General features: G+C 43.4%; 1 protein-coding gene and 1 pseudogene across 2 annotated transcripts; one reads left to right on the plus strand and one right to left on the minus strand.

The window, feature by feature from the left end:
* Positions 1 to 49,981: 49,981 nt before the first annotated feature.
* On the plus strand, positions 49,982 to 154,669 carry FAM78B (family with sequence similarity 78 member B). Of its 2 annotated transcripts, XR_005236178.2 has the most exons (3): positions 49,982 to 50,992; positions 139,434 to 140,361; positions 149,601 to 154,669. XR_005236178.2 is itself a non-coding variant. In XM_007989691.3 (2 exons), the coding sequence occupies exons 1-2, from the start codon at positions 50,730 to 50,732 to the stop codon at positions 139,954 to 139,956; spliced, it is 786 nt and encodes a 261-aa protein (XP_007987882.1). In that variant the 5' UTR covers positions 49,982 to 50,729; the 3' UTR covers positions 139,957 to 140,364. The 2 variants fall into 2 exon arrangements, 1 of the variants encoding a protein (XP_007987882.1); XM_007989691.3 differs by lacking the exon at positions 149,601 to 154,669 and having other exon boundaries at positions 139,434 to 140,364.
* A 32,875-nt stretch (positions 154,670 to 187,544) lies between these two features.
* Positions 187,545 to 189,726, minus strand: LOC103230674 (small ribosomal subunit protein eS1-like; annotated as a pseudogene).
* Between the last annotated feature and the right edge of the window lie 98,632 nt (positions 189,727 to 288,358).

A 288,358-nucleotide genomic window follows, 5' to 3' on the forward strand; every position in this document is an offset into this window, starting at 1 on the left:
ACACACCCAACACAGGAGCACCCAAATTCATAAAGCAAGTTCTTAAAACCTGCGAAGAGACTTAAATAACCACATAGTAATAGTGGGAGACTTCAACACCCCACTGACAATATTAGAAAGATCATCGAAGTAGAAAACTAATGAAGATATTCAGGACCTGAATTCAACACCTGACCAAATGGACCTAATAGACACCTGTAGAACTTTCCACCCCAAAACAACAGAATATATGTTCTTCTCATCTGCATGTGGCACATACTCTAAAATCAACCACACAATCAGCCATAAAACAAATCTCAGCAAATTCAGAAAAACTAATCCACATTCTCAGACCACAGTGCAATAAAAATAGAAATTAATACTAAGAAAATGACTCAGAACTATACAATTGCATGGAAATTAAACGATGTGATTCTGAATGATTTTGGGGCAAATAATGAAATTAAGGCAGAAATCAAGAAATTATTTGAAGCTAATGAGAACAAAGATACAACATAGCAGAATCTCTGGGACATAACTAAAGCGTGTTAAGAGGGAAGTTTATAGCACTGAACACCTACTTCAAAAAGTTAGAAAGATCTCAATTTAACAACCTAACATCACAGCTAGAGGAACTAGAGAAACAAAAGCAAGTCTATCCCGAAACTAGCAGAAAACAAAAGAATAATCAAAATCAGAGCTGAACTGAATGAAATTGAGATGTTAAGAAACTATAAAAAGATCAACAAATCCATGAGTTTTTTCTCTGAAAGAACGAATAAGACAGACAGACCACTAGCTAGAATACTAAAGAAAAAAAGAAGATGCAAATAAAGACAATCAGAAATGACAAAAAGGACATTACCACTGACACCACATATATACCAAAAAACCCTCAGAGACTTCTATGAACGCTTCCATGCACACAAACTAGAAAATCTAGAAGAAATGGATAAATTCCTGGATGCACACAACATCCCAAGATTGAACCAAGAAGAATTTGAATCCCTGAACAGACCAATAATGAGTTCCAAAATTTAATCAGCAACAAAAATCCTACCAACCAGAAAAAGCCCAGAACAAGGTAGATTTATAGCTGAATTCTATCAGATGTATAAAGAACTGATATTATCCCTACTGAAACTATTCCGAAAGACTGAGGAGGAGGGACTTCTCCCTGACCCACTCTATGAGGTCAGCATTATCCTGATACCAAAACCTGGCACAGACACAACAAGAAAAGAAAACTTCAGGCCAACATCTTTGATGAACATAGATGCAAAAATGCACAGTAAAATACTAGCAAACAAAATCCAGCAGCACATAAAAAAGCTAATCCACCATGATCAAGTAGGCTTTATCTCTGGGATGCAAAGTTGGTTCAACATACACAAATTGATAAATGTGATTGACCACATAAACAGCACCAAACCAAAAACCACATCTCAATAGATGTAGAAAGGTTTGAAATAAAATTCAACACCCTTTCATGGAAAAAAAAACAAAAACAAAAAAACAAAATAAAATCTCAACTAACTAGGCATTGAAGGAATGGACTTCAAAATAATAACCACCATCTGAAACACACACACACACACACACACACACACACACACACCCAACATTATACTGAATGGACAAATGCTGGAGGCATTCTCCTTGAAAATTAGACCAAAACAAGCAGCCCTCTCTCAGCACTCCTAGTCAACATAGTACTGGAAGTCCTAAGCAGAGCAACCAGGAAAGAGCAAGAAATAAAAGGCATCCAAATAGGAAATAAAAGTATCTGTTTGCAGACGATGAGATTCTATACTTGAAAACCCCATAGTGCCTGCCCAAAAGACCTTTGTTCTGATAAACCACTTCAGCAAAGTCTCAGGATACAAAGTCAATGTACAAAAATCACTGGCATTCCTATACACCAACAACATCCAAGCTGAGAACCAAATCAAGAATGCAATCCCATTCACAATAGACAGAAAGAGAATAAAATATCTAAAAATACAGCTAACCACAGAAGTGAAAGATCTCTACAAGGAGAATTACAAAACACTGTTCAAAGAAATCAGAGATGACACAAATAGAAAAACTTTCCCTGCTCATGAATAGAAAGAGTCAATATCATTAAAATGGCCATGCTGCTCAAAATGATTCACAGATTTAATGCTATTCCTATCTTTTTAATTTTTTTAATTTTTGTGCATACATAGCAGGTGTATATATTTATTACATAGATGAGATATTTTGATACAGGCATGCAATGTAAAATAATCACACCATGAAGAATGGGATACCCATCTCCTCATCCAACAATTCTATTCATATCAAACTACCAGTGACATTCTTCACAGAATTAGAAAACACTATTTTAAAATTCATATGGAACCAAAAAAGAGCCTGAATAGCCAAGGCAATCCTAAGCAAAAAGAACAAATCCGAAGGCATCACATTATCCAAGTTCAAACTATATGACAGGGCTAGAGTAACCAAAACAACATGGTACTGGTACAAAAACAGACATATAGACCAATGGAACAGAACAGAGAGCCCAGAAATAAGTCTCCACACCTACAACCACCTGATCTTCAACAAATTTGACAAAAACAAGCAATGTGAAAAGGACTTTCTATTCAATAAATTGTCCTGGGATAATAGGTTAGTGATATATAGAAGATTGAAACTGGACTTGTTCCTTACACCATATACAAAAAGCAACTCAATATGTATTAAAACTTAAATGTAAAGCCTAAAATGATAAAAATCCTGGAAACAACCTAGGAAATACCAACCTGGACATAGGCCCTGGCAAAGGTTTTATGAGAAAGACTCCAAAAACAATTGAAACAAAAACAAAAATTGGCAAATGGGACCTAATTAAACTAAATATCTTCTGCACAGAAAAATAAATGATTAATAGAGTAAACAGACATCCTACAGAATGGGAGAAAACATTTGCAAACTATGCCCTAACAAAGGTCTAATATCCAGAATCTGTAAGAAACTTAAACAAATTTACAAGAAAACAAACAACCCTATTAAAAAATGGACAAAGTCTGTGAACAGACACTTTTCTAAAGAAGACATGCATATGGCCACCAAGTATATGAAAAAATGTTCAACATCACTAATCATCAGAGAAACGCAAATGAAAACCACTATGAGATGCCATCTCAGAATGGCTATTATTAAAAAGTCAAAAAATAGCAAATACTAGACAGGCTGTGAAGCAAAGGGAACACTTATACACTGCTGATGGGTGTGTAAATTAGTTCAGCCACTGTGAAAAGCAGTTTCATAATTTTTCAAAGAACTCAAAGCTGAATTACCATTCAACCTAGCAATTACATCAAGGGGTATATACCCAAAGGAATACGAATCATTCTACTATAAAGACACATGCATGTGTATGATCATCACAGCACTATTCACAATAGCAAAAACATGGATTCAACCTAGATGCCCATCAACAGTACACTGGATAAAGAAAATGCAGTACATACACACCATGGAATATCATGCAGCCACAAAAAAAGAAAGAGATCATGATCCTTTGCAGCATCAGAGATGGAGCAGGAGGCCATTATCCTAATCAAACAGACAGGAACAAAAAACGAGATACCACATGTTCTTATGTATAAGTGGGAGCTAAACATTGAGTACATATGGACACAAAGAAGAAAACAACAGACACCAGGGCCTACTTGAGGGCAGAAGGTGGGAGGAGATGAGGACTGAAAAATTACCTATCAGGTACTACGCTTATTACTTGGGTGATAGAACAATCTGTATGCCAAATTCCCATGATACACTATTTACCTATATAACAAACCTGCACATGTACCCCTGAACATAAAATAACATTAAAACAAAAAGACCCCCCAAAACCCCCCAAAATTGGAACAAGTTACTGCTACACCAGATGCACAGATATCAATGGAAGGATACAGGAAACATGGAGAAGCAGGGAAATGTGACATCACCAAAGGACCAAAACAATTGTCCAGCAACAGATGCCAATCAAAAAAGTATTCCTTGAAATGCCAGAAAGAGAATTCAAAATATTTATTTTAAAGAAGAACAGTGAGATGAAAGAGAAATCTGAAAAACAATACAAAAGACATTTGAAAACCAATTCAGAATATGAATGAGATATTTATCAAGGAGATATCTTCAAAAATAAAAGAAACAAATTATAAAACTAAAAAATTAATTGAAGGAAATACAAAATACATTTGAAGGCTTCCATAATAGACTAAACCAAGCAGAATAAAGAATCTCAGAACTTAAAGACTGGTCTTTCAGGATAATCTTGTACAAAAAAAGAATAAAAAGAATGAACAAAACTTTTGAGACATCTGGGACTACACAAAGCAACTAAACTTAACAAATGATCAATATTTCCAAGGGGGAAAAGAAAGCAAAAGGCCGGGCGCGGTGGCTCAAGCCTGTAATCCCAGCACTTTGGGAGGCCGAGACGGGCGGATCACGAGGTCAGGAGATCGAGACCATCCTGGCTAACACGGTGAAACCCCGTCTCTACTAAAAACACAAAAAACTAGCCAGGCGAAGTGGCGGGCGCCTGTAGTCCCAGCTACTCGGGAGGCTGAGGCAGGAGAATGGCGTAAACCCGGGAGGCGGAGCTTGCAGTGAGCTGAGATCCGGCCACTGCACTCCAGCCCGGACGACAGAGCAAGACTCCGTCTCAAAAAAAAAAAAAAAAAAAAAAAAAAAAAAGAAAGCAAAAAGTTTAGAAAAAAAAAATTTAATAAAATAATTGATAAAAATTTTCCAAGTCTATCAAAATAAACATCTAGATATAGGCAGCCCAATGACTCCCAGGAAAATATATTGCAAAAAGGACTTCACCACAGCATATTGTGTTCAGAATGTCTAAAGTCAAGAAAGAATTTTAAAATTAGCAAGAGAATAGCATCTACAGAATTGTCATCTATAAAGGAAACTTCATCAGACTAACAGTATACTTTTCAGCAGAAACCTTACAGGCCAGAAGAGAATGGAATGGTATTTTTAAAGTGCTGGGGGGGGGAAAAAAAACTGTCAGCCAAGAATTTTGTATCCTGCCAGAATAAGTTTTATAAATGAAGGAGAAATAAGTCATTCACAGACAAACAAATGCTGAAGGAATTTGTCACCACTAGATTAGACCTACAGGAAATGCTGAAAGGGATCTTAAACATGAAGAAGAAATAGAAAATCTGAATAGACTTTATAACAAATGAGAAGATTGATTTGCTAATTTTTAAAGCTGTATTAATCAGGATTCTCTTAGAGAGACAGAACTAATAGAATACACACACACACACAAATATATGTATATAAAGGAGAGTTTATTAAGTATTAACTTACATGATCAATAGGTCCCACAATAGGCTGTCTGCAAGCTGAGGAGCAAGCAGAGCCAGTCCAAGCCCAAAACTGAAGAACTTGGAGTCCAGTATTCAAGGGTAGGAAGCATCCAGCATGGGAGAAAGATTTAGGCTGGGAGGCTAGGCCCGTCTCTCCTTTTCTTGTTTTTCTGCCTGCTTTATATTTGCTGGAAGCCGATTAGATTGTGCCCACCAGATTAAGGGTGAATCTGCCTTCCCCAGCCCACTGACTCAAATGTTAATCTCTTTTAGCAACACCCAAACAGACACACCTAGGATTAATACTTTGTATCCTCCAATCCAATCAAGTTGACACTCAGTATTAACAATCACACTTCCCACAAAGAAAAGCCCAGGTGGTTTCACTAGTGAATTCTATCAATCATTTAAAAAAATTAACACCAATTCTTTATAAATTCTTCCAAATAAAAGGGAACATTTCCAACTTTTTATATGAGCCAGTGTTACCCTCATACCAAAAGCAAACAAAGACATCACAAGAAAACGATAAACTAACATAATTTAGGAATATAGGTGCAGAGCTCCTCAATGAAATACTACACAATTTAATTCAGGAACATATAGAAAGGATTATACACCATAACTAAGTGGGATTTATCCCAAGACTGTTAGGTAGCTAACAATAAAAAATTAATTAATGTAATACACCATATCAACAGAATAAAGAACAAAACCCATATGATCATCTAAATAGAGTTTTAAAAAAAAACCATTTAAAAATACCTAACATATTTTATGATTCAACAAAGTTTGGTCATCAGGAAAATGCAAATCAAAACCACAATGAGATACCACCTCATACCCACTAGGACGGCTATAAATAAAAAGACAGGGCTGGGCATGGTGGCTCACACCTGTAATCCCAGCACTTTGGGAGGCCAAGGCGGGCAGATCACCTGAGATCAGGAGTTCAAGACCAGCCTGGCCAACATGGTGACACCCCATCTCTACTAAAAATACAAAAATTAACCAGTTGTGGTGGCACACGCCTATAATCCCAGCTACTCGGGATGCTGAAGCAAGAGAATTGCTTGAACCCAGAAGGCAAAAGTCGGAGGTTGCAGTGAGCCAAGATCATGCCACTGCACTCCAGCCTGGTGACAAAGCAAGACTCTGTCTCAAAAAAATTAAATTAAAATTAAAAGACAGATAATAACATATGCTGGAGATTATGTGGAGAAGTCAGAACCCTCATACACTGCTAGTGGGAATGCAAAATGGTGCAGCCACTTTGGAAAACAGTCTAGTATTTTCTAAAACAATTAAACATAGAGTTACTGTATGACCCAGCAATTCTACTCTTAGATATATACTCAAGGGAATTGAAAACAGGTACTTAAACAAATACATGTATGTTATGTTAATAGAAGCTTATAAGAAAAATAGGCAAAAGGTGGATATAGCCAAATATCCACTAATGAATGAATGGATAAACAAAATATGGCATATTCATACAACTGAGTATTATTCAGCCATAAAAAGGAATGAAGACTGATACATGCTGTAACATGGATGAATCTTGAAAACATTACGCTAAGTAAAAGAAGTCAGCTACAAAAGACCACATATTGTATGATTCCATCTATATGAAATGTCCAGAATAGGCAAATCCATAGAAATAGAAAGGAGATTAGTGGGTGGTCTTCTGGAGCTGGACAACTGGGGAGAAATGAGAAGTGACTTAGTACATATGGAGTTTCTTTGTAGGGTTATACAAATATTCTAAAATTAATTGTGATGTTGGTTGTACAAATATGTAAATATCTTTAAAACCACTGAACTGATTTCCTTAGAAATACAATTCTCAGTATGAATATGAATTCGAGGACATTTATTGCATCATTGTTTACACTAACACGATAATAATTAGAATTAGAATTAAAGTCATAGAAGCATAGTGACTGTCCACCTGTGGGAGATATCTGGATTAATAGAATACATTCATACCATGAAACATGATACAGCCACTAAAAAGCATGAATTCATACCCAAACAAGTGCCTCGATGGGATTTCCATGTGTTGCTATGAGTAGAAAGATAAACTACATAATCATGTATATAGTGTGATTCAATTTTTGTAAAATAAACAATGACAAAAACCTTTTTCCTATGCATATATTTGCATATATACACAAATAGTATACATAATCAACTAAGCATAAAGAGTGGCGTGGAATGATGCCCCAGGAATAAATAGGTCATTGGAGTTGTGAAATAAAATAATATTGGAAAGAAAATAATTGCCAACCATATACTGAAGTCAGCTACGTGTTTGACACTTGAGTTTAAAGCAGAAATGTTTAAAGTTACTATAAAATCTATATAATTACTATGTAAGCTCCATGGGATCCGGTCTCTGCCATTTGCTAGTTGTGTTAGCTTGGGCACACTACTTAACCTCTCTGTGCTTCCAGTTTCCTTATCTGAAAATAAGGAAGTAGAGATGATAATAGTACCTACCTCACAGAGTGGTTGCAAGAATTGGAAAAGTTAACATGCATAAACACTCAGAATTGTGCTATTCGCTATTTATTAATACTCTTTTTATGGCTAGTTCTTTGCTGCAAATATTGTGCTAAACCACAGTCTATGTCTGTTTACTAAGTAGAGAGATGGCTATATTTTTTATCTTGTTAACTTTTTCTTCCTCTTCACCTCATCATGTTCCCATAATGGAAGAAAATGTGCTCTGTGGCCGGTTCTGTGGCCACTCAGAAGTCATGGCAACACTGAACTGAGAAGCAGACCTAGTCTAGTGTCAGGCAACGCCAAATGATAATACAAATGGACTTAGCAGATTAGAAATATGACCAGCACATAATGAAATGAGATTTATCTTGGGAGGAAATGCAAACTCGTTTATCTAAGAAGAAATAGTTCAATATATAGTCAACCTGGAAGCAAAGGAGAGTGCATCTGAGGGAGGCAGAGATAAGGAACAAGGAGAGAGAAGGACACCGGCAGGAATATGGCCAGATTGTCCCTGCTGTATACAGCATGGCCCCAGGGAAAGAAGATAACTCCTCATGAGGTGCCCACTGATTAATATCTTCTCATCTTGTGAGCTGTCCATTTTTGCTTGATTTATATTTCCCAACTCTCATAGAGACCAGCGGTCAAGTGATTGATGTAATTGTGCACCAAAAATATTTTTCTCAGCTGTGTTAGTCATTATTTTGGCAGTTTTAACCACCAAGCTGGACCAAGAAGAGACAGTCTGAACCACTTCTGGGCACTGTGCCCTCATGACAAGCACATATATACTCAATCTACTAAAGAGGTAGAGCCTGGGCAACATTGTGAGACCTTGTCTCTACAAAAAATAAAAAATCAACCAGGTGTGGCAGCACGCACCTATAGTCTCAGCTACTCAGTAAGCTGAGGCAGGAGGATTGCTTGAGCCCAGGAGTTCAAGTAAGCTGTGATCATGCTGCTGCACTCCAGTCTAGGTGATAGAGCAAGACCCTGTCTTAAAAGAAAAAAAAAAAAGATACTAAAGAGGCAGATCAAAGACACACTGTATAGATATAGCCTTGGCCTCTAAAGCTACTTTCCAAAATCATGCTCCATCCCGGGCTGGTGCTGGGAGCTGAGGAACACACTGTTGTGGCTGCGTCTCTGAACTGATTGCAGGTGGAGCCTGCCTCTCCTCTCCTGATGGGTCAGGTCACCTCAGCAAGCTTTGTGTCTGTAGAGGAGCAACAGACTCCTTGTAATTAAGAACTAAGGCTTTAGTACAGAATAATCAATAAAGAGACAATCCTACTTGAAAATGCCTCCCATCTTAATTGGCTTAAACTAGTATCAACAGCAAAAGAAAGAGAAAGAGAAAGAGAAAAGAAAGGCCAAAGCATAATTAGCTCATAAAATATGGGGCTCTGGGGACCAGGAAAGCAGTGGATCCAGTAGAGGCTAAGACCTGAGTGGGGGCTACCCTAGTTGTACCTTTACCAAATTCTCCCAGTGAGGCAGAACCCCATGGGAGGAGGATCACCACCCTTGGAGCCCAGAGACCTCAAGAGTCAGAGGGCATCTTGGATACCCGGAGAGAGACTAACATAAACCAGAAGGATAACTTCCCACTTCCTGACTAGGACAGAAGAGGGTCCTCAAGAATTGGATTTACCTTCAAAACAGGTCATTATGTTCTCTCATTCTTCCTTAAAAACATTTCTTGGATCTGTTCCCAACTCATCGACAGCAGTGAATGTCCCCACTGTATAGGCCTCCAAACTTCCCTCCCTGCCTCTTGCCTCCAAGACCCCTACCCTTCAACACCTCCCCCAACTTCACTCATATTCATCTTTTTGTGTTTTGTTTTTGTTTTGTTTTTGAGACAGGGTCTTACTCTGTAACCCAGGCTGGAGAGCAGTGGCACGATTTCAGCTCACTGCAGCGTCAACCTTCTGACCTCAAGCGATCTTCCTACCTCAGCCCTGCAAGTTGCTGGGACTACAGACCTGTGCCTCCACACCTGGCTAATTTTTGTATTTTTTTGTAGAGACAGGGTTCCACCATGTTGCCCAGGTTGGTCTCAGACTCCTGAGCCCAAGCAATCTGGCCCACTTCCACCTTCCAAAGTGCTGAGATTACAGCTGTGAGCTACCATGCCTGGTTCATATTAGTCTTGACTTTTGCCCTTTGAACTATGAAATTTATGTAGCCTAGGTGATGTATCTAAAGCGCAAATCTATTATGTCAGCCCCTCAACACCCAACTTAAAAACACCCAGTTCATGGATCCAGAAAAGATTTAATGTGTATAGATGTGTCCTAGGCACTGTGCTGGGCACTGAGAATTTGATAATGACAAAAGCAAAGAAGCTATGCCCTCATGAAGCTTGGAATCCAGTGGGGAGAACAAAACAATTACACACAAAAAAAAGCTATGATTAAAGTGCTATGAAGAAGAGTGGCTATGAGAACCTCTATCAAGGGCTCAGTCTAGCCTGGGAGGTCAAGAGAAGACTTTCCTATAAATGCAACATATGAGTAGAGAGCTAAAAGATAAGTAGAAACCAACTAGGCCAGTGGTTCTTGCAACCTCTTAATAGGTCAAGGAAATTATTTAGAGTGTCACAACTACATATTTTAAAATGAAGTAACAGACTGGACTAGAATACAGTAGAAGAGAACAGAACAGAACAGGAAAAAATTAGGAATAGATCAAAATGTACTGAAAATTAGCAAAAGTTAGCATTACTTCATGAAATGTTTGTCAAGCATTACAATATATTTCTTACTATGGGTTGTGAACCAGACAGTGAAGGAAGCAGGGAGGATGGACACACATCCCAAAAAAAGAACAGCCTCTGCAAAGGCTCGGGGGGTGAGAGGAATCATGAGGTGTTTAGCCTCAGTTTTAAGTTGGGAGAGAAGCCAGTCATCATCCAAGCAGCAGATACCATGGACATCACAAAGAAGAGCCAGGCATGGTTCCCTGCCTTGTTGAGATTACATGCCATCAGGAGAGACAGACCAGTATGTAAATAAATATCAGACTAAATTTTTTAAAAAATGCAGGAACAAATAAAATATAACAAGGATATAAAGTGTGAAGAAATTACTTCCAGCAAGGGAAAATCTCAGAAACTTCACAAAAGAGGAGGGTTCTTCCTGACGCCTGCAATGATGGGTAAGAATTCAATAAGTGAAAACGTTGGCAGTGGGAGTTGGGGGGAGAGAGGTGCAACCATTCCAGATGAGGAATAGTGGGAGTAAAGGGACAGGAAAATAGAGGATGTATTTTGGGAATGGTAAGTTGCGCTGGAACAATGGGTCTAAGAGTGGAAAGACAGAGTCATGGAAAATAATGCACAGGATTTTAGATGGAGACCAAGTCATGTGGGGCCTTGCCTGCCTGGCTAAGGAGTTTGAACAACTTTGCTTTCAGGAAAAAAAGTAAACGGTGAAGGTTTCTGGGCAGGGGAGTGATGTACTTGTTGCTGTGTATTAGCAAGATTCCTCTGGAAGCAACTTGGAGTAGAATAGATTAGTGGGAGTGGCACAGGGGAGAACAACTAAGAGGAAATTGTAAAATTCACAAGTTACACTAAGACCTCAGCCAGGTTTGGGGCAGTGGGGATGCAAGGGAGGGAGGGCATGGTTAGGCGCATCAGCCAGGTGTGGGTGTTGAGCCTCTGGGACACAACAGCTTCTCATAAGAATCAGGATGGATCAGGATCTGTCTCAGCCTCTAACTGTGACATCCCAGACAGGTCCTCTAGCCTTCTCTGCCTTAGGTTTGTTCCTCTGTGAACTGAGGGAATATTACTCTGGCTTCTGATACAACCAGCAGAGACTGGGAAAAATAAAGTGCATTCAACCACATAAAGAGTTTACAACTTGCTGGAGTAAAAGTGCCCTAAATCTACAACGATCTTAGCAACCCCAAAAGAAAACCAATTATTAAAGAGAAACCGGATTAATGGGTAGTATTTTTCAGTCCTTAAATCCTTTTTACTGTTGAGCTGCCTCAATTTCCTTTCCAAGAAAACTTTTCCTTTTCAAGGTTGGAAAATAAAACAGCTTAGGGCCACCATCAACTAAAGTGAGCATAGAATCAGGCATGCTTCTATAACTAATCATATCATCAACACACCTTGAAAATGATAGTCTATCCCGAAGTGGTACTACACATTGATAAAGGGGTTTACTGTCAAAATTTGCTGATTTCTTTTATCTCTATGGGTCCTGGATTTTTGACTCACTAAAATCTATTAGATTATAATTTCCACTAGGAAAGCAAACTGAGCTATCTTGTGCACCTGCCATTTCCTCAGCACTCGGCATAAGCAGGACCCAATCATGAAATGAACGAATGAACCACAGGGTCTCCCCTATGAGTACAGAGTGCCTTCCACCAGTGAGCTGTCACCAAATTATTTCAGTCTGACCTCTCCAACATCATAAGGGAAAATGTCCACTTGACCCAAGCAAACTTCTTCTAGAGGAAAAAGCTATACATTTAAATATGCATATATTTCTAAAATCCCAAACCTTATTTTTCTAATTCTAATTTTCTGAAGTCTCTGTACATATATGACATAGTAAGGCAGAAAGGTATCATGACCAACGTCATCATTTGAATCAGTACTCTTGGTTATCAGTGACAGAATCCTATTCAAGCTGGCTCACATAACAGAAAAGGACAGGCCCAGACTTGTCTTTAGGCACAACGGAATCCACGTATTCAAACAATGTCAGCAGGATTTTGTCTCTCTCCATCTCTTCACTCTCTTTTTCTCTGTGTTGGCTTCATTCTCAGCTGGGTTCTTCTTTAGCAGTGACAAAGAGACCGGAAGACCTAGATTTAATATTTTAGCAATCTAAAAACCCAAGAGGAAAAAGAGAGCTTTTTTTTTTTTTTCTCTAATAGTTCCTGCTAAAGTTCTAGGGTTGCCTCTCTAGTTGACCGAGAGTTGACCAAGCTTGGGTCACATGCCTATCCCCGAACCAATCACTGGAATTCTAATTGTCCAAGCCTAGCTCTGGAGCCAGGGAAATGAGACCAGCCCTACTTGAAACACAGAAAATAAAAGCAGAAATGGGGCAGGGGGGTACTTCCCCAAAAGAAAATCAGGTGATATTAACAGAAATGGTAAATGAATGCGAAAAAGATTAGAAAGACAGATGTCATCATCTCTAGGTGTCTAAAATAAGGTTGAATAGAGCCACATCTGATGGGCTATCAGAAAGAAAGTGATTAAGCCTTTTGCCATTATCAATGCTACACATGTGCTTAATGCTAACAGATGAGATGCAGTGCCGGTGCGCAGCTGCAGGAAGGGAGCCAGCAGGGCTGGGAGTAGAAACCAAGCAGCAATTCATCTTACAGCATAAGAGTTCCCCCAAGTCGGTTTTACCAAACAAGATGCCCAAACTGACTCAGGCACTTTTCAAGTTGCAGAACTTGCTCTCAGACTCAGCAGATACATTTGAAACAATTTTATGACCAGCAATTAAACAGGAGGAAATTAAAGGAGAAAAATCAAGGATACAGCTTCATACATAAAACTCAGCCATACAATTAACAGAGCCCACATTAATCACACATCAGTTAGGCCTCAGTGGTTTGATAGTTATTCGTTGGCAGAAACAAACCCCTTTCCAATAGGCAAAGAGGACTGATGCACGTATAACTGAAAGACTTAAATATAGGGTTCCTATCATTAATTAATCAAGTAATCACTCTCTTTGTGGTACTTGTGTGATATTTGGTAATTAGTTTTTTAGTGTTTCTCCCCTTTTAGCTTAGTTCTTTATTACACCCCACATTCCTTTATCTAAACGTTCCAGTGGAAGATGAGATGTGTTTTTTATAATAATAAGACCCTTGTATTTGTAGATCACTTTGTACTTTATAAAATGGCTCACTAGAGTCTTACAGCAGCCTTTGGAGATAAGCAGGACAAATATTACTCTCCCAAGTAACTACTGAAGTGTCTTGCATAGAGTCAGACTCAAATAATTGCCATCAGAACCTGATTCTCTGCAGGGGAGTGAAGTGTCTTCTCAATGTAATAGTGCAGCAAATGGAGCTTTGGTTCTGGGATAAGGTGCAGAGAGGTGGAGCCACCTCGTCAGAACAGAACCACCATCAGAACTTACTCCTGAGGTCATAAGTCAGTCATGTGTCACTGCAAAGGCGTTAAATGTAATTGGGCTTCAAGGGAAATCTCCCTGGCCTATAAATAATAATCCTATACAGAAAGAAGTAAAACAATAACATGGAAAACCTAAATAGTTATATTTCATAACATAATTTTAAAATACTTTAATGATGCTTCACACTTGTATTGTGGTTTGGAATTCTTCATATCTCTTTGAAATGCATTATCCCATTTAGTTCTGAATCTATATAGACTAGTAATACCTGTTTCTCTGTGACTTCAGAAAATATTATAGGACAGAGGCAAGGTCTTGCATTGCTAGGAGACCTCCCCTATCGTTCCTGTATTTTCAGCTCCATCTCAGAGCTGACAATACAGTAAAGGTATTCAGGAAGTGGTTCTTTGTTTTAACTAGAAAAATATTGCTTCATTGAATTAATGCTGGTTAGCTTTTTGCATGACTCTGAGGTCTACTGTTAGAACTACCATCCTTAAAATAATAGTTATAAAAGCAAAGGTAGCTGAATTCACTCTAAATTATTCACTCATTCAATCAGTCTACACAATTTTCAAGGACACAAAGCCAGATTCTACAGTGAGACAGAGAAGATAAAGATGAAAAGTTACAGTCACTAAACTCAATGGCTGGACATGCAAGCTAATCATTAAAGCAGCAGCTACAACAACAAATAATAATAGCATACATTTCTGAGCACTTACTGTAGGCCAGTCACCCTGCCAAGTGCTTTTCCTGTATTGATTATCTTAATTCTTACCATAACCACTGAGACAAGTATTATTATTAATGTCATTTTACAGATGAGTAAACTGAGGATCAAAGTAGGTAAGTGGCTTGCCCAAGTTCACATGGTCTGTTAGAGGTGGAGCCAGGAGCCAAGTTCAGATAGTCTGACTCTACACTCATACTCTTCACTGCACGCCGTGAATACACTAGTCATGGCATGGGTCACGTTCAGTGGTCGCACAAGGAAAAGAAGCAGCAAAATATCCATGAAGGAGTTAGCTAAGCATCACAGGAGACTTAATGGATTGATAACATTTTGTCTAGGGCAACTAGCTTGGAAAAAGGATTTCAAGCAAAGGCAACAGCATGGCTGAAGTACAAACCAGGAGGAAGCCTGGTGTGTTTGGAGATACACAGCTAGATCAGAGTGGCTTGGGCTTTGAGCGAGGGTGGGAGGAGTGGGAGCCAACACCAGTGAGGAAGGCAGGATATGAATCCATGTCTTCATTGTATAAGATGCCTATGTTATCAATTTCAGATATGAAACAAATCTGTAATTTAGTTTCGGCCAGTAGTTAATAGCTCTCACTGAATAACAGCACGAACTTGACTTCAGCTTTCTGGGATCTAGTTTCCTTGATGAACTGGCTAATTTTACTGCCACTATTTAATGTCAAATATCTCTCATGTAAAGACTTTAATATCATGTTTGTTTTGTTCTTGTTTTCAATCCTGATGGAGATGTAAAATGATACAAATTATGTATGGAATCTAAGCTAATCAATTTAGATTCATGAATTTGAATGCCCCAAATGTATCCTAACTCAACATAATCACGTATAAATATAATGAATTTTAAAAGACTGAAGGAAAATATACCAATAGTTTACAATGTTCCATATTTTCAAACTTTTCCATAATAAGCATGTGTCAATTTTAAGAATATAGAAAAAAATTCTAGAATGGAGACCAGACTTTTTTTAAGACAAAGTAATGAATGCAGAGTTCAAAAGTCAAATTTTGCCAAAGAACTAGCAACAAAAATAATAGTTTGCCTTTTGCTCTCACCTTCAGTCTTACCTTCCCAAGGTCAGCCCACTCACTCAACACATTTATTCTATAGTCACATAGAAATACTGTAGTTCTTTTGTGGCTCTATGGTATATATGAGTTTCTATAAGATTTAACTCATTTATATTACCTCCCACCTTTCCTCACCAACTTCCCAATACAATTATAACATCATATTTAGTTCCTGTACTGTTTGCTTACTTTTGAAAGTTTAAGTAATAAACATACACTATCTCTTCTTATTCCACCAAACACAGACAGTCTCTCTTAACACCCCAGTGGGTACAAAGAGAAGACTGGTGCTCTCAGCCTTGTCCTAAGCTCTTCTACCTCCCATATTCAGAATTGCAACCTTAGAGCACTCAAGTTGATAACATTTACACTTGGTTTGGTAATCATAATTCCATCATCCATACTTTTTCCAACAGTTCATTCTAAAATATGAAAACTAATAACAGCATTTATAGTATTGTGACTATGTAAACGTTAATTCATGGAGGAGTCAAGTAGTATTCTGTAAGTGTAATTTCTTTCCTACACGTGTTTTTATTTCTCCTGATTCTAACACTATTTTTTAAATTTCCATTATATCAAGTATTCTAAGAAGTCCCCCTTTTGCCCAGGAGACCTCCCTCCCTAGGCTCTATGTCCCTCTGCTTTGACCTGGATGTTTTGTCCTGTACGTATCATAGGAAGAGTGTGGTTGGTTCCCCCATTAATTCTTAGTGAGGATTTTCCTGAACACCTTCCCTAAAATTTAACCACCCTCCCAAATACTACCTAGTCTCTCCTCTGCTTTGTCTCACCAGCACCTACCACCATACAGCATACAGATATTTTACATACTTTGTCTATTGTCTGTTTTCCTAAATCTGAGCTCCGTAAAAGTTGGAAGTTTTGTCTGTTTTACTTTCTGCCTTACCCTCAGTGCTTAGAACAGCGCCTGATACACAGTTGACACTGAATGAAAGAATCAAAGCCACTCCATCTCCTTTGCTAGACACTTCTGGGAATGGGCAGCCGTAGGCCACTTTAGGCCAATGGGATGTGAGGAGAGACTTTCTGAGAAGGAGAAGTCAGTTCTCTCCCACTAGGTACAAACAAAAAGCATTGCTTAGGTTGCTTCTGGCAGTCATCTTGACCAAGAGGAAAAGCAGCCTTTGGAGAAGCCAATACCGAGGATGGCAGAACAGAGAGACAGTAAAAGCCTGAATCTTCGTTGATCGTTGAACCATTAAATCAACCAAAGAGCCCTCCCTGCCTTGTTATTGTTGTTTTCGTGCCAATTTGAGTTGGATTTTCTGTTACTTTCAGTCAAAGAAGCTTACCTGTTACCTGAGTTCTGCTGATCACCTGTCATCTTAGGTAGCCCTTCATTGATTTTCTGAACCTGGGTCATACTGCCATGGACCCCATGTCTTTCTCTTTTGATTTACTCCCTGCTTTTACTAGAACACATACTGGATAATTTTCCCAGATGTCTATTATAGAAATAATGTTTCTGAGCCATTGAATGTCTTTCAATGTTTTAATTTCCCCTTTATATGTCATTGATGAGTTAGGTAGGTATGGGATTCTAGGTTGAAAAATGATTGTGTCTTGGAACTTTGAAAGCAGCACTCACATTGCCTTTTACTATCCACTGTTACTGATGCTATATTTGGGCGATCTAGCTTTATTCTAGGAACTAGGATAGACGCATTTAGCAAATAAAAATGCAGAACATCTGATTAAAATTACTTTTCAGATAAACAATGAAATATTGGGGACATGCTTATTCTAAAAAAAAATTATTCATTGTTTATATGAACTTCAAATTTAACTGGCGTCCTATATTTTATCTGTCAACCCTACAGGGAAAGTTTTTAGTATATTCTCTTTTCCTTGATGTTCTGAAATTTCACAGTATTTCTAATTGTGAGGGTTTTAATTTGTTTTTTTATTTTTTAAAAGCTCATTATATTAATGCCAAATGAGCCCATGAAAGAGGGTATAGTTCTTGTTGACATGTTTAGTGGGTGGATCACTACAGCCTACAGGTTCCAGCCCTCTGTCAGCTTGGGTTTGAGGAACCAGAGCAAGAAAAAATATATATAAACAGTTTCATCAACCCCAGAGTTTGAAAACCTTTAGATAAAATTCCTTTCAGAGCAGAGGCACGGGGAGATTGTAGTCTACTCCCTATAGGACCCTGTAGTCTAGTGGAATTATCTGGTTTCAAACCTGGCCACCCAACTGGCATTTCACACAAGCATCAATGAACAACTTCAGAAAAGGGCCAAGAGTTCAGGCTAAAGAGCCTTGCTTTGTAAGCATGAATATTCTGGACACATCCCAGATTTGCCATGTAATTGCCCTGCTGTGAACCTAGCAGAGAGATATACTATCTCCAAAGAAAAAGACAATTTGTTTGTGAGATACATATTTCCTGGGCTTATCCTTGAGTGAACTAGCTAGAAAGTAAGTGATAAGGCAGAGAGATAAGAAATAATCAATTTGGAAAGTAGTGGTAAAATCAGGCAAGGTAAAAATAGGTCAAAGAAATTAGGAGGAGAGCTGCAGAGTCAGTAGAAAAAGGAAATTTTAAAAATGACTTCAGAAGCATTGACTAGACATGACTTTAGAAATAATCTAATCCAGCCCCTCATTTTACTAGTGACAATACCAAGGCTAAGAGAGTGGAAGAGACTTGCCAGAGTCATGGAACCGGTTCCCTGATTCCCAGTCCAGTGTTTATCCCGCTCTATTGCTGCTGTTGCTTGGGACCTATTGCACAACAGCCCTATTTAATCATCTTGACAGCTTCAGAGAATGATAAACCTTCTCTATAAAGATCTGACTCAGCTCAGGGTAGCAGCTTCACCAAATGTCCCATTAAAAGGCAAATGATTCCAGGTGGGGATTTCAGGGAGCTTGGAAAAGATACCCATGACCAAAAATATTGCCCATACTCACCTACCCATGTGCCTAAAATTATACATTGAAAATGTTGTTGAAAGGCAAATGACTACTTTTTACATTTTGCTTTGATCTTTGTAGAGGCTTCTTAACAAAGAAGGGTTTGATGGTATGTGACACAGGACAAATGCATTTTGATTGGACAGAGGTAGAATGATTAGATGTATTAGGATCCATCAGGTACAAATGGCAGCAGGTGCCTACTTCACCATCACTATTTCATATAAGAACAAAGCAATAGATTGCTTTGTGCTCTAATCATTTTCTTGTCATCAGACTTCACTCTCGGTGCCTGATGCCACAGTAATATATTTTAGTAGACCTAGTTTTCTTGATTACTTGAATAATTCACATTTTGTATCTGAATATGGGATGTTTTCAGCAGAATAGAGTTCCTTTAAATGGCAATTTTGATTTCAGCATCAAGAATTGCTGTCTGGAATCAAACTTGAAAATGTTATTTATCATCCATGAAGGTCATTTGCCTTCTTTTCTGTGTCTAAAAGTTAAGGAAGATGAAGTTTGAAAGTTGTCCATTGGTTTTGTCAATGAAAAGATTTTAACCAGAGTAGGGGTAACAAAGTGATAAAGGCAAAATTAGACTGCTACACTTGTTGTTAGGAAGTGAACCCAGGTGAAAAAAGTGATGAGATTAATGTAGACAACTTTTAAGAAGTTTGACTATGACCAAAAAGAGAAAATATTTTATTGAAAAGTTTGATTGAGTATTGGTTGGCTGGTTGGTTGGTTGGTTGGTTGGTTGGTTGGTTGGTTGGCTGGTTTTTAAAGGTAGGAGACACTTGAGCATTTATTTTAGCTTGGGGGGATGAATCAGGACCTCAGCTCCCTCGTTTGTATATTGCAGACACCCTAACCACCATAAACAAAGAGTCTGTCTAAGATAACCTGGCCAATTGGCCAAAGTACCGGAATTAAAATTAGGATCTTTCAACTCTTTGTTCCCTTGGGCCCATGTTGTCTCTCCATTTTGCAAATATTCTTGGTTTTCAATGGGTCATAAGAGGAACAGGAGGTCATTTCTGTGCAAAAACATTTGGAAAGAGCTGTAGTCCTCTTGGGCGTGGCAGGAATAAGGAAAGCAAACACTTGATGAAGCAAACACTTTCCGTATGCTAGACATAGGGTAATCACTTCACTGGTAATAAGTTATTCAAACCTCACAGCAACTGCATGAAGTAGGTAAAGTTATCTTTCTTTCACAGATAAAGAAACTGAGGCTCAAATAAATTAAGTGACTTGCCCAAAATCACATGGTCAGTAAGAGCCAAAACAGAGTCTTAACCACTAGATTATACTACCTCAGGGGAATGCAGAGTAATGCTGATTTAGTGTCACTAATTAATAGTATCTTAAATTGTCGTAACTCATTTTTTCTAAGCACAGTCATATTTATTTTCCTCTTTTGTATAATTTTACTTTCAGAGCAACACTGTGAAACAAGCAAGGCAGAGAACACTATCCCCATCTGAGAATAAGGAAATTAAAGCACATTTCTCTCTCTCTCTCTCTCTTTCTCTCTCTCGCTCTCCACACCCCCCCCACCCCTGCCAACACACACACACACCTATTAGGGAGGGCAGTGACAGAGCCTGGGCCAGCTCAGTGGCCAGATTTTCTACAGAGCTACCAGGAGCCTAAAGCGGAGAGATTCAATCCTCTGCTGTCTTTCACAAGTAGCAACTGGTGTCCAGGGTTGAAAAAATAAACCCGTTCCATCAAAATGCCAGAACACAGGCCCTCGAGCTACTGTATCAGAGTTCCCAGTGAGAAGATTCATAAGTAACAACCAAGCAAACTATTTCCAACTGGAATTAACTCTTAAAGAAAAAATAATCAGAAGCAGGTTTTGACCACTACTAGATTCCTTCCCTTTTCAAAATGACCTACAGTCTCTCAAAATTGTAGAGCTGTTTGGCAAAAAAGTAAACACAAGTGGGTCCCACATACTCTTTTCGGTTTGTTTTGCTTGAGACAGGGTCTCACTCTCTTGCCCAGGGTGGAGTGCAGTGGCATGATCTTGGCTCAATGCAGCCTCCACTTCCCAGGCTCAAGTAATGCTCCCACCTTAGCCTCCCAAGTAGCTGGGACTACAAGCAAGTGCCACCATGCCCAGCTAATTTTTGTATTATTTGTAGAGATGGGGTTCTGTCATATTGCCCAGGCTTGTCTCAAACTCCTGGACTCAAGCGGTTCACCCACCTCTGCCTCCCAGAGTAAAGTACTATACCTGGCTCACACACAGTCTTTTTTTTTTCTTTCTTTCTTTCTTTTTTTTTTTTTTTTTTTTTCTTTTGAGACGGAGTCTCGCTCTGTCACTCAGGCTGGAGTGCAGTGGCCGGATCTCAGCTCACTGCAAGCTCCGCTTCCTGGATTTACGCCATTCTCCTGCTTCAGCCTCCCGAGTAGCTGGGACTACAGGCGCCGCCACCTTGCCCGGCTAGTTTTTTGTATTATTTTTAGTAGACACGGGGTTTCACCGTGTTGGCCAGGATGGTCTCGATCTCCTGACCTCGTGATCCGCCCGTCTTGGCCTCCCAAAGTGCTGGGATTACAGGCTTGAGCCACCGCGCCCGGCCCTCTTTTTTTTTTTTTACTTTAAGTTCTGGGACACATATGCAGAACGTGTAGGTTTGTTACGTAGGTATACATGTGCCATGGTGGTTTGCTGCACCTACCAATCAGTCATCAAGGTTTTAAGCCCCACATGCATTAGGTATTTGTCCTAATGCTCTCCCTCCCCTTGCCCCCTACCCCCCGACAGGCCCTGGTGTATGATGTTCCCCTCCTTGTGTCCATGTGTTCTCGTGATTCAACTCCCACTTACGAGTGAGAATATGCAGTATTTGGTTTTCTGTTCCTGCCACACACACTCTTAATACATTAACAGACTATTTTAGCAAGCAATATCTGTCAGTTAAGGAAAGGAACCACTAGTTTGAAAGTTCAGCACAGGTATGATATGTTGATAATTTCGTGGCAAGGGCTGTGCCTTACTCATTTTTGTATCCCTAACACCTAGCATGACGTCTGGCACGTAGTAAGTGCCTAATAAATTTTGTGTAATGATTGATGAACACTATCCAGGATATAATGATGGTCATGTCTACCACCTGTGCTCTAATTCTCAAAACCAATGATTATGCTAATAAAATCTACTTAGTTAGGTAGAAGGAAAATTGAAATGACACCAAACAACTCTGGCCTGAATTTCTCAGGAAATTGCCTCAACTTTTAACTTTTTAAATGTTTAATATTTGCAGCATTCTGGTTTTAAGAAGCAGTTCTCTTATTGTTGAGTAATTTCTAGACCAATCTATAAATTTTTTTATTCTAACACAGAAGAATAATGGGGTCCAGTAGCATTATAGAATTATATTCTCATTATGTCAACCCTAATTTGGAATTCCAATATGAGATGGCAGTAAGCGCCCATTTCCTAGAGTCAAATCTTCAGATTCAGGAACTTCTTTTTAACACTCTTTCCATTCTGTCTGATCTTCCACTATGTGTCCCCACCCACCCTGCTCTGCAACTAAATGAAACCTGCTTGTTCTCTTGCTTTCTGAATCTCAATGAGTGGCATCACTATCTACCCAGTTATTCAAGTTTGATGCTCTGGAATCACCCACCCTGAATATGTCCCCACACTCCCACAACACACATCTAGGCCTACACACATATGCCTAATAGGCTATCAGGTACCAATGATTCTACCCCCACTATCACTGTAGTTCAGGACATCATCTTTCTGGACTATTACAAAATGTGTCTGGGTTCCAGAGAGAAGAAAGCCTTAAGTTTTAAGAAGAAGGTAGTAAGCCTTGCCCCTTCTCTGCGCCTAAAATTTACCTGAAATAATAAGTTTCATAAGGAAGCACAGCTATATTCAGGACCTTGGAGAGAACCAGACAAAGAAACGGATTTTGAGGAGTAGAAAGCAGGCAAGTGCTGTGCCAAGACTAGGGTTGTAAACAGTGCCAAATGCTGGAAAGAAGTCAGGCTAGGAAGTCCAGCCACATGAGTTTTCTTTTTGATCTTTGAACACTTCAAACCCGTCTCTACCTCGAGGCTTTGGCCGCAGGTCTGTTCCCTGACTGGAACCTTTTGCCCTCATACCTTTGCATTGCTGCCCACTTCACACTATTCAGGTTCCCACTCCAACAACTCTACAGAATAGCCTTCCCTTAATCATGTTATCACATTTCCCTATTTTACCTTCTTCATAACAGCGATCACTATTTGAAACCATCTTATTTATTCATTTCTTTACTTTATTATTTTCTTCCCAGCTACCTCAGTAGGTGTAAGCTTTATGAGAGAATAGGCTATGTCTCTGTGATTCACTGTGATACTGTTAGTGTTTAAAACTGTATCTGATACCCAGAAGCTGCTCATTAAGTATTCGACAAATAAACAAATGAAATAAACAAGCAATGAGAACAGAAAATTTAATTTGAAGGTGAAGAGACTTTTGAGGACCTTGAACTGAATAGTTTGAGCTGATACCAGACACTTATTTGGGGGTTGAATAAACATTTTGGGGTTTGAAGAAACACATGTATAGATGTGTTAGCATCACCCCTATAAGAATGGGCATCTAACACACTCATCAGATGGCACTGCCAATACTATATATATGTATGTGTGTATATATATGTGCGTGTGTATATGTGTGTGTATATATATACACGCACATATATATGTACAGTATGTGTGTATATGTGTATGTGTATATATATGTGTATGTGTATATATATGTGTGTGTGTATATATATGTGTGTATGTATATATATATATTTGAGACAGAGTCTTGCTCTGTCACCCTGGCTGGAGTGCAGTGGCAAGATCAACACTCATTGCAACCTCTGCCTCCCAGGTTCAAGTTATCCTCCCACCTCAGCCTCCCAAGTAGCTGGGACTACAGGTGTGCACCAACACATCCAGCTAATTTTTGTATATATTTTTGTAGAAATGGAGTTTTGCCATGTTACCCAGGCTGGTTTTGAACTCCTGAACTCAAGTGATCCGCCTACCTCAGCCTCCCAAAGTGCTGGTATTACAGGTGTATAATGCAGGCCACTGCATGCAGGCCTATATTTTAATTTCTAGAATAATTAATACATTTCTAACTAGTAAAAAGTAGGCAAAGGCAATCCCTTTTTGGATCATCTTAAAAGCAACTACTGTTTCCCCATTTAGTCTAGTAAGGGATTTTTATTTTCTCATGATATCAACTGGAGGCTGGCCAAGCAAATAATTGGGTGATTGTTTGACCACATCATAGAGGTCAGTGAGTAAGAGCCACTGCACTCAAGGCTCTTACTTACAGAATTCTTTGAAAATGAGAAAATATCATGGTTGAGGAGTTTGGATACCATTATCCCTGACCATCAGGAAGGCACACACCAGGGTGGTGGGGCAAACTGCCTAGGAGTTGAGTCTAGTAAACATGTTTAGTTTGGCCCACACAGTGGTTTTACATTTTTTAGTTGATCACCAACATTTTAAAATTCAGGAGATTTTGCACAAAAATAAAGATTTCCAGCATCCCTTGAAAATTCAGAAGTTTTACAAATACTGGCCCTTGAATTTCCACATGACCACAACCATCTGACATAGCAACTGCCGCCTTTAAACAGGATTTGCGGTCTCAAGGCTCCATAGTTCCCTCCTCTACCTGTGTAACACCCAGCCTGCTTCACTTATTCACACTGATTGCATGACCTGGGAACACATTTGAATTTGAGATCCCTTATTATGAAATACAATGATCAGATGATTCTAACAACTGGGGACATGGGAATTATTAGAAAGAGAAAATACCCATGAATCACAGTGTCCATTTTCCCAAAGAAGCAACAAATCTGTGATACAGTGCAACAGGCATGAAACTTGTAATTGTATGTAGTATAAATATATTTATAAGGATATTGTACACTATTTCACACATTTCTAGGGAAAATATGTGTTGGGTTTATGTGTGCATGCATGCTTATGTGTATGCATATAGTGGGTGCTCAATAAATATTTATTGAATAAATTAATATGAGGTGCAAGAATGTTCACCAAAATTCTAAACCCTAAAAACACTATGACCTACTGCTACATAATTTACAATTTCTGAATCCACCATACTTCTCTTTTTTTCTCTTACTTTCTCCCAGTTTTAGCCTAAGACTGAAAATAGAGCAGAGGCTTAATCAAAGTCCATTAATAATTATAAATAAAAACTGATTAATCAATCATCAGTGAGTGTGTTTACATCAGTGTGATGAGGATTCACAGTGCATTCATTGCATTAGCGAAGCCAGGACTTCTGGGTTCTGGTCCTGGCCCTGCCCTTAGCAACAGTGATTCTGTGAGCAAGTCCCTTGGCTCCCTGGTCCAAAGTGTGCTCATCTGTAAAATTATATGATATACAGGGCTCCTCTCTGCTCCTCTCTGATGTCTCTGTCCTCAAAAACAAAGACATACGAGCCGTAAGTTGACTGGAAGCTCAAAGCCGTTAGAGTCTAACAAGGAAAAACCAATAAGAGATTTTTTTTCCTCCAATAATTAAGGCAAGAAGGTCTGCAAATGCCTGGACAGTAATTCATGGAGGGCCAAGGGTGGAACGTGAACTCATTAGCAGGATGTTGAGTAAAACTCAGAGAGGAAGAGAGGGTGATGGGGAGGGAGTCCAGCTGAAGACAGAATTATAAAGAGAATGTAAAATAGTGCTGCTAATTAGGTCATTTAAAAACTGAACAACTGAATGTAAGTCTTGCTGAAGTATTATAAGAAAACAGTCAGGGGATGCATAATAGTTACAAGAATATACGCTAATAGACAAAAACAAGATCCCCAAGTAACTTAGTACAACAAACCCCATGTGAGCTAATAGAAGTCAGATGGAAAACAGTACCTGAATTTCAACCTAATCTCACTTGAGTCATAGATTTTAAAATTATATAAAAGAAGTACATAATAAGTACTCAGAAAATATTTGTTGAATTAAATTACATTTTTAAAACTTCAGGTATATTTCACTATTTAAAAAGTCTAACCTGAAGAAAATGAAAAATATGACACATCTCAGAGTAGTTATTTCTTTTATGAAAGGATTCACTACAAGTATATTTTAAACATAAATATTTTGCCTTTAAAATATAAAATTAAAATAGTTCTATTTACAAAGGTTTTTCACCAACAAACATATATAAACAAGATAGAGTTCAGAATCCATGCTTTATTTAGCTTTGCATCTATCTGGCCTAACACAATATCAGGCACAGATGGATATCAGGCATCAATGGATAGTTAAATAACTTTCAGTGAGTGAGTACATATGTTTTGGTTATCTAAGAAAACCACCCCAATCTAATGGCTTAAAAAGACATTCATGTTCTTATCTCTCACAGTTCCATAGGTTGGCTAGGCTCCATGGGAAGTTATTCTGTAGTCCTACTTGGGTTCTCACATGTACTTTCCATGAAATGGAAATTCAGATAGCATGGAGCTTCTGGAAACTCACCTGAGATGCTGGCATGACTTCACCTCTCTCCCTCTTTCTGTATTCTCAGGCCTCTCCCTCTCTATGTGGACTCTCTGTGTGGTCTTTCCCGCAGGGTAGACAGACTTTTTATAGTCTTAGGAATCCCAAAAGTACAGAATCAAGGACTGTCAGGGCTTCTTAAGCCTTTTACCCAGAGCTGGCTGTGTTCCTTCTGCCTTCTTCCATTGATTAAAGCAGGCCACAGGGCCAGCCCAAACTCAGTGGGTGAGGGAGGGACAGGAGGGCATGAGTACCAGGAGGTAGGGTTCACTGAGGCATGTTTGAGGTGAACCACCACAATTTTCTCTTGCTTTGGGCCCCAATTTCCCACAGGGCAGAAAGCGGGATTACAGATATGCAGTTACAAATGTGCGCCATTTCTATGACAAAGGAAGTATGACTCAGAGGCAGAGCTGGAATCCCAGAGGGTGAGACCAAGAGCTGAGCAGAACCACTTCTAAAGAACAAAAGTGAGCCTTTATCAGGAATATCCCTTGCCTCAAGTCAGAAGAATTGGGACATGTGTCAGTCTGGATTTCAGAATTGCTATGAATCATTGACTGATCATTTCTCTTTTTTCCCCCTCTTTTTGAACATGAAAGTCAATTGTCATTTTCTTGTCTCATTTTCAACTAACTAAATGTTAGTGAGTGGGATACAGATACTTGTCCTTTTCTTTCCTTGGTCCTTGCAACTGAGAAAATGCACATAAGGAACTTCATCCCAGAAGCCCCATTCTGGGACATGATTTAGTGCACCATATCCTGGACTTCAAGCTGATACCATATTGGAATGAGATTTGCAAGGGTGAGTGTATTTTTTATGTGGGAAGGTCATGAATCATGAACAGCCACAGGCAGTAGCTCATCTCCAAAGATGGCTCCCAATGAGCCACACTTCTCCATGTTCACACTTTTATTGTGAATTAATTAAAGCTGGGCTTCCCTGAGACTTGATGTAATTAACAAAATATAGCCCAACTGACATGGTGCCAATTAGAGGCCTATGCGTTATAAGCCTGGAAGCTTCCACATTTACATTTTTGGAGACCCTGCGCCTCCATATAAGAAGTCTGGCTGCCCTTCTGAAAAGACCACATTGAAAGATGACATGGAGAGGCCACATGGGGAGACACAGGTTCTAAGCCTACAGGAAGAGAGGAAGAGGCCCCACTGTCCCAGTGTCCCAGCCAAGCTTCTTTCTGACTATCCCTGCCTAAAGAACCCAAGAGAGACCAGCAAAAGAACTGCCCAGCTGAGCCCAATCAACTCACAGAAATATAAAATAAGATAGTTGTGTTTAGCCACTAAATTTTAGGATAGTTTACTAATGTAGCTACAGATAACTAAAGTGGCATCAATGAATGAATATGGGCAAATTATATCATTTAAGGAAGTTATATTTTCATACACTATCCAAAAATTATTTTCTTTATTCAAGCAATGTCTGTTGGCCCCTAAATTGGTCAGCTCAGCCCTCTAGGGTTTGGAGGAAAAACGGTGTTTCTTTTGCACCCCTTACATGTTTTCTCCTGAACAATGAGGCTTAGACGTAGATCTGAGAGAAAAATCCTTAGTTGGAAGCTGGCAGCTTCCAAATCACTGGCTCTAGCCTCCTCCAGCCTTAAGGGAGGCAGTCGTGATGCAACAGCAGCAGGAAGCCATTGCAGACTCTCAGGGGGGCCATAACTCTATGAAAGTGGTGTTCAGGAAGGTTCATTTGGCAGCAGAGCACAGATGGGTTATAGGGAGTGTGATGCAAGCTGACCTGAGTCCAAACCAGGGCAGATGGAAAAGAAAAGAACTTGAATAACTACAGAAAATAAAAGAGAAAGGGCTGAAGATTACTGAGACTGGGAGAAGAACAGTGCCACTAACGTAAAAATGTAAGAATGTGAGACATTTGGAAAAGGAGTTGTGTGTGGGAATAATTGATCCACCCAGAGTTGGACTTACGCATTTGGACAAGACAACTGAACAGAACTATCTTTTTTAAAAAAACATTATTTTTTATTTTTCCATAAGTTATTGGGGTACAGGTGGTGTTTAGTTATATGAGTAAGTTCTTTAGTGGTGATTTGTGAGATTTTGGTGCACCCATCACCCAAGCAGTATACACTACACCCCATTTGTAGTATTTTATCCCTTGCCCCCTCCCACCCTTCCCCCTAAGTCCCCAAAGTCCATTGTATCATTCTTATGCCTTTGCGTCCTTGTAGCTTAGCTCCCACATGTCAGTGAGAACACATGATGTTTGATTTTCCATTCCTGAGTTACTTCACTTAGAATAATAGTCTCCAATCTCATCCAGGTCACTGAGAATGCCGTTAATTCATTCCTTTTTATGGCTGAGTATTCCATCATATATATACACCACAGTTTCTTTATCCACTTGGTGATTGATGGGTATTTGGGTTGGTTCCATGATTTTGCAATTGTGAATTGTGCTGCTGTAAACATGTGCGTGCAAATATCTTTTTCATATAATGACTTCTTTTCCTCTGGGTAGATTTGAAGGCCTAAGAGCCACAGAGTTGAGGGCAAAAGAATATTGATGTCCCAGCTCAAGCCTTAAGGAAGAAAGCCATCAAATCCTCCCTTCCTCTACCTTATTGTTCTTTTATTCTAGCCCTGAAAGGATTATATGAGGCCCACCCACACTGGGAAGGTCTATCCTCTGGAGTTTTTCATTTGTTTGTTTTTGAGACAGGGTCTCACTCTGTCACCCAGGTTGGAGTGCAGAGGCACAATCATGGCTCACTGCAACCTCCACTTCCCAGGCTCAAATGATCCTCCCACCTAACCTCCCAAGTAGCTGGGACTACAGGTGCACGCCACCATGCCAGCTAATTTTTGTATTTTTTGTAGAGTCAGGATTTTGCCATGTTGTTTAGACTGGTCCGGAACTCCTGAGCTCAATTAAGTGGATGTCCTTGGCCTTCCAAGGTGTTGGGATTAAGGCATGAGCCACTACGCCTGGCCAGGGTGATCTTCTTACATAGTAAAAAGATTCAAATGCTAATCTTTTTAGGAAACAGCCTGAAAGAAACAACCAGAAATAATGTTTAATCAGAGATCTGTGCATCCTGTGATCTAGTCAAGTTGACACATAAAATTAACTGTCACAGTCCCTGAATCTCTTCATAGAGATATACATATATAAGTATGATCAAGCTCAAGCTAGTATTCTGGAGCATAAGATACCACATAGAGCAGAGACAAGACAGCCCAGCTGAGCTTTCTTATATTAACCAGCCCCCAGCCAACTCCACAGCTAATTGTACATGTATAAGACACTAAACATATATAACTGGACCTTGACATGGAAAAGGAATACATCTTTATTGTGTTAAGCACAGAGATTTTTATGTTGTTTATTATACCTGTTACCCCACCTTGACACGGTGCCATGATTTGAAGTCAGTTGACTTGAAAGCCTGTGCTCCCAAAGGACAGAGAGCATGATTGGTGTCCCACCTCCTAGCCTAGGATCTAGTATCTATTAATTTCACCCAGCTTTATAGAAAACTGCTCCCAAAATCCCAAAACACATGATCTCACCGGTGGTACTAGACTCTAGAAAAACCTTTGGGGAAATATCTGTGTTTAGTAAGGTTTTACTATATAACAAACCACCCCAAAACCAAGTCACCTACAACCCAAAACAAACAAACAAAAAAAGTATTATTTTAGCTCACAAATATGAGAATCTGCAATTTGGGCTTGGCTCAGCAGGGCGATTCTGCCAGCCTGGGCCAGGTTCAGCTAATATAAGCTGGATTCCTGCATACATCTGTGATCAGCTGCAGAGCTGGCTGGCTAATCTAATAAGGTTCAGCTGGGACAGCTTGTCTCGGTTCCATGTGCTATCTCTTCCTCCAGCAGGCTAGCTTGAGCTTGATCAAGCAGTGGCAGAGGCAGAGGCTGCTAGAGCAGCAAAAGGATAAACCCTAAAGCACAAGCTCTTTTCAAGCTACTCCCTTTGGCAAAAGCAAGACACCTGGCTGTACCAGAAGGCAGTGTGGGAGATCATTATCAAATGCACGAACGCAGGAAGATGGGAACAAATGGGGCCATTAACACAATCTACCCAAATAGCCCAGGATCCCTGTGCGGGCCAGAACACAAAACAAGTACGTCACAGATTTGAAAGCCTCCAAAGTTATTTCTTCCAGCTTCTGACCTCTAAATCTCCAGCAACTCAATGGTAATAGAATCTATAGGACAGTAGCATCAATTCACTTTTTTTGGGAGAATAATAAAACCTGTGCTTAGAAAGAAATGACCGATTCGTTGTTTCTGTAACTGGTTTGGCAGAACTCTGGAGGCAGAGGGATGTCTCTACCTGACAGAAGGATTATTCCAGTGTGTGAGAAATCTTCCTGCAAAAAAATGAGTCATGACAAGAAGAATGCCAGGCCTCCCTCGTACTCCTCAATGTGGTAAGGAGGATGTGACCAAAACGCTGATGAATACACTGAATACACTTCCTTTCCCGAAACGGATGGCAGGAATAAATGAAACTGCTACTGGATTTGCTGCCCAAGTTGTAACCCAATCTGCTCTCTGCTAAAAACGTCCCTTTTGCCTTGAGTTTCTGTGTCCAAGCACTTCTCTTTGTGGTTTCCTATTGTTTCTATAAAAATACCTTTCACTTGGCAACATCTAGCCAAGAAAAGCAAAATATCTAACAGAAAAACACAGTTCGTCTGTTATTTCAGTGACTTGAGAACAATAATGAGTTGTTATGGCATGAACTGGGTCCCCCACCAAAATTAGTATGTTAAAGTGTCAAGCCCCAGTACTTCAGAATGTGAACTTACTTGGAAATTGGGTCATTACAGACGTAATTTGTTGAGATGGGGTCGTACTGGATGTGGACACAGGGAGAACTCTATATGATGATATAGGCAAAGATTGGAGTGACACAACAGAAGCCAAGAAAGCCAAAGATTGCCAGCAAGCCACCAGAAGCTAGGGGGGAGACGTGGAACAGCCCTCAGAAGGAACCATTCCAACACCTTGATCCCATATCTCTAACCTCCAGTAATGCGAGGCAATAAATTTCTGTTGTTTAAGTAATTCCATTTGTGGTATATTGTTATGCTAGCCCTAGCAAGCCAATGAATGAACAACCACCTATGTCGTGGGCCCTTCACATTCAGTCTCTTTTTCACCTCTTGCTCCAAGATTGTTGGTCCCAGTTTCAGATGAAAACACTGAGGCTAGCTTGCCCATGCTCAGTCAGCATGGCCAAAGGCCAGACTCAAACCCAGGTTCCAGACCCTGTCCATGTACTTTCCTTTGCGTAGTGTTACTGTGTGAAGGTTGCTGACAAGGCAAAAATTGGAGCTGCAATTCTAAAGGGAGCTACACCCCCATTATGCAATAGATTGGTTTCTAAAGGAATTCGTTCTTAATCGATTCCTTATAAACTCAATGATATGTTAAGTGCTCTCACGGAGTTTCCTATTCAAAACAGCCCTGTGGGAGATCCTTTAGTATAGCAGAGGGTCTTTTTGGATTGTGGATTATCACCTGTCTCCCTTCAAATTTATTTAATTTGCAGGCATAATTTGTTTTTGTATGAGAGACTTTTATGAAAGTGGCCCTGCCTTCAATTCTGCACCTCTGCCTCGGCTGGCAGTAAATGTTCAGTAAATGCTTGCTGTTACCATTGTGGTTAATGATAGCAATGAAGGATGCCCACAAGTGGCACTGCCTTTTAAATACACATGGTGTCTGGAAGGATTTCCTCCCATTTCAAGCCATTTTGAGCATCTTCAACTTAAACTCATTGCTTGGGTAGAAAAAGGGGAAAACATCATTTTGTTAAATGCCAACGTTTAACTATTAATTACTCCCTATTAGTGAGCTCTGTGTTAATTACTATTCCAGATATCTAGGTGTTTGTAAATTAGCAGATACATGTAATTTCTTTTTCTGGGTCTGCCTTTAAGCTGCCTGGGCAGAAAAATTCCCCTGGGGGGTGAGGGTGCCTTTGGCCCAGTGAAGAGGAGACATGTATGGCTGGAGTGAGTAGAATCTTACTACTTTAATAACAGCCTCTATTTGGAAGTGCAGGTTCCCAAATTAGTTTAGTTTCCAAATTTAGATAAGTTTCAAGGTTCTTTCCTGAAATTGCTTTTATCATTGATTGATTAATTAATTAATTAGTTTCATAAGCATCAGCTGAGTACCTAGTAAGTGTCAGGCACCATCCTCAGCCCTGGAGATTCATAGATGAAGAGGACTCCAGGTCTACCCCTCACATCCTCATCATCTAATAGAAAAATACACTCTTCGTCAATAACTACACTGAAGTACTTAAGTGATATACTAGAAGAATGGGGAATGGTGCCTTGGGAGCACAGGCGGGGAAAAAAGCACTTCACTTTGCTGGAAATGGCAGAATCTGTCTCCCAGAGTTGGTGGCATTCTCACAAAATCTCAAAGGATGAGTAGGAGTATGCCAGATGCATGATTTGATAAAGGACATTTCGAGAAGAAAGAGCAGTGCACTCTTAAGATGCTGCAATGAGAACCTGGTGTTTGGAGACTGGTGGGTGGCTGGACATAGGAGATGATGAGAAAGTAGCAGGAAGTGAGTTTAAAACAGTTGTTTAGGGCAAGATCACAAAGAAGCTTGAAAACTCGTCTCCTCCTAGAAGGGAGAGTGACCTAACTAAATAGAGTGGCATGGAAGATGACCTGAAATGTGAAGAGGCTAGAGGCAGGGAGCTGAACGGGGAGACACATACCATGAATGGAGGTCTAAGCCAGGGCAGGAGCTGTTGGGATGTGCAGAAGAGCAATTACTTAAACAATAGTAATGAAATGAAATTCTAGAAGCTTGTGGCTGGGAGGTGAGAGAGAGGAAGAGTCTGGGATGACTGCATATCTCTGGCTTGGGTATCCAGGTGTACTTACCAAAAATGGATGGTACAGGCACAGAAGCAAACTAATGTGACTCATTCTGAGTATATTTAGAATGCAGAAACTGTAAGGAAGCTTTCAGAAGTGAGATTTCTACTCACTCCTTCAAGGGTAATTTGGGACCTGCTTGCTCATTCTGACCTAGCAACTCTTAGAACGTTGTACCTTGAATCACAGAACAAATGAGTTTAATTTGCATTCACATAAACAAGAAGCACTGGCCCTTAACAACCAACAACCAAGAGGCGTATCTATCAGGTTCTCAGTTACACATAGCAGAACCCCCTCCACTTACCTTAAGCAGAAAAAGAATTTATTAAAAGATATTGGGTAGCTCAGAAAATCTCCAGGAGGGCCAGAAAGCCAAGCTTGAAGGTAACATGATCAGGGACAACACTTGGACCACACTGTGGTTGGCTCCAACAGAGACTCCAGCCCTGATACGGGGCCCTGGAAGCCCAAAACTCCACCTCTGTTACCCCTAACAACAAAGTGCCCCATAGTTATCCTCATCAGAAAATGGGTTACAGCCCTTGCTTCCTCACTCTGTTCTTTCCCTAATTGAAGTCTTCCATCAGAGGGTCTGATTGGCAAAACTTGGATCTGGTAAATATGCTCTAGCTGCAAGGAAGTGGGAAAGCAAGTATCTGGCTTTCCTTTTAAGGAGGTGAGATTTACAATGCAGAAAATGTCCTAAAACATAGGAAGCATTTCAGAACAGGCTGATTAGAAAACAGAGTGCCGCAGAGGGCTACCGTTTAAGCAAACACATAGAACGAAGTGATCTCTTTCTTCTGGGACTTGTGAGACACTGCTTTTGTAGACATGACAACTTTGTACTACAGTTTTTACTCCCAGATTGGAAAACTCCCTGTGGCAGGTGAGGTCTTTTGAGTTTTGTATGACACATTGTTGGTGCCACACACCTGGGAAGAGCTCAATAAACGTGGCCCTGTCCAAGTCCATGACAACTATGGAACTCTGTGGCTTGTTCATTCAGTGAGCATTTGCTATATACCTATTGTGTGTCCTGACCTATGTTGGGCACTGCTGCTGATTCAGAAGCATTGAACACACCTGTGCTCATACCCTGTGATCAACACGGCCTGCTATGTATTGTGCACAGAAATGACACCTGGTATCTGTCATCACTACAGTAATCTATCATCATTATTGGAACCATCACAGTTTGCCCTAACAAAAAACACTTCATGGTCACTCAAGGAGGTGGGAGCTTCCCTTGTCAGGGCCACCCTGACTGCACCTCCTCGGTATTGGTTTCTATTCAGTTCTATTCTCTGATTCAATAAAAATAAACTGGAAGGGAAATGATATTGACTTCCAAGGAGTACTAGAAAAGAATCTTCTAGGCCATTTGGCCAGACTCTCTGAAACAAGGATTCTAGGCTCGAGGAGAGGCTTATCCCCCTGAGAATTCTATTTCAAGATCTTTTCCCAGAGGGCAGTCCTCAGGGATGCTCAACCATCCAGGCCATCAGTTCCCCTACAGCACAGGAAGCTGCCCAGCTCTTACTCCTTATTTCAGCAGGTCCCTCCAACCCAGGAAATCTGAATTTCTGTAAGGAAAGAAAGTGATTTATCATAAATCTGCTGCAACAGAGGTAATTGTGTTTTAAAGTCACTCCGTGCTACTTCCTCATCATCTCCTATGGCCAGCCATAGGAGATGGGAGGATGGCTTCATGTCTCTGTCTTGAGTTTTAATGTTGAGGGGTTAGGAGGCCCCATAGGGCTCAGGCCTGTTTCCCTGGAAACATGGATAGAAATAGTCTTCAAGGAAACCAGGCAAATCTACTGTGACCAGGGCCCTGGGTGGGGCAGGTAGGTTCACTGAAACAAAGGGTAAGCTCAGAGCCTCAGACTCCAGTGATGACTGGCGGCTCCTCTGTCTTACTCTAGTAAAGCTTTCAGCAGGGCCCAGCATGTGCTTCTATCTGAGGCAGAATGGAACAAATTGTGCAGATTTTAGGCATGTTGAGATTGTCCTCTTGCTCCCTAGATACTCTAGGGTTTTCATGTTCTAGGATTTCATGAACATGGCATTATTTTTTGAAACTGAGGCTCCATAAAAGTCAGATCTTTAAGCAATTTCACCTTAAGCTATTTTATGTCTACTTTCACTTTCAACCAAGATGGAGTAAAAATAGCCTAAGTTTCTTTCCCTCGTTAAATAATTTAAAAACTGAACAAACTTTATAAAACAAGATTTCAGCCATTGGACAACAGGAAGTAAAGAATAGGCTTTCCTGAAAGAGATGAAACAAATGAGGAGAGCCCTACAATTTCCCCAGATTGATGCCTAGAAAGTTTACCATTTTACATCTTGGAAATCATCTAATCTTCCAGACAAAGCCTGCCAGTTCCATGGTGACAGTGGCTTCCACCTGGGGGGTGTTGGGGGTCATTGCCCTAGTCTAATGTGCCTGTGGGTGGTTTTCTTGTTGTTTGACACGTATCTCATCACACTAACTTCCCAGTCTGTTTTTTGGTCTTTAGCATTTCTGCTCAAATGTCTTCACATTGACACATTCTGCTCAATTGTTTCTACATCCCTGTAAACCTTAGATGAAACACAGAAGCCCGGGTGCTGTGGCTCAAGCCTGTAACCCTAGTGCTTTGGAAGGCGGAAGCAGGAGGATCACTTGAACTCAAGAGTTCAAGACCAGTCTGGGCAATATCACAACACCTTGTCTCTACAAAAAAAAAAATTTTTTAATTAGCTGGGCCTGGTAACACATGCCCATAGTCCCAGCTACTCAGGAGGTTCAGGTGGGAGGATTCTTTGAGCCCAGGATGTTGAGGCTGCAACGAGCTATGATGGCACCACTGCACTTCAGCCTGGGTGGTAGAGTAAGACCCTGTCTCTAAAATAAATAAATAAATAAATAAATAAATAAATAAATAAATAAATAAGAAACAGAGAAGATCACTTTTGCTTTCGCTTCTACTCCTTACCTGGAGAACTTCTTTAGATTCCCCTTTTCAGGACCCATCACTCTCTCTCATCTGGAAAAGAAGCTGAACTGCCTCTCACTGGTCACTTATTTTTTTCATAAGTTTAATGTAGTATTTTAATTTCGTCTTTTCAAGCAGGAAATTGCTCAATCTCTCTAGACCACTGCCAAATTGCTCAGCTTTGCATTTATTTTAGCTATTACCATAGCATGCTCAGGAAGATGCTGTCCCATGGGGTGGCCCTTAATCTCCAACAAACAAGAACAAATAAACAAAAAAATAACCTTTGTGTAACTCTTTCCAGATTGGAAATTGGGTGATAAAGTCTGGGACACAAGCAGAGAAGGCTTTAAGTCCCCTAAAATAGTAATTATTTGACATCGATAATCTTTTCACATGCATTATCCTTCTCAACTCATGACAACGATATAAGATAATCAGGGCAAGGAAGTTTCTAGCAGTAATAAAAATAATTACTCATTCCAAAGGTAGCATCCACAAAGATTTCTGCTCTTGTGTCATCCTTATTTTTCTCATTTTATATGTCACCCAGTTGTGCTTAGGTTTTCCTTCTTGAGAAAGATTTAGATTGGCTTAAATTCTCATCCCATGTCGCTAGGAAATCCAATTTCCTTTTCAAGATTTCTGTGAATTCCAGGGGGCTTATGTCCTCATAGTCTCCCTTGACTCTGACTTCATGTAACTTCTCAACTCTTGGTCTCTACTTTGACTCATAGTTTTTTCTATATATTTGCCCTATAATTAACCCAGCTTTAGAACTCATTCTTTAATCTACATACAGACACACACATATACATACAGGGACTGTGTATGTAAAGAACACTGTGTTGAAGACTTGGAGATATGGAGAAGTGGGTCTCTCACATGAAAATATAATAGAAACCACTTAAAACTGAACATTGGATCTCCCTATTCTAACGGGTAGATCACACTACACATCTTAGTAGGCCATTCATTCTCTCTTCTCTCCCTTGTCTTCTCTTTGTCCTAGTCTCTTCCCATCCCCCAAACTGATATTCATTTCTATGGAAGAACTGACTAGCATCATTCTACCAGATCTCAAGTTCTTTATCAGATACTCATCTCCTGTCCTAGGCAGTTATCAAGGGGTTTCCCAAGACAAAAACAGGAGGAAATCTGGAAACAGCCATGAAGATCTTTTTGAATTACAAATGCAAACAAAGAAGCTGAGGCTCAAAGAATTTATGTGACTTGCCCAAGACCAAAGGAGTTACTACTGCTACCAGTCCTTTGTTAACGGACAGGCACAAAGTCTCAGACACACAACTTTCCTATAAAGCTCCCAGTGCCGGGCTGTGGGCTTATGTAAGACGTCATCAATTGTGCTTCAAACATTTTAGGGAAACAGCATAGCCTTCCCCATCTAGCACCACTGGGGGCTTGGGAAATGAAACTGTGCTGTGTGACCTGCTCGATGCTTATCTCATGTCAGTGCAGGATTGTGGCTATTGTCCCCAGCTGCCTCAGGAAGTGTAAACACTGATGTTATTTTGCTTCCACTGTGTGTGATACTTACTGAGCGATACAGATAAAATTAGTTTCTCTTCCAGTAAACACAATACCCAACGTAAAGGGATTCTCAGGTTTTCTCCTTCCCTTTTGTATTGTTTTCTTCCTATATTGCTCATTCCCTTTATTTGAATATGATTTGGACTTCCTTTCTATTCATAACTCAATAGTTTCTAGCAGTAATAAAAATAATTACTTATCTTAGCGGTAAATGCCACGAAAGTTTCTGCCCTTATGTTGTGTTTATTTAGCCTGGACTGAGGCCCATGTTGGATTTTCTAAGTAAACACAGCATACAGTAGCACTCCCTGAACAATCGATCCCTGAAGATCCCATCATTGGTTTCTCAAATCCTCTTGCTGTGTCTCCAGACACTTGACCCTGACAATCTGGATGGGGCAGACCAGGAGGGGTGGGACCTGGAACTAATGTGGAGATCCCAAAGCAAGTGCAGAGAGAAATGTGTCTAGTCCCACAGGTACAACACGTCATCAAGGAGCCCTGGCCTTGGCACTAGAGCTTCCCAGATGGAACGATGAACATGTCCTGGCAGGGGACATAACAGAAACAGATCCAGGAGCAGCCAGAAGCAGGCAGTGTGAGGGAAATCTAAGAGGAAGTAGCATGACCCCTGCACTACGCTGGAGTTAGGGGATCTTTCTCCCACTCAAGGGGGTGAGGGAGTGTTGAGAGTTAAGTAGGACAATGTCTCTGTAAGGACTGGGATACTAGGCAGGTTACCAAGACAGGTCTCAACCTCATTCATTTATTCAACAAATATTTTCTCAACAGTCACTAGGTATCAGGCATTGTTCTGAAGGCTGGGGAAATAGCAATGAAAAAAGCAAACATAGTTTCTACCCTCATGAAGCTTACAATCTATCAAGGAAGACAGATTAAATAATTATAGGCTGGGCGTGGTGGCTCATGACTATAATACCAGCACTTTGGGAGGCCAAGGTGGGTGGATCACCTGAGGTCAGGAGTTCAAGACCAGCCTGGCCAATATGGTGAAACCCCATCTCTACTAAAAATATTTTAAAAATTAGCCAGGGATGGCAGCACACACCTATAGTCCCAGCTACTCGGGAGACTGAGGCAGAAGAATCACTTGAACCTCGATGGCGGAGATTGCAGTGAGCTGAGATCACGCCTTTTTGCACTCCAGCCTGGGCAACAAGAGTGAAACTCCAGCAAACTATCGCGAGAACAGAAAACCAAACACCGCATGTTCTCACTCATAGGTGGGAACTGAACAACGAGATCACTTGGACTCGGGAAGGGGAGCATCACACACCGGGGCCTATCACGGGGAGGGGGGAGGGGGGAGGGATTGCATTGGGAGTTATACCTGATGTAAATGACGAGTTGATGGGTGCTGACGAGTTGATGGGTGCAGCACACCAACATGGCACAAGTATACATATGTAACAAACCTGCACGTTGTGCACATGTACCCTAGAACTTAAATAATAAAAAAAAAAAGAGTGAAACTCCATCTCAAAAAAAAACAATTAATTAATTAAATAATCACAGAAACGATTATTTAATTACTCATATGATAAGTCCTGTGGGAAAGAGGTCCAGAGGGCTTCAAGAATGCACAAAAATGAGCCCTGTCTGGGTGTATGGGGTTGAAAGCATCTCTGAGAATGCAGCATTTAGGTTTGCTGCACCTAAAGGATGAGTTGGCTATGTGAAAGTGCAGAGGCTGGAGGGTGGAGGTTGGAGGTTGCAGGTTGGAGGTCAGGACAGGGATACAGGAGGAAGACTGATCTCACCAGAAGAAAGAGTTTGCACAAAGGCCTTGAGGCAGAAAGTGAGGCTTGACTCATTCAGTGACATGAAAGAAGGAAACTGTGCAGATGGAACAGATGAGATAGAACATGGTACAGGATAAAGCAGGAGAGGCAGCCAGGAACCAGCTCATGAAGCACCTTATCATAGTCACACCACGTGGTGAGACTGAAAATGGGGTCCCAAGAGACGTAGGAAGCCATTGAAATGTTTTTTGAGAATAAGGGACACAATCTTATTCCAGTTTTTAAAAGATCATGTTGATTATTGTGTGAAAAAAGTAGGTGAGGGGCAAAGGAGAAGGGCAAATGTGGAGAATCCAGTTGGAACACTCAAGAAAACAGAGGGATGCCAGTTCTTAGAAGTGGGGCATGGGGTAAACAGCGGATCCTAGGAAAGAGGTGGAAACTCTGTGGCAAGGACCAGAGTCCAAAGTGAGCCATGGGAACAAGGCTGTAGATCAGATTCAGCCCACAACCAGGATACGCTGGCACTGCTAAGGCTCAGAGGGTGTCGCTGGGCCTCTGGCAGACCTTAGTCAGGTGTAACTTAATTGTCCAGGCAGGGGTGATGCAGAGCACGCAGGGAGGAGCCTCATCTGAAGTCAGGGAGGTGTTCCAGTTTCCTAGGCTGCTGTAACAACAAAGCACCGCAAACTGCAGGGCTTTAAACAACAGAGATTTTATTCTCTCCCAGTTCTAGCAGCTAGAAGTCCAAAATCAAGGTGCTAGCAGGGCATGCTCCCTCCAAGACTCTGGGTAGAATCTTTTCTTGCCTCTTCCTAGCTTTTGATGGTGACCAGACATCTTTGACATTCCTTGGTCGCATGACTCCAGTCTCTGCCTCTGTCATCACAGGGCATTATCTCAGTGCATCGGTGTCTTCTTATAAGGACTGACCACTCATATTAGATTAAAGGCACACCTTCTCCAGCATGACCTCCTCTTACCTAATTACAGCTGCAACAACACTGTGCCAAATAAGGTCACATTCTGAGTTACTGGGGATTTGAACTTCAAGATCTCTTCTAGGGCGCACAATTCAATACTTTACAGGAGGGTGATTGAAGGGAAGACCACCAGGGCCTGACCTAGCCCTTTATACATTACAGTCTCTCTGCCCAGCAAGATCTACAAGGACATCAGCCTCCACTTCTTCCATCCCCCTTTCCTTTCTGAAACTATTATTAAATATTTAGTCTGAGATAGGCACCAGGATATAAAAATGGAGAACATACAGTGACAACCCCAAAAGGAGCATATACACTAGCGGAAGACACTGACACATAAGCAGTTGCAGGACACCCTGGCAATTGCTAATGTGGAGGAATATTCACCAGAGCTGCCAGGAAAAAGAAAAAGAGCTCACTGAGCATGGGAGGGTATGTATGTGGGGGCCAGGGAGCAGGGAGGCTTCAAGGCTTCACAGAGGAAGTGACTTTTAAAGGGTGGACAGACATTCATCAGATAGACCTCAAAGAAGAGGAATCAACATGTGCAAGGCATTCGTGCATTCAATAAATATTTGTTTAAGTGCCCACTCTATGTTGGGTGCTATACTAAGCTTTTGGGGTTGATTAGTGAACAAAAAGGCAAGGACCCCACCCTCACAGAGTATACATGCTTGTGGGATGTAAAAATTAAAAGCACATGGCAAACTGTTTGGGCAACGCTAAGAATCTCTATGTGGCTAAATGTGAGTGGAGAGGTGAGAGTTTAGGCTGCAGGAAGGGGCCAGATTACAAAGTCTTTTTCACCACACAGGGGAGCAGGAGGTCACAAGGAGCCCTGAATTCTGTAAGGACGAGGGCAGTATCTTGTCCATCTTCATCTGTCCAGCACCTCATTCAATGGTTGACAGATGGCAGCTGCTCAGCAAGTGAGTGAATGAATGAATGAATGAATGCATGAATAAGTGAATGAATGGCTTTAGATAAGCCAGTGAACAAAAAGAAGTGTGTTTTTGAAAGATAATTCAGAGTGTAATATAAAAGAAAGGATTGAGATAAGGAGATCAGCTAGAAGGAATTGCAATTGTTTAGATCAGTAGTTGCCATTTAGGTTTGTTTGTTTATTTATTTATTTATAAATGATATATGTCAGTAGCACAACACTGATAAATTAACTAATAAAACACAAAATGTAAATTTTAACAGAAAATGTTTAAAATAATGGAAAACAGAAATTCTCTTATATTCTTTTCCTTCAGTGTAGACCCTTTGGAGACCAGTGCCCTAGTAGATGAAGATTGAATAGTGGCAATGGCAAGCGAGTTGGAGAGGACAAGGGGTGGCTCTGCCTTCCACACAGCAGCAAGCTGGACAGCCGCCAACCCTGCTGATGAGGAACGCTTGCAGACATGCACCAGCACTGAGCTGCTGCTCTAATATGACGCTGGATAAATCCTCAGACTAAATCCCAGTCACTGACCCATGCAGAGGGATCACGGTAAAACACACCTTATCCAAGATCAGCCAGTGTTTGGTAGGGAAACCCATGGGCGAAGTAAGAAGAGAAAAAAAGAGGAAAGGTGACTAGAAGAAATATGAATGAGTCCAAAGCAAATCCAGAGAAGGTAATGACCTTCTGCTGATGGTTTTACGGACCTGGGTTTCTTTGCAAGTGGCAAGCCCACCCAGGGCCTCAAGCTGTGCAACCAACTGACAATTTACCTGCTTCAGTCATGAAACTGAAACAGGAAAAATGGAGGGGCCATAGCCAGGAGGCTCATTTTGGAAAATGACCATTTTGGAAATTCCTATAGGCAGGGATTATGTCTTCTCTATCACATTGTCCATCACATGCAATGGTGACAATGCTCACTACCATTTATTGAGTACCTACCACAGGCCAGGCATTGCACTAGGAGATTTACATTCAGTTCATGCTCGTGACAACCTCATAAAAAAGACATTGTGTTCTCCTTATTCTCATTTTATAAACAAGGAACATGCGGCCTAGGGATATGGAAAGTATACAATTATTATTTGTCCAAGGTGAGATTAGAACTCATGTATGTCTGACTCCAGTTGCATTAGCTTTTCACTATACCTCCCTCTGCCTCATGTAGACATTGGGATCTGCAGGCTCTGGTCCTACTCTCCTTTTTTGACCTTACCTCTCCCCACCCCTGCACCCCATGTGCTATGCTTGCCATAATAAACTTCCTGCTTCTCCCTAGAACATTATCACTTCTATCGAGCTTCCTGAATTTGAAAGCCAATGCTGCTGGTCCTCAGACTACATTTTGAGTAACAAAGATCTAGAAGCTTATTTGAAATGCAGAATCTCAGGCCCCACCAAGACCTACTGAATCAGAATCTGCATTTTAACAAGATTCCCAGGTGATGTGTATGTGCATAATAATTTGAGAAGCATTGGTCTTAACCTGCAATACCCTTTCCCCTACTCCTCACCAGGCCACCTCTTACTCATTATCGTTTGAGCACATACAAAGTGCCAGGCACTGTGCTTAGAACTGATGACACAAAATCGAATTAAACACAATGCACAAACCCAAGACAATGATAATGTATTCACGAGAGAGACATATAAATAAATTGTATTTTTAAAAGTATGAGTGCTCGGGAGGCGGAGCTTGCAGTGAGCTGAGATCCGGCCACTGCACTCCAGCCTGGGCGGCAGAGCGAGACTCCGTCTCAAAAAAAAAAAAAAAAAAAAAAAGTATGAGTGCTATTAATAAGGTAAGAACTACATGTAGTATTTTACATGCCACAGAATCTCTAAGCACCATCATAACAACAGGCACTAAGAAAAGGCTCAATGATATTTCTGGAAGAAAGTAAAGAAGGGAAAGAAAGGGATAGAAAGGAAAGGAGGGAGAAACAGGAGAAGGAAGGAGTTGCACTAAGCTATAATTTTAAAATGACCACTCAAACAAGATGTGTTCATTAGTGACTTCCCCCACAGGGTATCTTCACTTCACTTGAACACCTGGATACTTTAACATCAAGATCACTGTAGTTCTCAACCTACTAAACTCTCCTTGTCTCACGTGATTCACTTTGACAATGGTATTACTGTCCTTTAAGCTATTAGCCTCTTGGATTTATCCTTGATTCTTCCTTCTCCTTTGATCTTTCTATAAATCTATTACAAAACCTTGTTATTTTATTCATTCAGACATCAGTTACTCAGTGTCTACAGGCATCAGTTACTCATGTTCTGAGCAGAACTCTAGGGTGGGAAAGATCATGTATACCTGAAGTGCTCCCAGAAGTTCTCAGGGGAGCCAGAGGGTCATTAGCGTGTGGTTGGATGGAGGTGTGAGTCCTAGCCTGGCCACTTGCCAGTTGTGATGTTGGGGAAGTTTCTTACTCTCTTTTCCACTGTACCTTTATCTGTAAAAGAGGATAATGATATTACCTCACAGACTTATGCCAGGAATAAATGAGATACACATGGTTATTATAATTGTCATGGAACAGGGTGGGGCTTGAACATACAGTCAGAGGACATGGCCTAATCAAAACAGAGGAGAGGAAACTGCTGAAGGACTGGTGAGTCATCTGCTTGACCTGAGGCCCAGAGTGGGTAGGAAGCAGAGGGAAAGAAGGCTAGAAACGCAGGTTGGTTGGGGTCCATCATGGTGCAGCACTTCAATACCAACCTGAGGGATTTATGATGAATTTAATAGTAATAAGAAAACACAGAAGGTTTCCACAGTAGGGAAACACATGATCAAAATATGCTCTGACTTGATGCGTTAGATGAGAGTGGCAAAGATGGAGAGGGAGGAGACCAAGATGGTTCTGGACTTTAAGAGTAGGAAGACACTGGTGCCTTCAGCCAGGAACAGGTAGTCAGGAAGAGACACTGGCTCACAGAAAGAGAGGTATCAAAACTCATTGCAATGGAGGAGGATACAGCAGTACATCCAAACGAAAACATACAGCAGGCAGATGGGCCCGCTGACCTTGAGTTCAGGAGAAATGCCCAGCTGGCAAGACAAACTTGGAAGACATCCATGAAAAATACCAGTTAAAACATGGATAAATACCCTGAGGGAGTTCAGGTAGAACTGGGGAGACCCTTAGGAAATACGACCCTGGAAAATGAGGAAAGCAAGAGGAGTCAGAGAAGCTAAAAGGAGAATCAGGATTTGCAGAATCATGGGATTCAAAGTAGTTTTCTTTTAAGAGTGTCAAACCTGACAGATCAGGACAGAGACAATGACTTTGAATTTGGCAGAGATAGGCACGGCAGATCTACAACAGAATAGCTGAGGAACCAAGGTATCCTTCTTCATAGTTTCTGTGACCTAATCTAATGCAAGGCTGGTTGAAAAAGCTTGATAAATATTGACTACTTGAACCACACAATAGTTGCCACATCTTGGACTGAATGACTTCTGCACAGTGCCTTAGTCTCTTGCCATATTCCACTCCCTGTTGAGTTTCTTAGCCTGTCCTGGAAGAGAAATTAGTAACCCTGGCTCTGAAGTGGTGGTAGGGAGAGGTCACAACCAAGAAGGAGCTGTTTCCTTAATCCTGCAGTCTTGGGCCTGAGGCTAACCTCTTGCCTGTCTTTGGGGCATCTAAGTGAGACAGAAATTCATCTCTGTTTTTAACAGCTCCAGAGGCAATTCCTCAACATCTCTTGGTAGTCTGTTCTACAGTTTCTGAAAACCCTTGCCAAGGTCAACTAGAAAATAGGCCCTTGTGACCCAGAGTTTCTAAAAAGCTCACTTGACAAATTGAGTAATGAGTCAATCAAGAGGAAAAATAAAGTCAGAGATCACCCTGCTTCTGGAAGGAACGAGTCATCAACAGCTGAAGGAGTGGATTGTAAAGGGGCACAGAGGCCAGCATCCTGGAGAGTGTACAGCACGGCTCTAACTCGGGGAACTGAGGAGCTCTGTCATGCCCAAGAACATCAGAAGCTTGAAGTACAAAGGATCATTTGTACTGTGCCCTGAGAATAAACTCAAATGAAATTATTCACAAGGAATGATTGTTGTCAAGGTCTTGTCATTGGAGTTTTCCCATTTCATGGTGTCTAGAACTGATAACCCTTGAGATCATGTATAGTGCTTGAAGACAAAGGGCATCACTTAACATCAAGGAGGCACATTAAGAAAAGAGTAGGGGGACAAAGAGGTACAGTGCAGAAAGAATTAGAATAAAAACATGTGCTTGCTGCAGGTATTGAGACAGAGCTTAGAGGGAAGCTTATACGGAATGTCAAGGGTCCATGTCTGTGAATCATGTTACATTTTACTGGCACTCTACTAAATATGATATATGGGAAATAATGCTTTATTGGATTTTTAAGAATACTTTTAGTCATTCAAATGTTTATTGAGGAGCACCTAGGTGCCATGCACTAGGCTGGGCAACAGGGCATGATGGTGCATTCTCTTGAGGAGTGAACAGCTTATTGGGAGAGACAAAGTGTGAGCAAGGAACTGTGAAATAGCATTAAACGTGTTAATAGAGGCAAAGGACTTACCATGAGGAGAGAGAAAGAGAAACTTAGAAGAGCAGCACAGAGAAACTGTTGCAATTCTGGGGATTTCATTTGAGCTACAGATAGCCCTGCATTGGCATTTGCAGACTGAATACGCATGAATGATAAAAACTCTCAGTGAGTAATCCAAAAGGTCGCTGTCATGAGGTAATTTGCTGAGACAGAAATTTGAATGGGGCTGCCAGGAGGCCAGACTGTACTTGCCAGCCACTCAGCTAGTGAATGACCACTCCTAACACTGGGATTTGTGTCCCAGTACCACTTAGCTCTCCTTCCTTTCTCATCGACATCCACACAATAATTCTCATACTGTGATCAATTTTTTTCTTCGCAGAGTAAGGGTAATAGGGCGTTAATAAGGTAAAGATATAAGGTAATGAAGTAAGAAAATGAAGTAAGAAGCGTTTTTTTTGTTTTTTCGTTTTTTTGAGACGGAGTCTCGCCCTGTCGCCCAGGCTGGAGTGCAGTGGCTCAATCTCGGCTCACTGCAAGCTCCGCCTCCTGGTTTCACGCCATTCTCCTGCCTCAGCCTCCAGAGTAGTTGGGACTACAGGCGCCCGCCACCACGCCCAGCTAATTTTTTGTATTTTTAGTACAGGCGGGGTTTCACTGTGTTAGTTATGATGGTCTCGATCTCCTGACTTCGTGATCCGCCTGCCTCGGCCTCCCAAAGTGCTGGAATTACAGGGGTGAGCCACCGTGCTGGCCAAGAAGTTTATTTGAATGGCAACATTTATTTAAGTAGCTTTAGAAATTACTTTGGCCCCATATTCATAGAACCATTAAGAGTCTGAAAAGATTCTTTACATTTTTCAGTTACACTTTACTGTACTTTATGGTGGAAATTATATGCCATGATGACGTTCATGATTTTGGAGACTCACCAAGGTCATGGATGAACCCTCTGAGAATGTCAAAGGTCCAAGTCCATGAATAATGTTACATTTTATTGGGTTTATTAAATATAACAAAATCTTATTTTAAGTTTAAAAAGTAAGATATTCTCTCTCATGTGATTTCCCTATATTTTGGGAAAGGCTGCCATTCCCCTTCCTGTTTATGAAGGTTTAACATGTGTCACCAGAAGACAAAGGAGTTATTTATCCACAAAACTGCAGCCTGACAAGCAACTCAAATTAAGAAAGATAACTACATTCCCCAGTGAAATGCTTTCCTTTTGGTCTATTGCCTGGAACCTAACAATCACTGAAACTCAAACTGACCCCACCCCGTCTCCCAAATACCTCCAAGAACCTCAAACTTAACATGACATCACCCACAATCCCAAGCTGCTTCCACTTCTATCTCCTTGTTCAGTTATCAAGTAAATAAATTTACCTCCTAAGTGATTCTCAAATGCAAATGCAGCCAGGCCTCTCCAGCCCCACAGCACTGCCCCAAGCTAGCCGAGGGTCAAAGCATCTGTCATCACAATGTTCTGAAACTCTGCCTCCTCTATTCTCTACATTGATGCAGAGTAATTTTTCTCAAAATGCATGGCTTGCCTTCATTGGCTTCCACTGAGGTTTAAGATAAGGTCCTACCAAGAGAAAAGACACTGGGCCCCACTAGAGGGTGAAGGGTAGGAGGAGGCATAGGGTTAAAAAAAAATACCTACTGGGTACTATGCTTATTACCAGGGTGATAAAATAATCTGTCCAGCAAACCCCTATGACATGCAATTTACTTATATAACAAACCTGCACATGTACCTCTGAACCTAAAATAAAAGTAAAGAAAAAAATTATTCACCAAACCCAGTGATCAAGGTTAATAACACCAGTAATAAGTCATATTGCTATCACGTACCCCTGGCATAATGCAATGAGAAGGCACTTCATCTTCGTGGTATTCATCCCTAAAATCCAAAACCCTGGTGTAATCATGAGGAAACATCAGATAAATGCAAATGAGGAACATTCTACAGAATATCTGACCAGTCCTCTTTAAAAATGTCAAGGTCATGAAAAACAGAAAAACTGAGAAGCTGTCACAGATTGAGAAGAATAAGAAGATGTAATGACTAAATGCAGCATCATATCTTGGATTAGATTCTAGGAAAATAAAAAAGACATAGTGGAAAAACTAGTAAAATCAAAATAAAGTCTGTAGTCTTAATTTTAAAAAGAAAAAAGATATGGTCTATCAACAACCAACTGATTCTTGGACAGTGATTCTGATGTCCACGGGCGATACATAACACTTTGAGAAATGCCTTGACTATGAGTTGTTTCTCCCCCTGAAAGGAATGAGGCACATCCCCCATATATCTCCCAACTTCCTGAGCCCAGCACAAACACATTCCTCCATATTTCTTCCAAACTTCAGAAAAACATCACCTGGAAGATCTCCGATAAGGAATGCTAAATGTATAATGTTAACCAATTGTAATGCTGTAACCGAGAGAATTACCTTGTTCCCTGTAACTTTACATATCCTGTTTACATCGGGCTATAAAAAGCAAGCACTCGCATTGTTCGAGGCCCTCTTGTATGCTGTGGAATGGAGGGACCAAGTTCGAACTTGTAGTAAAGATCCTTGCCGCTTGGCTTTGACTCTGGACTCTGGTGGTCTTCTTTGGGGAACAAACGGTCTGGGTATAACACCCCCAGTACAGGATGAGTTCTTTCATATCTCTATACATTCTGCATTTGCCAAATGCTGGTACTGTACTACTCATTCACCTTTCTCTTTTCAGTGAGATTCTGTAGTCTGTCAGTATTCAATTTAAATGTCACTACTTGAGCAAAGTCACATGTAATCTCTGGCCACTGAGAGATTTACGTGTGGCCAGAGATTTACACGTCTGGCTTTCCACGGCACTGGATACATATCCCCACTAAAGCAGGTGCCACAGTTTACTATAATAATTTGTTAACAGGTTTATTTTCTCCAGTGTTCCATGTGCTCTTGTGTTGAACTTTGAATCCCTAGTACCTAGCACTATGTTTGGCTCCTGCCAGGCAGTCAGCCTTTGCTGAATGGAAGGACCAGTGATTGAGGTCTGTGGCTACATGGTAAAATGAGAGAGATGAGTCATCAAAGGGAAAAACTGCTTTTTTGTTAACTATAAAGTGAACCAAGGCGTCAGAACAGTTAAAACAAGGATGAAGAGTGCTTTTAGATCTCAATCAATTTAAAAATTACTCGTCACATCTGTCCTAGCTAAAGACTAACTCTAGCACCTCCTGCGGCCTGTTAGTATTTCACACTTGGGCAGCTGATCCAGCAAATGTTCAATGATCGGATATGAAATACTTAGAAGCTATTGGCTTTGAAAATATAAATGTAAGAAGATGCCTAGTAAAAGCATCTGCTAAATATTTTTTCCTGTTTGGCACATTAGACTGCAGTATCAGACACATGACCGTGGTCATACTGTACACAATGCCCAATGTCTGCCAAAACTCTGGCATATGAGAGACTTAGTGTTGGAGTACGGAGGGATTCTTCCGGTATCCCCACTACACACTGGTGGAAAGAAGAGCTTCCAGAACAAATCCAGTCAGGGAAAGAGGCAAATACACTGCATTTAGTAACACTGCTGGAGCCTGAAGGTAGGATACTAAGAGGGCTCAAGCCTAAATCTAATCCAACAAGCTAGATTTCTGAGTAACGACCAATCTCTGATAAAGCTGTTCCCCTAACCCTTCTGCTGCCCGAAACACTCCACAGCCCCTACCGGGTTCCCCAGTGGACTCTGGACAGCGCCGCGCCCTGCTCGGCCCCACCCACCCGGTGGCGCTTGGGCCCGCCCTACTCCCCCACCCAGGGCACCACCTACCAGGGCCCCGCCCCGCCCCAACCCCACGTGCGGGGCCCCACCCCAGCGCTAGCGGCCCTTTAAACACCCCCACCCTTACACATTACCCCCCCACCCGGACGGCAACCGGAGAGGGACAAAACTCATGGCGTACAGCCAGTTTCCTCCGCGGAGCACGTCCTGTGCTGCCCCAGCCGTTGGGGCCCTCCACTCCGGGCCACAGCCTCTTGGCGCCCCCCGGGCCGGGGCGGCCGGGCCGAGGAGTGTCGACGCGGTCCGGCTACGGGGCGGGGCCGGCGGGAGCTCCGGTCGCCGCTGCCGCTGCTGCCTCCGCCTGCCGCTCGGGCCGCCCGCTCGCCCGCCGCTGGGTGCGCTGCACGCGGGGGGCAGCCGCGGTGCAGAGGTTCATGCAGCGGCGGCGGCGGCGGCGGCTGCTGCTGCTGCCGCCGCGGAGGCAGACAGACCGGGCGCTGCCGCCGCCGCCCTCCCCCGGCTCCATGCCGCCGCCGCTGCCGCCTCCTCCTCTCCGGCGAGGGGCGGGGGGCTCCGGCCCGGGGTGGGCACCACTCCTCGCAGCGCCGCTCCCCTCCCTGCCCTCCGCCCGGGCGCTGGAGCCGGCGAGGGCACCCTTCGCCTCCTAGGAGTGCACCCTCCGCGCGCCCTGCCGGAGCGAGGGGGCGGGCGTGGGCGGGCGTCGGGGCAGCGGAGACCCCGCGCGGCTGCAAGAGGAGGGGGCTTCCCCAAGGATGCCGGGCAGCTCCCGGTTCCTAGGTGCGAGCTGAGTCTGACCGGGAGCGAGCGGCGCGTCGCCATGCCGGCGTGACGCGCCCCCGGCTGCCCGCGCGGGCCCCCGCGCTGCCCCACGCCGCGCCGTGCCGGCGCCGGGCTGCAGGATGGGCTGTATCCAAAGCATCACCTGCAAAGCGCGGATCCGGCGCGAGAACATCGTGGTGTACGATGTGTGCGCCACCATCGACCAGTGCCCCACGCGCATCGAGGAGACCTCGCCCATCGTCCTGCGCTACAAGACCCCGTACTTCAAAGCCTCGGCCCGCGTGGTCATGCCCCCCATCCCCCGCCACGAGACCTGGGTGGTGGGCTGGATTCAGGCGTGCAACCAGATGGAGTTCTTCAACACCTACAGCGACCTGGGCATGTAAGCGACCCGCCGCGCGGCACGGGAGCGGACTCTGGGCCCCCAGCTCTGCTCGCCACCTTAACCCCCCTCCCCAGCTCCTTCCTACTGCTGTCCCCATCGTCTTTCTAAACCTTCCTCCCGCCTCCTCTCCCACCTCCCTCCTCCCTACGCTTTTGTTTCAGTGACAGGGCGGGTGTAGGGAGGCTCCTCGCGAAGGCATTTTCTCGTGGTTTGCTTCTGACTCCCCAGAAACGCGAGGAGAACGGTGCGGGGCGGGAAGAACGCGACAAGGAGGGTTCGAGAGGCGGAGGTGGGGATGGCTGGCGAGTGCCCGGCGAGTTTCAGGGCGCCGTCTGTGCTTTGTGGGGCTCCCCGGGAAGAGTTTGGGGGAAACCATAGACGAGTGGAGTGGAGTGCCGGGGGCGCATGGGCTGTGCCGCGTGTCGTTTGGAGAAACCGGAGCGGGCTTGGAAGAGCAGGTCCCGGGCATCCGAGCGGGAGTTGGTAGTTCTGTCCTTGCCCTCGCGACTGTTGAATTTCGAACCCTTTTCCCCCAGGCCAGGGAGCCGGGAGGCGTTTCCGTCTGGAACCACAAGCCGGACATAGTTGCCTCTCTGTCTCCGCGCCCCCTGGACCAGTTCTGGTGGGGAGCTGGAAGGCACCGGGTGCGTCCCGGCCAAGCAGGGCGGATGGCCTTGTGCGAGCAGCCTTCGGCTGGCGCGGCGCGGAATGTTTCTTATGCTAAAGGGAAGGATGGGTCTCTTGTCTGTCAAGGGACCTTACTTTTCAAAACTTTCCTAATTGCGGCACTGGAAGGGATTCCCCTGGCGCCCACCGCCGAATTCTATCGGCGAGCTGGGAGCTCTCCAACTTTCAGCAGCGCCGGTTGGTGCGCGCCGGGCTTGGCTGCTGCGGTGGAGACCGAGGATCACCGCGGCTCCTCAACCGCCAGGGGCCGCAGGCTGCGGGCGATCGCGTCCAGGACTTTTATATTTACCAAATTTTCATAACTCCGCACCCGCCTCCTGTCAGAACTAGACTCTGAGCAGGTGGCAACGACAATAGCTAAAAGGTTTAGGGCCTGCCTTCTACCTGCTGTTACAGTGTAGGTCTAGAACACCCTAATTAGCCTGCAGCCTACAGGGAAACCCTTTTTCTGGAAATTCAACTTTATTTCACTTACTGATCTAAAACTCTAGAGCTCCCAAGGTTCGCCCATTTAATATGGATATGGGGTGGGGGAGTTCCCATTTTAAAAGGTCAAACCATCTTTTTAGCAGCAGTTTGCAGGCTTTTTATTGCACACTGAGAGCATGTAAGTTAACAGTAGTCATAGGCGCTAACAGAAATTTTGACAGGTCGTTGTTTCCTTTTTTCCTCCCAAAGATTTTGCACTTTACTCTTTGAGCACAAAAGCTTAATGCTAGAGAAAACTCAATTTCTAGTGAAGAAATGTGAGGCCCAGTTTCCAATATGCCTCTGCACACTGTATTCTTCTTTCTGGAAGACAGCTAGATGTGAGAAATGAGGGATATTTTATTTTGGGTGAATCATGTCATTTAAAAACAGACACACCCTCAAAAGAATGATTATATGTGAACACATGTGTCTCTTAAAACTGCTTTTTAAAATAAATCCATTATTTCCAGCCAAGTCAGAGAAAGCCACAGGCAGGGCCAGAGCCCTCCCTCTCATTCCCCTGGCGTCACCCTGATGACGGTAGGTTTTTGGAGGACAGCAACTACTCCCCTCAACAGCCTGGGGCCTCTGGTAGAGGAGGCCAGGAGTGACTGCAGAAGCAGCCTCACTTTTCCCAAGACTGCCCAGCGGAGCTCTCTGTTGCCTCGAATCTCTTATGAATAAGTAAATCAAAAGCAAATATGTAAATACAGAATTATTTCCGTAAAACTTATTTTACCTTAGGAGAAGTCAAGTTGAGATACAAACAGATGTGGTAGTTGAACTTTGTGGAATCTGTAGGGAAGATGTCCTCATTGGAACCAACTTTAATGGATATGAATCCGTGATAGGATTCCTGACCCTTCTCTACTGAATCCTTGCATTTGGGATTTGGAAAGAAGTTTTGTTTTTAAACTGCCACTTTTGGTGTTTTAAGAGTCTTGGTTTTCATGTAGACGTAGGAGAGGAAAAATAGACCCCCAGTGAGTAATAAAGCATATTATTATAGATTTGTGTCCACAGTCTACCTCTTTCTTCATGGTTGCAATCATTGCTATGTGTTTAAGGCCACTTTGGAGCCCAGATTTGAATGAACCAATTTCCACAAGATATTTATGCCCAGAAAACTTTGCTAGTGTAAACTTTTTAATGGGAACTCATATTGCATGAAAGTTGCGGCAGTCTATTAGTTATTATGTGTACTTTAGCCAATACCTGGACTGTAAAAAATAGTATGGAGTGAATTTTCACTCCTGTGCAGTGTTCTGTCACATGAACCACAATATGGTAAAAGGGTCTGGGTTAGAAAACTGCCTTTTCAATATTTTGAAAAGGATTGTGCCAGAGGAAATCCACAGCATAAAATGGCAAGAAACTTCTGTTTTACAGGATTGAAAGAAAGCCTGAGGTTTTGTGGTTTAAATTTTAAACTTTTCCAAGAAGGGGTAGGCTCCTAAAAGAACGTTTGAAATAGTTGATGGCCATGATGACCAGAGCTTAATTTGAACTTTAACTCATTGCCATGGCACTTCCTCGAATGATTCTATAGAAACCAGACTGGTGAATAGTTGTGGCATCTATTTATTTCTCATTTGGCCCTGGTGAATCTTGCTAGTGCAGCCTTGAACAGACTGCTGCAAGTCTTCATCCCTTGGGGAGGAAGCGCTCCTGACTTTCTCAACCTGTCAGTAAACAAACATTTACCAAATGCTTCTGATGTACAGGCAGCAGCACCAAAGGAAACAGGAATATGCAGGCAGTTTTCACTGCTTCTCATTATAAGATGACACATGCAGAGAAAAGCAGTGCTCTTGGGCAGTGTGAAAGAAATGCCTGAGAGAGAGATCTGGGGGGCCAGGCAGGGTGTTCTGGAGGTGAATGGACTCAAGGCGAACTCCGAGGTATGGGTAATATTCAGATAGGCAAGGAGGAGGGACTAATTCCAAAGGCGAAGACCAGCAAAGATACGGAGGTAGGAAAATAGAAGGTGTTTTAAGGGGACATAAGTTGGCTGGAGTGGAGTGTTCAAGGAGAACAGTAGGAGATGAGGTTTGAAAGGTAGCTTGGGTCTGTTGGGTGGGCCCAGAATAACACAGTCTGGTAAAGGGAAAGATTAAAGTCCGATCTTGACCAGACAGAGGGTGTCAGAAAGCTCTTCATACCTTCTTTATACCTCTTGAGTATGCAGAAGCTTTCCAACAGAGGTGGAAGATGTTTATAATGGAACAGTTTTGAATGCTGGAGTACAACGCTGAAGAAGTTTCCTGAGTAAGATTTAAATAAGGAATGGGGTTCTTGTGCCAGGGATGAATGAGGTGAAGACAAGGTCAGGGAAAACGAGCAATAGCTGAAGGCCGCTCTCATTCTCTTTGAGTCTTCTGGGGCTATAAGGGAACTCTCCATGGTCAGGCTAGGGCTAATAGTGTGGAAACCATCTCCACTGCCAATTTGGAAAACTTTGGCCTGTGTGAAACTTCAGGAAGTCATAGCTCAGTCATAGCTTCAAGAGACAGCTCCTGCCTGTCCCTCTACTCCTTCTTCAGAGCCAGGGTTATTGAGGATTTGGCTGTACCTACCCACCTCTGTTGCCTGTTCAGTCTAGTCCAAGCTGATTTCTATCCATTCTGAAACTGCTCTTGCTAAGTTCGTCTGTGATTTCCATGTTGCCGAATCCCTCAGACACTTTTGAGAGACACACAGTTTCAGCAGCATTCCTTGTAGACAGGCTTCTTTGTCTGGAACCACTCCTATCTTTTAGCTTCTATGCTATTTTTTTTCCGCTGTTTCTCTGTCTCCATATTACCTCAATATACAGTGAATGGGACTTTTTTCTTCTGCTTCTATGCTTTCCCTGGGTAATTTCATCCATCCTAATGGTGGGAGATAACCTCTGTGATACACAGTCGCCTCCAGTCTAGATATGTGTGTGTCTTCGCACAATAATGACATGACACAATGAAAGACATCTCAAGCTTAGGGTATCCAAACCCGAACTCTTGATCCCCATTATAGCTCCCACCCAAAATCTGCACCTTTGTCGTTCTTCATCTTAATAAATGACACCTCCACTCTTTGAGTTGCTCGAGTAAAACCATCTCTATGTCACCCTAGATATTTCCCCACACATCCAGCCCATCATTAAATCCTAGTGATCCCATCTCCAGAATATATCTGTAATCCAGCCACCACTCTCTGTCTACTGCTACCATCTCAGGACATGTCACCATCAACTGTCACCTGTTCCTGCGGAGACTTTCTAACTGAACCTGTCACCACCATTCTTGTCCCCCTCCAGTCTACCTCCCACATAGCAGCCAGAGTGATATATTAAAAATGTAGATGTTACTACTTTCTTGCTTAAACCTTTTAATAACTTACCATTGCAATTGGAATAAAATGGGAAAAATCTCTTACATGGGAAGCCAGGGGGGGGCAGATCACTTGAGCCCAGGAATTCAAGACCAGCTTTGACCAAGATGGTGAAACCCCATTTCTACTAAAAATTCCAAAAATTAGCTGGGCATGGTGGTGCACGCCCCATTTACTCAGGTGGCTGAGGCATGAGAATCACTTGAACCTGAGAGGCGGAGGTTGCAGTGAACCAAGATCGCACACTCCAGCCTGGGTGACAGAGTGAAACTCTGTTTCAGAAAGAGAGAAAGAGAGGAAGAGAGAGAGAGAGAGAAAGAGAGAAAGAGAGAAAGAGAGAAAGAGAAAGAAAGAAAGAAAGAAAGAAAGAAAGAAAGAAAGAAAGAAAGAAAGAAAGAGAAAGAGAAAGAAAATCTCTTTGTGTTCTGTGAATTTCTGTTCTTAAGCGATGTCTTCCAGTCTTTGAAAAGAACCAACTTTATCCCAACTCAGAACATTTCCATATGCTGCTCTCCATCTGAAATGTGCTTTCTCCCTGCACTGCTCTAGCTAATTCCTGCTACTCATTCAGGTCTCTGCCGTTATCTCTTCTGAGAGGCTACCCCTGATCTCACATCTGAAATTAGGATCCTCCTGTTTTTTTCCTTCAAAACGCCCTGTTCTTGTACTGGTTACCATTAGTAAGAATGGGAGTGAGAATATAGTTATTTACTTAATTTCTGACTTGTCCACTACAGTATATATTTCATGAAAACAGATGTCATATCTATCTTGTTTATGACAGTGCATGGCCCGTAGCAGATGTTCAATAAACATTTGATACAAAATAAATGAATGAACTATTTTTCTGACCTCAAATAGTCTATGTCCTCTTCAACAAATCATGTCTCTTCAAAATTAGCTTTTCATGTTAAACCTAAGCCTGACCCCACAAAGATCTTGAACCCAAGACACTCCAGCAGTTACTTAGCACTAGCTTATAGTTTAACTCTGCTGTGCTTTTGCGTTATTTGTCCTGTGTTACCCCACCAGATGGTCTGCTTCTCAGCACAGAGCTTACTTCTGTCACTTCCTCTGTCTCCCTGAGGTGTTCTGTACACCGGGAGTGGTGTTCAGCAAACACTGAAGCCTCGCTCTCATATCACCTACCTGCTGTAAAGTGGCATTCAGTGTGTACCCAAGGAGACTTTGTTGTAGCACTGTGCCACCTGCATCACTAACTCGCTAATCCCAGAACTTGTGGAGGAGAAGGCTGGAGACCTTGGCTGGTACAGTTATGTCCCCCAAGCTAGAGTTCCCCTCCTTGTTACCAGTTACATGCTGCTACATGCCCAGTGTGGCTTTAAGTGTGGCCCTCACTGGTGACCATAAAGATGGTCACACAGTTGGGCATTTTGCTCTTGAGGACCAGATCAGCCCATCTTGAGTCTCCAGGCCACTTGACCAATACCCATTCCCCCCCACCCCCATTTCCATTTTGTTCCAATCAGGAGGCTCACGGTCTGGAAGTAACCAGAACTGCTTCTCAGCAGAAACACTGGGGATGCCAGTCTAGAGTATCAGATGGGAAAGTGGGATCCAGTTCCTTTATTAAAGTCCTGAGTGCCCTTGAAGGGGAGATGGCCTAACCCCTTTGCCTGTAATCTCCTCCATCTCTGCAAAAGAGGAGCAGCAGAGGATTAACCGGTCTTATCAGGGAAGCGTTAAGCTCACTAGAGATAAAGCACAACTCTGGAGTTGGAGGAGGGGTTGAGAGATAGGGGAGGAAACAAATGATTAGGAAAAGATGTAGAGGGGGAGGAACAAATAGAAAGTTAACAAAATGTGGCTTGTGTTCCCTGGGATATTAATCTGCACTCCAGGGCAGTGGATGGGTTGGGGAAAGCAAGGACAGGAGATGGACTGTGAGGGCCTCAGACTGCAAGGTATCGGTGACCTTCCACAGGCAGCAGGGGCAAATGCTATTTTAGGGGCCGGGTCTGCAGAGGCATCATGTTCCAGGTTAAGGATGCAGACTGGCAGGTGAAAGGGAAATGCAAAGTCTGTTGTGGGGTGTGCGGTCCCAAATACCCCCTTTCCTTCTAATTCGTGCTGCATTCTGATCTCATCTGACCCTCTCATCTGACCCACCTGGTTCTTGAGAACTAGGTACTATTATCATGCCTATCTTACTGATGAGGAAACTGAGTCTCAGGGGGTCAGGTAACTTGCCTGAGGCCATACGTCAAGTAAGTGGCCGGGCTGAGACTGCAAGCCATGTCCTCTGGCCCTGTGTCCTGGCTTTCTGTATACTGCCACAGTTTGGCCTGTGAGGGGACAGGTCAGCCCTCCATTCATATCAGCACTAGAAAAGTTAGTAGTCACGGCCGCTGTGATTGTCATCATGCACCTAGCGCTTTTCCTCAGAGCTTCTTGTAAGGAAGCCTAGGGTTGCCCAAAGGCTCCAAGTAGTTGATAGCATGGCTTTCTTCTTTTTATTTTTATTTTTTTTTTATTTGAGGCGGAGTCTCGCTCTGTTGCCCAGGCTGGAGTGCAGTGGCCGGATCTCAGCTCACTGCAAGCTCCGCCTCCCGGGTTCACGCCATTCTCCTGCCTCAGCCTCCCGAGTAGCTGGGACTACAGGCGCTCGCCACTGCGCCCGGCTAGTTTTTTGTATTTTTTAGTAGAGACGGGGTTTCACCGGGTTAGCCAGGATGGTCTCGATCTCCTGACCTTGTGATCCACCCGTCTCGGCCTCCCAAAGTGCTGGGATTACAGGCTTGAGCCACCGCGCCCGGCCTAGCATGGCTTTCTTCTTACCCAGCTTCCTTCCCTGGACCACTTTGGTCTACCGATAAGAAAAAGTTGTCACAGGTAACAGAGGGGCCACAACTTCTGTTGTGTTAACACCAAACAGGCCACAAGAAGTGGCTGTCATTTATACTACTTTCTTGCTTAAACCTTTTAATAACTGACCATTGCAATTGGAATAAAATGGGAAAAATCTCTTGCATGGGAGGCCAAGGGGGGGCGGATCACTTGAGCCCAGGAATTCATAAGTTGGTTATTAAGTCCATAAGTTGGTTATTATGGACTCCTTTGAGAAGAGAAATAACAGGAAATTAGCAGTAGCAGGGCATCCTGGTGAATACTCATGAAGCAGAGTCCTCGTGGTGCTGAGGGTCCCTGGAAGGGTCCCTGGTGTGCCCGCCTGCACACCAACAGCAGAGCTGCCCACAAAGTGGGGTATTCCCCCACAGAGGCAGAGTCGTGAGGCAAGTTGCCTCTTATTCTCACCAATCCAAATCAGTGTGATATTTAAGGATGCTTCTAGAGTTCTTGTTGTTGTTGTTGTTGTTTCAGGTTTTAGTAAAGAAAGTGTGAGTGTGCCTGTGCCGGGAGAGTTGTCCAGATCGAGGAACGTCTGGAGATGCTGTTTGGGAAGGAAAAGAAAGACAAGGGAAATAACACACGTGAAAGGTCTATGTGCCTGGCACTGTGCGGGATGCTTTCCATACATGGCCTCATGGAAATCTTACCCAGTGAGAGAAGTTATCCTATTGTGAGGTCCAGGGATGCTCAGTAACTAGCTCAAGGCCTCATGGCCAGCAAGGTGTCATGCCAGGAGTCAAGCCCATGTCCTCTGACTACTCTGTTTCTTTTTAAAAATTATCTGTGTATCTGAGAAAAGGTCTTGCTCTGTTACCCAGGCTGGAGTGCAGTGGCACAATCACAGCTCACTGCAGGCTGGATCCCCTGGGCCCAAGCGATTCTCCCACCTCAGCCTCCCGAGTAGTTGGGAGCACAGGCATGGACTGCCACCACACCTGACTAATATTCTATTTCTATTAGACGATGGCCTTATCTCCCAGGAAGGAGGTTCTCTGAACTTGCTTTACAGAATAGTAATAATGGACCTAGCTTTATCGGTTTTCTCTGATTTCTCTATTTCCTCCCTCCTTTGGAAACAGAGTAAGTTGCTCTGAGATCATGTATGTGAATCTCCTTGCATTCCCCCTGAGAATGGCATTGGTGGGTAGCTGTAAGAGCCGTATCTCTGTGAGGGGCCAGGAGTAAAGATAGCAGGGAATAAGCTCCTTTCATGCCGAGGAGCACATTTCCTGGGAGCAGGGAGACGACATTCTCAGCTCTTGGACTGTAAGCTGGTTGATCTGGGCTGTAGCTTTTAACTTTGTGCCTATACCTTCAGGCCCTCATGGGCAGCCCTGGGCCCCAGCAGACAGTCACCCAGACCACCCAGGTACTGGATATGGAGTTCTGTTCATCCCTCAAACTCTCCAGGCAGTTGCTGTTCGGGTGGATGATTAGGAAGAGAAGGAGAACGAGGATTCCCTTCTGGTAGTGGAAGGGACCCCTGGCTCTGTCATCAGCTCAGTGGAGATATCTCTGGCTCCCCAGAATTCCTGCACTATTCCTTTTCTCGAGGCCCCTTCAGGCTACCGTGTTAGCCATGTGGACCCTGCTCCCTCATTAGGTTCTGGGGTACATGCCAGTTGGAACTGTTCACTGAGCCAGTGGAAGATTTAGCTGCTGGTTCCCCAGCACAGGGTTCCAGTCAGAAGACGTGGGTCCCAGTGCCAGCTGCATGACCTTTGGCAGGTCCCTTAACAAGTCAGCGTCCAGTTTGCCTGTACATAAATGGACAGTAATAAGATCTCCCCTATCCTAATGCCATAGGGATTAGGAATCAACACTTGTGCTTTTTGTTATTACAGAGCATGCTCGTTATTATTGCTAGAGGATGACACTGGACCAGCCTTAAGGAACAGGGAGGTTGTGGCTGTGGCCCTGCAACTTCCCTGGACAGAGAAGCATTCAGACTCTGGAGAGGGGTCTCTGGTCTGTCAGCTGTATAAACCTCCCCTACAAACCCACTCAGAGATAGAGGGGAGGAGAAAGGCTTGCTCTGTACCTCTGGAGCCTGGGCTGTTTTCTATTCCAACTCAGAGGAGGGCATTGGAGTCCCCCCTCCCCCCGACGTCATGTCATTCAGAAGTCACCCTCCTTCTTCTCCTCTAAGCTGTAGACTTTGGGAAGCCTCCGGGACCCTGGCTGCTCCTAATTCCTAGGCATGATACCTGTAGCCTAGCCACATCCTTGTGGGGACTTCCTGCCCCATCCCTGAGCCCTCCTTTGGTAACAGTGTCACTCAGGCTGGGGGAAGGAGCTACAGTTTGTCCAAACCAAGGACTTGAGGGCTGGGTGATGCTGGAGCATGTGAGCCATGCTGTTCATGCTCAGGAAGGTTGTGCAGTGTCTGGCTTGGGTGGACAGTGAGACCAACACCTGAAGTCATTTGTGTCCAAAGCTGTGTTTAAGGTACTTTATTCTTTGCAAGCCCTTTTCATGATTTTTGTCTTCTTTATAAGGGGACCTGTCACAATTAACCTCACAATAATCATGAAACATTTAAGGCAATAGTTATTGCTATTTCAGATAAGCAAACTGAGGCCTAAGGAGATTAAATTATGTGTCCAGGGTCATCCTGGCAAGCACTGGTAGACTCAGGCCTGATGCTCAGGCATCCCACCTCCTCTCCCAGTGCCCCCCATACTGAGTCCATACTCAGCCAACCAAGAATGAGAGTCGGGGATGGGAGAGGTCATCCTCAGAGCCGTGTGCATTGGGCACCTCTGGCTCAGCCAGCATGTGGACACTTTTAGGGGCATCATTTATGGTGTCTGAAGACAAGAGAGGGTAAACAGGACCACCTAAATGTCTTCAACAAGCGCAAAGAGAAATTTTCAGGCTGTCAGATTAAAACAAAATAAATAAGGCCATTTTGTTATTAAAACAAAATAAAGGATGGCACATCAACAGGGTCACTGTCGCAAAGCCCCTGGCTGGCTCCTGCTCCTGGGGCCTGACCTTTCAGAGCTGGCTGGTGGGCCTGTGTCCGGCACAGGCTCTCAGAGGCTGTTAGAGGCCTGGCTAATGGGAAGCAGTAAATCGGCATCTGCAGTCAGCACTTTCGGCAGCATCCTGAGGGAGCAGGCAGAGGCTTCTGGGGCATGCGTGGCGGCAGGTACAGGCTTTGGCAAGTCCAAGAGCTGCCAGAAACAGGCAAATTAGATGTTGCTTTGCCCTCGGCATGGGGGCGCGGGCTGGGATATATAGGGGAAGAGAGGCATGAAGGGAATCAGACATGCCCGTTCTGTGAGAGCAGGATTTTACTTATCTTCCAGGCCCTCTCCCGAGACCACACACGCTGAACCTCCATTCCAAAATGGCAGTCCCCACACCTGAGCTGGGCAAATCAATTCAAGAACAGATTTTTTGTTATGACTTAGTGATTTGAGAGTCTGTTTCAAGCTTCCAGGAACCATCTTCACATTCTTTAGGAAGGATGAGTGATTTGTGCCACAAACTGACCCCCAAATTCCTGTTGAAGTTGTTTTCTTGGCTTTCAGAACCCAGGAACCTGTCTTTTGCTAAGAAACCTGCACACACTGAGTGATGGGCAGCTATGTACTCATCGTCTGTCTCCGCATGAAACCATAAGAAACTTACTCAACTTGATGACAACAACTAGTTGTTGAACACTTAGCTAGTGCCAGATGCTTCAGATGTACTGTCTGTGAAGTAGATAGCACCATTATTTTCCTCATATTAGAGAGGAAGCGGAGGCCTACAGCGGTTGGATAACATGTCCAGCATTACTCAGCTAAGTAGTGCCAGAGCCAGATTTAGAAAGCAGGTCAAACTAATTCCTGTGACTCCTTATGATATTGTACTGCCTCATAAGGGTTGAACGAATGAATGTCCAAATGAATGAATGATCAGGAGGTGTTCAGGATATTGCTTGAGTGTTTGCTTTTGTCCTTGCTGAGGAGACCTGGGAAACAAAAGGTTTAAATCAAATTGGAAATGGCTAGCTGCCTCGCCTCCCAGCTGCGTGGTTCACTCAGCTGCTCAGGATGGGATAATAATGAAACCAGGGTCTTGGGACCAGACCCAGGGGACCATCCCAGCACCAGACGCAGTACTCTGTCCTTTCAGCTACCTCACAGGTGACTGTTACTAGCTACCAGTCACAGCAGGGTCTTGATTAAAGAGGAGAGAAATGGCCAGAAGAATGCAAGTGGTAGATCAACAGAACCATCCTTAACCCACAGGGTGTTGTAATGGTGCGGGAAATCATGTAGCTCATTTGCTTCTTTTACAGGTGGGGACGCTGAAGCCCAGAAAAGGGCAGTGCCATAACTAGTGAGGGACAGAACCAGGACTCAGATCCAGCCTGGATCACTGGCTCACTCTGTGGGTCAAGGCTGGAGGCACCCAGCACACCTAGTCTTCAAAGCAGCAGTCAGCAGTCACCACCCCCTGTTTTTTCATCACTGCCAGCCCCCCACCCCCAACAGGTTTGCTGAGGGTCCAGGTCTTCAGGCAGAGATGGCCACCTGCCCAGGAAAGAAAGGTGCACAGGGTGCAAGAAGAACCCATCCCTTGGCAGCAGAGAGGAGCTCAAATCAGCCCAAGGGATGTCTACACAGTGGCCAGGAGCAGAGAGTCCAGCCTATTTTCAGTCTCTATATGCAGTGATTAGCAAGCAAGAAAGAAGAGGGTCTCCCCAGAGACACCTATCACAGATGGCAGGAGATGGGAGGGCTTGGCAGCCCAAGGGAAGGGGAAAGTATGGAGAAATTGAGATTTAGCCGGGATTCCCAACAAGCCAGAATCCCTTTCTTCTGCCCCTCAATACCCGCCTCACCCCAGCCCCGGTGCTGATGGCATGCATGGGCCCTCCTGGCCCCCTACCCACACACAGGAAAGGTATTGTCATAGCCCGTGGCAGCTCTAGAAGAAACAAGATCCAAGTAGTGTCAAATATGACAGATTGTGAGGGGGCCACGGGCCCTCCCTTGACAACAAGGCTCAGCTGGGAGGCCTCTGTGGAGCAGAACAGATGGGAGAAGTCTGAGAGGGATATCCTAGCAGTGTGGAGACCCTGTCTGTGTTGTGACTTTTAGTTGGTTTCAGTCAATTCTTTTGTCGTTGTTTTGTTTTATTGAGGCATTTCAGCATAGGGGCATGATCAAATGGTGCTGTGTCTGCTTCCCTAAAGGAGGTGTGGTTGGGGAAGAATGGGAGGGAACAGGTCCAGGCAATACCCCATTTTGCTTTGTCCTTGTTGGGATCTAAGGGGGATACAGAGGGAGGACTGGAGAGGGAGATGAGTGTGTACCTCTGAGCAGCCTGCCACCACTGCCTGTCTGGCTTACTCTAAAGCTGTAGTCTATGTACCACTCCACGCTGCCTGTCATGAGCACTCCGGGAATCCAGGGCGATGTCATGTGGTCCACCTCCCCTTTACATAGTCCTGTTGCTGCCTGGCCCTCCTTCTCCAGGCTTGCACTGGGACCTGGCTTCTGCCCTCCCTGGAGGCCTCTATAGAGGAGGAGGCATCCTCATGTTTCCTGGGCTATGTGGACCCTTCTCTGTTGTCCTGCCTGCCTGGCATGGCCTGTTCGAGACCTGTAGCTCGCAGGGCTCCTGCCTGTCTGATCAATCGGCCTTGCTGCCTGATACTCAGTATTTGTTGCCAGATTCCTGCCCGCCTTTGAACTGCTTGTTCATCTTTGTGTCCATCCCAAGTTCTACTGGCTTGATTTCTGACCTCTGCTTGTCTTGGGATGGTCACTCTTTCAAGCTGCAGGACTTTAGCCAGATGCCCTTCCCCAAACCCCTGGACCCTCCCCCCCACTTCTCATTGACTTTCTGACTTGTGTTCCCCATCTCCCTCTGGAGAGAGAAATATGGAAGGAACCACAGCTGGAGGAGCAAAGCTGTCCTCCACCCTTGGAACAGAACCATTCACCCGTCTCCTGGGAACCCGTGAGTCACTGTGTCCTGCACATTGCCTCCATGCCTGGCTGGGCTTCTTTCATCTCATGAGCGGGTTTCCAAAAACCACGGATGATCTTTATAAAGAAAATTACTTGTGATCTAAAGGGGCAACTCAACTAGAGTTTTGGGTGGCTGGTGAGGAAGCTGGGAACAGTTAAAACCAGAGTACCGGCTGGGCGTGGTGGCTCACGCCTGTAATCCCAGCACTTTGGGAGGCCAACCCAGGCAGATCATGAGGTCAAGAAATCGAGACCATCCTGGCCAACATGGTGAAACCTCATCTGTACTAAAAATACAAAAATTAGCTAAGTGTGGTGGCGCGCACCTGTAGTTCTTGGGAGGCTGAGGCAGGAGAATTTCTTGAACCCCGGAGGTGGAGGTTGCGGTGAGCAGAGATCGCGACACTGCACTCCAGCCTGGTGACAGAGTGAGATTCCATCTTACAAAAGAAAAAGAAAAAAAAAATAGAGTAATGAGAACTTCCTCTGAGTATGTGGGGTTTGGAATCCAGAGGGCACAGGTTAAAGGGGGATTGATTCAACAAGTGTCCGAGGCCAGTTCAAGTACAGCAAGTCTGCAGCAGAGAGGGCGTATGAAAGAAGCTTAAGAACATGGTTGTCCTCTTGGCAAGCATCTTAAAGGCCTGAATATCAAGAGTAGATTCTGAAATGTGGAAAAGAGAACAATTAATGGGGTGCAGGCAGGGCCAAGAGAAGCTATGGTGGACCTAGTTCCTCGTGACAAGACCAGACAAATTCTTGACCTTAGGTACTACCGTGTCCTGACAGCACAGAACTGAAAGGCCTAGGCAAGGTTAGCAGCTGCTCCCATCCTTATCCTTGACACCTGAGAACCACCACCACCACAGGCTTCTGTGCTGCAAAGTTCCCTGAGGTAACATCTCCAGTTGGATGGCTGAGCAGATGGCTTTAGCTAGAAGATTCCAGAGAGGGGAGGCGCTAGAACACTGAAGGGCTGTTCTACAGCCAGGGTGGACATCCTCCTCCCTGACCAGTGCCTGGGCTGCTGGAATTCTCAGATGTCTTTGAGAAAATTTGTCTTTTCGGAACCTGTATCTGACAGAGACTCTAGATAATCTGGGTAACTATGGGGTTGCTTAATCACAATTGAAAAGTCTTTCAGAGATGGGACTGTTGTATAATTAGGCTGAGAGTTGGGGCCGGGGGAAGGTTGAGTACTGGTGTGGATTTAGTGCTAATGGGCTCCTTCCTGCTACCAAGCCCTCAAAGTTGAACGGAAGGGGAGAGGTAGCATTTGTCTACATGATAAAGTTTTTGCAGAAACCCTGTCTGTTGACCTTTAACCTTGGGATCTGTACATAGTTACTTTTTCATGAAGCAGCTAATTCTCTTTAGCCAAATGGTTGAACAGTTGAGTAGGTCTGGCACTTGAAGCAGGGATACTTGGGTACAGCCCCTACTGAGGAGTGTTTGTGAACACCTGGAGGCTAAGGTCGTTACTTGTCCACTTACATCCGGCCATGGTTTCTGTGGTTGTATCAATGACTTCAGATTGGGGGATCCTAGGCCAACAATTGGACAAACTCACTGCTGAGCCAAGAGCAGGATGCTTCTGGATCAGAACCCAGGAATGTTTAGGGCTTTATTCTAAGAGGCAAGAATCTTCCTTGGATGCTGGGAGGGTTTTTTTAAGATTTACCTTCAACATCTGGTGCTTCCTGAAATGTCTGGTCATCAGAATTAGAATCTGGAATTATACCTTACTACTTATGACTTTCCACAAAAAGGAAAATCTTGGGATGTTTTCATGCCATTCTCAAAAAGAAAAAAAAAAAAAAATTGAAAAAATATTCTGTCAGAAATGCCCCTGGTTAAACTGAAGCAGAGTAACCAGAGAGAAAGAAGTGGGTGAGACAGTCAGATTGTCTTCATTGAGACATTTCAAAAGCACAGGCCAATTTACAGGGTAGCATTGAACTCCTGAGCTATTACAAGTCTACAGGCATTTGTTTCCAGTCTCAAGTGTTCAACTTCTCTGATGCCATCCTCTATAACCCAGCACAGAACCGAGATGAATCTCCCTGCAAGCTCCTTGGCAAAAATCAGCTTCTATGCCAGATTAAAACCCCAGTTCTGGGTGATGCCATCCAACTTCTAAACATTTCTGATTTACCTCTATTATACTTTTTAATTTTTTTATTTTTTAAATATAGGTAGAGACAAGGTCTCACTATGTTGCTCAGGCTAGTCTCAAACTCCTGGGCTCAAGTAATCCTGCCTCAGCCTCCCAGAATGCTGGCATTACAGGCATGAGCCCCTGCACCCAGCCTGCTTCTATGTATACTTTAAAAGAATGTGTATTTCTTGTTGTCCATAAGATCCCACTTGCTAATTGTATTGTACAAATGTTCTATATTCTTGGTAATTTTTATGTTTGATCTATCAGTTGAGAAAGTCTGTTGAAATTTGTGTATGCTAGTGTGGTCATAACTCTTTTTGCAGTTTTTTCATATTTTGCTTTATACATTTTGAGGATGAGGCTGCTTACCTCTTGAGTTGTGGATTTCCTCTTCATTTTTGACCCCTAGGAATTTATTTTTGCAAATTCAACTGTGTATTCAAGAAGCAACTTGGAATGTGGGAGTTTTTCAGGAGATTTAGTCTATTATGATTTACTTACTATATTCTTCTGTTCCTCAGTTATAGACAAAAGTAAGTTTTTCATGTCTCCTGTTTCTGATTTGAATGAATGTCTTTCAAAGCAAGCTGCCTATCTAGGCAAGGCTCTTTGATAAAAAGAACTGAGGTTTTTTTTTTTACTTAACACCCCACTGTTAGGGGTGAAGTGGGAGCCAAGGCACTGGGAGGGTTTGGGTCTAAGGCCAAGGGCAAGAGAGTCCAGCACGTTGTCCCACTGTGCCCTAGGCACAACCACCTGGGGTATATTGCTGCCTCAGCAGACCCGGTTTCTCTGAGATGCATTCCTCAGACATCTCAAACCCCCTGATGCACAGCCATCCTCATTGTCCCTGTGCAGTATCAGAGTGTGAAGTAGCTAGCTCCAGGTGTCTCTGCACCTGTTCCCTGACTTTACCTCCAAGGCTCACTTTGCACTGGCATTTGGCTTCTGGCAGGCAGGAAGCTTGTTGCTTTCTTCTCTTCCTGGTGGCTCTAGGAAGGACCAGCAGAGGGAAGGGAGGTGGGAGAGGAGACCAAGAGGCAAAGCAGTTTCATTTGGAAGGTGCAGCCAGCAACCCCCAAGAAGGCACACATGCCTAGTATCACCCTGCACTCAGCAGGCTGACACTGAGGTGGGGATGGAGCATGGGGATTCCCTGTGTGGAGCTATTCTGCGATATGGAGCTCAAGGTGGTTGGGGCCACATAAACCTTGAATGTAATGAAAAAGGCTAGGCTTGAAGTTTAACGTTTACAAAAATGCTCCCATGTATGTTACTCCCGTTGAGCCTCACACTCACTTTTAGAAATGGTATTATTGTTCTGCATGTGATGAGAGAAAACCAAGGCTCCGCATGCTGAACTGATTCAGCAGGTTTACATGGTTAGGAGGTGGCCACACTCGCTATCCAATTCCAAGTTGGTTACTCCCTTTAGGTAGCTGATGCTGGAAAAGGGGAGAGTGATAGAACTTCTGAAGCTGAAAAGACCTTGGAGATCTCAGTCTTCTTCCTTGACTTGACAGGTGAAAAGACATGTAAAAAGAGGTAAAAAGGAATTGCCCAAGCTCATACAGAAAGCTAAGAGATCCTCAAAGGATGGAGTTTACTTTAAAATGTCTGTTTTTTGTAACAGTTCCATTCAGTGAATGTAATTTTTATGGATGCTTATCGCTTCTCTGAGAAACCCACTCTGTGGTGGGATGACAGTCTACAGGAATAACCTAGCCGAATGGACAACTGCATTGGGAGGAAAGGATATGAGCTCCCTTTGTCACCTGACCTTCCTAGCTCAAAGTGACAGCGCAGGTTGTCTCCTCTCTCATTTCCGTTGAGTTCCCATTAGAAGTCTGAGCTGCATCCCAGCTGCCTGCCCGCCGTTGGGCAGATCCTTTTCTAATGCAGGTTTTCATCATTGATTCATCACCTAATGGGAACAGATGAACATGAGGTGCTAGGCGTTTATACAAATGATATCTCATTTAACACTCATTCACATTACCTCTATTTCACATATAATGAAACTCTGGCTCATGAAAGACCATGTAAGTTGCCCAAACTTTCAGTGCTGGCATCAGAATATAACACCAGGTTCGAAGAATTCCAAAGCTATGCCTCTGACTACCATCATGCGTATATAGTTGCTTCACCTAAAAGAGAAAAAGGAACCTCAGATTCTGAGCAGGGCTTGGGAAAGCTGGGCACAGCAAATAATTTGAACATCTCATGGCAAAACTATTGCAATCACTCTTCCCAAATTACTGTACCAGAGGTATTTCAAGATTTATGTGTTAGCCATAAGACACTCCTTAAAACATCTGATTAGAGTTGAATTATTTGAGTTACCAGCTCTCTAGATCCCTCATATCTTACTTTGCATTCATCTGAGGTTACTAGATGGGTTTGTACAAAAAGAGATTCATTGTTGTTAAAGTTGAAGTGTTAAATTAACAGAAAGAGTGTACCACAATGGAGAGGAGCATGAGATTCAGAAGTCACCAGTCACCAAGAATTCATTTCCCTTAACCCCTTTTTGATTGCAGGCAACATTAAAAAGCACAGACTTTGGGCCAAGGAAGTGGCTCATGCCTATAATCCCAGCACTTTGGGAGGCCGAAGTGGGAGGATCACTTGAGCCCAAGAGTTCGAGACCAGCCCAGGCAACAAAGCGCAAGACCCCATCTCTACAAAAAATACAAAAATTAGCCTGGGGTATGGTGGTGTGCACCTGAAGTCCCAGCCACTTGGGAGGCTGAGGTGGGAGGATTGCTTGAGCCCAGGAGGTCAAGGCTGCAGTGAGCTATGATTGCACTGCTCCACTCCAGCATGGGTGACAGAGTGAGATCCTATCTCAAAAAAAAAAAAAAAAAAAAAAAAAAAGGCATGGTCTCTGGAACCTTAGTATGTGAGTTCAAATCCTGCTTGCACCATTTACCAGCTGTGATTTCAGGCACATTAACTGTCTGAGCAGGGGGAACGCAGTAGACCCATAAAAACAGCTTGACAATACCATAATTTCCCATCCAGCCTTCCTCAGGCAGAATTGTGCCAATTCTCTAAAGCATCCTTATGGGTTCTAATTTATTCATCCTTTGGGCTCGGTTCCCCAACTTCTTGGGGGAACTTCTTGGGGTCTGGCCTAAGCTAGTTGCAGCCATGAGAGGACATCCCTGGGCCTCCTGCCCACTGATGCTCATTTAGGCGTTATCATCCTGGCATTGCCTGCTTTTTGTCTCTGAAACCAAAGCAGGCCAGTAAGAGAGGCTGGCTGTTACCTTCAGCAACCCCTAGGACTTTTCTCACTGTGCTCACCACACACACAATCAGCCTTTCCTGTCATGGTGTTGAGCAAGTTTCCCCTCCTTGTGTCCACTGCTGCACTTTTTAAGCTGAACTTTGTTCTTTCCTCACCACCTCTCCTAGGGTAAGGCTCTTTCTGATTATCTCCTCCTAGATCTGGTCTCTTATGAACTCCAGACCCAAAGCAAGTACCAGACCCGGAACTCAAAGCTCTGGAATGAGGTTATGAGCTCAGAATTCTAGGAACCTTACAGCTTTGTGTGTGTGCTTGGTGATGTGAGGATCAGACCTGCAAGGAGACATCGTAGGTTAGTCTCACAGAGTGGTGAACTGAGCCTGCACATTCAATACAGAGGGAGGTGAATGACCTGAAGCTTGCAAAGAGGAAGCTCAGGATAACCCCTGCCAGCACAAATGAAATGAATGCGGATGCTCAGAAGGCCATTTCTACTGTTGTTGAGAGGTTGACTGAGATGTTTCCTAAGACTCATTATCTATAATTTGTCTACTTTTAACATCCCACTTCCCCTCAGCGTTCTGAATTTGAGCATCAGCTTAATGTGCCGCCCTTGACCCATTGTATATTCACAACTTCTCGACCTCCTTTTTCTGAATGTGTGGAGACTGTCATAGGCAGCCTCAGACCCCCCTTGCCCTTGGCTTAGTAGATCTCTGACCTTGGAGTACTTTTAGCCCAGTTAGGTTTTAGAAATCTCCTCCTAAAACTGGTAAAGAAGAGCAACTTTCTGTCCATCTTCATTCCTGTGGGACTGCATCATCCTACCTGTCCAGTCAGCAGCTCTTACTATTTTATCTATTTCATCAAGCACCAGCTTTATAGCAAGCGCCGTACTAGATACTAGAGGACTATGAAAATCAGTAAGTTTGATTCAACGTAGAAGAAATGTCTCAGACAGTATCCTAAATAAACATAATGCCTTGTGGTCCCAGATGCCGTAAAACCCTGAGTGAAGAACATAGAAATTAGTCCTTGGGTCAGAAGTCTTTTCAACAGAATGGCAGTGGCACCGTGAGACATGAGTCCATTGAACTGATGTTTTAAAGCATCCCCCTGAATTGCCCTCAGGGAAGATTTTGGACCCTTTGAGCAATGTTAATAATAACCATCCTTCATCCTTCAAACAGGTAGTAGAAGCTTACAGAGTGCTCTCATTCACATTTCTTTTGCTCCTCACAGTAGCTGTGAGAGGAAGCAGAGAAGCTATCATCTCTCCTTCGGAAACAAAAAGAGCTAAGACTTTGAGAACTTATGTTTCTTGTCCAAGGCCAGAAGGAGGAGACAAAAGACTAAAACAGTATCTTCTGACTCATTATCCAGTATTTGTCTACTTTACCACCCTACTAGCCTTCAGGTTGTGAATTTAGCATCAGGTTAATGTGCAGCCAACCAAAAAAAGTGTTAGTCACATTTCATTTGAAAAGCTTGCATGGATGGGCTTCATTTGGTGCCAAAAATGTGTCTGACTTGAGATTGTCTTTGATAAGTTACAGATCCAAGACTAGATGTTTTGCTGGATTTCTGCTAAGATAATGCATTGTGGCCTTGGAGTCCTAAAGCAGCTGGAAGAGAATTTTGGAAAACATCTGACTCATCCCTTTCCCTCCTCCATGCAACTGAGAGGCAGGCAAATATCCTGTATGCAGGCACTTCCATCTTCCTGTTTGCCCATCAAAAAGCCCTCTTTCCCTTTGAAAGCATGGGCAAAGTGCTGCTGCCATGATGGCACCTGGTACCAACCTACAGGATGCCTTAGTGCACCCTGAGAAGGTAGGCTTCAGGCAGTGGAGTGAGACAGGTGGAAGCACACCCAACATGTAAAATCTTGCTTTGCTACCATGTTTAGGAGGCACCTTTGACTTGCAGAGGTAAACTTGATGGAAGCAGCTTTGATGGAAGAGGTGGAAGTCTGAGGCAGGGATGGTGATTCCTGCAGTGCTTGGCCTCCTTAGTTTGTGGATATCAGAAACTGCGAGGGGTTCCGCTTTTTTGTCCGGGGCCAGCCAGTTGGTACAATCTTCACCATGACTGGAATAGACCTGACCCAAGTTGAGGGCATTTCCCCCATCCTCCCACGTGTCGTCTGTGGTGTGGTTTGAGATTCAAGGAACTGGGGACTGAAGTATCCTTTAAAATGATAGTCAAGTCTGGTAGGTGGTGTGAGTCCTCCCGACCCCCACCTCACCTCTATCTTTTCCAAAGAAACCCCAAACTTCTCCCTTCCATGAACAGGAAATCAAAGGAGTGGGTTGCCTTTTTATGGAAAGATTGGTGGGTTCACAGCAGAAGCCCTGGGTGAGGTGCCATGATGAAGAACAGAAGGGGGTTTCTCCCATGAGGAAGTGGCAGGTCTCTCCTTCTTTTGTGGGCTCCATACCTTTGATGTGCTTTTCCCCTTTTGTAGCTGAAGATTTTTGCCTTGAGGAAAGTTAGTTTACACCTTGTTGCTGGAGAAAATAGCTGAGGATTGAGAGATAAACAGCCACCCACTCCCTGTCTGTCAAGAGCCAGTACAGTTTAAGATGAATGGGGACCTCCTTCTGCCCCTCTTTCCACCCACCCTATTGCTCTCTGATCTTTCCTTCTCCATTATGAGGACAACAGCCAATCTCCTCCTCCCCATCCCTGCCTCCCACCTTTGGACGGAGACAGATCAGAGTTGAGCTAATCCTTTCAAAAATATTTAATGTTCATGTGCCTTCCTTGCATAGAGGCAGTTTAAGGGTTCCTGCGATTCTGGATTTAAATCTGTCTCTCTCATTTCCTACAAATGTATTGCCATCTGTTGATTTCATTCCTGTGACACCCACATCAAGATCATTCATAAAGAAAATCAGGCCCATTTCTAGACCCCCACCCCCACCCCCCGGCCTTACTCACAGCTCTCCCCAATCCAAATGCCTGAGCAGGGATCTGTGAAAACGCTAACACACACATGACAGACTGTCAGGAAATGAAAGAGTTTGGTGTTCATCTCCTAAATAATTGGAAGTGGGCACCCACCAAGCCTTTCATTCCTGGGAACCCTGGTTACTGGACCCCCATTAATTTGGGCCCAGGAGTTCTCTGGTGCCTTTTGTCAGCTATTTTGAATGCGTCAAAATGGCATCCAAATAGGAGGGACATTCCCTCCCCATTCTGCCCTCAACCCTCACATACACTGTGGTTCATAGGGTTTGGGTAAGAACTAAAAGAGATGCTCCATGCAAAGTGTTTGGCACAGGGCCTGACATGTGGTTAAGGGCCCAATGCTTTGTCAGTGATGGTGTCTTAGTATATGCTGTTCTGTTGTTTAACCTCGTGATCTTTCTCAGATCTGTGCTTTCCTCTCCACCTCACTTCCTTAGAGCAACCCTCACTGCCTCTCACCTTCATTACTGCCATGGCCTCCTGCTGGGCCCCTGTTCTTCCCGGCTCCACATTCTTCCCCTCCACCACCTGTCCTCTGCACCACAGCCCAAGTAGGCAACTCAGAATAGAAATCTGATCATATCACCCTCTCCTATTTAAAAGCCTCCTAAGGTTCCCCATTCCCTTCAAGATAAAATTTACATGCCTTAGCAAATAATGCCAAGCCTCTGTTGGCCTGACCTTTCCTGGATAGGGAACCAGAAACATCTCGGGCCTGTCTTCATCTACCAATCTCTCTTTGGCACTGGGGCAGAGCTCCACCACATGGCATGTAGCTCCCAGCCGTGATACCTCTAGACCTTTGCATATGCTGTTCCCCAGCCAGGCTTACCCTCTCCTCTCCTAGAAGACACCTGTGCACCTCCTCAGAGCCCTCCTTGGCACCCTTCTCGCAGTCTGAATTATTCATCTTCCCTGCCACTGTCCCAGCCTCTACTATATATGAATAGTTAGCATATGTTCAGAAATATTTTATGTTTTAACTCATTTAATCCTCACAACAACCCTATATTAGGTACTGTTGTTATTATGGTTACTTACAGATGAGGAAATTGAGACATAGAGAAATTATCTGATTTTCCCAACATCTCACAGCTCTTAAGAGCTGAGATTTGAACCCAAATGATCTGGCTCCAGAGTCTACACTCATAACCACTGGGCTCTGTGGCCTCTTACACTACTGTACCATTGACCAAACCATGACCATCTCTGGACTGAGCTCCCTGAACTAAGAAACCATGTGCTGCTCATGTTTGCACCCTGTGCCCTGACACAGGGCAAGAGCACAATTCCTTCTTAACTAACCCTGCAACCTATTCATCCTTCTAGGCCTTTGATATTCAGTAGATTTAAGACTAGCCCACCTTTTACAACCTGTTACCCATACATCATTTCATTTAAAAAGTGCCTAGAGGGCCTTTTATATGCTACAGTGGTAAGGGCAAGAGACTTAGAAGACAAGGCTCCACCCTTGAGGAACTTAGAATTTGGTTGAAGAGATAAAGATTATACCCAAACCTGAGGTAATGAAAATGAGTCCTCAAATCACAAACAAAACCGGTTTCTTTGTTTTGTGGTCAGTCCTCAAGGAAAAATAGTCTCCCTCTTTTCCCACCTAGACCTCAAGATCCTTGAGGGGAGGAACCCCACAGTGTACCATACATATGTCAATGCCCAGTGCTCAGCAAGTGCTAGTGCTAATGCACCATTGACCCTGTCTGTGGACTTCAGGCTTCTGCTGCTGCCGCATGTCCCAGCCTCAGCTATGCAGTCTTCCCAGGCCTGGGTGGTAGCAGGCACCCAGAAGACTTTGGGCACAGAGAGAGTCTGGGAGAGTCTAGGTTGGAAGTAGATTTTTGGGTACAGAGTCTCAAGCTGCAATAGAGCCTAGTAGTTTGGGACACTAGAACCTCCTTTAAGTGCAGTCTAACCCTCCACTCCCCAGTAATGGTTTTCCGCTGCATAGTGTCCTCTAGTGACCTGCCTGGGTATAACTCTCCGCAAGGCAGGTGTCCCCTTCCATGCAAACTACCCCAAGTCAGAGCAGGGCTGGTCACCATGCCACTCACCTTCACAGCCAGTCTGATCATTGAGGATCTGTGCTCAGGGCAAGGACACCTGGGACCTCTCACAGGTGGCATGCCCTTCCAAGACCAGGAGAGGACACCACAACTTTGCAGGACCAGCATCTGTCAGCCTGCCTCCTCACTTTCTCCATATCAATATGATATGGATGAATGCTCATCCAGCATTGGATGATTTGGATGAACGATCATCCATCCCAGAGCATTGTCCCTCCTCCAGTTCCAGGGCACTCTTCATCTCTGCTTGGCATGTACAGCTTTGCATCTGTCAGTGTCCATGCAAAAGCCAATCAAGCTGTGATGGACTGTGCATTGGGTAGCTACCAGAGGTAGCTGCCACTTATCTGTCAGTCACTCTTTGACAGACCTCACATGGATATGTACCTCCCATCACCTCCAAGCCGGAATGCACTTTACTGTTCTGTAAAATGGGTATGAACCTGCCTACTTTGCAGAGCTTCTTTGAAGATTCTATGTTTACTAGTTTAACAACTGTTCAGTACCTATTATTGGCCTAGCTACCAGCACATAGTAAACACTCAATTACAATAGCTTGAAGAAAATCTGTCTTAGACAAAGGAGTTTCAAAACTATGTGCAGAGTATACAAGAAGTAGTAGTCCATGCTGTTTTTTCAGTTGTTTAACGATCTCTATGACAAGGATGTTCAGGGAGAGGAATATCTTGCTCGATAACTGGAGTAAAACCCACTTAGATTTCTGTGTCCCCAAACCTCTGGTGTGGTCAGTGTTGGAACCTGCCCCCTCAACCATTTGTCTCACTGTGACATACCTACATGCATCTTGTCTGTGTCTTCCACTAGAGACCATGAGGGCAGAGATCAGACCTATGTACATAGCACATTACTGTCCCCAGTACCTAGCACAGCACCTTGCCCCAGTAGGCACTTCATACATACTTCTTGGACTACGGCAGGTGAGCCCTTTGTGAGGGTTCCACCTGCTCACTGGTCTGGCCTTTAATGTCAGGGGAGCATTTCTGATATATTAACGCCCCTCTAATTGTGCTGCATTTGTTTACATAGGCAGTGCGGCAGCCTGGCTTTGGTGTTTAAAGACCAGATTGCACTCAAAGCTCAGCTGTTGGCTATGAGCTCCAAGTAAGTTGCCTGGTTCCTCTGAGCGCTAATGATAATATTACCTGCCTCACAGGGTTGGTTTGAGAGTGAACAGAATTATGGAAAACCATTTCGTAAACTTCAAGTGACTTTCCTCTCCATAGTACAGATCAGTGGTGGACCAATGATCAGGGAGGATACAAATCATATGCCAAAGAAAGGCTTCTTTGCTGTATTTTACCTCAAGTGTTTTCTTAGAGAACCTCAACAAACCACACTATTTTCTAGTAATCAGCCACTTATCCCACCATTTGCAATAAGGAAAACTGAGGCACACCTTGATGGCTTAGTCGGCATCAGCAGCCTCACAAAAGACAGAAGTCTCCTTTGGATTAGCTTTATCATCCTTCTCTTAAGCAGAGATGATGGTGCCTTTCTCGCTGCTCTGGCTCAGTTAAGAAGTCAAGTTTCAGATTTATTGGTCATCCTAACTATTGTTTCCTGAAGGCCCAAAGTCCTGTAATGCTGTTGTCTGGCTTCCCAGATTTATGACCATGGTTTCTAGCCCCTAACAATAGCTGGAGTTCGGTTTACATATTCACTTTCACCGTCCAATCCAAATCCTCCCAGGCAGCAATCAAGCTGGGGCTGGTTCCTCATCCGATTGTGGGCTCACTTTTTCCTGGCAAGTCAGCTTTCATTCTCCAGGACACTTAGAAGCCACATGTTGATGGTGGATTGTGCTATGGGAAAGAGTGAATGTGTAGCCTGCACATTTGAAGCCTTGCTGGGGTAGAGAGCAATGCTACTGCTGCTGGAATGTCCAGGCCACTATTAGAAAGGCCATCTTATTCCTTAGAAGAGTCTAGCCCTGCTGCAGGCTTCAGAAGCATGTGTGCTCTAAGCTCTTTCCTGCTCATTTAAAGCAGTGTCCTGAAAAGGTCTGCAGAAACCTGCCTTTACCCTGTCCTCCATCCTGCGTGGCCTTTGTCGCATCCTTGCTCCAAGGTTCCTCTGGTGGTGGTACTAGGGAGGCTGCCGCCTGGCTTTACATGTGGGAAAGCCCAGCCTCTTCCCTCCACCCTCAAAGCAGCACAGCCAAACTTGGATTTTCATGAGGAAGCAACAGCAACAGGGAGACCCTCATGAGGTTGTTCAGCTCTCTGGTTGAAAGACCATACTGTGCTATTTCTGGGGCAGCACAGACCTGGTTGATGGTGTCCACAGGAAGAACAGCCTTTGGGATTCGTTAGTCTGATTAAGACCAACCCTGCAGGCTCCTCTGTCAGCTATAGAACCAGTATATGCTAGAGTTGATGCTGAACCCATCCCAGATGAGTGTGGTCTTGTTGATGTTCAAATGCCACCTCCTCCTCCAGAAAGACTTCCTCGCCTCCCCAAGGGTGCCTTATGGGCTCCTTCTCTGCTCCCTCTCAACTCTGCCCCTCTATCACTGTGGCCCTTTTATAGAATTTTAATTACTGTCTTAGTGTCTCCACTAGACTATAAGTATCAAGTGTTTAGAGACTTTTGTTTCAACTCTGTGTCCCCAAAACTCAGCATAGTTCATAGCACATACAGTACTCTCAATGCCTATTGAATGAATAAAGAGTCTGCTTGCATGTAAAGCTACAGTGGTTTGATTTTGGAGACACTTGTTTTGGAATTCTTCTACTGATGTGGACACCATCAAGATGATAGGAAATGTATTGGTCTGGGATTTGTTTTGCCTACAAAGTTTCTTATGTTGGCTCATCTCCAACTAGATAAAACTCTGAGTCTAGGCTTCCCCTTCTAACAAACCTGCTATACTTTTATGGACTTCCATTTTCCTGTCTGTAAAATGAGAGTGTGGGCTAGCTAGAAAAATTTCTGGTGTCCCCTTTGCTGCTTTGTAATTCTGGAGTACATTCAGAGAACACCCCAACGTGACAAAGGGTCTGGAAATTCTTCATAAAATATTCAGGATGGGAGACAACTCAGGGAACATGACAGCTGTCTGGAATTATTTGAGGGGTTATCTTGTAGAAGATGAAAAGGATTAGATTATCTTGAAAAGCCCCACAGGTTATAAACAAGACCAATTATTAATTCATTCAACAAATGTTTGAGTACCTGCGATGTGCAAGGCACTGTTCTAAGCAATAGTGATGCAGTAATGAATGCAACAGACAAAAATCTTGTTGCCCTTATGGAGTTGACATTCTAGTGAACAGAGACAATTCAAAAATAAACACAATGGAGAGGAGCTTCTTGGACCCTCAAAACGAACTGCCTGTGAACTATTGAGCTCTTTGTGTTTGGGAATACATTTAGTACTTAGAAATCTGCTTCCAGTGGCTGCTTAGACTACATGACCTTGTTAGGTTTTTTTAGCCCGGCAATCCCATGAACCTGAGGCTAGTGAAGATGTGTGATCTCTCTATTCTAACACCAGCTAAGCCAAATCATGACCTCCACTCAATGGCAACTGTCACTCTAGGAAGAGAGATAAAGTAGATTCAGCGGGCTGTTCTTATGAAAAGGCACCAAAAAAACAGTACTTTAGAAATGTGCACTGTGGTGGGTGTCTGGGTGGAGGGGTTGCTTTTTCTTGAGATCCCTGTGATATTGAGGATGAGGAAAGAGAAACACAGGAGGTGGGCAACTTCACTGAAGGACCAGAGAATGTGAGTCATGAGGAAGAGAAGGAGGAGACAGAGAGCAGGAGAGGCGGGGTGAAGCCTTTGATGAGGGGAGTGAGGAGGAGCAGAAGTAGGAGACAGACACGGGGAAACCACCAACTCAAGTCCCAGAAACCCAGCCTCCCTCCCCTCTAGGTCCTACTGCTGTCATCCTCTTTCTGTAAAGGTGAGAGTCTAGGTGCAGTGTCCCAGGTTGCAAACACAAGTTCATACTCATGGACTAGTGGGACGTCCACTGTGAGAGCAGGAAGGAGGGATAGAGAGCTCTAAGAGGGCAGAAGCCCTGCCCTGCCAGGAGTTTTTGCCTCCAGACACCCACTCTATTCTGAGACATACCTGAGACCAGCTGCCTGCAGGGGGACCAGGGTCTGTTTCTGCTGTTAGCCTTGGTTCCCTCCTGCACTCCTGCGTGTGGGGATGTAGACAGGAAGCCTGCAGGTATGCAGCAATTGAAGCAGAGTCTAGAGCCCAGACTCCTTACTTCCGATAATACTACTCTGCATTTTGTAGTGCTGCTTGTGCTTTTCAGTATTTCCACATCTATTTACTAATAACATCGTGGTACGACAGCAAGAACATGGCCTCAGAACTCAAAGTTCTGGAATTCTAGTATTTTATTTGATTGTCAGTATTTCTGTGAGGTAGATAAAACAGGAATTATTTCCTCTGAACTGCAGGTGAGGAAACTGAGTCACAGGGAGCACATTTATCCATACTTGTGGAGCTATAATATAGCTAGTATTAGGACCAGGATAGCTAACATAGTTTAAAAAAAAAAAAAAAAAGTACTGGACTTGTAGTCAAGAATCCTGGGTTCACATGTTAGCTACTGTCCAGCTGTGTGACTTAGAATACATCTGTTTTCTGATGCTTAATTTTATTATCTATAAAATAAATAGGTTGGACTAGAAAAAGAAAATATGGCGGATGGTGGACATCTTTAGTCCTTTTAGTCCTTTGCACGCCTGTGGCAGACATGGCTAATTGATCATAGCTCACTGTCCTGCTGAGCCAGATGCAGCCCAGAGTCCTCAGTACAGGGCTCCTGGGAGCCAGCAACTACTGCTGAAAATCAGGGTTAGCACATAAAAGGAAATTGCTTGCCATTCCTCAACTAGCTCTCCAAGTTTTTTTCCAGTCTAGCATTCTGGGCATAGAAAACTGGTCTCCTCCCTTCCAGCCTCATGTTCTCTACATCACGTCATCCTGGAACACTCCTTTTCTATAGATCCGTAGGAAAAGTAAGGGACTAAAATAAGATCTAGGTTCAGGACCCGTCTCTTTCCATTAAGAGCTTAGTATCCTCACAGAGTATAATAACACCTACCTCACATGTTAGTTATGAGCCATACAAGTACTTTCAGTTAGCAGACGTCAGTGCTTGACAACTGTGTGCCAGGCACTGTGCTAACACACAGCAACTTGAGCTCCCCACCAGGCATCTAGACCCTCTTCCCTCTCAGGAACTGAATAGGAGCTTAGACTATTGACCATCCAGGCAAGTTGTGTTGCTGCAACTGTTCTAAATCAGAGTCACCGGCCCAGTTAGGGGCAAGGTAGCCTAAGGCCTCAGGTAGAGGTGGATTTTTTTAATCTCATAACGTTACCTTCCAGGAGTTCATTGCTTTTTCTTTTTGGTAGATCTTCCTGTTGCCCTTTACTTGTTTATCTGCTCTTTGGTGCCTTTATTTTTTGCCATTACTTATCAATAAAGTTATGCTGTTGTCTTTAAAGAGGGGAAGAAGAAGGGATCCTGGTTCATAATAACCCTGGAGTGAGAGTTGGCAGAGACAGCAGCAGCTGCGAGGGCAGAGAGAGAAGGCATCTGGAGATGGCTGCTCTGTTACCTACGTCACTGATCCGCTCACTGGGGCCAGCACACAGCTAGAAGTCAGCTTCCAACCCTCACACCCTGTCCCTGCAGGCTCAGGCGTTCCATTACCCAGGCTCTGTGAAGATTAGCGTGTCATCTTTAAAGCACTTGGCACTTCTTGGAAAAAGCCATGCTGTGAATTCAGGCATGGCTAAAAGATTGAACTCTTATTAAATCTCTGACACCCTCCATGCATCAGAATTTATACAGTCTTGTTCTGTTACATCCTCAGTGTCCTTTGCTAGTTCCCAGCTGGTCCCACAGACAAGCAAATTACTGGCAGGGTTTGTTTAAGACACTGAACTTAGTCCACCTAGAATACTCATGAGAGACAAGTCCCCTTTAAAAGAGCTGTTTGAAAAATGTTAGCATTGAGCCTTACAACGTTCCTTCTGCTCCATCTTGAGAATGCTGGAACCCCTGGGGATTTTCTATGTCTTAGGAGACTAGATCTCTTGTTAATATGTCAAAAACCAACTTCTGGAAAATGGGTCTGGTCTGTACTGATTCTAAAATACCTTGGATTGTTAACCTTTGCACCATCTTTGCAGAACACACACCGAATGTGACTATTCAGAGGAAAGAAATGTCTTTGGGCCTAAACCTCCCCTCCACAGTTGACAAAGTCATGGTGTTGAGTTAAAAGTGCTGTGGCTGCTCCTGTGTTGTTTGGGGCAGGTAGTCCAGAACCCTGAGACCATGGTGGAAACAGCTCCATTTGGAATTCTCTCTAGTTTGGTTCCTTCTCCTTTTCCCCACCTGGCTGCAAAAGAATACTCAGAGGGTGCTGTCTGTCTCTGTCCTTTCTTTGAATCTTCAAGCAGAATGTCTTCACCCAGCATGTCTCATGCTACTGGACTGAGTAGAAGAGCAATGGAATCTTATTACTTATTGCTAGCGAAACAGACAAGGAGCAATACATGATACATGCTTTCGTTATAAATCCTGATGTGGAAGGGTTCAGGTAATGCCATGTGAATCATCATCAGGATGATGCTTCCTGCTATGCCATCTTCCAGCGTTAGCTTTAGATACTGGAGTTGGTTAACCATTACCAATGTACCCTTTGTCCAAAAACTTTGTTTTCAGAGTTTTGGACTCTGAAAACAAAAGAATGTGTTTTCAAGATGTCATTGCTGTTAGACTTTGTAACTTATACATGCCTGCCCACTGGTCTTGCTTTTTTTTCACTTTTTCATCTGGGGCAGTTATAAGCCATGTCGATACAGCTGTTTAGAGACAATTCCTATGGAAGTAGTTCTAACTGGAAGTCGTCTGGGGAAAATTAACCTCTGTAGGTGGACTGAACTTTTTCAGGGAACGTGTAGGAACCTCACAAAATTGACCTAATTAATGTGTTTGCATAGTAACATACCTGTTTTCATTGTACATTTAATTAGCTGCTTTAAAAATAATTCTTCAGGTGAAAGATGTTAATGGCTTCACATCCTGCCCTGCTGAGCAGAGCCAAAGAGCTTGATAGTTTTAGGACAAATAAAAGGAAGTAGTACTTTACACCGTAGGTAGTAAATGTGTGAAAATCATTACTCCCAGAAACAGCATGTGTTGAAATTATAAATAGATGCCAGACACGAACTTCTAGAGAGCGTCATGGCTGACAGATATAAATTGAGTTATTAAAGGGACGCTAGGGGGCATTTTCTAATCGTTTTAAGTTATCATTATGAATGGATCCCCCATATTCTCCAGTGACCCTCATGACACCACAATCAGGAACAGAATGTTAGGTGGATGAATGCTGGTCTGACCTACTGAGGTATTATTAAATTCATATGCTCCAGTCTTTTTAAGCCAGTTTAACCTCTATACCTATTTATACTCCAGTCTTTTTAGGTCAGTTTAATCTCTATACATATTATTATTATTTTAATGTTCTGGTGTCTTTCAAATGGCCACTTCTTCAGAACTCTCTGAAATGAATTGGAAAAGCTAGGGGGTACTCAACCCAACCAGAAGATGGGAAACCTAAGCTCCAGTCCTGCCTCTGCCACTAGCTAGTTGCTTGACTAGGGGCAACACTGCACTTCTGCTTCATTTTTCTGCAAAGAAAGGGAGTTGGATTAAATGCCCTCCAAGGCCCCATTGGCAGCAAAATACTATGGATCAGTAAGTAAATATTATATGCTCACTCACTCAGGGAGTCCCTAGAATAAAAGAATAATGGGGTTGCAGGTGGGGTGGGGGACTGCCCACCAGGGGTGGAGGATAAAGTAGAGCACTTCTCCCTTCTGACAGGAGAAAATGAATGTTGTAGGGACAGTGCAGGGAAGCCCCTGTCAGCATGGGGAGACCCCCCAAACTTTCTTTTCTCTGAACCTGAGAAAGTAGATAGTTGGGAGAGCATAGGGTGAGATTTAGGCAGGTCTGGGCTCAGTCACCCACTGACTCTCAGTCTCCTGTTGGTAAAATGGAGGTAAGTACATGTAACTTTTGGGGTGGTGAGGATGAAATGAGACTAGTGGCATGAAGTTATCTCATTTAGTTCCTGGTATAAAGTAAGTGCTCAATAAATAATAATGTTTAAAGAAAGGAGATGGGAGTTCCAAAACGGCAATTATAACGGTAAACACCTTGTGAGTAGCCATCAGAGAAGGAGAAGCCAGTGCAATTGAAGCAGACAGCCTTATCCTGAGAAAGGCCATATCCTGAAGCCCACAAAGGCCCACTCTAATTAGGCATAAGATTAGCACTGGAATACATTTCTAACCACCAAAAATCAGATTCACTCTTTCACATTATATTTATGGTTTTTTTTTTTAAGATTGCTCAACTTTACAGATTAATATTATTTAAAAGTTACATATATTTTAATAAATCATTGAAGTTAACAGTTACACATTTGTGAGATTTGCAGAAAGATCCCCACATGAAGCAAAGACATCTTGTGTTTTGGTTCATATCGCTGTCACCTGCTGGCAGAATATGCAAATTGCAGGTTTGGTTTTGCGTGAGAAATTCTACCTCTAACATACATCTTATCTTTAGGAAGATGTAACTCTAAACCTAAAGTTGCACAATAACAAGTATCCTCTCTTCTCCTGAGAATTCCCGTAACCTACTCTTGAGGAAGACCAGAGTGGACCTTATGAGGAGTTTCCCGTACTACTATGAAGCTGCTAGGTCAGGATATGCAGCTGTGCAGAGCTCAGCCCTTATTCCTCCTCCAGGAAGCCAATAGAAGAACACTGGGGTCTAACCTCTAGCAGAAATACTGTTCTCAAAGAGAAAAGGAGGGCCACTCTGCTATTCTCAGAGTCAGCAATCTCCTTGCCCTGCCAAGATCTACCAGTTTAATGAACAACTCATACCTTTCCTTGTTTTTGGAAGCTTCAGTTCCTCAACAAATTCTCAGTGCTGCTGATAACCTTAGACCAGCCCCAGAGATTGTTCTCGTATCCCAGAGGGCATAAATATGTCAGTGACACTCCTACAAACTGCCCTTACCATTTTAGTCATGGTTTATCTTGAGAAACCAGCAGATACTATGAAGCAGTTTCATCACACTGATAAGCTGGTACTGTAACTCAAGTCACGTTTATCTAACAATATCGGGCAGAAAAGAACAAAGCTGGCCTTTCTGGTACACTTAGCTCATGTAGTATTATCTTTATAGTGGTTTCTTCACAGAAAACAACTAGAGGCAAGTGGCTTTTGAACTTGGTGACTTCATCCTAACATGAAAATTTTTGTCTAATTAGGTAGAATGATTTGGCAAGAGAGAGCAATAGTCAGGTGGAGACTCATTCATTGGGGGGATGGAGGGAATCTCCCACTGCTGTACAAGAAGGGAGATAGCATATGGTAAAGCCCTTTGTAATAATGGTTGACATTCACAAGCCACTTACTTTGCACACACGTGGGGTTTTTTGCGCTTCACAAACATCTCACTTAATCCTCAACAGTTACCTAATAAAGGTAAGCAGTAGTATTGTCTCCATTTTGCAATAAGGAAACTGCAAAATAAAAATGACTTGACTTGCCCAGGGTCACACTGTTAAATTGCAAGCTAGATTTTGCTAGTAAAGTCCAGTGGGTCATGTTCTTCACATTGCCAGGGTTAGGGGAGAGGGGAGGTTTGGAACCACTCTTCTAGGTAGCAAAGAGAGGACAGAAAAACCAAAACATATCCTTTCGGCTATTATGTGAACTGCTTAATTCTAGTGTTACACAATGGTAATGATAGGACATCACTAAACATGTCATATTTACTTTATTCTTATTTTATGATGACAGCTGGTGTGTTTCCAGTATGTTTCCAATAGCCTGTTGCTCTTACTTTAGAGATGTCTGCTGACAAGTTTTTAAAATTGGAGAAAATTGTGTTTAGGCCTTGCCTTTTATATGGCCTTCCTGACATTCAGCCTCAGATTGAAGCAGAAATCTCTCTCAACTGAAGTCAACAGCTTTCATCAGAGGGAGAGCAATGCACGTACACCACTGTCACTGCAATTTAAGACCTGGGTCTTCTGCCCCCAGCTGACTATTTTCTGCCATGTGAGGGCAGGATTTTTTCAAGTTCTATCTTCCACCCCTAGACAGCCCTGCCGCTGGGGTCTTTCAGTTCAGGCCCTCCAACTAGTGCATAGCCGTGTAACCTTACTTTTTTCATAAAACATAGTAAAAATATGTTTACTGTTTTCTTCTAATGGACACTGAGTGTCCCTTACTATAGAGATATCTGCTGACACTGAGTGTCCCTTAAGAGACCCAACTTACCTGAACCCCACTGACATGGAACTTTGTGCCATTTTAGATAGTTCTCCCCAGTCTTCTTCATATTGAGCCCAAATTGGTCAAATTTTATTCTTCATGCAGCCCAGTTCTGCCCACCAGAGCCCCCCCAAGATAGCTCTTCTCACAGACACACATAGCCACTTTGCAGACTTCAGGATGTGCTTGTGCCCCCTCCCCTCAGTTCTGTCCACATCAGTCCTCCCCAGCCCTCCACCCCACCACTCATGCAGGTGGTAGGTTTTAGGACACGGGCCCAAATGCTCAGGAAAAATGGCATCTATGATCTATGTTTGTTAAGCTCTTCCTCCTCCGTGCCAGCATGCTACCTCTCTGCTCTCTTGAGTCAAGGAATTCAGTAACCAAGGAAAGGTTGGTGTTAGATTTCCCAGCGTGTTACTCCCATCACAAAGATATCTACTCTCCTTGGGCTGCTTCCCAGACTTCACCGCAGCTCTCTGAGCCAGGAAAACTAACCTTGCTGTTGCTTGGTCTCAGTAAAGTCACTGTCTGTTGGAGCGTTCAGCTGCTCACTACTGCGAGGTAGTTTGCTATCCTTTAACCCCCTCTATAACGTGGACCAGTGGAGTTGCTTCAACTCTAGAGCAGTTTTTCCTGGACTACTGGGATGGGCCTTAGCTGTCTGCTGGGCTTCTGACATTGCCTCTCACTGTCCTACACAGTTTGGAGATACTATTAAAAAGCACCTAGGGGGCTGGGCACTGTGGCTCACTCCTGTAATTCTAGTGATTTAGGGGGCTGAGGCAGGCAGATCACTTAGGGTCAGGAGTTCCAGACCAGCCTGGCCAACATGGTGAAACCCCATCTCTACTAAAAATACAAAAATTAGCCAGGTGTGGTGGCATGCACCTGTAGTCCCAGCCACTCAGGAGGCTGAGGCAGGAGAATTACTTGAACCTGGGAAGTGGAGGTTGCAGTGAACCAAGATTGCACCACTGCACTGTAGCCTGGGCAACATGTTGAACAAGACTCCTGTATCCAAAAAAAAAAAAAAAAAGCACATAGGGGAGATGCGGATAGACTGAGTTATTCTACCTCCTGGGCCCACAGCCTTGTGACATCTGCCAGGCTTAGTAATGACAGCATTCTATGTTGGTTCTGCTGCTTCTCAGTTCTGCCACAGTATCTGGCTGTGCAGATGTACACACAATGCAGGAGAGAGAGCACAGGTCTGGGAGTCGGAACTGGGGCTTGGGCCTGTATCTCCCACTTAAATAGTTCTATCTTGGACAAGCCACCTCACTTGTTTGTGCGTCAGTTTTTTCAACTTGATTAATAATACTTATTTGAATTAATGAGTATTCAGGGTTTCTCAATAGCAGTACTATTGACATCTTGGCCTGGTTAGTTCTTTGTTGGAGTGGCAGCGGAGGGCTGTCCTGTGTATTGTAGGATGTTAGCGGCATACCTAGCCTCTACCCACTAAATGCCAGTAGTATGTTCCAGCTGTGACAACCAAAAGTGTTCCCAGACATAGCCAGGTGTCCTCTGAAGGGCAAAATTGCCCCCAGTTGAGAACCACTGCATTAACTCATAGGATTAGCACGATACTTTAAATAACTGTGTGAAAATACAAGACATCATGGTTATCTTCCTCCTCCTCTGGCATTCCAGTCTTCTCTGATTGTCTATACTTATGTAGAAGCAGAAAGAAGAAACAACATATTCTATCCACATCCCTACATGGTCCAGCAAGTGACTTGTTATGTCCATGCTTCACATGGTGCAATTCAGCTAAGTTTCTCCTTTTCTAATGGACTTGATACTTATTGTGTGTGAAGAGCCACAAAGGTGAGTAGCAGTGCCTCTTTTCATGGATGACACATTCTCATGGGAGGAATATTTAAGCACGGAAACGACTAAGACCAGAAAGTCATGCTCAGGTGTCAGAGAGGAAGCATTTCACAGAGGAGGTGATGTTTGGATTTCAGTAGACAGAGATAGGCTGGTATAGCCTGAAGGGGCTTGAATCAGAGGGAGCAGTGTAACCCAGGGTAGAAAGCACATAGGATTAGATGAGAAGGTAGCAAGAGGTAAGAGCTTGTGGTCAGTCTGCGAAGGCTTGGAATGCCAAATGTGTTCATTGTCCCTAGTTTAGCAGTGATATGGCATGGCCATAGCTGTGTTGAAGGGGTCATGTGACAATGGATTAGAGTAGGGAGAGGCCAGCACAAGGTGGCTGGGGGACCTGAGTAGAGTGATTGTGGTAGAAGAAGGGAGGATGAGGTTAATGGAAGAGAAAGTGCAGGAGGAGAAGCAGCAGGGTCTGTGAAGGTGAAGAAAGGGAGGAGGAGGAGAGGACTACAATTTTGACTCTGGAGCTCAGAGAAAAGGATTTCCTAGAATAGAACAGGAGAAAGAGGAGGAACCAGGAATCAGGAAGTTCGAGCACTGGAGAAGGGCCAAGGTAAAACATTAAAATTGAGGGTTTCCTAAATTCGTCCATATCCATGCCTGAAAAGGTCTCACACACTTCCTGGGAGAAAAGGCACATGAGTGTTTGCTCGATGCTTTGTTTATTGCAGAGATGGGCTTCTTGAATCCGTTTATTGTTTAAGGACTATTTATGTGGCCCTCAAAAAATAACATTAAGAAGAAAAGAAAAGAAAAGCAACTCAGCCTGGGACTTTTGTTCCTGTGCAAAGCACCTTTTTATGAGCAGAAAGAATCAGACTTTGGATTTAACTAAGTTAACAGCAGGAGCAGAATTGCATGCAGAGCATATGCCATATGCTGCTTTTTTCTAATATTCTAACAATACACTGGGATGCTCTGAATCTATATACACAGGAGTGCGCCCACAGCAGGGGCTCTGGACACTGAATTGGCACAGCTGGGCCTTCTGCCACCGCTCACACACCCAGACAGAGAAGCATAGCCTGGACTCTTGAGGGTGTGAGCAGGATCCCCACATTTGTGTTCTCAGGGACAACTCAGTCACATTCGCATCTTGGCACCCCAGCAGGTGACCCGACTTTGGTCTATTTTTCCCCCCATGAAGCTTGCTTCACCTCCTCCCACGCTTTCTATTATTTCATTCCAGCACTCTATGCAATTACGATATTGAGATCCTTAAATGCATCTAAGAAGGGACAATCAAAGTGATGGCTCCCAGGACACCCATCTGTCTTCTACCCTGCATACATATTTAGTCATTAATGTTTATCTACTAACCAGCCAAAGAGAAGCTCCATGTGTTGGTGGGTCCATCATGGGGAGCCAAGTCATCCTGCCTCACCCACTGGCCCTCACAGACTCAGTGCCATGTTCTCTTCCAGTGGGAAAGTGGAAAGAGATGCCCGAAGACCAGACCTCCTTTGGCTCTAGCTTGTGAATGTTAGCGGTGGTATCCAGCTGTGAAACCTTCTCTCCTCTATTCTCTGACTTACAACCAAAGAACAGTGATTTACATGGGGATAGCCTTTCACAATTAGGCATTTTCACCAACATTAGTGCATTCAGTTGTCACAGTGCAAACTAGTGCAGGTGTTAACTACCTGCTTTATAAGGGACAGAGTGCAGAGAGGGAGGGACGTGATTCAGTGCCAGTGCAAGGACCAGACCCCAGGTGTCTGACTGCCAGCCCAAACTCTGTCCACCTGCTGACTTCTGCCACGGCCCTTTGCATCCCTTCTTTCTCTTGCTGCAGGCTTCCTCCAGTCTATTCAGTGCTCATTATGACCTTCGTGGAGTGAGGAATAAATAAAGGAGGAATGAAATAAATGTATAAAATTAATGAGGATAGTATAAAGTGAATGAATTAAATAAAAGAGGAATAAAAGGAGATGAACTGCAGAGAAGAAAAGTTTAGCTCCTACAGATAATAGGGTGTCAGAATTACTTTTGTTGGCTTAGCTTTCCTATTTCTCAGTTTCCACATTTCCTTAACTTCCTGTGTTTTAGGCTTTTATTTACTATAAGTTTTCCAGTGCTCCTATAATAAAGTTTATACTACTGAGGCCAATTTCATAGGTGGTTTTTATCAAATAGCAAAATATCTTGTCTGATGTGGTGACTCTATATTTTATACCAGCTACTTCTAAAATAATCATAAGTGTGTGCCAAGTAATTATGTGTGGAGCCATTTGCCACCTGATGGACCAGGGCTATCACAGGTGAGATATGATCTTGGTACCATCCTTAGCCTTTGAGTTAACCTCAACAGTGGTCTGTGTGCTCTCTGACCTTAGTGTGTTTGTGTCACTGCACCCACCCCCTCTCCCTGCTACAGACACACAGTAGCAGTCAGACACATTTTTGAACTAAATTTGTCTTTCTCTTTTCATCACCAGGCTTTCCTTTACCAACATCTGTTCAAACTGGCAGTACATTTTGGTAGCAACAAATTCCATTTCTACTAGTACTATTATCAGTAACAGCTGTTTATTGAGCACCTACTATGTGTCTAACACTTTAAACAGAGCTGTGAGCACATACAGTAGGCCCCAATTGGTAGAAAAGGGACTACAGCTTCTCAAGGTTAGAGACTCCTCGAGCACCAGATCCTGAGTCGCCTGGAAGGAAGTTGGACTCTCCATGTAGTAGAGACAAAAAGGGAGGTGGTCCTCCACAATCGTAGGTAAACCCTTCTGCCCAAAGTCTTGGGAAAGACTTAATTCCAAGCTCCCTCCTGGACTGGTGGTGATTGGGGTAGAGGCAGCCAATATAGATGAAATAGTCTTTGTCTACGGCAGAATTGAACTTGGAGATGAATTGTCAATGATTGCAGCTGCCAAAAGCTGGGGACATGGTAGGAAATGAAAGAGGAGCTGCTAGCACTTTTCAAAGCCCTTGGACATGCATCCATTTCAATCTTCACAACCCTGTAAAGCAGGAGTGATTTTCTCCATTGTTCAGGTGAAGATACTGACATTCAGAAAGGTTACATTATATGTCACCCAGTAAGAGAGAGAAAAACCCAGGCTTCAGCCTCAAAATCTTTTATTCCTTCTACCACAACAGAATCAGATGAAATCTCTTGGATTCCTTTCAGATCACAAATGTCACTGTGCCTAAGTTGGTTGACAGGGGAAGGTATCATGAAACATCTTGGTTTCCATGTGTTAGCATTAAGATGCACACATAAGCTCTGAGCTGAGACCACCTGGGTACATTCCCAGCTCCAATACTTGGTTATGTCACCTTGAACAAGATATGTAATAGTCCTTTGCCTCAGTTTCCTCATCTATAAAATGGGGCTAATATTGGTACTCAATATCGTAACCTACATAATATAATAATTATCACATATTATTATGTATATTACACCGCATATGATGTGGCCCCTCATTCTCTCTCCTCATCTCTTCCATGATCACTCCTTCCCAGCCTCACATGCCCTTTTACCACTCCCTGAGCACCCCAGCATGCTCCCACTTTTAGACCTTTGCCCAGAATGTCTCTCCCCCAGATGGCTGACTCCCTCACCTCCGTCAAATTTTTGCTCAGTTATCATCTTCTCAATGAGGCCTCCCTGGACCATTCCCCTGGCATTCCCAGTCTCTCTTACCTGCTCTGCTATTTCATCCATACTGTTTCTCCCTAACCTACTACATGGTTTACCTTGTAGTTTACTACTTGTTTATTCTGTTTATTGCTTGTCTGTATACAAGTCAGAAATCTTTGTTTTATTCACTGCTGTTTCCCAAATGTCCAATATAGATCCTGGCATCTACAGGTACTTAATCATAACTGTCAAAAGGATTAACACAGACTTGTGAAGATTAAATTAGAAAGGACAGTCAGCCCTCTGTATCCATGGGTTCTGCATCCAAGAAGTCAGCCAACCATGGATTGAATATATTCAGAAAATAAAAAATTGAAAGTAATAGGCCGGGCACGGTGGCTCGCGCCTGTAATCCCAGCACTTTGGGAGGCTGAGGCGGGCAGATCACCAGGCCAAGAGATCGAGACCATCCTGGCCAACATGGTGAAACCCTGTCTCTACTAAAAATACAAAAATTAGCTGGGCATGGTGGCACGTGCCTGTAGTCCCAGCTACTTGGGAGGCTGAGGCAGGAGAATCAGGTGAACCCGGGAGGTGGAGGTTGCAGTGAGCCAAAATCCCACCACTGCACTCCAGCCTGGTGACAGAGCAAGATGCCATCTCAAAAAAAAATGAAAAGTAGTGATACAATAATAACAGAAATTCAGAAAGCAATATGGTGTTGGAATTATTTACATAGCATTTACATTGTATTCAGTATTATAGGTAACCTAGAGATGATTGAAAGTATACAGGAGGATGTGCATAGGTTATATGCAGATACTGTGCCATTTTATATATGGAACTTGTGCATCTGCAGATTTGGATATTTGGTATTTGAATTGGTCATAAAACCAATCCACCACAGATAGAGAGGGACAGTTGTATTTGTTAATAGTTTAGCTCAATGCCTGACCCATAGGAAGGACTCAATAGAAGGCTTCTCTCATCATATCTGATTTTGACCTTGATAAATTTGCTGTCGGGTTATAGTTAAGTTTCAGGTCCCACTGGCAGGGAAGATGGACCATGTTTAATGACTGGCCATAATGGTTGCAGTCCCTCCCTCCTGCTACTAGCCTTCCCAGTGGAGACAAATAGGCCCTCATACTGAGCTCCGAGGCCCATTGAGGCAGATTATTAGACTCAGCCTCAATATGCAACTGGAGAAACTGTCAGGGGGCATTCAATGGCTTATTTAAGGAAAGACAGAGAGTCAGAGACCTGCCTGGCCCTTGGTCCCACAACCGTAGGAAAAAGAAGCTAAACTAAGGGATTAGCTCAATTTAGTTAATGGGTGAAAATCAGCTCTGAGTGAAAATCACTCCAGAACATGCATACCCCAACATAGGCCTTATCAAGTTACACATGGAAAAGTACTGCAATTGTGAGAGCTCAATGCTGGCAAGTCTCAGTTGACCATAGAAGAAGCCAGATTTGCTTAAATAGGAAACAAGTTGGAGAGAGAAAGTGTAGCTGAGTTGGGAAGAGACATTTCTCAGGTGACCTGGTGGGTGTAGGGTACTGTCCAGCTTGCTGGGCATCTGTGTCCCTTCTCCCACACCAGGTCTGCAAGGACGCAGCCAACCTGGGACCGGACTCCAGTGACTCCATTCCTTCCACAGCCCTCTATGATCCCGCTCCCAAGGGCCCAAGTGGCCTTTTCTACTTCTCTCTTCCCCCTCCTGCTGCCCAGCAGAGGAGGTTCTGTTCAGTTCTGTCAGACAGTAATTCATGAGGGACTCAGCCAATACCAGCAGTGCAAGGATGGCTGTCACAGTATCTGCCCTGGAGGGCTCACAGCCTAGCCAGGTAGACTGAAGCCTGTTAAATTATTTCTAAAGCAGAACTCAGAGCTATACTTCCTGGGTTTGAACTTGGCTCTGCTACTTATAACTCTGTGATCTCAGGCAAGTGACATAAATTATCTGTGCCTCTGTTTCCTTGCTTCAATAAAGCAAACTCTACTTGCTAGTAGTAGTACCCACCTCATAGGGTTGTTATAGGAGCAAGTGAATTAAAATATACCAAATGCCTAGAACAGTGCCTGGCATATAGTAAGTGCTGCGTGTGTTTGTTTTTGTTATTATCATCATTGTTTAGTGTTATTCTGTAGTAACTACAATGAAGACACACAGGTGTGCTGAGAGCCCAGAAAGAAGCAATCTAGTCTAAGAGCTCTAGGAAGGATTCTGGGGAGAAGCAACTGTGAATTGAATCTGGAAGGATGACTGTGCATTACCCAACCAAAGAAGGTGCAAAGGATGTTCCAGGAAAAGGGTGTTGAAACCCATGAGCCAGACATAGAGGCATAAAGCATACTGGTGTGTGCTGGAAACTGATTGGTGTTGCTATGGTGGCAGCCTCAAAGTGGGGCATAGTGAGTGATGAGGCCAAAGCAGAGTCAGTTCATGGAGGGCTTTTGTCCTCATCAGTTCAGCACCTTCTCCTGGCTTCTGCAGCCCAGATCCCACTCCTCCTCTTCCCACCTTGGACTAGGCCCAGGCCTAGGACCCAGGTATCAATCACATTCCCCATTCTGTCCACAATAATTATCAAGCGATGGGCATGCAGCCCAAGCTGGCCAATCGCAGTGTTTGCCCAGGATTTCTGCTGGAGCTGGGTGGAAGAATCTAGCTTGCCCCTCATGGCGTGTTGCTGGAGGAGTGTGATTGTGGGCCCCGAAACACCTCTTCCTCACCCCATGGTGAAGGCCCCTTCCCTGACCCCTGGGATCCCAGGAACTGCCCAGTTCTTACGGTTCTTTTCTGCTAGGAACTTTTCCCAGTATCCTACCAATAAATCGTTTTGTTCGTTCTTAATCTGAGCTTCTTCGAGTTGGTTTCTGATATTTGCAAATGAAAAAGTCCTGACTAATAGACTAAAGAGCTTGGGTTTCGTCCTCAGAAGCCGTTGAAGAATATTAAATTGGGGTCGTCGTGTTTTAGAGATGTCACTCTGAAAGCACTGTGGAGGATAAATTAGAGAGGTTGGAGACGAGGACACCAGTGAAGGGCTGTCATCGTTGTCCAGGAGAGAAGTGGCAAGGGCCTTACCTGAGGTCATTGAAGTAGGAATAGAGAAGACGGATTGACCTGAGAATCAGTTATGGGAGCGGCCAGATGGCCAAGAGCCGACAGCCAGAGACTGAGTCAGCTGTGTTTTCACCTAGGAAGCCCAGCCTGGGGCCCCTGAACCAGCTACAGGTGGTACAGGTAGGGGATGCCTGGCCTGGCTTTGAAAGGTCAAGGCCCAGAAGGAGGCAGCTGCCAGAGGCAGCCAGAGACGTCTGTTCTCCGCTTGCTACCAAAGCCTTTCTGCCATATCACAGTTACCTTTCCGTGTCAGGATCTACCCCATGCTGCTCTGCTGTCCCTGCCACTGCGAAATTTCTTTTAAATGTATTTATCTAGTTTCCTGCCTTTCTTAGAGCGGCCCCTGATCAAAAGCAGGCTCTGCCCTCTGCCGTGTTTATACCTTCGTCCTGGAGCTCTCAGCCCGACCACATTTCCCCCATGTAAAAGAGGGGCCTCAGATAGCTGTGAATAACCCATTCCATGGGATCCTAAAGAGAACCTGAGAACAGAGGCTTCCAGGAGGGAGGAGGAGAAGCTGGAAATGACCAAAGAAGGGGGAAAAGTAACATATTTAAAGCAGATTTTGTATACCAGAGCATTTACATGTTATTTCATTGAATTCTCGCAGTAATGCTGTTAGATATTTTCCATACCCATTTTGCAGCTAAGAAGCCAAGGTTCAGAGAAATCAAATAACATATACAACGCCACACAGCTGCTAAGAGAGAATGAGGATTTGAACCCAGTTTTCGGGTGATTCACACAATGCCCTTTCCACATTTGGAAAGATTTCTTTAAGCATTTGTGAGTGGGTTGTAGTAAATCTCTATTCTGAGACCTATTAATATCTGAGATACGAGTTGGCTTATATAATGTTAGATAATAAGCTTTATAAACATGTATAAATATCAAGCTGATGGTGTTTTCCTTGGCATTTGTTACCTGATTTAGATAAAGGTGGCTTAAGCTTTCAAGAGAACTGAGATCTCTTTTCTTTGGCTTGTACTTTCTCCCAACTCAAGGGCAGCTATCATCACTGGCTGCTAGAAACCCCACTCATCTGGGGTGTTTTCCATCTCTCCTGCTTTCAGGCAGATCTGTGCCCTGGGCAGAGCAGCCTTCTCCTGATTATCAGCTGTGGCATCAAACCACCAATGCCCTCAGACTATGCTTACCCCCTCCCATAGGTGATGATTTCATTCCTTATCCTGGCTGAGGCAAGGAAAAAAAACCATCTCCTGACTCACTTTCAACTTTCCAAAAGGGTGCTTCAGCAAACCTACTGGACAGATTGGGAATTAATCTGTGATTCTGCAAAGCAGTTAGAAGTGTGGAGATGTGACGAAGAGTTGTCCCACATGTTCATGAATATAGGCCATAAGTACACAATAGGTGCTCCGTAGTGGCTGGTTAGGAGTTGCCTTCAGGGCTAAGTTCTGGGAGGCTGCCCTGTAAGCCAGTATGTGCCTCAAAGGTGGGCCCTGCTGTGTTTAGAAGGGGCATGGTGTAGTCAGTAGGAGTAAGGACCTGCAGCCAAATGACCTGGCTCTATCACTTATGACCTTGGGCAAGTTGCTTACCTGCTCTGTGTCTCAGGTTCCTCATCTGTAGAATGATGGTAATAATAGTACCTACTTCACAGAGTTGTTAGAAGGATTAAACAAATTACCACATATAAAATGCTTGGGACAACTAAACCTTGGCACATGGTGCTAATTATTAGAAGCATTATTAGTACATAGTGCTATCAAAGGTCATTACCACTTGGAGCCCCTTGCCCTGGGACCCATGCTTTAGAGGGCCCTGCTCTGGCCCTCTCTTATGTCCCTTTCCACAGGGTATGGAGCTCTGAAGGGCCAAGAACACAGGCCCATACCCCTCCTTCTAGACCATTCTTCAGTGGTAGCCAGGACCCTGGAATTCCCTGCTTAGACAGTCTAGAGCTCCCAGAACCTGTGTGGACACTTTCCCTGGGCCTGCTTCCTAAGGGTGGGCCCCACTACCCTGTGAACCCTCAGGGGTCCAGGAGTGACTGAGGTGAGGGTGTGGACAGAGCCAGGTCCTGAGGACTTCAGTATCCCACCACAGCTACACAACCATGGTGGGATGCTGAAGTCCCCAGGACCATATGCATGTGGCCCCTTGTGGACCTTGATGGTGTCCACACCGATGTGTGTGCCATCCTTTGCCCCATAGTGCAACATGTCTTTTATTTAGCATTTGTAGGTTTGATTTGTAACTTTTAAATATTTAGTCATATGATAGGTGGGCTTTTTAAAAAATTTGCCCGAGGCTCTGCAAATTTTAAGAGTATACCTGGTGATGATAATCTTGCTGGTAAAGAATGAGATCAAGAAAGGTCACTCTGAGTTGAAGCTCTAGTGACAGCATCTAGAAGTGATAGTATTACCGTATTGACTTATGTTCACACTTCTCCATCTACTCACTTTGGCCAAGTGGATGAAGGGGAAAGTGTTGGAAACTTAGCTGTAAAGAACAAGACAAATGGTGTTTGCAGATATGGCAAGGGTTCTGGAGTCTCCTGCCTAGTGCATTCATCCATTGCCCCGGTTAACTGTGAGTTCACCATGGATGTCCTCTGCTCACCACCTGCTGTTGCTCTTAGGGACAGCTCGTAGCTCCTTCTGTTTTCATCCACCCACCTCCCTTCAGATTCTGCTGGAAGCTTGTGTTTTTGCTATATTAAACCTGCCTTGAAGTGGTCCACAGGAACCCATCTTCAGGACCCCTATTATCCAAACGAGCACTGTTGTCTGTACGTCTGGAGTTCTCACCAGCCACAACCAATCCAGATAATTCACATTAACACAGTTATATTTCCACACAAATTGGGTTTGTTCTCTCATTTCACTCTTCTGCCTCCACTCTCCAAATGATCTTCAGCTCAACATGCTCTCGTTTCAACATGATATACAGCACACTGAACGCACCTGAGCCTCGACCCGTGTTCCCACAATTGCTGGGCACCTTGCTAAGTGGGCGTGGCACGGTCAGCCCGCAACCGTGATGAAGGGAAGCCTCCAGGCATCGGATATGGTGCAGTGTGATGGAAAGCACACAGGCACACTTGTGAGTTTGAATGCCTGGCTCCACCACCAACTTGCTGTGTGTCTTTGGACCAGTTACTTAACTTCTCTTGAGTTGTGGGTGCTATATGTATACAATGAGGAAAATAATGCTGACCTTTTGGCTGTGTGAGGATTTAAAGAAATGGCATATGTAAAGCCCCCGGCACAGCGCCTGGCACAGAGAGATTCTCAATAAATGTAAAGACAAGGACTTTATATTTGATTCTCAGCAGCCCACCCGGTGCCTCTCACAATCCTTATTGGTTTTCACCTTTAAGCTGTGAGGAGCTGACTTTATGGGAGGGAGTGGGCTGGATTCAGAGGCACAAGGAACAGTAGATCCACAGACGGAGCCCCAGACAGAGCTGTCTCTCTTGACGCATCTCTCTCATGCTTAGCTTCCCTCTTTTGGCTGGAAATGTCACCCTTGAAATTCAGGCTTACATCTGAGCTGGGCAGAAGCTCTGTGGGCCTGGGGAACCATGCATATGTTCAGTGTATTGCCTTGGCAAGGCTTCAGGGAGTCTCGTGTGGCCACTTACGACACGCGTCCTTTATTCTTTTGACCACTTATGTTAGAACTGCTGATGCGCTTTAATCTCTTGGATGAATATTCATTCCTGTCTGTCCAAGAGAGATGCGTAATAGAAGTGGAAATGCAGAAACTGTAAAGGCTTGTAAATGGCAAAGAGGAGGAAATCGGCTCTCTTAGGGAGGCAGCTGGAAGAAGGGTTAAAGCGGGGTCAGCTTTCAGTCGATGCTCTCCTGGACAAATGTAGAGCATGCTAATGGGCTGATTGATTCTTGTCGCTCTGGGAAATCTCCCACACAGAGAACGGAGGCCCGATCTGGGCCTCAGATTGGCTGTTTGTTCTTTAAATGTGATTGTGGGTAGATAGGGCTTGTTTTTTACCCTGTGCGTCGTCTCCTTTGGAATCTCTCAAGTCAAAGGAAGGTAAATATCAGGCACTCATATGTTTTGCTGTTTGTAGCAGATGCTACTGAAGGAATTGAAGACGACTGGGTGTGTTGAAATCATTTTAGCCCAACAGGGCTGCTTGGAGTAATTTCCCTGGAAACCTATGAAAAGGGTTTTCAAGTTGAACTCGAGACAGTTGTAAATGTGTCCTTTTGTTGGAAAGCAGAAGGTGAATGCTAATGCTGAGAGGGACTTGGGGAGCCAAATGAGTTCTTGTCTTCAGAGCTCTTAGAAGCTCTCTCTGCCTTCCACTCCTCTCTCTCTCTCTTCTACTCCTACTTAGAGTACCATTTGAAGCCGGTTCTGTAGGATCAGAACTCGAAAGTGTGAGGCCTGTCCTGTGGCCGGCAGACAGGCAGAGTGACCCTGGGCCAGTCAGTTCACCTCTGCCTCTCGGGCCTGGTGTCTGCAAAATGACAAAATGGAATGGTGTGAAGAGGTGCACATCAGCAGAGGAGCCGGGGATGGGACACAGGGAGTGGAAGTGGAGAAACAAAGGCCTAGCTGTCAAGTGTCATGGTTCTTGCCGCAACTCAGTCACCACCTAGCTGCCTCGAAGTAAGCCCTTAACTTTGAAGGCCTCAGTTTCCTTATCTGCATAATGGGGGGTTAGATTACATCAAAGCGTCACAAACATTTTCTCTGAAGGGCCAGAGAATAAGTATCTTAGGCCTAGTGAGCTGTAAGGTCTCTTTTGCAGCCACTCAACTCTGCCATGATAGCCCCAGAACAGTCAAAGAGAATATGTAAATGAATGAGCATGGCTGTGTTTAAATAAAACTTCATTTATTAATATAAAAACAAGCAGTAGGCCATAGTTTGTCAAGTGCTGGATTAAATTACACCTAAGGTTATTTCTAGCAACAAAGCTATATGTTTTATCTTGTGAAGACAAAACCTATTAGTGTGTGAAATTATTGGTTCTTTTATTTGCTATGTGACTAACTGAAACTATATATTAGATAGGTATCTTGGTACAGACTTTTTAAAAATCTCATGGAATTTCAGACCCTTAGAGCTCAAAGAGATTTTAGCAATCATAGAATGCCACTGCGCCCTCCATGCTGAAAGCTCGACAAGTTCCTAACTCCTGGTTATCTGTATCCTGCAAAGAGCCTGTCATCGAAGGCGGCAACCCACACCATCCAAGCTCGTGTCTGTGAGCAGGTTCTTAGTGAAGGCGGAATCTGCTTCCGTGTGACTTTCTCCCAGTGGTCCTAGTTATGCCTGCTCCTTCATTCCACCTTTTCTTTCTACCTTTGTCTCCAGGAATGGAGCTGCGGTTCTCTTACAGAGTCCATGAGGTTTGCTTCAGAGGACCACCTCAGTTCTGCCTCCTTCCCTCTCCAGTCTGAACCTGACTCTGGGCCCAGCACTCCTGCCCCTCCCAGTTGCCTCATGTCGGGTTTGCTCACCCTTGCCCAGATTTTTAAGGTGAGCAGTTCTGTGGGACTGTCTGCTTGGCTTTCCGTTCCAGCTGTGCTCCTGACTCTGTCTTTTAGACCCCACTTGACTCAACCTCTGTGCTCTTCCCAGATATCCAGAAGCCCTGCTGTGTCCAGCCCCTAGGTCCCAATTCATCTAGGAAAAAGGTTTAAAATATACCATAACCCTTTATATATTTAAAGTGCATTCTTTCGACCAGTGAGACCTCCAGTGCCTTCCACGTACCTATAATACCCATAGGTCTGCCACTCCTGCCTCGAATAAAACAACTAACTGCCTTCTTGACGGAAACCTTTGCTAACAAAGCGCATATCCGTAGAAAAATAAGCGCCATTAAAACCGTAGTGAAATGGGGACCCTAGAAGCTGCACTTTTCACATGGAAATTAATGGACAGGAGAAATAGCAGCTTCTGCTGACAAGGAAATGTGATATGGGGTGCTAAGACTAACAGCTGATTGTCTAAATGAAGAAAGAAAAATGTGCCTCACAACTGATATTCATCCCCTTACAAAAAAAAAAAGAAAAGAAAAGATGGAGAGAGAAAAAATGTGCTATTTGGAGGTCTGTTAGTCTGCTGTTGTATCTACAGCAACAGCAAACTACATGTCCCACAAGATACAAAATGCAAAATAGACAAGTATCCTACTCAGGGATTGCTCAGTAGGATTCTTGAATTCTGCTGGAATTCAACAAGAATTCTACTCAGGGAGATCGTGTGTCCCCTTAAACTAAGGGGGAAAACAGCAGAAAGAGACCATAGTGCGACACAGAGTTCTGGGGGGGTCTGAAAATTCTAAATTTGAATTTGGTCTTCCAGGTATGAGGATATAGTTGTCAAAGTAGGAGAATACCCCATATTTTATTTAGCATTTATAGGCTTCATTTATTACTTTAAAAGGCAGAAGTCAAGGTCAACATCAAGGGATGTGGTGACTCCTTAGCCAAGACAGATGGCAGGGCGCTCCCCTTAGAGACAAAGGGTCATGGAATCCTAGAAGGCTGGAGCTGGAAGGTACCTTAAGATTCACCTGTTCTTAATCCTCCCATTTTACAGATCATTGTTAAGGCCAAAGGGGTGCTCAAGGTCACAGAGCAGAACCAACACTTGAACCCAGCCAGTGTTTTCCCATAAGTTGAAAGGGGATTTTTCAGCTGAAGAGGGTAAGATTACTGTAGGACAGCTCTGATTGGAGAAAATACACTGGAAGATGAAATACATTAAAGCCTTGGGGTTGGTGAAAATAGACTCTTCTTTCTGAAGGGTCCTAGATAAAAAGAACTTTTTAACCCCAGAGAGGGCAGGTGGATCATGCTGCAATCTGGCTTTCATTGTTGGTTTTAAACCATGACCTTGCCAATCTGCTGATGGAAATTTACTCCCCCAGGGTACTTTCTTTTTTTTTTTTTTTTTTTTTTTTTTTTTTTTTTTTTTTGAGATGGAGTCTCGCTCTGTTGCCCAGGCTGGAGTGCAGTGGCGTGGTCTTGGCTTGCTCCCAGGTTCATGCCATTCTCCTGCCTCAGCCTCCCCAGTAGCTGGGACTACAGGTGCCTGCCACCATGCCCAGCTAATTTTTTGTATTTTTAGTAGAGACGGGGTTTCACCATGTTAGGCAGAATGGTCTCGATCTCCTGACCTCATGAGCCACCGAGCCCAGCCCAGAGTACCTTCTTAATAGAGAGGGCAGACGCTTCTCTTTCCCTGGCTGAGCGCCTGTCACTAAGGAGAAATGTTGCCCTGGACAGAGCCAAACCTGGCCTGTGTGGGAACAGCATCCCCCACCTGAATGCATTCAAACAGCAATGCAGGGTGACCAAGCACCTGCAGCCTAGTGGCTGCCTCTTCTCTGAGGCCTGGAAAGCAGGGGCAGGATCCCATCTCTGGTTCTGATCAGAGAAGATAAGGAGCCCAGAAGCCAACAGGAGTCTGCACACATGTCTGAGGAATTCCAGTTAACCAGCGGAGAAAATGCCACAGGGATGGTGTCTCCAGCAGCCCCACCAAGAGCCGCAAGACACGTGAAAGCTGCAGAATGCAACTAGGCCTTGGGCCAAGAAGCCTGGCTTTACAAACTGACCAACTTTGGTGGGTGCAAGGAGAGGTGCTAGGAGCCTGTGCACTTAGCTGTGTGCACTCACACACAGTCACAGGTCTGTAGGAAGAGAAAGCACTGTGGTGAGACAGTAGGAGATGTAAAATAACATCTCTCTAGAACATTACAGTCTTGAAAAGACCTTCACACCTTTGACCTTGTTTTCTGTTTAGAGAACAGGTATTGTTATTTCCATTTCTTACACAAGGAAGTTGAAGTTCAGAAAGATCCAAGGATTTGACTGAGATGGGAAATGGGAAAAAGTGGCTCCAGAACACAGCTGACTTCTGTCTTATTTCACAACTGTTCCTTCCAGCTTTGGTGTCATCTCCTCTGGAAGCCCTTTGTTGAGCCCTCAGCCCCTCCAAATGCCTTTCAGCACTTACCACAGTGTCCTGGACTCACCTCCTTCTTTGTCAACCTTTGATAGATCATAAGCTGCCCCGGTGAAGGCAGGGATCATGACATGGTTTTCTCTCCTCTCAGGCCCTAGAACATCCCCGGCACATAGATGTTGCACAATAAGTACTCAGGGTCCTCTCAGCATGGCTTCCAGGGTCCATAGGATCTGTCCTGCCGCTGGGCTGCTACCTCTTTGACCTCACCCCTACCTACCTTCCCAAGCGGAGCTCAGATGCACAAAGCACTTTCCCACCCCAGAGCCTTTGCCCTTGCTTGTCCCCTCTGCCTGGAACACTGCCTCCAGATAACCATGCAGTTCTCTCCCTCACTTCGTTTGGGGGTTTGCTTAAAATGACAATGTGACAACATTCTCAAAGAGGCCATCTCTGCCTTCTGTCTTAAAAAGCAGCCCCATCTCTCATTACCTTTATCTTGTTTGTGTATCGTCTCTTTCCCCGGCCAGTATGTAAGCTCCCCGAGAGCGGGAGCTTTGTTTCATTCACTGTTGTGAGCCCAGAGCTTGGAGTGGTCTCTGGCACTCAGTAGGCTTTTGTCAGATGAATGAACAAACCATGCTGGTTCATGTTCAGGCACCCAAAGGTGTTTTCTGTCGCATCTTGAGAGGACAGTCATACCACATGCTCCTCCCAAAACTGTCAGTCTCACCCTTTCCCCTCTAAAATTTGAGAATCACCACCTCGATGCTATCAATGGAGAAAGCTAAAGGGAACTTGTTCCAGAAGACCAGACTATCTCCCTGGGAGTCAGGAGGCCCCAGGATACACATGCGTCAGATGTAGTCTAACTCTAAGCTGTTTGCCAGGATGGCCATGGTTTCTGAGTTTGGGGAGGAAAAAGAGAACAACAAGAAAATACGCTATATTGTTGTCTCTTTTAAAATAAAGAATCCACATTGTTATTCTCTTCTGGGAAGGCTCCTTGTCTTCCCCTCCCATGTCCTCTGAGGTAACTAGCACAGGGAGGAATGAGTAAAGGCCACCTCCTCCCTACTCCCACTATCTGTTCTAATGCAGGATGGACCAAGTCTTTTCAAGTCCTGCTGGAAATCTCCTGGCTGGAAACCTTCCCAGACACCCAATTTTCTTGCTTGCAGTGCATTTCTTCTTTTCTCCTTGAAAATTGGTTCTGGAGAATTTGTCTCTATTATAAACCCCATCCTGGTGGGAAGTGTAGTATTCAGTATTCACACAGAACTTTCTAAATGCCAGTCTTTCTAAAAGGTGGCACATCTATTCCAAACTGGATCAAAATTAATTCTGAAAAATTTGAACCATTTTATGAATGAATGAGTGAACCAGTCGGCTTCGGCACAGGCTCTGTCATTTAATTACTATGACCCAGGGCACTCTTCTTCCCTGAGCCTGTTTCCCGACCTCTAAATGGGCATTAGACTATGTTCTGCACAGGTTTGTGTCAAGAATTTAGTTGGATCATGCATGTGTTAGCACCTCAAAAATTCAAATGTGCAACAGAAATGTATTTTTATCATCATGCACCTAGAGGTGTGCCCAGCATAGAGTGTGCGCAGAGGCGGCCTTTGGCTGAACAGTGAAAGGATAATTAGTGTCTGTGTCTATTTGTTTATTGTCCCATGTCTTGTTTGGTAAAGGATTTGCATGTCTAACAGTTGTTTTCAGGTTGGTGGGCCCTAGTGTGGTGGACAGTGCTAAGGGTTCTGATGGGCTGCTTTCTTTTGACCTGTATTTGACCTTCAATGGTTTTCACCAGTTTGGACCCTGAGACTGCCCCTGTGAAGATGGCACCTTCTCCAGTTCTCCATTCCCCACTGAGGACAGAGCTGAGTAGAGGCCTGGTGGTCTCAGAGGTACACCCATCTGCACACCGGCCCATCTCCTATGCCTGTTCAGCATCCCTTCTGTCCCAGGAAACACCCTTTCATTGCTGCCCAGGGCTGCTTAAGGCAAAACTCTTAAGTGAGAGCTCAAGGAAAGCCAGTTGGGACACTATGGCAGGACACGCCTTGCAGAAGGGTGGCAGGTGTGGCTCCAGTCCTTCCAGCCAGCTGGAGGAAGTCTCAGGACTCCTTAACTTCGGATGCCACATACACATCCCACTAATTTGAACATCATTTGTTTGCAGATATCCTTGGAGGGTAAATCCTAATGGGCATTCACAACCCAGTGAAAATAAATGTAGTTGTATACTTAGTTGCTAATGTTGTAAGGCTTTCACACGTGCTATCTCATCACACATTTAATTTAATCTACATAGTTCTGTGAAGTAGCTATTGGCCCTGTTTAACAGATGAAGAAACCAGAGCTGGAGCAGTGAAGTAATCTGAACATGCATCTGCAAGGAACAGAGATGGGATTCCAAACCTAACATTATCCCCCTGGAAAGCAAGTCTTTTTCTCCCAGGAAGTCTGTAAGGAGGCAGAACCCTGACTGGGGGATTCGCAGGGCCCACCAAAGGAGGGTCCTGGTCAAGGTCAACAACCCTAGTCCAGAGGCCATGTTGAGAGTCAGTTTGCTCACCACCTCACCTTGACCAGGACAGGATATGTAGGGTCTGGGGCCGCTGAGCATCTTTCAGCTGAGTGAGCATCCGACAGCACAGCTGAGCCTCTTTCCCTACAATAGGTTTCTGTATTTTCATTTTTTTAATTAGAAAACAGATTTTTAAAAATCTCTCATTTCTCTAACTTAGGTAATTGAACAATGCACTTTAAGTGGATTTCCCAATAATACAGACATTTGGAGTCAAATGACTTGAGTTTATTTCTCAACTCTGGCACTTATTAGTGATATGACTATGGCAAATTATATAACCTCTCTGGGCCTCAGTTTCCACATCTGTAAAATGGGAGTAATGCTAGTGTGTACCTCATAGGATTGTTGGGAAGACAAGTCGCCTGCATAGTATTTACACAGGGCCTGGCGTGTAGGAAGTGCTCACAGAATCCAAGGTGGACCATGGCCTTGCTGCCATATCTCTATCCGTTATTGGTTTGAGAGCAGGGGTGTGGATAATGCCTGCCTTATGGAGTGATGGAGCACCAGCATATTCTAGCCACTCCTTGATTAATAGGGCATCCTCAGAAAGGAGCAGCTGGAATGGGACATTAGTGTATACTCCTTTTGTCATCATTAGAATCCAAGAATTAGTATCTTTTTTTCAAGGCCTTCCCTGAGGCAGACCCATGAGAGCACTTGGTCTTGCAGCATTTGGTGGCAGATTCTATGGGAAGGTGCCCTTTCAAACTCCAGAGACTTCACTCCTAGACTAATTCAGACTGTTGACCTAAAAAACCTGATGAGTACTTTTTAATAAACAGGGTGAATTGAGGTGAAGATCACAAGAAATGAAATCAGCGGGGCTTCATAGAATTCTGCTTTGCTTTGGGCTCACACCTTTATTTTCTTCATCTTTAATCTGTTTTGTGTCTATCAATCCAAGGACCAGGGTTGTGAGCACAATTATAATAGAAATGTGGTAAATAAGTAAGAAGGCTAACCCCTGGTAAATCTGTTTTGAAGATGGGCTAGCTGGAAGAGAATAGCATACCAGTGGACAGATATACCCCAAGAATTTAGGCAGAGGCAGTGATGCCAGAGAGGCCAGGCTGCTTCTGGAGATGAAACTGCAGAATTATGGCCAGGGAAGGCCACAGCACTGAGTCATGTCTTCTGATGTTATAATAAAGAAAACGTGACTTCAGGAGCCTGGATCACGCAACTTAACTGAACTCAACTTACATTCACTTAAGCAAAATCACTATGACCTGGATGGAAATTTAGCCAGATAGCAATAAAGAATGGAACAGGCAATGAAATATAGCCTCTGGGAAGCCAGGAACCCTGCTCTGTGGCTAGTTGTATTTTAAATGGTAGAGGAGATTAGATAACTGCACATTTGCTGCGTGCTTATTATGTGCCAAGAACTGTGCTGTGAACTTCGATGACCTGCATTCATTGGATCCCCTGAAAAACCCCCATGCAGAGGGCATTCCAGTCCAGTTACCCCTTGACAGTTTTCTGTTATAAAGAGGTAGACTTTGACCTTGGGAGTTTGACTTTTCCCCCACTTCAGGTGACCAAAAGGAAGTGATATTCCCAGTTACTTGTAACTAAAGCAAGAGACTTTTTACATTTCCAAAATAGACTATAGGCACAGCAGGGACACTGTGAATCACAGCCGATGTATTACTGCTGTGGACAACTGCTCCAGCCTGTGTAACAGGGAGCCCTGGACATACCTGAGATTTCTAACTTGTTCTCTACACTTGTGTATTGGGCCTCTCAACTTGATAACCCACCTCTGAAAGCAGAGGCCCATTGGTGGGAGTGCAGAGAGCAAATACAAAATTCAATATCACCTTACCCTTCCTGTCCCTGCCCGTCAGTCCTGGAGAGAGTTCCTGTTTTCTGCCAACATTTGGAGTGTCCTTGATGCAGAAAGCAGCGCTGATCCATGGACAGATCCTAGCCACCTGGACCTCACGGTTGCTTGACCCAGAGGAGATATGAAAGAGAAGGGCCAAGTCTGGGCTAGTGTTTCTGGGATGGTCAGGAGACACCTATCTACAGTGGCCCTGTCAGCTTATCTTCGCAGAGAGACCTTACACTTTCCACCCCCCTAGCTGGGTTATCCAGATGGTAGTTCATACTGGTCATTTTATTCACCTCAACTCCTGTGTCCTCCTTCATATTTGCCCAGCAGGGACATTTCAGGTTTCTGTCATTTCTATATACATTTATAGGAGCACAGACTTTCCAAAGCTTGATTATATAGTGCTAATATATGCTCACACTTGTAACCTCTTAATTCACAGCCTGTCCTAATATCTTTTTATCTCTTTATAACTTCTGCCTCACTCCTCTCAGGTCTAAATGTGCTCAGTTGCACAGAACTCTGCCAGATGCTCTGGGAAGGTGTCATAAGCTGAATCTCTAATAGTTGGGGGCATAGGCTCTACTGTCTAAAAGCAGAGACTCCTGGGGTCTCCCCGTGTGGCTCCGTTCAAAGCTGAATACCATCTTAAGTCACTGTTGCCCACCAAGCCACTAGCCAGTGTGCATGGGTGGTACAGTCACTGCTTCCATGACAGGCAAGCAAGAAAGCAGTGGTGAAGTTAACTCTCATCTGGGCTTTGGGTACTACCACATGGAGAAAAAGCCATTGATTGCTTACCACTTGTGTTGTCCTCAACCACAGGGAAAAAGAATAATAATAATAATGAGTCACATCCAAAATGGCAGAAGTAAAAGCTCATTTGTTATCTCTTACTACCTGACTCTTCAAAGATGCCCAGCTATGCAGAGGGAGGGTCTGAGTTTGGGATTTCATGGTACCCGGGGAATAGCAGGATCAGGACCAGTGATATATCCCCATTTTTTCTTTTCTTATTTATTTATTTTTTTCTTAAGTTATTGGGGTACCGGGAGTATTTGGTTACATGAGTAGGTTCTTAAGTGGTGATTTGTGAGATTTTGGTGCACCCATCACCTGAGCAGTATTCACTGCACCACATTTAGTCTTCTATCCCTCTCCCCCTTCCTTCCCCCCAAGTCCCCAAAGTCCATTGCATCATTCTTATGCCTTTGTGTCCTCATAGCTTAACTCCTACATATCAGTGAGAACATACAATGTTTGGTTTTCCATTCCCGAGTTACTTCACTTAGAATAACAGTCTCCAATCTCATCCAGATCACTGCAAATGCTGTTAATTCATTCCTTTTTATGTCTGCGTAGTATTCCATCATATAGATATATATACCACAGTTTCTTTATCCACTTGTTGATTGATGGGCATTTGGGTTGGTTCCATGATTTTGCAATTGTGAATTATGCTGCTATAAACATGCATGTGCAAGTATCTTTTTCAAATAATGACTCTTTTCCTCTGGGTAGATACTCAGTAGTGGGACTGCTGGATCAAATGGTAGTTCTACTTTTAGTTCTTTAAGGAATCTCCACGCTGTTTTCCATAGCGGGCTCTACTAGTTTACATTCCCAACAGCAGCGTAGAAGTGTTCTCTGTTCACCGCATCCACACTACCATCTACTGTTTTTTGATTTTTCAATTATAGTCATTCTTGCAGGAGTGAAGTGATACCTCATTGTGGTTTTGATTTGCATTTCCCTGATCATTAGTGATGTTGAGCATTTTTTCATATGTTTGTTGGCCACTTGTGTATCCTCTTTTGCGAATTTTCTACTCATGTCCTTAGCCCACTTTTTGATTGGATTGTTTGTTTTTTTCTTACTAATTTGTTTGAGTTCATTGTAGATTCTGGATATTAGTCCTTTGTCAGATGTATAGGTTGTAAAGATTTTCTCTGCTCTGTGGTCCATTTGTTTACTCTGCTGACTGTTCTTTTTGCTGTGCAAAAGCCCTTTCATTTAATTAGGTCCCAGCTATTTATCTTTGTTTTTATCACATTTGGTTTTTGGTTCTTTGTCATGAAATCCTTGCCTAAGCCAATGTCTAGAAGGGTTTTTCCAGTTTTATCTTCTAGAATTTTTATAGCTTCAGATCTTAGGTTTAGGTCCTTAATCCATCTTGGGTTAATTTTTGTATAAGGTGAGAAATGAGGATTCAGTTTCATTCTATATGTGGCTAGCCAATTATCTCAGCACCATTTGTTGAAAAGGGTGTCCTTTCCTCCACTTGATGTTTTTATATGCTTTGTCAAAGATCAGTTGACTGTAAGTATTTGGGTTTATTTCTTGGTTCTCCATTTTGTTCCATTGGTCTATGTGCCTATTTTTGTACCAGTACCATACTGTTTTGGTGACTGTGGCCTTATAGTATAGTTTGAAATCTGGTAGTGTGATGCCTCCAGATTTGTTCTTTTTGCTTAGTCTTGCTTTGGCTATGCATGCTCTTTTTTGTTTCCATATGAATTTTAGGATTGTTTTTTCTAGTTCTGTGAAGAATGATGGTGGTATTTTCACGGAAATTGCATTGAATTTGTAGATTGCTTTTGGCAATATGGTCATTTTCACAATATTGATTCCACCCCTCCATGAGCATGGGATGTGTTTCCATTTGTTCATGTCATCTGTGATCTTTTTCAGCAGTGTTTTGTAGTTTTCCTTGTAAAGGTCTTTTGACTCCTTGATTAGGTATATTCCTAAGTATTTATTTATTTATTTATTTATTTATTTATTTATTTTCATAGCTGTTGTAAAAGGGGTTGAGTTCTTGATTGGATTCTTCACTTGGTCACTGTTGGTGTATGGAAGAGTTACTGATTTGTGTACATTAATCTTGTATCTGGAAACTTTGCTGAATTTTTTTATCAGTTCTAGGAGCTTTCTGGAGGAGTCTTTAGGGTTTTAAGGTAAACAATCATATTGTAAGCAAACAGTGACAGTTTGACCTCCTCTCTACTGATTTGGATGCCATTTCTTTCTTTCTCTTGTCTGATTGCTCTGGCTAGGACTTCCAGTACTGTGTTGAAGAGGAGCGGTGAGGGTGGACATCCTTGTCTTGTTCCAGTTCTCAGAGGGAATGCTTTCGACCTTTCCCCATTCAGTATTATGTTGGCTGTGGGTTTGTCATAGATGGTTTTCATTACATTAAGGTATGTCCCTTGTATGCCTATTTTGCTGAGAGTTTTAATCATAAAGTGATGCTGGATTTTGTCAACTGCTTTTTCTGCATCTATTGAAATGATCATGTGATTTTTGTTTTTAATTCTGTTTGTGTGGTGTATCACATTTATGGACTTGCATATGTTAAACCATCCATGCATCCGTGGTATGAAACCCACTTGATCACGATGGATTATCTTTTTGATATGTTGTTGAATTCAGTTAGCAAGTGTTTTGTTAAGGATTTTAGCATCTATGTTCACCAAGGATATCAGTCTGTAGTTTTCTTTTTTGGTTATGTCCTTTGCTGGTTTTGGTATTAGGGTGATACTGGCTTCATAGAATGAATTAGGGAGGGTTCCTTCTCTATCTTGTGGAAGAGTGTCAAAAGGACTGGTACCAATACTTACTTGAATGTCTAGTAGAATTCTGCTATTAATCTGTCTGGTCCTGGACTTTTTTTTTGTTGGTAATTTAATTACCATTTCAGTCTGCCTGTTATTCGTCTGTTCAGGGTATCTAATTCTTCCTGATTTAAGTTAGGTGGATTGTATTTTTCCAGGAATTTTTCTATCTCTTCTAGATTTTCTAGTTTATGTGCACAAAGATATTCGTAATAGCCCTGAATGATTTTTTGTATTTCAGTGGTGTCAGTTGTAGTATCTCCTGTTTTGTTTCTTAGTGAGGTTATTTGGATTTTCTCTCTTCTTTTCTTGGTTAATCTTGCCAATTGTCTATCAGTTTTATTTATCTTTTCAAAGAACCAGCTTTTCATTTCATTTATCTTTTGTATTTTTGTTTGTTTCCATTTCATTTAGTTCTGCTCTGATCTTGGTTATTTTCTTTCTTCTACTGGGTTTGGGTTTGGTTTGTTCTTGTTTCTGTAGTTCCTTGAGGTGTGACTTTAGAGTATCAGTTTGTGCTCTTTCAGTCTTTTTGATGTAGGCATTTCGGACTATGAACTTTCCTTTTAGCACCATCTTTGTTGTATCCCAGAGGTTTTGGTAGGTTGTGTCATTATTGTCGTTGAGTTCAAAGCATTTTTAAATTTCCATCTTGATTTTGGTTTTGACCCAATGCTCATTCAGGACCAGGTTATTTAATTTCCATGTATTAGCATGGTTTTGAAGGTTCCTTTTGGAGTTGATTTCCAGTTTTATTCCACTGTGATGTAAGAGAGTGCTTGATATAATTTCATTTTTCTTAAATTTATTGAGGTTCATTTTATGGCCTATCATATGGTCTGTCTTGGAGAAAGTTCCATGCACTGTTGAATAGAATGTGTATTCTGTGGTTGTTGTATATCTCTGTTAAGTCCATTTGTTCCAAAGTATAGTTTAAATCCATTGTTTCCTTATTGACTTTCTGTCTTAATGACCTGTCCAGTGCTGTCAATGGAGTATTGAAGTCCACTACTATTATTGTGGTGTTGTCTATCTCATTTCTTAGGTCTATTAGTAATTGTTTTATAAATTTGCGAGCTTCAGTGTGAGGTACATATATGTTTAGAATTGTGATATTTTCCTGTTGGACAAGGCCTTTTACCATTATGTAATGTACTACTTTGTCTCTTTTAACTCCTGCTGCTTTAAAGTTTGTTTTGTCTGATATAAGAATAGCTAGCCCTGCTTGCTTTTGGTGTCCATTTGCATGAAATGGCTTTTTCCACCCCTTTACTTTAACTTTATGTGAGTCTTTATGTGCTAGGTGAGTCTCCTGAAGGCAGCAGATAGTTAGTTGATGAGAGTTCTTATGCGTTCTGTGATTCTGCATCTTTTAAGTGGAGTGTTTAGGCCATTTATGTTCAATGTTAGTATTGATTTGTGAGGTACCAGTTGCATTCATCGTGCTCTTTGTTGCCTGTGTACTTTGGTTTTTGTTTGTTTTTGCTTTTTAACTTGTATTTTTGTTTTATAGGTTTTGTGTGATTTATGCCTTAAAGAGGTTCTGTTTTGATGTGTTTCCAGAATTTGTTTCAAGATTTAGAGCCCCTTTAAGCAGTTATAGTGGTGACTTGGTGATGGCAAATTCTCTTATCATTTATTTGTCTGAAAACAACTGTATCTTTTCCTTCATATGTGATGCTTAGTTTCTCTGGATACAAAATTCTTGGCTTTTTTTGTTTTGTTAGAGGAGGCTAAAGATAGGGCCCCAATCCCTTCTAGCTTATAGGGTTTCTGCTGAGAAATCTGCTATTAATCTAATAGGTTTTCCTTTATAGGTTACCTGATGCTTCTGTCTCACAGCTCTTAAGATTCTTTCCTTTGTCTTAACTTTGGATAACCTGATGACAGTGTGTCTAGGCAAAGATCTTTTTGCGATGAATTTCCCAGGTGTTCTTTGTGCTTCTTGTGTTTGGAGGTCTAGGTCTTAACTCTAGCAAGACCAGGGAATTTTTCCTTGATTATTCCCCCAAATATGTTTTCCAAGCTTTTAGAATTCTCTTCTTCCTCAGGAACACCGATTATTCTGAGGTTTGGTCATTTAACATAATCCCAGACTTCTTGGAGGCTTTGTTCATAGTTTATTCTTTTTTTATCTTTGTTGGATTGGGTTAATTCGAAGACTTTGTCTTTGAGCTCTGAATTTCTTTCTTCTGCTTGTTCAATTCTGTTGATGAGACTTTCCAGAGCATTTCACATTTCTAAAAGTTTGTCCAAAGTTTCCTGAATTTTGTATTGTTTTTTCTTTAAGTTATCTATTTCCTTGAATATTTCTCCCTTCACCTTTTGTATCATATTTTGGATTTCCTTGCACTAGGCTTCACCTTTCTCTGGTCCCTCCCTGATTAGCTTAATAACTAACCTTCTGAATTCTTTCTCAGGTAAATCAGGGGTTTCTTCTTGGTTTGGATCAATTGCTGGTAAACTAGTGTGATTTTGGAGGGTGGGTATTGAAGAGCCTTGTTTTATCATATTACCAGAGTTGGTTTTCTGGTTCCTTCTCATTTGGGTAGTCTCTGTCAAAGGGAAGGTCTAGGGTTGAAGGCTGTTGTTCAGATTCTTTTGTCCCGTGTATGTTCTCTTGATGTAGTACCTCCCCCTTTTCCTGTGGATGTGGCTTCCTGTTAGCCAAACTGCAGTAATTGTCCTGTCTTCTGGGTCTAGCCACACAGTGAGTCTCCTCAGCTCTGAGTTGGTACTGGGGTTTTCTGCGCAGAGTCTTGTGATTTGGGTCTATGGGTCTCTTAGCCATGGATACCGGTGCCTATTCTGTTGGAGGTGGTGGGGGTGTGCAATGGACTCCGTGAGGACTTCGTCCAGTTTTAGCGGTTTAATTCTCTATTTTTGTGCTGGTTGGCCTCCTGCCAGGACGTGGCACTTTCCAGAGAGCATCAGCTGTGGTAATATGGGGAGGAACTGGTGGTGGGTGTGGCCCTATAACTTCCGAGATTCTATGCCCTTTGTCTTCTGTTACCAGGGTGTATAGAGAAGGACCATCAGGTGGGGGTGGGGCTAGGCATGTCTGAGTTCAGACTCTCCTGAGCTGGTCTTCCTACAGCTGCTGTGGGGATGGGGGTAAGATTCCCAGGTCACTGGAGTTGTATACCTAGGAGGATTATGGCTCCCTTTGCAGAGTCTCATAAGTTGTCAGGGAAGTTGGGGAAAGCCAGCAGTCACAGGCCTTATCTAGCTCCCATGCAATCCAAAGGGCTGGTCTCAGTCCCCAAAGAGCTGGTCTCACTCCCACCATGCTCCCCACAACAGTCCCCAGACCCTTTCCAGGTGGAGAGCCATATGGGCTTGAAAACCTGCCCCTGGCTATCTGCCTCTCAGCTGTGCAAGAAAAGGGGCTTGGTTCTTCCCCTACCTCTGCAGTCTACACGCTGGATTTGCACCCTCCCCCAAGTTCCAGCCAGGAGGCTTCTTGCCCTATTCAAGTTGTTACAGAGTTCAGCTAGAGAATTCCTTCTCCCTGTGGAGTTTTACCCCCTCCTCCTCTCCTGTTGGATCCCTGTGGTGCCAGGCAGGAATGGCCTGCTAGGGGACCCAGCGAGCTCCCAGGGCCTTTCTGCTGCTTCCTCTACTCCAGTATTTCGCTCAGCTCTCCAGACTGACTCAACTCCAGGTAAAGTCAGAAACTTCTCCCACAAACAGACCTTCAGCTTCTCCAGCAGGGGTGTGTGTTCAAGAGAGAAGGGTCTCCCTTTCCTGCTTCTGCAGTTGGGGCACTCACAGTTTTGGCGGGTGATGTCCTGGGTCCTGCAGGAGCAGTCCGCTTCCTTCAGAGGGTCTGTGGGTCCTCTCGGGAGTGCTGTTTTGTTCTTGCAGTCGATCTGGAGCTACAACTTACAGTGTGAGCCACTGCCCGCTGCTCTGTCCAGAGCTGCAATCTAGTCTTGCCTCCCGTCCACCATGATCTCTCCCCTCACCCCATTCTTTTTCTTTTGAAGACAACTCTTCATCTACTCTGGATCCTAGGACTCCAGGCTGGTTTCTGGAGTCAAAGGTCAGCCTAGAGTGGGATGCAGGCATAGCTGCCATAGTAGATATTCAGGGAGAAGTCCAACTGGGTAAGGAGAGGAGGACAAGAACATTGAGGCAGGCCTCTCACTACTTCAGGACAGTCGGAGATACTCTAGTTCTTTTACAGATGAGGAAACTGGGGCACAAAGCAGCCAAGTGACTCACCCTAGGTCATAAGCTAGGACTTTGTAGAACCAGGAATTAGATCTATTATGGAGCAGGTTTTCCTTCTTAACAACAACAGCAACAACAAAATGCTACCACTGACACCATCGAGAGGTTGTACACACAAAGTTGTTTTTCTTGGAGAAGAGATGGATGTAGAGTGATCTATGCATGGGGCTGTTTGGGTTGGCCAGTGAAATGAGCTGCCCGTCCACAGATGTAAGTAGCCCAAGCTCACTGTGCAATGCCAGAGTGGCCAGGCCATGTGCTGACCAATGACCAGCCTGCCCTCAACAGTGGCTCCTGGGTAATAGTAGAACTCCAAGACCCAAGGGAGAGCTGAAATCCAAACTTATGTTCTCCCCAGCAGTCATAGCAAGTCAGGATGAAAATCTGCTGAGAGCAGCAGAGGCTCATGGGACGACTGGCAATTTGAGTTTCTTAGAGACAGATAATATGTTGATACCAGATGTCATTTTAAGCTAAAAACCTATGGTTACATTGCTTAGATTATCTTTTTTATTTACTCTAACCCATAATCCAGAAGCCATTCTAGATTGAATGTGGGGCATTGAGCATTCCTGTGAGAACCACGGCTCAGTATTTTTAGGTGCTGCCATTTCCAGCTGGGAATTACATTTCTGTCTGCAGCTTCCTGCATTTAGTATTTGATTTTCTCTGTGTTTAATCTGTCACTGATCCTGGGAGCCAGCACCTTACTCCTCTGTGCCACTGGAGTGTTGCCCCCCCACACAAACCCCCTGCCACTGCAACACACACACACAGAACAGTTCTGAATCATTCATCTACTCAGGTCCCAGAGACCTTCTCCCTGGCTTGGGACTGGGGGTGGTCTGTGTAGTACTCACTGTCTATCACATAAGCAATTCCCTGCCCTCTTCCTCCTGCCCCCTTTTTGGCAGGATGAGGAGAGGGGACTCTGGGTGGGCCTGGGGTTCCTGCGGGCTCACAATGACTGGGGCAGAGGTGGAGGGGCTGGCCATAATGTTCCTATTAAAAACAGTATGAAGTTCCTAATCTCCCTTCCCCTGCCTATGCCCCAGCATTGGCTAGGAAGAGTACACACGCCCCCAAAGGCACCTGAACCTCAGGGCAGCACCAGGCCTATTTGAGCCTCATCAGCATTCCTGTCTGCCTGTCCTGGCTCCTGGCCCACTGGCTGTACTGACCACTCTACCCTCCCCTCTGCCATCTTTAAACCTGTCCAGACTGCTCAGCACACCTCTGTTCTCACCTGTGATAGCTTTACACTCTTCTGCTGCCACCTGCACCCTGGCTGCTCTTGCGGGGCTGCTGCATCGAGTATGCCGTGCTCAAGGGAAGGGAGGCCACCCCGCACACAGGGCATGAGCAAGCCCTCTGGCAATGGGGAAATGAAGCCACCCTGAGGAGTGACCTTCCAAGCCTCTGAGGGAAGGGTTGTCAGCAGACTTGCTCCTGCAAGGATGATGATGACTCTGCAAGGACTGGTATGGACAGACAGAGTCATCATTAGACCAGATCTAATGATGAAGGCAAAAGTGTCCTGAGCATCAGACCTGTCAGCTCAGCCACCTGCTGATTTAGTCACCTTAGACAAGTCTCTTCAGCTCCTAAACTTGTCTCATAGACAGAACCGATCTAATAATATCTACTAGGCAGAATGGTCATTCTGAAGATGAAGCAAAGAAATGTATGCAGCATGCTCTACCCCCTCCAGCATTCAATAGGTGTATAAACCTCAGTAAGTGTTACTAGCACTGTTATTGCTGTCACGACCAAGGAAGTTCTGTCTTGTCCCTCCTGGCATATCTTAACCTGACTTGGCATCCAGATGTCCTCCTCATCTTTTCAGGGCTCCGTCCAGAATATGTGACCATTTTGATTCACGGGAGCATCCATATAGGGTCAGAATATTCACTGCAGAAACATTAAGGCACATTCTGTCTCCACATCTATAGGACACTCCTGCACTATCAGTCTTCCAAGAAAAGTGCAGACTGTTGGAAGTCAAGGAACATCTGCCCTGACAGAACACAATGGCACAAATTCACAGACTCGTCACCACACAGTGCAGCCTGGCCACAGGCAGTTGTAGGTCCATAGTGATTGGGAAATGCCCACTGCAGCTCTCTGTCAAAGTGCAGGTGTCAGCATTGCATGCACACTTCGCAGTGGAGAGCCCCGCCATGGCGTGAGACTGAGCCCTACGTGGAACACAGGACACAGATTCTTTTTATAGCTGTCCCAAAGCAGGGTGGTAGCCTTCTGCTTCTGTCTCCTCCAGACTACAGCCTCCTGCTCCATCAGGGCCCACTTCCCTCCAGTCATTCCTGCCACCTCTGTTCCTGCTCCTCACTTGCCATCATTTGTCCCCTGGCTGTAGGCACAGGCATGTTCCTAAGTGCTGTCTGTTCTGGTGGCTTCTGCTTCAGGGTTGGTTGCATTCAGTGCTTCCTATTTGGGATCAGTCCTGCATCCCAACGTCCTGCTTCCTTCCCCTGCTGCACCACTGGCTCAATAAAGCAGATTGAAGACCACCACACACACACACACACACACACACACACACACACACAGTCATTCACAAGCCCTGTGTGCCCCTCTTCCCTGTCCCCCATGCCCCCACCCTGCCCCTCTCTCCCCGTGCACCATCATTGATCCTGGGCCTATGCAGGTCCCTCTGCAGCAGCCCTATTCTGTATTGTCCCAGCCAATCAGGACACACCAAGGTATAATTCAGATCTTTCCTAAGAAAATAAGTGCTTGCCTTACCACCAGAGCCCAATCTACAACTGCTAATATTATTGCTTTCTTTAAGAAAAACATAGTGTTTCCCATGTGACCTGCTTGTCTGCCATTGACAGGCCCTGGAGAAGCCACATCTGATCAGGAATCTTTTATTCTGCAAAGAATTGCCCTGAAATACTTTTCTCTCATGAGTTTGTCCTCCATTAGTTTGGCAAAGATTCAGTCTCTCAGAGCCTTTACATGTGAGGAGGAATAGAAAGATATTTTCTGTAAAAGAAGGCAAGCCCCTGGCTTTAAAACGCAGATCCATGGTCATATAGGTCATATAGGATCTGCCCAAACATGTCAGGGCAGTAGTGTTTCTGTTTCTTCTCTTCTGCCTTTGACCCAGGAGTAAAGGAAATAAAAGGAGACACATGCCCTGTCGGCCTCTTGTTTCCGACAAGAGGTGGGAACAATGGGAAGGGCAGGGACTTGGAACCTCTGCTTGGAGATGAGGATTTAAAATCATTTTTATCATTTTCCTCCTGATTATAACCATTGTTCACACCTGGAATGTAGACAAGACTTGGCCATGTCTTCTTCCCACCTTTCTGCCGAATATTTGTCCTGGGCCATTTCTCACAAACTGTGTGCCCTGCTTTAAGAAGCTGGAGAGATATATATTTGAAAAAATATATAAAATAGGAAAATTTAATAGGTGCTTGTTTATGTATTATGTAAAGAGTTTTCTATTCCAAACAATGCTTCTCTCAGGGCTCCTTTTAGAAGTATCTACCCAAGTATATTTTATTATTTTTTAAATATACTCTTAACTAATATTGTTATAAGTGGATTTGTATGAGTGTAGGTTTGGGGCTCAGACCCAGGTTTGATTTCAGCCCGGCCACTTATCTGCAAGTTAGAATGTCTCTGAGATCCAGCACGCTTGTCTGATGATGATCGTATCCACCTAACCAACATTGTTGGGAGGATTTAACAAGTTACTTGTTCCTTCATTCATCAAAAATGTGTATTAGAATGGCATTTCTGAAGGCCTCTTTTACTCTCAGTGTATCACATAAAAATAACTAGACAGATGTCATCACATTTAAAGAATGTGTTTGGGATGGTTGGACCTAAAATGAAAGCTGTGCTGTATACACAAAATTCATACTAGGGAGCCCACGCTCTGGGGTCCCAGGGGTCAGGATTGGAGTTCTGGATGGGCAGAGCCAGCTTGCAGCTGAGGAGCATGGGGTAAAGGGGACTCAGAGTCTGCATCCTTCATGACAAGATCAGGCTTAAGGAAGCTTGAGGCCTAAAGACCAGTAGGCATAGAATAGGCAGAGAACCAAAACTGAATCCACAGCAAGGGGTCTACAGAAGAGAAGAAGCAGGGCAGGACTAACTAGGGGTGGGAGGAGGTGTAGAGGAGGTGTTGAGAGCACTGACCACCTGGAGGGGCCCCTTTGAACAAGCCCCTGGTGGGCAGGTGGTGATTAGCAATGCCAGGGAGGGTTGGGGGTGCAGGCTGCACATAGGGCAGGACAACTCAGCATCCCCCACTGGGAGGAGGAGGGCTGTGGCTCTGCCATCCAAGGGACACTGCCACACTTCTTATTCTCCATATCAGTGCTCACTTCCATTAGCACAGATAGTTAACATTGATGGTAGCTCATTAGCTAGTTATTTCTGGCTCATGTTTACCAAGTATACTACTGGTATTTGGGGCAGATCATCCTCCTGAGAGCTAAGTTCTGGAAAATTCTTCAGAAAGATAGATTTTTGATACATGAGCTTCTCCCACTTTTTGTTCTGCAAAAACAAAACAAAAAAAATGATGACTCAGTCATATTAACTACACAGTGTCTAGGTTCTCCTGCTGTCTTGCCTCATTGAGAAGCAGGGGTAGTGTGGTAGAAAACATTAACAGAATGTGGATGTAGGTTTAAGTCCTCTGTCTCCATCACTTACGAACTGTTGGACTTTGAGAAAATCATGTAACCTTTCTGAGTTCTGGTTTCCTTGTTTTTAAGGTAGAGGACATAATACCTATTTCATAGCATTATTGTGAAGATTAAATGAGATCATTTACATGGGATTGTTTTGTGAAATGTAAAGTACTAAGTCCATATCTGGTTATGGTTACTTTCCCATTCATTCAGCCACCAAATCCTTATGGCAGTGTCAGGTGTCAGGTGTTCGTGGGAGTGTCAGGTGGTGGGACCCATAAATAATTAGGCTTGAGATACCATCTGTATTAGTCTGTTTTCATGCTGCTGGTAAAGATACACCTGAGACTGGGCAATTTACAAAAGAAAGAGGTTTATTGGACTTAGAGTTCCACATGACTGGAGAGGCTTCACAATCATGGTGGAAAGCAAGGAGCAGCAAATCACGTCTTACATGGATGGCAGCAAGCAAAAAGAGCTTGTGCAGGGAGACTCCCCCTTTTTAAAACCATTAGATCTCGTGAGACTTATTCACTATCATGAGAATAGCAAGGAAAGACCTGCCCCCATGATTCAGTTACCTCCCACCGAGTCCCTCCCACAACATGTAGGAATTCAAGATGAGATTTGGGTGGGGACACAGCCAAACCATATCACCATCCTTCTTGCACCAACCCAACCAGGCTTTCATGGGGGAGCTGTCAAGGCCACCACCTCCCCTTCAGCCTTGACTTCCCTCACTCTTGGCCCAACATTGTGTTTAAGAAATACAGAAACAACTAGTTCCACCCTTTCTGCCTGTGCTACACCTTGAGGCCATTGCTCACGCTGCTTCCTCCTCTGCTGCTCATCCTTCACCCAGGATGCTGCTCAGGAGCCAGTCAGCCTGCGTTCAAATGCTGTGTTGCCCTAGGCCAGTTTCTTCACCTCCCCAAACCTCAGTCGCGCCCCCACCCCAACTTGGAAAATGGGAATAAAGTTAGTACCAGCTTAATTGGGTTGTTGTGAGGATTAATCAGTTGGTACGTGTGAAGTGCCATGAGCAATACCTGCACAGAGTAAGCCCTCAATAAACATTAGCCATCATTATGGTCACCACCATCCACCTCTTCCCAGATGGCCAGATGGCTTTTGCTGCTGCCCCTGATAACATGTCTCTGTCCCCAAATATCCCATATTGTATTGAAGTGATCTGCCTCTAATTATATCCCAGAATTAGAGCAGGGACGCTGTCTCATTAGTCTTGGTGTCCCCTGCACCCAGGAGAGTACCAAGCACATGGCAGGTGGTGAAGAAATCATTCGAAATGATGTCTCATGAACTGTATCTCTGAGATGGCTTTTATTACTGACTTTGATTGGGACTGCATTCCCTTCAAAGGGGTTAGTTTTACCCATGAAAGGACTGAGTTAATATCCTGTGACCTTGGAGATCTTTCATTCCTTTGTCCTTAGAGTGGCCTCCTCCTTTGGTTCCTGACACCTACTTCCCCTGTTGGTTTTGTTTTTTTCAGCCTAGTCTTCCCATTGAGTAAGGGGTCAGTTTCAGTGAGTGAAGCATTGCTCTGCCTGTCTGGGAGCTAAGAAGGTTCATGTGTCGGTGTGTGGACAGATGATTGTGATGACCAGGCTTAGAAAATGTCATATGTTCATTCATGTTTATGTGCTCAGGAGCCCTAAAAAGTGTTGCATGGGGGATTGGACTTTTCATTTCTTAGTTTTCACATGGACATCTTTTGACCTATACTGGAGTTCAGGGCCAGAAAGTAGACACTGGGAAGATTACAGGGCTCTAGGAGGGACAGGAGTGGCATTGTATAACTGACCTGGGTAGGAACCTCAGGACCTCACTTTTATTTTGAAAGAGCTATTTCTGCAAGAGGCAATTACCGGCTTCCTGTTTGGCTTTCGATCCTCCCCTGCCTCTGCTGTTCAACTTTATAATTGCTGCCAGGAGGGCGAAGAGCCCCAGTGTGGCTCAGGGACAGTGGGAGCTGAGTCTCGGGGAGCTGTGCAGCATTGCCAGCCTCAGGGCTCTGTACCACTGAGGGAAAGCTGCTGTTTAACCCCCACTGCAGTTATGTTAACAGAGTTCCCTTTCCCCCAGAGGGAGCTCCCTCTTACTGAGTCCAAGGGATACTGGTGACATCTGGAGGGCAGGGCCACCCCATAACACAGGGACACAGGCACCATCGGTACCCATCCCCTCACCCCCCATTCCAGAGCTCTCTCTTACTTCCTTGCCAGTTCCCAGCTCCCAGGGCACTCTGGATGCCCTAACTGCACAAAAACCCATCACAAGGCTGCATCTGCCCCTTCCTAGGAGCCTCAAAACAGGCCATGCTTCATGGCTGCCCCTCTGAAATCTTAACTGCAAACAGCCGACTCTCAGGTCTTCCTCCTGACCCATTCTTTCACTTCCTAGAGCCCTCTGCTTTTTCCCTGCTGCCCACTGTGATACCTCTCAGGCACATCACTGCCACCACTCCCTCCCCACTCTCCTCCATCCTCTTGCCCCTTGTTGCTACCTGTTTCATGTAGACATTCACTCTTCGTACACGCTGATGGAATACCACTATATCCCAGGCGGTGGTGGGTCCTCCTCAGTAGTAGTGATCAGTTAAGGTGTTCCAATCCACATGAAGAGAGACACATTAAATCATGAATAGGTTCACATGTATATAATTACAAATGGTGATAAGTTCTATGAATCAGGAAAAGATGCAGTTCTATAGCAGAGACCTAGTTTCATTCAGCGTGGGAGGAGGTGCATGGATCAGGGGAGGTATCCCAGAGGAAGTGACACTTGAGTTTAGACCTAAGGATTAGTCAGTTACCCAAGTGAGCAGTGGGAAAAAGTATCTTCCAGACAGTGTGTGCCAAGGCTCTGAGGCAGGGAAGAGCCTGGCATGTTAGAGGACCATAAGGAAAGCTATTGGGGGTGGAAAGCTGTTGGCGGTGGAACACTGAGAGCATGGGGGAGTATGGTGTGAGATGAAGCTGGGGAGTCAGAGGCCAGAGGATACAGGACTGTGTGGAGCACATTAGGGGTTTGGGTGGTATTCTACCAGTACTAGGAAGCCTCCCAAGAGTTGTACACTGGAGGAGCCCACTAGCCCCACACAACCCAAAGCCACATTCACCCAGTATCTGCCCCCTCTGCCCCTCCCCCTGGTTGGCCAGATACTTCGGGTTAGTCCTTCATTCCTCCAGAAGTCCAGTAGGCTGGAACAGTCAGGAAGCCCTTCACAGAGGATTGAAGGATGGGAATGACTTGGCCATAGCTAGATGCCAGTCGTGAGGCCTGGAAATGCAATAAGTGTAATACCTACCGTTCCGTATACTTCTTATGCAACCCCACATGGCAGCTCTGCGAGAAGGCATTATTATTCCGTTTTACAGCTCAGAAGACTGAGGCCTAGGAGAGCTTTCGTGACAGTCATGCTACTGAGTGACAGACCAGCTAGTGGACCTGGATCTTCTGAGTCCAACCCCAGTGCTCTTTCTGCCCCACCCAGCAGGGTCTGCAGATGGGAGAAAACTCCCTTGGGAGGGAGTGAAGAGAACATGGAGCCCAGTGGAGTAAAGGGCCATGCAGTGATGACACTGGTGTTCCTTTTGAATCCACAGCAGCTCCTATGCAGCATTGATGGGCTCCTGAATACAGAAGAGTCATAAAGGGCCTGATTTCAATTTAACATCTAAAGAGCGTGAGGTTCCAGAGGCCTCTGTTGCATGGCAGTTCCCCCGCTGGCTCTCACATGGATGCCAGAATCATCAGAGCAGAGATGATCCATCCGGGGACAAAAGCCAGTCTCTTGAGTGTTGGAAGGAGACGACCAACAGCTTGAGCAGAATTGGGTCAAAGCATCTGCATCCTGGGCTTTGCGTTGGGGCAGGCTGACTTCTGAACCACCCTCCCCAGGGTGCAGAAGGTAAAAGCAGCAGACACAAGTACCCTCTGCCATCCCCAGCACCCTAGAGTGCTCTCCAGCCTGAGAGGCACTCCTCCCATTCCTCCTTGCACTGCAGTCATTTACTTATGGCTTATGCCTGCTAGGAGCCAGGTCAGAGTCATCTTTGTATGTCTCCCCGCCCAACCCCCCTCGCCCACATACTGCCTTAGATGCCTACACATTTCAAACATTACCCATTAAAAGAATTAACCAATCAATTAATAATAAAACATTTGAGGGGGTGCAGATAAGTAATGTAAGTTTTAAAAATTGAAAACACAACACAGTCATGTGGATGTTTCCTCTGGGTTTAAGTCCCAGCTCTGCCACTTACAAGCTGGGCAAATAGAGACACATTACTTAACTTCTCTCCGTCTAAGTTGTTGGATTTGTAACACAGGACTTACGATGCCTCCTTCACAAGGACTTACGACCAAATGAGTTAACCCACACAAAGTACCTAGCATGGTGCCTGAAGTACACCAGGTGCTCAAGACATAGTAGTTTTCCTTCCACGAGTACTTAAATTTGGGCTGTGGAGGTATCTGTTAGAGTGAGAATCCTGCCTCCATGGTTTACTCCAGCTGTCATCCTGGGTATCACTGTGTCTGTTTCCTCCTTTGCAAAATGGAGATGGTGGGCTGGGCACAGTGGCTCATGCTTGTAATCCTAGCACTTTGGGAAGCCGAGGCTGGCCATCACAAGGTCAGGAGTTCAAGACCAGCCTGGCCAACATGGTGAAACCGCGTCTCTACTAAAAATACAAAAACTAGCTGGCATGGTGACAGGCGCCTGTAATCCCAGCTACTTGGGAGGCTGAGGTAGGAGAATTGCTTGAAACTGGAAGGCAGAGGTTGCAGTGAGCTGAGATCACACCATTGCACTCCATCCAGCCTAGGTTAAAGAGCGAAACTCCGTCAAAAAAAAAAAAAAAAATGGAAATGGTAATCAGGTAATCATAATAGCTGCCCGGTAGTGTTGTTGCACATTAAATGAAAGCAAGTGTGTGTACCACTTTCATCCACAATCACTGAGAGAGACATCTCACCTGGGCCAGACTGCTTGTAGCCACACTGGGGGAACATGTAGGCATCCCTAGGAATTTTGCAGTCTCTCTGCCCCTCTAGTTTGATCATATCCATGTGAATTCCTGTGTCCACACATGTGTGGACAGTGTGGCCCCACCTCTGCCAACTGCAGACAGGCACCTAGTGTTCTTTTGTGTTCTAAGCTGGCATCTGCCTAGTAAGACATTTCCATGGTCCTGTCACCAGGGTACACACTCAGCTGCCAGCATCCTTATATCTCCTGCCCCAGCTCAGCTGCTGCCGGAAATTCCCCACATCTGCTGGCCTACTCAGCATGCAGTGAAATGTGGCATGCACAGAACACACAGTGGAAAGTTAATGAAAACAATAAACTCTGATTTTAAAGTCTGTGCTGCTAGAGTACTCCATCCTCAGCCCTTCCCCTTCTGTTTTCCTGTATCTACCTCCCTCTGCCCAGCTTTCATGACCTTGACCCTTCCCCCTACACCTTGAGCATTATTTGGTGGAAACTGGGAAGCCCCTTCCATCCTCCCACCCTCACCCTGCCCAGCACCAGTGAGAGAAATGAGAGAAGTGACTGCTCCAGCAGCAGAGTCCTGCCCTTCTGCCACTGTACTTTCTCTGGGGACATTCCTCTGCTCTAGTGTCACCTATGAGGAAACCCTGTGCTTTGGGGATGGTGGGGGAGCGAGAATCAGGTTAGAGGACCTGGGTCAGTACTGGCTGCAAAAGCCTTGGGTTTTGACCAGGAAGAGGGGTCAAAGGTACTGGAGAGCCAGAGGCCAGAGTTAGGTTTGTCCCATCTCTGCCACTTATTTGCTTTGTGACACTGGCGAGTGATTTAGCTGAACCTCAGCTCCTTTATGCAAAAAAAAAAAAAAAAAAAAAGTAACATAGTACGTACTTTGAAGGTTACTATAGCAAGAATTTAGACTGCCTGGAAGCCTTCAGTAAATATTAGCTCCTCTTACCTGTAGTAGCAGTATTAATAATACCTGACATTTGAGATTCCTGCCTCCAGCCTGTCTTGATCATCTCAACTTTATCACCACAGCTGTTTTGCTGTGTGACTGTCCTGGCCTTGTTCTTGCCCCAGTAAACACATCTCTTTATTTCCTGGTTTCCAGACTTTGGACCCCTCCAGACCACTGAGGCCAAGGAGCCCCAGCCCAGACTTGCCTTGGACTCCCAGGTACCCAGACCCTATGGGTTATGTTCTTTCTGGTCATGATCACTTGTCATGGGGTCACTGAGGCCTCAGTAACCAGGGAGGCAGGAGAGAGGCAAGAATGCTGTCTGATAGAAGGGCTGGTAGTGCCCTGCTCACACGCTGTGCCCAGCAGACCTTCCCTGGTTCATTCATTCATTCAGCTGATAAGTATCTAGTAACTCCTGACTCATCCTGGAGAAAATTTGACAACCATGTCCTTATCAGTGTCTCCTTGACCTTGAAAATTTGTTCTCCTTAATGATTCCCAAATCAGGTGGGAATAAATTGCAGGAAGTGCTGCTATCTAGGCCAAAAGATCTGAAGAGATCTTGAGTTCTGACCCCAGCCTCCAAAGCTAACACATCAGCTTTAGGTCCAGATGGGAAGGGATGGCACAGTGGCCCTCCTTCCCCTGAGCTGCCCAGGGTCCCCACCCAACTATGCTCAGTGTTCATTATCTCCATCAGATGCATGTGCTGCCATTAGATTCAGCCACAAAAAAACTAGTCCTGTCTTTACAAGTAACAGTTAAAACTGCAGATGTTCTGTGCTAAAACAGTCCATGAGATGAGGATGCATTGCCAAACTGTGTCAGTTAACCAAGACAGGGTAAATGGCGGAGGGCCCCAAGAGCTCCTCTTCCAGGGATCCACCAGAAGATTCCATACTAGGAATCTTACTTGACAAATAAGGTAAAAAGAAAGAAGTGCACCATGCCTTCTCTGTCAATGCCCAGGCACAAAGGGAAAAAAATTAAAAGGCATTAGGTGTTCACAGTGTTAAGGCCTTTTATAGCCACAGGACCTACAAGATTCCGGACTCCAGGTCCAAGCTCCAAGGTAGGCCAGGCTTTGGGGCTGGAATCCAGGCCATGTGCAGGCAGGAGTGGTGCCCCACTTCCACCACCTGATGCGCAGGTGGCAAGCTTGACAAGCAGCAAGTCAGACATCCAGCAGGGCTCAAGAGCTATAGTCCTTCCCCAGCTGCAGGTGTTGTCACGACAACTCAATCAGGAGGAGGTGGAACCTGATAGAGGAGTAGATGTGGACTCGGGTACAGGGAAGCCATTCTGAATCCGTGGGAGCCTTACAGCCCAGGGAGAACCAGTTGTGTGGTGTCCTGTATTCTGGGAGGAGCAACTCATCCCTTGGGAATAACCACATTTCTCTCTTCTGCAACCATAACTCGTCTCTTGTGGCCCTGAAAATCCCACTCACCATCAGCACAAGGACTGAGGTCCTTGGTCAGAGATTATAGGAGCTGGACATATCCTTATCCATGAGGTTGTTTATTCTACTCCGTTTTATAGATGAGGAAATTAAAGGTGAAAGGGCTCACATTGCAGCCCAAAAGTCATCCCAGAAAGGGCATCTAGGCTGGTAGCTTCCAGAGCAGATATTTTTAGGCTTGAGACCCTCACCAGATGAAATTATATGCAGAGAGAGAGAGAGAGAGAGAGAGAGAGAGAGAGGGAGGGGGAGGGGGAGAGAGAGAGAGAGTGTGATTTCTACATCCTCTGTTATCCACAAAACCTAACACAATGTTAAGAAAAAGTAGGTGCTCTTTGTGAAAAGAATACTCTCTGTGGATGTGCGTCTTTCTTGGTGCATGCCATGAATTAGTCATTTCTCTACTTCAGTGTCCTTGTTATGTAAATGAAGTATGACCATCTACCCTCCTGTTACCTTGTCAGGATGGAAGGGAAAATACTCAGTTCTCACTTGCATAAAGGGAGGAAATGCGTCCTACCCTTTGAAGAAGCCCAGGTCCCGGCCAGCCAACATCCTTTTTGAATGAGCAATACCCATAATAACAGTTCTCATTTGTGACCTGTTATGTGCCAGGAAGGCATGATATAGATTACTTTTCATAGGGTTCTCATTTAAAAAAAAAAAAAAAAAAAAAAAAAAACAGGGCCGGGCATGGTGGCTCACACCTGTAATCCCAGCACTTTGGGAGGCCAAGGCAGGCAGATCATGAGGTCAAGAGATTGAGACCATCCTGGCCAACATGGTGAAACCCATCTCTACTAAAAATACAAAAGTCAACTAGGCGTGATGGTACAAGCCTGTAGTCCTAGCTACTCGGGAGGCTGAGGCAGGAGAAGTGCTTGAACCCAAGAGGCAGAGGTTGCAGTGAGCCGAGATTGCACCACCGCACACCAGCCTGGGTGAAAGAGCAAAACTCCATCTCAAAAAAAGGAAAACCTACAGAGTAGTTTTTGTTGTTATCCCCATTCACATAAGAAATGGAAGCCCAAAGCGGCTTAGTGATTTGTCCAAGGCCACATGGTCAGCAGGTGGTAACATCCAGATTTGCATACAAGTCTTGGGAGTCCCACCCCACACTCTTCCCCTACCTCCTTCTCTCTCTTTCCCCAAAATGCTTCACATTCATTCTGTGCAATTCTGTGAGGTAACTCATTCCTTTTTAGTACAGAATAAAGACAAATTAATTTTTTAAATGAGAATATACACAAAAATAAAGAGAAAACTCCTATAGTCCCACAACTATAGATAACCACTTTTCACGTTTTGGTGTATCCACCCAGTAATGTCTTTTCTCAGGTTAACTAAGGTTCTACCTATAATAGCAGAATTCCAAAATAGGAAGGAAGAAATATATCCACTCCCCATCTCCTCTACCTTCCATTTGTCTAGCTTCAAGGGCTGGAAGTAGAGGATACAGTCTACTGCCGTGGGCTGGATTGAATGTGTGTTGCATCCTCATGCCCCTCAACGCCACCACCCAGCACCTATATCCTCTCCAGCTTAGCTGGGCTCATATTTAATGCAAGCTGTCTGAGGAAAGGCACTCAGCACTTGCCAGGAGCCCCAGGGACACTTGTTCCAATGTATCTGTATTCAGTCCCTTCCGCTGTCACGTGGGACTCTCCCCTAGACTCCAGAAGAGCCTTCCCCATCTTACTCCCTCTGCAGCTCCCTTGAACTCACTTCACAGCCAGCCCTGCCTGCTCTTCCAGAAACACTTGCCCCATTCATTGTGCTGCTTGAAGGAAGCACCTGTTCTAGGCTTTTCTGAAGGTACTGAAAATACAGCAAAGCCTGTCCTCAGGATGCATGCAGTCTAGTGGAAAACTGGCATAGACACAAGCAAATCAGCACACTGAAATGTATATGCAAGTGGAAGCCACTCTCAGAAGGTGACCTGGAGCTGCAAGTTGAGGATGAAAGAGAGCCAAGGGTGGTGGCTCATGCCCATAATCCCAACACTTTGTGGGGGTTGAGGCATGAAGATCATTTGAGCCTAGGAGTTCAAGACCAGCCTGGGAAAGGTAGTGAGACTCCTTTTCTACTTTCAGAAAAACAAAAGGAGTCCAGGATGTAAAGAACTGAAAGAAAATGGTCCTGGGCAAAGGGAACAGCAAATCCAAAGGCCCAGCAAGTCCAGTGGGAGGAAGCTTATCTTGTTGAAAAATGAGAAAAGTTCAAGTTGCTGGGATCTAGAGAGCCAGGAGGGAGGGGTGAGGATGAATGAGGATGGAGAATTGGTGGGGCAAATAAGGAAACATGGACATTTGAAAGCAGTAGAAAACCATCGTGGGATTTTCCAGAGATGAGACATGGCCTGATGTACATCTTATAAAAACCACATTCGTGGCTTGTAGGGGCAGCACAAGCTTGGAAGCAGTGCCCCAGTGAGGAGAGGACCTGCATGGTCCCAGATAGAGGAGAAATGGTTTGGAGCAGGCTGGTGGCCATGGGGTTAGAAGAGATGAATTCTGGCCATATTATAGAGGCCTAGTGGAGAAACATGTTGGTCCAAGAGCAGATGAGGATTGGGGCATGGTGAGGGACAGGCAGGTCTCCATGCTCGCCACCTGGAATGCCACCCACATCGATTTCCCCTCATCTTTTGGGGTCCCACTGCAGCCCCATTTCCCCTAAGAGGCCTGCTGACCTCTACCCCCAGGCCATTTCCTCTGCTTCCTCTTGGCACCCCCAGAGCCTGGCATAAGCAGGGCCTTACTCCTGTGGGAGGGCATCTGACCTGTCACCTCGGGTGAGCTGTGACCTCCTTCAGGATGGAGAACAAACGCCCCTGGGCCTAGCACAAGGCCCAGTGTCTGGTAAGGAGCGAAAAGGGCTTGCTGTGTGGCCAGAGGACATAACCCTTGTAAGGGACACAGCCTGGGGCTGCACGGCGCTCTGCAGGTATTAGCAAACACTGCTTCTCTGTGTGGGATAAGGTACTTTGCCCCAAGAAACTCAGAATTGGAGTCGGAAGTCAACCATTTTCAGATGTGACCTAGAAAACTGGCCACTGACCCCAGACCTCAGGGCTGTCAAATAGAAACAAGTCAGCAAAGGACTCCGAGAACCCAGCTGGAGCAGCTTAGAGGGCACGGGGTGACCTGACCTCCACATGGTGAAGGTTAAACACACAGTGAGAAGATGTCTCCAATGCTGGAAGAACTCACTAAACCGAACGCAAGGGTAGTAGCAAACATGAAGCCTCTCTCCGCACTGATGACTCTTGAAAAACACTGAAAATGATCTTTTCTGCAGTAGGAAAAATGCGTCCCTGTGCGCCAAAAAGAAAAGGATGTGGTCAGAAAGGAAGCGGGCGGAGGGGAAAGTGGGAGGGGAGTATTTACAGGCTGCTTGGAGTCTGATATAAACAGTGCAGAATGAGGAAAATCCTAATTTTAACACTTAACTGTGTAATCATGGTTGCAGAGCATCTGAGAATCAGGACCTCTGCCAGAGCCTGGGCTGGAAATTGGGCTCAGGGGCCAGGTGGCTGCCCAGGTGACAGGGGCCTGGCCCTGCACCATTCCCCACCTGCTCCGTGCCTCCTCTCTCTTCACTGTCCCACCATGGACTGTTATTTCCAGCTCCTCCTGTGGGGGGGTTGAGAGGAGAAAGTTGCTGCAAAGTGAGCAGTGACACGGAACATGAGGCTCACATGACCAGGAGCACATTGCTCTCCTTCACATTAGATGAAGTTTTGGAAGCCTCAGTGTGCTCAGGGTGTGGTGCTCTCTTTAACTCAACTTTCCACGTACCCACATAGTAGCACCTTAGGTTCCAGCCCTGAAGATGAAGAGAAAAGGCAGAAACCTCTTTTCCCACCCTCTAAGTGCAGTAAAGTTAACACAGTAGTCAGGATTCCTTTAAAGAGCAGACTGAACATAGTGGTTAGACCACAAACTCTCAGGACAGTGCCTGGCATTCAGGTTAAGTATGAGCTATGATCAAGGTGATGTTATCAGAACTATTAATATACTCAGCCTTAGAACCAGAGTCTCTCTTGGAGATCCCCAGCTGTGCCTGTGTTAACCCTTTAGTTGATTCATTTTTGGAGACGTGGTGGTGGGTAGCTGAGGAGGAACCTGGGTGGCCAAAGAGAAGGCATTACGGGGGAGCGAGAGGGGTCGTTTAGCAATTGTTCCAAAAATGTTTCAACATCTTAACAACTGGCATGGTCATAGCAGTGTGTATCAGCTCATCTCATCCATGACTTTTATTGTTTTTCAGAGCTTTTGGACTCTTAATTTTGTACCAGGGAGGCATCATGAGAAAGCATGTGTTTAGAATCAGACCTTGATTCTAATCACAGACCTGATTCTGAATCACAGCTCAGTTCTGCCCCTCCCTAGCTGAAAGATCTTGAGCAAGTTCCCTACTGCATAGTGGAAAATAGAATGATGCCCACCTCATGCAATTGATGTACAAAGTAGATGTGATACTGGTTGTAAGGGTGCTTTGTGCATGTTACGGCTAAACAAGCATCAGTGAAACCACACATAACAAAAGGAAAATATTCCAGATTGCAACTGTCCTGGGTTCCAGAACTGTGCATCTAGATCTCCCAGCTCTGCCCATCCCTAACATTTGAGGCTTCAGAGTAAGAATACAAAGGTCTGGGTGCCATATTTCTCAATATTTATAAGTTACAGGTCAGACCAACAGAGGGTTGAATCAAGTAAGTTCTGTCCTCCTACCTAGACAACTATATCTTTTATAAAAACCTGAAGGCTATGTTCAAATTTAGGATTTTTGGACTCCTCAAAGTTTTGTGCCAGAACCTAGCAGCATAGGAACAAGTGACCTTCAACCCCTAGCCCCACCCACTTCCCCTCCCACCCCTGGCTCTGTACCCTATTGAAAGAGATGTTCCATCACACATATGCATGTGGGCACCCAACAAACACATGGTCCCAAACTCCATGCATACCCCCAACAAACAGCCACCCTCTGGCCACCCCTTGGGCCCAAAAGTGCACACACAGTGGACTGGACTGCCCTTGGAAAGACAGGACAGGGAAAAGGCCTGAATAGACTCTAGAGGCATGTTTAGGGACGTGTGGGCTGGAAATGTTGAGATCCTAGGTACCCAGAGAGTATTCTGGAAGGAGGGGCACATCCTCTCAGCCCCACAGACTTCTTACCCAGTGTGAAAGAGCATGGCCAGAAGATACCAGAGTGGGTCCCTTCAAAGGGTGAGGCCATCCAGACACAGTGGTTGATGCCTGTAATCCCAGCAACTTAGGGGGCGGAGGCGGGAGGATCACTGGAGGCCAGGAAGTCAAGACCAGCCTGGGTAACATAGCAAAACTCCATCTCTTTTAAAATGGTTTAAAATTAGCTGGGCATGGTGGTGCATGCCTGTAGTCCCAGCTACTCCAGAGGCTGAGGCGGGAGGATCGCTTGAGCCCAGGAGTTCAAGGCTGCAGTGAGCTATGATTGTGCCACTGTGCTCTAGCCTGGGTGACAGAGTGAGACCCTATCTCTAAAGAAAAAAAAAAAACCATGTAAGGCCAGGCCAGGGCTCCTCTCACCTGGGTCTAAGGGTAGTACTGCCCCAGATTTCAAAGCCTGCCCTAGAAGCTCTCTAGACTTGAAACCATCAGTCTTCCATGCGTGGTTCCCCTAACTCCTATCCCACACCGCTTCAGGGGATGTTAGCATCAGTAGAGTCCCTGCACAACTGCCCACTCCCTGCCTCCAAGAATGTTGCTGCCAGCCTCTCTCCAGACTCCCCAGTGACTGCAGGGCTTCAGGGGGAGCAAAGTGGGGTTCTCAGAGAGGTTGCTCTGCCCCTGAAAGGCAGTGGGAGAATTTGTTGGGTCTGAGTGGAGTCTTGACCTAAACCCATGGACTCCTTATTTGAATGAAATGCTTAACATGATATTTGATTGAGATTTGCCTCTTTCTTCTAAAAATGGGATGCAGAAAGCATGAAGGTTACAATAATCGATATTTTCATTATTAGGCTCATTGGCAAGTCCATTAGCTGTGAGCTTTGGGTCAATGGCTGATTGTCTGAAGCAAAAACACTGTTTATCACAGTGAGGAGAAGGATTGTAGGAGAAGGAAGGGAATTAGATAATAACTCATGTTGACATCTGGGCGCAGTGGCTCACGCCTGTAATCCCAGCACTTTGGGAGACCGAGGCCGGCGGATCACCAGGTCAGGAGATGAGGCCATCCTGGCTAACATGGTAAAACCCCGTCTCTACTAAAATACAAAAATTAGTTGGGCGTGGTGGCACACGCCTGTAGTCCCAGCTACTCGAGAGTCTGAGGCAGGAGAATCGCTTGAAGCCAAGAGGTGGAGGTTGCAGTGAGCCAAGATCGTGCCACTGCACTCCAGCCTGGAAACAGAGCGAGACTCCATCTCAAAAAATATATATAATATATTTTTAATATAATATATAAATATATAAAAATATTTTATAGAGAGAGAGAGAGACATCATGTGTTGTAGTTTACAAAGCATTTGCTCCTACATCATCACTTCATTTGATTTCTGTAATAGTTCTGAGATGTAGGGAGGCTTGGAGTTATTTTTCTTCCTGTTTTACACATGAAAGTATTTAGCTGTGCTAAGTACTTCCCATTCATTATCTTATTTCATTCTCACATCAAGTACATCAAGTAAGTATCATCTTTATTCCTTATTTCTTAGATGGGGAAACTGGTACGGAAAGTTCACACAACTAGTAAGTAGTAGCACTAGGTTTACAGGCCTAAGCAGTCTGGCTCCAGAATGCTGCTTTCAGCCATGATGCTGGACCAGCTCTCTACTTCATCTCTCTTCTCCCCTTTGTTGCCCACTTCTCCTTTTTCTCTTGTGCTTGTTAATTCCCTTGCAGAATGACTTCCACCAGCATATCTTTACTGCTGTCTTGAGAATTAACAAGTTGAATGGCTTTTTCTCTTCAATTTCTGTGACTTTTGACACTGCTGACTCCCTGAAATTCTTGACTTTGGAAATTAATTCTCCTTTTTTGCTGGCTATTCCTTTGCTTTTTATACTTTTCTTTGTCTCTGGCCATGTGACAGGTCTGTCATCCTCAAAGAGCTCACCCAGCACCTGATCTTCTCCATGCAGATGGTTGCCAAATTTACATCCCTAGCCCTGACTTTCTTCTAAGCTCTGGACCGAACTTTGCAATTAACTCACAGACACAGTGTCAGCCTATTTAGTCAATTCCACAAAGATAGTAGTGTCCAAATTGGAATTCATGGCCTCCACTCATCTTTCACTTCAGATCAATTTGATATTTATTCAACAAATAATTTTGAACTCCTTCTGTTTTTCCAGCACTGTTCTAGGTACTGGAGATATAGCAGTGAATAAAATACATAAAATCCTTGCCTTCTTAGGGATAATATTTGGAGAGTGGGATGAGGGGAGACAGACTGTTAGCAAAATAAGTGAGTTATAGTGTATTAGAAGGTGCTATGGAGAAAAAATAAAGCAGAGTTGGGGGATGGGGAGCACTAGGGCAGGAGGTTGCAATTTTAAATTTGGTTGTTAGGAAAGATTGCAGTGAGAACGTGATATTGGAGCCAGGAATGAGGGAGGCAAGGGAGTGAGCCTTTCAGATATCCAAGGGAATATTGCTCCAGGTGAAATGAACAGTAAGTGCAAAGGCCCTCAGGTGGGAGTTTATTTGGCATGTTCAGTGAACAGCACAGAGGCCAGAATGGGCAAGAGGGAGAGAAAAGGAGATACAGTCAAAGAGGAAATAGGGAACTGGATCATGTAGGGCCACATAAGCCATTTTAGGTAGCTGAACTGTTCCTGAGTGCTTTAGGAGGCATGGAAACGTTTTGAGCAGGAAAGTGACACGATTTTACAAATATTTAACAAGATCACTGTGGCTGCCATGTTGACAATAGACCAGGGAAGCAAAGTTGAGTAATTAGCAAGGAGACCAGTTAGAAGGCCACTGCAGTAATCTAAGAGAGACAACTCTAACTTGGACCGGTGTCATGGTGATGGGGGTAGTGGGAAGGAGTTGAATTCTAGATATATTTTGATCACATCCACAGGATTTGCTGATAGGTAGCATGTGGAATGTGAGAGAGTGGCCAAGAGTGACTCCAAAGTTTTTGGCAAGTGGGCAGGTGAATATATGGATTTGGAGCTCAAGGGAGCAATCCAGCCTAGAGATACAAATTTGGAAGTTGTCACAGTGCAGATGGTACTTAAAATCATGAGACCAGATGAGATCACCAAGGAAATGCAAATAGATAGAAAAGAGAAGACCAAAGCCTAAGCCCTGGAGCCCTCCAATGTTAAAAGGTTGAAAGATGAGGCAGAACCAGCAAAGGACAATGAAAAAGAATGAGAGATAAAGAGAAACAAGATTAGTAAGTATGCATCATGTGCCAGACACCATGCTCCAGACAAAGGATACAAAGACAAATACGACCCCATCCTCACCATCCTCATGCTGTAATGCAGGAGTCACGTACTACACCTTGAAACACCATTGTGATTGGTTCAGGGATGGGTGTAAAATGTCACGGACAGTGAGACCCCAATCTTGTTACTTCTGTGAATGATTTACACACACACACACACACACACACACACACACACACACAGTCAGCCATACTTGCCTCTTCTGAGTAATTGTTTTTCTTTGTCTTCTTTTGTCTCTAACAGGCAATTGGTTACCAAACCTTGGAGAATCTACCTTTGTAATATCTCTTATATGTGACACCTGTCCATTTTCTCAGCCACCAGTCTAGATGAAGCCATCATTAAAGATCACTTGCAGTGCTACAGAAGTTCCTAAACATCCTCGTTCCCTCCCTTTAGCCATCTAATCCTACTTTTTTCATTACTCTTCTTCCTTGCAGTAACTCTCCTGAGCAAAAGTCTCACCACCTCTAGGATGCAGCCCAAGTACCTAAATCCATTTTTGAAGGTGCTCCACAAACCGATACTACCCTGCGCCCCCAGCAGTGTCTTCACTCTTCCCAGTGTTCTCTGTTTCCTGGACACGCCACATCCATGCTTGATATCACACTTTAGCCTATGACGCAGTCTCCCACCTGGAATGCCTGTCTCTATTCCAAAGTGTTCATATCCCATTTCCTTCACAAAGCTTTTCCCCTGCTGTAGCCTGCATGGTTGTCCATGTCTCCGAATTGCTGTATCACTTGGAGTCTCTGACACTCATTTTTATACGTAGGTATATGATGGCATGAGTAGTCACTAAAATACATTCATATTCACTAATTCATTCAGTTTCATTTAAGTGTGCCTCCTCCTTTTAAGGATAAGCAACTTTCAGTGCAAGGCATGATACTATTCTAATAAATAGATTCTAAATGAATAGTAGATGTTAGATTTTTTTAAAGGTGAGTAAATATGTAAAGTATACAACTGCAATAAAACACTTTGTTGTATACAAGTTCTACCAAGCTCCAGGAATATAGTCATGAAAATAATTCAAATAAAATATTTATTCTTTTAATAAATAGTTTTATGTGCCAGCAATGTGCAAGACACTAATTATTCAAAAATAAGTCATAATTCCAAGCCTCAAGAAACCTGTAATCTAATGGGGAAGACACATAAATCCTTATAATGTAATCTGACACCTGTAGATGTAGATATATCTATGGGTGCACAGAAGAGAAGGCTTCATGGAGGAGGTGATACATGTGGTGATTCTCAGAGGATGAATAGTTCGATACAGTGGAAATTGAATAGGAGGAGGAACAGCATAGGCACAGGGCACAGCAGTGGAAGTGAGATGCATGGTGTGTGGGGATGGGGAGGCCAGATGATGGAGAGCCATGTATATCCTGTTAAGGAACTTGAATTTCAACCTGTGGGTGATGCCTGCGATGTCCATATAGAAAAGCCTTGGAAGGATTTTATGTTTAGAAAGAGCATGATCAGATTTGCATGTTTGAACACTTGGGCAACCTAAAAGATGGATTTGAGAGGGACCAGAGTTGGATGCAAAGAGACAAGTTATGCGCCATTACAGTAGACCAGGTAAGAGATGCTGAGGGCTTGGATTAAGTGAAGGCAGTAAGAGTTGGATGAGGAAAAGGAGATAAAGTCAAGCATCACTATGGGACAAAATTCACAGGATGCAGTGATACAGTCGCTGTAGCAGCCTAGGGGAGGGTGTGGGAAGAGCCAAAGATGGCCCTTACTTCTGACCTGGAAGATTGGGTGAGCAGTGGGCCACCCCCTGCAGCACAGACAGGGGAAGACGGCTTGGTTTATGGTGGAAATGATGAGTTCAGTTTGAACCATATGGAGTTTGAAATGCCTCCGGCATTCCATTCAAAGTAATCCCCTTAAATGGTCATTGAGTGACTCAAATAGTGCTACTGTTCTTGTAACTTTTCAGAGACTTCTCAAAAAACTATGACCAAAGACATTTTATCAGCCACATAAACCAGTCATGCATTTTATAGACATAACTCTCTTTTTGGAAAAAAAAAAAAAGAGAGAGAAAGGAAGGGAGGGAGAGACAGAGGGAAGAAGGGAAGGTCACTGCCTTGGGGTGTACATTAGTATCTATTTTTCATAAAGGAAAAATTTGATATTTTTCAAATCTAAAGGAGCTCCCTATTCACTAGACTTAAGTCATAATGAATTTTGGCTGTTTCCAAAATCAGACCATCCCTTAATGATGTAATCCTAATTCCCTAGGGCTGTGGAGGAGAACATGCCTCTGACCTAAGGAATTCCCAAAAGCACAGTTGCAGAAGTAACAGCAGTGTGTTTGAAACTAAAGTGTAGCCTCCAGTGTCACTATTCCCAATGACTACCTGTGGCCAGATGTGTTTGTTCTGATGTGATGATTAAGAAGCCTGTTATATTTCTCTGTTCCAGAAACTCCTCCAAGAAAAAGGTCCTTTCCTTCCCTCCTGAGAGAGCCACAAGAGTGTGCCTTTATTGTATTATCTCTATTTCCTCCCCCCCCCCAAAAAAAAACCTGGGACCAAACTAAGTTTTATGATTTGTCTTACAAGGCTGACTTGCAGACCCTGGGCCCAAGTCTCTGTTCACACAGCTCTGGGCAGGAAGACAGGAGGCAAAAATATGAGAACTGTAAAGACTCTATAGATACAGTCACTGAATCTACTAGCAAGATAGCCAGTCCTGGAAAGGACTGTGTTGTAACAGAATCAAAAGTACATCCACTCAAAACCAAATTCCCCAGGCAATATGCCACAGTAAACCCAGTGTGTAGGGTGGGAGAGCAAGAACAGTCTGCCACTGCTGGGAATGCTTGCCCTCCAATTCTAAGGAGGAAATCAAAGGCCAGCAGGGACTGGTTACAACCAAAATGAAAAACAAGATTTAGGCAACACAGAAAATAGATGTATTGTGACTGAAGAATTGTCTTAGCCCTTTGCATGGGGGCATGAAACCGACTCCAGTATGGTTATTTCATGAACCCGATGAGCACTTTGGGTCTCTACCCAGCCTCTGACCCACTCAAACAACATGTACTCCCTTTTGTACAGTAAGAAATGGCATAGAATTACCTGGGCACTCCTACCCCCAGCTGCAAAAGCATATGTAGCAAAATGAGCTCTCTCTGACTTTCTGCATCAGGTCAATTCCTTACTTAGTGTCTGCCAACCATGATACACTGCAATTATTCCCAGCAGTTACCAAGGGCATGACAAGAGAAAAGGCTGTTGCAGCTGTGGGCTTACCTCCTCCCCAGGCAGCCAAGCCCTCCCTTCACTTCGGGCTGGGGCTGACCGGCCTAGGAGGTACTGTGAGGGGTCAGTAGGAGGCAGTAGTTAGTGTCTCCATGTCCCCATGTGACAGTAAAGAATGTTGAGCACCAGCTTGACAATGCTCAGCACCAGCTTGACAATGCAACTCCCTTTTAGACCACCTGTATAAAACCCTGCAGGATCTTCTGTCACTTCATAGGAGGAAGAACTTTATATCAGACCAGACGACTACCTCTTAGCTGATGAATAAAGCAGTCACATTTCTTTAATTATTAAATTCTAGTGCATTATTACCAAGCACCATCCCTGGTCCCTGGCGTGAAAATATGAAGAATGCATAATCAGACTCTGCTGACTAGACTTCTGCCCTTATTGGGGTCCAGTCCAGTTCTCCGTGACTGGTCCTGGAGCTGCTAACTCATTGGACAGCCTGAGTCCTCTCTGCCCTGGCTCTCTCCAGCACTACGTAAGGGCACTTTGGGAGGCAGTATGATTTAGTGGTCAAAACCATGGACTTTGAAGTCAGGCAACTCCCAGCTTCACCTCTTGCACTCTGTAGGACCTTTTTCATGTACCTTAACATCTTTAAGCCTCCCTCCCGTCATGTGTTAAATGGAAATAAAAATTTATTTATCTTGTGGAGTATTTTGAATATTAACTGAGATGATGTACTTAGCACAATGGTTGGAATAGAGTAACACTCAATAAGTATCAGCAATTATTATTAGCAACCGTCTACAGCAGTGGGGAGAGACACTGGTTCCTCCTTCTGTACAAGGTCAGAGGCAGCCAGGAGTAGGTAGGTGCTAAATGGCAAGTTTGCCAAACTAAGCTATGAGGCTTCTAGGCTGAACTGGAAGGCAGCGGGAGGGCAGTGCATTAGAGTTTATGCCAGCCTGTAGAACAACTTTCACTTTCAGGTGGTTTTCCAGAAGATGACCATTATTTCCTCGTGTTATGATTTTCTATGCCTAAGTGATGAATTGGCTGATGCCTAGGATTTAAACAACCCTCTTTGTTGAGTAGAAATTCTATTACTGTGATTTCCTAAGAAATTAATATAACCTTTAATTTTGCCTCCTTTGCCCTTCTTTCCACCAGATACTGCCTTCCAAGTACATCGAATTTCAACCATTGTTTCTTCCCAAAAAACAAATCTTACGCTCATATTTCCAAGGAAGTGTTTCTTGTAATGGAATTCCTCTAAATTGCTGATTACCATCATGTAACTAGTTGATGTCTGTTTGTGGTCTCACAACTGCCTCTTTGAGCTTCCTGTTCTCAATTGGGCCAGCCATGGTTGTGTTTAAGTTGTTTTGGCACAGCTTTGTTATTTTTATTTTGGTTTGTTCTCGTTTAATCCTGAAACAGCACAGCAAAGAACTTTTTGACCTGAATTCCCCTGTGAACTTCCCATTTTGCCCAAGTTGACTATGTTAGTAAGCAGTGAGCACCTCTCCAGCTTTTGAAAAATTCATTCAGCCTCTTCTTTTCTTGTGCATGTCTTCTGCTTTGCCAGGTCAAGCTGGGAACTGCCTGACTTGAGGGAAGGGAGAGTAAAAGCCATCAGTGACTCAGATGGGGTGAGCTACCCTTGGTACGGGAACACCACAGAAACTGTGACCCTGGTTGGCCCCACCAACAAGATCTCCAGGTTCTCCGTCAGCATGAATGACAACTTCTACCCCAGTGTGACATGGGCAGTGCCTGTGAGCGACAGCAATGTGCCGCTGCTCACAAGAATCAAGAGAGACCAAAGTTTCACGACCTGGCTGGTGGCCATGAACACCACCACAAAGGAGAAGATCATTCTGCAGACCATCAAGTGGAGGATGAGGGTGGACATTGAGGTGGACCCTCTTCAGCTCTTGGGGCAGCGGGCCCGGCTGGTGGGCAGGACTCAGCAGGAGCAGCCCCGGATCCTGAGCCGGATGGAACCCATCCCCCCTAACGCACTAGTGAAACCCAATGCCAATGATGCCCAGGTCCTCATGTGGAGGCCCAAGCGGGGGCCACCTCTGGTTGTGATCCCTCCTAAGTAGAAGCAGACTGGCCTGACTGTGTGTGGATCACATGCCTCTGAGACATGCAGTGAGGGTGCCAGGGGTGGCAGGAGCCAAACTGAGTTTCTGAGCCAAAGCAGACCTCTCGGTTTGCCAGCCTTTGCAGCCACTTTTGAAGAGTAGGGCTGCTCCTTGGGTGGTAGAACCGTAATCCTTAGGAAAAATCCCTTCCTCTTAGGAATAAAGAAATCACTGATTTGACAGACTTGCTGTGATTACCATGCAAGTAGCCATATTTTGGAGCTGACCAGGATGATTCTTTATCTGAACTATTGACCATTTCTTTCCTGTGAGATGCAGGGGATGGAAACAAAATTAAACAGTGCCTGTGGCAAATGCTGCTTCCCAACCAATAAGAAGTAGGAGTGAAAACATCCACACCAGGTGGTCATAAGGCAGACTCCTGCTGTCTGACTGGAGGGTGCTGGGGAAAAGGGTGGTGAAAGAATGGGTGATGGGGAGAGGAAAGAATAAGGTTTTATTACACATTAATACCTCTGCATTTATTACTTGATCATCAGATCGACACACACTCACTGGAATGAATGAACACTTAGAAAACTAGACAAATACTGATATTTGCTCCTTTCTGAGGGAGAAAGCCTCCTTGGAACTGTCCAAGGTGCTGATGTGAACTAACAGAAACACTTCATTAGTTCCATCTACCCACCTCTTTCCAAAAAGATTGCTTATTCAGAGTATTTTTAATCACAGTATTTGGCTTTTTCATTCCTGTATTCTGCAGTAGTTAGGATATTTGGGGCTCTGTCCATGTTTTAGTGAAATCCTAACTGTGATTTTGTTTACAGCTGCTTATTCTGTTCCCATGATTAGCCCTAAATTTATATTTAAAAAATTATAAGCCATGAATCCATGTAAGATTTCAAGAACATTTCAGCAAATAAGAACAGTATTTTCCTTCCTTCTTTTGAGTTTCTGAATGATCTGAACACATAGAATGGACACATGTATGCACAGACACATGCACACATGAAGGATGCGTATAGCATAATTACTAGCATATTTGCCACCAGTGCCTACGTATCTACCTGTAGCCTTTGTATGTACATACACTGTATGTTTATATATATATTTATTTTAGCTCTATTTCACAGAAGCTCAAACTTGAGCATTTGTGAGAAACTACTACTTAAGGCTTAACTTTAGAGCCCTTTAAAGAAAATCTAAGCTACTCATATTAAATAAGCTTGTATTGCTAAGATTTAACCAGTAAAGATGAGAGGCCAGGTTTACTTTAATCAGGCCAATATAAAACTTGTTTTTGAGGGTTTCCAGTCTTTGCAGTGAGGATTTTTGCAGTTCTAGCTTGAATCACCCTTCCTCCCCTCCCCCACTCCAAAAAAAGAACTTTTCCCTTTATTCTCAGTAATTCAACCATATATATGGTTGTATATATATTTGCTTGTTCACCACCCCCCTTCGTGCAAACTAATTATAAAATTTTCACATTGTCATTGTAGATTTAATAAGTAAACACTGCTAACTTAATTTCAGAGGGAGAAAGTTGAAGTTCAAGGCAGTTTTACAATCTCGTGATTGGCTCCAAAGAGCTGTCTTCTACTAGAGTTTGTGGATAGAGAATAAAAAGCAGGAGGGTTTATTACTTTTATAAAAAATTCAATTTAGTGTAATTTATTTCAGATTCTAGTCCCAGGGGATGGTACTTATTTACGTAAGAGTGCTAACAGATCTGCTCCAAATTATGTAGTGTTAACCTCACACCCCAACCATCAACTATTCTGTTATAGATTAGTTATTGATGGGAAGTTATTTATAACAGCACGTTAATAATACATCAGTGGCTCACAGAGGACCTGGAGACATTCATTTAGAAATAATTCAGCTGTTACATTTGAAATTCTCTGTCCCTTCCCATGTTTCCTTGTTTTATTGGGAAAGGCAGCCCCCAAGAGCTCCATGGCTAAAATACAAAGCAGCTTATTTTCCATGCTGACACCACAGGCCGCAATCTCTCCCCCAGACTGAATTAGACTCTACCCCTGTGGGATTCTGGGGAGTGGATACTGATCCTAGAATCTAATCCGTGTGGCCCAACTTGACGAAAACCTGATATTTTAAACTCCAAAGTTGTAACAACAGATTAATGAGAATTTACATTACAAAATGCTATAGAAGAGTTATGTTTTCAAATTCCCCTAGTGCATTAAAATACTATATGACTTACACAACTATACTTACAAATAACTTTTTCAGAAGCATATCTGTATTTCTAAAGCAAGGTGTAGCATATTTAGCTAGACTTGTTTCCCGTGAAAAATCACACTTTTTCAGAGTTTTAAATGAACCCTACAGCAGTTTTCTGGGAAATTGTGTAATGACAAAATGAAAAAAAAATGGGAAAGTGCTTATGAAAGTTAAAAGCATCATATACATTGTGATTATTGTTATTGATACCATTGTGAACTCTACAGTTGTGTCTCTCAGCTCTGAAGTCAGCCTGGCAGAACGCTCTACTGCCCTGTGGCCAATTATTTTCAAGTTACTGTTGTTTTACAAGGAAATGACCCCTTTTCTTCCTGTGATTTGTAGGTCATTATCTTTCAGCTTAGTCAGGATATTGCCAAATGAAAGTCTGTCATACAAGAGAGAATTAACCTTGAAATCTCTGTTGAGGTCACCTCTGCCCTCCCATCCAGTCCTCCTTCCCCTCAAAGTGCCTGGGCCTGACGCCAGATGCCATCAGTTTAAAGGGGCTCATTTAGTGCCTTAAGTTTTAGTTGGGTGGTCTCAGGACTTAGACACACACAACACATGGCTTCTTGGTGGCAAAAGAGTTTTGAATTCCATAGGAAAAAGCATTTCATCAGGTCTTAAGTTTCCTTAATCAAGTCCTTTGAGATCTTTTAGTCCATGATCTTGAAGGAAATTGAGGCCTCATTAAATTAGGTCATCTATTCAGAATCGTATACCTAGCCAGCTGAAGAGCCAAAAGAAGGCCCCATCTCCCAAATTTCATCTGACAACATAGTCACACTTAGCGAGGACCCACAGCCTCTTGTCTGCAACCAAAACATTATCATCATCCCTAATCCATTCACCCACAAATCAATGAATCTAAAAACTAGAGACAATTGGATCCATCCTTTAAAGAACAAGAGAAAATCCCTGTTACTATTATGTAAAAGAAAATTTGAATGTTCCAGATTCCCTTTATCTGTGATGGCTGTTTTGAGGTTGAACCCTTAATCTGGGCCCTTCACTGCATGCACTTGACATTCCTGGGTCATTGCTGTAGCCCACATACCTAGCCAGAAGAAGAGCCAAGCACATCTCCTGAATCTCATCTCACATGAGATGGGGGCACATGAGAAGGTTGGAGGCTAGTCCCCTACCCACCTCCTATTCCATGGACCTTTTTGCAACTCCCTCTCTCCTGGTGCTGGAATGACATCTCGTAGGTCAGAATCATGTACTAAGCAGCAATTCTGATCAGTAAAATAAAAGAACTATGATTTATAGAGTGTTTTTACAGAAGTCTTCCACATGCATTTTCTCATCCCCAGTCTTATGAGTGTAATACTCTTAAGGAGTATTATTATCCCCATTTTCAGATAATAAATTGAGACCAAAGAGGTTAAGTGACATATCCATGAGTACACAAACAAAATGTCAGGAGCCAGGATTCAAATGGGGCCTTTTGGCTCCAACTTCCATGCCCTTCCATTATCCTTTTCTGCTTCTCCTGTTCATCCCTGCCTAGAGGGCACAAAAGAAAAGGAAGGAAAGGAGAAAGCTGGTCACTTTCATCTACACAGTCATGTAGTCTCTCCCAATCTATTAAATGGATATGCTAAACATACGAGAACAAACACTGCTTTCTTTTGTAAAGAAACCCTTTGGGAGGTTATCCCAGAAAATAATGCCTGACAGGGGCTGCAGTGTGGGTGAGCTAGCTGTCACTCAGCAGCTCTTAGCAGAGTACTGGTAATTGGAGTAGGAAATCTGCTCTCCTGGTCTCAGAATCCCTTAAGCACCACAAGGCCAAAAAGGGGAAGGAAAGCATGCATCCTGCAACTGAGGTCCCAGCTGAACAAGGCCCTGCCACCCGCCGTCCCTCAACATGGCAGGAGCAGCCTTTGGGGTGTGAGCAGTGGAAACAATGGCTTTCCAAGCCCTGGTTGGCACATTGAACATGCTTGTTAGAACTGAGGGCACAATTAAACATTGCAAGAGCCAGCTCCCAACTGAGTTGCAAAGAAAGATGTAAACACACACACACACAGACCCACCACACTCACATACTCTTCAAACTGAAAAGAAAATTAATCAAAAACCCAATGAATGCCTGAACTCTATAATTAAGCCTAAATGATCTTTAGATAGAAAGGGAGCTGAGTGAGCAAGCTCTGTGCACACAGATATTTTTACCCCAGAGTCTTACTGCCATTAATTTCTTTTGAGATCTTGAGTACATCTGGTTCCAGCTTCCCTGGTAGGACATCTGCCTATGGAAGACCATCAGAAGAGTTGCCAGTTCAGTGGCCAGAGGACAGTCAAGGTTATTTGGTCATTCCAAACACTTTCACAGGAAGGCATCTGGGGAGATGGAGTGTCATCCCCATCCCCCACCCAGGTCAGCGGTGCACCTGCCCATGACAGAGCCCATCACCAACCTTAGGGTCCTAAAATTCCCTTTATGTATAAGTGCTTTACGGTTTTTTATAAAGAGTTTTTCATTTCCTTTGTGTAAAATGAAAGGCATCTCTGTTCTAGATGGGAAGTCTTAGTATTGGCCTGATCTGTCATTGTTATTAATGGTAACAACACTCCCATCTGATTAATATGTTACAGTTTACATAGTACAGACACAAATATTTTGCCACTTTATCCTCAACAATCCTGTAATATTTTGGCATTATGTCACCACTTTATAATGAAAAATTTGAAGCAGAAAGCTCAAGTGACTTGTCCAAGGTCGCACTAATTTAGTGGTGCCCTAAGAACTTGAGCCCTCTACACACAGATATTTTTACCCCAGACCTTTACTCCATTCTCACAGAACATTCTCTCCCTGGTTAAATGCAGGCACCCTCCTCCACTTGTCCAGCCACTACTGTTCCTCAGGCAGGGCTGACTAGGAAAGAGTTCCCTAATTGATCTCTTGTACTTTAACCAGACAGAATAAGCTCTACTGAGGAGTCAGGATTCAGGTGGCCCAGGCTGTGCCTTCAAGTGGTTTCTCTCCTATCCCACATTAGAAGGGAGGCCTACTTGGGTGCTCTGAGGTGCTCCGAGGTAGGAGGCCAGAACCTGGGACATCAGCATGACTTGAGATCTTGGAGGTCCTGCTGGTAGCTGAACTTGAACAAATCATTTAACTTTTCTGAGCCTTGGCTTCCTTCTCTGTTAACTGAGATATTAATACAGCCCACCCAACATCACAATGAGAAAGACAAAGTGGGACAATGTCTGAAAATACTCTAAATTGCCTGATGTGCTGCCTCATGTAAGATACTAAGACTTGAGTAGAAACACAGGGCCTGAAACTGATGGCAGGCCCTCTAGCCTCATCTACTTGGAAGCCCAAAACCATCTCAGGAGAACCCGCTCTTCCTGCCAAGTGAGGCCTGGCCCCTGCGGAGAGTGGGCCCCGTTTCCCCCAGCCACCTTGCTTGTTCAGGGAGGCCTGAACCCTGGTGGTCAAGGAAAGAAAGATTTTTGCATAGCACTCCAGGAAGCAGCTCTAGAAAGAATGTGTAGCTGGAACTCCAAGAGGCCTTTTGGAAAGGAAAGGACGCTGGAATGTCAAATCTAGGCCAGACTTGAAATCCCAGCCCAATTTGCATAGTTTAAACCTAGAGAAGCCAGCCAGGAACAGCTGCATTCTTCCGGTTATGGGCTCAGACAAGAGATAGAGGAAAATATATGTATATATTCAAAGTTTTATGTGGGTCTCTACACAGTTTTTGATGTCCCAGATCTTGGCTGGGCCCCCACAGTTTAACGGTGTTATTTCACATTTGGCCATGTGGGTGCAAATAAAATGAAGAAATACTTCTTTGTATCCTATAGCCCCCAGGCTATCTCACCACACTGGAGGCATATATGATGATGGCCTCTGTCTCTCTGCACCTGCCCAAGGCAGCCCCATTCCCCATGGCCCCACATGGACCAGCCACACTGTTTGCCTCAGGGCTGCTTCCCAAGGGCTCCCCGTCCTAATACCTCACACTGTGCCTCTCCCAGCTGGGCCTAGGAATGGCCCCTAAGAGAACCTAACCAACTCTTCTTCCCAGGACGAATGTGAAGCCAGGCCTCTGGGCAGCAGGCCATGTGGCCAAGCATAGGAGCCCCTCCTCTGCCTCCAGGCCCACATTTGTCCTTGGCTAACCCAGAAAACGAGTTGATCTTCAAAACAGCTGAGTGCTGGGTCAGAAATGCCCGGGAGAAGGGAAAACATATTAGAATTACAGCAATGATGGGAGAGGCCAGAGACACAGAGCACAACCCAGTGCCACACAGACCTCACTGGGGACTGTGAGAAATACAGCCAGTGCCATGAAGTATTTGGATAGTGAGATCGCTGAGCCTAGGGCTGTTCTCAGGCTGACTGAAGGCCAGTATTACTAGGAACAGAGAGGAAATATAAAGGAGGAGAGATTGTTTGCTTCATGCCAGTCCTGGGACTGGGTGAGCCAAGCAGGCACTAGGATCCAGGATATTTTTATTATTATTTTTTCACAGAGCTGGAGTCTTGCTATATTGCCTAGGCTGGTCTCATAAGATCCTGTATTTAAGAAGGCACTCACTCTCAGGCCGTGCCCAGGCCTGAGAGTAAGACCCTTCCTAAATACTGGATCCTGCACTCACCTGCCCCTGTGCAAGCAAGCCTCATTCAGTGTTTACCCTAGGCACCTGGCTTACCTCCCCCAGTCCCAGCCCTGCTTCATGCCCACCTCCAACTCATTGCTCTCTTCACAAGAAGATCGAGCAGGAAGGATGTTGTGGGATCCCTCTGAATACTTGTTCTGTCAACAAGTCTGTAGTGAGTGTCTCCTATGTGTCAGGCTAAACAGAGTCCTGTCCTCAGGGAGACAATGCCAACAGGAAGCTTTGGGAGCCACTTATTTTCCCCCTTGGGCTCACCCATCAGAGGGGAGCCCAGAACCTACAGAAATGCCTGCTTAGTTCTCTCTATCCAGTGCATCAGCCAGTGTGCCTGTGAGGAGATGTTGCCTTCCTGGCCCAGGGGCTCCATGAGGATAGGTGAGGTTGACAGGGCAGGACTTCTGTCGAGCACTTAGAGCTCTTCCAAGGAAATGCCCTGGGAAAAACCTACAGCCACATCAGTACGTGCACAGACACTGGGGATGAAAGGAACAGCTGGTTATCTCTCCATCTGCTCTTGTCCCTTCACCCCACCCTTCAAACCAATTAGAATATTCCACACAGACGTGATCCAGTGAAATGTTAATTGGAAAAATAACAGGAAAGATAATACATGCACTTCAGGCTGAGAACTATTTCATTAAACTCGGCTTTGAAAGCAAGACAGCCAATTAAATTATTTCCCACTTCACTCCCTCACGTACCAGAAACTATGGAAAGCTATTACTTCTAATTAATTAGGAAAGAAAGAAAGACTCTGCACATGCATATCAGATGAGCAGGGACTGAGAGGCTGCCCCACCCATCTCTTTGAGAAGGCACACGAACATGCATCAGGGAACTAAAGACTCATCTGTCTCACCTAAAAAATTTCCTAAGTCTTCTGAAATAGCAAGAAAGCATCTGTTCCCAGGAGCCACTCACAAAATCAAACAAAGGAAAACGCCGCCTTCAGGCACGTTCATCAGAAGGGAAATAGGGCATTTATTGTGAAAGAATAAGCAGCTTTAAACTCAGTTGGATTCCAAAGCTTCTGCAGCTTGACCTGATCCTGTCTTTTTCTCTTCAGTAGAATTAGATCTCTCCAAGCCCCCTCTCTGTATCAAACACAGTGTTCACTGGCGCAGGGTGGTGTCAGGGACCAGGAGACCTGAGACCCCGAGGCCTGATTTTGGCTTGATGGTGGTCTGATGCAGGCCATCTTTGAGATCTTCGCTTTTCCGTCTGTGAAATGGGAAGAAGGCCAATCTCAGTGCCATATTCACCCTCAAAGTTTTTAGGCTTGTGAGAGCACATTTGACAGAGAGCCCTGAGCCTCTGTGCCTTGCCTTAGAGAAAACTGATAGAATCCAAACATGCATTTAAAATATTTTCTGCAGAAAAATTATCCTAACCCAGAGACACCCTTATTGTATAATAAGTATAACCGAAATAATATAGTGAAATAATGATGATATAAAGCAGTCATTGTGGTGATGTGACTGGCACACAGGCATCTCTCCAGTATGGTTCAGGAGAAATAGGCAGACTCAGGGTGTCTCAAGGCCTCTGCACACATGCAGCCACATTGTGCCTTACTCATTCCCCTCTGTTCCTGTTGTGTCTGTCATTCTGTGTCACACAAGGTATTGAGGGCTGTCAAAGCCTAGCACAGTCAGTGCCTCTGACCAATTCTAACCAATCTCATTGCAGGAAGGGGAAGTGGCACCAAAGAGCATGGCAGCTGTTCCACAGCACAGGGAATACAGAGGAACACTTTCTAGAATGTCTTCTAGGCTATTAAGTCCCCAGTTATATATGTAATGGCATTGTCTTCTAGGCTGTTAAGTCCCCAATTATATATGTAATGGCGTTGTCTACTGACTCCAAACAATTGGAACAAGTTTTTTTTGCCATCTACATAAGAATTTGAAATTTGGTTTTTTCCTAAAATTGAAACCATGCATACAATCTGAAAAGGCAACATGTTAATTTATAATCATAAAAAACTGTCTCATTGTAGCAGTACATCCCTGTAAGCAAACTGAGCATATCAAAAATTCAGATACCAAACAGAAGAATGATCAAGAAAAAAAAAGAAGGATGCCTGATGCTTGGCTTTACGCTAGAGCAACTCTCTTCATATATTCAAGACTTGTTTTTTCTAATTTTACAACTTTAGTTCACCCACTTTGTTATGACCACAACTATTACATGACAACTTCGGGTTGAATAACTGAATAACTTCAGTTTTCTCTAATGTTGCATATTCAAGAAGTAAGTTTTATCTCTTACTTATCTCTTTACCAGTGATTTGGACTCTGGAATAAAACTAAGTTTTAGCTCAGTCATGGTGTGACCCCTTTGCACAGGAATATTGGGTAAGCTACAGCTCTGGTCACTCAAAGATTCTTGCAAGTCCCTTTGTGCTTTGGATGCTAAAAAACAATGCCATGGGGGATCTCAACTTCCCCCCCATTTCCGTGGATTGCTTAGCAGTGCCTTGCTAACAGGTTATACATATAAATGACCTGTAATCCTTTAATATTATTTTATTTTTAATCTTTTTAAAATAACCATATGAAAGTTATAGATTCTCTTTATAGAGAAGTGCATATGAAAATAAATAACAAAAATGTTGCATAAAATTTCAGGGTCATCTCCCCTTGAAATCTATTAATGGAGCCCAGATCATGACCATCTGCTTTTAGGGAATTAATTTGATCACTGTCTTAACGCCCACTTTATTTACATGTTTCCGTGTCCACATACAGGTCTCCTAGTAGGACAAGGAAAGCCCAGCAAGCACAACCACATGGCAGAGACTGAGAAGGAGGAAGTGAGCAATGGCTGGCGGCTCCAGAAGCTGAATCCCTGGACAGCTGATTTCCCATTAAAACGTGTACCATCCTGCCTACCTCCTCCGCCTTCCTCCCATCCCATGACCAGTCCCTCCTACCCACCCTCCACAAGCCATGCGGCACTTGCCCTGGGCTGACTGGGCTGCCTGCTTGGCCCACGGGGAGCTGTGTTGAAGTGGGAGTTGTGCCTGCTGTATCTTTTTGTGTGTGGAAAGATGGGGTTCATTCAGATCCCAAGTCCTTTCACCAACCCTCAAAGCGAAGCCTCCCGGGGATGAAGAGCTGGTCAGCCTGGGACTTTAAATACCTAACGTGGCCCAGCCTTGGTTCCCAAACCCTGCCTTCCCTCCTTTTGCTTTTGGGTGGGAAACGGGGGATTTGTATCTCCCTTCCTCCTCCTCCTCCATGTGGGTGACCTCCCTAGGTTTCTCTAAGTTCTCTGACCCTCGGAGAGCCAGGGCCAAGGCAGTCATCTTGTTCCCCCTTCCACGGCCAGGCTGGGTGCCTTCAGGTGACCAGGGGCAGAGTGTAAGTCACTAGGATCAGTGGGGTGAGGGGAAAACCACCTTAAGAGGGCAAAAATGGTGTGCATTGGTTTATTTATTGGTTTATTTATTGGCTTGCTTACTAATGTATTTATTTATATTTATTATACAACACAAAATCCATTTCCATTTTTTAAACATCAGCCCCAGAATTTGTCTTCCTGGGCCCATAGAGCACAGTGAATTATTTCTCTTTGAAGCTTCAGAATAGAGAGGGAAATTTTTCTCCCTACGCCCAAACACCTCCACCTCAGCCACGTTTTCAACCAGACATGGGATTAGAAATCACCAGCTAACAAGGCTGTAAGGTCACACAAATCAGCAGAGGCTTGACTGTCCAGACAGCTCTCAGAATCCGGCCTCCACCCCAACCACCTTGCACCAATCCTCTCATTCTCCTTTACTCGGGTGGGGATTGACCAGCCACCTTCAGCCTAACAGTGCAGAACAAAACTTCTTATTCTGCTCTGATGTAGTATTCTAACATCAGATGCACATTAGCATCATCTAAGGGCTTAAAAAATATCCAGGCCTGGTCCCCTGCCCAAACCAATTACAGCATCGAAGGGTAGATCCTGGGCATTGGAGTTTTGTAAGTTACCCAGATGACTCTAATGTGAAAATAGGGTTGGAAAGTTCTAGTATCACCTCTCCCTTGCCCCTCCCCACCCAGATTCTTTCATCTTTACTTCCCAGGCTTTCTCCGGAGTCCTCTTCCCGTTCCTCCAGCCCCTTCTCACTGAACCTTCCCCCCATCAGCGCAGCAAACGATAGCAGATCCCTGGAGAGGGGGCAGGTCCCATGAGTGGTACTGTGAGGCTGGTTCCTGCATCTAGCCTGGGGGCTGCTTCCAAACAGTTTCCAGCTTTTCTCGGAGCAGAAACCTATCCCCTGCAAGATTCTCTGTTCACCGGCACCTTCTCCAGGTTCCCAAACTCCAAAAGTTTAAAGGGCACTTTGGCGACATTTCTGTCTCCAAGCCCCAATCTTGGTGGTGTGGCCCATGTACGTCTTAAAACCCAAGCCTTGGCCATTTCTGCAGAGCCAACTGAGTTGAATGAGGGTCTACTGTTAACAGAGAAAGGGGTCACAGTGCTCCCCCAGCAAGTCCGTTTTCCAGCAACCAACCTTCTCAGCTGTCTAGGATTTGGATGCACAACGCAGCAGCCACTGTGTGTTCAAGTCCTAGATGACTGAGAAGAGGCATCTCACCCTTCACATCTACAAGATCTCCGCTGCTGAGTATGAGTAAATGTGTGTGTGTGTGTCTACACGTACGTGTGCACACACTATCTGCATACAAACCATCTAGATATATAGAGATGCCAGACTTCACTTTACATGTGATTACATTTTACATGAAAACAATTGAGGGCTTCCGTTGTCTTTCACTTGATGGAGTTTCACTGTACTATGTTCATGACGGGCCCCAGTGAATTCCATTTCAGGTATATACACAGAATGTATAATATATACAAACTGTTAGACACACTACACACACACAGAAAGCCTAGGGAAACTTGTGATGTGGGTAAGTTCATTTCGCCATCCCATCTCCTCCATCTAAGTAATTTCCTGGGGCAAGCATTGTTTCACACGCTCCCCTCAGCTGCCCAGCCATTCCCTCTCCAGCGTCCCATACCACCAAGCCGCCTTTCCCCATCACTCCAAATGTCCCTGCCCTCTGTCCCATCTCTCAGGGTCCTACTCTCTGATAGGTGACAGTTCAGTCAGTGGGTGCTAAAGAGTTGAGTGTTACCCTTCCCAGGTGACATTTATGTTTTAATAGGGGCTACAGATAATGCCTTAATCAGAAAGAGTGGCTGTAATGGTGGGAATTTCAGGCACAGAAGTGGGCCAGTAAGGGAGATTCTTTTATATCAGGAGGGCATTTTAGAGCCCCCAAGTCATACCTGTCTGTAAGCGCAGCCCTTCGTAAGTGCATGAGCACAAGCAAGCACACTATCTATGTTATACCCTCCATAATTTTGAGATACCTTCCTTGCATTGGCCCTATCTTTAAAAATGAAAAAAGAAAATTTTTTTTTAAAAAAACCAGGGAACTAGCTAAATTAATTTAGATCTCACTGGGAAACGTAGCCTATTTTTTCACCGGCTGCCAGCCATCTGGCCCACCCCACCCTGTTCAATTTCCCTTCTGCTCTTTCTCTTTTCAGCTACGACCGACTGTATCAGTTAATTTACTTGTACGTGTCCTCCCTGCTCTCTCCTTACCCTGCTCCCCTACACCATGTATTTCCTTCCTTTACCGTTTCCTCCTTGGAACTGTGCTGTGTTTCGTTGTCCTGGAGGACAGAAGAGCAGGTTAAGGCATGAGCATGTGTGTATCACTTTGAAGAAAGAGAAACCAGGTATTCTGCTACAGTTTGGAGAAAAACCCAGCGAAGGAAGAGATGAAAGCTGGCTCTGCAGAGTGCCTTAAAAATGACTTTAATTAGGAAATTCTGAGTTGTCGGTCTTCAGATGTTACATAAACTCAAACAGATGTTGCATTTCACTTCTCTGGGATTAAAAAAAAGTTAAATACAGTGTGTATTCAACAACAACAACAAAATATGTTTTCTCTTTAATTTGGTCCTCAAAGATGCAGTGCCTGGTTTTCTACAAAACCTGGGGATGGCCCCAGGAACAAGAAAGCTCTGGAACATACAGAGGGCAGATGCAGGAATCCTGCCCAGCTAGGAAAGCTCTGGCAGGCTAAGGCACAATGTTGCCACTAAATTTGGTCCAAAAGACAATTCTAAGATGAGGAAAAGCATGGACAACTGTAAGGGAGAAAAAGGGATCCTCGCCCTTCTCCCTAATGACACGCTTTGGGCTTAGTCTTTTGGGGCTGCTATAACCAAATATCGTAAGTTGGGTGGCCTATAAACAACAGAAATGGATTTCTCACTGTTCTGGAAGCTGGGAAGTCCATGATCAAGACTCTGGCAGATTCGATGACTGGTGAAGCCCTGCTTTCTGGTTCATACTTGGCACCTTCCAGCTGTGCCCTCACATGGTACAAAGGACAAATGAGCTTCCTTGTGCCTCTCTTACAAGAGCTCTGTCCTCATGACCTCATCACCTCCCAAAAGCCCCACCCCCTAATACTATCACCACGGAGGTTAGGATTTCAAATTACGAATTTGTGGGGGATACAGACATTGGAACATAGCACTCTTTTCATCTATGATTCAGTGCTGTGAAATTGGGAGAAAGAGAACATTCTAGAACCAGAGGATAAAGTTTGCCCATCCATCTCTTTCCTACTACCATTTCTTCGTGGAACACCCGTGACCAGATTCTGCTTTGCTGTTGCTAAATTATTTTACTTTAGCTTAATGTTTGCCACCTAGGATCTGATCAAAACAGGTCATCTTAAAGTCTGAGTTCCTGAAGGCAGTTAGGTTTCTGGAATGTTGCCTTCTCTCCCTGAGTGTTGGCATCTGTAAATGGTCAGACTTATCCAGGCAAGAGTGTGAACTGCATGGTTGGAAGACAGGTCTTGAGGTGTACTTGGATTCTGAAAACTGTGGAGGTTGACAGGACTGAAGACCCAGCCTATCAGAGCCCTCCTCCTGTCCCTCCCCACCACCTGCACTCTTGACCTTTCCACAAGATATATGACCCTTCTGTGGGGTCGACAGTTTTAAGAGGGCTGAGAGTCACTAACTCACATTCATTCATTCATATTCTCTCTCTCCCCGCTCCCCGCCACCTGCCCCCACACACACACCAGTCAAAAGAAGGAGAGCAAGGAGACCCAGATATTGAAATAAAAAGTGATAAATAGTGGTTATCACTCCTGGAAAAAAAGATTTAAGAAAAGAGCCTCTGTCATGCATGTCATGGGGTGAGGGAGTATTTTTAAATATACATATGTCCAACCTAACCTAAGATAACCCTCTACCCTCACCAGGTCACCTGAGCAGCACATGCTCAACTCTGGAGCAAGCAGCTTTGCAGATACATTTTAGAAAAGGGATTCCTGCATCTTCTCTATCAGAATGCATGATCTCTGGAAAGAACAATTGGCACTTTTTTCTTAGTTCATTCATTTCAAGAAATAAATAAGGAACTGGAAATTGCTGAACACACTGCAGTATGTATGTGTGTATATATACAGCACAAACGTATGAGTGAGGGTTGGTAGAATATAGTGACAGTTGAGGCAAACTGAAAATACAAGTGGTATTTCTTTCTCACTTAAAAAAAAATGTAAGTTCCATGTTAACTTGGAAAAGGGAACAGGGATGTGTTTGATTTTTTGAAAACCAAATTGTCATATTTAAAGAAGTCACTTGGGGGAGCAAAGACAATATTGAAACAAAACTATGTATGTGTTGTTACCTACATGAAGAAATGGTATAGCCTGCCATGTTACATGTATGGTCACATTTCTTTTATTTTTTGAAATTAATTACTTGAACCATCTTATGTTTTGTTAACAGAGAGCACAGTAATCCCTTTTCAAGGTTTTCCCAGTCCATCTACTTCCAATTTCTCAAAAATCCTGGGTCCTGAACTCAGTCCCAAGAGATTCAAAACCCCAAGCAGAAGACGGGCATACTAACCTGTTCCTGCCTTCCCTGCCCACTGCCTAAAGGAAGATGGCAGTTCATTGCAGCCAGGAAGCCCAGGACGTAAGTTTCACCTTGGTATAGCTTCTGGCGTACCAAGTCATTATTCTCAAAGCAGGATGACGTCAAGGGGCCAGTACTGGAGGCCTGTCCAGAATCATTCCTAAGTTGTGCTGAAACAGATTCCCTCCCAATTCTCTGAGTTTGTTCATTACACCTAAGTCAACAACCTAAACCGCTGTCCTCCCCAAGTTGGTGACCTGTCAATTTTCTTGGGCTGCCAGCCCAGGTGTGGGCCCCCTTGGAACTCCCATGGGAATCCCTGTTTCAAATCTTGAGGAAGAGGAGCTGCGCTGTCAGTTCCTTGCCTTATAGAAAGTTCCAGAGCTGAGCTGTCAGTTCCTTGCCTTATAGGAATTCCAGCTTCCCTTTACAAATTAATGAACTTTCCAGGTCCTCCATGCCCTTCTTCTCCCTGAAACCCTACATTTTCATAACTAAAGAAGATCACTGGAGTGATCTGCAGAGCAAAAGGATGTACTATTTACACAAGCACTTATTATGTGACTGCCATGTGCCAGAGTTTTAGATGCTAGGAACTCCTCAGCAAACCAAACAGACAAAAATCCATCCCTCCTAGAACTTCCATTCTAGTGAGAGGAAAGATAGACTGTAGACATGATAAGTATAGAAATTGTATATGTTAGGCAATGAGAAATATGGGAGGAGAAAAAAGAACAGATGAGGGGAACCAAAAGGACAGAGTTGTTTCCTTTATGTCTGGGCTATACCACGAAGCAGCTATCAATTATTACATTTAATAAAGATGATAATTTTTGGCCTCTCCAGGTACCTCCTTTAGTCTATGCATTAACAGGTATCCTATTCCATTAAAGGCTTGACATCTACCCATGTACATTTCAGAGCAGAATCAGAATTACCATCTACTGTCTTTACCATAATCCATGGAGAGTTCATTTACTGCAGCTTTGAAAAATAAAATGACTTTCTCAAGTTCACACAGCTGTTAAACATTAGAGTGAGGATTCCAATATGGCTCTTTTGATTTCATCATATGATTTTCTCAATGCACTTGTAAAAAGCACAAAACATGAAGCTGGAATAGAGCTAAATTTAGCTGGGAGCTAAAATAGATACCCAGCATTGCTTCTTACTAGGTATACAAAACCTTGAAATGTTCCCTGCAAACATAAGACTGGATGTGAGTGGGTGCGGTGGCTCATGCCTGTAATCGCAGCACTTTGGGAGGTCAAGACAGGCGGATCATTTGAGGTCAGGAGTTCAATACCAGCCTGGCCGACATGGTGAAACCCCATCTCTACTGAAAATACAAAAAATTAGCTGGGCATGGTGGCACATGCCTGTAAATCCCAGCTACTCGGGAGGCTGAGGCAGGAGAATCTCTTGAACCCAGGAGGTGTAGGCTGCAGTGAGCCAAGATAGCACCACTGCACTCCAACCTGGGTGACAGAGCAAGACTCATCTCAAAAAAAGAAAGAAAGACTGGATGTGAAATTACTTTATAAATCATAAGGCAATACAAATGTGAGGCTTTGGGGCAACTCTGCAGGCTGTCTCAAAACCCCACTCACCTATCATCTGTGTGATTCATTAAGTAAATAAATATAATTAAAAGGAGTTATTTTTATAACACACTGCACACAACTCCCAAAGCAATCCTTACTCAAGTTTGAAAAATTAAAACAGCATATATTTTCTGTCTATAAACTAATTATCTGATTCAAATGGATTCAAAGCAAGCCCACTTCTAAGGTGTTCTCTAAAAGCATGTGCATAATTACAGTATGTGTACTGAAGAAGCACCAACACGTGGCCTTTGTGACCAGCCTCTCAGCACTCAGTGTACACAGTGCAAGTGTGGAGAAATGGCCAAGCCTGTGATGGTTCCCAGGGGTGTAGGGGTGGCTGTGAACAACCAGTTGGATTTATTCCTGTTCCAGGTCTCTCCCTCTTTGTTATCCTAGTCGTTGGAGAATGCCCACCAGTGAACAGAAAAAAGTGTCACATTGGCCTGCAAGGCAGCTGGTACTGAGTCCATCAGTCTAAGCTGACAAATAAAACTGAATTCAGCTTAGCAGATCTTAGAAGGGAGATCTTAGGAGGTACAAACTATAAGAGGAGAGGCATACTCTACTTTCTGAAAAGATTCTGAAGCTTCTCTGCCCAATCCCTGTGCTTTTACAAAGGGAATGTTCTTGCCCTAAAAATAAATACATACATACATACATACATACATACATACATACATACATACATACATAAAAAATAAAAGTGTACCTTCAGAGAACTGCAAATGTCGCCTTCTGTCTTCTCCCCTGCCACACAGCTACAATCCTGGCTCTGAACCCATGGTCAGAGTGGGAGACTTTAGAACAAGGAAAGACAGGTAGCTCCTCGGCCATCCATCCAGTCTGGGGATGTGCAAAACTGTCCTATCCCTGCCTCTGAGGCTCCTCACCAAGATTCCAAGGGAAATTGGATTAAACCACCCCCAAAACAAAGATATCTTAATGAGCCTAGGTTCAAAATGAAGGGAGTGAGGAAGTCTCATTTTCAGGAGGAAAGATAAGAGAATGAACCAAGACAGAAATGAAATAACTTCAGGAGTAAATAAAAAGGAGATGAAGATTGGGTGTGGTGGCTCATGCCTGTAATCTCAACACTGTAGGCAGCTGAGGTGGGAAGATAACCTGAGCCCAGGAGTTCGAGACCAGCCTGGGTAACATATGGAAATCTCTATGAAAAAAAAATAAAAGCCAGGTGTGGTGACACATGCCTGTAGTCCTAGCTATTTGGGAGGCTGAAATGGGGGGATTGCTCAAGCTCAGGAGTTTAAGGCTGCAGTGAGCTATGATCTTGCCACTGTACTCTAACCTGGACAACAGAGCAAGACCCCATCTCTGAAGAAAAATAAAAGAGATGAGGATGCTAAAATCATGATGATCATGGTTTCCAAACCAAAAATTTCTGTCCCTAGCCTGATCAAGACATAACATATTTTAAATCAAATCTTTCCCCCAAATTCTAGAACGTATCTTTGTTTTAGCTCAACAGCTAGTCCGTGGCAATTCTTCACCCCGTAAGACTATCTACATTGAAGATGAGAGGAACCAGTTATTTCTTGTCACTGAGGAAAGAGAAATGGGTTCCAACTGAAGCCCTATGGACCCTTTGTTAAGATTCTGAGAGGATGAAAAAAAATGGTACCTGGTGGAGAATTTTGAGTGTTTTCTGTTCCCGACATTCCTTTCCTACTCGGAACAGAGGAGTCCACAATTCAGTGGCAAATGCAGCAGGCTGAAGAGTTCATCCCTGGGCAATTCTGAGTTGACTCTGGCACTCCTGAATTCCAAAATATTAAACTGATGGCAGAAATGATCCCCCAAATCATACTTCTTCCGGAGAGCCCAAGCCCTAGAGGAGCAGTGACCCTCAGTGGGAAGTAGGAGAACTTAGGGTGCCCATGACCAGGCTACATTTCAAGGTTACCAAGAGGTGGCCTGCAGTCTGATTCTCTTGAGTGTTTAATGATACACAAATATCTCCTCAATGTCAAATAAATAGCAGCCATGAGACTGCCATCCACTTGTATAGCTATGCAATTTAGTTTAAAAGAAAAGTGAACAGGCCTAGCTCCCCAAGAGTTAAGATCCATTATGTCCCCTGACTTCCATGCGTGTCTCTTTCTCAGATTCAGAGATTCCTAAGCCCTCTCAATTGTACAAAGCCTCATGGCCTACCAACTTTTGACACACATAGGGGTACTTCACTTCATCCTATCAACAACCCTGTGGGTGTTACTAGCCCTGATTTACATATGAAAAAACAGTCTCATAAATGTCAGAGCTGGGGCTTGAGTTGAAGTTTCCCAATCTTGTCTATCCAGTGTGCTTTGCATGGCTCTGGTGTGGAAGTTTAAAGCTGAGAAAGAAGCCTACATATTATGCAGCCATGCCATTTTTTCAGAGCACTGAGGTCCAACAATTAAGTCCATTAGCTTAGCCACATGGCTTCTCCTGAGCTCAGCAAAGAGAGACATCCTCCACCCCTGCTCTTAGCTAGCTGGGGTCTTGGCGACTCAGGGATGGAGAGGATGCCACCCCAAGGAAAGGCCCTTGAGAGAGGACTGAGGGTGGGGTCAGTTTCAGCCCAAGCTTCTCCCTCCCTCGTTAGGTGGGAAAGAGGCAGAGAATGTTCCAACTTATTCCACTGGGTTTTGTGCCTCCATCTGTTCTGCTTCCAGTAGAGATAAGCCCTCCCGGCAGTGTGAGCCTCCAACATAAGAACCTGCCACACAGCTACCATCCTGGCTCAATCCTAGCTACAATCCTAGCTACAATCCTAGCTCTGAACCCATTCCAGGGTCATGGAAGGGCTGAGGGGCTCCTGGGGAGTAACAGTAAGGCCTATTTCATGTGTGGCCTCAATTCCATGCCAAAAGCTACCACAGAAATGAGAGTGCTGCAGGAAACCACTTCCTTTTAGGATGTGAGACCCCTATGTTTCCCTCTTTCCAAATACCATTGAAGCCCCAGGGAGTATCAGTGGTAGTCCACTGATTCACCAATTCATCCACGTACCAGCTCAGTCAAAAACGGGGCCCCTCACCACACGCCTTTCTAGCTGAAGGCTCCTGCTGCCTTGGGAAGTAGGTGCTTAGGTAGCTGTGTCAGGGATCCTTCAGAGTGCCCAGAAGCCCTGCTAAGGTCTGGAAAAGACTGATGGGCACCTCCCATCCCCAGCCCTGAGGAAATCCGCCTCATCTGGGCCAATTCTAGGAAGCTTGATTTCAAGAGAATTCTAGGCTGATTCACATGCTCTATGAAGAAACACATTTTGGAAAAGAGGTCCAATCCCAGACCTAATCCCAGCTGGCCCTGTGATATTTTCCTTTCCAGGCTTTCCCCTGACCGTTTGCTACTTACTGTGTTATTCTCCTATCACACAGCCCCATCTCCCCTAAAGATGGAAAAGACACCAGGAGATCTCAGGATGGATGGGCTGAAGCTTATTGCAAAGTGATTGTGTGTGCATGTACAGTGAGTCTGAGTGCTGAGTTACTTAGTGACCAGTCATCCTGTGATCTTAGAGGCAGGGAGGCTCCTGCAAAAGTCTCAGGAAAAATTAGCACCAAAGCTGACAGAGGGCCCCAGCTCAGTATTGCCTCCTTCCCTCCTGAATGAAAGATTTTCCTGCTGGTGAGCTCGCTTAGGCAGAAACCAGAAGCTATGAACAGGGAAATTCCTGTATCTATGTTTAGCTCCTTTGTTACCAAGTTACACTAGGAGGCAGGAACTTGGAAAGGAAGGCAGCCCCTCAGAGATTCCGTATAACATCTACTGTGTTAGGCTGTTCTTGCATTGCTATAAAGAAATCCCTGAGACTAGGTAATTTATAAAGAAAAGAGGTTTAGTTGACTCATACTTCTGCAGACTGTACAGGAAGCATGGTACTGGCATCTGCTCAGCTTCTGGGGAGGCCGCAAGGAGCTTTTACTCATGACAGAAAGTGAAGCGGGAGCAGGCATCTTACATGGTAGAGCGGGATCAAGAAGTGGGAATTGTGCCACTCTTTACTACAGTCAGATCTCGTGAGAACTCGGTCACTGTGATGAGGACAGCACCAGTACATGAGGGATCCTCCCCCAGGATCCAAACACCTCCCACCAGGCCCCATCTCCAACACTGGAGATTACATTTCAACATGAGATTGGATGGGGACACATTCAAACTATATCATCTATTACACAGGGATGCAAAGAGGAACAGGCATTCCCTTCCCAGCCTCAAGGCTCCCAAATGACTCTGTGAAGATGCCTGTGACCTAAGTCTGGTAGAGGGACATGAAGCCTCTAGGAAAGAGGAGAGTGGGTGTTAGAGTCGACGGAGCAGGGGCTTGAAAACCAAGCTGAGGAATTTCCCAGTAATTTCTCTTGTGGTCCACAACCAAGTAGATGTGAAGAATGGGCCCAATTACCTCTCTTCGTTCGTGTTATTCAGCCCTCATAAATACTCATTTATTATTTATTCAACAAATATATAGGGCACACCTACATATACACCTACACCTATGTAGGGAACACCTACGTAACACTTATGTGACAGGCGCTGCTCTAGGTGCAGAGGACACAGGAGTGAACAAAGCAAACAAAACCTTCAGGAGCTAGCACTCTAATCGGGAGCTGGGGAGTGATAAAGAATATTAGTACATAAACTATATGCCATGTTACAGTAAGTGCTGTGAAGGAAAATAAGGCAGGAAATAAGAATGTAGCTTGATGAGGGGCTTAAAATAGGGTTGTAAGAGAAGGTAGCAGATGAAACATAGACTTAGATGAAGAGTCATGCAGATACCTAGAGAAGGCGCTTGCCAGGAAGAGGAAATGAGCCCTGCAAAGGACCTGAGGCTGGATCGAGCCTGATCTCATCAAGAACTGTAGAGGCTCAGTGTGGCTGGAGTGGAATAGGCCTTATCCTTAAGGCTCAGCTTGCCAGGAGCTCATTTGAGTGCCCTTCTGAGTCTGAATTGACACATCCCACAAGTTTTCTTCTGAAGTGGGGATGTTCTGTCTTTTCCCCATGAGGATACTTCAAACTAGTAGTTCCTAGGCCTTCAATGGAGGTAAGGAGTTCAGAACTCTTATTCGAGAAAGGAAGGAAGGGAAAAAATAAGGAAAAGTAATTTTAGGACACTCAGAATATTGGAAAGACTGTGGATGTGTAGACAGAACTAAGTTCTGTGCACATGCTGTGCTGTTCTCTTCAGGCCTTTGCACAAGCTGTGCCCTCTGTAGATGCCCCTTCCTCCCCTTGCCCCAACTCACTGCTGGGCTTGGCCATTCCATCTACTCACACATACCTCTGCACTCATGTAACTCTTCTGCAGTTTGTTTATTGTGAGTTCCTGAGGTCAGGAGCAACACTATATCCCCTGGACCTCAGAAGAGATGTTCATTGAGCAAATGGAAAAGAGGTTCTAGGATCCTGAGCCTAGAACCTGTGCTGTCAGGGCAATTGCTGCAGGCGTGTGAGGGAAGCATCTACACAAGGCAAAACAGTTCCTTTTTGGAGTTACTTTTCCCTCCCATTGGCTCTGTAAGCTGACAGACAAGCCTGGCCTAGGGCCCCTGAAACAGTCAGTCAGTCAGTCCCGTTCCCCACAGGTTGGGACTTGAAACGCTTGCAGTGGAGCAGTGCCTTCCCAGGGCTGGAATCAACTGGACACAACCAAGCTCGTTGTCTTCATGAGGACCTTGCAGGAGTCATGTGACTGAGCCTCCCCTGGGGAAAGAGGAAAGGGTCCCATCACTGGTACTCAATCCCCATAAGATGAACCCAAGCAGGAATCTACATCAATGGCATTTTTAGGGACCCAGAGGAAATGTTCCTTGGCTTTGGCTGCTTATCTTTTGCCAGAGATTTCAACTGTGGCATTTGCTACCCCAAGGGTCCAGAGGCTTGCTCTCAAATGCCCCTGTCACTGAAGGCTGTTTTGCAGGAGCCAATTACCAGGGTAAGTTACACTTGAGTGAGAAAAGGCAGTGGGGCAGGTGCAGTGACAGCCTCCTCAAATGCCCACAGACGCCCACCTCAACATGACACCTGTCTTTCACACCTCATACCTCACAGCTCTGGCCTCTGCCTCTCAGTACCACACAGAAGCACACCAGCAGCCACTCAAGGTGCCAGCAAGGCAGATGTAATTGTCTGGGGCACCAGGGTGTGAGAAAACAAATCCTTTGTAGAACAAATGTGGGAAATGCTTCCTTATTTGTTTCAAATCATGTTTTCTGTAAAACTGGCTCTCAGGCAAGAGAAGCAGCATAAAAAATTTTGGAGGTTGAGATGATTAAAGCACAAGAATGAAATAAAGGAGATTCTTCAACACAGCTCTTCATAAAGGAGGAACTAACCTTATTATCTTTTCAGAGAAGGGGCTTGGGAACTAGGAGGATGGGTAAGAAGGAGATCCATTTTTTATAGATGCCTTTTTTCCATATTTGAATTGTTTCTGTGTATGTGTAATATCTTTTCAAAAAGTTTCAACTCATCCTATGACTATATACACCCTTTCCCACATTTGATATTGGTATTTATACTGCTCCTGTGTATTTCCCCTTCAAGAAGTTGCAAACACTACACTTACTGAGCTTAAAATAAGTGCCAACTGCTTCAACCTTCCTCAGTTCATCTTCATGACAACCCTGCAAGCGAATGGAATGACCATGGGTTTTACAGGTGAAGAAACTGAGGGTCACTGACATTAACTCACTCCGGTGCACATGGTAGGTAAGTGGCAGTATTGTACTTAAAATCCAGGCCATCTCACTGCAAAGCCCATATTGGACCTTGTTCTTGATTTCTGTTTATATCCTGAACAAAGGAGATCTGGATTCGATTAGGGAGAAGTTTCCAGAGAAAGGATGCTCTGTTTACACTGACTGAGAGGCATGAAGATGAAATCGAACCCTCTCCTCCCTCCTCTGGCTTGGAAATAACATTTCCCTTTTCCACATCTGCTATTTCCCTTCTGGTGTTTGTTTCTTCCCAAGTCTCAGTGATACCTAATGTTGCATTGTCTCCCAGACACTGGTCAAGACAGCAATGAACTCTTCTCACCTGTGAGTGTTAACTGTCTCATAATTCAAGCCTACATCCATGATCCTTCCCCAATCTCTCTCTCTCTCTCTCTCTCAAATGCACACACATACACACACACACACACAGATACACACACAAGTTCTGCATCAACTTTCAAATCTGTCAAACCAACACTGTTACACCAGAATATTGACCCTGCACTAAGGCCTAGAGAGTGGAATGAACCATTTGCCCAAGTATATGTAGGAGCAGAATGAATGAGTTGGATTCATAGTGAAGCCCGGCATACCCAAGGCCATATTCCAGTGTTCATGGACCTAATGATACATTCATGTCTCATCTTAGGAGCCCCAGAAAATGCCACTTCCAGCACTACTATCCTCCAAGAAAACTACCCTCAGTGGGCAATGGCAGGATTTCCTTTTGCTTGAGGCTTTGATCCTGTTAGAATGCACTTCCCCCTGAAAGGGCAGCCTGATGCCATGGCAAGAGAGCCCCTTTCCCACCTCCACTCATGCTGCTGTGCCTGGTTCTGCAGTCTGCATACCACACAACTCTAAGGGGGGCATTTACATTGTAATTGTTATTGACATGTATATTTTGTGACAATTTGATGGCAGATGGCAAAGGTCCAGCACTGGTGTTGCCCACCCCCAACAGGATAGAATCCACTTTATCCTGACCTTTTGCTGCCTTGACTTATACAGGGAATGCAGACACCATGAACCTTGTCTGCCCCATTCTCTTCTTTCTTCAGGGGTTTCTGAAGAGAATGGGGCAGACAGGGTTCATGGAGCCTGCATTTCCTCTATAAGTCATGGGGCTCCTAAGATGAGACCATGAGTGTGTCATTAGGTCTATGAGCACAGGAATATGGCTTATGGCTTTGGGTGTGATGGCTTCAGGTATGATGGCTTCAACCCGTGTCCTCTTTCTGCATCGTGACTGGAGCCAGGGTTGAACTCTCTCTAGGAGACCTTGCCTGGGGACTCTAGCCCAGGACTTCTCACTCAGAGTGAGCAGGGATAGGAGAGGGACATGGAAATGTATCAGAATCATGGCGACAGGGAGAAGGAAGAAGAGGAGTATTTCAATATACTCAAAGCTGAGACCTGTCACTTAAATTTCCCACCGACACTTAGGAGGGGAGGAACCAGGCCTATGCATTTTGAAAAACTCCCTGTAGCCCTCAGCCCCACTTCTACTGGAAAGCATCTCTCTGGCCTGTATGGAGGCAGAGTAGACACAGGCCTGAAAGGCTTCAGGGCACCAAAGCATCTCACTCCTGCCTCACCAAAAGGCCCAGAATTCTCCTCCTGCTCACACCTTTGGGTTAAGGCACCAAATCTAAATGTTATGTTGGAAACAGGGACACTAACGTTAACCGGCTTTTAATGTATTGTTGTTAACATTCACCTAGCTCTAAGCAGAAAGTTTTGATAGGTGACCTCATTCAGTCTTCATGGCACCTGCTATCTTTATCCCCTCATACAGAAAGGAAGACATAACAGTCATTTCTCCCATTGCCCCTACTGTTCCTTCTGATTGGACAGCCCAAATCCCAGCATGGCTCACTTCCTCGCCTCTAAGTCTTTGATCAAATGTTACCTTCTCAATGGGACTGGCCCTGACCAGCCTCACTAAAGTATAATCTCCACTCTTTATCCTCAGCACGTTGCTCCACTTTCCCCTATGGCCCCCTCACCTCTAACTTACAGATAATTTGTTTATTGTTATTGTCCTGTATCTCCATCTCCATCCCCATCCCAGTAGCAGGGGAGTTCTGTAAGAAAGTCTTTGTTTGTTTTATTCACTCAGAATTCCAAGTACCTAGAACAATGCCTGAGGGTAGGTACTCAAAAAATGATAGTTGAATGAATGAAAAAGAGGATAAGTATTTCCTCAGGGTGTTCCAGCTGTGAGCAGAGGACAGAGGACAGACCAGAGCTCTTACCCACACTATGTATGCCACTATTTTGTTGAGACCTCCCTCCCTCAGTTACAGTAGAGATTTGCTCAAGTAGCCTCAAATAAGGAAGAGTTTACAATAAAGAGCCATACGAATGGGAACCAAAATTAGAACTAGAAACATCTCAGGGACCAAGTTAGCCATGGGGGCTGCCTAGGTTTTTTTGGTTTGTTTGTTTTGTTTGTTTGTTTTTTAATTATTTTATAGACTAAGTGGGTACAAGTGCACTTTTGTTACATGGATATATTATAGAGTAGTAACATCTGGGCTTTTAGTGTAGAAATTATCTGAATATTATATGTTATTCTCATTAGGTAATTTCTCATCCCTCACCCCACTCCCACCCAGCTACCTTCCTGAGTCTTTGATGTCTATTGTTCTTCACTCTATGTCCATGTGTCTGCATTATTTAACTTCCACTTATAAGTGAAAACATGTGGTATTTGACTTTCTGAGTTCTTTCAATTAAGACAATAGCCTCCAAGCCAGCCATGATGACTCATGCCTGTAATCGCAGCACTTTAGGAGTCCAAGGCAGGCAGATCACAAGGTCAGGAGTTCAAGACCAGCCTGACCAACATGATGAAACCCTGTCTCTACTAAAAATATGAAAATTAGCTGGGTGTGGTGGTTCATGCCTGTAATCACAGCTACTCAGGAGGCTGAGGCAGGAGAACTGCTTGAACTTGGGAGGCAGAGGTTGCAGTGAGCTGAGATCACACCACTGCACTAGCCTGGGTGACAGAGTGAGACTCCGTCTCAAAAAAATAAATAAATAAATAAATACAATTAAAAAAATAAAAGATAATAGCCTCCAGTTCTATCTATGTTGCTGTAAAATACATGATTTCATTCTTTTTTGTGGCCAAGTAGTATTCCATGGTATATATAATCACACTCCCTTTATTCAGTCATTCATTGACAGACACTTAGGTTGATTCCATGTCTTTGCTTTTGTGAACAGTGCTGCAATAAACATATGAGTGCAGGTATCTTTTTGATATCATGGGATGTTTTACTTTGGATAGATACTCCATAGTGGGATTGCTGGATCAAATGGTAGTTCTATTTTTAGTTCTTTGAGAAATCTCCATACTGTTTTCCATAGAGGTTGTATTAATTTACATTCCCACCAACAGTGTGTGAGTTTCTTTTTCTCCACATCTTTGCCATTATCTGTTATTTTTTTGACTTTTTCACAATGGCCATTCTGACTGGTGTGAGATGGTAACGTTATGGTTTTAATTTGCATTTCTCTGATGATTGATGATATTGAGCATTTTTTCTTATGCTTGCTAGCCATTTGTATGTTTTCGTTTGAAAAAATGACTGTGTCCTTTGCCCACTTTTTAATGGGATTATTTGCTTTTTCTTGTTGAGTTGTTTGAATTCCTTATAGATTATGGATATTAGTCCCATGTCAAATGTATCATTTGCAAATATTTCCTCTCATTCTGTAGGTTGTCTGTTCAGCTGGTTATTTCTTTTGCTGTGCAGAAGCTCTGGGAACTGCCTACTTTACCTCTTTCATGGGACACTTAATATTTATCTTTTATGGCCTCTCTCTTCTTTTCAAGGGTGTACTCTGTTCTGTCTCCTGCCTAGTGTGTCTGCTCCTTTAGTTTCAATCTGTCCATTGACCACGTGGCCTCTCTGATCCTTCTCCTTAGGTCCCCTCATGACCTTTCTGCTTCAGCTCCCACTCCTGATTGCCACCTGCTCTCTGTATTTCCCTTTTGATTTTCTGCGAGAAGCCTGTTTGATTGGCTGATGCATGTCAGTGATGGTAGGGTAGCCAATGGTGGCTGCCCTTAGATCAGGTGAACCCCTCACTGCCAGAGAAGTCAGGGAACTGGTGTCACAGAGCACGAAGCACAGGCAATAAGCAGGGGCTATAGGTGTGACTCAATCAATAACTTGTTCACTAGAACTATTTACTGGATTCTCTCTAACAGAGATGAAGATCAGGAGGCAAAGGGACATATCAGTTTTGATGGAGAAGGAGGGTTGGTGAGAGTTCTGGGCACTGCATGTGAGGTTTGCAGATTTGTGAGCAACTTCAGGAACTGGGGTACCCAGAAGCTCTGATGGCCAGGAAAATGGGCAAAGCAGGTTCTAAAGAAGAATGGAGGGGGCTGGGCACGGTGGCTCACGCCTGTAATCCTAGCACTTTGGGAGGCCAAGGCGGGTGGATCACTTGAGCTCAGGAGTTTGAGACAAGGCTGGGCAAAATGGGAAAACACCATCTCTACAAAAAATACAATAATAATAATAATTTAGCCAGGCATGGTGGTGCATGCCTGTAGTCCCAGCTACTTGAGGGGCTGAGGTGGGGGGATGGCATGAGCCCAGAAGATCAAGGCTACAGTGAGCCAAGATCATGCCACTACACTCTAGCCTGGGTGACAAAGCAAGACCTTGTCTCAAAAAAAGAAAAAAGAAGAACAGAGGAGTAAAAAAGTCTTTGACACCTTTACAGTTTTACCTTAAGCTAGGCTTGTTCTAATACTTACCCTTTGTCTTTCTTTGACCACCTAGATTCTAATGACTTCTTTAATTTTTTCAGTCTAAAACACTAGGTATTCCCAGGTCACCTCCCATCTGTGTACTAACCACACCTGACTGCTTAGCTTCTGAGATCAGGAGCATTCAGGAAGGTATGGCTGTAGACTGAGGGCCCTGATGACTTTTAAAGAACCCTAGAAGGACCAAAGATTCCAGGTGTGTTTACAGAATTCAGATGCTAAAGTGAGAAACAGGTGTAAAACAGTCCTCATCTCTTGGTCCCCCAACCTCCTCTCCAGAACCCCTCTTCCCTTCCAGGGACCTTTGAAAGACCCTGGATCAAATTATGAAGCAATGCAACTGCTATTCAATGCCTTCTGGTGCTAAGGTGTCTTCTTACCTTGAAGCGACACCCATTCAGGAAGCCTGGCCCAGGAACAGTGCCTACAAACCTGCAGATAACAAGGGCATTTGACTTGATGGTGGCCCCAGGGGATGGGGATTAAGGTGCTAAATGGAGGGTGCCCCCTGCTTATTCCTGAATGCCCAGTGGGCAAAAAGCTTAACCTGAGAGAGCAAAGATGCCCTTATGTCTCCAGGGACTGTACACCCTGCCTGACCCTCAATTCACCAGGCTAGACAAGCCTTCCCATAAACAACTGAGGGCTGTGGCTAACCCTCCCCCTGCCACATAAATGGTAGCAGAAAAAGCACTGGCTCTAGGTCCCACCAGGTGAATCCCAGTAATGCAAGACCTCCAGACCTCCTCTCTTCTCAGCAGGTCCAAGGGAGCTTTTGACCAACACAGTCTCCTTTTCACCACCAAGTCCTCTTGAGGTCCAGGCAATCTCACGCCCCAGCCAGATTGCCTTCAGTGGCTTCTGCCAATGCTCCTGGAGTCCCTTGGCTCTTCTCATCACCACTAGATTTGGTGTTGTCCCCTTCAGAACCACAGTGATGACCAGAGTTATCAACACTGACGTGGCCAAGCTTGTGAAGGGCTGTCTCCACCAGTTACAACTCCCATTGTAGGGTTCCCAGAATGCTGGCTTTGTGCACTTGCTTTCTCTTTGTCTCTCTTTCTCTCTTTTCTCTCTCTCCACCCCCTACTTCCTTGATTCTTACAGCTTCCTTGCTTAACAAACTCAAGACATGACCCAAGAACCTAAGTCGTAGGCATTTGTAGGGTCCCCACTCCAAAACTATCCAACCCTCTAATAATCACTCAGAGTCCCAGGGCAAACCCAAGGCACCTAAGCCCCTTGTTGTCTCAGGTGAATTCCCAGTGCATCAAGGTCATCTTCTGGGAAGGTAGGATCACCTCTCAGTCAAGACACGTACATCCAGTGCCTTTGAGTCTTTCATTCTCACTATCCTTTTTTATTCATGGAAATTTTTCATTTTATAAGGTTCATTTTTATGTGTTTTTAATAAAGAAACACATGAGGTTGTCCCCTCCTCCTCCCCCACACTCTTTCCTACACCAGTGCAGACCACATTTACCCCAGCCTTCAGGCTTTGCCTATAAATGGGCTCTGGCAGCAGCCTGGGTCTACAGACTCCCTAGGTGGATACAGAGCCACACCTCCCTCTACACCCTCCTTCATTAGGGACTCTCTTTAATAGCTCTTTCATGGAGTTTCTGCCTTTGTTTCACACAAAAGCCTCTTAGGGCAGGCAGAAGCCTCTGTTTAGATGGGGCCTGTGTCTCTGGGGCATTGTTCTGCCAAAGGCTACAGGAGATTATTATTTACAGCTTTTTAATATCTGCTTTCCATTCCTAGCCTCTCAAGAAGCAGTAAAATGGGAGATACACTTGCAGCTGCTCTAGAAAATCACCTGGCTTTAAACAAAGGCTTCTAGTGACTTGGTTCCAACCCTCTCGGTGGGCCCAGGTCGGGGGTTCCCACATCCCTGTAATTATGCTTTCTGTTCCAAAGGGATCTGAGGCCACTCCTTTGAATTGCCTGAAACAAGGTGGCGTATTTATGTGTAAGCAAGCCAGAAAGCCAGCAAGGGCAAGCCCACGGACCTTCCAGGTGGGATGGCCCCAGTACCTTGAATAAATCCAGGAGCCTTATAGCACTCAGGGCAAGGAATCCATCAATAAAACATCAAAGGCCGGTGCCATTAGAGGAGGCGAAGCAGGATATTTTATTCATGACTGTATTTTGAAGGGGCTTGCTCATGACTCACAAATTATTCATGAGCTTTTTCTATTTTTAAATGTAAATTACAAGGGTGTTTAAAGGGGCGGAAGTCCTACACCCTTCCCTTTGGTACCACTCTGCTATTTTTGGGAAAGACTGCCTCATTTCAGGTAGCCCTGTCCCATGGCACACAGTCCCCATTGTTATGACCGAGGGCCTCTCCCAAGCAATTGGAAGGCAGGTTGAGCATCGGCCCCCAGGCCTGCCTTTCTGCTGCTCATTGTACCTACAGCTCCTGGCCAATCAGTACCAGAGACCATCACTGTGACAGGGCTCATAGGGACCTAGAGGTCATCTCCTACATCACTGATGAAAATACCATCTGTAGACCTGCTTCTGAATCCCCCAGGGCAAATCGGTTCAAAGTACAGATTCCTGGGCTTCCATCTGACTTTCCAAACTAAAATTTCTGGTGGGGTCCAAGGATCCACATTTAAATAGGTTCTCTGAATAATTCTTATACACATTGCAGTTTCAGGAGCACTGAGCTAGTCCTGTGGTTTTCAGACTTTAATGTGTTTGTGTATTAGCATTACCTAGACAACTTGTTAAAACACAGATTGCCAGGCCCCACCTGTAGAGTTTCTGATCCAGAAGGTCTAGGGTGGGGTCTGAGAATTTGCATTTCCAACAAGTTCTGAGTCAATGCTGATGCTGCTGGTCTGGAGACTGCACTTTGAGATATGGAGACTGCACTTTGAGAACAGTTGAACTAGTTTATCACCCTCCTGAAGACTCTTGAGACCCAGGTCCATACATCTGGGTAAGGGATGTGTTCAATGAGAACGCAGGTCTCCCAGCCCCCAGGCCTATAGGCCACTATTCACCACTGCCTCTCATCACATCCAGGAAGCCTTTCTCACTTTTGTGCTTGTTCCCAGGGCCCTCTGGCCTGCCAGAATATGGCCAGAGCAGTGACATCTGTTGAATATCATGAAAACTTGAAGAACAATTTGCAAAGTCCTTCTTTTCAATCCCTAATCCCAGAATTTTGTGCATATGTTATAGAGGCACCTGCTTTAGAGGGTCTTACCTGCATTTCTTCATCCAACATACACCGATTAAGCACTTACTGTGTATCCACCAGGAATGCAAACACACAGAGTTCCTGCCCTTAGAAACCTGACAGTATAGAGGGACCAGCACAAGCCGATCATCTGAGCATGTTGCAGCTCTGGGCAATGATGGTGTCTATGGGAACCCTAAGAGGGCCACGTAAACCAGCCTGGGTTGAGGTGAAGGATCCCAAAGAAGAGCAACACTGGAGCTGAGTGTTGAAGGATATAAGGAGTCAGCTGTCGAAAGGAGTGAGAGGCTAAGCAAAGGAACAAAGTTGAGAAGTAGCACTGGTCAGGGCTGAGCCCAGGAGCAGGGGTGGGGTATGGGTGGCGGTGTGCTGCAGGACCTCAGTCTGTGGTGGCAGCATCCCTGAAATGTCAGAGCAACCCATCCAGTCCCTGTGGAGGGCATGGTGGGAAGCAAGCAGGTGGGATTTGGAAACGAGGCACTTCCTCAGTTTTTGTGAGCTGGGCTAGAAAAGAGAAGAATGTGGAACCACAGGCCTATGACACACCATGACCTTGACCTTGAGCATCAGCTTTTGGAAGAGCATTGCTCCAGTAGGGAGGGAGTGAGGACTTGGGTGGCAGACAGGAAGTTGGCAAGGTTTTCTGGATAGACCCTGCAGCTGGCCTTGAAGAAGCCAGATCCACTGATTGGCCTTCAGGAGAGTCCTCAGACTCATGTGTGCAAAGGGCTTTTTCTGCCCCTGCCTCCCTGTGGCCAGATTAAACCCATTCTTGAGGCCCAGCTTAAACATGTCCTGTCTCAAGAAGACTTTCCTGATCCACTATTTAAAAGTAAATTTCCCCTCCTATCTATGAACTCCTATAGCATTCTCTCTCTGCCTCCCTGATATTATACATACTTTTCTTGTGTGCTTGTCATTTCCTCGACCAGAATAAGGTTCCTGAGGGCAGAGAGTTTGTCGTTCATTTTTATGTCAGACACATAGCATCTGGCATAATGCCCAGCACATAGTAGGGGGTCAAAAGATGTTGAATAGATGAAGGAATGAATTGAGTAAATAATTGAATTAAATTATTTCCCATCATGGCCTCATTCCCAGGAAGCAGACTAACCACCATGTGGTTGGAATGAATATCCAAGAAGAGCTTACTCTTGATTATTGGGTGTTACTCATAGACAACCAGCCTTAGTAAGGGATGGGGCCCTTACCAAACCTCCCACAGACCAAAACCCTGAATGAGTGATGCAAAGCTGTTCAGCCAGAGCCCCTGGTACCCAACCAATAGACAAGGGCCTGTAGAGTGCCGGATCCATCAGCAGCTGACAGATCACTCCGTATATGCTCTGCAGATAATTAGCTTGTGTGCACTGGGGACTGCAGGCATTTTGGGAAAATAATTACAACGGGTTAAAAGCCCCGTCAAAGCAAAATCAAAATGAAATCAAAGGGACTGCTGAGGTCAGGCAGGGGATGCTCTGGTCTTTGAAATCCCATCAAAGTAATTAGGAAAGGAAGGTTGGGGTGAGAAGGGGAAAGGATGAGAAAAGAAGAACAAAATCAAATTCCTGCCCTTATTAGATTGTGGAATTCTGGGCAGGTGCAGACCCAGCCTGCCAGATAACAGCCCATTTCTGTCTCTTCCCAAAGTCAGAAGCAGCGGGTGTGCAGGTGCCGCACACATTACCCACTTCCTTCACTATACACACACACACACTCCGATCCCTCTTCCTCCTCAAAGCCGATCAGGACGGATGACTTCAAGGGAAAAGCACTGCTGTGGAATTGCTGGGAAAGGAGGACCACTCTAATTATTAACTCACGAAATCAGGCAATTCTCTGTTAAGCGGCGATTGCAAACCCAGGATTGGGCCCGGCTCAGAAAGATCATGTAGAAACTATAAGACTCATCCCAGCCATCAGTGACTTATCCCTCACTTGGGGAAGAAAACTAAGGCACATGAAACAGTTGCAGAAACCACATGGCAAGCTGTGAGTCACTGTGAAGCCATAGCCTGCTGAGCAGGTGGGTGCACTGGCCATCCCTCCCAGTGCACACGATAAGGGGGTGCAGTTGCACTGAGGATTTAGAAACAATGAGGTGACTCAAGGGAGGTCTGCTTTTTCTTTTCACCATTTTTACAACTCTTATTATCTGTGATAAAATATTCCTCCTCACAGGAACAGAGGCCCTGCGGCACCCTCTCTCTCCTCATATACCTCTAGTGTTAAGATTAAGATTGCCAAAACAAAGAGGAAGTTAACATAGATTAGAGTAGTTGGGAAGGCTTCTCAGATGCAGAGGGCCAGAGGTTAAACCTTGACGTGTAGTGAAGATTTGAATTGCAAAGGGTAAGTGTAAGGATTCCAGTCAAGGTTGCACTTCTGTGTCTGCTGCGTTGAGGAGCATTTCCCAAGCCAAGGACTCCTGATTGTCACAAGTCAGGGGAGGAGGAACCTCCTGACTGGCACTCTGGGGCTCCTTGTGGGGCTCTAACATAGAAGGAAGAAGCATGTCTCTTCCAAGCAGGCCCTGGGGTGTGCCTGGGGCACATGAGGGAAAACAGGCAAGATACTTGGAAGAGAAGCAGGATGTAGTAGGGAGCTTTGATTGGGTCCCAAGGTACTGAAATGAAATGAGAAAGCACTTTTAAGAAATAGAAAATGGAACAGACAGCAGAGTGATTCCTGGAATCCACAGAACAAGTAGCAAAAACTGAGAACCCTCTGTCCTGGGAACAGCCTCTCTCTCAAGGCTCAGAAGCTGTGTCACATCTCAGCAGGAGGACCTGAGAGGCAGCTTCGAGTCACTGGAGGGCTGTCAGGAGGAAGAGAAATGAGTCTCGCTGTGTAGCTTCAGAGGCAGAATTAGGCTCTGTGGGTAGAAATTACAGGGAAGCAAATTTCAATACAACATTAGCCTGATGTTTTTTTGCCATTAGAGATGTCTCACAGTAGGGTACACCGTTTGAGAGGTGGTGAGTGCCCGGGCACTGTGCATGCTCAAACAGTAGCTGGACGACCACTCATTGGAGGATTGGAGCATGTTGCAAGGAACATTCTGGCCAGGAGCATGGGTCTCGGGAGTTGCCTGCTAATGCATAATGCTAGTAATAGCTCTTCATTTGGAGGAGGCTGTTGCATGACTCAGTCTCCAGGCTTAGCCTTCCCTTTTGCATAAAGAGTTTTGGGGGTCCTGAGATTTTTTATTTTCCTTTACAGAGGATCGAAGGATGCTATTTTCCTTTAAGAGGATTGAAGGGGACATTCTAACAGCGAGCATGGATCTCAGATTTCTCTTTAAGTCTGAAATTCTGTAATTCCAAGCCCCATCCTTGACCAAGCTCTTGCATTTATGCTATTCAGTGTCTAGACTCACCCAAGCCATTCCTGGGAATATAAATGACAATCTTCAGGGATACGCCCCCCCCGTTGGCCCACTACAGCCTAGCCATCCATCACTAGAGGAAGGCCAGAGAACCATGTGCTTTCCTATTTATTAACAATCAGGGTGAATCACCTAAGGTCAGGAGTTCAAGACCACCTGGCCATCATGATGAAACCCTGTCTCTACTGAAAATACAAAAATTAGCTGGGTGTGGTAGCACACAGCTGTAATCCCACGTACTTGGGAGTCTGAGGCAGGAGAATCACTTGAAGCCAGGAGGCAGAGGTTGCAGTGAGCTAAGATGGAACCATTGCACTCCAGCCTGTGTAACAGAGTGAGACTGCATCTTTTAAAAAAAAAAAAAAAAACCGGGTTAGTAAAAAGAATGCAGCTATGGGAACAGGAGACCTAGGTTCTACTCTTCAGCCTGTCCTTAACGAGCTCTAGAACCTTGGGCAGATCTCTTCTCTGGCCCTTACTTTCTTTATTTATCAAATGAAGATGGTTCTGAGTAGTCCTCTCATTCTTGTCAGGTCAAATCAATTCTCTTATTCTCATCATACTTTATTGAGAAAATAAAAGCCATCAGGTAAGAATTGCCCCACCTTCCCATCTGCCTGTCTCTAAAGCTGCATACCCTGCCTCCTCCTTTGTTTAGCTGGAAAAGTATCTCCACTCCTCTCTAAAGTCAGCTTCTCCAACTTGTGCTCTGGCCCCTGCATACGCGAGAGCACTTTAATCCTGAGTTATCCTCTCACTTTCCTGTATCTACAGCTTTCTCCTCCCTACCAGGTCATTCCATCAGCATACACACATGCCAAAATAGCAACAAAATACATTGTGTGGACCTTATTCATGTTCTGATTTTTTAAAATACACCTCATGAAGGCCGGGCACAGTGGCTCACGCCTGTAATCCCAGCACTTTGGGAGGCCAAGGCGGGTGGATCACGATGTCAGGAGATTGAGACCATCCTGGATAACACGGTGAAACCCCGTGTCTACTAAAAATAATACAAAAAATTAGCCAGACGTGGTGGCACGCACCTGTAGCCCCAGCTACTTGGGAGGCTGAGACAGGAGAATGGCGTGAACCCAGGAGGCCGAGCTTGCAGTGAGCCGAGATTGCACCACTGCACTCCAGCCTGGGGCAACAGAGCAAGACTCCGTCTCTCTTTCTCTCTCTCTCTCTCTCTCTCTCTCTCTCTCTATATATATATATATACACATATATATATATATATATACACCTCATAAAACCATTTATAAGACAATCAGGGAAAAATAAACTGACAAAATATTTGATAGTATAAAGAATTTTTTAATTTTAGGTGCAATAATACTCTTATGTAATTATGTTTTCTAAAATGCTTTCTTTTAAAATAATCCAAGATATAGGATGAGTAGTGGGGTTATGGATGAAACAATTTTTCATATGTGTTGATAATTGTTGGCATTACAGGATGGGTACATAGGAGTTCATTACACTATTTTCTCTACCTTTGTATATGTTTGAAATTTTCCAGAATAAAAGTTATAAATAATAAACAAATAAGGGGCCAGATTCTCAGCAGATTTTACACCACATCTTGGTAGGACCTTCCCAGGGTTCTAGATGTTTTAACAAGGAGACTTAGGTTGACTCTATAGATAGGAGGTCCTGTCCCCCAAAGTCCTGTTCAGCAGGCAGAGAAATGGGTGGTGTGCCCCAGGCTCCCTCTCTGCAGCCCTGGGATTGCAGGATCCCCAAATCCTAGCAGAGGAAGTAATCAGGTCTTACAGAGAGAGATGTCCAAGCCAGGAGCCCTCCATCAGCCTGCCCAGCTCTCAACCCACTGGAGGGCCAAGATAACTCCCATTTATCCAGTGCTTTACCACTTTCTTACAAAACTTCACACATGCCTAATCTCATTTCATCCTCACCATCCCTTTGAGGTTTTTCTCATACTCCTCCATTTTGTTAATGAGGAAATGGAGACAGAGAATAAAAAAGTGACTTGCCCAAGGTTATTCAGCTGCTAAAAGGCATAGCTTGGACTTGAACCCAAGTCTTTCTCCACAAAAGTTGTATTCTTTCCATGTTTCCATACTAACTATAAACTCCTTGAGGGTAAAGACTACATTTTTGTTTTCATTTTTGAATCCCAAATATAATAATCATTCTGGGAACATAATAAGAGCTCAGTAAAAGTCTTCTGGATGAATGGATGGGTGTGAGCGGTGCCCCCATGTTCAGTGTAGATACTTCTTCTCTTAAGCAAGTGTTTATCACATTCTGTGTTGCAGGCATAATATGCATGGCTGCTGTCTCCCCTGATAGATTGTAAACTCCCCAGTGGCCAGGAGGGGTCTTCCATGCCTCTGTGGCCTCCAGGAGACCTGGGTAAAATGGTTGGGAAAAGAGGGACAGATTCCTTGGGCATCGTAGTGGTAGGAGTCTCCATAAGAAGACACTTAATACACTTGTCATTTTTCTCTCAATGAAAGATTTTAGTTTTATTGTTATAAAATAGATAGAACCATAATTTTTTACTCACATGCTGATTCCTTAAGCCGTTGGCATATATTACATATCACTTCTCTGACTTTTATAAATTATTTCCTCCCTGTCGTTGAAAAGTCCAATTGGGATGTTGGCAACCACATCCCTTTTTGTCACTCCATAGGCCCCACTCACTTCAGGGTTCAACACTGGGCAGGCTAGGATCCTTCTCCATGGGATAATGTTAGACTTCTCTGGGCCCATCAGTGAGTTGGCAGAGGCTCAATGGGCATCTGAATTCACCAAGAACTCCAAGCACCACAGTCCTGGCAAGTGGCAAGACTTAGCACTCTCAGGCGCACACTGAAGAGAATCGATTGGTTAACAGGAGGTGGGGAAGGCTGGGGAAGTGCAGTTTAATTTCCTTCTCTGGCACCCTGCCAGCTGGATATGACAGCAGCTGCTAATATATTTCAAACAGGCAGTTTCATGCAACGCTTGCAGTGTAAAAGCTGGGTTTTTGTCAAACCCTGGGAAGCTAAAATGGTGAATTGTGAAAGCCTAGGGCTGGCAGAGTCCGGGTGGGCATGTTCACAGGCCTTGACCCTGGCAGCTCCAGCTGGTAGTGGCTCTTTGCCAGCCCTGGCCTGAGGTCCTCCCACCTGGAGTGAGGTGTCAGAGTGTCTGCCAGGAACAGCGTGTCACCGAAGCTACCATGCATTTTGAGTCAGGCCGGAAAATTCCTAGGGATTTCAGGGACAGAAGACATCAGGAGGGCTCAGATAAAAATCGGGCACAGAGCAATCAGGGTTTTTAATAAACAATGACATGCCTGTGTGCCTCTGAGCTATTCCTGGCACATCCACAGTACCTGTCTAGGATGAAGGGTAGGACAGCTAGGGTTTGGTTGATTTGATTAAGACAATGACCATATAGGGTGGGCTGACATCTAACCACATCATTCTAAGACAGTCCTCCCCCACCAAAGAACTGGAGGAAATGCATACTGCAAGGTCTCTTAACACCACTGAGGAAAGAACCTATGGTAAGATGGAGTCAGTGTGAATGGAGTCTCTCAAATTAACTTCTAGCTCAGCCCCTTGAGGAAATTGTACCAGGTTCCTGCAGAGAGAAGGGCTGTGATTAGAAGTAACACAAATGGAGATTTCCAGCTCTTGAGGCAATGAGAGCCTACATTTTCCTGGGAGAGGATTCATTGCTTTCAGCAGATCCTCCAAAGGGAGTGTGTCCTAATAAAAGGCTAAGAATCACTGACCTACAGGCAGAAACTGGTTGGTTTACAAATAGGCCCAATGATCTGGCAGGCCTACCCAAGTACAGATTGATGCTGTTGACCTTAGATATGAAGATAAACAAATTAGGAGTTCCCAGATTTTCACAGCTTTTGTAATTCATCAAAACTACTAAGCCTCATCTCCCAAGAAGCTTGCAGGGTTTTTTTTTCCTCAGCCTGTTTATTACAAAGACTGGTGACTTCACATTTGCATTGCAAATAGCTCTTTTGTGTTGACATTTCATTTGGTCTTGAAGGGCCCATAATATTTTTCCAGTTTGGGTGGGGTTAATGGCTCAAATCCAGAAACCAGTAGATATTCATGTACTCAAAATATAACAGATGCTCAATAACTATAATTTGAATGAATGAATAAATGAATGAATGAATCTGAATATAGGTTTCCAACTGCACAGTAGCAACACACATTCAGTTGTCTTTAAACAATTATAAAGTTAAAATGTTTTGCTTTTTTAAAATTAAATACTTTTATTCATCATTTATTCATTTATTCATTCATTCAACAAATGTTTGCTCAATACCTCATTTAATTCTTTACTGAAAACCCTGTGACAATGGGAAGCCTGGGACTATGTCATATTCAACTTTACATCTTCTACTGAAGATGGTACATATGAAATGCTCAAAAAATATTTGCTGGGTGAAAATGGGAATTCTGGATGTCTTTTTTTTTTTTTTCCAGGGAATTGTCAAACACACTCAGGCTAAGAATTTGATTTATATACCCACTTCTGAAATAAGAGTAAAATATTAGCAAAGAGGCAGCATTGATAGCCCTTTGGATATTCATAGCATGTAGACTTGAAAAGTTGTAGCAACCCATTCATGTATTAATTCAACACATGTTTGTTAAGCACCAGTCACTATATAGTCACAGAGTACATAGAGGTAAGCCTGGGCTGTAGATGACCAAGTCATTTCAGCAAAGCCTTATTGATTGAAGGAGATTGAAGATGAGTAGAGAACAAACAGCAAGACTGAGGGAGGAGGTGAGTGGAGATTAGTCAGCAAGACTGAGGGAGGAGATAAGGAGAGAATAAATAGCAAGACTGAGGGAGGAGGTGAGGAGAGGATAACCAGCAAGACTGAGGGAGGAGGTGAGGAGAGGATAACCAGCAAGACTGAGAGAAGAGGTGAGGCGAGAATAACCATCAAGACTGAGGGAGGATGGGAGGAAAGAATAATCAACAAGACTGAAGGTGGAGGTGAGGAAAGAATAACCAGCAAGACTGAAGGCCGAGGTGACCAGAGAACAACCAACAAGACTGAAAGGAGGTGAGCAGAGAATAACCAGCAAGACTGAAGTAGGAGATGAGAAGAGCCTGGCCAAGTCCAGTAGATCTGAACCTGTTTCCCAAAAGGCGATGTTTAGCTGAGATTAAAGGATGAAAAGGAATGGAAGCCAGGCAGAGGGAGCAGGATCAGAGGTGTCACAGAAAAACCCAAGATCGGACCTAAGGAATCCTCCATCCACAGCCATTCAGACAACTTAGAAACCTAACAGTCAAAAATCAACTAAGAAGGCCTAGCAGTAGTGTGAAAGGAAGAGATAAACATCTTTATCTGATTCATCTATACCTGCCTCTCCCTTTCTTTCTCAACAAGAAGATCTACAGTGAATGCTGAGAAGGAGCTTAACATGGGGAATTATTCTTTGAAGAGGAAAGAGCTAGTGTGAGGCCTGAAGGTAAGAGCCAGCGTTCTCCATCAGAGGAAATGAAAGGTCAATAAAAGGAAAGGGTGTGAGGCTGGAGAGGAAGCAGGGTCAAAGCCTGCAGAGCCCTTTGGGCCGTGTAAAGAATTTGTTTCAAATCCTAAGAATAAGAGGATGTGGGAGCTAAGCAGGATGTAACATCCCCCATGTCTGTACTTTCGAGTTATCTAGCTGCAGAGATTCTTCTTATCAAGAAGCAATTGTACAGCTGAGCAGTGATGGTGCCTCAGGCTTGGGATGGCAAATATAAGGAAGTGAGTGAATTCAGGAAATATTTAGGAGATAGAATCCAAAGAGCCTAACGATTTGTAGAGCACTTTTTGAGTTCATGCTATATGCCAAGCACCTTCCTTTTTTAATTCTCCTAACCATTTTCTTTGATTATTTCTATTATTATCTCCATTTCTACAAAAGAAGAAACTGAGACATAAAGTAAAGCAAATTTCCAAAGACCACCAGTTTATAAACGGCAGAGCTGAGATTCAGGACAGGCACAAAAGCTCCAATCTTCTTATCCTTCCCTCTTAATCATCATGTCGTACCATTTAGGTTTCTGGCTTAGGCAATGGAAAGAATGGTGGTGCCATTTACTGAGGTAGAAAACACAGGAGGATTTGGAAATTTGGGTGAGAAGAAAATTATGAGTTCAGCTTTCAACATGCTTGTGGGACATCCAAATGAAAATGAGCAGTGAGTAGTTTAGAGCTCAAGAGATAGATTTGGTGGGGGGCAGAGTAGACATACAGATTTGAAAGTCATCAGCAAATAAGCAAGAATCGCACTTCACAGGCTTCCTCCTTGGGAGTGATGCTGAATTTGGGAGCAGATTCAATGCTTTCCAAGTGAAGAGGAAGTGGGAAGATGTCAGTAGTAATGAGCCCAGCTGAGCCAGGGCACCAGAAGCTCCAGCAATGTCTCATCCAGCTCTGCTTCCAGGTCATACCTAGGGGACACTCAAAAGGTACGATGTTCGGGCCCTGGTGTTCTGCAGCCCCAGCCTTCCTAGGCAGTCTGTAGCACTGCTGCATGCCTGTGCTGTAGGAGCTGCTTTAACACTGATTAACTCTTCCTTTAAAAAGTCACGTTTCTACGTTGCCTGCCAAAATGGTAACAGACAGATAATGTACTGTGTCACTAACACATCCCTGTCTATTTAAAAACCTCAAGAGAAGCAAGCAGATGAGCCTTGGAGTCAGCTCAGTGGTGGGAATTATTGCTTGGCTAATTATAAGCAGTGTTCCCAGATCTCCAGAACATGCTCAGGAGGGTACAGCCCCTGTTTTCCTTGAGGATCTATGGGTGACTTTTGAAAACATCAACAACACTCAAGACACCAGAAGTCAAGTGGGGACATAACACCCTCACACAATTGAGCTGAGGAATAGGCCCTCATTTGTGGGGTAGTATGCCAGCTGGCCCCTAGTGATCCTCCTCTCCCAGTATTTGTGCTCTGTGTGGTCCCTTTACCCTGTGAATCAGAATTGGCCTTGTGTGGCCAATAGAATATAGCAGAAGTACGTGAATTTCAAGGATAAATCACAAATGGCATCGCAGATTTCACCTTGGACTCTTGGATTACTCACTCCAGGGGAATTCAGACACCATGTTGGGAGGTTATTCAGGCAGTCCTATAGAGAGGCCCATGGGACAAGAGCTGAGACACCTCCCTCCACCCCGCTGCCCCATTGCCAACAGCCAGAACCAATTTACCATTAAGGAGTGCAATACCTTAATGTTGAATGTTCCCTCCTCAGTCAAGCCACAGCTGACATCTGACTGCAACCTCATGAGAGACTCTCACGCCAGAACCACCCAACCAAGCCCCTCCCAAATTCCTGACCAACAACAATTGTTAGAGAAAATAAATCATTGTTGTTTCAAGTCACTACATTTTGGTGTGATTTGTACATTAATGAATACAGTCGATAAAAAGACTGGGTCCTGGGTAGAGAAAGAAATATTAATTGAGTCCCTACTGTGCCGCAGGGACTCACGTACATTGTCTCATTTACCAGGCCCACTTCACAGATGAATAAACCAATGCACAAAATATATACAATTGAAAAGCCTGCCCAATTCCACAGCTAGGAAATGCAGAATAAGGATTTGAATCCTGACCTGCCTGCCTTCAAAGCTCTAGCTATTTCTCCCACGTGTTCTGCCTCTCTAGAAATAAGCAGCCCCAAACACTGGTTCCAACTCTGCCATGGCATAGCTCAGCGATTTGGGGAAGGGGAGTGGTTCATTCTCCCCCAGCTCATTTTCTTTCCTGGAAAGTGGGGGAGTTAGAGTCTTTGTCTGTTGAGGTTCCAGTTGGCTCTAATATCCTTTGACCCTGTGGCTCCATCTCATTTCCAACAACATCTACTTTCTTCCGAGGATAGGTTGCTCTCAAAGACTTCCCTCCTGCTCTCGCTGTTCTCCACTTATCATGAGGAGCTGGCTTCAATTGTAGCAAAATGGTCATAGGCTGGCCCTTAAGAAATCCCTAGAAGTTCTGGGAAACTTAAGTTACCAAGAAAACCTAAAAAACATTCTTCCCTGGAGGCTTTTCAAAATAATATTATTAAGGATTTGTCCAGGAGCTTTTAGGTTAGCTGAGCAAATTACGAAGAAATGAGGCTAAGTCCAAAAGAAACAGGGTGGTGAGCTTCTAGTAATTTCTGGCTTATACATAGTAAGCATCTCAAGGAGAATTCATGGACTGAATACATGAATAATGGGCCTTTTTATTGTGTTGAGTGGAAATGAGATGTGTGACAGAGGGTAAGTTAGTCAACCATTCTGAGCCTCAGTTTCCTTATCCAGAAACAGTAAATTAACTCAAAGGGACTGGAATAAATATAAAAGACAATAATACGTATAAAACTTCAGCAGAATGTCTGAAAGATAGAATGTGCTTAATAAGTTTTTATATTCTGTTAAATAAAAATGGCCATATTCATTCAACAGAAAAGGAAGGTCACTTCATCAGTATCATCAACAGTTGGAGTGCAGGTTCTTTTTGGTTCTATGAACCTCTGACAAGCATTGGCATCTGTGGAAGGGGAGTGAATTTTGGAAGGAGAAGCCCAGATGGTAGACTCAACAATCCCTCCTGCCACCCTCTAGCACCTTAACAACACCTGCCTGCTGGGGTTTTCTTGCTCCAGCCCCCACTTTTGCCACGTCCACCCTCAAAATCCATCTGTGACCTCATCACTTAGTGCATTTAAGTGCCGCCACCCCAGTTTGCCCTCTCCTGCCCCAAGATTTGAAAATCTATCAGCATTACCAGCCAAATGAAGAAGCTGACTCTGATTAATGACTACTTCTGCCAGGGACTCTAGTAAGTGACCAAAATCAGGACCCTCCCTTCACAAAAGGAACTTTCATTCCCACCAACTGCATAGTGTAGCAGCCATCTGTGTACGTCTCCCCAGGGAACTCCAAGAAGAGGCTGCTCCGTGTTCTCCCTCCTGCCTGTCTTCAGATCAGACCATTAACACCCACCCACTCAGAAGGCTGAGTCTTGCAGTTCAGTCCAGGGAAGGAATTTTTCAAGAGTGTTAGATTCTGTACAGGTCTCTAGAAGGTGGACCCATAGGTGTACTAATTCCATTCTGACTCTGAAGGTATCATAAATGCTTTCTGATCACTCATCTAGCTCAGGAAAGTGAGTTTAGAGAAAGAATGTGCCCTGGCATTATTGTTATCAAGCCTATGTAGTCCAAAAAGAGATTTGTCAGGCTTCATCAGGGACTGTTGATGGGCTAACTGAGTTAAAACCTTTCATTTCATTAGGGGGAGGAGACCATAATGTTATCTTGAAACCCATAAGTAAAGGATTATAATAGTTTAATAAGTGAGGAGGGCTCCAGAACATTCAATAATACAATTAGGTTAGGCTCAGGAAGAAAATATGATCATTGGATAAAAGACAGCCCTTGTTTTTCATTAGACCTCACTAGCATTGCCAGTGGAGATGATTTGTTTTCCACTCCTCTCATTTGACTTTAAAGAGTATCCTATTTCCTCCAATATCCTGTCATCAAAAAACAGCATGAACCTCGCTGAGGTTAACCACCTCCCACAAAAAAAAAAAAAAAAAAAAAAAACAGCCATACTTTAACCATGAATCTTATATCCAGTTTGAGGATAAGAAAATCAACTCAGCATTGACATGACCAGATATGTGTACCATTCAATCCTCCCCAATCTGTATTGTCCTTTACCATTTACAAAGGCTTGTCACCTGCATTATCTCATTTACTATATTCTCACAACAGCATCTACTCACATTTTTCAGGTATAGAAAATGAGACAAAGATGCTTGGTTCAACATTTATTGAATATCTCCTACCTGTCAAGTGGGGGAGGGGGTGTCACACAGATGACTTGCCCAAGGTCATAGATTCAGTAAATATCAGGGCTGGGACTTGCTCTTCTACCTCTTAATCTGGGTTGAACTTTGGTCTTGAAGCTGGGCCGGCAGAATCAGGCCCTCTGACTAGGGGAAAGACACCGAGTGCTTGATCCCACAGATAGGTACACATCTGTCATCCTACGGCTCTGATTCTACATTTTGAAAAGATCCGTCTTAAACTATTTAGATGAAATCAGTTTTAAAATAAGAGATTTATTCTCTTTTTTCTCATAAGAAGGATGAGGATCCTGAAAAGATAAATGAGAATGCTCTGAAAGAAAATTTAGAAAGTCTCATCATGTGCATTATGTGAGCATCAGGACTTTGCTGTATTCTGCATAATAAAACTCTGCTTCCTGTTGTAAAACGGTTTTCAGTGCCTGGACTTCTCTGTTTCAGGAACGAATATTTCTCTATCGAGAATAATTCAATACAACAAAATAGATGTCTTGTCAACAATCATTCTGTTATATGTACTTATCTCCTATGGGTTTGTCACCCTTCCAAGACCATAAGTTCCTCAAGGCAGCAATTGTACCTAAAACAGTGCTGACAAACATTTGGAGCTCAAGCAATCTTCATTACATTGAAATGATCTCTACAAAAACATCTGTGTGTTTTAGGTTGCTTCAGTTATAGAACATTCCTGGAAAATTAGGTTTTCTACATGTGAGAAAATGTTTCAGTTAACTTGAAAAACACTCCTTTATGCACCAAAACTTTTCTCACACAAAAATGAAGAGAGAAAGGAGGAAAAGAGGGAGGGAAAGAATGAAAAAGGAAAGAAGGGACGAAAGGAGAAAGGAGGGAGTAACAGAGAAGAGGAAAGAGAGGGAAGGAAGGAAGGGAGAATAAAGAAAGGAGGGAAAGAAGAAAAGAAGGAAAAGAGGGAGGGGAGAAAGAGAGAGGGACAAAGGAGCTGAGGGGAAAAGAAGGGAAGAAGTCATCTGAAAATATTGGAGAGCTAACAGGATAGTGAAAAATCACCAAGCCAATACCTAGAAGATTGGAAATACAGAGAAGTGAGACCAACATCTTTCCCTTAGGTATATTTGTTAATTCAAGAATTTTTGAAAGCCTTCAGGTAGTAGAGGGACAAAATTTATGAGGAAAACCTAATCAGCTCCTCCTGTTTTTGTTTGGAACCTTGAAATGCTGTGAGGATGAACCAGGGTGTACCAGCCTTTGCAGTGACCAGCTCAATTTCCAATCTACTCAACCACTGAAATAGGATTAAGGTGACCCTGATTGCTCAGGCCCCCAGTTGCCTGAAAGAAGCAAATGAAAATTCTCACTGGAGGCAGCAAACAAAAGTGAATTTAGAATAAAAGCATTTTCAGACAAACAAAACCAAAAGAGTTTGTCACATCCAGATCTGCCTTAAAGAAAACATTAACGTGAGTGTTTCAAGTGGGAGAAAAATTATTCCAGATGAAATGACACAGATGTGGAAAGAAATGAAAAAGGAAAATATGTGTGCAGTGTTGGCTATATAAACCAATAATAAATATGTCATTGGAGTTTAAAATTTGCATAAGCTAAAATACATGACAACAATGGCATATAAGTCAGAAGGGGATAAATGGAGTTTAAGTACCTTAGATCTTTGCATTTTCTGGGGAGAGGGTAAAAGTGCCAACTGATGGTGAACCATGATAAGTAAAAGTTGTCATCTCTTAGGTAATCAATGAAAGAATAATAAAAGTATGTAACTTCAAAGCTAATAGAAGAGGGAAATGCTTTTTGAAAAATCAATCTAAAAGGCACAGAGTAAGATGAGAGATTTAAACTCACATGAATCAATGGCTATATTAAATGTATGCAGACTCAATGCTCCAATTAAAAGCGAAGATTATCCACCTGGACATAAAAACAAAACACAACCATGTGCTCTTCACAAGAGATACATGTAGAACTGGAAACAGAGAGGCTGGCAGTAAAAAAAATTATAATAATAGAAAAAATCTGTCATACAAAAGCTACCTTGAAGAAGGCTGGTAAGTTCTATCATAGAGCTAAAGGCAAAAAGCCTTTTACTAGAGATTAAGAGAATACTTCATTATGATAAAAGGCTTAATTTACCAAGAAGACATAACACTTTAAAATTTTTATGTGCTTAATAATGTAGTTTCAAAATAAATGAAGGAAAATCTGACTGAACTACTAAGAAAATAAACAAATCTATAAAAACAGTGGGAGATTTAAATACACGTCCCTCAGAAATTGATAAAACAAGCAGGCAAAAATCAGTAAGGATACAGAAAATTTGAATAACATGTGTAACAAACCTATCCTAATTGACATATTTAGAACACTGCACCCAGCAACTGCGAATTACACATTCTTTTCAAGCACACTCAGAACACTTTTCAAAAATTTACCATATGCTACGCCATAAAGCAAATCTCAACAAATTCCAAAGGATAGAAATCAAACCAAGTGTCTTTAACCACAATGCAATTAAACCAGAAATCAGTAAGAAAAAGATTACTAGAAGCCCCGTAAATTTAGAAATTAAGAAATACACCATCTAAATAACAAAGAAATCACAATATAAATTAGAATGCAGTTTAAATAATAAAAAAAACTTGACAAGTCGATACTGACTTCTGGGTTCCAGCTAAACCACTAATGCATTGGAAAAGATGCTAAAAATAAAGAAAAAATTCTCAATCATACTATACCTTTGCAACTCTTCCCTTTAACAGACCTGTCCCAGTCCAATATCCTGAGCCAGTCTCCAGGACTACTCGCTGGATTTTGTCACTTTCCTGGGTTGGATCCTCCATATCCTGGATCTCATTTCTTTCTCTTAGTTTACTTCTTCATTTAGATGTAGTACATTCTCAAGCAACTTCCTGAGAAAGGTGCATGGGAGATAAAATTTTCTATTCCCAGTCTAAAAATAATTCTACCCTCACATTTGACTATTAGTCTAGTTGTAGAACTTTAGGTTAACTTTTTTTTTCCCTCAAAAACTTGTTGACATTTCTACATGGTCTACCAACATCCAGTGCTGCTACTGCTAAGTCCACTACTAGCTTGTGTATTGTTTCTTTGTGGACATTCTATTTTTGTTAGTTTTCTTCTTGGAAGCCTTTAGGAATTTCATCCTTGAGTGTTACATTTCATGATGAGACATCAAGGTTTGAGTCATTTGTATTTGTTACATTGGGAATGTGGTGGACTCTTTCAATATGGAAACTTTGTTCTTGGGCTCTAAGAATTTGCTTCTATTATTTCTTTGGCAATTTTCTCTCCTGTATTTTCTCTACTTTCTTTTTTTTCTTTTTTTTTTTCCACTAATAGGACTTTTTATTTGCTACTATTGTAAGTCTGAACTTTAAACACATTCTTGGACTGGTGGTTCATATCCATCAACTCCTTCAACTTTATCAACTGTCTCATCCCCAGTAGCTTTTCCTGAACTACTACCTTCACCATGAAACTCCATGAGTCTTCTCAATTCAAACTCAGGCTTCTTCAGCATTTTTACTTTTCTAACGAAGACACCATGGAGAGGACAAGTAGATTGGCAAGGCTTTTCTACATCTTTTTCAATGCTGTCTGGATGAAGCAATTTATTGCTTCAATTATTTATTTCTTTATTATACTTTAAGTTCTAGGGTACATGTGCACAACATGCAGGTTTGTTACATATGTATACATGTGCCATGTTGGTGTGCTGCACCCATTAACTAGTCATTTACTTTAGGTATATCTCCTAATGCTATCCTTCCCCCCTCCTCACAATAGGCCGCGATGTGTGATGTTCCCCTTCCTGTGTCCAAGTGACCTCATTGTTCAATTCCCACCTATGAGTGAGAACATGCTGTGTTTGGTTTTCTGTTCTTGCGATAGTTTGCTGAGAATGATGGTTTCCAGCTGCATCCATGTCCCTACAAAGGACATGAACTCATCCCTTTTTATGACTGCATAGTATTCCATGGTGTATATGTGCCACATTTTCTTAATCCAGTCTGTCACTGATGGACATTTGGGTTGATTACAAGTCTTTGCTATTGTGAATAGTGCTGCAATAAACATACATGTGCATGTGTCTTTATAGCAGCATGACTTATAATCCTTTGGGTATACACCCAGTAATGGGATGGCTGGGTCAAATGGTATTTCTTGTTATAGATCCTTGAGGAATTGCCACACTGTTTTCCACAATGGTTGAACTAGTTTACAGTCCCACCAACAGTGTAAAAGTGTTCCTATTTCTCCACATCCTCTCCAGCACCTATTGTTTCCTGACTTTTTAATGATTGCCATTCAGGACATAGGCATGGGCAAGGACTTCATGTCTAAAACACCAAAAGCAATGGCACTAAAAGCCAAAATTGACAAATGGAATCTAATTAAACTAAAGACCTTCTGCACAGCAGAAGAAACTACCATCAGAGTGAACTGGCAACCTACGGAATGGGAGAAAATTTTTGCAATCTACTCCTCTGACAAAGGACTAATATCCAGAACCTACAAAGAACTCAAACAAATTTACAAGAAAAAAACAAACAACCCCATCAAAAAGTGGGCAAAGGATATGAACAGACACTTCTCAAAAGAAGATATTCATACAGCCAACAGACACATGAAAAAATGCTCATCATCACTCACCATCAGAGAAATGCAAATCAAAACCACAATGAGATACCATCTCACACCAGTTAGAATGCTTCAATTATTGAATAAATTTATTGATCACTTCTTTCAAGTTATTTGTCTGCACCTCTCAGGTCATGATTTCCAAATCTTCTTCTGGATTTGTCGGACCTGTTGGTGCTGAATATAAGAGGTCTTCCGTATCTGATTATTGCATTTTTTAGTAAAACCAACACAGAACAGATTAGACAAGTAGCCATCATTAGTCTTGACATCGACATGAGTTTCAATCACTGTCTGCCATTTTTTGACCATGGAACACATTTTGTCATGGGTAAGATCCATGCTATGGAAGTTAGTCAGTTTTTGCCCTGAACATCTTCAGTAATCATCTTGAATTTTCTAAATACAACTTCATCATTCTGCAAATCAGCTTGACTCACTTCAAACATATGACCCTTGAGGCCATCAGATATACTTTTGGTTCCTTGGGTCCTGGTGATTAGTGTCCTTCTAATATTTCTTATATTAAACATAGCAGGTGCTTTCACATCATAGCAATCTTTCTTAGAAAATGGATCAACCACCTTCTTCTTGGCTCCCTTTTTGCCACCTTTAGTAAGACACTTGTTCTTGCCAACCACCATGGTGCTACTCAGAAAGCCAAAATGGCTCTACTTTCTTTTCTTAGGATTCCTATTAGTCAGATATTGAACTTCCTTTATTGGTCTGCCATACAGTTCATTTAATTTCCTTAAAGATAATCCCTGTATTTTGTGTGGTTTTGCTTGTTTGTTTGCATAAGTTGAGGGGGCGAAATGCCTCAATGTTACTGTTTAATATGGGGAGTGAGGGAGATGTTGACTGTCCCATATATAGTTCCAATGATTGCCTCTGTTTATAACCCCACATACCACTTCACCCTCCATTATGCCTGATGTCTTCAGTTCCTATGCCTCCTTTTAGCTTTGAATTTAACTTGACATAACGCAAGTTTTCTCCTTAGTAGTAGCCCCTCCTTTCCTCTACTTTTATCTTCAAGAAATTTGCTGAAATTTCTCATTCTCTTCATTATAGAGAGATAACTTTTTATTATTATTTTACTATTATTTTAAAGGATCTTTCAGAAAAAGGAGATACATCTACATATAATCTGTATGCTCAGTCTTCCATCTTTACTCACAAGCTCAACTTTTATTTCTTTGCCTGTTTGCCCTCTCTAGAGCAGTAAGCAAAGAGCAGCAACGTAGTATTTTCCTCTTTAATTTTGGGGCATAACACACACATGGCTAACCATCATTCCCTAAATGTTTGCTGAATTTCATAGATTTGCCTAGTGCAGGTCAGGTGCAGTGGCTCATCCCTGTAATCCCAGCAATCTCCATTTTGGGAGGCTGAGGCGGGTGGATCACTAGAGAGCAGGAGTTTGAGACCAGCCTGACCAACATGGTGAAACCTCATCTCTAACAAAAATACAAAACTTAGCCAAGTATGGTGGTGCATGCCTGTGGTCCCGGCTACTCAAGAGGCTTAGGCTGGAGAATTGCTGAACTCAGGAGGCAGAGGTTGCAGTGAGCTGACATCATGTCACTGCACTCCAGCCTGAGCAATAGGGCAAGACTTTCTCAAAAAAAGAAAAGAAAAAGAAAAAAAATGAATTGCCTAGAGCATTTTATGCATGCTCAGTCACCCTAAAATAATTGCCAAGTCCTTAAGGAGACCTATAAGGATATCCCTATAATAAACAGAGACTCCAAATTTATTTTTTTAATGATAAAATTTCAACAATTGCATTGAGGAGGACCACATAAGTGAACATTTAAAATGTAGAGGATCCTGAGAAATCTAGAACTTAAACTTCTACTTTATTGAGTCTTCAGCATGTAATACAGTGTGCTTTATATGCAAGAGACCCTGTTGGTGTTGCTTGTGTGTGTGTGTGTGTATACACACACATACATATATAATAAAGTTAGAAGAAATGCCACTCATCTTAATTCTGAGAATATGAGGTATTTTTCTAAGTTGAAAACAAGAACTGCTTCTTCTCTTAGATTGAATAAATGCTGACTATTGTCTCAGATGTTGCTGCTTTTATTATTTAGAGTTGATAAACTCTCAAGATGTCAATCAATGAATTGAGGGGTTATCCCTCTTATCAATGATTTAGGATCTAGCTAATAGCTGATGAAAGAGTTTAATTCACAGAAGATTGGCTTTCTAGATATTTAGAAGGAAGCAGCCATTCAACTTCCAGAAAGAATAATAGCTCATTTTTCTCCCTTTATCTGAGCTGGCTGATAACTTGGGAGAAGCAAAGAGCAGCCCAGATTGAAAGGTCAAGCTGGCAGTGTGTACTTAACTCTGATAGAAGAGAGAGTGTAAATCTTTGAATGTCCTGAGATAACAAAAGCCCAGTGAAAATACAAATAAAGTCATGTGGATCAGTATCTAAATCTGCTGCCTGCCGCCTCTAGTACAGATGCTCTGTGGTACAGCAGGAAAAGCAAGGGCTTCAGATTTGCACAGATTCATTTAACCCTGTTGCTTTCCAACTGTGTGATATTGGGGGAACTTTCTCAACCTTTCTGAGTTTTGCTTTCCTTATATAATGAGATTATTGAAGAAAATTAAATGAGAGAATGAGTACTAAAGAGCATGTCCAGCATAGCAGTTGCTCAGTAGGTGCTAGTTCTACTTTTCCTTTTACGTCTCAGGAAAGATAACTATGGTGCCTCACTGTGAGAGCACTCCTATGAGAGACTGCATTCTCATGGATCACACCTCTGCCTTGGTGATCAGAGGGCAGATTTACCACAGCATCCCCATTTTAGGGTATGCCCTCACTATTCTTCCTTATGTTCTTCTTTTTTTCTCCTCTTTTCTTCTTGCGCCCCCTTTCCCTAGCAAGTCTCATATCAGGTAATAAGAAAGGACATGTAAAGCAGGCGAAATGTAGAATTAAGAGTAGGGGAGAAAAGGGGAAAGGAAGGAAGAGATTGATCACACTGCCACCTTCATCCATACAGTTTTGGGAGTTTTTTTTGTTTATTGGTTTATTTTTATTTTTATTTTAAGTCCTGGGCTACATGTGCCGGAAGGTTTGTTGCATAGGTAAACATGCCGTGGTGATTTGCTGCACCTATCAAAGTTTGGGGTTTTGTTTTTTTTGTTTTATTTTTTGCCTCTCACTCCAGGGACTCTCATCTATGCCCTTTATTTCAGGGCACTAAAGGTTGGTGGTTTTCCATTCTGTATCTCCAGCCAGGCATCTCTGCTCTGAACTCTATAACTACATTGAACAGCTAGTCAATGTCTCCACTTCTATGTCCGTAAGCTCTTCAAGCTCGACACAGCTGAACTCATCACTCCCCACCTGCCCTCTTTGACCCACAACCCACTGATCTTCTAGGATGGTCTGTTTTGGGCAGTGGCACTACCGTCTACCCACCTGCCCAAACCAGAAGCATTGGAGACTTCCTTGGCATTTCCTCTCCATCAACTCCCACCTACATCTATCATCAAACTCTCCCAGAGTCAACCTTCTCTGGACTTCTATTATTCACATCTTAGGCCTCCCTCCAGGATCTGTTCTTCAGACCTCATGTGTTTTTTTTCTCATGATTTCTGTCTCTTTGTATGTCTGGTCCTTGCTCTAAGATTTTTCCTTCACCTGATTTTCCATGTCTTTAAAATGGTTTTCAGTAGGATCATCCTCTCCCTAATTTTTAAATGTAAAAATCATGGCTGTTTCTGTTTTGTGTTTGTTTTGTTTTCTGCTTCTAAGAGGTCTTTTTAAAATGCTATATGACTCTCCTTAAGTACTTATTTTTTAAAAAATAAGACCAATGCCTGTCTCCTCTAGCAGTTGTATTCAAAGGAGTTACCCATCTGAGTGTTGTCATTGCTTTCTGTGGCTATTGAGAACCCCTCGGTGCACTGAATTTTCCTTTGTGAACTCTTGATTCTACTCTTTCTTGGGACCCAGGTTAAGCTATCAAGAGTGGCAACGAACTTGGGAACATTGAAAAGCACAACAGCCTCTGACCCTAGGGACCAACCCAGTGGCAGAATGCCTCTCCCCAGATGAAACCTCTGGAGGAAGTCTCTCTGCTCTCTATCTCCTCAGGAATAAAGACCACAGCTCTCAGAGGTAGGAGAACCCCATCCATGTTGCAGTCTTACCTCAGGTCCTCAGGAACAGGGTGGCCAACAGGTATTTCTAGGACCACGTTGGCCATGGATCTCCATGGCTCAAGCTCCCTGTAATAACTAAGTTTTGTTCCAGGGTTTTCCCCTATCTCAAGGTTGCTATCTTGGCCAGAAGGCTGAGCACTACTCCCAGAATCCTATAGAGCACAGACCTTCAGCTGGTAGTTGGATTTGAGCTAGGGTAAAAAGGCTGTAGGATACACGCTTCAGCTGCCATCATCCCAGAATTTCCTCCACCTCTCTCCCATCCACTGTCATCTTCCTGGACCAAGCACCACCATTTCTTCCCTAAACTACAGCAATAGCTTCCTAAATGTTTCCATTTCTACCTTCCTACAATTCATTCTCCCCTCTGCACCCAGATAGCTCTTTAAAAGTAAACAAACAATAATCTGTTTATCTTATTCTCCTGCTTAAAAAATCTTTCAGTGACTTCTCAGGACTCCCAGAGGAAAGACCAACGCCTCTGACATAGTCTACCAGGCCTTGAATAATTTCAGCTTCTTTGAAGCTCATCTACTTATAGGCAAGGGAAGAAGTTGTAAACAGGGGTCTCTTTCCAAAAAAGAGGAACAACGCCTCCAGAATCATAAAACCTAGAATGTGGTCCTACTTCCTCCACGAATCAACTCCATTTCTCTGGATATCTGCTTCTTCATCTAAAAAATGATGATAAAGTCTGCCTCACCTTCTTCAGAGAGTTTTAGTGAGGCTCTCATAAGAAAACGTTTTCAATGTCTGTTTTATAAACTGCAAAGTAGTATAAAAACTGTAGCTGCCCTACTAAGTGGTGTGAGTTTTAGGGAACTATACACTTAAAACATGACTTCAATCACCTTGTCACAGATACCATAATTTCTACCATGAAAGTTTCTCTTTTGGACTGAAGCATTATGACTCCAATTATTCACTGTTAAAATTCACAAGATACAGGAGAAGGAAGAGAAAAGAATAAAGCATGAAGTCATTTTGATTCACTTCTATGGAAGATCGTCATAGAATTATCTCTCAGATTGACTGATTCTGAGGGACTGGGAGACAAGAGAGGTAACGTTTTATAATTGAGAGAAGGGAGGGAAAGGTCCAAGGTGATACCCAGAGAAGAACAGCCAGGTAAGCACAGTGTTGGTATTCCTTGGCCAGTGTAGGGGCAGTAACAAGGCCAGCACCCCATGTTCTTGAGTAGTGCTGGTCTTCCTCTTAATTTTATTTTGGGAGGTGTTTCTTCTTTTCAGACAATTATCTTCCTCCCAATAGTGCAAAAGATTTCATGTATAATGGAGAAAAATTAGAAAAAGGCATTCTAGTTGCTTCTCCTCAACCAAGAATGCTATAGAATATTTTATTCTATTTATCTAATCTAAGATGCCATCAATTATAAAACATAATTATATGTAATATTAACAAAAACATATTTCTGATTTAAACTTTGACATGTCAATAAGTTGTATCCCAATTTCAAAGATGATAAATGTGAAAAAATATACATTTTAAAATCCGTGAACTATAACATCTGTATGCTGATTGGATCACTATGGCTAGTCTGCTGCAGCTGTGTGACGTAATATCGTCCATCTGCTAGGATGGGGATTACAATGTGGAATTCTCCATACACTCAGAGTACAAAGCAGTTACTTGCTATCAAGGACGTTTTGAGAATGTTCATGGTGATGGTACGCTGAACCATCCAGTTTCTCCTGGCGTAAAATGGGAGAAATCCTATATACATTACAGATAAAAAGGATTTTTTAAAGGATACAAATAGCTTTATTCCAGGTTATAATTTTTTAAAAGATACGAACAGCTTTATTCCAAGTCATAAACAAATTTTGTTCTGATCACTATTTCTCACATTGGGGCTCACATCTCACCTGTAGACCTGAAGAGCCCTCCAAGGGTCCCTGGGAGTGCAGTAAGCATCCCAGACCCTCTGTGAAATCCTGCAGAGGTTGCACTGCAGTCCACAGGCCCCAGAGACCTCCTCACTCATCACCTTGAGGGAAGAACTGTCTTGTCCCAAGGGTCCCCCTATGCCACAGGGACATTTAATTCATCTTCTCTTCATTGAATAATGACTATGTCCCCAGCATCAGCTAATATTTAATATTAGAAGTAAAAAAGAAGTTGACCACCCGATCCTAGCCCTACTGTTCACAAAAATCCCAAAGTAGAGAATACATTCTCAGTACATGATGAGGTCAGGATGTTCCCTGGAAACAAGCTGACAGGATCCCTGTAGTCAACATGGGGAGGAGAGGGAGGATGCATCATTAGTTTAGTGAATTCACCTACAATCCACTGTCTGGCCCTGGGTCTCATAGGGTCAGAAACATGACTTATCAGCACAGTGAGAGCAGATGCATCTCTCAGGGACAGGCTCACATAAAGCAGGACTGATACACAAAATCAGAATGGAAATTAATCCACTTACAAGAGGAAATTATACCTGTTCCATGGACTTGAATACTCCAGTTCTCATCACCTGTCAACAAGCCTATGTGAGAAACCAAATCCCAGGTGGTGTTATCTGAAGAGTGTTCAAGCAGGATAAGGGGGGGATGGCAGGTAGATCAAATGTACAATGGCAGCAGGCTAAGGGAGCCTCTGGGGCACCTGCCTCCACAGTAGAGACTTACCCATATGATTGAAAATGCGGAAAATCTACTGGCTACAACTCTTCCTCACATTTGCACTTTAAACATGGCCATGATCATGGGACCAAAATAACCAAACTTTCACGGCTAAGATACCTCTCTTCTGAGTGCTACTTGGATGGGCACTGTTTTAAAATTTACCTTTTTTTTTTTTTTTTTTTTTTTAATGAGATAGAGTCTCACTGTGTCGCCCAGCCTGGAGTGCAGTGGTGCAACCTTGTCTCACTGCAACCTCTGCCTCCTAGGTTCAAGCAATTTTCATGTCTCAGCCTCCTGAGTAGCTGGGACTACAGGCATGTACCACCACGCCCAGCTAATTTTTGTATTTTTAGTAGAGACAGGGTTTTGCCATAATGACCAGGCTGGTCTCAAAGTCCTGGCTTTAAGTCATCCACCTGCCTCAGCCTCCCAAAGTGCTGGGATTACAGGTATGAACCACTGCACCCAGCCTAAGATTGGCTTTTTATTGTTATTCTGGGACTGATCAGCCCCTTTCTGTATTTAGAGAGTCGTTATTTCCATCATATTTTACTCTGACCTGAGAACCATTCGTGTTTTTATGTCACATTCATTCACCATTCATTCAACAGTTACTAATTGAGCAGCTACTATGTTCCAAAGTTCAAGTGAGAAGAGTAAGGAAGTATGATGGTAAGCGCTACAACACACGAAGTACAGAATGGAACTAGGAGCACTATATTAGTCTGCTGGGGCTGCCACAACAAAATGCCACAGAGTAGGTGGCTTAAACGACAGAAATTTATTTTCTCACAATTTTGGAGGCTAGAAATCTAAGATCAAGTTACCAGGAGGGTTGGTTTCTGGTGAGGCTGGTCTTTCTGGCTTGCAGATGATACTTTCTCTCTATGTCCTCATATAACCTTTTCTCTGTGTGCATGGAAAGAAAACTCTGTGTTACTTCTTCTTCCAAGAACACAGATCCCCACAGAATTAGAGCCTCATCTTTATGACCTCACTTCACTGTATTTATCTCCATAAAAAAGGCCCTATCTCCAAATAGTCACACTGGAGACTAGAGCTTCAACACATTAATTCTGAGGGGACACAATTCAGTTCATAACAAGCACACAGGAGAGTATGTGGAAACAGACTGCAGGGAAGAGGTACATTAGAAAGTTGTTTTGAAAGTAGCCTACGGGGGTTGAAGGGCCTATGAAGAAGTGAGAAAGGCAGATTGGGCAAACGAAGAAGCTGGCCAGCAATGCACTTGCAGCTGAGGCTTCAGCCAATCCAACAGGGAGCACCACAATTAAGACAGCCCTTCAGAGGGTTCCCATATCTAAATAAACACACCTTTAACCAACTTATGTTCTGATCCAACACGTTCCTGGGTGCATTATAGCCTGCTCCTGCAGCATACGGTCCCTCTCCTTCTCAGCAGGCCCAGCTCATCCAATCAAACTGTGCCAGGATGTAGCACAGACCTTATTGGTCTGATTGCTAGCAGAGTATACAGAGGTAGATTCTGAGGGAGCAAACATCATTTCATAAGACACTCTCTTCAATGGAAGCCTCCATATGATCAGAATCTGGTAACAAGGGGGAGTGGGCCACATCTGCAGGCCCAGTGACTTCAGAAAAGTCTGTACATTCAGGGGTCTTAACTGCATCTATTCAGACATCCCCATCCGAAGTCTGAGGGTCCCACTCATTCTCTATTAAGACCCTGACTTTGGTATAAGACCGCTACCAAGGCCATAATTCACCTTTCTCTGAAGCTATTCCTACAATTTAGTGCCAGGCTTGATTTTCCATTCTTTGTGGCCCTACTGCAAGGAGTTAGAGTTTCCTTAAATGCTGCCAAGGAGGTCCTCTGGCTTTCTGATTTTGCCTAGAATTGGTGATTAATCCCATTCTGATCCTGACATAATCTCTCTTCAATGGATCAATGGCATTCAGTGGCTGTCACCCAATTCCACAGTCACCATTTGCCTCAAACTTCTCCAGTGCCCCAGGTATTGCATGAGCCAGTGCATTTACTTTCACTGGCATCCTATCTCAGTCTTAACAATTGCACTGCTACACACACCAGGAGCTCTCCTTACTCCACCTACCACCAGTGTTGAGGACCTCATTGACAGACGACTGATAAGTAGATCACCAAGATTCTATTTTAGAGTCTTTTTCCCAGGGCCACTCCTGGTACAATCACCTTAACTTGGCTTTCTAAGAAACACACTCAGATGGATAATTGTGTATAGAAAATTAACTGGAGATTTTTCCAGGAGACACACCAGTAAGAAACTGAGGTAGGTGGGGCAAGGCAGGGAGAAGCTGGTCCACAATGAGGCTACAACCAAGGCTCCTGCAAAGCCTATAGAGAGCTCTGGAGCTGATGGCCCTGCAGAGACTCTGCTGTGGCAAGACCTTCTTTGGACCCCCAAGTCAACCAGTCATGGGTTGTGGGCCACCCTCTATGGAGGGACAGGACACTGGGGAGGTAGTTCCCGGCGAGCTAGCGCAAATCTCAGTGAGAGCTTCAGCAGTTGCTGACATTACCAGCATCTGGGAATGAGTATGCTGACCCTAAAGAGGGCATCTGGGCAGAGAACCACAGTTACCACTACAGAGCCGCATGGGACACAATCAAGAAAAGAGGTCAGCAAGTCAAAATGGGAGCAGGTGCAAGAAGGAGTGTGGGAGTATCTCAGCAGAGGAAGGACCATGTCCCAGACAGGGAGAGCAAAATCAAAGATTTTCGGTGAGGCTGGAGCAAGGAGAGGTGAGGCTGGAAAGGGAGCAGCAGGGGGATCCCTGGCTTTGCACTCCTGTGGGAAACATGGTGTGCCTGGTGGCATGGCGTGCTGATTCCATCAGTTAGCCTTTCAGAAGGCATTCTTATTGCTCTCATTTCTAAGTTTCGGTGGCAGTGAATTACTACATCCCCAAGTATTGATAAAAGAGTCCCTTTTGAGAAATTAAGGCTTATGGACAAAAAGCCAGAAGAGCTCAACACTTGGCAGTATAGGAATGGAATGCTCCAACATCGTGCCAGGCAACACATTTTGTCCATCTTATGCTGTTTTCTGTGGGAGAGGCTGCAATTCTTTCTCTGCCTTAGTGCATGCAATTACAGCCAGACCTGAGGAAAGGACTTACCCTGGCTCTCCTGGAACCACATGCTACAGGAAGACAGCTGAGAACAGACAAGGTCTGCAAAGCAAGGGAGAAGGTGATGTGAAAGAAGGAGCAGGACAGGAAGATGAAATCAGTTCAAGGCCTGGCTCTGTGGGACTTAAGGAAAAATCCCTATACCTCTCTGGACTCCAGAGGGTAGAACTAGATTCAGTCCCTGAGTTCAAAGGCACTTGGATTCTGAATTTCTTAGTAAATATTTTATAACACTAAATGAAAGCAAGATACCGCCCAGATCAGTCCTGAGTCTTCCTTTCTTTCAGGTGAGGTTTGTGATGGTGAAGCATGAGAGCAGCATGGAACCTGCCAGTCCAGGCTCCTTTCTGGATGGAACACTGGCTTTCCACTGTGGCATCACATCCCTCGAAAAAAGAGTGAACCCACTTGCCCATTCTTACCTCCAACTCTCACATTAGCAAGCAAGATTCCCTTTCTACTCTCACTCTGACTTCTTCCCTGGTGCTTTTCCTCCACACTCCCCTCATTTTGTCCCTGCCTTGCAGTGCACATTGCTTGATTCACAAAAATACTGCATTCTTAGCCCAGGAAAACCTGTGGCAAGACTCTGTCTATGCAGTGGGTACAGAGACTAATACAGAATTATGGATTTAACTTTGTAAAACAATGATTAATTTATTATTTATAACTAAGAAGAAAACTATTAATTCCCTGTCCTCAATTTGCCATAGAGTATATCTCTGCCTTCAACAGGTTGGTTCTCTTAAAAGATGTTAGTTTAAGATTGGCTTACTGCACTAGGCACCAATGCACATTAGTAGATTACACATATTATTTATTTAACCAATGCATTTTTTAGTGGATTCAACTAACAATATTTTAAAACATAACATCTATTCACCTGCATCAAATATTTATTCCCAATAGTAAATTTGCTTTACAAAAAGCCCACTGCCTCCCAGAGTGACTAATTCTGGACTGTCAGCAGCAGCAGCAGAAGTGGCTGGCAGTGTCTGTTGGTCAAGCCACCCAAGGATCTCCCACGTGAAGGATGTTCCCTATGGTATTACCCACCATCCTTCCTCCCATCAGCAAGCATGTGATGGGCATCTGCTCTGTCCCCAGGCTGTGGAGGGGTGGGAGACACTGTTGGAGGCAGTGGAAAGAACACGAGCTTCTGACATCCCCAAATCTCATTACAGTCCCACTGCTGTCTCTTGCAAGCTGCATGAGCTTTGGCAAAACTCTTCACCTCTTTAAGCTTTTGTTTCCTCACCTGAAGAATGGGCCCACCTATAGCACCATTATGATGGTCAACTACCATAGTGACGTGGATGTGCTTTGGAAAACTGAAAAGCACCCTCAGAGGGCAGTCATTGTTGTTGTTGTCATGACACATAAGACAACCTACACTTTCAGTTTCCTATTTTCAATTATATCACCAGTTACTTCATGAAAGAGCAGAGAATATCTTTTTCATCTTGTATCTTTAACGTCTGGTGCAGTACCTGGCATATCTCTGACACAATAATTATTTTGTAGATACGTCTCTTCATTAATAGTGACTAATTAATTTTATTTTTGTTATCAAGTTGCAAATAAATTATAATAATGCAAATGATAAGTATTAATATACAGACAATCCTTTGACATAATTAAAGATAATTATACCTTATATTAATTCATTCAATAAATAAGTAAATATATGTGTGTGTGTGTGTGTGTGTATATATATATATAAATCTCCTGCTAAGTGCTAGGACCTGTTGCTGTTCTAGGTGCTGAGGACAAAATGAGAACAAGACACACAAAGTTGCTGTTATTATATAGCAGGGGTCCTATAGAAAGGTAAGGCAAACAATAAATAAATACATAGATATCAAGATAAATCCAAACAATTGTAATAGAGGGAGGTTTCAGTTACTGTAGAGTGACTTCTCAGAGGAGGTGATATTTGATCTAGGATTGAAATTTTAAAAGGGAGCTCAAACCCTGAGGTTCTGGAGTTCAAATGTGCCAGGCAGAAGGAACAAGTACAAATGACCTTAGACAGGAGCGAGTTGGTAAGTTCAAGATATAGGAAATAACTGAGTGTGACTGCAGTGAAATGAAAGAGGGAATGAATGATATGAAATGAGGCCAGAGTCTGTACTATGTTGAGCTATATTAGGGATTTGGGATATTAATTTAAGCTGAGTGGGAACCAAGCAGAGGCGATATGATCCACTTTACATTTTTAGAATTTCAGTCTGGCTAATGTGCAGAAAAAGATTTATAGGGGGATAATAGGCTATTTCAGGAAACCAGCATCTTAGTTTGGGTTCTCCCAGAAGCAAACCCTGAGACAAGGATTCAAGTGCAATTAGTGTCTTTAAGAATTGCAGGAAACACCTTGACAGAAGTGGGAGGAAGTGTAATAGGAAATGGAAAGCAAGCAACAAAGAGTGTATTATTAACCCAACTACTATAGAGAGTGACCAGAGCTTAGTCCTGCAGAGAAATTTGGAAAAAGGGTTCCAAACACACCTCAGACTAGTTCCACCTGAAAGGCAAGGCAGCTGGGGTATTTACACACCAACTCCAAAAGTCTTTGATGGAGGTTGCTGCTAGAAGGGGCCGAGAGTACTTATTCCCCAGCACTTCCTGCCAATAGCAGGTAGGCAGAGTGACCTTTCAAGATTGGAGGAGAGCAACCCTCAAGCACCAAGATGTAAGTACTGACTGTGGGAAGTTGGCTGGAACAACATGGAAAGGTCTGAGGGACATGTGTGCACTGACATCACCCACAAGTGATGATGGCTTGAAATGGGAGATAGCAGTGGAGATGATGAGAAGTGGATAGATTTGAGGATGAACTGACAAGACTTGCTAGATGCAGAGGGATATAAAGAGGAATCAAAGACAAATCCTAGACTGGGGCTTGAACTATGGGGTAATGGTGGGACAATTTTATGAAATGGGAAAGATTAGAGGAAGAATCAGCATTAGGGGGAAGGAATCAAAAGATTTGTTTTGAGATGCATATAACACATCAAAGTGGAACAGTCAAGTACATGATTGAATTTAAAAGTTGAGCTCAAAGATGGCCGACTAGAAGCAGCTAGTGTGTGACACTCTCATGGACAGGAACAGAAGAGGCAAGTAAATATAGCACCTTCAACTTAAATATTCAGGTACATTAATTAGGACTAATCAAGGAAACAACCTGACCCACAGAATAGAGAAAAGCAAGACAGAACAATGGCTCACCCAAGAGCAACATGGAGCGAGGGGCACCTCCCTCGCCCAGGGAAGCAGTGAGTGAATGAGTGACCCAGGGAACTCATGTATCTCCCATGAAGAAGGATCTTTGCAACGCTTGGGTCAGGAGATCCCCTCGTGAACTCACTCCACCAGGGCCTTCAGTCTGACATACAGAGCTACGTGGAGTCTTGGCGGAGCAGCCACTCAGGCACAGGCAGAGACCTGGTAGGCTTAGATACTGGGGTTCCTGGCAAAAATAATTGCAACTCCAGTGAATTGGGAGGTTAGACTACCCCCCTCTCAATTAGGCACCCCCAGAAAAGAGGCTGAATCAAGGGGGCTGAGCAGTGACAGACAATAAGCCCCACTTCCACATCACATCACAGGATAAGACCCACTGGCTTGGAACTCCAGACAGCCACCAGTAGCAGCATTATACCTCCCTAAGACAGAGATCCCAGGAGGAGGGGAAGGCTGCCATCTTTGCTGTTTGGGCTACTTAGCTGATCTAGCCTTCGGGCTTTGGGGAGTCCAAGATGACTGGGAGCTGAAGCAGATCCCAGCATAGCAAAGCTATTCTATGAAAACACGGCCAGACTGCTTTTTAAAGCAGGTCCCCAATCCCTTTCCTCCTCACCAGGTGGGACTTCCCAACTAGGGTCTCCAGCTACCTCTGCTGGGGTTTTCTGGCTGATAGAACTCAAACTTCCATGGGATGGAGCTCCCAGAGGGACAGAAGTGCCACCATCTTTGCTGTTTGGGCAAATTAGCCATTCCACCTTTGGGCATTGGAGAATCCAAGGCAACTGGGCGCTGCAGCAGGCCCCCAGCACAGCACAGCCTCTCTACAAAAACATGGCAAGGCGGTTTTTGTTTTTTTTTTTTAAGTGGGTCCCTGATCCCATTTCTCCTCACTAGGTGGGGCCTACTAACTAGGGTCTCTAGCTGTCTTCTACTGATGCTTTCAGGCCGGCAACAGCTCTGTATTTCCCTGGGGCAGAGCTCCCAGTGGGAGGGGCAGGCCACCATCTTTGCTGTTTTGCATACTTCATTGTTGATTCTTCCACATACTAGAAAATCTGAGGTGATTAGGGACTTGAGTGGACCCCCAGCATGCTGCAGCAGCCCTATATAAAAGTGGCCAGACTGTTACATGGGTGCCCATTCCCATATCTCCTCACAGGCAGATCCTCTAGGCCTGGGCCTCCACCCACTACCCACTGGGGCTATCAAGTCAGTAGCAGCTCAGCAACTCTCTGGACAGAGCTGCCAAGGGCAACTGAAAGCCTCTCTGCCACTGCCCCTGCAGTGGAACTACCCATGCTACCCTTAGACTAATGAAGGAGCAAAGACCCTAAGTGCCTTATGCACACCTCCAACAAGCTGCAGTCAACCCAAGGAGAGGAGGCCAGTCTGTCTCCCATGGGTCCCACCCAACCACCCCTCTTTGTCACCACACAAGGACCCCCCTCCCCCGAGCTTGGGCCCACAGCACAGACCCTTCGTCCTGAACTGATTGCACTGAGCAATTGCTGACCTGCATCTTTCTGGAGTGGAGCCCCCAGGAGACAAACAAAAAACCCTTGGCACAACCACTACTAAAGTCCTTCCTCTGCTTCCTCCAAATTAAGGAAGGAACATAAACCCTGAGATTGCCCCAGAGATGCAAGGGGGAAGCTCAGGAGTGGCAAGCCACGATCTACAGCCAGCACTCAAGAGAGAGAGGAGCCCATACTTTTAGAGCATTGAGAGGGAACACAACTGCAAGTGTGAGAAAATATAGGGGAGCCACACAACCAATCAAGAGACTATCAACTGACCAATATGCCTAAGCACCACCTACTGGATCACAACCCTAAGCTTCAACACCAAAAATACCTCACTAACATAACCCCCTCTGAAACCAGAGCCAAGAAGTCAGCTTCAAATAAAGAACCTGCATGAAGCCTTGGCTCTGTGAAAACGTCCAGTAAAGTTTATTGGCTGTACTCAATCTACACTGCAGTTAAAGGAATACTCATGCACAGAGATGAGAAAGAACCAATGCAAGAATTCCAGTAACTCAAATGGCCAGAGTGTTGTATGTCCTCCAAATGACTGCACCAGTTCTCCAACAAGAGTTCTTAACCAAGCTGAGCTGGCTGAAATGACAGAAATAGAATTCAGAATATGGATAGGAATGAGATCCTTGAGATTCAGGAGAACTGCAAAACCCAATCTAAGGAAAGTGAGAATCACAATAAAATAATACAGGAGATGAAGGACAAAGTAGCCCGCTAAAACAGACCCTAATGGATCTGACACAGCTGAAAAACACAACATAAGAATTTCATAATGCAATCGTAAATATTAACAGCAGAATAGATAAAGTTGAGGAAAGAATGTCAGAACTTGAAGATTGGCTCTCTGAAATAAGACAGTCAGACAAAAATAAAGAAAAAGAAATAGGCCGGGTGCAGTGGCTCACACCTGTAATCCTAGCACTTTGGGAGGCCAAGGCAGATGGATCACCTGAGGTCAGGAGTTCAAAACCAGCCTAGCCAACATGGTGAAACCCCATCTCTACTAAAAATACAAAAATTAGCCAGACACAGTGGCAGGCACCATAATCCCAGCTACTCCGGAGGCTGACGCAGGAGAATTGCTTGAACCCAGGAGGCAGAGGTTGCAGTGAGCCAAGAGCATGCCATTGCACTCCAGCCTGAGCGAAAGAGTGAAACTCCATCTCAAAAAAAAAAAAAAAAAAAAAAAAAGGAATGAAAATAAATGAACAAAACCTTTGCAAAGTAAGGGATTATGTAAAGAGGTCAAATCTATGAATCACTGCATCTCTGAAAGGGAGGGGGAGAAAGCAAACAACTTGGAAAACATATTTCAAGATATTGTCCATGAAAACTTCTCCAATCTTGCTAGGGAGGCCAACAGTCAAATTCAGAAAATACAGAGAACCCCTGTAAGACTCTACAGAAGAAGATCATCCTCAAGACACATAATCATCAGATTTTCCAAGGTTGAAATGAAGGAAAGAATGTTGAAGGCAACTAGAGAGAAAGGGCAGGTCACCTGCAAAGGGAACCCCATCAAGCTAACAGCAGACCTCTCAGCTGAAACCCTAAAGCCAGAAGAGATCGGGGGCCTATATTCAATATTCTTAAAGAAAAAAAATCTTCAACCCAGAATTTCCTATCCAGTCAAACTAAGCTTGCTAAGCAAAGGAAAAATAAGATCTTTTTCAGGTAAGCAAATGCTGAGGGAGTTTGTTACCACAAGACCTGCCTTACAGGAGATCTTGAAAGGAGCACTTCATATAGAAAGGAAAGTCCACTACCAGCTAATACAAAAACACACTTAAATATACAGACCAGTGACACTATAAAACAGCTACACAAACAAGCCAGCATAATAACCAACTAACAGCACAATGACAGGATCAAATCCATACATTTAATTTTGAGGGCTAAATGCCCCCACTTAAAAGGCACAGAGTGGCAAGCTGGATAAAAAAGCAAGACCTAATGGTATGCTGTCTTCAAGAGACCCATCTCACACGTAACACCACCATAGGCTCAAAATAAAGGGATGGAGGAAAGTCTACCAAGCAAATGGGAAATAGAAAGGTGTGTGATCCTAATTTCAGATGAAAGCAGACTTTAAACCAACAAAGATCAAAAAGACAAAGAAGGCCATTACATAATGGTAAAGGGTTCAATTCAACAGGAAGACCTAACTATCTTAAATATGTATGCACCCAACACAGGAACACCCAGATCCATAAAGCAAGTCCTTAGAGACCTACAAAAAGATGTAGATTCCCACACAATAATAGTGGGAGACTTCAACACTCCACTGGCAGTATTAAACAGATCATCAGCCGGGCATGGTAGCTCATGTCTATAATCCCAACAGTTTGGAAGGCCAAGGTGGGCAGATCACAAAATCAGGAGATCAAGACACTCCTGGCCAACATGGTAAAACTCATCTCTACTAAAATACAAAAAAATTAGCTGGGTGTGGTGGTGCACACCTGTAGTCCCAGCTACTTGGGAGGCTGAGGCAGGGGAATCACTTGAACCCGGGAGGCAGAGGTTACAGTGAGCCAAGATTGTACCACTGCACTCCAGCCTGGTGACAGAGCAAGAATCCATCTTAAAAAAAAAAAAAGAAAGAAAAGAAAGAAAGAAAGAACGAATGAACGAACGAACACAGATCATCAAGGCAGAAAATTAACAAAGATATTCAGGACTTGAACTCGGCATTGGACCAAATAGATTGATAGACCTCTACATAACTCTCCACCTAAAAACAACAGAATATACATTCTTCTCATTGCCATTGCCATATGGCACATACTCTAAAATCGATCACATAATTGGACATAAAACAATCCTCAGCAAATCTAAAAGATCCGAAATCATACCAAACACACTCTCGGACAACAGCACGATAAAAATAGAAGTTAAGACTAAGAAAATCACTCAAAACCATGTAATTACATGGAAACTAAACAACATGCTCCTGAGTAACTTTGGTGTAAATAATGGAATTGAGATGGAAATCAAGTTATTTGAAACTAATGAGAACAAAAATACAACACACCACGGTCTTTGGGACATAGCTCAGGTGGTGCTGAGAGAGAAATTAGTAGCACTAAATCCCCACATCAAAAAGTTAGAAAGACCTCAAGTCAACAACCTAATATCACAATTGAAAGAAATGGAGAAGCAAGAACAAATCAACCCCAAAACTACCAAAAGATGAGAAATAACCAAAATCAGAACTGAACTGAAAGAATCAAGACATGAAAAACCATTCAAAAGAACAATGAATCCAGGAGTTGTTTTTGTTTTTTTTTTTGTTTTTTTTGTTTGTTTGTTTTTTTTTTTTTTTTTTTTTTTAAGTTAATAAGATAGGCCACTAGCTAGGCTAGTGAAAAAGAGAAAATATCCAAATAAACACCATAGGAAATGATGAAGGGGATGCTACCACTGACCCCAAAGAAATAAAAATAATCATCCAAAACTACTATGAACACCTCTATGCACACAAACCAGAAAACCTAGAAGAGATGGATACATTCCTGGATACATACATCCTCCCAACACTGAACTAAAAAGAAATTGATTCCCTGAACAGACCAATAATGAACTCTAAAATTGAATCAGTAATAAATAGCCTACCAACCAAAAAAAAGTCCAGGACCAGATGCAATGACAGCCAAATTCTACCAGTTGTGCAAAGAAGAGCTGGTACCATTCCTACTGAAACTATTACCAAAAAATTGAGGAGGAGGGACTTCTCTCCAACTCATTCTGTGAGGCCAGCATCATTCTGATACCAAAACCTGGCAGAGACACAAGAAAAAAAGGAAACTTCAGGCAAATATCTTTGATGAACATCAATGCAAAAATCCTCATCAAAATACTTGTAAACTGGATCCAGTAGCATATCAAAAAGCTAATCTACCATGATCAAGAAGGCTTCATCCCTGGGATGCAAGGTTGGTTCAACCTATTGTAAATCAATAAGTGTGATTCATCACATAAACAGAACCAAAGACAAAAACCACATGATTATCTCAATAGATGCATAAAAGGCTTTTGATAAAATTCATCACCCTTTTGTGTTAAAAATGCTTAATAAACTAGGAATTGAAGGAACATATCTCAAAATAATAAGAGCCATCTATGACCAACCCACAGTCAACATCACACTGAATGGGCAAAGGCTGGAAGCATTCCCCTTGAAAACCAGCACAAGACAAGGATTCCCTCTCTTACCACTCCTATTCAACATAATATTGGAAGTCCTATCCAAAGGAATCAGGTAAGAGAAAAAAATAAAGGGCATCCAGATAGAAAGAGAGGAAGTCAAATTATTCCTGTTTGCAGACAACATGATTCTATGTCTAGAAAACCCCATAGTTTCAGCCCAAATGCTCCTTCAGCTGATAAACAACTTCAGCAAAGTTTCAGGACACAAAATCAATGTACAAATATCACCACACTGACAACAGTCAAGCTGAGAGCCAAATCAGGAAGCAATTCCATTCACAATTGCCACAAAAAGAATAAAATACCTAGGAATACAGCTAACCAGGGAGGTGAATGATCTCTACAATGAGAGTTACAAAACACTGCTCAAAGGAATCAGAAGACACAAACATGCCATGCTCATGGATAGGAAGAATCAATATCATTTAAATGACCATACTGCCCAAAGCAATTTGCAGATTCAATGCTGTTCCTATCAAACTACCAATGACATTATTCACAGAACTAGGAAAAAAACTATTTTAAAAATCATATGGAACCAAAGAAGAACTTGAATAGCCAACACAATCCTAAGCAAAAAGATCAAAGCTGGAGGCATCACATTACCTGACTTCAAACTATACTATACTGCAGGGCTATGGTAACCAAAACAGTGTGGCGCTGCTACAAAAACAGGCAACAGGCACATAGACCAGTGGAACAGAATAGAGAGCCTGGAAATAAGGTCACACACCTACAACATCTGATCTTCTATAAAGCTGACAAAAACAAGCAATGGGGAAAAGACTCCCTATTTAATAAATGGTGCTGGGGTAACTGGCTAGCCATATGCAGAAGATTGAAACAGGGTCCCTTCCTTACACCATATTTAAAAACAAACTCAAGATGGATTAAAGACTTCAATGTAAAATCCAAAACTGTAGAAACCCAGAAGACATCTTAGGCAATATGATCCTGGACATAGGAAGGAGCAAAGATTTCATGACAAAGACACCAAAAGCAATTGCAACCAAAGGAAAAATTGACAATGAGATCTAATTAAACTTAAGAGCTTCTGCACAGCACAAGCAACTATCAACAGAGTAAACGGACAACCTACAGAATGAGAGGAAATATTTGCAGACTATGCATCTGACAAAGGTCTAATATCCAGCATCTATAAGGAACTTAAACAAATTTACAAAAGAAAAGCAAACAACCCTCATTAAAAAGTAGGCAAAGGACATGAATGGACACTTTTCAAAAGAAGACATACATGCAGCCAACAAGCATATGAAAAAAGCTCAATATCATTAGAGAAATGCAAATCAAAACCATGATGAGATACCATCTCACACCAGTCAGAATGGCTATTATTAAGAAGTCAAAAATTATTAAAAAGTCAAAAAAGGTTGAACTAATTTACACTCCCACCAACAGTGTATAAGTGTTCCCTTATACAGAGAACAGGGAACACTTATACACTGTTGGTGGGAGTGTAAATTAGTTCAACCATTGTGGAAAGCAGTATGCGATTCCTCAAAGAGCTAAAAACAGAACTACCATTTGACCTAGCAATCCTATGACTGAGTATATACCCAGAGGAATATAAATCATCCTACCACAAAGACACATGCATGTGAATGTTCATTGCAATGCTATTCACAATAACAAAGACATGGAATCAACCTAAATGCCCTTCGATGACAGATTGGGCAAGGAAAATGTGGTACATATACACCATGGAATATTATGCAGCCATAAAAAAGGATGAGATCATGTCTTCTGATCATGTTTTATTATTGCCATTTTGTAGCTGGGCAAACTGACTCAGTGAGGCTAGGTGACCTATCCAATATCACACAGCCAAGAAGACAAGATGAATCCAGTTCTCAGGCCCCAGATCCACGCTCATTTTCCTGCACCATGTTGCCTGGTTCCATAATCAAAAGCTGGTCTCGCCCTCCAGGTTGGATCTAAGAGTTTGGTCCTGAATGATTTGGGCACCACTTCTTAGTCATTTGTTAGAGATCCTACCCAGAAGAAATCAGAAAGGAAGGTAGCCAATGAGCATTTCTCAGACTGTGTCTGAGGAACAGAATCTGCCCAATAAAGATTCCATAGTTATCAACCAGAGAAAAGACAACATAGTATATCTCTCTCGGAGAATCGCAGTGCACATCAGAATGTTAGTGATGCTGATAACGCTGCAGTTAAAAACAAACAAAACCTGTCTACTTTAGTTTAATATAGCATTTCCCAAACCTCCTCTGCCATTGCACCCTGATTTTATGAGAGCCCTCAGAATGAGTGTTCTGAGAAAAGCCTATATGAAACTAAGTCAGTGTACCGATTTTCATCCTGTCCCCTCTGCCTTAGATTGGTTCTGTGTCTTTGAATATTTTGCACATACTGAGCCTCCTCTGTTCTGATTATGGCATCCATAACCCTTTCATTCAACTAATGTTTGTTGAGCCTGTGCCGGGCCCTGTCCTAGGTCTGTACTTTCAATGTTGAAGAGTTGGCTCTTGACTCCGTGTCTCCTGGTGCTTGCCTCCCAGAAGAGGCCACCTGCTTATCGCCATGCAATCGCCATAGCTTTATCTTCTGTAAGAATTCACACAAGCCTTTTATCAAAGCAGTCAAGAAAAATTATCCTTTTTCCACAATGAATCCTAAGGCCAGCTGAGAAATAGCCCTGAGAGCAGGACTAGCCATATATCTTGTAGGTCCAGTGCAAAATAAAAATGTAAGGCCCCTTATTCAAAAAGCAGGGGGTTGTAAGTGTGCAGCTAAACATACTAAAATATCAAGCTTTTTCCTTTAAAAATATTGTAATTTTTAGAAAAAATATATTGCATTAATTATAAAACACAATGGGGTGATAGTGATACATGTACAACAACATAAATTTACAAATAGCACAAATATAATATGTTGGCATCATAATTTTACATAACATAATAAATAATAACAACTAGTATGATATCTTGATTGGCCATAAGATTTTTCTGGCTTGTTTTTCTGGAAATTCATATATTAAGTTTATAGCAACTTCATATACTGAAATTTATAGAAACCTCATTTTCAATTGATATAATTGAGAGCAACATCTCTTTCTTGGCAAGTGCAAAATCACACATAATTTTTGATAATTTTTAATTCTGAGAAGGATTTATGCTGATGCAACTTTTACTGGAACTATTGAGAGTATTTTATAGTTTATGACAACATAAAATACATTTCTGCTAAATTATTTCAAAATATAAGTTTTAGTACATCTAGAGCTAATGATTTTTGCAAAACAATGTTGCTAAAAAGACAACTCTTCATTCAATTAAGTTTTTGTGTATATCTGAATTTAATTTTCAATGGAAATTTTTATCATGGCATTTTAATGTTTCCTCTGAAGTTTTTTATAACTAGTAGAAGATGTACAAGAAACTGAAAGTAGCAATATGATTTGTATATCATTCAAAACAGCTGTGTCTTCAAATACAAGGAAAAATTAATTTTTAAATTGTCTCCCTCACTAATAATTGGTTCAACCTGAGTATCATATGAAAATAGTGGTCTTTTCCCTTGAATGTCTTTAAATTCAATTTCTATTTCTAAACCTGTAGAGCTTGCTTTGCAATCTGCAGCAGTTTTCAAGCCTAAACGTTCTCAACTTTTTGAAGAATTGTAGTAACTCTCTTGTATGCTTTATTGCAATGTCCATGTGTACACTTTTATTTTGTATAATTTGTATAATTTGCTGACAAAGTTTACTGCATGTGTACCTGCAGTTCCTATTCTGGTGCTCGGGCTGGAGAGTTAATATCTGTACAGATGCCACAGGGACAGACCAGGGATGGACAGGCAAGCCAACCTCCCACTGGCGACCCCATCACTACCTTCCTATAGTGTTCCTCCTCTCTCTCATGGCCATACCACTACTGCTGCTGCTTATGCTATTGCTGCCACCACCATCATCATCTGGGCCTAGGTCCTGGCCTGGCCAACCCCTATGGGCTCTGCAGCACCCAGACAGCTCCAGGCATGTGTGTGGGGTGGCTGGGCCAACTGTTCAGTGTGCATACTGCCCACTGCCTACTGTGTTGAGGAGCCTGGGCCTACCCAGCACGTGTGCTGCTGGCATCTCTCCTCTGCTCATATGCATGTTCCATTGTACCATCAGGTTTTCTTACAAAACACAAGTTCAAAGACAAAATTATTTAGAATTTCAAGATGATGACAGCTGAGCATTAAGCCAAGTACCTGGCTCCTCCTGAGAGTAGGGCCCTGTTCAACTGCCATAAAACCAGCCCTGCCTGAGAGGTATCAGAATTAACACTCTTCTTCAGATTGGCCAGAAACCCTATGACATTCTTCAGCATCAGTTTTGCAAACCTCCTATTATGAGCCTGTCCTGAAGAACTACACTGACACAAATAGCTTGGCCTGGGGCCCTTCCATCAGATCCTTTCCTTGCCTTCATCAAACTAAGGCATTTGCCCTCATGGATTCTTCAGGACCAAATCTTGTCCATCTTCCTTTGGCTTCTAATTCATCTCCTGCGCAGCAGAGCACTATTTCTAATTTTTAAATCTTCTACTGATGGTTCATCCGATCCTAAGATGTCATCTCTCCTGCAGGTTCTACTCACTTTGCTTTGCTGGCTTCCAACTTGGTTTTTCTAATGGCAATAAGAATAGATTTAAAAATAAACAAAAGAAATCATAAATGTGATAAGAATTAGCCAGGAGCAGTGACTAATGGAGGTGACAGTAGATTAAGTGACTAAGCAGTCAGTAGGCCAAGTAGCTATTATGTGATAAATTTCAGCCAAGATAAAGAGAAAAGCACCTTGCTTCTCCAACTCTTTTTGCACAAGAGGTCTCCCTGCTCTCCATTCCTCTTGAAATGTTGAATTTTAAATAAGAAGAGCCATCATCTTGCTCCGCACTGAGACGGCCCCTTACAATAACTATGAAAGAATGGGAACCAACATTTTTAAGTACCCACTGTTTATCAAGCACAGTGCTTTATAAAATTGCATTTACCCTTTGTGGCAATCCTGTGGATCATCTGACCTCTCTCCTAGAAAGGCAGAAGCTAGGACATTCAGTAAGCCTGGTTCACAGTGACCCAGGAGGCTGGTTGGCCTCGAGGCCTGTTAATGTGCTACCTTATGAGGGTATGTGGCCAGAACCAAAGTGATAGGCTGAGGTAAGGTCACCAAATCCCACTGGGCCTGCCAAGACAAGAGAGATGTCCAGCCAAGAGGGTGACTGGCCCAGGGAACCCCACATGAGAACAGTTGAAGGGGATGGAAAGAAGTCAGCAGCTGGATGCTCCCTAAGCCAAGGTTTAGGGTTGGATTTATATGGCACCCACAGCTGCTGGTGTGGGTAGGCTGGCAGCAGTTAAGGGAGCCATGGGAGAGCATTCACAAAAGTAAGGTTTTTATCACCATTTTATCACAAAGACTCATAAAGATTAAGTAGATTGCCTGAGGTCATACAAACAGAGCCTGAATTCCAATCTGGATCTGGTACATGAAGCTTTCTACCATTAACTGGACATGACATTGGAGCAGAGGGCTTGTTTTGTTAGCTCTTCTTCCCATCAGCTCCAGTACATGAGAACATAATCCTTTACCTTGGTCTTAGCAGATGCACCCCTCAACCAAGCTAACCTGGCCGGTCTAGGATCCCTACACTCAGAATTATGAAAACAATTCTAGTCCAAGTTATCCAACTTACAACATGAATAAAAAGAGGCCAAGTGTGTTTCTCTGGATGCCAACACAGCTTGCCAGTCTAGTTCTTGCAAAATAGTTCTCAGACTACTGTCTCTGCTGTGGGCTTAGACTGTATTTTAAAACAAAATTCTACTTTGAGACAAAACTAAGCAGTGGACCCTTTGCTAAGCTGTCTTCTTCCAGGAGCAATGAATACCATTGCTTTCATCAGCAGGGGCCCTTGAGGCAATTAGGAACTAGGAGCAACCAGGACCTACCAAGAATAAAAATAAGCCAGTTTAAAAATAAATATTTCAAATAATATTATTCATTCCACATTTATGGGGGACCTCAATGTGCCAGGAAGTGACTGACGGAGGTAGTTGGCGAAGGAGGCAACAAGTAAATGGAGTAACACTGAGGTGCGGCTGGGACAGCGTGGAAGGATGACATCTACTGGGGGACGCTTCCGCTGGCTCCTGTTCTTTCCTTTCATGTGGGGTTGTGTCACTCCTGGCATCTCCCACCACCCATTGCTCCTCCCTGGGAAAAAAGTAGTGGCTTAATCTGATTTGTGAATTTGAGAGGAATAATCTGGTCATTCTCATCTTAGCTACTTTTATTTCTGTTGGAAGGGTCAGCTGTGGAGAACACCAGTTCTGTTCTTCTCCCTGGGGAGCCTGCCTTCATCCGTGCTGCCTGTGGCTGAACAGATACGTCTGTTTAGCTGAGGGGTTTAATTGGTTCTCACACTATGCTGAGTCCTCCAGCTTAGCCTTATCAGTAATAAAGGTGACATTTTGGTTCTCACATGCTTACTCTTTTATCTTGTGTCTCCACTTGCTCAGAAAGCCGATTGAGAAGATGGAGTCTCCTCAGAGACCCCAGCTGTCATGTTGTTTACCAAGACACATCAGAAATGGGCACTCAGCTCCCTTCCTTCTAGAGATATCATGCAGGCTACGTTTCTTCACCTCCACAGGTACATTCTGAGGAACGACATCAACCTCTTGGCTACGTCATTTGTCTCATTTGCTAACCTAGTTCCTCCTCACAGAGAGTGTGGGGCCCTCCACTTGCCTCACCTGTTTGTTGTTATTGTTGTTTGTTGTTCGTTTGTTTTGAAACGGAGTCTTGCTCTGTCACCCAGGCTGGAGTGCAGTGGCACGATCTCGGCTTATGGTAACCTCCGCCTCCCGGGTCAAGTGATTCTCCTGCCTCAGTCTCCCGAGGGCTAGGACTATAGGCACTTGCCACCATGCCTGGCTAATTTTTTGTATTTTTAGTAGAGACGGAGTTTCACCATGTTAGCCAGGATGGTCTCTATCTCCTGACCTCCTTAACCTGTTTTTAATGAACTCATGTCAGTTCCAAGGGGACACCATTCCCTCTGCTAAGCCAACTTCTACTTAACAGTAGGCTCTGGAATCTTGTCAGGTGTCAATATCAGGTCTTGAGACCTAACCCTTTTCCCTTTTGGGAGGATGGGGAGGCACACAGTAGTGTGACCTCTGCATTCTCCATCATTCTTCAGAGTTCAGGACAGTGTTTCTGAGTTCCAGCTCCCTTGGAAATAATTCATCTAGGTTTGAGCTCATTCAGAACCACTCTGTACTGTCGCCTCACCTGTTTTAGATTTCAATTCCCTCTTAATCATGTTTGTTCTGCTTCTTTTGGTTTTAAGGTCATTCAGCTTGATAGAGAATACAGAGGCAAAATAACACTGCCCACCCTGTCACCTGTTAACATGATCCCATCTGCCCCAAGCAGTGGGCCTATCATTCAACCCTTATTTCTACATCTGATTTCGAAAGTAACTTCAAAAATTTTTCTTTTCGTTCATAATAATTTCGCAAGCTGCAGCTCGTCCTAGGTTTTACCCATTCTGATACTATTTTTGTACATCTGTACCTCTCTTGTTTCCCTGGTTATTTGGCCATATTTCCATCTCTCATACATGGTCTTTAAATATCTGAGCTCATCTGGACCCCTGTGTGTAGTTACTTAGATCCCCTAGGTATCTTCCTGTCTCCACCCCACAATTTTGCTTCCTCATCCAAGTTCTTTGTGCTGATGTATTCTCAGGAATCATTCTGCCATATTACTTTGTACTAAAACGTTGACCTTTATTTATCCTCCATATCTTGCACAATTCTAGACCCAAGTCTGAAGCTATAAGTACTGTTTTTTTATCACACTTTCTTGTTTCCTCCTCCTTAGAATAATGACACTTCCACTATTCTTATTTCAATCAGGTGAACAATTCTCTTGCTACACACATTCTTCCCCATCTCCTAAGCATTCTCACTTGCTGCGTAAGTGCTGAGCAGCGGGGATGCTCAGGGGATGAGCACTGGATCAGGTGTCCATGTCCCTTCCCAACCCTTGCAAAGTCCTTTCACCCCTCCAAAGACATCAGCTTCACTGTCCATAACTTGGGTAACTACCTACTTCCTGCCTTTTGTTGTTTTGTGATAATTAAATCGGGAGAAATCTACACCAGTCTATGCAAATGCTCCCACGAGTCCATCTGTCTTTCTCCGTCATCTGCCCTGAGCAGCAGGCCTGTCAGTTCTTGTTTTATTCTACTGCATATGTTTCTAAACCACACCCCACTCCCTGACACTATCTATACAGCAAAAATCAACGTCAGGTTTGGGTGAGACTGAAGGTGCAATTCTTTCTGAGGCAAAATTCCTCTCCAGCTATGAACGTGTAAAACTAGACAAGTTATGGGCTTCCAAAATACAATAATGGGACAGGTTTAGGATAGACATTTCCATTCCAAAAGGGAGAAGTAGGAAAGAAAGAAGGAGTGGCTGGTCCCAAACAAGTCCAAAACCTAGCAGGGCAAATTCCATTTAATCTTGAGGCTTGAGAAGAATCCTCTTTCACTGAATGCTCTGTGCTTCAGGCCCAGTGGGGTAGCAGCATCACCCCTACATTCCTGTAGAGTGGTCCTACCCATGGCTCTGCAGGGAGGTCTTGCCCCAAGGCTCTGCACAGCCTCATTTAACCCCACTCCCAGTACCAAAGTCTGTGTTAGTCTGCTCAGGATGCCATAACAAAATGCCATAAACTGGGTGGTTTAAATAACAGAAATTGACTTCCTCACAGTCTGAAGGCTAAAAGTCCAAGATCGAGGTTCTGGCCAATGTTAATCCCTGGAGGTTTTTCCTGTAAAAGTCAATAAAAACTAGCGCAATGTCTCCCATGTAGACAAGGACCAAGCCTGTGCTTCTTTAGCATCAGGGTGGCAGGCATCACAGTGGTTAAGGAAGAGAGCTTTGGAGTCTGAAAGACTTGTGTTCAAGTCCTAATACTGTATCTGCCTAATTAAATGACCTTGAATACATTATGTAAAATCTGACTTTCAGCCTCCTCATCAGTAAATTGGACATAACAATTCCTGCCTCACAGACCTGTGAAGATTAAATGAGAATATGAATGTAAACTGCTTAGAGGCTGGCATGTACACGCATGCACATACGTGCATACATATGCAAACACTCAATACATTGGTAGCTACTATTATTTCTCACAGTGCCTAGCTGGGAACACAGCACAGAGAAGGTGTTTAACACATTTATTTTATGCTTCTTCAATTCATTGTTGTGCCTCCAGTCCCCAGAGACCCAGTAGAGAAAGAATGTGGTGAATACTTCTCACCAGTTAAGAAACTCTAGTGAGATTTGGCCAACATTGATGGGTCTAGAATGGGAAAGTAGAGGTGATGGGAGGGAAAAAAACACACTTTTATTAGTCATTGATGCCTCTTAGTATAAGAACAAAGAGAAGTTCCAAAATGGTCATCCTCTTACCCCCCAAAAGCAGAAATTACTGGTTCAGAAATTTGACTAACAAGATGCCCCAAAGAGAAACTATTGTACAAGTCAAATGAGTAAATAATCTCAGCACTTTTCAGTTCTTTCCTTTACTGGAGGCCTGGGGGTCTCAACTAGACCAGAATTTCCCCAGCACAATTGTTGTTAAGTACAACTTGGGGAATAAAGGGGGAACCATTAGTTTGCACAGATTGAAAGGGAGGCTCAGTGAAACCCAGTGCACTGTTCTGTACCTAGGAAGAGGCCACACTGGGGGCTCATGTTTTATTATTTCTTCCAATTTATTAGACAAGCCTTGTCCTTAAAATCAGTGAGAGTGAGGAATGGCACCACAGAGGAATATGTGGTTTGAATTCAGCTGTTGAAATGTTGCAATTTGTAATTAGTCGATTTGCTCCAGAGGATGGACTGAAACACCCGGGATTAAAGACCAGGTTTCACCATTTGTTTTGGAATTCAAATTTCCTCCTCCAAGTCCTAAAAAAATTTAATGTCTATTTTTTACTAAAGCATTGCCTGGTCCTAGGAGCCCTCTCTTCTATGGTATTTGACACCCATGAATATTCTAAAGAAAAAGCAGTAACAGCAAATAGCTAGACCCTCCAGTCTTCCGCATCCCTCTTTCTTTAACTCCCAAATATGTTTTCAAATAATAACTGCTAGCATTGATTGAGAATTTACAACACACCAGGAACTGTTCTAGGTAATTTACAGGTAGTATTATTAACCCTCATATTAACCCTATGTATTAATAACAACATTCAACAGATGAGGAAACTGAGGCACAGGAAGTTAAGTAACTTGTACAAGGTCATAGAATTGAAAGATCCAGAATTTAAACACAAGCTAACTCCAGTCCACACTGTCTACCATTATGCCACACACCTCTGGACATGATACACACTGCCACACCTCCGTGCCTTTGCTCATACTTTTCCCTTTGTCCAAAATCCCCTTCTTGCCCCGATCCACCATTTAGAAAGCCACTACTCATCCTTCGAAATTATGAAATCCTTCCCTGACTCCACTGGGAAAGTTAGGCCTGGGCTGTCCTCTTTGCACCCACAGCATATTATGCATAACATAGCCACGTTTCTCCTACACTACTGTGTTCATGGTTCATGTATCTGTCCCCACTAGACCAGACAAGACTGAGGATCCTCAGAGGTAGATCTATGCCTTCTTCCTCTTTGTAACCCCAAAACCAGACACACATGGGGCTTAGCAGATTACTGCCATTTTTAAGGTTTTTGTTAAAATTAAATTAAAACGCAGGATTTGGTAGGAAACTGTTTGAATTCAGCAAACTCAGTAAACTGCTTGAGTTTGAGGTCTGAACCTCATTATAAAACAACTGTCATCAATTTTTGTGCTGCAGATTTGTCATGAGTAAAATAGGATCCTTGGTCCTGTCAACTTCCTGGAAATGTTTCTTCCTCTACTTTACCACCTCCATCTCCAGTTCTTACCTGAACAAGCACTGTGGCCTCCTCGTAGGCCCCTGGCTTCTTGTTTCACTCATTCCAATTTATCCCCTTTGGCACAACTAAAATGACCTACCTAAACAGATTCAACCGTGCCATTTTTGTCACCCTTTCAACGCCCCCACCTCCCCCTCTACTTCCACACACCCAAGGGTAACTGTCATACGCTATTGTGGGTGGTGCAATCTCATTTGCCTAGTTGCAGCTATGCATTTTAAATATTTAAATAATATAACATTTCAACATCAGAGTGCACGTTTGGGGGAAGAGGCTGAAATCATCTAGTAGGCTCAAAGTAGAGAAATCATCTAATATGCTCAAAGTGGAGAAATTTAAAACTCATTGGTTTTTCATGCTGACCAAGTTCCACTTGGCTGGAAGCAAACAAATCAATCGCATCATTTTTCACTTAATTAGCCTTGAGGCTGCTGGCTTGGGCATTCTTACTGCCAAGCCAGCACAAGCCATGCCTTCTTCATTCTCCTCCTCATTAATCAGTAGAAGTTGTCACCCCTCCACCATTAACTCCAAGTCCTACAGTTGCTTCCACTGAGCTTCTTAGCCCTTTTCTCACATCTATACTGGAAGCTTTTCTCACTCTGCCCCACGAAGTAGGTGTCTGACTTCCCACGGGGCTCTGAGTTCTAAAGATGTAAAGACACTGCCCACTCATCATTTTTCCCCAGGAGCTGGCATAGAACCAATACCCAATTAATTTTCAATAAATAATGTCACGTCCTGGAGTGAAATTTGCAGGGACCAAGCTTAAGAATTACATTTAAACTTCTTATTCTACTCACATAATTGAATGGGGTCCTGCTGTCCAGAAGTGCAGGGACCCCTCACCAGCCTTTCTCTTTAGGTAAGTATACAACACTCTGTATGTGTCCAGCTGCTGGAATTTAAAGCCAAGCCCTAGTATTTTACTGATATCCTCTTCCCAGTCCTTGTGGATTAACTTCTCTTCGGGATTTTTTAAAAAAGAAGTAACCAGCCTGGCGCAGTGGCTCACACCTGTAATCCCAGCACTTTGGGAGGCTCAAGGGTGGATCAATTGAGGTCAGAAGTTCTCCACCAGCCTGGTCAGCATAATAAAACCCTGTCTCTACTAAAAATACAAAATTAGCTGGGTGTGGTGGTACACGCCTGTAACCCCAGTTACTCGGGAGGTTGAGGCAGGAGAATTGCTTGAACCTGGGAGGTGGAGGTTGCAGTGAGCCAAGATTGTGCCATTGCACTCCTGCCTGGGTGACAGAGCAAGACTCCATCTCAAAAAAAAAAAAAAAGAAGTAACCAGCTTAATATCTTGCTAGTCTTAGAGGCATTCAGAGAGTTAACAGATAATTATGATATGTGTGGTGAGGAACATGAGTGCTGTTTTCATGGGTCAATGGTGTTTGAATGGTCCTAAGCAGAATGAAACTCATAGCCCTTCTCTGATTCTGGTTGGCTCGTGAACCAATGGTTGACAACAATAATTCCATTTGTGCTCCTAGTCTAAGGCCAGCCTCTCCATTTATGCACAGTATCTCATTCCCTCTCGCTTATGAAAGGATATCATTCTAGCATTTATCTTATTCTCTCCTGCATCATTATATTTTTCTCTTTAATGGATCATTTCCATCATTATACTGAAGCACTGTAATATCTTTCATATTTAACAAAAAAGAATGTTCCCTGGACTCCATGTCTCCTTCCAGCTATTTGGTTATCACAAAGCAAAACTCTGGAAGAGTTTCACACACTCATTTTCTGCACTTTCTCTCATCCTTTCCTTTTGAACCAATCCTAATTAGGCCAATATCCCCAACATTCCACCAAAACTGTGCTAATCAGAGTTACTAATGACCTCCATGTTGTCCAAAACCAATGCCACTTCTCAGTCTTATCTTACTCAATCTATCAGCAGCATTTAATATTGTTGATTACTCCCTCCCTCTTTCCTCACTTTGCTTTTTGGATACCATTCTCTGTTTTCCTTCTACCTCACTAGTCACTTCTTCTCAATATCATTTACTGGTTCCTCTTCATCTCCTCTATTTGTGCATGTTGCACAACCCCAGGGATAAGTCCTTAGCCCTTTTATCTTTCTTATCTACATGCACCAACCAGCTGACTACTAGACATCTCCCGCTGAATGTCCAATTAACACCTCAAGCCTCATATGACTATTGGTAACTGACCTAAGACAATTTGGTCATGCACAATACTTTGTTTCTTTTGATAAAGAATGATAACTGCCATTGAGGCTTTAAGGCAAATGAATGTAAGCTACTCTCTCATACACTCATTATATTCATCATGTACAAGTTATTGTTCATCATGCCTGGAGTTTGGCACCGTTTTGTTCACAACATTGTTTCTGGCACATGCCTGTGTTTAACTTATTAATATCACTTATTAATAAGTGATATTAATATTATAGTAATATTATTAATAACGTTATAATTACTCAGTCTATACTCAGTGGAATATGTACTGAGTACGAAGGGGAAAACTGTATTCTAGACTCACTTACTGGTAAATGCTTGGGTGACTTCTGGCTCCCTGGAGCAAGACTGCAAGACTGAGGTCTCAACACCTCAGTTCCCCAGTCTATAAAAATGGAAACCATGAGACAGATATGGCAACAAGGCAGACGGGCTTAAGTCCACCTCCCTGAGGCCTCTACACAGGAATGCCATATAAATGTATAACCAAGAAAAACATTTACACACATAGCCAGACTGGAAAGAAAGTGAAGTCTTTAGGTACTGAAAGCAAAGAAGAAATTCAGAGCCAAAGCATTATACTCCAAATAGGCCCACAGAGAAGGACTACGAGAACACTGTACCTAGATGTGAGCTGAAGGGGCTGGGACATGGAAACCTAAGGCCATCTCAGGGACAGGGTCAGCCAAATTGGGGAAATGAAGCCAAGACCTGCAAAATGCAAGAAGCTTTAAGGGTTTCTATGTCCATGTAGAGAGAACCAGAAAGATCCCATTTCACTCCCATACCTCTGGTCTAGAGAAGCAGTTAGAAAGTTTGGTCTTTATCAACCTGAGGTCTGTCTATACCCCTGTGAGGGAGCTTACATGTCAACTCTCCCCCTTGTGGAGTCTTGGGATGGACTGCAGTCCCACCACACACCTTCCTTGCAGCCCAACAAGAGAACCTGACCCAGCAGACCCAACTAAGATGCATCTGTATTCCTCACCCAAAGAAACTGTGAAATAAGGTTTGCTGTTTTAAACTGCTAAATGTTGAGGTAATGTGTTACATGACAGTAGATAACCAGTACAACGGCTGATGGTATAGCAAAGTGAGTCAGACATCTGCTGTACAAGTACTAAGAATATACAACTTGAGAATAAAAATCATTTACAGGGTTGAACTTAGACTTTGTACTGTGAAGAACAGTCATTTTCCCTATGGATGGATATTTTTGGTTATTTCCCCTCTCAGTGGTATTTATTCCAAGGTTTACACTGCAATGACTTTTTTTTAACAAAAAAAAAAAATTGTTAAATAAAATGGTCAGAGAAAAGGCTAAATAATTCATGCTACAACTCACAATTGTATAGCAACAATCACATTCCAATGTATAAGCCTTAGTCCTTCATAACTTTTCTTTTTTTTTTTTTTTTTTTTTTTTTTTTGAGACAGAGTCTCCCTCTGTCGCCCAGGCTGGAGTGCAGTGGCGCGATCTCAGCTCACTGCAAGCTCCGCCTCCCGGGTTCCCGCCATTCTCCTGGCTCAGCCTCCCGAGTAGCTGGGACTACAGGTGTCCACAACCGCGCCCGGCTAGTTTTTTGTATTTTTAGTAGAGACGGGGTTTCACCGTGGTCTCGATCTCCTGACCTTGTGATCCGCCCGCCTCGGCCTCCCAAAGTGCTGGGATTACAGGCGTGAGCCACCGCGCCCGGTAGTCCTTCATAACTTTTCAACCTCATTTTTTTCATCTGTGAATTAGGGATAAGATTACAACTCTAGAAAATCAAATAAAATAATAAAAATGAAAAAAAAAAAAAAAGTTTAGTCTTTATCTCAAACTCTGGATGGCAAGGACAAAGAGTCATCTAGATATTAAAACCTGAACTACTTGAGTTCGTAGGATCTACAGCACTGTGCATCAGTTAAGATACTTAGCTGCAGGTATCAAAACTTTAATTCAAATGGGCTTTAAAATTAGGAAATGTATTATCTCTATTAATTAGAGCTCTAGAGAAAGTGTAGGTTCCAGACAGGTGTGCTCAGCAGCTCAGTAGTATCACGTTGCTTTGTTTGCTTACCATTGTGTGTGTGCTTGTTTATTTATTTTATAATTATCCTAATTTTCACTTTATCTAGTTTGATACTATATTGTTATACACATACAGATTCTGGATTGTTATATTTTCTTATAAATTGTTATTACTTTTATTATTCTGTAATAATGCTCATGGTCCCCCAATAACACTTGTTTTAATGTCCATTTTGTTTAATCAATATTAATTGCTATACCAGCTTTAATTTGGTTATGGTTTTCCTAGTATATCTTTTTCTGTCTTTTTGCTTTTAAACTTTTGGTATCATCATATTGAAGGTGTTCATTTTGTAAAGAACTTATATCTCTGTCTTTCAACAAATGAGTTTAATTCTTTTATATTTGTGTAATTATTGCTATATGTAGCCTGCTTTTACAGTTGTATATTACATTTTTTATGTGCCACGGATTTTTGTTCTATTTTGATTTAATTTTGCTTTTTTCTACTTTGATCAATTTTTTCTTATATTTATTTAAGAATGAAAGCTCCACAATTTATGTTTATGAGATTAGTATGAGACTACCTAAACTTGACATAGAGAACACATGTTTTTAAATTGCAGATGTATATCCACAAAAAAATCTAAATAAAATATAGCAAATTGAGTCAAGAAATGTGCAAGGAAAATACAGGCACATCTTGGAGATAATTCAGCTTTAGTTCCAGACCACCACAATAAAGCAAATATCACAATAAAGCAAGTCACACAAATTTTTTAGTTTCCCAGTGCATATAAAAGTTATGTTTACACTATAGGGTAGCCTATTAAGTGTGCAATATTATGTTTTAACAAACCATGAACATATTTAATTTTAAAAATATTTAGTTGCTTTAAACAGGCCAATAATCATCTGAGCCTTTACCAAGTCATAATCTTCTGGCTGATAGGGTGTTTTGCCTCCATGTTGATGGCAGCCATGTTGATGGCTGATGAAGGTAGGAGTGGCTGTGGGCATTTCTTTAAATAAGACAACGATGAAGTTTGCCCCACTGATGGACTCTTCCTTTCACAAAAGATTTCTGTATACCATGTAAAGATATTTAATAGCATTTTATTCACAGTAGAACTGCTTTCAAATTTAGAGTCAATCCTCTCAAACCCTGATGCTGCTTTGTTAACTATATTTATGGAATATCCTAAATTCTTTGTTGTCATTTTAACAATGTTCACAGCATCTTCAACAGGAATAGATTCCATTTCAAGAAACCACTTTCTCTGCTCACCCATAAGAAGAAACTCCTCATCCATACAAGTTTTGTCATGAGATTGCAGCAATTCAATCACAACTTCAGGCTCCGTTTCTAATTCTAGTTCTCTTCTTATTTGTACCATATCTGCAGTGACTTCCTCCATTGAAATCTTGAACCCCTCAGAGTCATCCATGAGGACTGGAATTCACTTCTTCCAAAGTCCTATTAATGTTGGTATTTAGACTTCTTCCAGTGAATCACAAATGTTCTTAATGGCTTCTAGAATGGTGAAGCTTTTCCAGAAGGCTTTCAATTTACTTTGCCCAAATCCATTGGAGGCATCATTATCTATGGCAGTTATAACCTTATGAAATGTATTTCTCAGATTAAAATATTGAAAGTCAAAATTACTGCTTGATGCATGGGCTACAGAATGGATGTCATATTAGCAAGCATAAAAACAACATTTATCTCCTTGTACATTTCCATCAGAGCTCTTGGATGATGAGGTACATTATCAATGAGCAGGAATCTTTTTTCTGAGCAATATGCCTAAACAATGGGTTTAAAATGTTCAGTAAACCATTATGTAAATAAAGGTACCATCATACACACTTTGTTTTTATATTTATAGGGCACGGGCAGAGTAGATAGATGTAGCATAATTCATAAGGGCCCTAGAATTTTTGGAATGGTAAATAAGCATTGATTTCAACTTAAAGTCACCAGCTATATTAACCCCTAACAAGAGGATCTGCCTGCCCTTGGAAGTTTCGAAGCTAGGCATTGACTTCTCCTCGTTAGCTATGAAGGTCCTAGATGGCATCTTCTTTCAATAGAAGGCTGTTTCATCTACACTGAAAATCTGTTGTTTAGTGTATCCACCTTCACTGATTATTTTAGCTAAATCTTCTAGATAACTTGCCACAGTTTCTACATCAGCACTTGCTGCTTTGCATTGCATTTTATGTTATAGAGACATCTTTTTTCTTTAAACCTCATGACCCAGTCTCTGTTGACTTCCAACTTTTCTTCTGCAGCTATATCACCTCTCTCAGCCTTCATAACATTGGAGAGAGTTAGGGCCTTGCTCTAGATTAGGCTTTGGCCTAAAGGAATGTTGTAGCTGGTTTGATCTTCTATCCAGACCATTCAAACTATCTCCATATCAGCAATAAAACTGTTTTGCTTTCTTATCATTTGTGTGTTTGTTTGCTGGAATAGCACTTTTAATTTCCTTCATAAATTTCACAGGCTCACATGAATTTGCCTCAGGATGAATTGTGCCTTGAATCTCACCTCTATCCAATTTAGATGAAACTCTGGACTTTAAACTTTTGAGTTGATGTGAAAACAAGTGAAGACTTTCATGGCTATTGGGATGGAATGGATGTATTTTGCATTGTGAGAAGAATGTAAATGTGGTGGGGGAAGCAGAGACAGAAAGTTATTCAAATGTGTCTTCCAAGGTTTATGCATTAGAAATTTAATTTCCAATGCAACAGTGTTGAGAAGTGGAGCCTAATATGAGGTGGAGAGACTTGGAGGAAAATGGTGAATAGGAGGCAGGACTAAATTGCAGCTCCTACTCAGACAGACAGAGCAGCGTGCAGAGACTCACATCGTGAACTTTTGCTCCAAGACCTATTGCAGGTGCATACCAGGAAATTTAAGAGAATCCTCAGACCGTTTGAAGGAAGCAGATTGCTCTTGCAGGCCCTGGGAGACAGCCCAAAAGTTGTGAGTGCACAAAGTGTGAAAGGGGGATCATTGCCCATGAAGACACACCCTCACTGGAGAACCTGAAGGTCCAGATCACAGGAGAAAGATTTGACCTTACCTGGAGCAGAGACAAATTTAGAGAGCAGAGCAAAATAGAGGGTTAGAAGAAGCATCAGAAAGAGCCCTGTGGGCTCTCCTGGTCCCCAGGGAAGCCATTTCTGACTTTGTCTCACAGAGGTCCTTGGGGAGGGCTACCAGGGGAACTGGGAAAAGACCACAAGGAAAAGGGAACTTCCAAATGAACGTTGTAACAATTTAACTGAACACAAAGTTTCCTAGACAGAACTTGGCAGAGGGGGTGAATCAGAAGAGCAGACACAGCACAGAAGCCATGGCAGGCAGGGAGGTACACAACCTGAAAGCCCTGCTTGCTTTCACAGCTGGGAGGCTGGGAGGCTGGGGCGAGTTCTCAGCTCTGCTCACCCACTGCCTGGAAACAAATTGGGGCACGGTGGGAGTGAGACCAGCCTGTGTAGTAGTTGGGTGAGGCCTGTCACTGCCAGCTTTCTCCCTCTTCCCTGGGGTGACCCACATGACACAGCAGAGGTAGCCATAATCCCCCTGGGAACATAACTCCATTGGCCTGAGAGCCACATCCCCAACCCCCACAGCAGCCACAGTGAGCCCTGACCAGGGAGAGTCTGAGCTCAGACACACCTAACCCTGCCCCCACCTGATAGTCTTTCTCTACTAGCCCTAGTAGCTGATGCACATATTCTCTTGGACGCTCTAGGGCCCCTGCTCACCATGTGATCCTCCCATATACTACCACAGCTGATGCTTTCTTGAAAGTGCCACCTCCTGGCAGGAGGCCAACCAGCACAAAACTAGTTCAATAAACAAAACTATAACTAAGGATCTTCATAGAGTTCATTTCACTCCCCTGCCACTTCTACCAGTGCAGATGCTGCTATCCTCAGCAAAGAGACCTGAAAACAGCTCACTCTGTGCAAACACCCCCCCGGTACCAACGTGGAGCCTGGTAGCTCCTCTGGGTGGCTAGAAACAAAAGAGAAATAACAATCACTACCGTTTCGTTCTCAGGAAGCCACATCCCTAAGAAAAGGGAGAGAGTACTACATCAAGGGAGCACCCTGTGGGACAAAAGAATCTGAACAGTAGCCCTTGAGCCCCAGATCTTCCCTCTGACATAGTCTATCCAAATAAGAGGGAATCAGAAAAACAATTCTGCTAACATGACAAAACAACGTTCTTTAACACTCCCAAAAGATCACAGTAGCTCATGAGCAATGGATCCAAACCAAGAAGAAATCCCTGAATTGCCAGAAAAAGCACTCAGAAGGTTGATTATTAAGCTAATCAAGGAAGCATCAGACAAATTAAAGTCCAATTTAATGAAATTTTTTTTTAAAAAGATACAAGATATGAAGGGAAAAATCTTCAGTAAAACAGAAAGCATAAATAAGAAACAACCACAACTTCTGGAAATGAAAGACACACTTAGAGAAATGCAAAATGCACTGGAAAGTCTCAGCAATAGAATCAAACATGGAGAAAAAGGAACCGCAGAGCTCAAAGACAAGACAAGACAAGGTGTTCTTTTTTTTTTCTTTTTTTTCTTTTTTTTTTTTTGAGACAGAGTCTTACTCTGTCATCCAGGCTGGAGTGCAGTGGTGCAATCTCAGCTCACTGCAACCTCCGCCTACTGGGTTCAGGCCATTCTCCTGCCTCAGCCTCCCAAGTAGCTGGGACTACAGGTGCCCGCCACCACGTCTGGCTAATTTTTGCATTTTTAGGAAAGACGGGGGTTTTCAAATTAACCCAATCAAACAAAGATAAAGATAAAAGAATTTCAAAAATAAGCAAAGTCTCCAAGAAGTTTGGGATTATGTTGAACAACCTAACCTAAGAATAATTAGTGTTCCTGAGGAAGAAGTGAAATCTAAAAGTTTTGAAAATATATTTGAGGGAATAACCGAGGAAAACTTCCCCACCCAGCCTTGCTAGAGATCTACATTTCCAAATACAAGAAGCTCAAACAGCACCTGTGAAATTTATTGCAAAAAGATCATTGCCTGTGCACATAGTCATCAGGTTATCTAAAGTCAAGACAAATGAAAGAATCTTAAGAACTCTGAGGTAAAAAGTACCAGGTAACCTACAAGGAAAAACCTATCAGATTAACCACAGATTTTTCAGCAGAAACCTTACAAGCTAGAAGGGATTGGGGCCCTATCTTCAGCCTCCTTAAACAAAATAATTATTAGCCAAGAATTTGTATCCAGCAAAACTAAGCTTCATAAATGAAGGAAAGACAATCTTTTTCAAATGCTGAGAGAATTTACCACTGCCAAGCCAGCACTACAAGAACTGCTAAAAGGAGCTCTAAATGTTGAAACAAATTATCAAAATGCACCAAAATAGAACTTCCTTAAAGCATAAATCTCACAGGACCTATAAAACAAAAACACAATAAATAAATTTAAAAAAAAAAGATATTCAGGCAACAAATAGCATGATGAACAGAATAGTACCTCACATCTCAATACTAACATTGAATGTAAATTACCTAAATGCTCCACTTAAAAGAGACAGAATAGCAGAATGAATAAGAATTCACCAACCAAGAATCTGCTGTCTTCAGGAGACTTGCCTAACACATTAGGACTCACATGAACATAAGGTAAAGGTGTGGAAAAAGATATTCCATGGAAATGGAGTCCAAAAGTGAGCAGGAGTCGTTACTCTTATATCAGACCAAACAAACTTTAAAGCGACAGCAGTTTTTCAAAAAGACAAAGAGGGACATTATATAATGATAAAAAGACTTGTCCAACAGGAAAATATCACAATCCTAAATATATATACACCTAACACTGGAGCTACCAAATTTATAAAACAATTACTGCTAGACTTAAGAAATGAGAGATAGCAACACAATAATAGTGGAGAACTTCAATACTCCACTGACAGCACTAGACAGGTCATCAAGAGAGAAGGTCAACAAAGAAACAATGGACTTAAACAATACCCTAGAACAAATGGACTTAACAGATATATACAGAACGTTCTACCCAACAACTGCAGAATATACATTATATTCATCAGTACAAGGAACATTCTCCAAGATAGACCAACTGATAGGCCACTAAACAAGTCTCAATAAATTTCATAAACTTGAAATTATATCAAGTTCTCTCTTAGACCACAGTGGAAAAAAATTGGAAATCAACTCCAAAAGGAACCCTCAAAACCATGCAAATACATGGAAATTAAATAACCTGCTCCTGAATGATCATTGGGTCAACAATGAAATTAAGATGGAAATTTAAAAATTCTTTGATTTGAATAGTAGTGACACAACCTATCAAAACCTCTGGAATACAGCAAAGGCAGTGCTAAGAGGAAAGTTCATAGCCTTAAATGTCTTCATCAAAAAGTCTGAACCAGCACAAACAGATAATGTAAGGTCACACCCCAAGGAACTAGAGAACAAGAACAAACCAAACCGAAACCCAACAGAAGAAAAGAACTAACAATGTTCAGAGCAGAACTAAATGAAATTGAAACAAAAAATACAAAAGATAAACAAAAAGCTGGTTCTTCAAAAAGGTAAATAAAACTGATAGGCCATTAGCAAGATCAACCAAGAAAAGAAGAGAGAAAATCCAAATTAAATCGATTATAAATGAAACAGGAGATATTACAACTGATACCACAGAAATATAAAAGATCATTCAAAACTACTATGACATCTTTATGTGCATAAACTAGAAAACCTAGAGGAGATGGATAAGTTTCTGGAAATATACAACCCTCCTAGTTTAAACCAGGAAGAAATAGAAACTCTGAACAGGCCAATAATACGCAGCAAGATTGAAATAGTAATTTAAAAATTGTCTACAAAAAAAAGTCCAGGACCAGATGGATTCACAGCTAAATTCTATCAAATATTCAAAGAAGAATAGGTACCAATCTTATTGACATTATTCCACAATATAGAGAAAGAGGGAATCCTCCCTAAATCATTTTATGATGGCAGTATCACCCTAATACCAAAACCAGGAAAGAACATAACAAAAAAAGAAAACTGAAGATCAATATCCCTGATGAATATAGATGCAAAAACTCTTAACAAAATACTAGCTAACTGAATCCAACAGCATATCAAAAAGATAATCCACCAGGATCCAGTGGGTTTCATACCAGGGATGCAGGGGTGGTTTCACATACAAAAGCCAATAAATGTGATACATTTATTGTTAAATGTTAAATACATTAGAGTTAAAAACGAAAATCACATGATCATCTCAATAGATGCAGAAAAAGCATTAGACAAAAATACAGCGTCCCTTTGTGATTAAAACCCCTAGCAAAATCGGCATAGAAGGGACATACCTTACTGGAATAAAGTCATCTACGACAAACCAACAGACAACATAATACTGAATGGGGAAAAGTTGAAAGCATTCCCCCCTAAGAACGGGAGCAGACAAGGATGCCCACTCTCACCACTTCTATTCAATATGGTACTGGAAGTCATAGCCAGAGCAATCAGACAAATGAAAGAAATAAAGGGCATCTAAATTAGTAAAAAGGAAATCAAACTGCCGCTGCTTGCTGATATGATCATATACCTAGAAAACCCTAAAGACTCCTCCAAAAAGTTCCTACAACTGATAAATGAATTCAGCAAAGTTTCAGGATACAAAATTAATGTACACAAATCAGTAGTTCTGCTCTACACCAACAGCGACCAAGCTGAGAATCAAATCAAGAACTCAACTCCTTTTACAATAGCTGCAAATAATAATAATAATAATAAAAGACTTAGAAATATACCTAACCAAGGATGTGAAAGACCTCTACAAGCAAAACTACCAAATACTGCCAAAAGAAATCATAGATGACACAAACAAATGGAAACACATCCCATACTCATGGATGGGAACAATCAATATTGTGAAAATGACTATACTGCCAAAAGCAATCTACAAATGTAAAGCAATTTCCATCAAAATGCCATCATCATCCTTCACAGAACTAGAGAAAACAATCATAAGATTCATATGAAACCCAAAAAGAGCCCACATAGCCAAAGCAAAACTAAACAAAAAGAGCAGATCTGGAGGCATCACATTACCCAACTTCAAACTATATTATAAGGCTACAGTCACTAAAACAGCACAGTACTGGTATAAAAATGGCCACATAGACCAGGAACAGAATACAGAACCCAGAAATAAAGCCAAATACTTACAGTCAATTGATCTTCAACAACAACAAAAAAAAACCCAAAAACATAAAGTGGGGAAAGGACACCCTATTCAACAAATGGCGCTGGGATAATTGGCAAGCCACATGTAGAAGAATGAAGCTGGATCCTCGTCTCTCACCTTATACAAAAATCAACTCAAAATGGATCAAGAACTTAAATCTAAGACCAGAAACCATGAAAATTCTAGAAGATAGCATCAGAAAAACCATTCTAGACATTGGTTATGCAAAGACTTCATGACCAAGAACCCAAAGCAAATGCAACAAAAACAAAGGTAAATAGATGGGACTTAATTAAACTAAAAAGCTTCTGCACAGCAAAAGAAACAATCAGCAGAGTAAACAGACAACCCACAGAGTGGGAGAAAATCTTTGCAATCTATACATCTGAAAAAGGACTAATATCCAGAATCTACAAAGAACTCAAACAAATTATCAAGAAAAAAAAAATCCCTTCAAAAAGCGGGCTAAGGACATGAACAGACAATTCTTGAAAGAAAATATACAAATGGCCAACAAATATATGAAAAAGTGCTCAATGTTACTAATGATCAGGGAAATGCAAATCAAAACAACAATGCAATACCATCTTACTTCTGCAAGAATGGCCATAATCAAAAAATCAAAAGATAATAGATGTTTGCTGCTGATGGAAATGTAGTATGATCGCTATAGAAAACAATGTGATGATTCCTTGAAGAATTAAAAGTAGAACTACTATTTGATCTAGCAATCCCACTACTGGGTATCTACTCAGAAGAAGTTATTATACAAAAGAGAGTCTTGCACACATATGTTTATATAGCACAATTCACAATCACAAAGATATGGAGCCAGCCCAAACACCTTTCAATCACTGAGTGGATAAAGAAATTGTGAGAGAGATATCTATATATCTATATCTATAGGTATCTATTGATAGATATCTATAGATCTAGGTCTATAGATACCTATAGCTATATAGACCTAGATATCTATATATACAGATATATATATACACAGATATATCAATATATCTATCTACAGATATATAGATATAGATATACAGATATAGATAGAGATATAAAGATATTTATCTCCCATAGAATACTACTCAGCTATAAAAAGGAACAAAATAATGGCATCCACAGCAACCTGAATGGAACTGGAGACTATTGTTCTAAGTGAAGTAACTCAGGAATGGAAAACCAAATATCATATGTTCTCACTCATAAGTGGGAGCTGAGCTATGAGGATGCAAAGGCATAAGAATGATACAATAGACATTGGGGCCTTGGGGGAAAGGATGGGAGGGGTTAAGAGATAAAAGATTACAAATTGGGTACAGTGTACACTGGTTGCGTGCACCAAAATCTCAGAAATCACCACTAAAAAGCTTATTCATGTAACCAAACACCACCTGTTCCACAAAAACCTATGGAAATAAGAAATAAACATAAAATTAATTTTAAAAAGAGGCAGTTAGGTCATGAGTGCCTCATGAATGGATTAATGTCACTATCACACGAGTGGGTTGGTTATCAGGGGTGTGGGCTTGTTATAAGAGCAAGTTTGGCCACCTCTTGCTCTCTTGCTCTCATGCCCTCTTGACTGTTCTCCTTCCACCACAGGATGATGCAGCACCAGATGCTGGTGCTATGCTCTTGGACTTCTCAGCCCCCAGAACTGTGAGCCAAATAAATTTCTGTTCGTTATAAATTGCCCAGTCTGTGATATTCTGTTACAGCAACATAAAATGGAGTAAGACAGAAAATAAAATTGAGTAAGACAATATCCATATAATACTTTCACTTGAAACAGAAAAACATTTGACGAAATTCATATATCTCTTCATTTAAAAAAAAACACTCTCAGCAAATTAGAAATTAAAAACAAAATGGCACTGTATGTGGGGATTTCTTCGGTTTTTGTTGTTGTTGTTGTTGTTGTTGTTGTTGTTGTTGTTGTTTGAGACAGAGTCTCTCTCTGTTGCCTAGAGTGCACTGGCTCAATCTTGGCTCACTGCAACCTCCGCCTCCTGGGTTCAGGGAATTCTTCTGCCTCAGCTTCCCAAGTAGCTGAGACTACAGGTGCATGCCACCACGTCCAGCTAATTTTTGTATTTTTAGTGGAGCTGGGGGTTTCACCATGTTGGCCAGGCTGGTCTTGAACTCCTGGCCTCAAGTGATGCGCCTGCCTTGGCCTCACAAAGTGCTAGGATTACAGGTATGAGCCACTGCACTGGCCGCACTGTATGTTTTAGCAGGATAGAGGATATATACCAAAACTTTATAGTATAACAAACATGACACTAAGTTGTAAAATATTTAAAGCACTTCCATTAAAGTCAGGAACAAGATAAAAATTTCTGATTTTGCCACAGATTTTCAAAATGTACTCAAGGTTTTTGTTTTTTGTTTTGTTTTGTTTCGAGACAGAGTCTCACTGTCTCGCCCAGGCTGAAGTGCAGTGGAACAATCTCGGCTCACTGCAACCTCTGCCTCCTAGGTTCATGTGATTCTCCTGCCTCAGCCTCCCAAGTAGCTGGGACTACAGGCACATGACACCATGCGTGGATAATTTTTGTATTTTTAGTAGAGACGGGTTTCACCATGTTAGCCAGGATGGTCTCAATCTCCTTACCTCGTGATCCACCTACTTCGGCCTCCCAACATGCTGGGATTACAGGCATGAGCCACCGTGCCTGGCCTCTGTACTCAGGGTTTTTAACAGTGCAATGCAACAAGAAAAGAAAAAAGAAAAGAAAAAGAGAGAGGGAAGGAGGGAGGGAGAGAAACATACACAGAGAGAGAGAGAGTGAGAGAAGGAAGGAAGGAAGGAAGGAAGGAAGGAAGGAAGGAAGGAAGGAAGGAAGGAAGGAAGGAGAGAGGGAGGGAGGGAGGGAGGGAAGGAAAGAGAGAGAGAAGGAAGGAAGGAAGGAAGGAAGGAAGGAAGGAAGGAAGGAAGGAAGGAAGGAAGGAAAGAAAGAAAGAGAAAGAAAGAAAGAAAGAAAGAAAGAAAGAAAGAAAGAAAGAAAGAAAGAAAGAAAGAAAGAAAGAAAGAAAGAAAGAAAGAAAGAAAAAGAAAGAAAGAAAGAAAGAGAGAGAAAAGAGGAAGGGGAAGGGGAGAAAGGAAGGAAGAAAAGGAAAGGAAAGGAAGGAAATGCAGGAAAGGAAGAGAAGAAAGGAAGGAAGGAAAGGAAAGGTAAGGAAGGAGAGAGAGAGAGAAGAAAGGGAGAGAGAGAGAGAAAGAGAGAAAGAGAGGAAGAAAGAAAGAAAAGAAAGAGAAAGAGAGAAAGAGAAAGAGAGAAAGAAAGAAAGAAAAAGAAAGAAAGAAAGAAAGAAAGAAAGAAAGAAAGAAAGAAAGAAAGAAAGAAAGAAAGAAAGAAAGAAAGAAAGAAAGAAAGAAAGAAAGAAAGACAGACAGACGGATTTGGAAAGTAAGAAATGAAATTTTCTTTACTTACGGATGATATGATTATCATATGCTTATCTACCTATAAAGCCCAAACAACAATAGAGAAAAAAAGAGTTTAGCAAGGCTTCTATATTTTTAAAAAACAAAACAAAAAGCGTCCCTATATTAGCAATAATGTATTAGAGAAAATAAATTTTTAAATTATATAACACTTAGGAGTAAAGCCTGAGCAAGGTATTTTGTATGTAATTATAAAGCCTAACTTGATGACATAAAGAACACAGACTTCAATAAATTGAGCAATATACCATAATAATGGGTATGAAGATTCAACACCTTAAAGATCAAAAACTGCTTCCAAAATTAATCTATGCAGTCAGTGCACTCACAATCAAAATCCTAACAAACTTTTTGGCAAAAATTGATAAGTTGATGCATATATGTATACAGAGGAGTAAAAGGCCAAGAATAACCAGAACAGTTTTGAAGAAAAATAAGAAGGGAATGCACTATATCAGTTGGCTTATTATTCCACAATAAAAATGAAAGATAATGAGGCAGGCATGAAGGTTGCCTAGCTAAAATCCATTCTCCCCTATGAATCTCCAATAAAACTAATTTTATTTTAGCAATGTAAACAGTTAAAATGACTCACTTCTCAGACTCTCTTGCAGGTGGGGGACCATATGACTAGGGTCTAACCAGAGAGATATGTTAACTGAGTTTTAAAAAAGAAAAAAAAAGCTGTTACTTCTCTGAAAAGCAAAGGACAGACTTGAGGACATTTGCCTTTTTTTCTTTGCCTATATCCTTTTTTCCTCAATAGAATGAAAATGCTGAACATAAAAGCACAACAGCCATCTAGTGACCGTGAGAAAGAAAAATACGTAAGATTGATAGAGCAGAAGGAATGATCTTGGATTCTTTTTTTTTTTTAATTATACATTAAGTTCTAGGGTACGTGTGCACAACATGCAGGTTTGTTACATAGGTATACATGTGCCATGTTGGCTTGCTGCACTCAGTAACTCTTCATTTACATTAGGTATTTTTCCTAATACTATCCCTCCCCCTGCTCCCCAAGCCACGACAGGCCCCAGTGTGTGATGTTCCCCTCCCAGTGTCCAAGTGTTCTCATTGTTCAATTCCCACCTATGAGTGTGAACATGCTGTGTTTGGTTTTCTGTCCTTGTGGTAGTTTGCTCAGAATGATGGTTTTCAACTTCATCCATGTCCCTGCAAAGGACATGAAGTCATCCCTTTTTATGGCTGTGTAGTACTCCATGCTGCATATGTGCCACATTTTCTTAATCCAGTTTATTACTGATGGATATTTGGGTTGGTTCCAAGTCTTTGCTATTGTTAATAGTGCTGCAATAAACATACGTGTGCATGTGTCTTTATAGTAGCATGATCTATAATCCTTTGGGTATATACCCAGTAATGGGATCACTGGGTCAAATGGTATTTCTAGTTCTAGATCCTTGAGGAATTGCCACACTGTCTTCCACAGTGGCTGAACTAGTTTACACTCCTACCAACAGTGTAAAAGTGTTCCTGTTTCTCCACATCCTCTCCAGCACCTGTTGTTTCCTGACTTTTTTAAATGATCGCCATTCTAACTGGTGTGAGATGGTGTCTCATTGTGGTTTTTATTTACGTTTCTCTGATGACCAGTGATGATGAGCATTTTTTTATGTGTCTGTTGGCTGCATAAATGTCTTCTTTTGAGAAGTGTGTGTTCTTATCCTTTGCCCACTTTTTGATGGGGTTGTTTTTTTCTTGTACATTTGTTTAAGTTATTTGTAGATTCTGGTTATTAGCCCTTTGTCAGATGGGTAGATTGCAAAAATCTTCTCCCATTCTGTAGGTTGCCTGTTCAGTCAGATGGTAGTTTCTTTCACTGTACAGAAGCTCTTTAGTTTAATTAGATCCCATTTGTCTATTTTGGCTTTTGTTGCCATTGCTTTTGGTATTTTAGTCATGAAGTCGTTGCCCATGCCTATGTCCTGAATGGTATTACCTAGGTTTTCTTCTAGGGTTTTTATGGTTTTAGGTCGAACATTTAAGTCTTTAATCCATCTTGAATTAATTTTTGTATAAGGTTTAAGGAAGAGATCCAGTTTCAACTTTCTACACATGGCTAGCCAGTTTTCCCAGCACCATTTATTAAGTAGGGAATCCTTTCCCCATTTCTTATTTTTGTCAGGTTTGTCAAAGATCAGATGGTTGTAGATGTGTGGTACTATTTCTGAGACCTCTGTTCTGTTCCATTGGTCTGTATCTCTGTTTTGGTACCAGTACCATGCTGTTTTGGTTACTGTAGCCTTCTAGTGTAGTTTGAAGTCAGGAAGCATGATGCCTCCAGCTTTGTTCTTTTGGCTTAGGATTGTCTTGGCAATGTGGGGTCTTTTTTGGTTCCATATGAACTTTAAAGTAGTTTTTTCCAATTCTGTGAAGAAAGTCATTGGTAGCTTGATGGGGATGGCATTGAATCTATCAAATACTTTGGGCAGTATGGCCATTTTCACGATACTGATTCTTCCTATCCATGAGCATGGAATATTCTTCCATTTGTTTGTGTCCTCTTTTATTTCGTTGAGCAATGGTTTGTAGTTCTCCTTGAAGAGGTCTTTCACATCTCTTGTCAGTTGAATTCCTAGGTATTTTATTCTCTTTGTAGCAATTGTGAATGGGAGTTCACTCATGATTTGGCTCTCTGTCTGTTATTAGTGTATAGGAATGTTTGTGATTTTTGCACATTGATTTTGTATCCTGAGACTTTTGCTGAAGTTGCTTATCATCTTAAGGAGATTTTTGACTGGGATGATGGGGTTTTCTAAATATAGAATCATGTCATCTGCAAACAGGGACAATTTGGCTTCCTCTTTTCCTAATTGAATACCCTTTATTTCTTTCTCTTGCCTGTTTGCCCTGGCCAGAACTTCCAATACTATGTTGAATAGGAGTGATGAGAGAGGGCATCCATGTTTTATGCCAGTTTTCAAAGGGAATGCTTCCAGTTTTTGCCCATTCAGTATGATATTGGCTGTGGGTTTGTCATAAATAGCTCTCATTATTTTGAGATATGTTCCATCAATACTTAGTTTATTGAGAGTTTTTATCATGAAGGGCTGTTGAATTTTGTTGAAGGCCTTTTCTGCATCTACTGAGATAATCATGTGGTTTTTGTCATTGGTTCTGTTTATGTGATGGATTACGCTTGTTGATTTGCATATATCGACCCAGCCTTGCATCCCAGGGATGAAGCCAACTTGATCGTGGTGGATAAGCTTTATGATGTGCTGCTGGATTCGACTTGCCAGTATTTTATTGAGGATTTTTGCATCAATGTTCATCAGGGATATTGGTCTAAAATTCCCTTTTCTGTTGTGTCTCTGGCAGGCTTTGGTATCAGGATGATGCTAGCCTCATAAAATGAGTTAGGGAGGATTCCATCTTTTTCTATTGATTGGAATAGTTTCAGAAGGAATGGTACCAGCTCCTCTTTGTAACTCTGGTAGAATTTGGCTGTGAATTCGTCTGGTCCTGGACTTTTTTTTGGTTGGTAGGCTATTAATTATTGCCTCAATTTCGGAGCCTGTTATTGATCTATTCAGGGATTCAACTTCTTCCTGGTTTAGTCTTGGGAAGGTGTATGTGTCCAGGAATTTATCCATTTCTTCTAGATTTTCTAGTTTATTTGTGTAGAGGTGTTTATAGTATTCTCTGATCACAGTTTGTATTTCTGTGGGATCGGTGGTGATATCCCCTTTATCATTTTTTCTTGCGTCTATTTGATTCTTCTCTCTTTTCTTCTTTATTAGTCTTGCTAGCGGTCTATCAATTTTGTTGATCTTTTCAAAGAAACAGCTCCTGGAGTCATTGATTTTTTGAAGGGTTTTTTGTGTCTCTATCTCCTTCAGTTCTGCTCTGATTTTAGTTCTTTCTTGCCTTCTGCTAGCTTTTGAATGTGTTTGCTCTTGCTTCTCTAGTTCTTTTACTTGTGGTGTTAGGGTGTCAATCTTAGATCTTTCCTGCTTTCTCTTGTGGGCATTTAGTGCTATAAATTTCCCTCTACACACTGCTTCATTGTGTCCCAGAGATTCTGTTACATTGTGTCTTTTTTCTCATTGGTTTCAAAGAACATCTTTGTTTCTGCCTTCATTTTGTTATTTACTCAGTAGTCATTCAGGAGCAAGTTGTTGAGTTTCCATGTAGTTCTGCGATTTTGAGTAAGTTTCTTAATCCTGAGCTCTAATTTGATTGCACTGTGGTCTGAGAGACTGTTTGTTGTGATTTCTGTTCTTTTACATTTGCTGAGGGGTGTTTTACTTCCAACTATGTGGTCAATTTTGGAATAAGTGTGATGTGGTGCTGAGAAGAATGTATATTCTGTTTATTTGGGTGGAGAGTTCGGTAGATGTCTATTAGTCTGCTTGGTCCAGAGCTGAGTTCAAGTCCTGGATATCCTTGTTAATATTCTGTCTCATTGATCTGTCTAATATTGACAGTGGGGTGTTAAAGTCTTCCATTATTATTGTGTGGGAGTCTAAGTCTCTTTGTAGGTCTCTAAGTACTTGCTTTATGAATCTGGGTGCTCCTGTATTGGGTGCATATATATTTAGGATAGTTAGCTCCTCTTGTTGAATTGATCCCTTTACCATTATGTAATGGCCTTCTTTGTCTCTATTGATCTTTGTTGGTTTAAAGTCTGTTTTATCAGAGACTAGGATTGCAACCCCTGATTTTTTTGTTTGTTTGTTTTCCATTTGCTTGGTAGATCTTCCTCCTTCCTTTTATTTTGAGCCTATTTTGAGTGTCTCTGCATGTGAGATGGGTCTCCGGAATACAGCACACTGATGGGTCTTGACTCTTCATCCAATTTGCCAGTCTGTGTCTTTTACTTGGGGCATTCAGCCCATTTACATTTAAGGTTAATATTGTTATGTGTGAATTTGATCCTGTCATTATGATGTTAGCTGGCTATTTTGCCCATTAGTTGATACAGTTTCTTCCTAGCATTGATGGTCTTTACAATTTGGCATGTTTTTGCAGTGGCTGGTACCGGTTGTTCCTTTCCATGTTTAGTGCTTCCTTCAGGAGCTCTTGTAAGACAAGCCTGGTGGTGACAAAATCTCTCAGCATTTGCTTGTCTGTAAAGGATTTTATTTCTCCTTCACTTAAGAAGCTTAGTTTGGCTGGATATGAAATTCTGGGTTGAAAATTGTTCTCTATAACAATGTTGAATATTGGCCCCCACTCTCTTCTGGCTTGTAGAGTTTCTGCCGAGAGATCCACTGTTAGTCTGAGAGGCTTCCCTTTGTGGGTAACCCAATCTTTCTCCAGGCTGCCCTTAACATTTTTTCCTTCACTTCAACCTTGGTGCATCTAACAATTACGTGTCTTGGGGTTGCTCTTCTCAAGGAATATCTTTGTGATGTTCCCTGCATTTCCTGAATTTTAATGTTGGCCTGCCTTTCTAGGTTGGGGAAGTTCTCTTGGATAATATCCTGAAGAGTGTTTTCCAACTTGGTTCCATTCTCCCTGTCACTTTCAGGTACACCAATCAAACATAGATTTGGTCTTTTCACGTAGTCCCATATTTCTTGGAGGCTTTGTTTGTTTCTTTTTACTCTTCTTTCTCTAAACTTCTCTTCTAGCTTTATTTCATTCATTTGGTCTTCAAACACTGATACCCTTTCTTCCACTTGATTGAATCGGCTATTGAAACTTGCGCATGCATTATGTAGTTCTTGTGCCATGGTTTTGAGCTCCATCAGGTCATTTAAGGTCTTCTCTACACTGTTTATTCTAGTTAGCCATTCATCTAATCTTTTTTCAAGGTTTTTAGCTTCCTTGCAATGGGTTCTAACATCCTTCTTTAGCTCGGAGAAGTTTGTTATTATTGACCTTCTGAAGCCTACTTCTGTCAGCTCATCATAGTCATTCTCCATCGAGCTTTGTTCCATTGCTGGCAAGAAGCTGCAACCCTTTGGAGGAGAAGAGGCGCTCTGGTTTTTAGAATTTTCAGCTTTTCTGCTCTGGTTTCTATCCATATTTGTGGTTTTATCTACCTTTGGTCTTTGATGTTGGTGACCTACAGATGGGGTTTTGGTGTGGATGTCCTTTTTGTTGATGTTGATGCTATTCCTTCTGTTTATTAGTTTTCCTTCTAAAAGTCAGGTTCCTCAGTTGCAGGTCTGTTGGAATTTGCTGGAGGTCCACTCCAGACCCTGTTTGACGGTATCACCAGTGGAGGCTGCAGAACAGCAAATATTGCAGAACAGCAAATATTGCTGCCTGATCCTTCCTCTGGAAGCTTCGTCCCAGAGGGCCACCCACCTGTATGAGGTGTCAGTCAGCCCCTACTGGGAGGTGGCTCCCAGTTAGAGTACACGGGGGTCAGGGACCCACTTGAGGAGGCAGTCTGCCCATTTTCAGTGCTCATACACTGTGCTGGGAGAACTACTGCTCTCTTCAGAGCTGTCAGACAGGGATGTTGAGGTCTGCAGAAGTTTCTGCTGCCTTTTGTTCAGCTATGTCCTGCCCCCAGAGGTGGAGTCTACAGAGGCAGCAGGCTTTGCTGAGCTGTGGTGAGCGCCACCCAGTTCGAGCTTCCCAGCTGCTTTGTTCACCTATTCAAGCCTCAGCAATGGTGGATGCCTCTCCTCCTGCCAGGATGCCTATCCCCTGCCAGGCTGCTGCCTCACAGGTCAATCTCAGACTGCTGTGCTAGCAGTGAGCAAGGCTCCATGGGCGTGGGATTCTCTGAGCCAGTCATGGGATATAATCTCCTGGTGTACCATTTGCTAAGACCTTTGGAAAAGGGCAGTATTTGGGTGGGAGTGTCCTGTTTTTCCAGGTAGGGTCTGTCACGGCTTCCCTTGGCTAGGAAAGGGAAATCCCCAGACCCCTTGCACTTCCCAGGTGAGGCGATGCCCCGCCCTGCTTTGGCTTGTCCTCCATGGGCTGTACCCACTGTCCAACCAGTCACAGTAAGAAGAACCAGGTACCTCAGTTGGAAATGCAGAATTCACCTGTCTTCTGCATCGATCATGCTGGGAGCTGCAGACCGGAGCTGTTTCTATTCGGCCATCTTGGAATGGAATCTGATCTTGGATTCTTAAGATTTCCTCAAGTTGCTGCACTAGTCATAGGCTGCCTACTTCTGTATTTTTTGTCACAGAAGGGAAATAAGCTCTTATTTTATTAAGATGTTTCAATAAACTTGTATGTAACTGAATACAATCCGAATTGATAAAGACAGAATGGTATTAACATACAAATTTAAAAATAGATCAATGAGACAAAACAAAAGGCCATAATAGATGCATGCACTTGTGGAAACATAGAATATGACAGAGAAGATATTACAAACCAGTGTAAAAGGATGGGCAATTCACAAATATTGATGGAACAAATACCTTTCCATGGGAAAAAATATCAAGTCAGAATTATACCTTATATCATACAAATATAAAAGTACAGAAAGATTAGTTTTAAGGCAAAACTTTTAAAATTTTGGAAGGAAACACATATAAATCTTTATGACATTGGGATAAGAATAGATTTCTTAAATAATACACAAAAGCATGGGTCATAAAAGAAAAAAAAACTATGAATTTAACTGGAGTAGTTTAAAATGTATATGCAACAAACGTTACCCAGTAGCAAGAGGCTGGGATGGAGAGTATCGAATGAAAATGTAAGTTAGATACAGCAATGGGAGAAGGCCTGTCTGTAGTAGTAACATGTAAACTGAGAAGGAAAGGGCCATGTGAAGAACATGGGAGAGGCTTTTCTAACAAAAGGAATACAATCTGCAAAGACCCAGGGGAGGGAAGAGCTTGGCGGTTACACAAACAAAAAAGACCAGTGTGCCTGGAGGTAGAAATAAAGAAGAATAGTGATGGAGGTTGCTGGTAGTAATAATTGCACAACAGTGAATGTACTTAATGTACTAAATTGTACACTTAAAACTGTTAAAATGTTTTTATATATATAACCACAATAAAAAAGTAAACACAAGAGAAGCCACTATGAGTGAAAATCAGCTGAAACATGAAGCAATAGATTTTGAACCCTAAGGATCCCAAGGATGTGAGACAGTTACATGCAGAATATTTTTTAAATTTGTGTATAATGTGTTTAAAGAAATAAATGATTCAATTACAAAGATAAACATTCAACAAGAAACTATTAGAAAAGTTTTAGAGGAAATGGAACTATTAGTAATGAAAAACATAAAAATTTTAAAAGTTGATGGATGCTAAACAACAGTTTTAGACTCAATTTAGGAGAGAATTCATTAGCTAGAAGATATATCCAAAGACTTGGCAGAAGGTAGCAAAGGGAAATGAAGAAGAAAATATAAAAGAGAAGTTAAGAGGCATTGAGAATAGAATGAGATAACCTAATATATATGTATGATTGGAATCCCAGGAGGAAAAATACAGAGAATGGAGGAGAGACAATATTTAAGATAATGGGATTTCACAAATTTTATAGTGCTAGTAAGAAATATAAATCCCAAAATGCAGAAAGTAAAACATTCCAGATATGATAAATAAAAAGAAATCCACATGTAGTACAGTAGAGAGCTGCATGACACAAAAGACAAAGAGAAGATTTTGAAAGGAGCTTGCTATGAGGAGAAATTACTTACAAAGGAATGGCCATTAGAATGACAGCTATATTCTCCCTGGCAACAACAGAGACTAGAAAACAGCAGTTACAACTTAAATGCATTGAGAGAAAATAATGCCAAATTATATACCCAGCAAAATGATATTTTTAAAAAGAGGGTAAAATAATAACATTTACAGATTAAACAGAAACTGAGTTTACTGCCAAGAAACTGCTCTAAAAGACATACTTCTGAAATGAAATACAGTTCCTGTAATTAATAAAAAAAAAATTTTTAAGATACACTTTGGAAAAATGGGGAAGATACAGAAGGATGATCTGAAATACAAAAAAAAAAAGTATAGAGAGCAAAGAAAATGGAAAACAGGTAAAAAAAAATTCGAACAGACACTGTCTAAATAATATAAAAATATTGTGTCTTATTTCTGGGATTAAAAATTTGGAACTGAAAAAAAATGAACAATAGTAGATAAATAGAACATAGATTGAAAATACAGTGATTCTTAGACTATCTGGAAATGAGTGTCAAGATACTGTTTAATATTTTTAATGACTGAATTGTAGCAAGACAGAAAATTTGGAGATCCATTAAGAGGCTGTTGCATGAGTCCAAAAGAGAAATGATGGTCCCCTGGACTAACAGGTGGCAGTACAAATGGAAGGGAGATAGTTTCAAGATGTATTTTGGAGAGAGAAAGATTGGGAAGAACCAAGAATAACTTCTAGGTTTTGGGTTGAGTAACTGGGTGGAGGGTGGTACTAAATGAGATGGAAAAGCTTAGATCAGTAGGGTGGATGAGAAACAAGTCAAGTGTCCTATTTTGATATGCTAAATTTGAGAAGCTTGTGAGCCCATCAAGAAGGTAAGCAATGGGCAATTTTATAGTTTTAAATAAAGTTCCAAGCTGAAGAGGACAATTTGGACAGTATCAGAATAGAGATGTCTTTTAAATTCATGGAATTGGATAAAATTACTTAGGAAAAGAATTTGGAGAAAGATTAGGGGGAGGCTCAAGGCAAGTCCTAAAACACACTGGCTTTTAGAGATCAGATAGAGCAGGAAGAGCCATCAAACAGACAAGCAGAGAACAGGGAAGTTTAGAGAAAGAGAGGAGAAGAGGATCAGGGTCACCAGGTCCAAGAGGGGAGAGTTTTCAAAAATTATTTTAGTGCACTAAGAGATCAGGTATGATGGGGCCAGAAACAAGTACAAACTTGACAGGGGTTTATTGGAAGAAGTATGGTGAGTGTTTAGCGTTTTTTGTGGATTTAAAGTTTTTAAAGTTTTGCACAGTAAAGGATACTATTAACCAAGTCAAAAGGCAACCCACAGAATGGGATAAAATACTTGCAAATCACATCTTTGTTAAGGGATTAATACCCAGAATATACAAAGAACAATTCAACGACAACAAAACAAACACTTGACTTAAAAATGGGCAAAAAACTTGAATAGACATTTCCCTAAACAAGACGTAAAATGGCCAATAAGCACATGAAAAGCTGCTCAACAAAACTAATCATTAGTGAAATGCAAATCAAACCCCAAATGAGATATCACTTTTTTTTTGTTTGTTTTAACTTTTAAGTTCAGGGGTATAGGTGCCGGTTTGTTCCATAGGTAAACTTGTGTCGTGGGGGTTTGTTGTACAGATTATTTCATTACCCAGGTATTAAGCCCAGTACCCATTAGTTATTTTTCCTGATCCTCTTCTTCCTCCCAACCTCCATCCTCCAAAAGGCCCCAATATGTGTTGTTCCCCTCTATGTGTTCATGCGTTCTCATGATTTAGCTCCCACTTGTAAGTGAGAACCTGTGGTATTTAGTTTTCTGTGCCTGTGTAAGTTTGCTAAGGATACTGGCCTCCAGCCCCATCCATGTCCCTGCAAAGGACATGATCTCATTCTTTTTTATGGCTGCAAGTGAATGTTTAATTAAATGGAAGAGAAGGAAGTAGAGAAGGTGTGTGAGATGTGTTCATGTCAGTTGGGTAAGAAATGCGACAGAGAAATGTACCTGGATAGAGAAGTGAGATCAATAAAGGGGTTTTTGAGATTTGGAGATATCAGGGTGTTCTTGTATAGTATAGGGATGACCCAGCAGAGAAAGGGAGGTTAATAATGCTGGAGAGAATGCAAATCATCAAATAAGTGCGATCCTTGAGAGGATAAGAAGGGATGAGATCCAGAAGATAATGGAAAGATTGGCATTTAGTAGAAAAGGAATACATCCTCTATTGTTAACAAGGGGAAGAAAATGTATTAATGTTTTCAGATTTAGTGGCAGGAAGATGAAGGAGTTCACATCTGAAAGCTTCTAATTTCTCATTACAGTCAGAAATTTGATGATAACCTAAGGGTTAGGGGAAAAGGAGCTATAAGTAGCTGGGGGTGGAGGGAAGGCATGAAGTAGTATTCCCTTTCCTCTACATTACAACACTCTACTTGGTTCCTTTGTGGCAGTTATTACAATCTTTAAGTATTTTGCTTATTTTCTATTTACTCATTTATCATCTGCCTGCCCTATTAAAATGTAGGCTCCATGTGGGGCAGGAACCAGGCCTGCCTGGTTCACAGTTAGAGTCAATGCCTAACAGAGTGCCCAGCACACATTACATCCTGAAAAAATATTAGCTGAAAACTGGATGAATAAACACGAGTGTATTCAGTAATCAATAATTATTAGAGAATTTTAAAACTCCTAAGTGGAGGTCGCACTACTTGAAGTCATTGTTGAGTCACCTGCCAGAGACACCTGCATTCTCAGTCCATTCCCAGTCTCAACACCTACTCCACTAGGGCTTCGGGGATACACAAGATCCTCTTAAGATCCACCCACCCTCAGCACCTAGCACAGAGCCCCACACACAGCGTGACACCTGGCACTGAACCACCCTCGCCTCCTACTCTGACTGGCTGGCATCCAAAAAGTGACAGAACATTAAGGAAGATCCCCAGAATTTCTGACATTACCAAAAAGTGCTTTTTTTCCTTTCTCTTAGGAAACAGATGAAATTGAAGATGATCCTGTCTATTGTTCTTAAGTAAATTAACCAGCATCAGGTGCCCATTTCCCTGAAGACAGGCTGTCTGAAAAGGAAGAAAATGTAACAATGACAGAATGTCTTCTGAGCCTCTTTATTTAGAAACCAGGCTGGCTTGATCTTTATGCTTCTATTAGCATCCCAATTGAGGCAAGAGAGTTATAATTCAATGCATGACAAGCCCATGATTTCTGCCCCAGGGAAGGCAATAAGTGGTGTCATGACCCCTTCCCACTGTCACCACCACCTCCACCAGTGCTAATTGTGCCCACAAAGCTTGACTGTGAACTGTGAGCAGATCTGCCTGGATTTGCCTTCAAGAGCCCCAGACTGTTCAGACACTTGAGAAAATTCCACCTTTAACGAAAGCCTGGAAGAAGTACAAATAATATCTGACTATTGCTCGATGCTGGGTTGGAAAAGGAATAAAGGAATAGTGTGAACCTTTTAACAATCTCTTGACTTCCTGAAATGCCTATCTTGTTGAAATTCAAAGAATTAAATAAGACTTGGCCCTAGGAAGGGAGTCATCCATATTTTTGACAGATTCTAAAACAGCAACATACAAGAGCACAAATATGTTCACACACACACAAGTCCCAGATCCAGCAAGGTCATGAGCAAGCTAATAGTGAGTAGGCTTGACTAATACATCAGGAATGAAAGAAGACTCTTCACACACATATAGGGTGGAAAGGACTGCATCTCACCCACCACATTCACTCCATTCATGTCATTGCCTTTCTCCTCACCCAAAATGTCCACTCCATCCCCTCCCCTAAAATCTGCTTATCCTTCAAGTCTCACTCCTTCTGTGAAGCCCTCTCCAAATTCTCAAACACTTCTCTGAACTTCTACATTACTGAGCCTAGTCATTGAGTACACGCAGCCTCTCAGTACTATTTAAGAGTTCCAGATTTTTTTTTATCTTATCTGCCCAGCAAGAACAGGGTAGCTTTTACATATTGCATTCCCCTAGAGCCACCAGAGTGCTGGGCATGCTGCACATGTTCAGTAAGAATTCAATGTATATTTTTCTACTAGTCATTCGGTCAAATGGGCATATATGTAGACAGTTTCCCATAATACTAATAACAACAACAATAGCTATTGTATTTAAGCATTTACTACAGAACAAGTCCTATGTAAGTACTTTCTATGTATTACCTAATTTAAATTTCTCAATAACTCTATGAAATAGGTACTATATTTATTCCCACTTTATAGACGGGGAAATTTAGCCTTAACTCAAATTTATTGATTAACTTTTAACCAATAAACTGATTCCAAATGTGTGTGTGTGTATTTATAACTCACAAAATTTTATTTACTTATTTTTAATTTTTTTTTTTTTTTTTTTTTTTTTTTTTTTTTTTTTTTTTTTTTTTTTTGAGATAGAGTCTCACTCTGTCACCCATGCTGGAGTGCAGTGGAGCAATCTCGGCTCTCTGCAGCCTTGACCTCCCAGGTTCAAGCGATCCTCCCACCTCAGACTCCTGAGTAGCTGGGACTATAGGCATGCATCACCATGACTGGCTTGTTTTTCTTTTATATTTTTAGTGGAAACAAAGTTTTACCATGTTGGCCAGGCTGATCTCGAACTCCTGATCTCAAGTGATCCACCTGCCTTGGCCTCCCAAAGTGATGGGATTACAGGTGTGAGCCACCATGCCTGCCTTTATAAAATTTTAAATAGGGCATTACAGGCCCTACTAATACTTAACCAAACAGACTCATGGAATACCAGCCCCAAAAGGACTTTAGAGCTCATCTAGTCCAACCGTCTGGTCTTACAGATGATGAAAACAAATATCGGGGATGTGAAATGACTCTCCTAGGACTAGACAGCTAGTAAGAAGCAGACGTAAGACTAGAGCTGTGAGTCCCTTACTCCTGAGGTATGTGACTTCTACCACTCACAATTGTACCAAAAAATATATATATTGTCTTTTCTCCTCCCCCACACAAGTCCTACATCTTTGAGTTTTATATCTAGTAGACCTGTTGCAGGAATCTCAGGTGTAGAGGTTTTTAACAGCCCCTCTGGAATGAGCTAGGCTCTCTTCAGCCTTACTTTCCCTTACATCCCTTCCCTGCCATCTTCCCCCTCATCCGTCTTCTCCCCCGAGGCTGGACCCCAACCCCAGGTTGCACTGCCTCTGCCCTTGCTCTTAACCAAAGCTTCTCTGTGGCAGGCAGAAATATTATGCTGCTGGGGCTGCCAAAAAAACAGAGAGTAACACAGACTGTGACACAGGCAGCCCAAGCAGGGCCTTTGACTAGACAGAAATCAAATTATCCCCCACACAAGAAGAGGGGATTTATACCCCTGCCTGCATCTGGCTCTGCATGGCAGCCTCTGCCCACCATGTGAGGAGGGGAAGCTAGAGAAGCAGCTAATTGCACTGGGGCCCTCTCATCCAGTCACAATCTAATCAAGCTTGGGGCTGTCAGTAGCAATGCTGTTTTCTTTTTTTTTTTTTTTTTTTTTTTTTTTTTTTTTTTTTTTTTGAGACGGAGTCTGGCTCTGTCGCCCAGGCTGGAGTGCAGTGGCCGGATCTCAGCTCACTGCAAGCTCCGCCTCCCGGGTTTACGCCATTCTCCTGCCTCAGCCTCCGGAGTAGCTGGGACTACAGGCGCCCGCCACCTCGCCCGGCTAGTTTTTTGTATTTTTAGTAGAGACGGGGTTTCACCGTGTTCGCCAGAATGGTCTCGATCTCCTGACCTCGTGATCCGCCCGTCTCGCCCTCCCAAAGTGCTGGGATTACAGGCTTGAGCCACCGCGCCCGGCCAGCAATGCTGTTTTCAAAAGACACTTTGATCTTATGAGTTGTCACTGCCAAAGCTGACCACATCAATCCTTCTGGAGCCAGAAGCTACCAGACTCACATACCTATTAGACAAGGGACAGGAAAAAGGCCAGCACTCCAGACACACCAAACTGATTGGAACAATTTCCAAATGTTTCACTCTATGGGGAAATTGAGCACAGGCCCGTTAGGGAAGAGCACGGCAAGAGGCAATTCTCAGGTTTCCAAGAAATAAGTATTTTGCTTTATTTCTAATTATTAGCACTGATTGCTTTATTTCCAATTAATAGCAAAATAAGTATTTTGCTTTATTTGTAATTATTAGCACTGATTGCTTTATTTCTAATTATTAACAAAATAAGTATTTTGCTCTATTTCTAATTATTAGCTTTGAGTGACAAAATGTTTCCCAATAAAAAGGCCAAAACAGCTCTGCAGAGAGTATCTTTCTTCAGACTTAACTGGGAGAAATATAATAATTGACTTCCTCAGGCTCCAATCTATCCTCTCTCCAAATCCATCCTTCAAAAAATAAATTCATTTATCTATATCACAAATCTCGCTTAAGCACCCAATCCAAGGACCACTGAAGAACAAAGATGAATAAGACCTGATCCCTGGGAGACCAACACGGAGCAAGCCATTTCAGTGCGTTCAGTATGGATGATGATGTACCTATGAAGCAGGAAGCTCGAGGGGTCACATGTCACTGTCAGATACAAAAGCTTAGAAACCCACCCACACCCTCTCTACTTGTGGCAATCAGTGATTTTCACCGATATCCCAGTCCTCTTTGTTCCAGGCCTGTGGTGGGAATGTCTTTCCCTCCTCTTCCCATGACCATATGACTAACCTTGACCAACAAAATGTGAGTGGAAATGACACACGACTTTTTTTTTTTTTTTTTTTTTTTTTTTTTTTTTTTTTTTTTGAGACGGAGTCTCACTCTGTGTCCCAAGCTGGAGTGCAGTGGCGTGATTTCTGCTCACTGCAACCTCCATCTCCCAGGTTCAAGTAACTCTCACACTTCACCCTCCTGAGTAGCTGAGATCATAGGCACATGCCACCATGCCCAGCTAATTTTTGTATTTTTAGTAGAGACGGGGTTTCACCATGTTGGCCAGACTGGTCTCGAACTCTTGACCTCAAGAGGTCCACCCACCTTGGCCTCCCAAAGTGCTGGGATTACAGACGTGAGCCACTGCACCCGGCTGACATGCTACTTTTAAGTGGAAGCCTTTAAGTACTGATGTGCAAATTTCCATGTCTTCTCCCTCCAACTGTCTCAAAGTACATTTCAGAAGGTGGGAGCTCCATCGGCATGACCCTGGAATGAAGAGGACAGGAAGCAGGCTTCCTGCCGACCTGGGATGGACTTGTAGCATGAGCAAAAATTGAACTTTGTTGATTTAAGCTTCTGAGGTTTTAGACTTATTTGTTTTTACACCATAATATAGCCCACCCAAACTCCCTAGGCTGGCACTTGAGACCTTCCCATAAAGCAGAACACCTATTCCTCTAGGCTTTTCTTTAATAATACTTCCATGAATTCTACACTAAAGCCAAATTGGTCTGTCTACCATGTGCCAGCCATATCCAGATCATCTAAAAAGCAGACCTTGTCTCATGCTAGTCCCTTTGCCCAAAATGCCCTCCTCCCGTCTAAATCCTGCTAACCTTATAAAATCTAGCTTAATAAATTCCTCCTCCAAGAGGTCTTCCTGAATGACCTAAGTTAGAAATGAATCCTGTGAATTCTGATAGCCCTTTAAGCATCCCAGTCATGGGTATTTATCTTATAGAATTTTCTAGAATATTTGGCCATTTATTTGTCTGTGTCTCTGCTAGACGTAAACTCCTTGAGAATGGGGCTTTGGGGCTCATTGGCCTTTGTAACCCACCCTCCGTGTAACCTGCATTTTGAGTGCCTTCCACATGGTAGCCAAAGGTTATCATTTGCACAGGCTGGAACATTCCTTACGCCTTTGAATCACTTTGTCTCATTTCTATATAGAGGTGAGCTCTCTCAGTTGCATTATGAACCTAGCCACTGCTAAATCCGACCTTCCAGTTTTTATCTCAAATTTCTATTTTCCGGTCCACCTTCTTGGCCCTCATTATTTTCTTTTCACCTACATCCTCAACCCTAGTAACTGGCTTTTTTTCAGAGGCCATTTTCCACCAAAGAACTAAACTCTTATTTCAAGAGTCATGAGTTCTGAGGGGTCGAGGTGCAGGCATTGAGCAGTGAGCAAGCCTCCCTCACCAGGCAGGTAATTTCCCTCTGCACCCAGCCTCTCAGCAAATGGAGCAAACTCAACATTGCAGGTTGCTGCACCATATGCACCTCTGGGGTACTTGAGAATATCTGAAGCTGTAAGTGATAAATACTGTAACTCCCTCCCTGCAGGTTTCCTATGAGGATTAGAGACTAGCCAGAGCAATGCCTGATACACAACAGGTATTCAATGAGTGACAGCCATTGTGTTAGAACAAAGCGTCAGTCAGGCCACACATGGTCACACGTATGTCTGAACATAATGGCCGTAGAAGATCTAAGGGTTGGCTGGCAGGGCTTCGCTCTTCTCACCACGCACCTCCAGCCCTGGCTGGATCTGTCACACATACATAGTCTCCCCCAACGCTCTGTACACTGTTTGAATTTCCAATGTTAGAAAACCTATCTTGTATGTTTGAAAATACTATATCTGTCCAAGCAAGGCCCCTAGGACAATGAAAATAAGTTTATGTGACAACTTCCATCATTTAACACATCATAGAAGACTCAGTAACCAGAGGCCAATCCAGGAAATGGAGCATAGGCTCAGGGACACTGTCCCATTGTTGGCATAATGTAGGAAGAGACCCACAAATGCAGAAAGAGAACATGGACCTTTACAGAAAGAGACCCAGAAATACAGAAAGAGAACTTGGATCTTTACAGAAAAGATCTTGGAACTCATCTAGGTCCAGTCCTTATCACATGTATGAGAATGCAGAGCCCAAGATATGCGAAGTGACTTGCCACAGCCCCAGATGCATTAACAAAAATGCTGGTTCCCAACTCCAGACCTCCTGATTCCCTGTTTACTGCTGCTCCTTCTACACCATGGATCTCCTGGAGACAAAGGGTGTTAGACCCCAAAGATCATTTTGCTGGGTCCCAACCTGCTGCACCCTCACTGTCACCCTCTCCCTCTGCACTTTCCTATAACATCACCATTGACATAAAATTTCAGTAATTAAAGAAAAAAAAAAAGTTGGTGAGGAGGGGAGGAAGAAGAAAAGGGGCTTCCTACACACATGTATAAAGCCCTGGCAGGCTCCAGGGAAATGTACAGCTGCTCTAGCTTTCTGATTTGAGCTGTTAGCAGAGATTCCAGAAATTCAGCTGCTAACCACAGCAACGGAAGTCTTGCCTGCTCAGCCTCCCACATCTGTTCCTGGGCTCCAGAAGTGGGAGGGGAGGCCCAGCCTGGGAGGCCTCAGAGCAGATGGCAGCTCCACTCCCTGTGGATGACTTCACTTGGGTAATTACGCCCAATGAGGAGGTTGGGAGGCCTCCTTGCTGATGATAATTAGCCAGGATAAATAAACTGAGCCCTGCTTGGAGGTCTTGGGAGAACATGGAAGATTAATATTAGTGACTATGGGTCACGGGGCACCTACTAAGTGCAGGCACTTTACAAACCATTTTTTGGTTAATCCTCCCTACAAGCCTATAAGGTATAGGTTTTATGATCTCCATTTTGCATGAAAAAAAAAACCCTAAAGCTTAGAAAATATAAAAGCAACACACCCAAGATCACTCAGGCAGTAGGTAACAGCTTCAAGGTTCAAACCTTAGTTCAAATGACTCAGGAGCCTGTGATTTCTCCTGGTGTGCCACACACATACCCTCCATGTCACTGGTGATCCAAAACAGGGGTCCTTTAACCAATATGAATCCAGTCCCTGCTCTCTGATAGACACTGACATTCAAAGACAATAAGCCACCAGCCCTCATCCAGGGGCTCACAATCAAGAGGAAAAACAAAGCAGAGACATCAGTAAGAATTATGCCACCAAATGGGAAATTCCTTTGCAGAAGTGGGTAGTCACCTAGATCATTCTTCTTGTTGTTGTTTACTTCCTTTCTATTGTCCCCAGGACCCCAAAGGCCATGGATACATAGCAAAATGTTTTTGAGAGAAAGAAAGAAAGACTTAATAAATGCAGAAAAGAAAAGGGAAGTTCAGTATATATCTACATTTTTAGAACAAGAATTTTTAGAACAAAAATCTCCAAACTAAACAAAGGGCACGCTAAAGGGACTTCATTCAGTCTTGGGGAGGTTGGCTACCTCCAGGGCTTCCTTCCACGGACCAGAGACATTCATGGTGGATAAGAGATCACTCCAGTTAGACATCTCCCTATGGCTCTCTTTATGTCTTCATACCCTCGGTCTCGAAAAGTCATCAGGTCTCCCATTGCAATCATTTTCCCCCAGAAAAGTAAAGAGAAGATCTTAGGGCTAAAACTGGAAGGAGAGCAATTCCATACACATACCAGCTCCTAGAAAAATCTTCAGATGCTGGGTGATCCCAGCACTTTGGGAGGCCGAGGCAGGTGGATCACCCGAGGTCAGGAGCTTGAGACCAGCCTGGCCAACATGGTGAAATCCCATCTCTACTGAAAACATACAAAAAATTATGCCAGGCTTGGTGGTGGTAGCCTGTAAACCCAGCTACTCAGGAGGCTGAGGCAGGAGAATTGCTTGAACACAGGAGGTGGAGGTTGCAGTGAGCCAAGATTGCACCATTGCACTCCAGCCTGGGCAACAAGAGCAAAACCCCATCTCAAAAAAACAAGAAAAATCTTCAGAGACTGGAGAGTCATCTGCCAGGATGGGACAGAAGGCTTCCTGCACTGAACAAGTCAGGAAACTAATCCATAAGGTCCCATTTCCACTCTGAGGGTCCTGTGTCATGTAAGCTGATCCCAGGCACAGAAAAGGATAAGAAGGTATCCAATTAAGGCTTTGAAGTTCTTGGAAAACCAGACAAAGGACCGAAAATTAAAAGGGAATATAATAGGTCATTCTTATTTGTGAATATATTTATTAAGCACCCATCATTCACTAGGCAGAATTTCTGAGGAACAGTGAGCCGGACAGACCAGAAATCCATGCTCTCAAGGCACATACATCCTAGTGGGAGGAGACAGACAATTAGGGCATAAACAAAGTAATATAAGTTCAGGTATGGGAAAATTCTAAGAAAATAAGATAGGATAATACAATCAAGAGGTATTACAAAGCTGCCTAACTAGAAAGCTCAGGAAGAGCCTCTCTAAGAGGGTGGCGTTTGAGTTGGGTTACAAATAATGAGAAAGTAATAGTCCAGAAAAAATCTGGGAGAAGAACATTGCTCTGTGACAGAGTAAGGCTGGCATGCTCAAAGCCAGTGCCATTGGATGGAACCAGGGGGAGTGTGGAAAGAGAGCTGGGTGGGAGTCAGAGAATAAAAGGTCTTACAGGTTATGATAGGAAGTTCTTTTATTCCCATTACAATGGTAAATAAATCATTGAAGGTGTTTAGGCAGGGGAGTGACTTGATCTGATTTACACTTTAGAAAGATAAGTCTGGCCGCTGTGTAGAGTTTAGACTAAAAGAGTAGAGACAGGAGAACAAGTTGAAATATTACGAATGGGTTCGGTACATTAAAAAAATAATCTCCTGTGATACAGCAAAGTTTATCCCATAAATATAAGGCTAGTCCAACACTAAGAAATCTGTGAATATACCTTATCACCACTTATCAGTCACATATCACTTAATGATATGTGATATGTCACATATCAGGAATACGTTCTGAGAAATATATCGTTAGGGGGCAAGCGCGGTGGCTCATACCTGTATTGCACTTTGGGAGGCTGAGGTGGGCAGATCACTTGAGGTCAGGAGTTCAAGACCAACCTGGCCAACATGGCAAAACCCCGTCTCTACTAAAAATACAAAAATAGCTAGGCATGGTGATGTGCACCTTTAGTCCCTGCTACTTGGGAGGCTGAGGTGGGAGAATCACTTGAACCCAGGAGGCGGAGATTGCAGTAAGCTCAGATCATGTCATTAATCTCCAGCCTAGGCAACAGAGTGAGAATCCATCTCAAACAAACAAACAAAAAAGAAATGTATCATTAGGCGATTTTGTCATTATGCAATCATCATAGAGTGTGCTTACATAAACTTAGATGGTAGAGCCTACTACACATCTTGGGTATATGGTAGAGCCTGATGTTCCCAGGCTACAAACTTGTACAGCATATTACTATACTGAATACTGTAGGCAACTGTAACACAATGGTAAGTACTTGTATACCTAAACCTATCTAAACACAGAAAAAGGACTGCTAAAATATTATAATCTTATGAGACCACTATAGTATATGTGGTATTCCCTTGACTGAAACATCATTTTGCAGCACATAACTGTCTATGACAAAAGTACATGACTGGCCGGGCACAGTGGCTCACGCTTGTAATCCCAGCACTTTGGGAGGCTGAGGTGGGCAGATCACTTGAGGTCAGGCATTTGAGACCAGCTTGGCCAACATGGTAAAATCCTGTCTCTAAGAAAAATAGAAAAATTAGCTGGGCATGGTGGTGCATGCCTATAATCCCAGCTACTTGGGAGGCTGAGACATCAGAATCTCGAACCCAGGGGGCAGAGGTTGCAGTGAGCCAAGATTGCACCACTGCACTCCAGCTGGGTGACAGAACGAGACTCTGTCTTAAAAAAAAAAACAAAAAAAGGCATATGATTATTTCAATAGGGCATTTAATAAAATTCAAATGCATTCTAAATAAACATTTTTAAATGCGAGAATAGATGAGTCATTTCTCAATATGATGAAGAGATTCTCTTTCCAACTGACTTTATTTTTAGCTGTAAAATACAAGAGGCCCCAAACAAAGATCCCCATTATTTCTATCGTGGTTTATTATTTTGTTTATAAAATTCTAGACAATTCAATAAGATGTAAGACATAAATAAGAAGCATCAGTTTGGAGAGAAGAAAATTATCATTATTGATAGAGGGTTTGATTTATTTCTCTGCTGAGAATCTAACCTGGACATGGGGCTACTGTGTCCCTGCTGTTTACAATATGCTACTTCACTGAATCCCATGACACATTAGGGGGTCACATCTTTCTTCTTATTTGATAGACAAAGATGAGTAACTTTCCTACCTATGAAGCAGGGAAGCTGAGATTTGAACATAAAAGCCTGTGTTCTTACACCATGTTGCCAAAACATTAAAAGGTAAAGCCAGAGGTTGCCAGCAATTCTTCTTTCCTGTAGCTCCAGAGCTATGGAAATTTCAGCCTGCCTCTGGGATCAAGGTAGGACCTAGAGCTTGCCAGCATCTCAAAAGTCTTGGTGCCAGAGGAAAGCAGCTGCCTCCTCCTTCCCTGCATCCCCTGTGCCATTCCAACTGGAAGGAGGCCCCAGAGTCTCAGTTTCTCTGCATAAAAAATGCCAAGGAACTCTGCATTTCAGTGTGAGTCTTAGTCCTTCCTAGGAATATTTAAGTATCCAAAAAAATACGTTTTTTAACCCAGCTAAGTCTACTATTAGTTGAACTGTGTTTGTAGTGCTAGAAGATAGTTTCTCTTGCCTCCAAGTTTTTGCCACATCATTGTAGTTCTTCACCTGCACAGCACAGCCACATCATTGTAGTGCTAGAAGATGGCTAGAACATTGGCCTCTGCCTCTAGAAGTGTGCTGACCCTGCCCAGAAGCTACGTGTTGCTGCGTGAGACTTGAAGAAAGAACCGAGGCCCCTGAGTTATGACTGTACAACCTGACTGTCTCTCTGGACTCAGACAAGACTTAACCCTACACACAGGGATGCTGAGAGGTTTCCTGAACCAAAGAATTCTGCTACCTGAAGCACCGAGTTCCTGCTGAGAACATATAGCTTTCTCTTTTCATCTTGGATGTGAGTATCAGAATAAAACGTATCTCTTCTCATTTTCAAATGAAACCCTCAATTCAAAGAATTGAGGCCTATTGCCTCTCTAATATAAAGTGGACTGACATCTCTCTACATTTTCCTCATTACTCTTGAAATGCCAATGTCATGGGCAACAGGCAGTTCACCAGCTGCCTGAATTCAAAGTTGGCAAGCCCAAACTGGCCTCTTCCCAGCAGCCAGTCACTTTGAAGCTTTTCACTTTCCTGTGGATGCTTTCTTTCCTCCCATCATAAACAACACAATGCCCACCTGCAAGTGGCCTCTGCATCCTGGCCCTCGTCCCATCTCAGCCTTCCACTGTGCAGCGGGTGTGAAGCGAGGGTGTGGTAGAAAGGAAAGGAGAAGGATGGGAAGGACATGAGGAGGGGAGGAAAAGAGAGGAGGAAGGAGAAGGAGGGGCACCTGAAGAAGGGCTAAGAGGGTGTCAACAGAAGACTGAACCCACAGGGTGGTGGCATGTGGCACCATCTCTGCAACACAAAAGCATTGGTACTAGGGGAAATCTTTATCATTGCCTGAAGCATCTTTTACTGCACCATGAGGGCCAGGCTTTCCCCAGTTGTCTCAACTCATATTCTGACCATACCTGGGCACTGAGGAGTGTGGCATCTCAGTTTGGGAACCTTGGGAAATCTGTCCCCAAGGAGGCTTCCTGTTTCCTGATAACCAACGCTTACCACAAACTCTGGAAGAATGCCCCACAGTGTCCAGAGGCCGCTGTGCCATTCTCTCCCCAGCCACAGGACCCTGGACAGCTCCCTGCAGCCCTTGGGGCCCCTCCCTTTGGAGGTTTCCAACAAAGTTACAGGGTTTGCCTCTCTTGGATTTCAGTCACATCAACAATAAAGACAGATTTTTTAAAATAAATGTGGGGCTGTCTGATCCACAGGCAGGGTTGGTATTCTGCAGAACACAAGGCTCTTTAAACATGGCTCCCACGTCCCCCTCGAGTTGCCCCGTTTATCATTATGACAAGATGTTTATTAGCAGCAGAGCAGTAAACAGTGAGTGAACATCTGAAAACAGGGCTATAAAGTTCTCTAAATCACAACTTCGCACAGGCAGCCACCAGCACTGGGATGAGCCTTCCCTTCATGGCTCTGGAAAGCAAGGCTGGTCTCCATCTGCACTGGGGTCATTTACCCTGCTTAGATGCTGTGGAGGGCTTTTTCCTAGGTAGACTCATTTTGTCTCTTGCCCATTTCATTTGCAGTTTCTAATGTATGCCAGATGCTGCACTCAGTGCCACGACCTGAAAATGGTGCCAGACTTGTGGGAGCTCACAAAATATATGCAAGTGGCAGAGTACAAACACAATAGCATCCTTTGCTCTCTGAAGGAGCCAGACCCCACTTTTGTGTGTGTGTGTGTGTGTGTGTGTGTGTGTCTATTCATTTATTTATTTGCTTTTTTATTCATTCATTCATTCATTCATTTTTAGAGACAGGGTCTGGCTCTGTCACCCAGGCTGGAGAGCAGTGGTGAATCATAGCTCACTGTAGCCTCAAACTCCTGACCTCAACTAATCTTCCCACCTAGGCCTTCCAAAGTGCTGGGATTACAGGCATAAGCCACTGTGCACAGGTTCCCCCTTCTTTCTGTCTTCTTCTAACCACCACACTCCCTATGCTCATACTTCTTATAAAGGATCTAGTTTGTATGTGTCCTGAGATGAGTTTAGCCACTTATTCCTGGTCGGTGTTACTGGCGATCTTCCAGAAGGCTAGCCTGGCACTACCACATTCTTTTAGGCCAGAGAGAGGAGGGTTTGGTTGGTTATATAAAGATTCATGGAGCTTCCATATTATCGTCATAGCAGAGGCCATAGCGTTGTAGTTCTTCACCTGCACAGTCTGCTAGGCTTTCTGCTGGGCTTGCTCCTGCAGCTGCTTCCAGTCTCCCATGTCACTCAAGACACAACGTGGTAGGTCACCTCACACCTCACATGTCAGACTTTGTGCATCCCATCTCCCACACTGCGGGACCCATGGAGCACCCCCCGTCCCAACCTCCTAGGCACACACACTGGAGGGCCCCTGAGGCTTCTGCTACAGGCAGGCAGGAAGGGTGTGCCACTAGCTCACCATGGTCTGCCTTATGAGTTCTGCCTTCCCCAGCGGCTGCCCAGAGGGTCCACGTAACACAACCTAGAAATACGAAGGGGCTAAAGCCCCATGGGGAAGAACCTTGGCTGATCAGAGTGGGAAGATAGGGAGGAGACAGTGGGTCAGTTCTCCCCTCCTCCCAACAGACTGCTCCCAAACACAGTGTTTCTGTTCAACCTCTCCCGAGACCCACCATTTGATGGAGCAATAGCTGGGCTTCTTGGTTAAACTGTAGCCAGTTTGGTAACACAACTCTTAGTATTTGCTTTTTCTCATTCCCATCTCATTTCCCCTCTTCCCTCACTCTCACTTCCCTGGAATCGTACTCCTGCACCTCTATAGAGCATGAGCTCATAAGCTTTGCTTCAGGTTCTGTTTCCTAAGAAATTCAGGCTAAGACACCTCTCAACCATAAATGACCAAAAATAACTTCCCCACAACCTTCTATTTACCCTGCTCGGCCAGTCTCCTCAAGCCTACTCAGACATTGCCTGGCAGCCAGCTCCCTGCTACAGAGTGGAAGAGGAAGCCAGGAACTTTTCAAAAGGAATCAGAATGGAAGGTGAACAAAGGTCACTCTTTGATAAATGCAATGAGATCCTTTATCAGCCTGAAGGACCAGGCTCCTCACTGATGAGCAGAAGCATGCCCCAAGCTGGGGCTTACACAGACACATTCCCCAGGGATGATGGTTTATGTGGGGGAGAAGATGGGGAAACCATGAGGTCTCCTTCAGGGTGGAGCACCATGAGCCCAGTTGGCCTTGGATGGGGCAGTGCTGGCCTTGGTGGTGCTTCTGACATGCTTGGCACTTTGCAGAAGGTATAAAAGTGAATAAGCATCAGGCTTCAGAATTAGCTATTTTTAGCATCATGTGGCTTTGCAACTATCTTTGTATTTCTTTTATTTCTTTACCAGATTTAAATAACTAGAGGAATTTTCTCCAATTTTTTCCCCTTCTCTAGCAGGTATCCCCAGCAGTCAATTAATGATGAGCCACTATAACACACCTAAATTAACAAATCTACAATCTTCCAAGTTTTTGTTTTTTTTTTTTTACTGTTTTTAGATGAATGTACGATGAGAAATTCAGCATTAATTAATTTTGGATTTTCTTATCACAAAAAAGAAAGTGAAGGACCTGAAAGCACCAGAACAGTTTCAATTTATTTACCTTCACTGGAATGTCTTCTAAAATATGTAAAAAGTAATAAAATATATCTTTCATGCTACATGTACAATAAGAACTTCTATAATTGTATATATGCCTTTGACGTATTTTCCCCTCAAGATTATCAACTGTGTGCTTGACACCGAAAATGAAATCCGTTATCAGTTGAAATTTGTGGTTATAAATGTAATAAGAATCGTTTCACAAAGAGAAAACATGTAAAGCAGTATTAAAATTTGGCCAAACAAGTGTTCTGTATCTACTTTAATAAGTGGTTATTCTCGTAAAAAAAAAAAAAAAAATAGCTATTTTTGGCACACACATCCCAAACCTCATCAAAACTGATTCAGACCCATAGTCAGGTCAAACTCCCCTTGTGGTAAATGACATGCTCTTACAACACAACTCTCCAATAGATAGGGAAAAGTGTTAGTCCACAAAATGGCCGGTGCTCTGAGGTGTAAGGTGAGAGGCCACATTTGCAACCGGAATCTACTTTCAAAACACATATTCTGTGCTTACTACATATAAGCAGTCTAGAGGCTGAAAACCCACAGATACGTAAGCCCCCAATTCTGACTTCAAAAAGTTTACATCTATTCCAGGGCACCAACACGCTCACAGTTTTAATATGACATGGCATCATAATAGAAATGCAAAGTGGGAACAAAAAGGAGGGTATCTGGTCTAATCAGGAGTCTAGCTGAGATTTCTAAAAGAATGTATAAGAAGCAACCTGATAATATCCGGTGATACAGGACAAGGGACTGGCATACGCAGAGTCTTGAGGAATCAAACCATTCTGAAAGCTCCTGCCAAACATTCCGTGGAGGGTTCCTCATTCAAAAGCCTCTTGCTGCTACTACTGTTGCCATTCCCACCACCACCAGCAGCCACACTCTACAATGACATCATCTAGGAACCTCCACATCTATTAGGGGTACTACTCACCCCTGGCCTTTTTCCCCAAAGCTTTCATGAGTATTTGCTCTACTTGTTACATGGAACAGTGGATTGGCCAGGCAGATGCATAAGAGGCCTCCCATGTTCCCACGAATAACAGTGGCTCCCTAAGGCAGTGATTGACAGTTTCAGGAGGGAGGGCCAATAAGGCAAGCAAGGGATTGGAACATAGGCAGTATGAAAAATAATAAATCCTAGGGGAGTTACTGGAAAGGTCATGAGGAAACTTTCCAAGAAGATGGAAAATTTCTATATCCTGGTAGAAATGGGGATTATAGAAGCATACATATTCATTTGTCAAAACTGACTAGTTAAAATATGTATAAATACATTTTGTATTCATTTATTAAAAGGTATTATTTATCTTCAATGTATATAAATATTACTTTTAAAGAAACTGTAAAAAGATAACAATAAAACCAAGTGGAGTCACAGGATACATGAAACAAGAATTGGCCAAATGTTGATAGTTGTGGGAGCAAGATGATAGATTCATATACCTTTGTGTTCATTGTTTAGTGTGTGTGTAAAGAGGTACGCTTTGTCATGCATGGCCACTGAAGTCTCTATTCTGTTAGTTTAGTGGTCAGCTAGTGAGATGACAGAGGTGTCCTTAAACACCTGGAGCCAAAGAAAAAGGAAAAATGAAAAACTATCCTCCCGGTCTTTGTATATTGGTTCTGTGATGGGGCACTTCTTCAAACACAGGCCATTTATGATTCTGCCTTAGCCTTCACTTCCTGCTTTCAGGGAACCTACAGGTCAGCCAGAAGTGAAAGCGTGGGGTCTCCTCAGGTCTTCCTTGGGCATGTGTCCAGCCCTGAGCATGTGGTGGCCTTCTAGATTCCTCAGTATGCACAGGAGCTTTTCAAAGCCCTTACTCCCCCAAGTATCTCCTCCCCTAGCTGCCTCTTCCTTCCCAGGATTTCCCGTCTACTGCTCGCCCTGACTTTTATCCCCTGCCACAGGTGGCTGCAGCTTTTAAATGCTTTCGACGAGCCACTTCATCCCTGAGAAAGATCCAAGTCAAGAGAAACAAAGGGAAGCCCTGAGCCTATCTTTCAGGGAGCCGCCAGGCAGCTTAAAACACACAACCACAATTCTTTGAAAATAAGAAGAGCACTGCTCCTGCTAGTACCAGCAACCTTTTCCAGGAATATAGATCACTGTCTTCACAGCTGCTACAGAACTGAGTGGGGCTTGGTGAGTAAGTTAAAACAACCCAGTGCTCTCTTCCCAAAATTCAGCAGCTTCTTTCTTCATTCATTCAACCAGCATTCGCCTGCTTGTTGTAACTTTTTAAAATTAGATTCCAGAGTTCTGAAAAATTTGATTCCGACGTTTTTGCCAGTTAAATCACTGCTTTAATGGAAACAGATTTTCTAAGTTCCCTACTTAGTCATTTTCAGTGACATCACTCTTGTTTTTTCTGTATGTGTTTCAATTCTTCTGTAGTGAAAAGTTTTATAAATGCCCCACGTAATTCTGGTAACAATCATTTGCCCTTATCAAAGTTTTTAAAATCACTAGTTTAAATGAACTCTGGCTCTCCTTGTGATTTAAGTAACCTTTTTTAAGAGACTGGTCTTGAATTTCTGGACTTAAGTCTCCTCCTGAGTAGCTAGGACTATAGGCATGTTTCGCTGTGCCTGGCTATTGATTTGAGCAATTTTAACTTACACTCCCTGTCGTCTTTAGAGTTAACCAGCTCTAGAATGACATTTCATAAGTGTCTCTGAAGCCTCCAGGCACCTCATATCCCTGTGTCCATCAGGGCAGCCTGTGTCAGCCAGTTCTGGAGCATCCAGAAATGATGAGGCATTTCACAGAGCCCACCAAGACTCAGGGGATGGGTGCTGGTATTTCTCCTGCCCAATTTTTTTTTTTTTTTTCTGAGACAGAGTCTTGCTCTGTCGCCCAGGCTGGAGTGCAGTGGCGTGATCTTGGCTCACTGCAAGCTCCACCTCGCAGGTTCAAGCCATTCTCCTGCCTCAGCCTCCCAAGTAGTTGGGACTACAGGTGCCTGCCACCACACCTGGATAATTTTTTGTTTTTTTTTTAGTAGAGACGGGATTTCACCGTGTTAGCCAGGATGGTCTCGATCTCCTGACCTCGTGATCTGCCCGCCTCGGCCTCCCAAAGAGCTGGGATTACAGGTGTGACTGCGTCCGGCCTCTCCTGCCCAATTCTAAGCATACCTCTTTTCAGTCTTTCTGTGTCCTTCCATCATTTTTCTCTTACCACAAGCAATACACAGAGGGAATTGCAGCAAGCACATCCACAATACCAAGGACTACTTATTAGTAAACATGTTTGGTTTTGTGATTGTCTTATTTTCATCTTAATCAATGTGAATGTTACTTACTCCCACTTCCCAGAATCTTCACCAGACCCTCAACAGATAGGGACCTGAAGGATTAGGCTTTTCTCCCCCTGAACACGCTTCCACATGCACAGCTAAGCAGCTCAGTATTTGTGAATGCTTTTTCTGACCTTCTCTCTTTCTTTCATTTAACTACTTTAGGGAATGTTTCTGGCCACCTAGAGGGAACTCGGAGTAACAAACAGATCTCCATGTGGTTGCTTTCCTAAGCCAGATGCATGTAACACCTGGCAGCTGAGTCGTTTGGGGAAAACAGCTTCTTGTCACACCTCTCTGATTCCACCAGCCCAGGGAATCATTGGAGAATCCAGAACAGTGGCATGGAGTTGGCGTTGCCAATTCTTACTTTTCACAGAACTACCGGGAGTGTGAAACTCTGCAACCCTTCTTTTTCTTTTGTATAGCTTCTTGGTTTCATCTCGGAAGAACAAGATGGAAATGCTTTCCTTTCATTTGTTAATATTTTGTTAATGTACAACTCTACATACATAATGCACATCATGCTATTCCTATGCCAAAAAGAAACCCCGAGTGTCTCCTCACTGCCGGTAAATTAAGCCCAACATCTTTTCAAGTTTCAAACAAGCTGAACCTGATATATTTTTCGAATTCTATTTTGTAGTGTGTAGAGTGCTGTGATCTAGGCAAATCGACCGTCATCCACTTTCTCTTTTGCCCCAGACTGTCCCTCTTTTGTGATTTTGCTCATGCCATCCCCTCCAATTCAAGTGTCCTCTCATCCCGTTGTGGTGACCGCACACCCAGCCATCCTTCTGGAGTCAGCACGACCCCAACCAACTCAGAGATCACCTTCTTCTCAACCCCGTAGCACTTTGGGGGTGCCTCGCTTACTCCGTTTTACATTTCGCTTTGTATTGCAGTTTTGATCGGTCTGTCTCTTCCACTGTGTTGAAAGTTTCCTGAGGGCGGGGAAGGTGGCATAGTCACTTTTGCTACTGACAGTATCTCCTATGTCCCAGGGATTCAAAAATGTTCACCCGAATGAATGTTAAATGAGAAGAGAATTAAATGGCATGGCGGTCATTTCTCTTGGGCATCAAGCATCCCCCAAGTAAAACTAAATTTGTCTTCTTGCAAGTGCTTATTTAGTGCCTGTGAAGCATTTAGTTCCCCAAGTCGAAGTCCTAACCAGCTAGTGTAGTGCTCATGGAATTGACTGATCAATGCCTAAGGGATTAGAAGAACTCCATTCAAGACGCACTGACTCTTTTCTTGCTAATTATCTTCAGGGTCTCCTGAACAAATTGCTCTGTAATCAGTAATTTTATCCTCTGCACAGAGCCTGGGCTTAACTTAAGATGTCTGAAAAACAGTTCGGTCCTCTCCCACCTCCAACAGGGATAAGAGGGCGATAAGCAGGCCTGAGAATGAGGCCTTAACACTAAGTGAGTTTAACATACAGACAGGAAGGCTCAAGAGCTCAAAGGACCCTTCGTGACTATCCAGCCCAATACTCTCATTTTATTAGGTTGCTGCAAAAGCAATTGCGGTAATACACACAAGAAAAATGCAGACGGAAGAAGGCGGCCACTTCCCCAAGGTTATGTGTTTCCTTAAAGGTAGCACTAGATGGAGGCCTGATTCCCAAGGCTGCTCTACCATTAATTACGCCAGTGTTTTCCCAAATCCGCCTCAGCATGCAAATCACCTGGTGTTTTTGCTAAGAAGAAAGAATCATGAAGACTTTGTTCTGCGGGATTATCAGGGACAAGGAATACAGGCTAAATAAGTGGCAAGTTTCATGCTTAGACGTTCCCGCCCCTCAGCCTGGCCCGGGTTCCCCCTGCGTCCTGGCTGCCACTGCTTGGGTGCCCATCTGCTGCCCTCGCGGAGCTGGGCCATGGGCGCGGATGCGCCGCAGCGCTGCGCGTGGCGTTTCCACCGGTCTGCTCGGTGGCCTGAGCCTCCTGCAGCCACTGACCCGGCTACCCCTCCCAGTGTTCCTGCCACCTCCCGCTCTGCCCCTCGACTTCGGCCCCGGCGGCGTGGGGAGCTCGTGCTGGCCCTTGCTCGCTCAAATCTCCTCTGAGGACGTCACGGTCCCGAAAATGCTTTCACTGTGCTCCTTGGTCGCATGCGCCGCACGCGCGTTCTCCGGCTGACCGAGAAGCACGTGGAGGCAAGTCCCAGGCTGGAACAGCAGGTTTGCATGGTCGACACGTCCCCTTCTCGGCACTGGCCGTCTACTTTGGGCACGTGTATTGCTAGGCTGGGGTGTGCACCGTCTTTGCCAGCCTGGAGTATGCTATCTCCTAACCAACATAGGATCCCACATGGCGGCCTGGTGGGACTTCCGGGGCGAAGAGCAGACCCTCTTGACCTGAGGGAAAGCTATTCTGAACCCTTCAGTCCTGCTTGGGAGGAGGCAGCCCACTGCCGGGAAGTCAGAACCAAGATACTACTCTACTTCTTCCCCACCCGGCGTCCTCTCTTGTCCCTACTGAAGACACAGGTGGGGTGAGACAGAAGGGCCGAGGCCAAGGCTGACTCCAGTGCTGCTGGCCTATCCCCGGCCCTCAAGCAACAGCAACCCTACCTGAGAGGCCCCAAGAAGCTGAGCTAGCAGAGACTTCCACCATTTGGTACTGAAAAGAGTCCAGAGGCTCATGACCACCATCCAGTTTTTGGCCTTTACATAGCCACCTTTTGCTGAGGTCAGGCACCCCGGGCAGTGGCTGCTCCCTGACAATCACAGCCAGTTCTCTTCACAAGGTCATTCACATGGCTGATGTATCTCATGATCTACTGTGCATATCCAGGACTGGGGCCACAGTCCCCTGCCAAAGCTGCTCAGGTGGTCTAGTCCTGACCTCGCCTCTTTGATTTGGGGTGTGTCCTAGGGTGCATACCCTTCCCTATCTGAGCCTCAGTGTGTCCATGTGTGTGATGGGGAATGGGTGTGTTATGTGATTTCCAAGGGCTCTGCCAGTCTGTGGTTCTGATGTGACCGATGGAGGTGGTGTTCTGTACCTAAAGGATGACCCATTCCAGAAAAAGCACCAGCACAGCATGTATTTCCCTTCCCTTCTAAAGTTTCTGGCTTATAGACTTCCCCTCCTTTAAAAGGTATAGGATGGAGGGCTCATATCCACAGGTCCCTCCCCTGAAATGGGCTCCCTTGTATACCCGTCTTCCCTACTGCTCCAGGCCCTGAGCTTTTTTGGTTGTACATTTTATTTTAAAAGAAAATAATGTGGTTTTTTTTGCCAAAAACAACAAAGTTTCATGCTTAGGAGATGGTAAAAGGAGGAGCCTTTAAGCAGAAAAAGAATTTGTAGGTTGATGGTGGAATTGCAAAGGGGAGTGGAGAGGAGTTCAGTTTTTGAAATGGCACTGCAAGTAACATAGTAGTACAACAAAGTGTTTTATGATCTAATTGGAAAAACTAGACTAGGGCACTGCACACCAGTCTTAGAATTAAGCACGATTGGCAATGGAGGAGCAGAAATGACCATGATTACTAAATGACTAGGAGAAACTTCTTGGAGGAGGTAGTGTTTGAGCCAGATCTTGAAGAAGAGCAGGACTTAAATGGGGCCACAGAGGGGTGCAGAGTAAAGGCAATTGGGCGGAGGGGCGATTTTCAGGGACATTAGAGACCAGCTATCCTCAATCAAGAGATGAGGGAGTCTGGAGAAAAAATGTTGCAGTCAAAACAGCTAAGAAAACAATGCTTTTCAGTGGTCTCTCCCTCTTCCCTCCTCTTGGTGCGACTTACACAACTCTGCACACTTACTTTCCCACCAGTATCACCCAGCACCTGTTCAGAGCAACACTCCACTTGTATCTGTCCTGCCCGAGACAACTCCCATATTCTCAACCTGCTCAGTCCCTCTCCCCACTAATTAGTCAACCAGTGCTCAGGGCTTACTGTGTGCCAGAGCCTGTGCCAAACAAATGACATGTAACATCTATTTTAGTACTCACAGTTTAGCACTCAATAATAGTTATTATTATCTGCATTTAACAGAAGAGCGAATTAGGTATGGTAGGCCAAATAATGCTCCTGCCTCCCCCCAAAAATATCCACATCCTAATGCTTAGAACCTATGAATATGTTATCTTACATGTTAAAATATGTTGGCTGACACGGTGGCTCACGCCTGTAATCCCAGCACTTTCGGAGGCCAAGGCGGGCAGATCACGAGGTCAGGAGATCGAGACCATCCTGGCTAACATGGTGAAACCCTGTCTCTACTGAAAAAAATACAAAAAAATTAGCTGGGTGTGGTGGCGGGCACCTGTAGTCCCAGCTACTTGGGAGGCTGAGGCAGAAGAATGGCCTGAACCTGGGAGGCAGAGCTTGCAGTGAGCGGAGATTGCGCCCCTGCACTCCAGTCTGGGCAACAGAATGAGACTCCGTCTCAAAAAAAAAAAAAAAAAGTTACAATGGCATTTTGCAGATGTGAATAAGTTAAGGATGTTGAGATGGGAGATGATCCCAGATTCACTGTGTGGGTCAATGTAATCACAGGGGTCCTTGTAAGAGAGAAGTAGAAGCGTCAAAGTCAAAGGGAAGATGTGATGATGGAAGCAGAAATCACACAATTAAGAGTCATGCACCTGAAGATGGAGGAAGGTGGAAGCCAAGGAATGCAGGCAGCCTCCAGAAGCTAGGAAAGGCAAGGAATTCACTTCTTCCCAGAGCTTCCAGAAGGAACACATCCCTGCCAAATATCTTGATTATAGCCTGTAAGACCCATTTCAGACTTTTGACCTCTAGACTGTAGGATAATAAATTTGTGTAATTTTAAGTTCCTAAGTTTGTGGTCATTTGTTACAACAGCAGTAGAAAAAGAATACCCTGGGTTTACACAACACCTGCACTTTAGCAGAGACTTTTACTACCTTAACTCAATGCCGTTTCTTCAAACAAAGGAAATTTTGCAAAATCTGGCAGGCCAGTAGGGGAGACATCTGTGTGTGTGTGTGTGTGTGTGTGTGTGTGTGTGTCGGTCTGTCTGTCTTGCAGAGTATGCGTGAGAGGGTGTTGTAAGAAGTAGCTGTTGGAGTGTTTGGAAATTCATAATAATGTCAAACAATCTGTTCTAATGGAGAGAATTCCCCAAGCAGTCAATGCCACACCTGGAATAAGATTCTGACCAAAGTACCTAAAGAAACCTGGTCAGGGCTGGGTGTGGTGGCTCACACCTGTAATTCTAGGCCGAGGCAGGTGGATCACCTGAGGTCAGGAGTTTAAGACCAGCCTGGCCAACATGGCAAAACCCCGTCTCTGCTAAAAATACAAAAATTAGCTGGGTGTGTGGCAGGTGCCTGTAATCCCAGCTACTCAGGAGATTGAGGCAGGAGAATTGCTTGAACCTGGTAGGCAGAGGTTGCAGTGAGCCGAGATCACGCCATCGCACTCCAGCGTGGGTGACAAGAGCAAAACTCCATCTCAAACAAAAAAAGTAACCTGGTCAGAATGCACCACTCAGAGACCTCCCTCCTACTACGGTTTTACATCCCTCTCACTGCCTTTATCCTGGAATCAGTGGCTGCATTGTTCTCCAGGAGCCTGTTGTCAACCTAATTAGGTGGGTGCAATGATCAGGAATGGGAGCCATAAAAGGAAAATTGCTGAGCGGTTGGCTGCCCATTAGAGGAGGGCTATGCCTATCACTCCCCATTAATAAAAGAAAGGTGGGACTTTGCATGAAATCTCAGCTCTAATATTGCCTGGCTGGTTTTTATCGGCCATGAGAGGCTCTAAGCAGGAAATTATGGGACAGTTCAAAAGCGCTGTATTATATAAGATTTACTTTGCATTCAACAAGGCAAAGTAAAGTTACTGTGCTGGTGGTTAGGTGCTGAGGTACCTGACCATTTTGTTTTCAAGAAAATGTAATCAATTACTTGGGGAAAATACAAAAATTGGCCTATGATATGATGAAAACAACACTTTGTCCTCTGGTCTTCCTCCCAAAAACCCATACCCTAGTCTAATCATGAGGAAAAAAATCAGATAAATCCCAATTGAGGGCATCCTACAAAATAACTGACCAGTTCTCCTCAAAACTACCATAAGGATTGGCAACTACGGCGATTGCTATTTCCATAGTGTGTAAAAGCTCTGGCTCCTGCCTACGCTGGCTCCTACCACAAAGCCCTCTGCAAATCTTAGCCTCAGGATCCATGTGGGTAGCTCTCCTAGTTTCACAAATAACCACCGTAAATGAACACAAAGACTTACATGTGCAGGATTCAGGAGACATGACCTTGAGTAGGTGATCTGCCCTCTGGAAAGCCATCTCCTCACTTGTAAACTGAAGAAGTTGATTTAGGTCAGCGCTTGTCAATTCTAACTGCATACGAATCACCTGAGGACCTTGTTAAAATGCAGTTTCTGAGTCAGTAGATTTGGAGCGGGCCTCAAGAGTCTTCTAACAAAGTTCTAGATGAGGCAGACGCTTACTGGACCACGGACTGTATTTCGAGAAGCACGGGTCTGGATCCTTGGTTCTCAAAACAGGGACGATTTTGACCCACAGGCAGACATTAGGCAATGTCTGTAGACAGTTTTGGTTGTTACAACTGGAAGGCAGATCTACTGGCATCTAGTGGGTAGAGGCCAGGGAAGCTGCTAACATCCTACAATGCACAGGCCAGTCACCACAACAAAGAATTACCTGGTCCAAAATATCAATAGCACTGCTGCTGAGAAACCTTAGTCTAGATCAGTCGTTCTCAAACTTGAGCGTGCATCAGAATCACCTGGAGGATCTGCTAAAGCACTGATTGCAAGGCCCCTCCCCAGGGTTTCTGCATCAGTGAGTCTGGATGGGGCCTGTGCCTTTGCATTGCTAGCATGTTCCCAGAATGCACTTGGAGAACCGCTGGTCTTCATGACTCAGATCCTTGCAGTTCCAGCACGCCTTGCCTCTCCCACTGCCCACACACCAGAGGCCATGACTCCTCATTCTAAAACACCCAACACAGCCAGAACTTGTTGGTTCCAAGGTAGGAACTGGCATATTTCCCCTGTGACAGCTTTAGATCTCGAGATGAGGCAAAAATCGATGGGGAAATCAACTCCATCTTAAAGAACATTCCCAGTACACCTGGCCCTGTGTGTAGGTGGATCCACTTTTAAATGAAACTAACAGCCCTTCTTCTCCTGAGGCTAAAAGCAAAGCAATGGAAGGACAGTTTACACCCAGTTTTGTTGCCCCCCTGCCCTCCGTTTTTGTTCCCCACAAATGACCCATTAAATGTCAGAACCATGTACAAGGAAACAGCTACCAGGCAAAGAAAAACAGCTGTCTTTCTAGGATGACATGTTGGCGGGCCCATGAGATGGCACACAGTGAGACTCCTCACCCAACCCCTCCATTCTTCTCACACGAAACAGCACAGAAAAACTGTCCCTATTAATCCAGGCGACCTAGGGAGTGAATACACGCACCCTCACCTCCCAGCTTGCCCACTTCTCTGAGTGACACTGGGGAAGTCACTTCACCTCTGGAAGCCTTGGTTTACAATCTGTAAATGAGAATGATGCAAGTACTTCACAGGTTGCTATGAGGCTTGATGCTTGAGGCAGCCTATGTTATTGACCCCAACTATGGACCAGCACCATGTTAAGCACCAGGGCTATCGCAGTGAAGAGAACAGACCATAATCCCTGCCCTGCTGGTTCATGGTAGGACCTCAACATTTTTTTTTTCAAGATGGAGTTTCGCTCTTGTTGTCCAGGCTGGAGGGCAATGGTGCAATCTTGGCTCATTGCAACCTCCACCTCCTGAGTTCAAGTGATTCTGCTGCTTCAGCCTCCCAAGTTGCTGAGATTACAGGCATGCGCCACCACACCTGGCTAATTTTGTATATTTAGTAGAGACAGGGTTTCACCATGTTGGTCAGGCCGGTCTTGAACTCTTGACCTCTGATGATCTACCCGCCTCAGCCTCCCAAAGTGCTGGGATTACAGGTGTGAGCCACCATGCCTGGCCTGACCTCAACATTTCTTGTTGAATTTACCTTAGACAAATTAATGAGTGCTCCCCCTCCCTAAGAGATCAGTCAACTGCAGCCTCCAATCCACTCACAAAGAAAAGCTCCAACAAGCCAGGCAGCCCAAAGCAGAGGAAATGGAGTCAGTGAGGCCTTCTTCAGGATGAATTATTTTTCGCTTAATATGGTATGGGCCGCAGCTCCCTGAGCTTTAAATATTAAGGGTTTTATTATGACTATTTCATTACTCTGAGCAGTACATTGCAGAAGACAAAGTTACTCAGTGTGACTAAAGCAGGAGGTGAGGCTGCCTGGTGTCAGATGCCCAATCCTGTTGGGTGGGCAGGGAACTGGGAGCTGGTGAACCACAGTCAGCTGAGAACTCCCAGCTGGCAGAGGGGAGGGCAGGATGTATCTCATTCATCAGTGGATATAGGGAGCAGGCCCCATTTGTGCCAGGGACTGTGCAGGGCAGAGGGGACACAGCAGCTCTCTGGGCACAGGTGTCGAGTGATGGGCTCTGCAGCAGACTGCCAGACCCAGGCTCAGGACTCCCAAGGGCCAAAGAGGACTTTCTGGTGAAGGCTCCATTTAGACAATGGCTGTGAGCTCTGGCTGGTCAACATGGCAGGTCAATCTGAGCCTCTACAGGCCCCACATCATGGGTTCCATCAGGGGGCCAGCAGCCATGAGCCAGCCTGCCCTAGTCTGCCTCCTTTCTTCCAGCACCCCAGTCCCCTGGCCTTCCTCTCCCTGTTGCCTCTTCTCCCAAGGGAACCCCCAGCATTCGTGGTCTTTTCAGTGATTACCCTGCCTTTGTCACTTTCTCCCTGGGCCCACTCCCATGTCTGATTAAATGTGACGAACTCTTCCCCAGGGCTGGGATCAGAGGATACTGATTTGCTGGTGTTATTCCTCTGAAACATTGATCCGGTGAACATATATTCACGTTTTTCGTATAGGTCTTCTGGAGGCTATTTTTTAACCCCAGGGAATGATGGATGCAGAAAGTTGCAGCACCAGGGAACAACTGAGGGGACAAAAGGTCAGATACGGGGAGGAAAACATTTGTTTCCTGCCACGATAGGCTGCTAAGGTCACAATAACCATAAGAGGTAGGTATTATTTAGGCAGATTTTTGCAAATGAGGAATCTGTGGACAAGAGAGCTTTAAGGGACTTTCCTAAGTGTCACAAAGCTGGCAAAAGACCCAGGATTTTCCTAAAATCACATGCCCCATCATCCATGAGAAGCCAGCTCTTTACCCCCATGTGCATGGCCTCCTGATAAACTTTGGGGTTAGGAAGCCCAGACAAGTGAGGCCTCCTCTAATACCTGTGCTGAACCTACTCCCTCACGTTCCCTCCTCGCCCCACAAAGCCCCAGCCTGTGAGTATAGCTACAGCAATTGGAGAAAGAGGTCCAGCAGCAAGGTGCAGCCTGTGCCCACACAGGAATGAAAACTGTTCAGGTGTCCCCTGACAGGAATCGCAGTCCAGACCCAGGTCAACTCTATCTGCGAGTCCGAAGGCCAGACCCTGATGCAGGACAGCGGGCCCTCGGCATCACTTCTCCAAGCCCTGCCTGGGGAAGCGGGGCTCGCTGAAGCTAAGCTGGCCAACTGAAGCCAGTTTCCAGCTAACAGCTTGTATAGCGCCTTCCTGTGTCTGCCTTCCCGGGTCACATTTGCATTTTAACAGCCACCTTCATGTTGCCCCACTGGGAAGCAACAGTTGAAGGCCGGGGTTGGGAGGGAGTGTGGGGAGAGGGGATGATGTGCTTGAGAGAAAAGGGTGGCCTTTCCTAGACCTGGAAACGTTTTTGATTTCCCAAGAGTTATTTTTCTATTTCCTACTCAAGCCTTTTTCCCCCTAGGCTGCTCCTTGCTTCCTTTCTACTGCAGCAGGAAGGGCTCACAGCTTTCAGGGCCCCCTGCCTGTCTTCTCTCTGGCAAGGCAGCTTAGCCTCAGCTGGGGCTCCCAATTAAGCAAGGGCTCGGGCTAATGCGTTCCCTCAGCTCTCCCTCAGGGCAGCTGGGAGGGCTCCCTCCCGCCCCTTCTCTGCATCCCTGACACTGTGCCACTCTCCTCCACCCCAGCCCCACCACACACCTCCCCAAGCCGGCCTTCGATTCCCGTGTCTCAGATCCAGTGCCTTTGACTACTACACCCCTGCCAGCTCCAGGACTGACTGCTGATCAAGGCCTCCACTGCCCCCTCCCCTGAACTAAGTGATGACTGAATCAAGCCCCCCACACCCTTACACACCCGTAGTAAAATTGGAGAGGCCCTGGGTTTGGTGCTTGGTGATTCAGATGTGACTCCCAGCTCTGCCACTTGTACGGGTGACCATATTCAGGACATGTCATCTCTAAGCCTCAGTCGACTCACCTGAAAAATGGGAAGGCAACCAACACCCACCTACTTCACAGAGTTGTTATGAAGATCGAATAAGATTATGCATTCAGGAGCCCAGTAAATAATACTCCTGTCTTCTCCTCCTGAGTTCTGAGAGGAGAAACATGATTTTAAAAAATAAAAATAAAAAGACTAAATTGAGACAGAGTACGTTTTTTAAAATCAATCAGTCTTGGCCGGGTGCGGTGGCTCACGCCTGTAATCCCAGCATTTTGGGAGGCTGAGGTGGACAGATCACGAGGTCAGGAGACCGAGAGACCATCCTGGCTAACACGATGAAATCTACCAAAAATACAAAAAAAAAAAAAAAATTAGCCTAGCTACTCCGGAGGCTGAGACAGGAGAATGGCGTGAACCCGGGAGGTGGAGCTTGCAGTGAACAGAGATCACGCCACTGCACTCCAGCCTGGGCAACAGAGCAAGAGTTCATGAAGAAAGAAAAGAAAGAAAAGAAAGAAAAGAAAGAAAAGAAAGGAAGGAAGGAAGGAGGGAAGGAGGGAAGGAGGGAAGGAAAGAAGGAGGGAAGGAAGGAAGGAAGGAAAGAAGGAAAGAAAGAAAATCAGTCTTATTAATAGAGCCAAATTGAAGAACATGGATTAGATTTGGGGCCAAGGGGGCTTCCTGGTATGTCTCTCCTGAATGCACATGTGAAAGCAGAAGGCATCACAGGCCTTCTGGCCCTGCAAAGCCCTAGCCTGTAGAGTGTAGCTGCAGCAGTTGGAGAAAGAGGTCCAGCAGTAAGGCACAGTCTGTGTCCATGCAGGAATGAAAATAGTTCAGGGGTGCCCTGACAAAAATCACAGTCCAGATCCAGGTAGCAACTCTACCTGCAAGTCAGAAGGTCAAACCCTGATGCAGGACAGCTGGGCCTCTGGGCACCACTCCTCCAAGCCCTGCCTGGTATCATGGAGTATACCATTTTTATCTCCAATATACATGTACAAGAGCTGCGGCTATTACTTGTTACAGAAGAGGGCACTAAGGCTCAAAGAGATGAAGCAACTTACCTAAGCCCACACACCCAGTAAGCTGCAGAGCTGGGATCTGAAGCCAGTTAGTTGATTCCAGGCTCTCTTCACTAGTCTGGGGAATACCAGGGCCTGGCTAAAAGACAAGTGACTTTGCTGTGGTTGGAGGCAGAGGTATGGGACGGCAACTGTCTCAACCAAGGGGTCATGCTTATACTCTTCACTTCACCATCTCACTACATTCACTTATCCACTCAGTAAACTTGTATCGAGCACTGCGCTGTGCTAGACCATCTTCTAGATCCTCAGGACGCAGTAGGAAACGACATAAGTCCCTGCTTACATTCTGGCAAGGAGACAGACCCAGAAGAACTATCCATAGAGGAAAGGCAAGTACACAGATAGAGACTAAGACAGATAAATTCAATGAAAAACTAAATCAGGGTTAAGGGATAGACCATTCAAGGATGGCTGCGGTGAGTGTCACATCCAGCAGAGACCCAGTACAGTAAGCAAGTGTGACTATCAGGGGAAGAACATTCCAGGCAGAGGGAACGGCCAGTGCAAAGTTCCCAAGAAGGAAGCAATGCAGTCATCAAGTACCAGCCAAGTCCTGTCAAGTAAGGCGTTGCGACTAAAAAACAGCAAGAAGGAGCAGGGTAGGAGGTGAGGTCTTAGAGTTAGTAGGGAGTTATGGGGCATGGATAGTGGTGATACATAGTCTAGTTGATCACAAAAAACACTGGGTTTTATTCTTCAGTGTGTCAGAAACTGGGGGATTATCAAACCAGTGAGTAACTTGATTGAATTTACATTTTTTAAATATGGCTATGGCTGTTATGGGGAGAACAGGCTACAAAGGGCAATAATGGAAACAGGGAGCCTAGTCCAGTTATGAAGCTATTACAGAATTTCATCTGGCATATAATGGTGGCTTGCACCAAAGGGTAAGCAGTGGAAATGGTGAGAGGTGGTTGGATTCTGGATGTATTGTGAAGGCAGCAGGATAGTTATTGTCCCCAGAAAAGAAAAAAAAAAAAAAAAAAAAAAAAAAGGAAGCCCAGAGCCCAGAAGTAGGAAGGGAGGATGACTGCATCAGGTGTAGTGTATCCAGTTAACAAGACCTGAACCCACTCTGGAAGCAGCTCCCTGACCCTGGCCTGGGATCTCTACATTGGATGCGCCAAACAACACCAAATGTCCAAGCCAGGACCTATCCCCAGCCACGGATCCATCCCTGATTCCTCACCCTTCTCCTGTCAAGATGGCAGGCCAGATGCACCATCTAACACTTGCTGTGTATTTTTCAAATGATATTTTCCCAGTAGTGAAAACACAACATGGCACTTTAATGCAAGATGGTGGAATAAAGGAACAACTCTGAGGGGAGGCATCTCAAATCCTCCCATTCAGGGAACCACACCACATATCCCACAGAGAAGCCGGTGATGCTGCATTTCAATCAATATCCCTGAGCAAGAGCTTGCCAGGTGCTTGCTGCAATACCAAGGTATATACTACAGAAGGCTGTGCTCCTAGCCTGGTGGCAGAGAGAGAGGGGGATAAATTAAGGGTCCAGTAGATTGTTCACCAGGGGCTGCGGGGACACAGGATAAACAAAGGCTAAAGCAAAGGATAAACCCAGGGTGAGGAAAAGGGTCTTCAGTGTGTGCCCTGAATGCGATTTGGTGATGGGGGTCCAGGCGGAGAAGATCAGGTAGGGCAGTGTGTGAGCAGAGACCTGGAGATGGGAAAAGGCATGGAAGCAGAGTAGACCCATGCGGGGAGTAGTCTAGTGCATCCTGAGCAACAGAAGCTACAGCAGACACAACTAGTGTTTAGTGAGCAATGTGCCAAGCCCTGCACTGAGAGCCTGTAGGCATTCGCTCACGTGTTCCTCACCACACTGTGAGGCAGGCATTATCACAGCCCCACCATGTGGGATGAAGAAACTGAGGCTCAGACAGCCTAAGTGACTGGTCCAAGATTATACAATTAGTAAGCAGTGAAACTTGGATTTTTAAAAAATAAATGTCTTTTATTGAAATGTTTTACAGAAAAGATCGCAAATCCTAAGTGTACAGCTCGAGAGAGTATCACAAAGAGAACACACCCAGTCACTACCACCCAGATCAAGAAACAGAATCTTACCATTCTGAAGCTCCTCTCATGCCCCTCCCCAACCCCTTCCCTTCTCTTCTCCCCGCAGTAAGCACTATCCTGACTTTTAACTCCATAGACTAAACCCCTTCCTTTCCCTTCTCCCTGCAGTAAGCACTATCCTGACTTTTAACTCCATAGACTAAACCCCTTCCTTTCCCTTCTCCCTGCAGTAAGCACTATCCTGACTTTTAACTCCATAGACTAGTTTTTGGAGTTTAGCTTTGCATCCAGGTCTGCATCCAGGCCAGGATCTGTAGTACAGACAGTAATAGGTGGATGGCTGCAGTCTGATACGGTCTGTGCAGGATTGCCAAGCTTGTTTTCCCCAGCTGCATCCCATTCTGTGCTGTTCTCCTTGAATCTCCTTGGGGGGCTTATGGGAGACACGTGCTAGCTCTAAAGAGGACCTCTGGAAACAAGTGAGGGAGCCACCTGTGTCCAGTGTGGGAGAGGCCCTTCCCGAGCTCAAGGAGCTGGTTATGCACTAGGCTGCAGTCAACGAGGTTTGCTACATCCCATCTTTAGGAAAATATGATTTAATGACAAGAATGTCCTTTTGGAGAGAGCAAATCAATGCTCTGGGCAGTATCTTTGAGCAGATTTAGCCATATTCTCAAAGTAAAGGGTTTCAATCTGTGAAATATAAAGAAAACTCTATAGTCATTACCAAAAAAAAAAAAAAAAAATAGAAAGACTTCAGTTCGTCAACTGGATAATAAGACTCAAGACTCACTCCCACCCCTCTATCCCACTCCTGGCTCGTGGTCTGAAACAAAAGCAAAAAATAAGCATAAATTGTGCTGAGAAAATGATTAGCTTGGGGTCCTTTGAAGCCCTAAGTCACATAAGCCTCAGCCCATCTGCCACTTGCCTTCACCCCACATTTTAGCCAAATCTTCATATAGAATTCCATGGTCCCAGCCTTTGCTGACCACTCTCCTCTCAGGAAGTCTTCTCTTTCCTCTGTCCCATCATTCAGGTCAAGATGGACTTCTAACTTTCTCAAGTGGCCTCCAGCAAGACTCTGCTCTCCTCGCCAGACAGTCCTGACTGGGGTGCTGTAATGCTAATTGGAAATAGCTTAAAGGGTTGTCCCTCTCAGAGGCAGCATCCCTCCTCTCAAAAGTCACTCTGAGTTTAGGGAACAGCCACCTTAAGGGAGACTTGGGCCAAGCCACAGAGACAGATAAAATGAAAAGTGGATGCTTCCATAACATCTAAGTTGGAAAAGTGCCTTCAAAATGCAGATATCAGCTGGGCGTGATGGCTCACACCTGTAATTCCAGCACTTTGGGAAACTGAGGCAGGCGAATCACCTGAGGCCAAGAGTTTGAGACCAACCTGGCCAACATGGTGAAACCCCGTTTCTACTAAAAACACAAAAATTAGCTGGGCATGGTGGAGAGTGCCTGTAATCCCAGCTACTCAGGAGGCTGAGGCAGGAGAATTGCTTGAACTTGGGAGGTAGAGGTTGCAGTGAGCCAAGATCACACCACTGCACTCTAGCGTGGGCAACACGGTGAAACTCTATCTCAAAAATAATAATAATAAATAAAATGCAGATGTGAATGACAAGGTCTCAAATGGGGATATTATAAGGAAACACAAACCCAGGCTAAGGGCCGAGGTGCTCACCTGCTTGTCAGGTGAACAGGGACTTCAATGGGCTAGCTCAGTGGAGAGCCAAGTACTGTAAAGATATCCAAGAGGGAGAGGGTTGGAGAACAGAACTCAATCTCTGAGATAGCATGACATGGGGGAGGCAGCAGGGTGTAAGGGTATTGGGTTTACATTCTGCAGGCAGAAAAACACGGGTTCAAATTCCGGCTTCTCCATGTATTGCTGACGACGTCATTTACTTAACCTCTCCTAAAGCTCAATTCCCTTTATGGAAAGAGGGGTAATTCAATCTACCTCACAGGATTCAAATGAGGTTTAAAACAAAACAATGCATTTCAGTGACAGGCATACAGTAGAGGCTAACTAGATAAATGGCTGATGAAGGAAATGAATGGGAGAAATTACAATTGCGCCCCCTGGTGAAGTTTTGAAGCCTAGCACATTGGAGAATGACAAGCACATGGGAGGTTAGTGTCATTACAGGATGTGTCAATATGTCATGGCCAACACTTACACACACACACACACACACACACACACACAGAGAGAGAGAGAGAGAGAGAGAGAGAGAGAGTCTACCTCTGCCAGATTCTCCTTGCTGCTACAGCAGCAGAGGTGACCTTTCTCCTTATTCTCACACACACACACAAATGCAACCAAGAGAAAAATCTCCACATCTAAGTGTGTCCAAAAGTCGTATCCAAGTTCTGTATTATCAAATGTCTATTAGCAAACTCAACAAAAATAAACGATGGAGAAAACACTCCCTATTCAATAAATGGTGCTGGGATGACTGGCTATTCATATGTAAAAGAATGGACCCCTACCTATCACCACATACAAAAAATAACTCAAGATGGATCAATGACTTAAATCTAAGACCTCCAGCTATAAGAATCCTAGAAGAAAGCCTAGGAAATACCCTTCTCAATATTGGCCTTGGCAAAGAATTTATGACTAAGTCCTCAAAAGCAACTGCAACAAAAACAAAAATTGACAAGAGGGACCTAATTAAACTAAAGAGCTTCTGCACGGCAAGAGAAACCATCAAGGAAGTAACAGACAACCTACAGAATGGAACAAAATATTCCCAAACTATGCATCCAACAAAGGTCTAAGACCCAAAATTTATATAAAACTTAAATCAACAAGCAAAAAGCAAATAACCTCATTAAAAGTGGAGAGAGGACATGGACAAACACTTCTAAAAAGAAGACATACAAGCGGCCAACAAACATATGACAAAATGCTCAACACCACCAATCATCAGAGAAATGCAAATCAAAACCACAGTGAGATATTATCTCTCGTCTGTCAGAGTGACTTTCGTTAAAAAGTCAAAAAATAACAGATGCTAGTAAGGCTGCGGAGAAAAGGGAACACTTACATGCTGCTGGCATATTAGTCCAGCCACTGTAGAGAGCAGTTTGTAGATTTCTCAAAGAAGTTAGGCTGAGCTACTATTTGACCCAGCAATCCCATTACTGGATATATGCCCAAAGGAAAATAAACCATTCTACCAAAAGGACACATGCACCCATGTGTTCACTGTGGTGCTATTTACAATAGCAAAAACATGGAATCAAACCAGGTGCCCATCAACAGTGGACTGGATAAAGAAAATGTGGTACATATGCACCATGGAATACTACACAGCCATAAAAAAGAATAAAATTGGCCAGGTGCAGTGGATCACGCCTTAATCCCAGCACCTTGGGAGGCCAAGGCAGACGGATCATGAGGTCAGGAGATTGAGACCATCCTGGCTAACACGGTGAAACCCTGTCTCTACTAAAAATATAAAAAATTAACCGAGCATGGTGGTGGGTGCCCATAGTCCCAGTTATTCAGGAGGCTGAGGCAGGAGAATGGTGTGAACCTGGGAGGAGGAGCTTGCAGTGAGCCGAGATGGCGCCACTGCACCCCAGCCTGGGGGGCAGAGCAAGACTCTGTCTCAAAAAAAAAAAAAAAAAAAAAAATCATGTCCTTTGCATCAACATAGATGCAGCTAGAGGCCATTATCCTAAGTGATACAGAAAACCAAATACCACATGTTCTCACTTATAAGTGGGAGCTAAACATTGCACATATATGGACATAAAAATGGCAACAACAGACACTGGGGAATATTAGAGGAGGATGGAGGGAGGGGCACAGGGGCTGAAAAACTACACATTGGGTACTATGCTCTCCACCTGGGTGATGGATTCAGTCATACCCCAAACTTCAGCATCACACAATATACCTTTGTAACAAACCTGCACATGTACCCCCAATTCCAAAATAAAAGCTGAGAAAGAAAAAAAAAATGTCTATCAGCAAACCAGATGGTACTGTTGGTGCTGTTGTTGACTGCATGATCAAATAAATCTCTAACATAAAACAGCAGAGAACAGGTTAAAACCCTGTCAGAGGGATGCTCTTCTAAAATAGTCTCTCTTTGGTCCCCATTCCCACCCCAGCAGCCCCCTGACACACACACATACACACATACACCAATGTGTGTGCATGGAAAGCTCACCTTAACTGAAGTTTTAAAAACACCAGTTTGATCAAATCAATAGACTTTTTAAAAATAGACTCTGAAAGAAAACGGCCGTGAGGATCTCACTGGGGTGCCCTTCGGTGCAGCAGGCGATGAGCACGGTGACTGACATTTCCAGTCTTTCCTCCTCCCCGCTCATCCCACGGATCATGAACAGGCGCTTTAAATCTCCCACCAGCTTGAGAAGGGGTCAGTCTCCTTTCCTCAAGCATGAGAGAGGATGGCCAAGTTCTCTCTACCATTCAGTTCCTTTATTGGTCCTGAAAAGTGACCGTGGCTTTTCTTCTTGGGAGCTTATGTCAGGGGTTAGGGCAGCATCATGCCCCACCCATTCTTAATCTTCTCTTCCTCAGGGTCCCTGCCTGGGAAAGGAAAGTGCCTCTCTCCACAGGCTGGAGCATAACCCTCCCACAGGGCCACCCTTCTTGGATGCCAGGCTGGCACCTCCCCAGAGAGCGTCAGAGCACAGTGTTCAGCTCCACACCTTAATGACACTGCTGTTTCCTGGCTCTGACATTTGTCCGAACCTGCCTGGTATATCTCGGCTTACTGTGGATCTCTTCTTCTGGAAGAGTTTACATTCTGGTTAATGTGGTAAATGCCCATGGTGGACCCAAACTTCCTAAGCTCTGAGGGCAGTTTAGGGAAATGTATATTAACAATTATTTTAAAGCTTCATAAATATATGGCACTTATGAATTTTCAAAATTACTTTGATCTTCATTACTTCACTTAAATCTGACACAATCCTATAAAGTAGAAAGGACTTGGTATTATCATCCCTAAATAAAGAGATTCAAGATTAGAGAGTGGTTAGTCCAGGGTCATGCAAATAGTCTACTGCAAAGCCTGGGTGGTCTCTAGCAGGCAGCAGTAAAGCCATATGCACATGAAACAGGTGTGTGAAGAGGTGGGTGAGACTGAGACTGAGAGGGTGGGTGGTGCGGGTCCTGTAAGCTTCCCTCTCACAGACTGACCAATCTGAGTTCTACAGGAGAGACACCCACAAGTCCTCCTTCTTGAGACCCCCCTAGATCTAAGAGTTGGGATTGTACCTCTTCGTGCACATTCCATTCTGCCTTGTACAAGAGTTGTGTCTATATGTGAGGGGGCACTGGCCATTTATGAGGTCCTGGAAGGCAGGGGGGTTGACACAGTACCTGGCACATGATAGGTGCTCTCTAGTGTGTTTGAATTGACTGTCCTCCAGCTGTTCTGAAGGTTAAAACAGGACTTTGCTGTGCTGTGGCTCATTCTCACCCTCTAGTGGTCAGTTTTAAGAATAACAGCCTACAGATGAACCTGAGTTTCCAAAGCCATCAGGAGGCACTGCCATGCGTAGGCCACAGTTCACGTTCTGGTCAGGAAAAACTCAGTTATCAATGGAACTGTTTAAAAATACATGTGCATCTCGGGCCGGGCGCGGTGGCTCACGCCTGTAATCCCAGGACTTTGGGAGGCCGAGGCGAGTGGATCACGAGGTCAAGAGATCCAGACCATCCTGGCCTACATGGTGAAACCCCGTTTCTACTAAAAATACAAAAATTAGCTGGGCATGGTTGTACGTGCCTGTAATCCCAGCTGCTCGGGAGGCTGAGGCACGAGAATCGCTTGCACCCGGGAGGCGGAGGTTGCCGTGAGCCGAGACTGCACCACTGCACTCCAGCCTGGCGACAGAGCGAGACTCCATCTCAAAAAACAAAACAAAACAAAAAACATGTGCATCTCCGCTAGCGAGGTGTCTGGCTCTAAAGCAAAAGTTAAATAAGGAAATCAGCCAACTGTTTATCAGGCACTGACTACGTGGCAAGTACCCTGCCAGGACACGTGAGATACAGGAAAACACATTTCACAGTTCCTGACCTTAAAGGAGCCCACAGTTTAATGTGAAGTAACCACACTCCACCACCCAGGCATCCCAGCATGCTTCACATACATAGAACAATGGAAGTTTTAGAACTCCAAGGAACATTTAACGCTGTGAACAAAGCAGAATTTCTCTGGAGGAGAAAGTCTGAAAAAACCAATGAGACACTTTTTTTTTTCATCATCATGGTTCAGATAACCAGAAAACCTTCCTGCTACAAAATACCTAGAAGTTCTAGATAAAATACAAAAAATAATAATAATGAAGTCCTGCTTAATGCATAGCTGAGCGTATAAGAAAATGACATTAGACAAGGGCCAAGAATAGCAATTTAAAACAAAAATCAACAAGCTGATTTGGACTATAATGAAATGGTTTTTCTAAAAGCTAAAAAAATGGTCATTGAAATTAAAAAGTTGGTAAGTTTTAAACAGCAAACTAAACATGGCTGAAGAGAGTAACTAAATTGGAAATGATCTAAGGAGCTTAGCTACAATGTAGCTTGAGACATAAAAAGATTAAAAATAAGGCAGGGCACAGTGGTACATACCAATAATCCCATCACTTTGGGAGGACAAGACAGGTAAATCACTTGAGTCCAGGAGCGCGAGACTAGCCTGGGCAACATAGTGAAACCCTACCTCTACAAAAAAATACAAAAATTAACCAGGCATGGTGGCTCATGCCTGTGGTCCCAGCTACTTAGGAGGCTGAGGTGGGAGGATCACTTGAGCCCAGGAGGTTGAGGCTGTAGCAAGCCGTGATCACTCTGCTGCATTTCGGCCTGGGCAATAGAGTGAGACCCTGTCTCAAACAAACAAACAAACAAACATACAAAAAACAGATTAAAAATAAAAAAAGAGAGTAAGAGACTTAGAGGAAAGAACAAAAGGTCCTATGTACATGGAACCACAGATCAAAAGATAGAAAATAGAGAGAAAGGTGAGAAGGCAACACTAGAAAAGATAACAGCTATAAAATTTTTAGAATAGATGAAACACATAGATCTTGCCTTCAGGAAGAACAAGTCCTAAGTAGGATAAATAAAAATAAATCCACATCTCAACACATCATAAGAAACTGCAATACATCAAAGAGAAGTCTTTTTAAAAGACAGAAAACAGAAGACCAATCTATTCAAAATGTTGAGAGAAACAGCTAAGTTATAACTCAAGAATGAGGGTAACATAAAGGTATTTTCAAACAAAGAGCGTCCCACTAATACTTCTGCCAAAGAATTATGGGAAAATGTGTGTTATGATGAAAACTGAATCCATCACCCAGATTGACAATGCAAAATAACATAGTGAACAAAGTCATTAGTAATAATCGGGGAAAATCTAAATGAGCACTGACAGGATAAAACCGTAATCGTAACTAATGTCAGGAATATAAAAGCAAAGTAGAACTATAATACTTAACACCAATAACATGTAAGATAGACAGAGAGGTCAGAGTTTAAGCTTTCAAAGCTTTCATGTTGTTTAGGAAGAGGAGAGAAATACTGATTAAATTCAGATTTTGTCAACTATACATGTCAATTTTAAAAGATGGCCACTAAAGTAAGAAAAATATATTGTGTAATTTTCACACCTAAAAAGAGGATAAAAGTGAACATAAAAATCTCAACCTTTGGTTAAACATGGTAGGTTGAACCACTGTTTTCTCTCTGCTCTCTTCCAACACCACTCTAAAAACAGTGAATTTAGCAAGATCACAGAATAAAAGACCAACATATAAAAATCAATTGTATTTTTATATACTTGCAACAAACAATCGTAAGTTGGACTTTAAAAAAAATACTATTTACAACAACATCATAAAATATAAACTATGTAGGGATACATCTGATAAAAGATATATAAGACTTATACATTGAAAACAATAAAACATTGCTGACACTTTTAAAGACCAAAATGAATGGACAGATATATCTTGTTCATAAATCAAAAGACATAACACTGTTAAAATGTCAGCTGTCCCCAGATTGATCTATGGACTCAACACCATCCCAATTAAAGTCCCAGCATTTTTTGTAGAAATTGACAAGCTGATTCTTTAACATTTATATAGAATTGCAAAGAACGCAGAACAGCCAAAACAATTTTGACAAAGAATAAAGTTGGACAGCTGACACTACTAGATTTCAAGATTTATTATAAAGCTTCAGTAATTAAGACAGTGTGGTATAGATGTCAAGACAGACAAAACAATGGAACAGAGTCTAGAAACAGACCCACATATATGGACAAATGAGTTTTTCACAAATGTGTAAAGGCAATTCAAAAGAGAAAGGACAGTCTTCAATTATGGTGCTAAAACACATGGATATCACATGTAAAAAATGAACGGGCGCGGTGGCTCATGCCTGTAATCCCAGCACTTTGGGAGGCCGAGGCGGGCGGATCACAAGGTCAGGAGATCGAGACCATGGTGAAACCCCGTCTCTACTGAAAATAGAAAAAAATTAGCCGGGCGCAGTGGCGGGCGCCTGTAGTCCCAGCTACTTGGGAGGCTGAGGCAGGAGAACGGCGTGAACCCGGGAGGCGGAGCTTGCAGTGAGCCGAGATTGCGCCACAGCACTCCAGCCTGGGCGACAGAGAGAGACTCCGTCTCAAAAAAAAAAAAAAAAAAAAAAAAAAAAAAAAATGAACTTCCATCTATTACGTCACACCATCTTAAAAAATTAACTCACCAGGTGCAGTGTTTCAGGCCAGTAATCCCAGCACTTCGGGAGGCTGAGGCAGAAGGATTGCTTTAGCTCAGGAGTTTGAGACCAGCCTAGACAACATAGTAAGACCTTGTATCAAAATATCAAAAACTTAGCCAGGCATTGTATTACACAGCTGCAATCCCAGCTACTCAGGAGGCTGAGGCAGGAGAATCACTTGAACCCAGGAGGTCAAGGCTGTAGTGAGCCATAATTGCACCACTGTACTCCAGCCTGGGTGACAGAATAAAATAAAAAAAAAAAAATTAACTCAAAAAAAAAAAAAAACCACCTAAAACTATAAAACTTTCAGAAGACAACACAAGAGAAAAATTTTTGTGGCTGGGAGTGGTGGCTCACACCTGTAATCCCAGCACTTTGGGAGGCAAAGGCAAGCAGATCACTTGAGGTCAGGAGTTCAAGACCAGCCTAGCCAACATAGTGAAACCCATTTCTACTAAAAATACAAAAATTAGTAGTGGTGGTGGGTGCCTGTAATCCCAGCTACTCAGGAGGTTGAGGCAGCAGAATGGCTTGAACCTAGGAGGTGGAGGTTGCAGAGGTTGCAGTAACCTGAGATCATGCCACCGCACTCTAGCCGGGGCAACAGAATGAGATTCCGTCAAAACAAACAAACAAACAAACAAAAAAACCACTGGCTGGGCGTGGTGGTTCACGCCTGTAATCTCAGCACTTTGGAAGGCCCAGGTGAGCAGATCACGAGGTCAGGAGTTTGAGACCCACCTGACCAACATGGTGAAACCCCGTCTCTACTAAAAATACAAAATTATTAGCTGGGTGTGGTGGTGTGCACCTGTAGTCCCAGCTACTCAGGAGGCTGAGGCAGAAGAATCACTTGAACCTGGGAGGTGGAGGCTGCAGTGAGCCAAGATCGCGCCACTGCACTCCAGCCTGGGCAACAGAGCGAGACTCCATCTCAGATTAAAAAAAAAAAAAAAAAGTGATATTAAATTAAGCAAAGATTTATTAGCTATGGCACCAAACCAAAATTGTTAAGTCAGATTTCATCAAAGTTTAAAACAAGAGCTTTCTAAAAGACAGTGTCATTATGAAAAGAAAGACAAGCCACAAAACAAGAGAAAATATTTGCAAAGTATAAATTTGAAAATGACTTGTATCCGGAATACATAAAGAACTCTCAAAACTCAGTAAGGAAGGCCAGGTATGGTGGCTCATATCTGTAATCCCAGTACTTTGGGAGGCTGAGGCAGGAGGATCACTTGAGGCCAGGAGTTCAAAACCAGCCTGGGCAATATGGCAAGACCACATCTCTCTTAACGGAAAAAAAAAAAAAAAAGAAAAAAAAAGAAAAAAAAAAACTCAATAAGAAAACAAACAACCCTCCTCCAAAACAATGAGAAAAACTTTGATACACACAACATGGATGAATCACAAAATTGTGCTGAGTAAAAAAAAGCCAAACAAAAAGAAAAGGAGTACATACTATATGATTCCACTTACACAAAATTCTATAAAACACAAAGTAATCTCTAGTGAGAAGAAGGCAGGTCAGTGATTCCCTGGAGTAGGAGGGAGGATTATGAAGGAGCATGAGGAAACTTTAGGAGGCGATGGATATGTTCATTATCTTGATTATGGTGATGGTTTCACAGGTGGATACGTATGTCAAATTTATCAAATTAAACACTTTAAATATGTGTAGTTTATTTTATGCCCTTTATACCTCAATAAAGCTGTTTTTTAAAATAATAAATGTAAAAATAAAATAAAATTATATTAACAGATGTCATTGACTGAGTGTTTGTCATGCTTGACTGTTTCTTTTTGCTGATATTATCTTTGCACATTTCTTATTTTATTCAGGGTAGGAATGCAGTCAACTAAAAGGATCGCATTTCCCAACCTCCCTAGGAGGTAGGTGTAGACCTAGACTAAGTTCCGGCGGAAGAGATGTAAGCAGAAGTGTCAC

The sequence above is a fragment of the Chlorocebus sabaeus genome, chromosome 25, assembly GCF_047675955.1.
Source record: "Chlorocebus sabaeus isolate Y175 chromosome 25, mChlSab1.0.hap1, whole genome shotgun sequence".
NCBI classification, from domain to species: Eukaryota; Metazoa; Chordata; class Mammalia; order Primates; family Cercopithecidae; genus Chlorocebus; species Chlorocebus sabaeus.

What these genes read in the sequence shown, in the direction of transcription:
- FAM78B (XM_007989691.3), top strand. Translation starts at nt 50,730, where the DNA reads ATGGGCTGTATCCAAAGCATCACCTGCAAAGCGCGGATCCGGCGCGAG. An exon ending in ACCTACAGCGACCTGGGCAT is followed by an intron (nt 50,993 to 139,433) that starts GTAAGCGACCCG and finishes CTGCTTTGCCAG; the next exon opens with GTCAAGCTGGGAACTGCCTG.